The sequence below is a fragment of the Vipera berus genome, assembly GCF_964194415.1.
Source record: "Vipera berus genome assembly, chromosome: 1".
Lineage (NCBI taxonomy): Eukaryota > Metazoa > Chordata > Lepidosauria > Squamata > Viperidae > Vipera > Vipera berus.
Genome location: NC_138202.1, coordinates 53,029,419 through 53,317,776, shown reverse-complemented (window position 1 = coordinate 53,317,776; position 288,358 = coordinate 53,029,419). Strand labels below are relative to the sequence as shown.

The following is a 288,358-nucleotide window of genomic DNA, read 5'->3' as shown; positions in this document are numbered from 1 at the left end:
CTCACCCCCTCCTCTTCTCCCGAGGAGGGGGCTTCAAATCCACCCGAACAGCTGATCGGCGCTGTTTCGGGTGAAAACATCTCAGCTGAGCAGCGGGCAGCCCGAAACGGCTGTCTCCGGCGCCGCGCCGCCACCGGAAGTCCACATGGCCTCTCTTGACTGATTATTCCTGGCACTTCCCATGGTTCACAGAGGAGTTGAGGGTCCTGAGCCAATACTTAGCAAGGCAAGAGATGCTTAGAGCACTTTTAGAGGAAAATGAGTATTGAATTTAACCAGACCCAGACTAGAACTGCTATTAAGGCCTACCTCATAGCAGTAAGAGTGATGAAAAGCATTATTTCTCCATCTTTAATAGGTCTGCAGAGTGTTGCCTGGCAGTTGTGTTCAAAATTACCAAACCCCTCATAGGGCAGGGAGGCTCAGATGATCATCTTCAGGGCCATGCAGAAGAATTAGTGGAATGTCTGATGGACAAAGTCACTCAGATCTGTTCCAAGTCAGAATCTAAATGAGGGGCAGGTCTCTTAGAGATGTTTGAGAAAAAGTCTTAGTTATCTGGGGACAGTTCAATCCTGTGGGACCTGTTTGAAGTGGAAAAGATCCTTACTATCAGTTCAACTACCTCTCAGTTAGACCCTTGTCCTTCATGGCTGGTGAAAGCTTCCAGGACAGTGATCACCAGGTGGGTTCAAGCAGTGATAAATTCCTCATTGCATAAGGGGATGTTCCTGGGAGTTTTAAAGGTGGTCCTGGTGTGCTCTTTCCTCCTTTGATCCCACCTGCCTGAAGAATTTTCATCCAATTTCCCACCTTCCCTTTTTAGGGAAGGTGATGGAAAAGGTGGTTGTGTGACAGCTTCAGAAGGTCCTGGATGAAATGGGTTATCTGGACTCCTTTCAGTCAAGTTTTAGGCCTGGTTACACTTTGAATGCACTTGTCAATGATCTCTGGTGAGAATGGGATGGGTTAGTGCATCCATCCTTGCTCTCCTTGATCTCTCAGCAGCCTTCAGTACCATCAAGTAATGTATCCTTTTGAGCCAGCTGCAAGATCTGGGACTGGGTGTTGCAGTCATGCACTGGTTTGGCTTTTTTCTCCAAGGCCAGTCCCAATCAGCATTGATAGAGAGGTCTAGATCACAACTGTTCCTTTGTGGGATTTCACAAAGCTCAATACTCCTTTTAAATATATATTGGATATCATTCACTACTGGGGATGAAATATTATCTGTATGCTGCTGATACTCAACTTTATATCTTCATCCTGGGTAAGCCAAATGATGCTGTCATTGCTGTCTTGCATGCCTAGAGGCTGTGAGAATCTAGATGGGGGACAACAGACTTTGACTGAACACTTTAAGATCTAGTAGCTCTGGGTGTATGGGGCTTAGGGATCTGGGAGTTTAGCATCTTTAGTTCTGGATGGGGTAGCACTGCCCAAGACAGACCTGGTACATGAATTGGGAAGTCTCCTAAATTCTCAATTTCTGCTTGAAGAGCAGGTAGCAGTTGTGGCTTGGAGAGCCTTTACACAACTGTGTTTTCTGCACCAGTTGCATCCTTTCCTGGATCAGGACTCCTTGCACTCAGTCACTCAGGCCTTGCTCTTTTTTAAAAAAATCCCATTTATATCCCGCCCTTCTACGAAGATTCAGGGCAGCTTACAATTTAAAGCACAAATCAATGTACTTAGCAATAGCCTTCATTCTATGTATATGCCTGCTTATTAGGGCTTTCGCCCCCCCCAAGTGGCATTATTACAAAGTCAGCTTATTGCCCCCAACAATCTGGGTCCTCATTTTACCTACCTCGGAAGGATGGAAGGCTGAGTCAACCTTGAGCCTGGTGGGATGCGAACCTGCACTAATTGCAGGCAGCTGGTATTACTTAAGGAGGCATTAGCCCACTGCTCCACCAAGGCTCATTTCTCATTTGGACTATTGCAATGCATTATATATAGGGCTACCCTTGAAGAATATTCCCGAAGCTACAGCTGGTGCAGAATGCTGCTGTGTGGACAATTCTAGGAACCTCTAGAGTGGCCCATATAACGCTTCTATTACAGAAGCTGTATTGGCTACCAATTTGCTTCTGGGTGCGATTTAAGGTGTTAGTTATTACCTATAAAGCCCTTAATGACAGGGATCCAGATTACCTGAGGAACTGTCTCACCTCAATGGGGTTGGCTTACCCCCCTTTTGCTAGCAGAAGAGGCATGCTGTAGCCTCCATTGGCCAGCAATTCCAGCTGGTGGGGATCAGGGAAGAACTTTTTCTGTCGTAGCTCCTGCCCTTTGGATTTTTGGAAAGGTCTTTTAACTTGGTCCTGCTAGTTGGCCTGGGGCCCAGATGGGGTCATATCATCCTGAAAGTGGTTACTGGATTAAATAGAAGATCCGTCCTCCATTCCCTTGTATATCCCTTCCCCCATCTTAGCTATTTTTCTGCCAGTTTTAATGCTGTATTTATTGCCCTATGTTAATATTCTTTTATCACATTGTAAGCTGTAAAACCCTTCATGGATTACTACCTTGTCGTGGCGAAGGGGCTTGCATAATTCAATGAAGCTATGAGCTATGCCGTGCAGGGCCACCCAAGACAGACAGGTCATTGCAGGTCATTGCAGAAAGTTCTGACAAAATATGATCCACTGGAGAAGGAAATGGCAACCCATTCCAGTATCTTTGCCACGAAAACCCCATGGACAGTACCAAAAGGCAAAAAGATATGACGCTGGAAGATGAGCCCCTCAGGTCGGAAGGCATCCAATATGCTACTGAGGAAGAGCAGAGGGCTAGTACAAGTAGCGCCAGAAAGAATGAAGAGACTGGGCCAAAGCCGAAAGGACGCTCAGCTGTGGATGTGTCTGGTGGTGAAAGGAAAGTCTGGGGCTGTAAAGATTTTTTCTCCATAGGAACCTGGAATGTAAGATCTATGAATCAAGGAAAGCTGGACATGGTCAAACAAGAGATGACAAGACTGAATATCAACATCTTAGGAATCAGCGAACTAAAATGGACAGGAATGGGTGAATTTAATGCAGATGACCATCAGGTATACTACTGCAGGCAAGAATCCCTCAGAAGAAATGGAGTAGCCTTCATAGTCAATGGCCTGAGGGGGGATCGGTGGGGTTTTTACTTTTTTATTTGGGTTTTTAGTATGTATTAACTGTATTTTTTAATTGGGCATGTATTTAATTACCTTTTATCTTTTGTAAATTTCTGTGTTTTATTCTTGCCCTGTACACCGCCCTGAGTCCTTCGGGAGAAGGGTGGTATAGAAATATTAATAAATTAAATTAAATTAAATTAAAAGAATAGGAAAAGCAATACTGGGATACAATCCCCAAAATGACAGAATGATCTCAGTTTGAATCCAAGGCAAACCATTCAATATCACAGTAGTCCAAGTCTATGCCCCAACCACCGGTGCTGAAGAGGATGAAATTGATCGGTTCTATGAAGCCCTACAGCACCTTATAGAACTAACACCCAAAAATGATGTCCTTATCATCATGGGGGATTGGAATGCTAAAATAGGAAGCCAAAAGATAACCGGAATAACAGGCAAGTTTGGCCTTGGAGTACAAAATGAAGCAGGGCACAGGCTGACAGAATTTTGTCAAGAGAATACGATGGTCATAGCAAACACTCTTTTCCAACAACCCAAGTGATGGCTCTACACATGGACATCACCAGACGGTCAACACAGAAATCAGATTGACTATGTGCTCTGCAGTCAAAGATGGAGAAGCTCTATACAGTCAGTAAAAACAACACCAGGAGCTGACTGTGGCTCAGACCATGAGCTTCTCATTGCAAAATTTAGGCTTAAACTGAAGAAAGTAGGGAAAAGCACTAGGCCACTCAGGTATGAACTAAAGCATATCCCTGATGAATATACAGTAGAGGTGACAAGTAGATTTAATTAGATCTGATAGAGTGCCTGAAGAACTATGGACAGAAGTTCGCAACATTGTACAAGAAGTAGAACTAAAATCATCCCAAAGAAAAAGAAATGCAAGAAAGCAAAATGGCTGTCTAAGAAAGCTTTGCAAATAGCTGAGGAAAGGAGGGAAGCGAAATGCAAGGGAGAAAAAGAAAGATACACCCAATTGAATGCAGAATTCCAGAGAATAGCTAAAAGAGATAAGAATGCCTTCTTAAATGAACAGTGCAAAGAAATAGAAGAAAACAATAGAATAGGGAGGACTAGAGATCTCTTCAAGAAAATTGGAGAGATGAAGGGAATGTTTCATGCAAAAAAGGACCAAAATGGCAGGGACCTAGCAGAGGCAGAAGAGATTAAGAAGAGGTGGCAAAATTACACAGAAGAACTATACAAGAACGAGCTTAACTTCCCTGATAACTATGATGAGGTGGTCACTGACCTCGAGCCAGGCATCCTAGAACATGAAGTGAAGTGGGCCTTAGGAAAGCTGAGCAACAACAAAGCTAGTGGTGACAGTATTCCAGCTGAGCTATTCAAAATCTTAAAAGACGATGCAGTAAAAGTGCTACACTCAATTTGCCAGCAAATTTGGAAAACTCAACAGTGGCCACAGGATTGGAAAAGATCAGTTTACATTTCAATTCCAAAGAAAGGCAATGTCAAATAATATTCAAACTATTGGACCATTGCACTCATTTCACATGCTAGTAAAGTTATGCTTAAAATTCTACAAGCTAGACTACAGCAGTATGTGGATCGAGAACTACCAGAAGTACAGGCAGGATTTCGAAGAGGCAGAAGAAGTAGAGATCAAATTGCCAACATACACTGGATCATGGAGAAAGCTAGAGAGTTCCAGAAAAACATCTACTTCTGCTTCATTGACTATGCTAAAGCATTTAATTGTGTGGATCACAACAAACTGTGGCAAGATGGGAGTACCAGACTATCTTATTTGTCTCTTGAGAAACCTACATGCGGGTCAAGAAACAAGAGTGAGAACTGGACACGGAACCACTGATTGGTTCAAAATTGGGAAAGGAGTCTGGCAAGGGTGTATACTAGCACCCTGCCTGTTTAACATATACGCAGAGCACATCATGAGAAAGGCAGGGCTAGATGAATCAAAAGTTGGAATTAAGATTGCCGGGAGAAATATCAACAACCTAAGATATGCAGATGATACCACTCTAATGGCAGAAAGTGAAGCTAAAGAGCTTCTTGTTGTGAGTGAAGAAGGAGAGTACAAAAGTTGGGTTGAAACTTAACATTAAGAAAACCAAGATCATGGCATCCAGCCCTCTCAATTCCTGGCAAATAGATGGGGAAGAAATGGAGGTAGTGACAGATTTTATTTTCCTGGGCTCCAAGATCACCGCAGACGGGGACTGCAGCCAAGAAATTAAAAGACGCTTGTTCCTGGAGAGGAAAGCCATGGCAAATCTAGACAGCACACTAAAAAGCAGAGACATCACCCTGCCAACAAAAGTGCATAGAGTCAAGGCTATGGACTTTCCAGTTGCAATGTATGGCTGTGAAAGTTGGACCATAAGAAAGGCTGAGCACCAAAGAATTGAAGCCTTTGAACTATGGTGCTGGAGAACACTCCTGCGAGTCCCTTGGACTGCAAGGTGATCAAACTGACCAGTCCTAGAGGAGATCAACCCTGACTGCTCCTTAGAAGGCCAGATCTTGAAATTGAAACTCAAATACTTTGGCCACCTAATGAGAAGGAAGGACTCACTGGAGAAGAGCCTAATGCTGGGAAAGGTTGAGGGCAAGAGAAGAAAGGGACGACAGAGAATGAGGTGGCTGGATGGAGTCACTGATGCAGTAGGCGTGAGCTTAAATGGACTCCAGAAGATGGTAGAGGACAGGAAGGCCTGGAGGAACATTGTCCAAGGGGTCGCTATGGGTCGGACATGACTTTGCAGCTAACAACAACAAGCTGTCTAGAGTTGCATGGCAGTGAGATGAGCAGCATGTAAATGTAATAAATAAGTCAATAAATAAATCTTATGAAAATGTATTATATAATATTCTCCTTGTACCAAAGCTGGAGAAGGTCAATAGCTGTTGGCTCATAATGCCAATGGTCATGGCATATAGAGGATCGTAACTTAGAATGTAAGGGTAGAAAATGGAAAAGCGCATGGCTTAAATAATGAAATAAAGGAAAGAAAAAAGTATACATTAAGACTATGAAAGTAAGCAAAAGGGGAAAGTTATAGTAGAGCAAAATAAAATGACATGATATTGTGAAAAAGTGTTGATGAATATGCAGAGAAGTGGATGTGAATGAATGAAAGAACTTATATGTCGAAAAGTACAAATTGCTGTCATCTGAACTGTTGTGGGAGCATTTGAAGATGAAAAGGGAAAATCCATACATTAGTGATAACTATGTGTTACGGTCCAGTGAATTGTAATAATAGAACAAGTAGAAATGAATTTGGGGTTGAAAGAATTTAAGATGAAGTGGAATGCTGGAAGAAGTATTTAGTATACTGTAATGGGAAGGAAGGAAATTTAAATGAATGTTGCAAATGTTGGTGTCCAAGAAAGACTGATGAAAGAAAGTTATAAATGATATGAAATTATTGAAAATCAAAAAATTGCAGCTGTAACTGGTGTAACTGGAGAATTAACCACATATGGATGTAGTTTCCTTATGAAATGTCTGTATGACTTGCTTAATGTGTTTGTGAGGGCTGCATCTGTGCCTGATAATAGGAAGAATGCCATTATTGTTCTGCTATACAAAGAGGAAAGCAGTAAGATGATGCAAAAACTATAGGGAGAATAATTTGATAAGTGTGCCAAGAAAGGTGCTCAGCAGAATTCTGATAAAAAGGATAATGAACAAAATTTGCCAAGTGCAATGCAACTTTATGCTGGACAAGGGATCAGTTTTTAGCTCTTCTGCAGGTAACTTGACAAATACAGGAATATAGAAATTGCCTTGTATGTTTGATGATATAGAATAGGGGTGTCAGACTCAATTTCATTGAGGGCCACATCAGCATTGCAGTTGCCCTCAGGGGGCCAAGTGGGTATGGCCTGGGTGGGTGTGGCCTACTGGGTGGGCGTGGCTAAAGTGTGTATGGCCTACTGGGTGGGCGTGGCCAGCTCTACATCGTTCGCATCAAGGGTGCCTATGGGGGCCTGGCAGGAGTGGGACAGATCTGAGGGTCTCTGGCAGAAGGAGGGTCTCTGGGCCAGGGCCAAGGCAGTGGGGGCAGTTCCCTCACTGTTTCCAGGATGGCTTCGCGGGCCACATGAAACCACTTCGTGGGCCAGATCCGGCCCCCGGGCCTTGTGTTTGACATGTCTGATATAGAAGAAGAGTATAAAGGGTATAATATTATATATATATCAGTGCTTTTTTTGTAAAAGAAAAAGGTGTCGGAACTCACACGTTATACAACCCGCCTTGCCTACCCTACAAGGTTCCATCCAAAAAAGGTGCTGAAACTCCATTCTGAGCATTCTATGAGAAAAAAACCCATATATGTGTGTGTGTGTGTGTGTGTGTGTGTGTGTTTTCTGAGGTTTTCGTGGGTGTTTGTATGTAGATTTGCAACAACAAAGTTGAAACTGTTTCACATTTAATATGTGAGTGCAGCAAAATTGTGCAAACTGATTACAAAGGAAGACATGACCGAGCTGCTAAACTAATCCACTGGGCATTGTGTAAAAAATACAACTTGCCTGTGTCCGAAAAGTCATGGGAACATAGGGTGGAAAAAGTTGGCAAGACTGAGAGGGTGAAGATCTTGTAGGACTTCCTAATACAGACAGATCGCCATTTGGAACACAACACGCCAGATATCTCAGTCGTAGAGAACTGAAGCGTACAGTTGATTAATATTGCTGTACCAGGAGATGCCAGAGTTGAAGAAAAAGAACTGGAAAAAATTACGAAATACCACGACCTGGCCATCAAAACTGCGCGTTTATGGATGAAACGTGTAACAGTGATACCCATTGTAATCAGGGCACTGGGAACTACGTCCAAAAACTTTGCAAAATACATCAAGAAATTGCAGCTTCCTGCAATAACTCCAGCAAAGCTACAAAAAACTCAGAACATCTTACATTTTAAGGAGATACCTGGTTGATACCTAGGATGCTGGCAGCAACCCATGTCAACCATTAGTGCCAGTCAATTTGAGTGTTCAGTTGACTGTGTTTTATGTTTTATGAATAAAAGTTTTATAATAATAAAAGTTGGAGGTCATCTAGTCCAACCCCCTGCTCAGGCAGGAAACCCTATACCATTTCAGACAAATGGCTGTGCAGTCCATTCTTTAAAACTTCCAGTGTTGGAGCATTCACAGCTTCTGGAGGCAGGTTGTTCCACTGGTTAATTGTTCTAATTGTCAGGAAGTTTCTCCTTAGTTCTAGGTTGCTTCTTTCTTTGATTAGTTTCCATCCGTTGTTTCTTGTCTTGCCTTCTGGTGCTTTAGAAAATAAATTGACTCCCTCCTCCTTCTGGCAGCCTCTCAAATACTGGAATACTGCTATCATGTCCCCACTAGTCCTTCTTTTCTCAAGACTGGCCATTCCCAAATCCTGCAACCGTTCTTCATATGTTTTAGTCTCCAGGCCTTTAATCATCTTAGTTGCTCTTTGCACTTTTTCCAAAGTCTCAACATATTTTTTGTAATGTGGTGACCAAAACTGGATGCAGTATTCCAGATGTGTCCTTATTAAGGCTTTATAAAGCGGTACTAATACTTCGTGTGATTTTGATTCTATTTGATTCTGTTTATACAACCAAGGATTGTATTGGCTTTTTTGGCTGCTGCCACACACTGCTCACTCATGTTTAAGTGATTGTCCACTAGGACTCCAAGGTCCCTCTCACAGTTACTGTTTTTGAGCCAGGTTTCACCTAATCTGTACTTGTATCTTTGGTTTTTACCTGCCCAGGTGTAAAACCTTGCTTTTGTCCACATTAAATATCATTTTGGTGGATAGGGCCCAAGTCTATCAAGTTCTTTTTGGATTCTGAACTTTTCTTCTGGGGTATTGGTTATTCCTGCCAGCTTAGTGTCATCTTCAAATTTGATGAGATCCCCTTCTATTCCCTCATCTAAGTCATTTATGAAGATATTGAAGAGTACTGGGCCTAAGACAGAACCTTGTGGTACCCCACTGCTTTGTTCCCTCTATGTAGATGTGGTACCATTAAGGACTACTCATTGAGTACAGTTTGTCAGCCAGTTACAAATCCATCTGTTGGTGATGCTATCTATCCCACATTTTTCTAGCTTACCAAGAAGTAGGTTGTGGCCTACTTTGTCAAATGCCTTGCTGAAGTCTAAGTATACTATGTCTACAGCATTTTGCTGGTCTACTAATTTAGTCACTTTGTCAAAGAATGAAATAAGATTGGTTTGGTATGATCTGTTTTCAACAAACCCGTGCTGGCTACTAGTTATAAGTTTATTTGTTTCTAGATGTTCACAGATATGTTTTTTTATTATCTTTTCCAGAATCTTCCCAGGTATTGATGTCAGGCTGATTGGTCTGTAGTTTCCTGGGTCTGTTTTTTCCCCCTTTTTTTGAAGATTGGAACCACATCAGCTCTTTTCCAATCCTCTAGTATTTCCCCATTGCTCCAAGTTTTTTTAAAGATATGATACAATGATTCTGAGATAACATCTGCCAGCTCCTTCAGAACTCTGGTGTTCTCTTACCATTTTCTTGTTTATTTTAATTTTTATTTCTAATCCGTCTTTTACAATTATGTTTTTGGTAGGTTGGTCTATAGGTTCTTTTTGTGTGAAGACTGATGCAAAGAATGAGTTAAGTTGTTTTGCTTTCTCTCTATTGCCTGTTACTTCCTTGCTATCTTCTTTCTTTAGTGACCGACTGTTTCCTTAACTTTTTTTGTTATGTATATGTTGAAAGAAACTTTATTATTATTATTTTTGACTTTTGTTGCAAGTCTTTGTTCATTATGAGCCTTTGCTTTCCTGACTTCATCTTTGCAGATTTGGGCTATCTGCTGATATTCTGCCTTAGTTATGTATCCCTCTTTCCATTTTTTGTACTTATCCCTTATCAGTTTATCAGTTTATCAGACAGATCTTTGTGCAACCATGCGGGTTTCCTCTTGGATTTCTTGTTTTTTTCTTTTTTAGTGGTATTGTGTTGGACTGGATTTTTATGAGTGTATTTTTCAGTGTTTCCCACACTTCTTGAATTGTTTTCCCCTTTAGGAGTTTTATCCATAAAATTTTGCTTAGACTCTCTCTCGTTTGTTAAAATCAGCTCTTTTAAAGTTCAGGACACTGGTTGGATTAGATTCTATTGCTTGTGTTTGCATTATATTGAATTCTAGTATGACGTGGTCACTCTTGCCCATGGTTCCAGCAATTTCAACTCCCTCTATCACTTCTTTTCTATTAGTAAGAATTAGATCTAGTATAGCTTTTCCTCTAGTTCCCTCCTCTATCTTTTGGGTGACAAAGTTGTCAGCTAAGTTGATTAGGAATCTGTTTGAGCTCCCACTTGTTGCAGAGTTTGTCTTCCAGTTGATATCAGGGTAGTTAAACTCTCCCATTTATTTATTTATTTATTTATTTATTTATTTATTTTATTACATTTATATACCGCCCTTTCCCGGAGGACTCAGGGCGGTTTACAGGGCAATTAAAAACCAAAAATACAAAAGTTAAAACCAAGTTTAAAAAAGATTAAATTTATCCCTGTATAAATAAAACCCCAATTAAAATAAATTAATCCTCAGCCTGGGCCAGAGAGCTCGAAGAGCCAGGTCTTCAGGCCCCGGCGGAATGAACGGAGGTCGGGGGCAGTCCTCAGCTCCACTGGCAGCTGGTTCCAAAGGGCAGGCGCCCCCACTGAGAAGGCCCTATCCCTGGGTGTTACCCGCCGGCAATCTCTTACCGGTGGCACCCTGAGAAGACCCTCCCTGTGGGAGCGCACTGGATGAAGGGAACTTGATGCCGGCAGCAGGTGTTCCCTCAGATATCCCGGACCCAAGCCATGTAGGGCTTTATAGGTCATGACCAGCACCTTGAATTTCACCCGGAGGGCAACCGGAAGCCAATGCAGCTCGCGGAGTAGAGGTGTTACATGGGAGTATCGGGAGACCCCCATCACAACTCGCTCGGCCGCATTCTGCACCAGTTGAAGCCTCCGAGTGGTCCTCAAGGGCAGCCCCATGTAGAGAGCGTTGCAGTAGTCCAAACGGGAGGTCACGAGCGCATGGGTGACTGTGCGTAGGGCATCTCGGTCCAGATAGGGTCGCAACTGGCGCACCAGGCGAACCTGGGCAAAAGCCCCCCTGGTCACGGCTCCTATATGGTCTTCAAAATTGAGTCGTGAATCCAGGAGGACGCCCAAGTTGCGAGCCCTATCAACGGGGGGTAACACCTCACCCCCCATCGTTAGAGATGGAATAGTCTGGTTGACCCATTACTACTGTGGTATGTTTCCTACAAACATGTATTAATCAATTAGCAAAGAGTTAATCTGTTTCTTCTGCTTGGTTGGGTGGCCTGTAGTATAGAGCAATACCATTCTTTTTTCCTTTTATATTGACCCATATGGATTCTAGGAGGTTTTCATCCTTGGTTATGTGTATTTCTGTAGAAATGTAGTGATCTTTTATGTGCAATGCAACTCCACCTCCTCTTTTGTTGGGTCTGTTTCTTTTGAATAGTTTGTATCCTTCCATCAGTACATTCCAGTCATGAGTTTCATCCCACCAGGTTTCAGTAATGGCAATTATATCATATCTACCTTCTTGTACTAATACTTCAAGTTGACTCTGCTTGTTCCCTAAACTTTGAGCATTAGTACTGTATATAGGCATTTGAGTCTTTTATTGGTCTTGGGTATGTTTCTTGTATCTCCTACATTGTAACTGGGATTTCCATCCTTCCCATCACTCTCTATTTCATTATGTTTTTCTTTTTTTATTTTAAAAACCATTGATGCTCTTTTGTGAGTGTCTGTATATTTTCTTCCGGGGGAGGCTGTAAAAGCAATTGTTCAGTTCCAGAGGGGCTTCACTTATGTGGGCTAGGGTAGATAGTAAGGGCTTTGCTTTTGGTTGTTTTCTTCTAAGAGTAACATGTTTCCATCAGTCTTGCTCTTTAAGTACATATGTAGGCTCATTTTTTATGGAAGCTGTTTGTTCCCTATTTTGCTTGATTTGGATGTATCGGTTTTCTTCTTTATGTTCATATATGGGGTCATCATTTTTTAGAAGCTGTTTGCTCCCTATTGTGTTTTATTTAGTTGTAGTCTTCTTGTTTAGGTTGGAATTTCTTGCTTTGCTCATTGAGTTCCAGAGTGGCTATAGATGCCTCTAAACCCTTTACTTTTTCTTCTAATAATTCGAATAGATTACACTTGATACATACATAGTGTGTCTTCTGTGGGCATAAACTGAAATATATGGCACACTTTGCAAGTTGCTATAGTGTCAGTCTCTAACTCCATGACTTTTTTTCTGTTTGTTTGCTAAAAAAATTAAAATTTCTAAAATGTAAATATACTCTATATTGCAAAGTATCAGTTTACAACAGTTCTTGAACTTTTGTTCTCTGTCTTGAAAAATTCATCAGTTTCCGTTTTAAGTCTCTGTCTCTCTTTTTCCCCCTCTTAAATCATTAAGAATTTAAAAATTTCTAAAGAATTTAAATAAGTAAATTGTTTTTTTAATGTTTAGTTGAAATAAGAAATATTGAAAAAATTGAAAAAAGGTTTTTATAAAAAATTGAAAAAAGCATTTTAAAATTGAAAAAGACTTAAAAATTTAAAAAAGAATATTAAAAAATTGGAAAAAAATGTAGAGTTGGAAAAGGTTTAAAAATAGAAAAAATAATTTAAAATTAAAAATGATATTTGAGAGTTGAAAAAAGATTAAAATTGGAACAAGGAATTTAAAACTTGAAAATAGAAATTGAAAAAAATGAAAAGGAATTTTTCTTAAGAAAGGCAATTCAGCGATTTTAAAAATTTAAGAATTACAAGAGTTTTTGACCCCTTATGAAGTAATATGCACTGTTTTTCTTTTTGGAAGTATCAGCCATTTTGTAGGAGATGCTTTGCTCTTAACCCTCTAATCCCTGACTTGAAAGTTTATCCCTTTCCTCCCTGTCCACAAGTGTTTTGTATTTATCTTTTCCCCCCTGCTTTCTTGCCCTTTGATTGCCTGCCCCCTGTTGGCGATTTCAAATATAGTGTGCTGATGTGGGCAATCTACTTAGCTGGTCCACTGCACTGCTCTCAGCTGGTGCTGGTATGCCACATTGCTCTCAGCCTGTGCTGTGGGCACCACTGCTCAGATGATCCTCTCTGCTGCTCTCAGCCACTGATAATCCACTTTCCTGCCCTTAGTCGTTTCTCGGGGGACTTTACTCCTTAACCACGTAGCTCTGCACTGCTGCTGCTCAAGGTCTGCCGTGCTGCTCACAGTCGCTGGTTTACTGCCACCTAGCACCTAGTTTCACCCCTGCTCAGTGGCCTCCATTTGCATTGCACTGGCTCCATTCTGGTGTCAGGCTGGGTCACAGCTGCCTCTCCGTCTCTCAGCTTGGCTATCTCTTCTCTCAGATGGGTCGCTGGGCCACCTCTCAGTTGGGATACTGGGTTGCCTCTCAGCTAGGCCACCTCTCAGATGGGCCATGTGTGTTTTACAAGATTCTCACCCCCCTTTTTAGACCACTTCCTAATAGTCAATATAAATATGAATACTCAGCATGAATATGGAGCTGAAGATCGGTTACTGAATGCAAGATGATGCAAGATGGAAACAGCACATCCATGAGATAAATACAACACTAGCAAATGATTCAGCACTGAGCAGGAATAAAAATGGGTGATATCCCATTGTTTAATTTATTTAAGGTTAAATGTATAAGGGACGATAGTGATGATGAACTGGATCGGGATATGAATATGTGTGTATTTTGTATGAAGATGATGCTATGTTGTTTGCTGAGAATTTGAATGATTTACAGTGAATGTTCAGAAGGTTGTATGGTGTCTAGAGAACAACTTGCACCTGAACATTGGCAAAACAAAGGAGATGGTGCTAGACTTCTGGAAGAAAAGAGAGGAGGAACCTGCACACTTTACATTGGGGGTCGGCTATGTGGAGAGATTTTCCTCCTTTAAGTTCCTGGGAGTCTACCTTTGTGAAGATCTTATCTTGAAAATCAATACAATCCAGGTGGCCAGAAAGGCCCAACAGAGACTCCACTTCCTCAGGGTCTTGTGGAAGAACAGGGTAGAACAATGACTGATGACCTTCTTCTACCGGTGTACTATAGAGAGCGTCCTCTCCCACTGTATTGTGGTTTGGTATGCTGGCTTGACAGCCGTGGATAGGAAGATTGTTCTGTTACATCAGCCATAAAGTATTATGCAGTGCATATTGTGCCACAACCATGTGGTTGTTTGGGAACTACAACATTTATGTTAATTTGTTCAGCCAATCCCTCCTATTTGTGACGTACTTCCTCCTTCTTCTTAACCCTGAATGTTCTATCACTTCCTGGCACCATCTCACATGTGGTCTGCTCTCATGGTAGGACCATTACTGTCTTTGACCTTGAAATACCGTCCATTTCATCATCTACTACATCTTGTCTGCTGTAATCTTCTCTGCATGCAAATAAAGGTACTTGTGGATGATAAAAAGGTAATTTCATGAGTTCTGCTATCTGGCAAAGGCTGTCAGCAGTGATAGTATCCACTTCTACAGGCCAGGCACAGGGGTCTCAGCAAGGGGATACATCATTAAACAACAGTCGGAGTCAGAATAAAGATACTACAGAGGGTGGTGAGCACATTCACAAAACATCGTGGGCTGTCCCCTGATACCACTGGATGACATCGCCAGAGCCCATTGCCTTGGAAGAGTGAGGAAAATTCTCAGGGACGACTCACACCCTGGTCGGTACCTCTTTACTCTCCTACCATTGGGTAGGAGATACAGGAGTATAGCCAGCTGCACCAACAGGCTGAAGAACAGTTTCTATCCATGGGCTGTCAGGCTCCTGATAGACTTGCGGGGCTGGCTTGTTGTGCAATTAGCTCACATGGTGTAACAAGATGGTGGGTTTGTTGTCACTGTGAGTTGTGGGGGGGCACGAAGGGAGGCTCACCCAATCTCACTGTACACAGGTTGCACTTTGATAATAAAGGTTTGTTCATTCATTCATTCATTCAGAGAGTCCAGCAATTAAGACAGCAGGCTAGAATGCAGGAGACTATAAGTTCTACTCCCAGCTTATCCATGAAAGCTAACTGGGTGATCTTGGGCCCAGCTCACCTCACAGGGTTGTTGTGGGAAAAGTAGGAGGAAGATGTGTTGGATATGTTTGTTGCAATGAATTTGTATACTTTAGTAGAATGTTACAAAAGATTAGGTGAAAGATGAAGAAATTTTAAGATGAGCAAATCTGCTAGAAAGGCAGTGGATAATATCATCTGCTTTAAGAAATAAATATGTGTTGAAAGACGGGGAAATGAAAGCATGCTTCTGCTCACTCCATTATGTGGAAATGAGAGTTTAGTGTGTGTGTGTGTGTGTGTGTGTGTGTGTGTGTGTGTGTGTGTGTGTGTATGGGACCCAAATACAAAATGATTGATCAGAGCAAGAAAAATAAAAGATGAGATGATCTGGCCATACAGCAAGAGAATAAATGAGGGCTGAATTGCAAAAGAACTGTATGAAGTGAAAGTTAAGAAATGATAGAAAGAGAAAGACTGATAACATTGTGGTTGGTTGGAGTTGATGAGAGCCTCAGAAAGAAAGAGAAGTTTACAGAACAAAAGGCAGTTTATGAATGATCGTGGTGGAAGCAAAGGTGGTTTCTGAGATAGAAAGATAATAGAGAGGAATATATGAATTGGGTTGGTATAATTTAAATTAAGTTTATTCCCTTTTCTTTTTTTATTTCATACTTTCTTTCTTTCTTTGGTTTTCTGTCTCTTACTCTTTTCTGTAATTTGCATAATGTTGTTGCCCCCACCCCCACCCCCAATGTGTGTATAGATGTTTGTCTGGTGCACATGTGACAAATAAAACTCAACTGGCTACAATATAGCATAGGAGAATCTTATGTAAGAACCACATTTCCACTGATTAAGATCGTACCCCATGAAGACCTTATGCGGTTTTTATAACAGATAATTAAAATCCATATATCAGGTCTCACAGATTTGTAGGCCTGGTACTGTGTTTGATACATTGCCAGTGTGTTCCCAGGAGCAAGTAGCTTCATAGGATTCAGATTCATCTTGCACAATTTCTTTTCAGAATATGGTAAGATGTCCAGAATTAGTGAGATTCTCATCTCAGGGGGGGTGCTTTTCATCTTCTGCTGTGTCCAATATATTTAACTTGCAATGGAAGTAGAAAGGGTAGAGTTTGGGAAATGATACATGTGCTGAAGCAAATTACCTTGGAAATGCCCCCCCTCCCCATTCCTTATATGCAGAAACATTTCAGGCCTCTGCGGACACCAGAAGGCTTAATCAACAAATATTAATTTAGAGAAAGGAAGAAATGATACAATATTTAAGGAGTCTATTCCTTGTGGATGATGGTGCAAACAGCTCCTACCTAACGGGGTAAGGAACCCCAACCTGACTGGCAGCAGTTTTAGCTTGAGTGGGTGATTTTGATGGATGTGCAGGCAGGAACAATTTCACGCTCTTAAGAAATTCAGACGGATCTGAAGAAGCATGAAGCAGTAAAGACCTGCAGCAAAGTGGAAGCAGTAACTATGCAAAGCCCTCAGAGCAGAGAAATGATCCGGCAGGAACTTAGATGCAGATTTTTCATGAGCATTCTGAGTGGTGGTCAGATAGCAGGATGAGAGAGAGCAATTTTCTTTTTCCATTTGATCTCAATCTTCCTGTTCAAGAGTAAGTGCACTTGTCAAAGAAACAGGCAAGGAGAGAGTGAGCTACTTGCTCTGAAGTAATTTTTTTTCTTCTTCTAGTAAGGATATAAACAGCTCAACATGCTCTTTGGACTACTGGAAAAACAGAATGTTGGGGAAATTTGGTTGTCTCAGATGAAAGTGTTCATGAAATCAATTTAACTTGGATATTATCCTTCACATAATTTCACACATTCTTGTTCATATGAAAACAGAAGGAAAAGATTCCATTTTGTAAAACTTAATACTTTCTTCCTTGAATAAAAGAACATGAAATTTTTCGGGTTGTTTTTTTTTCCAAATACAAGGGCTTCATAAATTAAAAAAAATCAATTGATTTTGATATTTCATAGAAGTATTTTATTTTTTATAAAATTGTGCTTTTATTATATGAACAATACATATTATTAAAAACCAATTAAGCTGAAAAATTCCACAAGGCAACTTCTACTTCCCAGGCCTTCTCAATTCAGTGTAAAAAGCACCTAAGACAGATATAGACTGTTTTGATTACTTGCAGGACTATCAAGGGTCAAATAACATTAGTTATGGTCACCTATCTACATGTTTGGATTTCCCAGTGAACTGTCAGCCAGTCAGGGCTTGCTTGCTATGCTTTCATGTTGGCTAATAACTGAGTGTGTCCTTATGCCATTTTAGCTTTTATTGGATGCGTGCCTTTTTATGTCTTGGGGGGAAACATGCAAATTGTTTTCATTCCTCCTCTTTGATGCTCCATGTTTTTCCATGCTAGTGTTTATAAAAATTAGCCCCTAGTTTTGCAATAGGAGAAGCAGCTTGAAGAGAAGCTGTGTTAAAAGGGTAAAATTAATAAATATAATATTTATTTACATTTTAACAAAGTTAATTGTCTTTATGAAAACTGATTTATGGCTTTTTGGATCCAGGGGATGGGCTGGCCCAAAATACTTTATGAGAGTAATCACAAAGCACCAATAGGTTGTCATTTCTAAAGAGACATATGATGCCTTGAAACAGCAATGACCTGCTCTTGAACACACTCCTGGTACACAGATATGTCAAGATAGTTATGATATGTCATAATATTTTTATTTTTTAAAATATATTTTATTATTTTTTTACAATAACAATCTTTAGTACTTGGTAAATAATGTGTTGTCTGGGTTCATATATTTAACAACAATCAATAACAGTTTCTATGATTCCATAATCAACATACCAGTTAGTGATACATTTCTTTGATTTTCTCTTCTTCCAATAGTATTTTTCTTTTGTCAACATTGAGTAAATACAATTCTTAGTACTTTCAATACATACAAAGTTAAATGTAAATATTTTTCTAGTGTTTATACATATAACATTAACATCAGTGTATAACATCTTTTCTAATCAACTTATATTTCAGTTGTATTTGCAAGAGTCATTTTATTAAATCGCCATAAGGTTCTTATTTAACCTTAGTTTCCCCTCAATATTCAAAACATTTTTATCAATTATAATTTTCTCAAAGTTAATTACATTTAAGTGTCCAGACATTCCACTCACATAAGCCATCCCAATAATTTTGTATTTCTCTTAACGTAAAAAGGAAAAAATAAAACAAAAGTATTATACTATTTATAAATCACATCCCTCTTACTATAGAACACATTTATATCCAAATTTATCTATTCTCTTAGCAATATTCAAACAAGTGTTTAGTCATATAATACTCCATCTAGTAATATCAATAATAGTTTCTATCATTCCATAATCAACATACTAGTTAGTCATACATTTCCTTGTTCTTCTCTTCTTCCAATAGTATTTTCCTTTTGCCAACATTGAGTAACTACAATTCTTAGTACTTTCAATATATACAAATTTAAATGTAAATATTTTTCTAGTGTTTATACATCAGTGTATCACATCTTTTCTAATCAGCTTATGTTTTAATTGTATTTGCGAAGAGTCATTTTATTCAATCACCATAGGTCCTGTTTTCAGCGTTCTTTTTTAAGCTTAGTTTCCCCTCAATATTCCAAACATTCTTATCAATTATAATTTTCTCAAAATTAATTACGTTTAAATGTCCATAAATTCTGCTCACATAAGCCATCCCAGTATTTTTATATTTCTCTTAACATAAAAAGAAAAAGAACAAAGGTATTATACTACTTATAAATCACATCCCTTTTACTATAGAACCCATTTATATCCAAATTTTATCTATTCTTTTAGCCATATTCAAACAGGTGTTTAGTCATATAGTACTCCATCTGGTAAGTCAAATCATCTGATCTCTTGAATCTAACTTTAGCCTTCTTCTTTTGCCAGACAACTTTCCAAGTCAGTGTGTTCAGTTTGTATTCTATTGTCTGATTTATTTGTTCATTCTTTATTGTCATTTTTTGAGACTTTTTTGGTTGTGAGCTTAGGTTAAATATGTGCTCATTTATGTCATCAAAATTGTTTTTAATCTCATTATGATTTGAAATAAGTATCATTTGAATTAGTTGCAACATTGCATGCATTTCTTCCTGGAAAATATTTGCTTTGTCTTGAAGTATTACTCTGGCAGATCTCTGATGATCCAGGCTGGGACCTTCAGAAAAAATTATTGAGTGTGGTTTCCTACCACTTTTAGTTAGGTGCAACATCCATTTTGTCTCCCTCCTCTGAATAGTCTTTCACAGGTACCATAATCTCTGTATATTAGTTTTATCCAACTAACCAATCTTAAGGTCCAAACAACAAATTTTTATATAGCTCTTATCTTTATATATTGTCTTTATAGTCCAATACATTTCCAATTGTCAATCCACCACTAAAACAATATTTTATAATGATTCTCCTGCTCAGTGGTCCTACTATTATCAATCAATCATGTCAGAGCATGCACAGTTTTATTGTGTGAGATAACCTAGGAGTAAACACAGTAAACAGTGGTCTATAGTAAATGGTGGTTTATCTTACATTGTCTACAATATCATACACCAGGAACAATATACATACATGAGCTAATACAGCAGGATCCAACAAACCAATTATAGCAGAAAACAGAAGAAGAAGGAACACATCAGCAGAGTCTTCCCTTTATCCAAAGGGTCTTAAAGAGACACAGACCCTGCTGAGTCATTCCCATTATTACATTTATATTATATAAGGTAGTTAGCTGTTAAATCAATACCTTGACAAATCATAATTTGCAGTCCAAAATGTTCAACCATCCAGGAGCAGTTCAGTAGCTTCCCCCCTAGGTTCTCTTTCTCTGCAAATAATTCTTGAGCCTAAAAAAATCACGGCTCAGTAAGTGTTTATAATCCAAGAAAGTCAGCAATTTTTATAACAATTGTAGATCTCATTCTACAGTAGATAGCCCAATGTATTTTCTCCCCTCTGTTTGCAGCTGTTCTCTGTTTAGTTGGGAGTTGCTGCGGATCAAAGGGACAAAGATCAAAGTTATCTGTTTCTGGGCGTCTTGCCAGTTTCTGAGCCAAGGCAGCTATAATTTTATGCTCTAATCCACCACTAGATGTCAGTAGCTGTTCATTTTTCAACTTTTAAAACAACAACAAAAATATTGTTTTGTAGTTTCATCAATACTCTTTCAAAGGGAAGGTCAATAATTTCCAGTTTTCAGATTTATCTAGACTATAGTTTTATACTAAATTCCATTTCATTATGTTTCTGTTCCCCATAAAAATTAGAGCAACTTCCATCTATGGAAAGGTGGGGAGATCCTCTTCCTTTTCACTTTTGGAGGATTTTTGCTTTTTGGGGATCTTTTCCAGGAAATTAGTTGCAAAATAGAAGAAAAAAATTGATATTCTCACCCAGTTTCCAACATGATGTTCACAGTTGTTCTAGTTGGTACTTTTGGACATTGGCTGCTGGTAGCTTGGGCTAGTCACCAAGGTGCAGCTAGCCTTTCTCCTGTCAGTTTGGAGGGTTTTCCCCGGATCAAACGGATTGACCACCATCTTTCTGTCATCCAAGTTATGCAATCTACATTTAAAAATACCATGATCAGGTACCTGAAGGTAAACAATGTAATGCATGGTGATTACTTGCATTCACATTCCTTAGATGTGACCTACCATGTTTTGGCCCAAAAGTTTTCATTTTCTACTGCAGGGGCCCCAATCCCCAGTCTGTGGACCAGTACTGGGCCTCAGCATGCCAGCAACTGGTCCATACAAACAAGCAAAGCCCCATCTGTGAGATGCAGGCAGCACACAAAACCACGCATCCTCTGGTCTGTGGAAAAATCTTTCTCCATGGAACCAGTCCCTGCTGCCCAAAAAGTTGGGGACCTCTGTTCTACTGTATTAAGAGCCATGAAGCAGGCAAGGTAGTGGTCAGCCACTTGTTAGATGGACTGGAGACCACAGAGTTCAAGCAGTCTGGAACCAAATCCAAATTCAAGCTGTGATCTTATCCAAATCTCTCAATCTTTATCCCAAAGATGCTGTTTTATGAAGCAACTGGACTTTCTTGTTTTTTCTTTGAAGACATTTTGCTTCTCATCCCCGCTGTACAGATCTGCACATGGGTCACTGCATTGTACTGCATATTTATTTATTTATTATTTATTTATTAATTTTATTTGTATACCGCCCTTCTCCCAAAGGACTCAGGGCGGTGAACAGGGCAGTACATGTTAAAAGACAAAATACAAAAATTAAAAAAGATTAAACAAAATGCCCACAACTCTTACAATAAGTTAAAACACATTTAAAAAGTAGGTTAAAACACATTAATAAAACCCAACCCCATCCCATCAGGCCATGTATGCATACTATCAAACACAAGAATACACTAAGGCAGAAGCTTGTCCACCCCAAGGATAAAACACCCAGACACAAACCAAGCCACATGATATATGCAGTACAATGCAGTGAGCCATATGCAGACCTGTACATTGGGGAAACAAAACAACTTCATAAACATATGGCACAACACAGGAGAACAAACCGATCAGGACAAGAGCCAGCAGTCCATCTGCATTTAAAAGACAAAGGCCACTCTTTCAAAGACAGCAAAGTCTACATTTTGGACAGAGAGGACTGCTAGTTTGAAAGAGAGGTCAAAGTGGCCATCTATGTTAAAAATGAACAGCTCTCTCTCAACAGAGGGGGAGCGATATGACATCATCTATCTCCAGTCTACAACATAGTCCTTTCAGCAGTTCCAAGAAGGCTCCGCATCCATTTGCACTACTCAGGTGACCTAGGAGACACAGATAAGCCTCCAGGTAGCTTTAATGACTCGCTAAAAGAATGCAAATCACCAGCTGTCTGCAGGAATATAAATCTTTCCATTCCCCACCATCCAGTCAGAACTAAAGAAGTTTCTTGGATGAGAAGCAAAACGTCTTCAAAGAAAAACAAGAAAGCATCTTTGGGATAACTATGACCGGGATGACTGAGAATCTCCATAGATATCTCTCGGTTTTTATGCAAAGATTATAATATTTCAGCCTTTTCTGAAACCTCTTCAAGTTATTTCTCTAATAAATCAGGCAAATACTTTGCCAATCATTTCCTCTCTTGAGCAATGGCTGGGATTTTTGAGAAGGGCGAAGAATGTCATTGAGATTTTTCCAGTTTCCCAACCTTCTTAGGGAAAGGTTGATCTGCTTGCCAGGAGGGTGAAGTTATTCTTTTGTGGCCTCTTTGCCTGCCATATTTTCCCCTTTGGTGCCACTGAGAATATAAGGTGGTCAATTGTGAGAGTGAGCTATAAAGATAATTTTGTTAATGCCTACAACATAGCACTTTCCATTATCTCAGAGAGAAGGTTTTTGTTTTTACAGAGGAAAAAACAGGACAGTATATCCAAAGCCTTTAATTAAATAAACTCTCTTGGCATTCCCTTGATTCATTTTCCCTCTATTTGAGCATTGCTCTGGAGTGACAGTAATTCCCAAATAGGCTTTCCTGGGAGTCACTATGCATATTGGCAGCCCAGATGAGCAAAAAGTGGAACAGGCTCAAAACAGCAACTAAGCCCAGCAGTTCAGCCTCTTTCATTTGGCAAAATGGGTAGCTCAGAAGTAATGGTTATGGAGAGAATATTTTCATTTTCCTCTTGTGGCCATGCTGAGCCTCAATCCTATAATCACTGCCAAAGCCTTCAAAAGGAGCAGTCTTGGAAAATGTGTGAGGAATGTGACAAAAAGCAGTCAGAAGAATTGCAAAAGGCCCTGTCTTGGAAAATCTTCAAGATTTGCTGAAGTTTTTATATATATATATCATGCTTCCCCTTCATGGATTACTGCCTTGTTGTGGCGAAGGGGCTTGCGTAATTCAATGAAGCTATGAGCTATGCCGTGCAGGGCCACCCAAGACGGACAGGTCATAGCCGAGAGTTCTGACAAAACGTGATCCACTGGAGAAGGAAATGGCAACCCACTCCAGTATCTTTGCCATGAAAACCCTATGGACAGTACCAAAAGGCAAAACGATATGACGCTGGAAGATGAGCCCCTCAGGTCGGAAGGCGTCCAATATGCTACTGGGGAAGAGCAGAGGGCTAGTACTAGTAGCGCCAGAAAGAATGAAGCGACTGGGCCAAAGCCGAAAGGACGCTCAGCTGTGGATGTGTCTGGTGGTGAAAGGAAAGTCCGATGCTGTAAAGATTTTTTCTCCATAGGAACCTGGAATGTAAGATCCATGAATCAAGGAAAGCTGGACGTGGTCAAACAAGAGATGACAAGACTGAACATCGACATAGTTTATAGTTTATAGTTTATAGTTTATTTGATTTATATACCGCCCTTCTCCTTGGTGGGACTCAGGGCGGTTCACAGGGCATACATAAGAAACACTATACAAAAATTAAAAAGAATTAAATCCATGCCCAATTAAAACAGAAGTACAGATTAAAAACAATTAAAAGCCCATAATCCCCCATCAGGCCAGACCAGCTAATTCGAACAGATGGGTCTTCAGGCCCCGACGGAAAGTTCGAAGGTCTGGTGCCATCCGGAGCTCCACCGGCAATTGATTCCATAAAGCCGGAGCCCCCACAGAGAAGGCCCTCCCCCTGGGGGCCACCAGTCGACATTCCCTGACTGGCGGCACCCTGAGGAGGCCCTCTCTGTGGGAACGCACAGGGCGGAGGGGAGTCGATGCCGGCAGCAGGTGGTCCCTGAGGTAACCCGGACCCATGCCATGTAGGGCCTTAAAGATCGTGACCAACACCTTGAACCTCACCCGAAAGACAACTGGTAACCAATGCAGCTCGCGGAGCAAAGGTGTAACATGGGAGTACCGGGAAACTCCCAAGACAACTCTCGCGGCCGCATTCTGTACCAGTTGGAGCCTCCGAGTGGTCTTCAAGGGAAGCCCCATGTAGAGAGCATTACAGTAGTCAAGGCGAGAGGTCACGAGCGCATGAGTGACTGTACACAGGGCATCCCGGTTCAGATAGGGCCGCAACTGGCGCACCAGGCGAACCTGGGCGAAAGCCCCCCTAGTCACGGCCACTATATGCTCTTCCAAAGTAAGCCGTGAATCTAGAAGGACTCCCAAGTTGCGAGCCCTATCCACGGGGGGTAAGAGCTCACCCCCCATAGAAAGAGATGGAACATTTGGAATGTCCCGGGATGCCGGAATGCACAGCCACTCAGTCTTGTCAGGGTTGAGCTGAAGTCTGTTCCTCCCCATCCAGACCCGAACCGCCTCCAGGCAACGGGACATCACGGCGAGGGCATCACTGGGGTGGTTTGGGGTCGAAAAGAAAAGTTGGGTATCATCGGCATACTGATGATACCCAACTCCAAAACCACGAATGATCTCACCCAGCGGTTTCATATAGATGTTGAACAGGAGAGGCGAGAGAACCGACCCCTGAGGAACTCCACAAACGAGAGACCTAGGGGCCGATCTCTGCCCCCCTGCCAACACCGACTCCGAGCGTCCCAGGAGATAGGAGGAGAACCACTGAAGAACTGTGCCTCCCACTCCCAATCCCCTGAGACGCCGCAGCAAGATACCATGGTCGATGGTATCGAAAGCCGCTGAGAGGTCTAATAGGACTAGGACAGAGGAATGTCCCCTATCCCGCGCCCTCCAGAGATCATTCACCAGAGCGACCAATGCCGTCTCCGTGCTGTACCCGGGCCTGAAACCCGATTGGTAGGGGTCCAGATAATCCGCTTCATCCAGGACCAGAGGGAGCTGATGCGCCACCTCTTAGGTATCAGCGACATCTTAGGTATCAGCGAACTAAAATGGACAGGAATGGGTGAATTTAATTCAGATGACCATCAGGTATACTACTGCGGGCAAGAATCCCTCAGAAGAAATGGAGTAGCCTTCATAGTCAATAAAAGAGTAGGAAAAGCAATACTGGGATACAATCCTCAAAATGACAGAATGATCTCAGTTCGAATCCAAGGCAAACCATTCAATATCACAGTAGTCCAAGTCTATGCCCCAACCACCAGTGCTGAAGAGGATGAAATTGACCAGTTCTATGAAGCTCTACAGCACCTTATAGAACTAACACCAAAAAATGATGTTCTTATCATCATGGGGGATTGGAATGCTAAAGTAGGAAGCCAAAAGATAACCGGAATAACAGGCAAGTTTGGCCTTGGAATGCAAAATGAAGCAGGGCACAGGCTGATAGAATTCTGTCAAGAGAATACAATGGTCATAGCAAACACTCTTTTCCAACAACCCAAGAGACGGCTCTACACATGGACATCACCAGACGGTCAACACAGAAATCAGATTGACTATATGCTCTGCAGCCAAAGATGGAGAAGCTCTATACAGTCAATAAAAACAAGACCAGGAGCTGACTGTGGCTCAGACCATGAGCTTCTCCTTGCAAAGTTTAGGCTTAAACTGAAGAAAGTAGGGAAAAGCACTAGGCCACTGAGGTATGAATTAAATCATATCCCTGTTGAATATACAGTAGAGGTGACAAATAGATTTAAGGAATTAGATCTGATAGACAGAGTGCCTGAAGAACTATGGACAGAGGTTCGCGACATTGTACAACAGGTAGCAACCAAAACCATCCCAAAGAAAAAGAAATGCAAGAAAGCAAAATGGCTGTCTGAGGAAGCTTTGCAAATAGCTGAGAAAAGGAGGGAAGCGAAAGGCAAGGAAGAAAAAGAAAGATACGCCCAATTGAATGCAGAATTCCAGAGAATAGCTAGAAGAGATAAGAATGCCTTCTTAAATGAACAGTGCAAAGAAATAGAAGAAAACAATAGAATAGGGAGGACCAGAGATCTTTTCAAAAAAATTGGAGAGATGAAGGGAACGTTTAATGCAAAAATGGGCATGATAAAGGACCAAAATGGCAGGGACCTAACAGAGGCAGAAGAGATTAAGAAGAGGTGGCAAAATTACACAGAAGAACTATACAAGAATGAGCTTAATGTCCCTGATAATCACAATGAGGTGGTCACTGACCTCGAGCCAGACATCCTAGAATGTGAAGTGAAGTGGGCCTTAGAAAAGCTGAGCAACAACAAAGCTAGTGGAGGTGACAGTATTCCAGCTGAGCTATTCAAAATCTTAAAAGACAATGCAGTAAAAGTGCTACACTCAATTTGCCAGCAAATTTGGAAAACTCAACAGTGGCCACAGGATTGGAAAAGATCAGTTTACATTCCAATTCCAAAGAAAGGCAGTGCCAAAGAATGTTCAAACTATCGCACCATTGCACTCATTTCTCATGCTAGTAAAGTCATGCTTAAAATCCTACAAGCTAGACTTCAGCAGTATGTGGATCGAGAACTACCAGAAGTACAGGCCGGATTTCGAAGAGGCAGAGGAACTAGAGATCAAATTGCCAACATACGCTGGATCATGGAGAAAGCTAGGGAGTTCCAGAAAAACATCTACTTCTGCTTCATTGACTATGCTAAAGCCTTTGATTGTGTGGATCATAACAAACTGTGGCAAGTTCTTAAAGAGATGGGAGTACCAGACCATCTTATTTGTCTCTTGAGAAACCTATATGCGGGCCAAGAAGCAACAGTGAGAACTGGACACGGAACCACTGATTGGTTCAAAATTGGGAAAGGAGTCCGGCAAGGCTGTATACTGTCGCCCTGCCTATTTAACTTATATGCAGAGCACATCATGAGAAAGGCAGGGTTAGATGAATCAAAAGTTGGAATTAAGATTGCCGGAAGAAATATCAACAACCTAAGATACGCAGATGATACCACTCTAATGGCAGAAAGTGAAGAAGAACTAAAGAGCCTCTTGTTGCGGGTGAAGAAGGAGAGTGCAAAACTTGGGTTGAAACTTAACATTAAGAAAACCAAGATCATGGCATCCGGCCCTCTCAATTCCTGGCAAATAGATGGGGAAGAAATGGAGGTAGTGACAGATTTTATTTTCCTGGGCTCCAAGATCACTGCAGATGGGGACTGTAGCCAAGAAATTAAAAGACGCTTGCTCCTGGGGAGGAAAGCCATGGCAAATCTAGACAGCACACTAAAAAGCAGAGACATCACCCTGTCAACAAAAGTGCGTATAGTCAAGGCTATGGTCTTCCCAGTTGCAATGTATGGCAGTGAAAGTTGGACCATAAGAAAGGCTGAGCGCCAAAGAATTGAGGCCTTTGAACTATGGTGCTGGAGAAGACTCCTGCGAGTCCCTTGGACTGCAAGGCGATCAAACCGGTCAGTCCTAGAGGAGATCAATCCTGACTGCTCTTTAGAAGGCCAGATCCTGAAATTGAAACTCAAATACTTTGGCCACCTGATGAGAAGGAAGGACTCACTGGAGAAGAGCCTAATGCTGGGAAAGATTGAGGGCAATAGAAGCAGGGGACGACAGAGAATGAGGTGGCTGGATGGAGTCACTGAAGCAGTAGGCGTGAGCTTAAATGGACTCCAGAAGATGGTAGAGGACAGGAAGGCCTGGAGGAACGTTGTCCATAGGGTCGCGATGGGTCGGACACGACTTCGCAGCTAACAACAACAACAATCATGCTTCACTTCAAGGAAGGAGACAGATGAGAAAGGCTATACCGACCAGTGGCTCAACTACTGAATAAACACAAAGCCTATCTTTAAAATCCTCATTCCAATCTTTTCCACAACTTTTTCAGTGCAGACAGCTATCTTGGGTAAAGCAGAGTTAGTTACTAACTTTATTATTTTATTTTATTTTATTTATTCGGTTTATATACCGCCCTATTTCCAAAGGACTCAGGGCGGTTTACAAGGCAAAATTTAAAAACAATCCAATATAAAATTAAAATAAATTAAATTAAGTCTAGCCACAAAAATTAAATCACAATTTAAAAACATTAAACCCCTCAGTCCAGACCAGATAGCTCAAAGAGCCAGGTTTTTAGGTCCCGGCGAAATGAACGAAGGTCGGGGGCAGTCCGGAGTTCCGTTGGCAGTTGATTCCATAGGGCAGGCGTGCCCACAGAGAACGCCCTCCCCCTGTGGATCACCCGTCGGCAATCCTTGACCGGCGGTACCCTGAGGAGGCCCTCCCTGTGGGAGCGCACAGGACGATAGGAAATTGACGCTGGCAGCAGGTGCTCCCTTAGATAATCCAGGCCCATGCCATTTAGGGCTTTATAGGTCATCACCAGCACCTTGAATCTCACCCGGAGGGCAACTGGAAGCCAATGCAGCTCGTGGAGAAGAGGTGTTACATGGGAGTATTGGGAGACTCCCATCACAACTCGCACGGCTGCATTCTGCACCAGCTGAAGCCTCCGAGTGGTCCTCAGGGGCAGCCCCATGTAGAGAGCATTGCAGTAGTCTAGCCGGGAGGTCACGAGCACATGGGTGACTGTGCGTAGGGCATCTCGGTCCACATAGGGCCGTAACTGGCGCACCAGGCGAACCTGGACAAAAGCCCCCCTGGCCACGGCTCCTATATGATCTTCCAAACTGAGCCGTGAATCCAGGAGGACACCCAAGTTGCGGGCCCTACCAACAGGGGGTAACACCTCACCCCCCATAGTTAACGATGGAAAAGATTGGTTAGTCTGAGATGCCGGTATGCACAGCCACTCAGTCTTGGCAGGATTGAGATGAAGCCTGTTTCTCCCCATCCAAACCCGGACCTCTTCCAGGCAACGGGACATCACGTCGAGGGCATCACTGGGTTGGTTCGGGGTGGAAAGAAAAAGCTGGATATCATCAGCATACTGATGATACCCCACCCCGAAACCACGAATGAGCTCACCCAGCGGCTTCATATAGATGTTGAACAAGAGGGGAGAGAGGACCGACCCCTGAGGAACTCCACAAACGAGAGGCCTCGGGGCGGACCTCTGCCCTCCCGTCAACACTGATTATTAGCCTTTTGTAACTAAGAAATTACAGCTAATCAACTTGAACCTTGGGCTCTGACAAAAACCTGCAATAAGGATCCCTTGATAACTAAAAATCCCTATGTGGTCACTGGAAATCAAGTAATACAACAATCCAAAGGTTGTCATGTTTATACTGGCTGCACAAACAAGTGGAAAACCTGCAGAAGAACTATAATCAGAACATCTCTAAGAGCTATTAGGATGATGGATTCTGGAAGGAGATTGTCAGCAACACTGGACAGCAGAGCACCAGTTTTCTAGCCTTACTCAGAACTGCCCTTCACATTTGACTTGTCCTTAATGTTGGGAATATAATAAACTATTGAAAGGTCTGACATGGCACCATTGTTTTATATGCCAAGAAGAAGCAGAAAGGTGCCACACAGTTCAATATACCAATCTGTGCTTAGTGGACTGCCTCGTTTTCTGATAGTTTTCCCAACCGCAGCTAATTTAGTTAGCAATTAAGAGGCCAATTTTCAAATCATAAAATCCCTGATTCAGATCTCAACCCCTTTGAGAATTCACTTGATAATCTGAGGAACAAGGTGGCCAAACAAGAATGAAAAGAGGATGCAGATTTTCACATGCTAATTTACATGTATAATGCAGCTTTATAGCTGTATTATAACTTAAATTAAAAATGCAGTATATTTCCTCATAGTTAAGTAACTGGTAACAAGATGACCTGCATGCTTATCTACTCAATCTGTTGTAGACTTACATGAAGCAACTTGGATTTACCTTGACAAAAAGCATCATGCTGCAAACATGATGTGATTCTCTTTGCTGAGGCAAAGCAATCATTTGATTTACTTCAACAAAGTGCTTCATGTCACTTTGTCTACATTGACTGACACATGCAATAGCTGGAAAAAGCTTCCATATGGCAGGTGAAGTGAGGCAAGTTCTCTGCTTTACTTCACTATTAGAATCAGGGTATTGTGTTATTTCATGAAGCTGCTTCTGATGAGGGTGGGTGGTGGGTGAGAGGAAGTGGCATGGCTTTGCCTGAGCCTTCACTGAACTGAAACACCCAGAAAACCAGTCTTCCTGTCTTCTAATACTTCAGAATCCGTTGAAAGTCACCTGAGAATGAAGCAAGTGGATTTGGCTATTTTAAAAGCCATTCAGATATTTCCAGACCAAAGCACAGATATATTTATGAATCTAGAATTCATAGATATCCTCCTGCCAATTAGCATTTGTCCTTTATGAAAATTGCCACCAGTAATTGACTGACTCTTTCTAACACATAAAATCTGGGCCTAAATAGTCTCCTTAGCTTACAAAAATGAAAGAAAATAACAATAGCAATAGCACTTAGAGTTATATACCACTTCACAGTACTTTATAGAATTCCTAGTCATAAAGCATGTCCCATGATTGCATCACTTATTGATGGCAATCCTGAAAGTCCTGGTTGCTTTCGCAACCCCAGGACACACAAGTCATAATGCAGGAAGAGGCAGGAGTCCTGTGTACAAAGTATGAAGGAGAACTGTGCTTGTGTTGGGGGGGATGTGTGTGTGTGCCACAGGTGGATGCTAGGGAGCATGCGCAGATTGTTAGGAGCGGTGGAGGCCACAGGAAAGCTGTGAAGGCCTTGGGTGGGTCATTGGAGGCTGTGGGAGGGCCAGCAGAGGCCACTTGAGGGCAGGTAGATGCTGTAGATAGGAGTGGTGGAGATTGGAGGAGGTCTACAGAGTTTGAGATCCCTGGAGAAAAAGCAGTGGGAGTAATTTACTAGGGTGACTTTTGATCTTCTGAGCCAGCTTCACAGTTGACTTCACAGTGCCACTGTAACTATGAGCAGTTGCTGAACAAATGGATTACCTATATTTAAAAATTGTTGTGGAAAAGGGCTAAATAAGGAGAGTTGAACTGATAATGAACTGATTTGGCATGGAATTGAAATAAAGGAATGCTGGAAGGAGTATTTTTAAAATACGTATGGGAATGATAGTGATATGTTGATGAGCAGAATGGAAAGCAATGCTATAAATGTCATTATTCAATGTCATGAAAAAATGTTGAAAAGGAAGTAATAAATACTGCTAGAAAGTTGAAAAGTGCTAAGATGGCAGGTGTAGGTGATATAGTTTCCCTATATCCCTTATTTCAGAGTGTGTCACCAACAGGTCTCAACCAGGTATGCCTTCTCAATTGCTGTACCCTTCTGTGCAACAGCATTCCCACAGAGATACAAATAGCCTCAAACATTAGAATTTAAGAAAGCTACAAAAACCAAGCTTTTCCACAAGGCATTGTGAGCAGTGATTTTCCTTCCATGATAGGTTATGTCTTTAATATAATGTATTTTCCCCAGTATGTATAGGTATATTTTATATTTTAAAAATATAATTGTACTGTAGCTTTATCTGGAGCAGAGAATATATAGACTATATTTTTTCTCCTCAGCTAGTCACTGAGAAATGTATGAAGGTGTGAAAGAAAGGTAACTGAAATTTTGTTATTGTAGAGAAAGTATAAAATAAAATGAATACTGGAAACTTTTGGGTGGATAAATGGCAAACTAACATCTCTTTGCATCCTGGAAGTGATGCTGGGGTGGAGAATGGCAACTTGGTGGATAGTCTGGACCTATAAAACTTTTCTGGAGAATGTATATTTTGCTTTGGAAGGGAACTTTTTGTGAGTAAACCTACAGGTTTCAGAGGACCCCCTATCAGCAACTTGCAGGTAGGAAACCAGGAATCCAGGAAGAAAGATCAAACTCCACAGTCTGAAGTGGACACTGATTGAAGGATGCTGAGTTCATCCTTTTGTTAAAGCATGTTAGAGTGGGAAAATGTTTAAACCTATAGAGATCTTCAGACCAGCAGATCACCTAAACTATCTGGTGAGTGTACCTCTGACCTGAAGGATTAAAATAAAAGGAAACAAGCAATTATATAAATTTAAAAAGAATTAAAGGTAAAAAAAAGTTTGCAAATTTTGCAAACGGCATTCCACAGTTTGAGGAAGGGATATCCAAAAAAGTTTCAAAATGATGTTTGCCTTCCCTGGAAAATTCCATTTCTTTTTCTTATTTATTGAATTTCTTTCACATACTATTCAAACTCTCATCCTGTACTTTGCACAACATTAACCTAAAAGAAATACTGTAATGGTGGGGCATATATGTATGTCTTTATGCTCCCTATAGTGGCAAACCTCTCATAGTTTCCAAACTCCAAATGTTGGTGTGCCAGGAATTCTGCCTTTAAGACATTTTTATCTAATCATGTTGGTAGAATGGAATTTGAAGATTTGAGAGGTGAGCCAGGAATCCCCTCCAATGACAGCATGGATCACTCCTTCAAGTATAAAGCAACAATTTCTTACTGATTCTTAAGTTGAATTCACTGCCTCAAACCACTTCCTTGTCCTTGGATGCAATGCCTCAGACATAGGAATATATTGAAATTACTTGCACTTGCAAATATCTGATTATGACATCACATAATTAGCTTAAGTATTTCATTCCACAATTGGATACTTGTTTTAATGTCCTCTCTATGTTAAGTATTTATGGCAACTTCAAGATTCCAGCATTCTTGACTTCAATTAAATGACTCTGTCCAATTTTGAATAGGTTAAATTGATGTCTACTTTCACCTAGTTCCATCTGCAATGTGAAGATTATGCTGAATGTTATTAATATCACTTTAATATTTTCTGGCCAAGAAAAATTGCTACTCACACTCAAATTATGAATTTTGTAGCTAATAGAGCCTCACAAAAGTTCACATTTGCCTTAATGTAAGGATCCCTTCAAGAATGCCATTCCATTTGAATCATAGGTGGGGACAATCTATGCAGAGTCTTCAGCAACCATATGACAGACATTTGAGAAATATGTTTTCTAAGTTATCTGCAGTGCAACATAATGGCTGAATGCAAAGCAGAAATTTGAAAATAGCAAGAGCTGAGGTATATACTGTAAAGCATTGTATTATAATAAAGCACCCAGCCAGTTATCAAATATTATAATCAATGTCCCTAAAATCTGAAGAAACACAGCTGCTTTTCCAATGCTCAATTATAAATTGATTCAATGGCTCACTCCCATTTTGTGTTGGCCATATGTTCTCAAGATATTTCTGCATAGGATATAAAGATCAAACATATTTACTCTGCATTAATTAATCTATAATAACCTTATCTTCTCCTCAGAAGCATTCATAAGATTCAGAACAGAACATTGTATGGAGAACCTTATTGATATCCTGTTTTCAATTTACAGTACATTACCTCTGCTTATGTGAAAATAGACTTGATTATTAAGGAAAGGGCTTATTAAAATGTATTCAGTGACTCTGAATATATGTCAAAAAGTATTTAACATATCTAACAACATGATGCCATTCAAAAATGGTACAAAGCTATCATTCTGCCTTTTGATTCTTAAGATGCAACATACAGCCAAGGGATGCTTGATCTTCAGAGCCCAAAGGATTACCTGAAGTGCCTCCAGTTGTCTGTGTGCCTTGAACCACAAAAAGTAAATTCTCTGGATGCTGGATTAGAGAGCATGGAAGCGCATTAGTCACCCACTTCTCCAGAGCCATAGTCCTTACATTTCATCATTAATACCTGCTTGTTGCTATGGAAACTATTAAGACAGGAAAAGGGAACTCAATGTCTTCAACATTATATAGTGTTGCTTCATGACACCATATTGATTTCTGCCATGCAGAGTTGCAGAGAATTACACTATGCTTATACTGCATTTATTTTCATGGATGCTCTTCATGACTAGAAGAATGTTGACCTTGCATTTTAGCCTGTTTATGTAAACAGAGAAGCATTATAGTTTAATAGAAATGGTTGATTGTTAAAAAAAACTTGAGCATATAATAACAAAGAATTAACACAGAATATGAATTGCCATGCCTACTTGGCCCAAGAATGATGTGATGATATAACCTTGTGCTGGTGTCATCTTTTCTTTATGAAGATTAAATTTAAAAGGACACAGACATGTCATCACTTACATTCTCTCTTTTTCTTCCTTTAAAACATCAAACAATACATGATGTGACATCCCCAACGACCAGTTATCAAAAATAACAGGAGGAAAGATGAAATACCAGCAGACTTCGCATATTATGCTAAATTAGTTTGTTGTACAAGCTTTAATGACCTGGCTAAATCAGAAATGCATAGCCTAAGGCTCCACAGGAGTTTCATGTGAGTCCCTGAAGTCATCCAAAAGTTTGCCAGCAAATTATAATTTTTAAAATGACAGAACATGGAGAGTAGTCCTGTGTACTGGAATCTAATCAATATCATGTAAGTTTAATTATATTATACAAATTACACTAAACATTCTATGGTTTTGTCAACAATAGTATTGAGTCAACATTTCTTTTAGTGCGGCCCTCAACATGTCATCCAAGGTCCAAGGAAAATACTTTCCCCTCCACCTCTCCTCTACAGTTGCAGGCTGCATTAAACATAAACTATCACCAAAGCAAAAAATTACCTTATGACTTGAGCCCCACTTAGGGATTCACACAATGTCACAGAGTGCTCAAATACAGCAAGAATAACAGTGTGCATGCAGGCTTGCCTCTTTTCTGTGTATATGTGTTCTTTTTCAGTCTGAAAAGAAGCTGTGCTTTCATTGTCTTGAGTGGGTCTACTGCAGGGGTGTCAAACTCAATTTCATTGAGGGCCACATCAGCATTGCGGTTGCCCTCAGGGGGCCGGGTGGGTATGGCCTGGGTAGGCATGGCCTACTGGGTGGGCGTGGCTAGAGTGCATATGGCCTACTGGGTGGGCATGGCCAGCTCTACATCGTTCACATCAAGGATGCCTATGGGGGCCTGGGCAGGAGTGGGACAGATCTGAGGGTCTCTGGCAGAAGGAGGGTCTCTGGGCCACGGCCAAGGTAGTGGTGGCCGTTCCCTCACTGTTTCCAGGATGGCTTCGCAGGCTGCATGAAACCACTTCGTGGGCCGGATCTGGCCCCCGGGCCTTGTGTTTGACATGTCTGGTCTACTGCTACCAGCACACTTCAGAAACCCTCTTCATTCAGGTTCTGGTTCATAAGGGAAACTGTAGGCCCATTCAGGACAATGCAAGTACAGCTTTAGTATTTGCAATGGTATGTGGAAATGACCTGGGGAGATTGGGTGGGGTGGGGGTAAGGTGGAAAAAGATGCTCCTAGGGAACAGTCAGATAAAAGAAAGCATAGCTCATAGCCAGTGGTGGGATTCAGCCAGTTCGCACCAGTTCGGTAGAACTGGTAGCTAATTTTTTGTTGCCCAGGCCCAGAATGGACTCCTGAAGAGGCATCTACACAGAGAACCGGTTGTTCACATATTTGAATCCCACCACTGCTCATAGCTGCATAACAGATAGAGAAAGGAACTCAGAAAGAAACCTCCCTAATTTCTCAGGCTGTAAAAGAAGTGGCAGGAAATTTGTACTTCAGTATCAGACTTGCAAGTTTCTGTTAATGTACTCTTACGATAAAGCAGAATTAGCTTATCTGTGTTACTTGGCTGTGTTCTCTGGGAAGGCTGACATTATGTTATGTGACAAACCTGATAAACTGTTCTGCTGTTGTACTTTTGAGTGAGGGTGAAACTATTGATTGAACAAGGACTTGGTCATATTTGGAGCTGTATAGTCATAAAGGATGCAATTATCCTTGCCTGTGCTTGATGTCTCTGCTTGATTATATGTCACAATGCAACTTCAGGGAAAGAAGACTCATATTAATCATTTTGTGGAATAAATAATACTCTTTAATATAACATTTAGGTAGGAATAACAGTTTTATTGAAGCAGCTTAAAGATCAGTCTCAGCCTGCTGGCTGAGATTTTCAGACCTATCATTCTCATAATCTTCAATCAACAAACTTGGAGTGTGGTACTTCTAAAATTTCTGCAGGACATGGGATAATGGGGAAGAATCAAGCACCTGTTCTCATTGCCTAGAGCAGTTAACCAAGTATTTATGGTAAGCCCACGTATCTTTTTTTGGATGGAACTTTGTAGGGTACGCAAGGTGGGTTGTATGACATGTGTGAGTTCCGGCACCTTTTTTTTTACAAAAAAAGCACTGGTTCTACTCATTATTTAGATGTAGTTTTTCTTTTGAGCTTAGGAGAAGAGTACTCCTACATGTGTGAATGTTGCTTCGGCCCCAGGTAACTGACTCGTTTTTTTTTATGCTTTTCAGTTTGAACTTAAGGAAAACACAAAATAGATCAGATGACTGAAAAGTGTCAAAAGGCCTTTTCTTTTCTTTTTAATCAAGAAGACTCTCCATTAGATGTTAGAGAGCAGGCAGCCTGTATGGAAATAAATAATCTCTAAGTCTTCCCACTTTTATTTGCTTCTCTTCCATTTTTTTTAAAGAGGAACTACAGTTTTTCTCCTTACAAGTACTGAAGAAAAAAAATTCAAATCATTTTGTTCTCATATGTTAAGGAAAGAACTGCTGCTTATTTGGGGAGAAACTATTAGTAATCCCTCTCTAAAAATAATAATTTAAAATGAAAACAAAATGAACTTTTAAAAGAAATAATAAAAATTATTAATAAAGAATAAAGATGCCCTCACCCATTTGGGGAGTGGAATCTTCAGTATGCCACACAAACCCTAGTGTGAGCATTGAGTCAAAAGCTGTGTATGCCCATTCTTAATATTAAGGAGTTGAGCTGTTAAAGATTTTGAATGTCAAAACCAAGACTTCAAAACTGTATTTAGAAACAAATGGAGTGCAGCCCAGGTAGGATAGTTCTAATATGATTTTAGAATTGACCACCAGTTAATACTTCTTTACTGCTTCATTGTGGGGGGAAAAAATCTACAAACATAATCCCACACAGAATATATTGTAATAACAAATTTGGAGAAAAATAAGGATTACATCATTGTGGAGAAAAACTGCCCACTGAATATGCAGATACAGAACTCTGTTCAGAAATACCTTCAAATGTAAGCTTCATTCTTCAAAGGAAGTTCTACTTTTTCCAAAACAAATTATTATACTGCGATCTATTTCCTGATCCCGTATATCTTCTCTAAATTCAGTCTCATTTGTTGCCTCTTGTACAGTCTATTACCATCTTCAGGCATGTTTTCAGAACATCAACAGCTTCCCCCATAAGACATGATAAGGAGGGGGGGGGAGAAATAGTGTTGGCCAGATCTGCTTATTAGCTGCTTCCTCCCCAAAGTTCTGTGTACTGTACATGTTAAATAACACAGTGACCAAATCAAATCATTATGAATCCCATAAGCCAATGGCCAGGAGTTTACATCTCTGAACATTCATCCCACTTGGAAATTGATCTTGAGGAAGAACTGGAAACATTATAAGATGATATCTGCAAAGTTTATTTCTGTTATTTCACCCTGAAGGAAACTGTGATCACTACTAGTGAATACCATTTAGAGATCCAATAGAATCAACCAATACTATAGAATCAATACAATAGAATCAACCAATCCAATAGAATCAACCAATGATGTCCCGTTGCCTGGAGGCGGTTCGGGTCTGGATGGGGAGGAACAGACTTCAGCTCAACCCTGACAAGACTGAGTGGCTGTGCATTCCGGCATCCCGGGACATTCAAGATGTTCCATCTCTTTCTATGGGGGGTGAGCTCTTACCCCCCGTGGATAGGGCTCGCAACTTGGGAGTCCTCCTAGATTCACGGCTTACCCTAGAAGATCATGTAGTGGCCGTGACTAGGGGGGCTTTTGCCCAGGTTCGCCTGGTGCGCCAGTTGCGGCCCTATCTGGACCGGGATGCCCTGTGCACGGTCACTCATGCGCTCGTGACCTCTCGCCTTGACTACTGTAATGCTCTCTACATGGGGCTTCCCTTGAAGACCACTCGGAGGCTCCAACTGGTACAGAATGCGGCCGCGAGAGTTGTCTTGGGAGTTTCCCGGTACTCCCATGTTACACCTTTGCTCCGCGCGCTGCATTGGTTACCAGTTGTCTTCCGGGTGAGGTTCAAGGTCTTAGTTATGATCTTTAAGTCCCTACATGGCATGGGTCCGGGGTACCTCGGGGACCACCTGCTGCCGGCTTCAACTCCCCTCCGCCCTGTGCGTTCCCACAGAGAGGGCCTCCTCAGGGTGCCTCCGGTCAGGGAATGTCGACTGGCGGCCCCCAGGGGGAGAGCCTTCTCTGTGGGTGCCCCGGCTTTGTGGAACCAACTGCCGGTGGAGCTCCGGATGGCATCGGACCTCCGAACTTTCCGTCGTGGTCTGAAGACCCATTTGTTTGAATTGGCCGGTCTGGCCTGATGGGGGAGCTGTGTTTTAAATTGTCATTTTAGATTGCATTATTGTTTTTTAATTGGGCATTGATTTAATCTTTGTTTTAACTTTTGTATAGTATTGTATTTTTATTTATATGCCCTGTGAACCGCCCTGAGTCCCCAGGGAGAAGGGCGGTATATAAATTAAATAAAACAATAAAACAAACAATAAACAATACATTATTGTATTTAAATAGGGCAGTCAAGAATACCTCTGTTAAAAACTCAGGCCTAAATTCAAATTATTGTACAGAGGTATATTTAAATCTGTTTCACCTCTCTTGAACTTAGCTCTTCAATGTGTTTGGCTAACTTCCTTTTAAATGCAATAATAGTTCCATAATTTGATAGTCAATTCTACAGTTTACTCTGGCTATACAAAGAAGTGCATATTTTTTTACATCTTGATCTTTGTCTCGTTTCACTGAATGGCTCTGCCTTCTAATATAATGGGAGAGGGCAAAAACACTGATCTCTTTACTTTCTGTACACCATAATTATGCATAAATACATAGTTTTACACATTTTAGTAACTGAATTAATTGCCTAGCTAGCAACTCTTGTCTTTGGCTTCTCGGGTTTGTGGCTAAATCACTACATGTGACCAGATAACTCATTTGGAAACCTTAACAGTATAATAGTGAAGCTCCTGATAACGTCTGCCCTGGTGACAGATCATGCCATGTCCTCTAACACCTGCTTCATTTTCCTGTTACTTTTAGAGGGCACTTAATAATTTGAGTCCCCAGAGTTAAACTAGGATTATGCCCTTGTTTTTGTTGTTATATTTATATCTTTCTTCTGAGGGCGCAAGCCAGCACATTTCCTTCTCATATCATCACTGTGAAGTAGGCAAGGTTGAGAGATGGTGACATTGAACCAGTCACCAGTAAGTTCTATGTCAAAGTGGGATTTGAACCTGAATCTTCCTGGTCTCTATCCTTTTAATCTACTAGTGATTCCTTAGTGTTTTTAAAATATGTAAATAGTTCTTATGTAAATAAATAAATATCCAGGTGTAAAATTAATAGAGATGCATTTTTAATAGCTGCAACCAACTATGTAAATACTAGTTTTTGAAGATTCTGCAAGATATATGGGCTATTAAGTACGATTTTAAGTAATACTGTATAGGCTATATTTCATTTTTGCTACTTTGCTTTTATGGCTTGAAACACTGATAATTCTTTAAAAAGCATTTTTTAAAAAAAATACAGTAATTTATAAAGCAGATTATTATTCTAGTATTTTGAATCGCAAAAGTTATGTTCAGTGATAAGACTAAAACTTTCTGGTTTTCCTCCAGGATTTATTTTTTTCTAGAACTATTCAATTAATATTTTCAAAACTAAGAATGCTGCTTCTTCAGAAAATCCAGCCTTAAACCTGAAAATAAGTCAGCCATTTTTCCCACTGGTTTCAGCAGAACTTACATTTTTATCTAGACCTTTCCTGGACTGGGCTCATTATGATGGAGATTAAACTGTATCCATCATATATGAACCAAGTCTGCTCTTGTCCCAGTACGTCCTCTACAACAGGGCTTTTCAACTTTTTCACCCATTGTACCACTTTTAGGATATGGCAACATCCAAGTACCACCAGTCACCTAGCAAGGTGTCAAAAACTTGATGACCAAAAAAAAAAAAAGGAAAAAAGTACAAGTACAAATAGTCCTCGACTTACAACAGGTCACTTAGTGACTGTTCGAAGTTACAATGGCACTGAAAAAGTGCCCCCCAAGCCATAGTTGAGCAGGACACCTGCCTGCCTGCCCAGTGGCACCCTTCCTCCTGTCCAAGGTTTTCATTGTTGTGAGCATTTCTGTTGACGATTGACAACGGGGGTGGGGGGGATGTTTGGTCTTTATTCCCCCCCCCCCCGCTGGGTGGTTGCATAAGGTTTTGGTCATTTCACATGACCCTGGGACACTGTGACTATCATAAATATGAATCAGTTGCCAAGCATCTGAATGTAAATCACAAGACCCTGAAGATGCTGCAACATTCCAGCTGATTGGTGCTTCTTCTGGGCTCAGCAGAAGTGCCAGGATCAGCGCGGAGCTCCAGCTGGAGCCTGGCACTGATCCTGGCGCTACTGCTGAGCCCTGACAGCCCTGCAGCTCCAGCCATCTCGCTCAGGCTTGTGCAGTGCTGCCACTGGTTCAGCTCATTCCCCTCCCCCGCTACCACTTTTCTAGGATGGTCGCATACCACCTGCCAGGTGCCAATGTACCACAGGTGGTACCCGTACCACTGGTTGAAAAGCCCTGCTCTACAATTATCCAGGTGATAATCCAAAGATAGATTCCAGTAAGGAGGATAAACGGTGCAGTGATTAAGGCACTAGTCTAGAAAACAGGAAACTGTGAATTCTAGATCCACTTTAGGCATGGAAACTGGCTGGGTGATTTTTGGCCAGTCATTCTTTGTTGTTGATGTGGGGAAAATAGGAGGATGAAAAATAATAAAGGTGGCATATAAATCAATCAATCAATCAATCAATTCCATACTTTCAGCTGAGGAGTTTACAATCTCCCAAATATGTTGTTTGTTATCTTTTACAGAATAGGGAATTATTTATTGTGTATAAACAGAAGTGCAGACTTCAAAGAATATGTAGACACCCATTTTTAGGGCAGATGTGGTATGATTCTATGAACTAGGTGGCTTCCCTATCATAAAAACTTGCCAAGAAGCAAAAAGTAGAAAATAATTTAATTTTCTTTTTGAATAGAGATGTTATGGGTGAATGCTCACATGCTGCAAAACCTAATACTAATTATCAGCTACAAATGATCCATCTGACTCTTTCTCTCTCTTTTATAAATTGCACACAAGCACTGTGGGCAAGAGAACCAACTTACTTTCCTGCAAATAATGACACCCCCTCCCCTTGCCTTTTAAAGATATTGGCTGTCGGTTTTAGGTTATTTCATCTCTACTATGACATAGTAGGGAAGAGGGAGTCAAGCTATTCTCCAAAGCACGAAGGCAGGACAAGAAGCAATGGATGGAAACTAGTCAAGGAAAGAAGCAACCTAGAACTAAGGAGAAACTTCCTGACAGTTAGAACAATTAACCAGTGGAACAACCTGCCTCCAGAAGTAGTGAATGCTCCAACACTGGAAGTTTTTAAGAGGAGACTGGACAGCCATTTGTTTGAAATGGTATAGAGTTTCCTGTCTGAGCAGGGGGTTGGACTTGATGACCTCCAAGGTCCCTTCCAACTTTAATAATAACAACAACAACAACAACAACACCAATAGTAATAGGCGCCTTGGGTCCAATCCCAAAACAACTGGAGACCACTTGAACACCCTTGCCATTGACAAATTCGTCAATTGCAAAAGGCGGCCTTACTAGGAACTGCTTTCATCCTGCAACGATATCTGTAATACCATCAAACATCCACATCTGCCTATCCCAGGTCCTTGGTAAGGACTCGACAGATAGACAAAAATGCCAAATCCAGTCTGAACATCTGGCTGACTGTGCAATGATCAATAATAATATAAAATCTAAACTGCTGTGTTCAGTGATATGATGTTCAAGCAGTAGTTAAACATCACTAGGTTGTTTTGGGATTGGACCCAAGGCACTTATTATTATTATTATTATTATTATTATTATTATTATTATTATTATTATTATTATTATTATTAGAAGTCAATTCTTTCCAACATTCAGGGTAGGCACTTTAAATATTTTTTCTGTCCTTAATGTTTGTGGGATGTGTTTATATGTGAAGATTTGTGAGGTCTTCAAAACAAAGCTGAGGCAAACCTACTGCTGATTCAGAGAATTTGATCTTCAAAAAAGCAAAATATATTTAAGGACATAGAAATCAATATATGAATTAAAGATCAAATTAGCCCAGTGCTCTATCATCAAGCATCTCAAGCATATTTGAAGCATGATTATCCATAACCAGAAATAGCCAATAAGATGGTTTTCCCAAATAAGGTCCCCTGAAGGTGATAACAAAAAGATAAATAGAGACCAAATCATCAGAGCAAATCAATATTGTATCTTGATAAATAAATGATAATGACATCTTATTCCTAATTTTAGCTAGTGATTTCTCATCTATTCTAACTTCCCTACTTGACAGCAGAACTATCAATCTGAGAGTTAGAAAGTAATAATGAAATGAGCATCTTGCTTGATGTCACAAAGAGATGCTGAAAGAATTAATAGCTGGTTTGGGCCCTCTGCTGAATGCAAGGCAACCAAGACGTTTAAGAAAAGAATATGATTTGGTTGGTAAGCATCACAGAAGAGGGAAGATAGAATTACATAAGAATAACAACAAGAAATCAAGGAGCCAAATGGATCCTATATTTGTTTTAGGTAGGAAAAGAAAGGCGCTTGAAAGCATAAGTATGAAGGTGTTATTATACACATATCTGGTTGTGAATTTCTAATGGCACAGCCTGATTATGTTTCTTTTTTTTATTAAAGAGTTTTACAGATACATTTTAAACATAAGAAACATAAAAACCCATCCCCCACCCCCACCCAATTCCCCCTCCCTCTCCCCCCCCCCGACTTCCCAGAGCAAATACAGGGTATTAACCCTAACAATCTTAAACTATAATATGCAAACTAACTATAATAACACTTTAAGTCCTATCGCACTTTAACTCTCCTTAAAAATAACTAAATAATAACAAATCTTCTAAATCTAATACTCATTCAAATGCTAAATGAAACTTTTTGGTCCCATATTTATTCTGGATATAATCAATCCATCTTCTCCATTCCAAAATATATCTTTGTTGTGAATGGTCTTTCAAGTATGCTGAGATTTTCGCCATTTCTGCCAGGTTCGAATCTTTTAAAGTCCATTCTTCTATAGTAGGCAAATCCTCCTTCTTCCAATATTGCGCAACCAAAGGTCTTGCTGCCGTTATTAAATTCAGCATCAATTTAGTTTCTATAGCAGTAGAGTCAATAGTAATACCCAGCAAAAATAATTGTGGAGAAAATTTTATCTTTTTCTTAAATATCTTCTGCATATTCCACCAAATTTTAATCCAAAAAGCTTTTACTTTTTTACAAGTCCACCATATATGATAATACGTTGCATCATCACAACCACACCTCCAGCATTTAGGCTGATAATTTGAATACATAGATGCCAACCTCTTAGGATCTAAGTGCCATCTATAAAACATCTTATAAAAATTCTCTCTTAAATTTTGTGCCTGTGTAAATTTTACATTTCTGACCCATATTGTTTCGCAAGTATCCATCGTTACTGGTTCTTGAATATTCTGGGCCCATTTTATCATACAATCTTTAACAAGTTCCGTTTCTGAATCTAATTCTATCAATGCATTATATATCCTTCTTATATGTGCAAGACTTTGATCTCTAATTTGTTTAACCAAATTTTCATCTACTATAGAAATACCAATTTTCTGATCTTGTTTCCATCTAGCTTGTAACTGCCCATACTGAAACCAAGTTTGTACTATCCTTTCTTCTTTTAAAATATTAAATGGCTTTAATTGCCAGTCATTTCTTTCCAATCTAAGAATTTCTTTATACAGTATGTAGTCACATCATGCTTAAATCCCACATTTATATTTTCTATCGCATGTTTAGGTATTGCCCAAATAGGAATTTTAAAGTTCAACTTATAACAATATTTTTTCCACACTCGCAACAGGGCATATCTTAATATATGTGTCTTAAAAACATTATCCACTTTTTTATCATACAATAAATAAGCATGCCAACCATATAACAAATCATATCCTTCAATATTCAATAATCTCTCTTGTGTTGAATTGAACCAATTACTAATTGATGATAATACCGCAGCTTCATAGTATGATTTAAGATTGGGCATTTTAAGACCACCTCTTTCACGTGCATCTTGCATTATCTTAAGTTTAACTCTTGGTCTCCTCCCTGCCCAAACAAATTTGTTAATACCTCTCTGCCATTCCTCCAAATTTGAATCTTTTTTAAGTATAGGTATCATTTGAAACAAAAATAAAAATTTTGGCAAAACATTCATTTTCACTGCTGCAATTCTTCCCAATAAGGACAATTGTAATTTTTTCCAACTATCTAACTCTTTTTGTATTTTCAACCATAACAGTTCATAATTATTTTTATATAATTTCACATTTGAAGCTGAAAGATATACCACCAAATATTTAGTCTTTTTAACTATTTCAAATCCTGTTAATTTTTCTAGAACAACCTTTTGTTCCATAGTCATATTTTTAGACAATATTTTAGATTTTTGCGTATTTATCTTAAATCCAGAAACTTTTCCATATAACAATATTATCTCCATCAGATGTACAACCGAATAAGTCGGTTGACTTAATGTAATAACCAAGTCATCTGCAAACGCTCTCAATCTATAATCTTTATCTTTTATTTTAATTCCCTTAATTTTATTTGAGTCATGTATCTTAATAATATTTCCAATGTTAAAACAAATAACAAAGGTGACAACGGACACCCCTGTCTTGTACCCTTTTCAATATTACATGCTTCTGTCATACTGCCATTGATTATTATTTGAGCTGTTTGCCTCTGATATATCGCCCTAATAGGTTGTAAAAAATAACCCCCAAACTCCATTTTCTCTAGTACCTTAAATAAAAATTGCCAATCCAATTGATCAAAAGCTTTTTCAGTGTCCAAAAAAATCAGCGCTGCAGAGACCTGGTTATTTCTTTCCAAAAATTCCAATAAATCTACAATATGTCTCACATTATTCTTCATTTGTCTACCACTTATAAATCCTGTTTGGTCACTATGAATCATTTGCTGCATTACTTTCATTAATCTATTTGCTAAAATTTTTGCAAATATCTTGTACTCAGTATTTAAAAGCTGTTTTCCACGATGGAGGCACTTCTCCTTCAGATTGGATTGTTCTATATAATTCTTTTAAAGGTTCCACCATTTCTAGCTGTAAATTTTTATAATAAACAGCAGTCAAGCCATCTGTTCCTGGTGCTTTCCCCACCTTTAATCGTTTAATTGCTAAAATAATTTCTTCAGCATTTATCAATTGATTCATCCCTTCCCTTTGCTCTTGTATAAGAACAGGGATATTCACTTCTTGTAGATATCTATCTATATCTATACCCTGATTATGTTTCATTTTGATTTAGTCTAATAAAGGACCCTTTTGGATGGCCCACTATGTCAGCTGTGTATTCTACTATAACAGCTTTATTTGGATTTTCTTTTCTCCTGATCTGAATTGCCATTTCAACAATGTATCTATAATTACTGGATGACATGTGAAATCTATCTGCTTCAATAGTGTTGTTGAGAGAGGAAAATATGTTACAGGAAGGAAGGAAGGAAGGAAGGAAGGAAGGAAGGAAGGAAGGAAGGAAGGAAGGAAGGAAGGAAGGAAGGAAGGAAGATTAAGAATCTGCATCTTGCAAAATAAATCTCATTTGATTAAGCAATCTGAATTAATTCTGAACTTTGAGCTGATACAGATATTTGGATTGCCAGATCTCATTAATTTCATTCCTTACTTCTTTTTTTCAGACAGGGGTATACTTCTTACAGACCTCAAATTCTTTGGTGGGGTCCCAGGGCTCTTTCAAAACTAAGCAGCAAATTACTAAATGTGTTAGCTGGATTTCATGCTAAGTGGATTCAATTTAATTTAGTTTAATTTAAATATTGTTGTTTTTATGGCTCCACCTACTTTTTTGAATTACATCATTCTACTTGGCATTCTACTCAAGAGCCAAGTGTGTGCCCTTATTCTAAAAGTAAATTGTGCTTCCCTGTTGTAGAATCAACCTCCCAAATCCAACTTCTTATTCCCTAAGTGCACAATTGGATAACTTGCCAAGGACAACCCACTGCGGCCATACCACCATGGCCATCTTGCCACAACCACTCACCAGCAGACAACTTGTCACAGGATGGGATAACTCACAATAAATATTATCCGCCACTGTTTCTTTGACAAAAATGGAAATAATGTAGGAGAAACAGTGGCAGATTACATTTATCATGTTGAGTTATCCCATGTGGATTGTCCCACAGTCAGTTGTCCCATAGCAAGTTGGCTGTGATAAGATGGCTGTGGTGAGTTGTCCTAGACCCACCCCAATCTTCTCCACTCTAGGGCTGATCTCCTTGCTGCCTTCCTTCATTATGCTCAGTTACCAAAGTCCTCCCCAAATTTGAATTCTTATCAGAAAGTAATGAAATGGTTCCTTGCCCTTTATCTCCGCCAAGAACATTCTGAAGTGAAGATCTGACCACTATCCTTACCTTCCTGGGTCCTCTGGAAGGATGAAAGCAGGCTAATGTTGAAATGGAGCACCTTTCAGGCAGCAGAGAGAAAAAGAGAGATGATTTGGGGCATCACCTTATTCACCTCATCCGAAAAAGGAAGCTCTTTTCTTTCAGGAAAAATGAAGCACGTCAGCTGGAGAGCTGTGAATTGTGCATTACTGCCACAAAATCCATTTAGCTTGAAAATGCTTCCTTGAAGTTGTAATTAGCTCCTGGCTTTCAACCTGAATGAAATAAATGCAAATAGATGGATATTGTGCACATTATTGGAATTCAGAATAAATTTCTTTGTTGGACAATTAGAATGTTTCATGAGAAGATCACATGCGGCTTTGAAGGCACGGCAAAAAGAATTAAAAGAATGTTCAGAATTAAAGTCTTTCCCATAATGTATTTATTCATTGGATTAGCTTCCAGCATTTCTGTCCAAAATGGGCAGTTAATCAAGAAGTGCAGGTAACAAAATTAAAATATGCAGGCAAGTTAAAATAACACCACCTGGTTGTGATTAAATACAGCAGCACCTGTTTTTCCATGCTAGTTGCTTTTCTGAGTAAAAACAGGTGGACAGAAAACGTAATAACTCAGTGGGAGCAAGCCTAGCCCGCCTGAATGGGAGGTCCACAACTAGTTCAGCATTTCTGCCAAATGTGCTTCAGGCAATGGCAAGACTGAGCGAGAACATCTTTTTCTAAACTGCATTGCCTGATATTTCCCATTACAAATGAAGCTCAGCGGGCATTCTTCTTTTGTCACAAAAGGAGTTGAGCTCATGCTTCTGAGATCAAGAATTCATTGCACTTAAAGAAGAGGTTAAATCACAAGTTTGACTGTGTAACTGTCCCTTCAGCACAAACAAACATTCACACATGTACACCTCCTCCCCTCCCTCATGCCTTGCTGATGGAAAGAATTATGAACCAAAAACAAAGGGAGAAAGAGGAGAGGGGGTGGAAACAGCAATAAGAAAGGGGGTGTCAGTCATAAGAAGAGGGAGGTAATTGGATGCAAGGAACTTGCACTCCATTTATCAGAGTTAATGCCATCTCTTAGCTGTTGCTCAAGGACTTGAGTTCTCGCACTAACACTATGAGGATATAAATTAAGCTGATGCTATACTATCCTTACCAAGCCCCCTTATCATCTATTTATATTCAACCGGTTTTCCATAGAGCCATGAACTAGCCTTTGATCATTTTTCAGGAAGAGGTTTTGTATCTTACAGAATGGAATGTCTCATCCTGATAGAAAATCCAAAACCGGAGGGGTGGGGGAGGTACTTAATACCTCTAAATGGGAAGTCTAACTGAAGCATATTTCCTCCTATCGATTTAGTATAGTAATGTAAGATGAGTAAATTGTAGCAGTTTGCTTCACAAGTAAGATAAACAAGCATTCACCCACCCACCCACCCAAATGCATACCCTCCATATAAATGCTTTGTTCATGAACTGCAGAGTATAGTGTTATGCTACAAGTTTCAGAAGTGCCAGGACTTAGAGATCATGCTTGACTGGAGACCAGAGGGCATTTTTGTGATAAAAACATTTTTTGTGCACTTGTATTCTGACTGAGTAGAAGCTGGGATGTATAGCTTTAGCACACTAACAGATTCCAGTTCTTTATCAGATACCTGGGGAATCTGATATATCCTTGAATTTCTTGCAGAGAGAAATACAAGGCTTGCCTTCTATTTCAAACCATATTTCTCCATAAACTATTTTCTTGTTGTAGAATAAAGGGGTGAATAGGTTCTTTGCCCTTTTCTCTTGATTATTTAATAGTATCCCCACAAATGTCACAAAGGCAGAGTATTATAAATTATAAAATATATTAAAAATCAAAACAAAAGATGATAGCAACATTTAAAAATGGACTAACCATTTCAAAATGACAGATTATAAAGGTGGGCCTTAACTTTGCTCCCTAAGAGCAAAGAGAATGGAGCCAATTTTAACTTCAAAGAAAGAAAGGTCTATCATTTGGGACCAAAACAAGAAAGAAAAATTTTTTTCAATACCCTGGAAAAAGCAGTTTGGTGACCATATCTTAAAATTTGGATGGAGCGTGATGAGACAGATAAACTGTCAACCTCCAACTAAAAAGCCCAACCAAAGCAAAACACCAGAGCCATTGCATTGAATGAATGAATGAATGAATGAATGAACCTTTATTGAATGAATGGAGAATATGCATTCTTTGACATATACTTTATTGAGCAGATACAAACTGGCAGGATTAAAGGAAAGCTAGCTCTGAGGAAATGGTGGGAAGCAGCTAATTAAAAAGATGGCACTTTCCCTCCCTTCTCTGACAGGTTCAGGTCACATTGTCCAATACATTGTTCAGTAATTATTATAAGAAATTTTAGTTCACCAAAACATCTCTTCAAGAGCTCCAGCTCTCACACGATAAGGGCACCTGTGGATTCAAAATTCTCCCCTCTCTCCCTCCTGCACTATTGGCAAGTTCGAAGCATGCAGCGGTCCTAAAGACCATAGGGTTCATAGGTAAAGGTAAAGGTTCCTCCTCACATGCATGCTAGTCGTTTCCGACTCTAGGGGACGGTACTCATCTCCATTTCAAAGCCGAAGAGCCAGCGCTTGTCCTAGGATGTCTCTGTGGTCATGTGGCCAGCATGACTAGATGCCAAAGGCACACGGAACACTGTTACCTTCCCACCATAGTGGTCCCTATTTTTCTACTTGCATTTTTACGTGCTTTCAAACTGCTAGGTTGGCAGAAGCTGGGATGAGTAACAGGTGCTCACTCTGTTATGCGGCACTTGGGATTCGACCCACCAAAAAGGCCGACCATCTGATCGACAAGCTCAGCATCCTAACCCACTGAGCCACCGCGTCCCTTCTTAGGGTTCATAGCTTGACGTAAACTCTCTTTCCCCGCTGCTGAGTTGAGGGGGCTCTGGAAGATACACTGGAATGAAATTTGTCATCCCAATGGCAGTCAAAGATGCCCTCTTAAATGGGAGCTTTGGTTAAAATGCTGAAATGTGGGTTGTGAGCTTTTCTGCACTTGCATATAACATCACAACACAACTATAAAATGGGTGGAGTTTTCATCCCAACCTGACAATGCACATTTCATCATTTGGTCCCTTCCAAGCTCACTCCATGAACCCTCCTGCCTGCTATCTCTAGTGCCTCTAATGAAGACAATGTAGTCATTGGACTTCCCTTCCAATCCACAACTGACAATGTCTAGCAAATTTGATACTCTTTGAGGCTGTTCTTAGATTAGTGATGGCAAATCTTTTGGATTTGGCATGCCCAAAATTCAGAAAACACCTAATCTGACTGCTGGTATTTCGTATATACATCAACCCCCCCCCGCCCCCGATAAGTTTAAGCAACCTGTGTCACGTGTATTATAGGTTCACTATCACAAACGTAGATGGCATCAGAATAAATACTACTACTATCAGACTGGTCCATCTAAAGGCAAATGAAACCTGTCTCACTCATGGGCTTGGGATAAGATAAAAGCAACATTATGGGAATACAGCAGAAAGAAGCTATTGCTGTGCTTGTGCAATGGTTACATATAAATGCAAAAACGCTCACACAAAATGCTACCTTAATTTATATGAAGTTAAGATCAAAACTATGTACTGATCCTAGTTCTGCATGGCTGAATAATGCAGACCTTTAATTTCACAATGATATAATCAATTATTTGTTAACTTACAGTCTTCACTAGGTGTTTAGGCACTTTTCAATGACAGCCCTTTGTATTATAATCAAGTTACAATACAATCAAAATATGAAAAATCTTTGCCAATCAGACTGACTTAGGAATTGTGACTGATGTTTTGCAAATGTACTCTTTCCACAGCTGAAGTTTCAAGATATATCTAAGATCAAGGAGCATCCAGAAACTGCAAGCCCTTTTTTTTTACAAGGAATACAAAGTTGAATCTCTAATCTGTAAACCAGGCTTTCTGGTTTATGTATTCATGTAATGCTGCATTCAGTCTCACTTTGTTCACCTTAATCTTGCCTGTTATTCAACCCTGGCAATATTTAAGTGCTTTCTTAGTGTAAGGGAACAGAGCAATAGAAATGAATGCTATATTTATGGCATTTCACTCTGAAGCTCTAAATTATCCTTATTTTTTAGTACTTTATGCATATTAGATAATATTGGAAACTGACTGTGCTACTTCTGGAAGAAAGAATTGGAACCATTGTAATCCAGTAAACTTGAGACAGAAGATTCAATCCCACTTGTTTGGCTAAGATGAATACCATGACTTATACTAAATTGATAGTATAGCCACAGAAATATATAACTGATCTAACAAAGACAGCATTCTATTCCAATGTAGGTCATCCTTGAAGTCAACTTAAACAGATTCAACCAGAGGTCTCTCAAGTTGCAATCTTCTTTTTTTTTAAGAGTCTCAACAGTAGTTTTATTGCTACTCAACTATGTTACAAGAATCTTCCCAGATTGACTGCATTAAATTGCAATCTTCTTAATCACATTGACCATAAACGGTATATTGAAGCTGGTTTATAGTTTCCAAGAATTGCTGCTTCAATGAATTGACTTTTAAAAAATGAAATTTTTGCTACAGCCTTCCTTAAGCAAGAGGAAACATGCACATCCCATGTGGAGACATTAACCATATCACTGAATCTATGGCTTGGCAACCTACAATTGAACTTGGCCTTGGATCACAAAAGTAAAACCTTTTATGGGCAACCTGTACACAACCTAAAAGATTCCCCCAGGCAATCAGTAGGTTGTAAGGAACAAATGATTAATTTTCTACAACTAATGAAGGAACTAAGGAAACCATTATCTTGAACAAGAAAGTTGGAAGGAAAAGGGGCGAAGCTTTTTTTTTCCATCCTTACAGATATTTTGCTCAAATTTGGTGATCACCTACAATAAGAAAAGAATGATCTAAGATCAGGTTTAAGGGGGGGTGTCATTGCTTTCCTTGTCTTCTACTAATCGTGTATAAGATCTGCGATATGAAGAATCTAATCTCAGCAGACTTTATTTTAGGTCTTTGCACAACTTAATCAGCTAGGAAAGGCAAGCAAAAGAGTGATAGTTCTACTTGCAAAATCCTGAAGTTAGAAACGGAAATTATTATTTGAAGCTATTTTGACTCACTTCCTATACCTATAGCTATTGTAAGCTGAGCAGTCACCTCTTGTGTTGCATTAAGTGGAGACAAAGGTTTCTTTTTGTCAGTCCTTCCTCAAATTTTAATTGTTTTGCATCAAATGAATCCTATTTTTAACTCAGTCAGCCTTTAACACAGTATGTGACCCATCTCACTTTATTTTCAGTACTACCAATGCTGTGTTTAGCTTAGAAAGGTTTAAGATATCTCTTTCACTGTTCTGGTCCTATTTCTGGCCTCAGCCTTTTATCTGGGAATATAGGGCAATGGTGATAATGCAAAAGTGTTTAACACAGAGATCTGCCACATAACCCTTTTATTTTCCCTTTCTTTCAGCCAAATGAAAAAAGAAATTACAGGGAGATAATTTTTGTTTTCAAAGGGTAGTATTTCACTTAGTTTTTTCTTTGTTTCCAGGGAGAGCTGCAGAATTTTCTAGATAAATCCCCCTTGTTTTCTAAGCATTATTAACATTTCCCTGGTTTTCAGTATGAAGATTTTACAATGGGCATTAATCATGTCCATTCAATTTTTTTATTTTAAGAGACAGAAGAAAAAAGGAGCAGGGGACGAATTTTCCTCTGAATTTCCTGGGAGTGATGGTTTATTGTGCTATAAGCATCAGAGGCATCCCAGGAAACAGACTTGTAAAAACAAACCTGCTAAATTTGATGTCAATTTCTGTATAGACATTCTGAAAAGATTAGCTACAGAGAAATAAGTGTTTAGTCCAAAGTAAGAATCCCCAACTGATGTCTTGCTATTTCTGGCTTCCATATATCTAATCATATATTTATTTCTAAAGCAGCTCTTACACATGTACAATATGGTCTCTGCTAAAGTATTGATGCATTCAATTCATGATTGTCCACATATCACTTAAAAATCCTTGCACCAAACCCTCAAACGTTTCAATATTTCCTCAAACCATTTTTTCCAAGTCTGCCCACCCCGCCACTCCACATTAGGACAATCTGTTGGTAAAATGAAGGAACTGCTTGTATCCCACACATTTTGGATGTGGAAACATCTTCTAGCATTTGGAAAAATACTAGAAAAAATATTTAAAAATTATACACTGGGTTGCTGGATCTCAGGGTTCAACCTGACCTTCAGAATATTGGGAAGGATTGGATTTCAAGCAGAGGACAAAGGAGGGGGAGGGGGGCAGGAAGGGGACTTCCTTTTGCTTGGTGTGATGAGAACATTTCCCTCTATCTTTCATGGTTGCTGCTCACCTTATATTATCCAACAAATTGGCATCAATTAAATTAATGCCACGTTATGGGACCCATGAAGCAGGTCTTTTCTGTTATACTATCAACCTTGTAGAGTGACTCCTGCCCCCAAAATTCAAACCATCCCCACCCCAATCTTATTTAGACAAGCTCTTAAGACCTGGCTCTTTTCTCACACCTTGCACTAAAGTGGGTTGCAAACCCATGGTGCATTACCTGATTTGTGAGATAATAATTGTTTTCTCCAGATGTTATTTTTGTATTTTGTGGATTCTTTTAATTTTGTATATTGAATGCCACCAGAGTTATAATGGAGTTGGGTGACTGATTAATAAATTAAATTTTTGAAGGCTCTAGGCCAGGTAGGATTATTTTTATTTTATTTTTTATTTTTATTAGATTTATATACCGCCCCTCTCCAAGGACTCGGGGCGGTGTACAGGGCAAAAAACACTAACAACACACAAGATATAAAAATTAAAATAAGATTAAATCAATAGCCCTAAGTAATAAATACATTCTAAAATTTAAAATTTTTAAAATATAACTCTAAAATCCAATCCCTCAGTCCAGGCCGGCCTGTTCAAACAACCAAGTCTTCAGGTCGCGGCGAAACGAGCAAAGGTTGGGAGCCATCCGAGGCTCAACTGGAAGCTGATTCCACAGGGCAGGCGTGCCCACAGAGAATGCTCTCCCCCTGGGAGCTGCCAGTCGACATTCCCTGACCGACGGCACCCTGAGGCGGCCCTTTCTGTGGGACCGCACAGGGCGATGGGAAGTTAACGCCGGCAAGAGGTGCTCCCGTAAATAACCCGGACCCATGCCATTTAGGGCTTTATAGGTCATCACCAGCACCTTGAATCTGATGTCTGCTATTCTATAATGGTCTATGTCAGAGGCTCTCATAATCTTTAAAGAATATGTCTTAAAAACATAAATCATCTGTAAACTTATTAATTCAAAGTTATTAGTAACCTACCCAGAGCAGTTACAATGTGGCTTTGCTTCAGTTTTGGCACACAGAAATTCCTGGCTCAGTGATGTGTTGATTATCATCTATTAACTGATTCTTATCAATGTCAATGAAAGACTGATCAATATTATTTCACGTGGTCAGAACTTAAGAATACATTGAAAAATTGTCCTCAGTAACTTTTTATGTAACAGAATATGTTGTTTTCTTTTTGGGTATGTTTGTGCTTTCAGTTTTTCTTTTTATATATTAAAGCAACCAAAATAAAATAATAATTGGCAAATGAAATTAGAAACTCAAACAATATTTGGCTTGTTTTGTACATCCTTGAATTTAAAAACTATTACATCATTCCCAATCATTTCTACTATCCTCTGTGTGAGTGGCATTATATCCTATTTCAAATCAGCCTTTCCTGTATGTATCAGGCTAATAGCTACCATTATCCAAAGCCAATGAACTAATTAACTAAAATTGTGGGAAATTATTTGAGATTGTAATTCATTGGAGTGTACAACAGGCTGACACGGGTTTCTTTGAGAGAAGGAACACCTTATTCCTTATCACCTAAAAGTATGGGACAGCTTTCAATAAGTATCTGGAAAAGGACTCAAAGTTTCACTTCAACCTTGCTTCACTTGTCATTTCATAATTGATTACCAAAGAATCAGATCTAGCCCTGCTGCTGTATAACATGAGTGTCAGTTTGTTTTAAGAATCTTCCAGCTGCCCTTTTATCCTTATGTTTCTAAAATTCACATGCCGCCATAAAATCCTCCAGCTGGCCCTGTTTCCCTAAAGAGCAGTTTTGTGTGCTCAGTTGAGTGACAAGAGCTTCCCATTTGCTTCTGTGCATAATCCTAAAAACTGGCTGCAATATTTCTAAGTTTAATTTCACATTTTACGGATCTTGCTTCTGTGATTGATTTCATTACACAGGAGAAACAGAAAATACAGAACAGGATGATAAAGCTTATCATGTGCTCGTTACTCAAATATGTCATTATCATTGTAAAAGTAATGTGATGTGATGTATGTAATGTGAAGATAGAACATGGCATACAAGCTGCAGAAACATTCATAGTCTTGCTGGCCTTGTATAACATAACTTGCTTATTCCAAGAAATCAAAATTTGAATCTTTATGAATATCCCTAAATAGTTCAGCTTTAACTACAAATCTTAATCATATTGTTTCCGGATTGATATGCTACAATATGTTTACTATAGACAGTGCTTTTTTCTAAAAAAAAAAAAAAAGGTGCCGGAACTCTCATCTTGGCGGGCGGAGGAGGCAGGGGCGGAGGCAGCGGTCATGGGCACAAGGGGTGTTGGCGGCAGGCTGCCCCCCGGGGCTGGAGCTGGTGCAGCTGGTGCTGTGGGAGTGGAGAGGTCCCTCCAGCTCTACATGGTGGGGCTGCGTGGGACGGGCGGCGGAGGCGGTGCAGGCCAGGCGCTGCAGGGCAGCCACCTTGGTGCACAGGGTGAGGCAACGGTGGCGCATATCCAGCACTGGGTAGGCCACCAGCCTGGCTGACATGGTTGAGCACAAGGAAGGAGTGCACATGGACTCCGCAGAACCCCACTCCTTGTCCTCACTTACCTAGTTGAGATGGTGTAGTTGGACAGCAGGGAGGGGTGCAAAGTTCCTGCCAACTCGCCTTTGCTGCAGACAACTGGTTCTTAGACTTATGACATGAATTTACAGCACATAAAGCTTCTAGTTTGCATCTATGTGGCTCCACGAAGATTTCAGAAGGGTGAAGTGCTAAACAGATTTCAGTGATGCGGGGGGCTGGGGGGGAGTTCATAGCAAGATATTGTCTTTCTTAAGTGGCTCTTCCAAGACAATTGTTTTTTCATCAGTTTGGGCACACTGTTTCTGCTTTTATTCTTTTTAGCTGAAGTTCATGTCACAGTTTATCTTGTACTGTTAGTGGGTCTTTTTGCCTTTCTTTCTATCCTTTTTAGTTAAACAATTTATGCTATCAAAATGTGGAGACATGTTCTTTATTGGTTGAAATCCTTTGTTACTGAAGTAGAGCAAGAGAACAGATATATTCCAAACTGATAATAACTCTCATATCTGATGCTTAATAAAAACATTTATTCCATTGTTAGTAACTCAAGATAGAAAGAACGACAACAAAAAAGTCAAAACAAAACATAGCATTCTTTTCATTTAAGAAACTCTTTTATAGACATGGTAAAACTTTATCATTCTTACTGCTCTCTGTTATACAATGTATTTGAACTGGAAAATGAAAAGGATGGATCACACGAATAAGGACAATTTAATTCAATTCCTCATAATACTAGAATACAAAACATACCATGTCAGATGTGGATACAGTATTGAACTATTTTTTTCTCATATAAGAAACTTTCCCTCTTTTTTCTTTTTTTAAAAAACATAGAGTAGTTTTCAGACACCAGAAGTTTCCAGATGACCATGATCACTATTCGACCACTCAAAGAGAGAGAAAAAAGGCAAGGCGTCCCGCACTGGGAGCTGAAAGTTACGGAGACTGTTCAAGCAGGTTGCTAGGCAACCTGTTCACGTTCAGCCCTTCTTACCATCCCACTTTTGAATTAGCCCATACGGAACGTGTTTCCTTCGATTTGAGCCACCTGAAGGCCTGTTGCTGCGATGCATTCTGGTGCTCTGCAATCTGGCTGCCTCCTTGGTGTGCTGCTGAGGAGAATTTGGTTCTCTGGAACAGTTTCCTTCAGCTTTTGTGTGTGTGTGTGTGTGTGTGTGTGTGTGTGCACGCGCGCACACAAAAAAAAGGTGCCAGAACACCGTTCTGAGGATTCTATGGGTAAAAAAAGCCCTGGCTATAGATAAATTAGATAAATTAACCATGATTTACTCCATCACAGCTTTAGATGACAGACTGAACCACAAGCTAACTTTATAAGCTGGGTTTGCACAACATCTAGTCTAAAAAGGATTGGCCAGTTTGTGATGTGTGGCATCATGTGAATCACTGCCTAAAACAGACATGTCAAACTCACAATGTCACGTGATATCGCACAACGTATCACGACTTTTCCCCCATTGCCAGCAATGGGGTGGGCGCAGTTTCAGCATGACACATCTAGCCTGTGGGCTGGCAGTTTGACATGCCTGACCTATAAAATCTCAGTATTAACAACATTGCTCATATCTTTGGCAACTTTACCCCTGCATTTGTTTCTGAATTCAAATACTGGGAAAGGTTGCAGGATTGTGTAAAATGGGCATTTAGTACTGCCAGTTTAATTAACAATGCTGGGATAATCAGCCCCTCTATTCAGCAGGAATTATAACAATGAAAAAGTATGTATAGTCAAGGCTATGGTCTTCCCAGTTGCAATGTATGGCAGTGAAAGCTGGACCATAAAAAAGGCTGAGTGCCAAAGAATTGAGGCCTTTGAACTATGATGCTGGAGAAGACTCGTAAGAGTCCCTTGGACTGCAAGGCGATCAAACTGGTCAGTCCTAGAGGAGATCAACCCTGACTGCTCTTTAGAAGGCCAGATCCTGAAGCTAAAACTCAAATACTTTGGCCACCTAATGAGAAGGAAGGACTCACTGGAGAAGAGCCTAATGCTGGGAAAGATTGAGGGCAAGAGAAGAAGGGGACGACAGAGAATGAGGTGGCTGGATGGAGTCACTGAAGCAGTAGGCGTGAGCTTAAATGGACTCCAGAAGATGGTAGAGGACAGGAAGGCCTGGAGGAACGTTGTCCATAGGGTCGCGATGAGTCGGACATGACTTCGCAGCTAACAACAACATAACAATGAATTGTTTCAAAACAATTTAAAAAATATTTTGAGTGGTCTGTTTTCTAGTTCATGAACTATAGTTAGGATTGTTGAGAAAAAAATAAAAGCCTTTAGAGCAAATATACTTTCATTTCTCATAAGACTGAGAATTTCTAATCTGGTGGCTAAAGATGAACTCCAATAAAGGTGGTTGTATGTCTTTCAACATCATTTGATGGGGACAAATGAGTGGAGTGGGAGAAGAAGCTGTTGGGTTCATCTCTGTTTGTAGGCTTCCCAGATGTAATTAGACAGACACCTTGGGAACAAAATGTTAGGTCCTTTCCCCATTGCTGAGTGCTTTTGATCCATCCTTGACTTAACAGTAAACGGTATCAGCACGGAATATGGAGTGCGCACTCTATTCTGCCCTCCATTGATCCTATTTGACGTCAACACAGTCTTCCCTCCAAGACACAAATTTAGTACACCTCAAGGCTGGTTTTGGATATGGTCAAAATAAAGGAGGAAATACAACTGAAACAGTGATACAGGTCACATATTTCTCTAATTTTGGTTTGAGGATGTCTGACTCACTAGTCCTGAAGGACAGCTCCACACAATACAGCCTCTTCTCATCCCTAGTCCAAAGCCAAAGCTAGATAATTTGTATTTCTGAACACAGGTTATTGAAGCGGTGCATCTTCTCCTGATGCAATCTTTCTATAGCCGCGATGTGTCATGCCTCAGTGCCAACAGAGCTGATGACACAAAAGCAGATGTCCAGGTCCTATCGGCCACTTTTGGCTTCACTTCAGATTATGCCATCCCTGTAATGTATCTACCTGATTATGCCAAATATAAATGGTTACTCTCGCTGAAGCAAAAGAGTTCTGCTTCAAATAGTGCACTCCTTACATGGCACATTAGAAGCATGGTAGCTCAGGAACTTAAAGATGCTGGATTTGTCAGCTGAAAAAAGTGGGCTTTCTGCATTCCAGCAGTTCAAGCCTTGGCACCACATGTCAGCTTCTCATTCACCCCAGCTTCTGCCAACCCAGCAGTTCAAAAGCATGCAAAATGCAAGTAGATAAATAGGTACCATTCCAGTGAAAGCAAGAAACCAACCGACTCTAGACTGGCCCAAATGTGAGGTGAATACAGCAGAAAAAAAGCCCCAAATGACACTGACTCTCCTGAAAAACACCATTAGCTGCTTTGTATGTGGAGCTAGTTCGCCCCCTGTGGTGCATCCTGGATAGTGCATGAGAGTGAACTGAACAAACTGGCAAACTTAGGCAGGAAAACTACTACTCTTTAAAAACATTGTAGACTCCTGGTTTTCAAGTATCAACACCATACATTTAATTAATTAATTAATTAATAAATTTTTAAAAAATTGGACAGATTACATGGAGAACCTAGAGGAAAGTATGCCTCCCAGATCCCCTGTATTGTATGTTGCTTCCTAGTAAAGCAATTTACCTCCAGTGTCTGACCCATGCAGGGGGGATAGCCATAACAATAGCACTTAGACTTATACCACTTCACAGTGCTTTACAGCCCTCTCTAAGTGGTTTATAGAGTCAGCATATTTTCCCCAACAGTCTGGGTCCTCATTTTACCAACCTCAGAAGAAAGGAAAGCTGAGTCAACCTTGAGCTGGTGAGAATCAAACTGCCAAACTGCTGGCAGCCGGCAGTCAGCTGAAGTAGCCTGCAATACTACATTCTAACCACTGCGCCACCATGGATAATAGAAGTTGAACCTCCATGGTGATCAGGATTGGTAGACAGGCTTCACCATAAAGCAAAAGTGGAAAGGTTCCACCCACAGATCAGATTCAAACAAATGCTTAAACTTACTCCTCCTCCAGCCATTGGTCAAAGCTTATCTCCTCTTCAAGCCTGAGAGGTGAATAAATGTGGTTTTCTCACAGGCAGGAAAGTTCATCAATGGCTATAGATTAACTTCACTGGTAGTAAATTGGACAGCATCACTCACTGATCACACTGAGTCGTAGTAGTTCAACTGTGAGGTCATACACATTTATGCTGACATACATTATGCTGCCTTTTTTATTTTGGTTCCTTCAATTAACTGTTGATTCCTGGACAAGTCCCTAAAGTTTTATTGGCAAGGTTTTTGGAAGTAGTTTGCCATTGCCATCTTCCTAGAACTAAGAAAGTGACCAGCTCAAAGTCACCAAGTCATTTCAGAAGTTGACATTGGCTTCATGCTTAAGGTGGGACTAGAACTCACTATCTCCCAGTTTCTAATGTATCAACCTTAACCACCCAACTGGCTTACAAATCGATAAACTAGTGGTCTACATGTGCCCATGGAAGACTTAAAACCATCTCATTCATGAACAACATCATTAGGATAAGGCAGAAAAATATGTTGCTGGCTCATGTTTATCTCTTGGTTAAATGAGAGTGGGAAAAGAGTCAGTTGTCTAGTAGTTAAGGCACCAGGCTAGAAAGTGGGGGACTGTGAGTTCTAGTCCCACCTTATTTATGAAAGACAGCTGGGTGAACTTGAGCCAGTCATTCTCTCTCAGCCCAACTCACCTCACAGGGTTACTATTGTGGGGGAAATAGGAGAAAGGCATGCTGATATGTTCACTGCCTTGAGTTATTTGTAAAAATAATAAAGGTACAACACAAATAAATAAAAAATAGCCCCTAAAGTAGTCTTTGTTGATTCAGCATGCCTCTTATATTTGTAGGTGAATGTATTTGATTTCGACTCAGCCTAGATAATGAGTACAAAATCACTGTTTAAAAGATCCAAACCCAAACAACCGGCTTCTTGAAGGATTTCCAGCACTACATCAAGGCAAACTGTGCTTGCAAATATAGCCATTTTTGGATGAGAAGTTAATATGAGAAGTCCCTGTTTTAAATGTGGTAAGATTTATCATCACAGTGGGAGTCACAGTGACCACAAGAGTTACTTGTTCTACCGCATAGGAATAAATTACAGGCCATTTTTTCAAAAAGAAAAGGAAAAATGAATCTAAACAGGCCTGGGTCAAGAGTCACTAATTAAATCAGCACTAACTTCTCTGAATTTAGATAGTCTGGTTCTTCAGAACAGCCTATTGGTCTTGCATATTCCATTTGTTTTTACTGGAAAAAAATATACAAAAAAATTATCACTATTTGTATTGTATCCATGCTACTCAGTGGAGGGCAGAATCTTATCTTGAACAGCCCTCAGTTCAATCTATGTTGAAACAGACAATTTTCCAAACCACTGAATCAGATGCCAGACCCAAAGTTGTGGTCACTGTGCTTCCATCTAATCTACCCATAAACCATTCTCTTAAGAGTGGGTATGTCTAGCTGGCTATTTTAAAATACCTGTTTGAGTATAGCTGCTATTAAATAAAATGCCAGCAATTTGTACACATGTATGACCAAAGTCATAATGTAATACTGTTGAGAAAGTTCTCAAGATTGTTGTTTCTACGCCTAAGAAAGAAAAGTTAGTAGTCATGGAATTTTGTTTCTAAACTTCTCCCTTTTCCTCTCACAGAAGCAGCCTCCAGTGGGCTCTCAGAACCATCCACTATAGAGATTAAAGGTATCTACTGAGAAGAAAATGGTGATTATGATAAGACTTGAGTCATAAAGAATTGCCAGAGAAGTCAATCCAAACAGTTGTTTTCCAGAAAAGGCTGAAATATATTGAATATTGTGTCACTGAAGCAACCATGAACATCAAAGTAGAAACTATAACTCATTTGTGTTTTTACTATGTCTAAAACATACTTGTGCCTTTTGCAGTGTAAGATCTGTTCTCACCCAACCCCAACCCCCCTTTTGAAGAAATGATTCTAGCAGATAGAAACTGAAGATCATGGTATGTTGCTATGGCAATGTGCATTTAATCTCACTGTTTCCAAGGCAACTGTAATGGCCCATTCTATTCCTTTAAAGGATGTCAAAGGTAAATGAGACCTGATTAGGCAAACAGGGACAAGAGTCAAAATACTGTTGGGCTACAAAACCTAGAAACTGTTTTATCATTAAAAAAATAAGCTACCCTAAGACAAGTGATGGGGGCCTGTATAAAAAGGCCACATTTGGTGCAATTAAAATAAAGAGAAACTATATCTGAACTACCAGAGCATCTTATTGTTATAAGATCCTGGCTGAGATAAAACATTACATTGAGCAAGAAGAGTTTAGTTTAGAAGATCTAAGAGCAAAAAATGACACATACACATACCTAGCTGGGAAGAAAGACTGGTTTCCAAGGAAGAATCTATGCAGGTAATCTGTAATTGTAGAGTTGGTGTCAGGAAACGAAAAGCTCAGAATGACCTGATGTTGACAAATGATGCTAAGAAGAAAACGGATTTATTTAGATATGTTTCAAATTAAAAGAAAATGCTAGCTTCCTTATGGATAGCAAAAAGCTAGCTGGTACAAAAGGAAAGACAGATTTTCTCAACTTGAGTTGATCTTTTTGCTCTTAGATCATCGATAACAAAATATGTGTTTCATTACACAATTGCATGGCAGGATGGAGGGGTTGAATAGAAGCTTGAGACTTATGAAGGAATGATCAGAGAATATCTTCTCACTCTGAATGAATCTAAATGTCCAGGTCAGATTAATGCACTTTAGAATAACTGAGAGAACTTGCTGATGGTTTGGCTGAAATGTTATCTTTGAGAAAATTTGATGAAGGAGCAAATGGTGCTGCTACCTTGAAAAAAGAGGTAAAAGGAAGTTTTAATGAAATAGATCATGCAAACTGGCATCAATATCAGAGAACATTCTCGAGCAGAATATATATAGTCTGATGTAAGCATTATGAAAATGGTATGATAATTATTGGATGTTAGCATGGATTTTTTAAGAGCAGGTCTTGTCAGATTAACCATATATGTTTTTTATATTTAGTAGATTATAGGCATGGTGTAGCTATAATAAATCTTGATATCCCAAAAACATGTACTTCAAATTGATGATAATGTTGTCTTTCAAAAAACAGAGGTGAGCAGTATAGGACATGCTGCCTGTACAGGTGACCACATTTCATTAGAATTCTTGATTTAAAAATAGTTTGGTTAAACAAATAGCATGGATTTTAAGAAAACCAATTTTAATAAAGTAACAGAAATGGTAAGGAAGATACCATGGGGGGAAAAAACCCTAAAGCACAGGTATTCTAGCTAGCTGGGACCTCTGGAAAGAATAGAATAGAATAGAATAGAATAGAATAGAATAGAATAGAATAGAATAGAATAGAATAGAATAGAATAGAATAGAATAGAATAGAATAGAATAGAATAGAATAGAATAGAATAGAATAGAATAGAACTCGAAGGAACTTTGGAGGTCTTCTAGTCCAGCCCCCTGCTCGAGCAGGAGAACCTGTATCATTTCAGACAAGTGACTGTTTCTTCTTAAAAATCTCCAGTGATGGAGCGCCCATGATTTCTGAAGGCAAGCTGTTCCACTGGTCAATTGTCCTCACTGTTAGGAAGTTTCTCCTTAATTCCAGGTTGCTTCTCTCTTTGGTCAGTTTCCAAACATTGTTTCTTTTCTTGCCCTCTGGTGCTTTGGAGAATAGTTTGACACCCTCTTTTTTGTGGCAGCAGCCCATCAAATACTGGAATACTGCTATCATGTTGCCCCTGTTTCTTCTTTTCTTTAGACTAGCCAAACTTAAGTCCTGCAGCCATTCTTCATATGTTTTAGTCTCCAGGCCTTTGATCATTTTAGTTGCTCTTCTCTGAACTTTTCCCAAGGTCTCAACATCTTTTCTGTAATATGGTGACCAAAATTGGTTGCAGTATTCCAGGTGTGGTCTTACTAGGGGTTTTATAAAGCAGTAATTAAGGATTGAACAATCTCAAAAAAAAACACTACGGAGGAAATAAAACAGAAGACATTTCAACAAATTGATGTGGTTGATCAGGCAGTTTACAAAGGAACTGAAACTAAAGAATGTTAGTAAAAAAAATGAAGGATTTATTATCAAAGAAGCCTCTAGCTTTAGCCTAGGAATGTAGGAATGAGGTCAGGAAGGGATAGGCAGAAAATGAGCTAGCTGGAAAGGTAAAATTCATCAAGATTTTTCCCCCCAAATATGTTAATTTTTTTTTATTTTTTATTTTATTTTAATTCCATTTATATCCCGCCCTTCTCCGAAGACTCAGGGCGGCTTACAAGCTTAGCAGTAGCCTTCATTCTATGTATATGCCTGCTTATTAGGGCTTTCACACAAACCCCCAAGCGGCATTATTACAAAGTCAGCTTAATTGCCCCCAACAATCTGGGTCCCCATTTTACCTACCTCGGAAGGATGGAAGGCCGAGTCAACCTTGAGCCTGGTGGGACTCAAACCTGCACTAATTGCAGGCAGCTGGTGTTACTTAAGGAGGCATTAGCCCACTGCTCCACCAAGGCTCCACCAAGGCTCCACCAAGGCCAAATAACAAGAAAATGACAACAAAGGCAGCGGTTGCTTATTTTGAATGGACAAATCTTAACAGTTTACCAAGAAAAGAAAAAGGAAAGGAAACCAACTATTTTGTTTCTGCTTTTTACATGGAAAGGAAATTGTGATTTGAATAGTGCAGACTAGGAACAAACATACCAGGGAAGGATGCAGATTACCTACTAAAGAAGTAGTAAAGAGAGTCCTAGCTAATTGAATGCTTTAAAGGCCTCAAGCCTCTTGAAATATATCCTAGAACAGGGGTCTTCAAACTTGGCCCTTTTATGACTTGTGGACTTCAACTCCCAGAATTCCTCAGCCAGCTTTGCTGGCTGAGGAATTCTGGGAGTTGAAGTCCACAAGTCATAAAAGGACCAAGTTTGAAGACCCCTGTCCTAGAATAAAGAAAGATCTAAAGAGCTGTCACATCCTCAGTAAATTATATTTGAAGACTGTTAGAGACCTGGGAAGATGCCAGAGGGCCGGACAGCAAATGAAGTCCCTTCTCTTCAAGAAAGTAAAACAGAAGACTGCTGTAATTACTTAGCACTGTGTCTAACATTGATCACTAGAAATTTACAATATGCATTACAATAGACCATTTGTAAGTATCTTGAAGAGAATGCTATGATTGTTAAGAGCCAAAATGGCTTTGTCAGAAATAAGTCAGGTTAAGACAAATCTTGTGTCTTTCCTTGACAAGGTAACTAATCTAGTGGACAAGGAAAATGCTGATGTAATCTACTTTGATGTCAGCAAAGCTTTTTACAGAGTTCTACCTGACATTTTCACTGAGAACCTGTTAAAAGTGTCACTGGAATGGCCCTGTAGTAAGGCAAATTCACAATAGTCGGACTGATCATAATCAGAGAGTCAGCATTCCTGGCTGTATATCAGGCTGGGCAGCAGCAACATGTGAAATTCCACAGGATCAGTCGTTTGGTCAGTATTACTCAACATGAATTAATTAATTACCCAGATGATAGATCTGATGGACCCCTTATCAAATTTGTGGATGCCACAACATTTGGAAGTCAGGCCAACATCCAGGATGACAGAACGAAATTGCAATTTAATCTAGACAGGTTGAAAGGAACAATATGTTCTTGTTAAATGTAAAGTAAGGAGGGAAAAATATGACACACATATAAGATGGGGAAGTCATAGCTTGGAAACATGACATTTCAGATAGAACTAAGGATGATCACTAAGAAACAGGTGAATATGAGTCACAGTGTGAGACAGCTGCTAGAAGGGCTAACTCAGTTCTAGGGTGCATCAAAAGTAGCACAATACCAAAGAGACGCAAAGTCATTATTCTTCTTTACTAAGCACTGGAAAGACTCATTCAGTCATTCTCTATCGTTCAGTCATGTCCGACTCTTGGCGACTTTGTAGGCAAGTGCTGCTCTCCATGATGTCCTGTCAGGCATAGTTTCTTTCAGTTGTTCATCTTTGTATCAGCTTTGAAGGTATCAAGCCAGCAAGTTCTTTGCTTGCCCCTTCTTCTTGATCCACGAACCATTTCTAGCATCGTGGCCAAAGTAAATCAGACTTAGTCTTGTGATTTTAGCTTCTGGTGATGTTTCTGGTTTTATATGATTCAGCACCTCTCTATTGGTTGCTCTGGCTGTCCATAATATACACAATAATTTATGCCAGCACCATAGTTCAAAGGTATCAATAATTCTTCAATCAGCCATTCTTAGTGTCCAACTCTCACACCCATACATCATTATAGGGACGACTATTACTCTAAGTAGACTGCTTTTTGTCTTTATATCAATATATCTGCTTTTGCAGATCTTATTCATGTTGTAGAATGGCCATCATGAACAATTTTTGATCCAAAGAAGATAAATTCTCAAACTAATTTAATTCCTCCTTGTTGATTTTTAACATCTCATGTCTTTTTGCAGCTGTTGTCATTATCTTTGTTTTCCTGAAAACTCAATCGTACTTTTCAACTTTCATCCTTGATTTTTCAGATACTCGAGTACCTATGCTTTTCCCTCCTCCCTCCGGTTTGTACTTGCTTTACTTGTGCCAGTCGTTTCCAACTCTAGGGGCCGGTGCTCATCTCCGTTTCAAAGCCGAAGAGCCCAGCCCTGTGGCCACTGTTGAGTTTTCCAAATTTGCTGGCAAATTGAGTGTAGCACTTTTGCTGCATCGTCTTTTAAGATTTTGAATAGCTCAGTTGGAATACTGTCACCTTCACTAGCTTTGTTGTTGCTCAGTTTTTCTAAGGCCCACTTCACTTCACATTCTAGGATGTCTGGCTCGAGGTCAGTGACCACCTCATCATGGTTATCAGGGATGTTAAGCTCGTTCTTGTATAGTTCTTCTGTGTAATTTTGCCACCTCTTCTTAATCTCTTCTGCCTCTGTTAGGCCCCTGCCATTTTGGTCCTTTATCATGCCCATTTTTGCATGAAATGTTCCCTTCATCTCTCCAATTTTCTTAAAGAGATCTCTGGTCCTCCCTATTCTATTGTTTTCTTCTATTTCTTTGCACTGTTCATTTAAGAAGGCATTCTTATCTCTTCTACCTATTTTCTGGAATTCTGCATTCAATTGGGTGTATCTTTCTTTTTCTCCCTTGCCTCTCGCTTCCCTCCTTTCCTCAGCTATTTGCAAAGCTTCCTCAGACAGCCATTTTGCTTTCTTGCATTTCTTTTTCTTTGGGATGGTTTTAGTTGCTACCTCTTGTACAATGTTGCGAACCTCTGTCCATAGTTCTTCAGGCACCCTGTCTATCAGATCTAATTCCTTAAATCTATTTGTCACCTCTACTGTATATTCAACAGGGATATGATTTAATTCATACATGAGTGGCCTACTGCTTTTCCCTACTTTCTTCAGTTTAAGCATAAACTTTGCAACAAGAAACTCATGGTCTGAGCCACAGTAAGCTCCTGATCTTGTTTTTACTGACTGTATAGAGCTTCTCCATCTTTGGCTGCAGAGTACATAGTCAATCTGATTTCTGTGTTGACCGTCTGGTGATGTCCATGTGTAGAGCCGTCTCTTGGGTTGTTGAAAAAGAGTGTTTGCTATGGCCATTGTTTTCTCTTGACAAAATTCTATCAGCCTGTACCCTGCTTCATTTTGTACTCCAAGGCCAAACTTGCCTGTTATTCTGGTTATCATCTGCATACCTCTAATTATTTATAGTCCTTCCTATTCTTCACTCCCAACTCAGGCAGTTCCAGGTCTAATTTCCGCATGATCACTTCAACATACAGATTGAATAAAAATGGTACATCCCTGTCTAACTGGGGAGACAATATGTACAGTATTATGTACTATTCTGGACATATTTCTAGAACATTATTAAAAGTTTAGAGTTTTGGATATTTATTCTGAAGGAAAGACTTGAAGGTGTATGGTATCAGTTCAGGTAAATATAGGGAGGTTATGGAAGATAGCTAAGAATAATATTCCATGGCCACAAAAACTAAGACCAGAAATAATTATTATAAGTTGCAACTATCAGGATTTTATGAAAATATAAGGAAAAGTTTTTGCCAGTTAAGTTCTGTATTACAGTTAAATAGTCTAGCTGTGAAGGTTTTGTGCTTTCCAGCTCCGGAGATTTTTAAGAAATGGATAGCCAGATTTAATGTAAGCTTATTTAGATTTATTATTATAGCAGATCAGGCTGTAATCCTTGTAGTCCCTTCCAAATTTTATTTTTCCATGATTCAATGTAATTCTGATTAGGAAGTTAATTAAACTTGTAATTACTATTGTCGATTTATAGCTGAATTTAAAATCATATTCAAAGAGAGCTTACTGACATCAAACTGGACTGAAACATTAAGTAATATGCTACAAAGTTCAGAACAGGGCCTGGAACTGTTTAACATTTTTATTAATGACTTGGGTGGGAAGAAGAGTAAAGGGAAAGTTTCTCAAGTCTGCATGCAACAAAATTGGGTAGGACAGCTAATACCTTAAAAGACAGAAATAAAAATCAAGGCAATCTTGCTATATTAGAGATATGAGCTAAAACAATAGAAACATATTTAAATTAGTAGAAACTGCAATAATCCACATTTTATTACTATTTCTTACATTTTAGTTTAAGCAAAAGTCATTTTTACACACATGCATTCTCTGTGGGCGTGCCTGCCCTATGGAATCAACTGCCAACGGAACTCCGGACTGCCCCCGACCTTCGTTCATTTCGCCGGGACCTAAAAACCTGGCTCTTTGAGCTATCTGGTCTGGACTGAGGGGTTTAATATTTTTAAATTGTGATTTAATTTTTGCAGCTAGACTTAATTTAATTTATTTTAATTTTATATTGGATTGTTTTTAAATTTTGCCTTGTAAACCGCCCTGACTCCTTTGGGAATAGGGCGGTATATAAACCGAATAAATAAATAAATAAATAAATAATTTTATGTATTTTATTATCCTGTTTTATAGACTTAATAATTTCATATCATGTTTTATTTACATTTGAGAACACTGAACTAGTGTATGTATTTTTATTGCAAGTTTTTTGTTTAAATGATGGTGATTGAAATAATGAATGCAAAATTTTTCACTTAGGAAACATAAATCAGATTAATGGAGAATACTTGATTTGGCAATACATGTGAAAAGAATATTAGAATAGTAACTGATTATCAACTGAATGGGTCAGCAGTGTGATGTTGCAAAAAATGCATATGCAATTGTCACCTGGATCAACAGAAATATAATTGTCAAACCAACAGAAGTGATATTTCATTTTATTCAGCCAACCTCATTATTGGGACCAGTTTTGAGCACCACATTGTAAGGATTCAAGAGAAATCAGAACAGACTCAGAGAAGGGAAAGAAAGAAAGTTGGGAATTAGAAGATAAACTACAGTATAAGACTCGAAACTGAAAGAATTGCAAATGACCAGCCTTGAAAAAAAAGAAACATTCTTCAAACACCTGAAAGATATATTATGAAGAAGGTGGTGCAAGGCCTGTTCTCTGACTCCCAGGGGGCAAAATACAAAACAATAGTTTTAAGTGAAAAGAAGACCGATGCCAAATGAATGCTAGGAAAAGAAACAGTAAGAGCATTTAATGCAACCAATCATCCAGAGGGATTTTGGATTTCTGTTCACTGGATGTATTCAAACCGCAGGCTAGATGGTTAGCCTTGTTGTGTTCTGCCTAGAGTGGGGTTGGGGGATTCCAGAATTTCCCCTTTCAATTTTACAAAAATCTATCTTTATTCTGATGCTATTGTCCTTATATTCAGAAATTTAATTTGAAACAGAACACACGAATACTCCAAAGCGTTGCCTTTGAAGAACTTCACTGAGTCCTCCCATGAATCTATCTAAACTACCCCAGTTAAACATACTCCTTCAAGCTGAACCTCAACAGCAGTTTGTACATACAGTCTCAAGGACCCTGTACAGGTGATCCTCGATTTACAACCACAATTGAGCCCCAAATTTCTGTTGCTGAATGAGACAGTTGCTGGCTTCTCCATTGACTTTGCTTGTCAGAAGGTCACAAAAGATGATCACATGACCCCAGGACACTGCAACTATCATAAATATGAGTCACTTGCCAAGTGTCTGAATTTTAATCACTTGACCATGGAGATGCCACAATGGTTGTTAGTTGGAAAACTACCATAAGTCACATTTTTGAGTGCCACTGTAACTTTGAATGGTCACTAAACGAATTGTTGTCAAGTCGAGGACTACCTGTATTACCATTCACTCTATAAAGTGCACAGGTTTCCATCACTTCTAATTGCAACAGATCATTCTGATGGATGCCTAGAACAGGGGTTCGCAACCAGGCGTGCTCGCACCCTCTGGGGGTGTGAGATGATATTACAGGGGGTGCGAAAACTTGAGTTTTCAAAATTATAGTGTATATGCATAATTTGTTGCCGTTATTTCAAACTTTGGTAAGGGGTGTGAGAATATATCAGAAGCATTCTAGCGGTGCAGGGTATAGAAAGGTTTGGGAACCACTGGCCTACAACAAAAGTAAACTAGCTTTTGGGCAACAAGAAAATCATATATAATGTCGTCCCTATTTGGAGGCAAGAGGACAGTCTCTATTTTCTTTAGGAAAAGAGGATAGTGGGCAAGTAGGTAAGGAAGGCTTAATGGATGGCTGCCACAGAAGTTGCCTAGCAGGAATTTCAAGGTGGATCTAGAGATATGATGGCAGGTAGTCCAGATTCTCAGGATGGAGGGAGTGCATTCCAAAAGACAGCAAAGTTTAGATAATTTGTGTGGGAGAAAGTAAGTTGATGGCTCCTCCCTAGTAGTCCTTGGAGTATATGTTTACAGCAGTGCAAGTAGATTGCTTTATTTTGGCAAGATTTTTGTCAATAGAGGAGGAACAATAAAGGAAACTGCTTAGAAGAACCTCAATGAATCTTTCTTGGTTTTGAGGGCCTGAGAAGAGCCTGCTCCTCTTCCTCAAGAGGACCTTTCATCCTTTAGATTGTTTCTAAAAGCCCAAGGCTAAAGCTCTCCAGAAAAAAAATGAAATAGATATTGAAAGGATGGGGGGGATACATTATTGAGGCTTTCTGGAAATGCTTGCTGTCCATAGATATCATACTGCTCACTGTTAAGTCTAAATAAGATGAAAATGGAAAGGCATATCCTATATCTTTTCTTCTGTTTTGAGTCAGTGTTGAATAGGGTTGTTCTCATTTTTTTGCAGATATCATTTAGGATGGGCCAAGGGAAGTATTTAATCCTCTTGCTTTGCTGCCTTCTGTCTTCAGTACATCATGAGTTGGTGGAAAACAACATTCAACAATCAGAGCACCAGAGAAAGAATGGATGATCTTTCTGTTTCTCTTTCGGCTGCTTTGTAGACACCTCCCCTTAAACCTTTCTCTGTCATAGCACAAGTTTAATTCAATATTTTTAAAAATAAAATAAAAAAAGATAAAATGATAGCTGCAATTTTTGGGAGAGGCACCTAGGATTTCTTTCCTCTTCTCATTGTTCTGCGATTTCAGTCTTCACAAAATTGGGAAAGATTATAGTAGTAATAGTAATAGTAATAGTAATAATAATAATAATAATAATAATAATAATAATAATAATAAGAAGAAGAAGAAGAAGAAGAAGAAGAAGAAGAAGAAGAAGAAGAAGAAGAAGAAGAAGAAGAAGAAGAAGAAGAAGAAGAAGAAGAAGAAGAAGAAGAAGAAGAAGAAGAAGAAGAAGAAGAAGTTGGAAGGACCTTGGAGGTCATCTAGTCCAACCCCCTGCTCAAGCAGGAAACCCTATACCATTTCAGACAAATGGCTGTCCAGTCTCTTCTTAAAAACTTCAAGTGTTGGAGCATTCACCACTTCTGGAGGCAGTTTGTTCCACTGGTTAATTGTTCTAACTGTCAGGAAGTTTCTCCTTACAGTAGTTCTAGGTTGCTTCTCTCCTTGACTAGTTTCCATCCGTTGCTTCTTGTCCTGCTTTCAGGTGCTTTGGAGAATAGCTTGAGTCCCTCCTCTTTGTGGCAGCCCCTGAGATATTGGAACACTGCTATCATGTCACCCCTCACCCTTCTCTTCATTAAACTACACATACCCAATTCCAGCAACAGTTCCCTATGCTTTAGCCTCCAGTCCCCCAATCATCTTTGTTGCTCTTCTCTGTACCCTTTCTAGAGTCTCAACATCTTTTTTACATCGTGGTGACTAAAACTGGATGCAGTATTCCAGGTGTGGCCTTACCAAAGCATTGTAAAGTGGTATTAGTACTTCACTTGATCTTGATTCTATCGTTAATGCAGCCTAGCACTGTGTTGGCTTTTTTGGCAGCTGCAGCACACTGCTGGCTCATATTGAAGTGATTGTCTACTAGGACTCCAAGATCCCTCTCACAGTTACTACTATTGAGCAAGGTACCACCTATACTATACCTGTGCATTTGATTTTTCCTGCCTAAATGTAGAACCTTACTTTTTTCACCATTGAATTTCATTTTGTTAGATAGCGCCCAGTGTTCGAGTCTGTCCAGATCCTCCTGTATTTTAAGCCTATCTTCTGGAGTATTGGCTATTCCTGCCAGCTTGGTGTCATCTGCAAATTTGATGAGTTCCCCATCTATCCTCTCGTCCAAATCGTTGATGAAGATGTTGAAGAGCACTGGGCCTAGAACAGAGCCCTGGGGCACCCCACTACATACTTCCTTCCATGTAGATGCAGTTCCATTGAGGACCACACGCTGAGTACAGCCTGTCAGCCAGCTACAAATCCATCTGGTGGTAATGCTATCTAATCCACATTTTTCTATCTTATCAAGTAGTAGGTTGTGATCTACTTTATCAAATGCCTTACTGAAGTCCATATTGACAGCATTCCTCTGATTCACTAATTTTGTCACTTGGGCAAACAATGTAATAAGGCATGATCTGTTTTTGACAAACCCATGTTGACTTTTAGTGATGACTTTGTTTGCATCAAGGTGTTCGCTGATTTGTTGTTTGATTATCTTTTCCAGAATCTCCAGAATAGTGAGTTAGAATATCCTAGCACTTTTGCACTAATCCATTATTGAATGACACAATTTTTTACATTTTAAAAGTATTGAAGTCTCCCTCAAGTCTTACTAGAATCCTAGTTACTACAGTATATAGGTATATCTATGTAGCCTTATTACCAGAAACACTCAAAAATGCTATATATTTTTTTCACATTTCATACACAAAGTTGTGTCCAGCTCAAGTAGGAGTTGAGTAAATCAGAGCTTTTCAAGCAGTGGTACAGGTACCACCTGTGGTACATTGGCACCTGGCACATGGCACACAACCATCCTAGAAAAATGGTAGCAGGGGAGGGGAATGAGCTGAACCAGAGGCAGCACCGCACAAGCTTGAGCGAGAGACAGCTGGAGCTGCAGGGCTATCAGGGCTCAGCGGAAGCAACAGGATCAGTGCCAGGCTCCAGCTGGAGCTTGGCGCTGATCCTGGGACTTCTGCTGAGCCCAGAAGAAGCACCAATCAGCTGGAATGTTGCAGCATCTCCAGCGTCTTGTGATTTACATTCAGATGCTTGGCAACTGATTCATATTTATAACAGTCACAGTGTCCCAGGGTCATGTGAAGTGACCAAAACCTGCTGCAACCACCCAGCAGACGGGGGGAATAAAAACCAAACACCCCACACCCCACCCCTGCTGCCAATCCTCAACAGAAATGCTCACAGCAGTGAAAACCTCGGACAGAAGGAAGAGCGCCGCTGGGTGGGCAGGCAGGTGTCTTACTCGTCTGTGGCTTGGGGGGCACATTTTTCAGTGCCATTGTAACTTCTAACAGTCACTAAGTGAACTGTTGTAAGTCGAGGACTACCTGTACTTCCATCACTTTTTTCCTTTTTTGGTCATCAAGTTTTTGACCCCTTGCTAGGCGACTGGTGGTACTCGGATGTTGCCATATCCTAAAAGTGGTACAATGGGTGAAAAGGGTGAAAAGCCCGGGAGTAAATAATACTGCAGTGGATACTCTACCACCATTGCACAATCCAAGACAAAGCAGGAATCCCTGTTCTAACTGGCTTAAACAAATAAAAAAGTCTCCAAATTACGCTTGAATCCTGCTAACCACAAATTCATCTCTCTGTAGTTCTTTTTAACAATGCACATGCCATTCTTTAAGGGAAGAATAGTCAAATGCTTGCTGAAAAGGCTGACTAGAGGGCTGGGGACATGGTTTCTAGCTGTCTGAAATATCTAAACAGAATCTTACCTGATTGTTTCTAAAATAATGGACAGAGAAGAGTAACAGATTGTATCTTAAGGATGCCCTCAGAAGATTGGAATTAGGGTAAAACAGCTTAATATATTCTCACTTGTAGACGGGAGATGAAATTGGGGAAATATCGTGCAGTCAAGGGAGGAAATCGCTTTTGTCAAGAAATAATGGTATGGTTAAATGCAAGGAGGTTACAGCCATAGATAAGTCTCACCCATCACACTAAGGCATTCTATGATTTACCTGGTTTTGGCTCAACACATTGTCCTTAGAATCTAACCATATTATTTATTTTATTTATTTATTTAGTTGCATTTGTATACCGTCCTTTCCCTGAGGACTCAGGGCGGTTTACAGGGAATTAAAAATCAAAACATACAAAAGTTAAAACCAGTTAAAAAGCATTAAATTCACCCTGTACACTAAAAACCCCAGTTAAAATTTTCTCCTCAGCCTGGGCCCGAGAGCTCAAAGAGCCAGGTCTTCAGGCCCCGGCGGAATGATCGGAGGTCGGGAGCAGTCCTCAGCTCCACCGGCAGCTGGTTCCAGAGGGCAGGCGCTCCCACTGAGAAGGCCCTATCCCTGGGTGTCACCCGCCGGCAATCTCTCACCGGCGGAACCCTGAGCAGACCCTCCCTGTGGGAGCGCACTGGGCGAAGGGCGTTTGATGCCGGCAGCAGGTGTTCCCTCAAATAACCCGGACCCAGGCCATGTAGGGCTTTATAGGTAATAACCAGCACCTTGAATTTCACCCGGAGGGCAACCGGAAGCCAATGCAGCTCGCGGAGTAGAGGTGTTACATGGGAGTATCGGGAAACCCCCATTACAACTCGCGCGGCCGCATTCTGCACCAGTTGAAGCCTCCGAGTGGTCTTCAAGGGCAGCCCCATGTAGAGAGCGTTACAGTAGTCCAAACGGGAGGTCACAAGCGCATGAGTGACTGTGCGTAGGGCGTCTCGGTCCAGATAGGGACGCAACTGGCGCACCAGGCGAACCTGTGCAAAAGCCCCCCTGGTCACGGCTCCTATGTGATCTTCAAAATTGAGCCGTGAATCCAGGAGGACGCCCAAGTTGCGAGCCCTATCAGATGGTAGAAGGCAAACTGTAGCCCCTGGGCCTCATTTTAGCTGCCTCTTATTTCCTACTATTTGGAGTGGAAAACACATTAAAACTATATCATAAGTCCTAAAAGAGGTAAAACAACTTTACATAGTATTTTGCAAAAGTTGAAAATAAATCACCCTAAGTTCCTAAAAGTCAATGAAATAATCCTGATCACATGAGCATATTGTACCACTAGGTTTGTGTCATTCCCCCATCTTTTATGGTTTTCAAATGTCTCAAAAATTACATCCCACAAAATATTAAGTGTTGCTTTCAGCCACAAAAATGCCCATTCTTACTTTTTGACTTAGCATGAGGAGGTGAACGCAGGCACACAATTAAAATTCAAGAATTCTGAGTCAAGGAATGTACAGAGGACATAAAGAGAATTCACAGCCCTACAGCCCTACGCTCCTAGTTATCTCAAGCTGTGTTTACTTCATCAGGATATTTAGAACTAGTAAATTTTCTTGTGGCTGTACATTTGGGATTTAAAAAACCTTGCCAATCTACAGTAAATTGCAGACTAATTTACTCTCAGACTCAGATCTACCTTCTGCTCAAGTTATTTAGACCACAGAAAATAATTTGTTTTTGCTCTGAACGTTGAATATCACAGCAAGAATAGACACATTTTTTCCTTTGGACTTACAGGCCAAAGGAGATAAGATATTTTTAAATCAAAGAGACCATTATACCTGAATAAGTAATAGTGTCTTTAAACCTCAATAATACTTGAGCCAAAACCAATCTGAAAATATTCTAAAGGCTCAACTTGGAAATCTGTTCCTTGGGGTCACTACCCTTTAAAAGTGTGAAGATTGCAGACACATCTCTTTTATTGAAGTGTATTTAAATTACAAAAAGGGCATGAGATTGTCACAGATTATGGTATACAGCAAAGTAGTGTGTGTGTGTGTGTGTGTGTGTGTGTGTAAAATATTTCACGATCCTTTTAACCAGAACAAATTACAAAAAATATCTAGAATTGAAAATTAGGGAATTTCTAAATACATTCAGAACTCAATTTGTTAGGTACCTGAGTTAAACAATAGCACATTAATTCACTTCTAATTACGCTGAGAGTCATAACCTTTTGGAGGTCTCCTGCACATTTTATTAGATCTACTGCTTTTTACTCATCTTCGGTGTGTACATTTGCATCAATCTACATCCCCATAAAGTATCAGTATAAAGTTGATGTCTTATGCCTGTTTTCTACATTTTGACAACACAACAGCTCAGCTAATCTAATTAAAATCATAGGTTTGCAATATAATTTAAACATTATCCTGCCCATGTTTTTCTTTCCATTTGGCAAATGGAATAGTCTCAAATATTTAAGGGTATACAAATGGAACAAAAACAACTCTACTGCGCTTAGACAGTTTGGGAATGTTAAAATCAGTTTGTTTTTAGCTTCTTTTCTTTTCTTTCTTTCTTTTTTAAAAAAACACACTCTTAGTGCTGTTTTGATAATAGCTAGCATAATTTGCCTCCAGGTTATTTTTCTGACATTTAACAGTAATTTTAGCTCCATAGTTTTGCATTTGGCGATATCACAGTCATCTTTTAAACAAGCACCAGACAAGGCTTTTCCATGTTGCAGTCGATGAAGAAGTATTTGAGATTTTCCTTGTTAAGACATTGTCTAAACCAGAGGGTTCCCAATCAATGGTCTGTGGACCAGCACTGGTCCGCGGAATTCCAGAAACCAGGCCATGCGAACAAGCAATGCCCCATCCGCGGGATGCAGGCAGCACATGAAACCACGCAGAAAACCTAGTCCCTGGTGCCCAAAAGGTTGGGACCACTGATCTAAACAATGCAACATTTCTCTACTACTTTTCAGGCAAAAATCAATAGTACATTTTTTTTAGTGCTCTTTGTCCATCTGTATCACAAAGGGTAAGGCTGCCCTCTAGTGAAGCAATGCTATAATTGGGTGGGTAACACATACATTTTGCATCTCCTGGGACATTGTACTGGAGCACTGAGGAGAAAAATACCCTCTTCCTCCATGCTCTTGTAGAAATATCTGAAGTACGATTATGTAAATCAAACTCTGGTTCATCTAATTTTCCCTGACCGGGGGAAATTAACATACTCATCCCCAAACCCTACAGAAAAGGAGTTAGCAGCATCCTTTTCAAATTCACTATGTAAGCAAAGCAGATCAATTCTTTCTCTAGATTCTCCCCGCTTCAATACTTTTAAAAACCCTACATTTCCTTAAAAGAGACTATGTTTCAAGTAAGTATTTAATACCTCCATTAAATTATTTGGAGAGATGCATCAGAAAATTTACCATACAATATGGTCTTTGCATAATGGTGTCTGCTTTCTGCATGCTGATAAAAATGAGACACACTAAAAAGCAAAACAAAAGAAACTATAAGTTAATATTTTGAAACAGACACAGCTCCAAATCCTTTGAGCAGCTAAAGTGCCGAATTGTTTTCTGCTGTCTTGAGGTGATTTTGTGTGTGTGTGTGTGTGTGTGTGTGTGTGTACTCAGGAGTTAGTGATGACTCCTATTAACTGCTTGGACAAGACCCTGACTTATCTTGGCAAGATTTCAGAAGTGTTTTGCCATTGCCGTGAAGGCGCAGTGATTAGGATGCAGTACTGCAGGCTCAAGGTTGACTCAGCCTTCCATCCTTCCAAACCAGATTGTTGGGGGCAATAGGCCGACTCTGTAAACTGCTTATTTATTATTCATTTATTTAATTTTATTTATATACCACCCTTCTCCCGAAGGACTCAGGGCGGTGAACAGGGCAAATATATAAAAAATACAAAAATACAAAAGTTAAAAGAAAATTAAACATATGCCCGACTAAAAACAGTAAATACAAATATTAAAAATGACCATAAAACCCAACCCATCCCCCATCAGGCCAGGCCGGCTTGTTCAAATAAGAGTGTCTTCAGATCGCGACGGAAGGAGCGAAGGTCGGGCGCCGTCCGGAGCTCAACCGGCAGCCGATTCCATAGCTCCGGGGCGCCCACAGAGAAGGACCTCCCCCTGGGGGCCACCAATCGACATTCTCTGATCGGTGGCACCCTGAGGAGGCCCTCTCTGTGGGAACGCACAGGGCGGAGGGAAGTTGATGCCGGCAGCAGGTGCTCCCTAATGTACTCCGGACCCATGCCATGTAGGGCCTTAAACACCATTACCAGTACCTTGAATCTCACCCGGAAGACAACTGGTAACCAATGCAGCTCACGGAGCAGAGGTGTGACATGGGAGTATCGGGAGACTCCCAACACAACTCTCGCGGCTGCATTCTGTACCAGTTGGAGCCTCCGAGTGGTCCTCAAGGGCAGCCCCATGTAGAGAGCGTTGCAGTAGTCCAGACGAGAGGTCACGAGTGCGAGTGACCGTACATAAAGCATCCCGGTCTAGATAGGGCCACAACTGGCGCACCAGGCGAACCTGGGCGAAGGCCCCCCTAGTCACAGCTACTATATGGTCTTCCAAAGTGAGCCGTGAATCTAGAAGGACTGCCAAGTTGCGGGCCCTATCTACGGGGGGTAATAGTTCACCCCCCATGGAAAGAGATGGAATGTTCTGAATATCCTGGGATGCCGGTATGCACAGCCACTCAGTCTTGTCGGGGTTGAGTTGAAGTCTGTTCCTCCCCATCCAGACCCGAACCGCCTCCAGGCAACGGGACATCACGTCGAGGGCATCACTGGGGTGGTTTGGGGTCGAAATGAAAAGCTGGGTATCATCGGCGTACTGATGATACCCAACTCCAAAACCACGAATGATCTCACCCAGCGGTTTCATGTAGATGTTGAACAGGAGAGGCGAGAGGACCGACCCCTGAGGAACTCCACAAACGAGAGACCTCAAGGTCGACCTCTGCCCCCCTGCCAACAGCCCTCTAAGCCCCCTGCTTAGAGGGCTGTAAAGCACTGTGAAGCAGTCTATAGATCTAACTGCTATTGCTATTGCCTGCTTGAGAGGGCACAACCGGCTCGAGGTCAGCCAGCAAGCTTCTTGCCTAAGGTAGGACTAGAACTCATGGTCTTCTGGTTTCTAGATTGGTGCCTTACACTCTACATCAAACTGGTTTTGGAGTGGAAACATTTAAAAAACACATAGCAGTAGCAGAAAGGAGTCTCCCTGTGTTACAAGAAGGCTCAACAGAAGGGATGTCTCAGAATGAGAACAGCTAACACAATTCCCCCATCTTTCAGAGGTCTAGGATAAAAAGACCTATATGCTGTTGCCCAATTCTCTTAATAAGGTAATAAATACAAGAGCTAGCTAGCTTACTAGTGGGTGGTGGGGTGGGATGCTTGCAGAGAATATTTACTGCAATCAAGAATTTGAGTAAACTATATTATGCAGACAACCTCTCCTGTCCTTTCATCAAAAAGGGTGGTATATAAATCTAATTAAATTAAATTAAATTAAAAATTAAAACCCTGGTGATATTTCCATGCTGGCATGCCTATTTATTATTGTATGCTGAACCTCAGTTCAACCTCATACAGAAACCATCCTTGACTATGCAAACCACATTCACACAAATCTCACTATATAGCACTGTAAGCAACTAGAAGATTTTAAAATAAAATAAAAATCAGAAGAGATTTTAATAAATAGTTCATGACATTACAGCAGAAACTGATTGCTTAGATCTGTCCTCTAAAGCAAAGACTTGGAGACTCACAGACACTAAATATGAGATTAATTCATTTCATATTCAGTCTTGGATAAATCAGTTCTTGACTGAGTCTTGTCTAAGACAGTTTCTTTCATCATGCAGTACAACAGTCTAAACCAGTTATTCAGCTGAACTGGAGAACAGGAAAAAAACAGCACAAGGAATTTTTCTTCATTCAGTCCACATGGAGTAGTTCGATCAGAGTTTAACCGAGAAAGATGACCCACAAGAACAACCTTGTTCTGCCTGTGGATTGTTCACTACTTGGAACGAGCTGCGAATTAGCTCCTGGTTGAAGTCCACCATTGCTCCTTTCACAAAGCTTAAGCTGTCCAAGTCCACAACCACTCTGGCACCGTCTTTCTCAAAAACTCTGGAAAAAGAGCACAGACAATATGTCATGGTATTTGCACAAATCCAAAATACATGTAGCTTTAAACTCCAGTTCATGTGTAAACAAACATTCAGAGGAGGCTGGGAATCTTTTAGGAATCTTGTCCAATTATCTAAATTTTGTTTATGATTTGTTTTTGCATTATTTTTAATTGTTTTGAGTCATCTAGAGATACACATTTAGAAATGAATATTTCATAATACTATAAAGGCTACCTGAACAGAGCTCTGGAAAGAGAGCTCAAAATAACTTGAGTCTCCTCCATCCAATTTCATCCACCAGTCTCACCCTATGAAGTAGAATAGGCTGAGAAAGAACAAGTGGCCCAAAGTCACCCAATGGTGTTCCACAATTGTGTAGGGACTTGGCTCTGGTGGATCCAGGTTCAATACTCACACACACACCCTAATTAAATATAGGTTGCTCTAAACCCTAGAAATGATATGTATGTGTTCAACAGCAGAGAACAGTAAAATATGAATTTGGGAACAAAGGAATTGTTATTCAACCACCATCCTTCTTTGTCCACAGTTCTATAATCCTCTCATCTGTCACACACAGTGTAATCTATGCACTCACCTGTCATCAGAATTGACAACTGTATCCAAGGAAAATTTGTATTGGAAACCTGAACAACCACCTCCTTCTACCTGCAGCCTGAGAAAGTCAGACCCTTCTGCAATCTCCAACAGCCTCTGTCAATAAAGGAAGGCAAACGTTTGTTAACAATGTTTATTATTCATTTGAATTAAACTATTAATGGCTTCAAAGGAATGGTGAGCACAAAAACAGAATCCAGGTATAGAATGCACAGCAAAATTATGCCATCATTTTTTTGCCACACGTTCTATGTGCTTTATCAAGTAAGTGAAAGTCTCACTGTAGAAACACATAGTAGAATCAACCTGTCTAATCCTTTGCTGCCTCTAACTAAAATCAAACTTAACTTATTCCTCTGTTTTATCAGTTGAATCAAACGTTTGTGGTAGTTAAAACAATTAGGACAAAATGAATGAGGTTTATTGTAGTTTATTCAGATATGTCAAGAGATTTGTTTGAGAGAGCACATTAAGACAAGTGTATGGCTTATATTTACACTGTGCAATAAACATGTAGGTTACACCTAGAAGGTCATACTTCCTGAAGGCATTCTTTGACTTCACAAAATCTTAACAAAGTTCCTCTTTATTCTTAAGCATGCAATACAAGTAGTCCTTGACTTACAATCATTCGTTAAGTAACCCTTCAAAGTTACAATGACACTAAAAAAGTGACTTATGACATTTGATCGTTGCAACATCCCCATGCTCATGTGATTAAAATTCAGATGCCTGCAACTGACTCATATTTGTGATGGTTACAGTGTCCCAGGGCCATGTGACCACTTTTTGCAACCTTCTAACAGGCACAGTCAATGGAGAAGCCAGATTCTCTTAACAACCATGCTGCTCACTTAACAATTGCAGTGATTCACTTAACAACTGTTAAGAAAGGTCATAAAATGGGGCAAAACTCACTTAACTATCTTGCTTAGCAAAATAAATTTGGGGCTCAACTGTGGTCATAAGTAAAGGACTACTTGTATTATATTTAACTTTCTTTGTCTTAGCCTCTGCTAAAACAAACCTTTTGAAACTAGTATCTTTAGAGATTGTAATTAAGTAACTACAAATTGCACAGTTACCCATTACACACACAATTTCATATAGTTATATACATAGTTTATATTGTGGCTATGCTGCACAGGCATTCCATTCAGCATCCAAAGTGGGTAAGAACACTCTAGATGTGACTTAGGAGTGTATCTGTTGGCTACTCCTTATAGACTGGTGTCTCTGGTTGGGTGGAGGGGGCATGGAAGCCATGTAGCTCAGGAAAATAAGTATTCCTGTTAACCTAAATACATTACTTTCCTGAGTTTCTGCTGTCTCAGAATATTACCCTATTACAGGGGTCTTCAAACGTGGCCCTTTTGTGACTTGTGGACTTCAGCTCCCAGAATTCCTCAGCCAGCCATGCTGGCTGAGGAATTCTGGGAGTTGTAAGTCCACAAGTCATAAAATGGCCAAGTTTGAAGACTCCTGCCCTATTAAAATGCTAAGGACCAATGCCCCTGCAAAAATCTAAATGATCCTTGCTGTATTCGAACGTAAATATTGCATACCTCTAATTTGTACCCTTTTACCCCTATATTTCTCTATGACAGATTCATAAGATGGTGTATCGCATGGGCACAGCAATCAGCAGTCTGTACTGTACTCCTGGAGACATCCAATGGCTACCTAGGTCTGGAGACCTCCAGGGAATCATACCTTTACGCAGCTCTCACTGAGATAGATCTGTCCATCACTAGAATAAATTTGGGTCTCTCCAGAGGCAGAGGACGCTATCCACTGTGTTCTTATCCTTGACATACAAGGTCTGTTTTGCATGGTACAGAATGGACTTCTCATTAACTGCCAGATAGCAAGAGAACAGCTACATGGAAAATATAAGAATGGAATGTCCTTGTTAGACAAAAAAAATAAAAATTACCGACTGATAATACAAAAACTGATGACAGCACAAAAGTCACCAAGAAAGGAGATAAAACAAATATAAATAAGAAACTTGAAACCTCAGGGTCAGCTAGCAAGCAGAGACTGGAACTGGTAGAACTATGGTCTGAGTGCTAAAGTTGTAGACCCTTAAAAAGCATCAGTGACACTATTTTGATGCATAGACATCTGATAAAAACTCTGATGATAAAAAAGATGAAACATTTATTGTGGTGCAAACCTCAGCCTTTTATACATCCTCTCCACAGAGTTTTTAATGAGCATTTATTGTAATATAAAATACAAATGAAAATATAGATCAGAAGAAAAAGGGAAAAAGGGTGCAAGGAAAAAAAGAAAAGGAAAGAAAAAGAAAACCAGTGATCTCCAACTCTTTTCAGTGCAGTAGAATACAAAATACAGTTCGAGCCCCAATTTTTTGTTTTACATTTCTAATATTTCTGTAACCTTGCTATATACTTGAATACTGACATTGGATGCAAGTGTCATTTCCACTGTTCTGATGCAAAATAAATTCTTTTCTTGGATAACATAACAAATGCTGTTAAATTGTGGGGGTTTGTATGTCTTTCTGTGTGAGGAAAGAAGGTAGGAAGGAAAACAAATGACATGAATTTCTTGTTTGCTTGTCATCTATTTAATAGGAAAGGGAAAAGGAATTGAGGTAAGGATCCTTTCACTTTAGGTAAAAGAAAATAACTGCTGTAACTGTAAAGGACAAGAAGCAACAGATGGAAACTAATCAAAGAAAGAAGCAACCTAGCTACCTATTTTCACATGTGGTGGACTTGTAGAAATATAAAAGCTTTTTGGATCAAAATTTGGTGGAACATTCAAAAGATTTTTAAGAGAAAGATAAAGTTTTCTCCGCAATTGTTTTTATTGGGTATTGTTGTAGATTGTGATGTTAAAGAAACCAATTTGATGTTGAACAGCAGCACGGGTACTGGTGGGACAATATTGGAAGAAGGATAGTTTGCCCACTATAGAAGAATGGGTGTTTAAAGTTTCGAATCTTGCAGAAATGTCTAAGATTTCTGCTTATTTGAAAGATCATTCACAGGAAAGATATATTTCAGTTTGGAGGAGATGGATAGATTATATTCAGAACAGATATGGGACTAAAAAGTTCCATTTAGCTTATGAGTAGATTTTAGTGGGATATTGTTATTGGTACTTTGTTTGTAGTTATGTTAAAGGGGAGTTAAAGCACATTATGAATTTGGTTAATTGTATATTATGCATAGTTTTTATTTAGAATATGATTATTATAACTATAATCGTGTATTTAGCTCTGGGAAGTGGGGGGGGAAGTGGGCGGGTTTGGGGTGGGGGGGATTTGGGGATATATTGTAAAACTTTGTTTTTGTAAAACTCTTTAATAAAAAAGAAAGAAAAGAAAGAAGCAACCTAGAACTAAGGAGAAATTTTCTGACAGTTAGAACAATTAATCAATGGAACAAGCTGCCTCCAGAAGCTGTGAATGCTCCAATACTGGATGTTTTAAGAAGAGACTGGACAGCCATTTGTCTGAAATGGTATAGGGTTTCCTGCCTGAACAGGGGGTTGGACTAGTTGACCTCCAAGATCCCTTCCAACTTTAATAACAACAACAACAACAATAGTACAGTGGGACAAAAAAGTATTTAGTCAGCCACCAATTGTGCAAGTTCTCCCACTTAAAAAGATGAGAGAGGCCTGTAATTTTCATCATAGGTATACCCCAACTATGAGAGACAAAATGGGGGGAAAGAATCCAGGAAATCACATTGTAGGATTTCTAATGAATTAATTCATACATTCCTCGGTAAAATAAGTATTTGGTCACCTATAAACAAGCAAGATTTCTGGCTCTCACAGACCTGTAACTTCTTCTTTAAGAGGCTCCTCTGTCCTCCACTCGTTACCTGTATGAATGGCACCTGGTTGAACTTGTTATCAGTATAAAAGACACCAGTCCACAACCTCAAACAGTCACACTCCAAACTCCACTATGGCCAAGACCAAAGAGCTGTCGAAGGACACCAGAAACAAAATTGTAGACCTGCACCATGCTGGGAAGACTGAATTTGTAATAGGCAAGCAGCTTGGTGTGAAGAAATCAACTGTGGGAGCAATTATTAGAAAATGGAAGACATACAAGACCACTGATAATCTCCCTCGTTCTGGGGCTCCACGCAAGATCTCACCCCGTGGGGTCAAAATGATCACAAGAACGGTGAGCAAAAATCCCAGAACCACACGGGGGGACCTAGTGAATGACCTGCAGAGAGCTGGGACCAAAGTAACAAAGGCTACCATCAGGTCCTGGAGTGGCCTAGCCAGTCTCCAGATCTCAACCCCATAGAAAACCTTTGGAGGGAGTTGAAAGTCCGTGTTGCCCAGCGACAGCCCCAAAACATCACTGCTCTAGAGGAGATCTGCATGGAGGAATGGGCCAAAATACCATAAAGTGTGTGCAAGCCTTGTGAAGACTTACAGAAAACGTTTGACCTCTGTCATTGCCAACAAAGGGTATATAACAAAGTATTGAGATGAACTTTTGTTATTCACCAAATATTTATTTTCCACCATAATTTGCAAATAAATTCGTTAGAAATCTTAAAACGTGATTGCCTGGATTCTTTCCCCCCATTTTGTCTCTCATAGTTGAGGTATACCTATGATGAAAATTACAGGCCTCTCTCATCTTTTTAAGTGGGAGAACTTGCACAATTGGTGGCTGACTAAATACTTTTTTGTCCCACTGTAATAGGCGCCTTGGGTCCAATCCCAAAACAACTGGAGCACCACTTGAACACCATTGGCATTGACAAATTCGCCATTAGTCAATTGCAAAAGGCGGCCTTACTAGGAACTGCTTCCATCCTGCGACGATATCTGTAATACCATCAAACATCCACATCTGCCTATCCCAGGTCCTTGGTAAGGACTCGATAGGTAGACAAAAATGCCAAATCCAGTCTGAACATCTGGCTGACTGTGCGATGATCAATAATAATATAAAATCTAAACTGCTGTGTTGTTTTATGATGTTCAAACATCACTAGGTTTGGGAATAACACATCACAGGGCTATGTGTATTCCGGGGTGAATTTATTTTATGCATTTCCTTCTGTGTTCTTCTTCCACAAAGAAGGCTTTTTATTGGTGAATTTATTTGCTTTTTAAGTAAACTTGGAGGAAGTCATTATAGCTTTTTTCAACAGCTATAAAAATTATTCTAACAACATCTGTTATAGGAGGACAACCTGTTGCCTACAATAATTTCATCACAACTTTAATACTTTTCTGAAATAAAGTAGATGCCTATGAACATTAGAGGGAGAATTGTATACTATTGACTGAAATAAGCAGTGGCTTTTTTATCTGTTCTCTCTCACTGGACAACCTCAGATACATCAAAAACCAAACAGCAATCTTCAGTTATTTCTTCTACAGGTAGTCCTTGACTTACAACTGTTTGTTTAGTGACTGTTCAGTACAATGGTACTGAAAAATGTGACTTATGACCATTTTTCATAGTTACAACCTTTGCAGCATCCCCGTGATCATGTAATCAAAATTCAAAACCTTGGCAACTGATTTATATTTATGACAATGGCTGTGTTCCAGGATCATGTGATCACCGTTTGTGATCTTCTGATGAGCAAAGTCAATGGGGAAGCCAGATTCACTTAACCAGTTTATTAATAACTGCAGTGATTCACTTAACTATGGTAAGAAAAGTCATAAAATGGGGCAAAACTCACTTAACAAATGTCTCAACATAAATTTTGGACTCAATTATAGTTATAAGTCAAGGACTATCTATATTTGTTGCTGTAATTATCCATATGACTTGATTTTGCTACTCTTACCCTCAATACCATCTTCAGACAGTGAAACCTATAAGGTTAATAGTACAAAAGAATGCTTGGTTTTCATCTGCTGTGTTTCTATTTTTCTTAAACCTCTTTTGTTCTTCCCTGTTCTATTTGATGTTTCAAAACAGTCTTCGTGAGGAAGTAATATTACAGTTCAGTGTACAGATAGTCCTCGACTTAAGACAATAGAGCCCCAAATTTCTGTTCCTAAGCGAAACATTTAAGTGAATTTTGCCCCACTTTACAATCTTTCTTGTCAATTGTTAATGAATCTTTGCAGTTGTTAAGATAGTAACATGGTTATTAAGCAAATTGGGCTTCCCCATTGACTTTGCTTGTAAGGTGGTTGCAAAAGGTGATCTCATGACCTTGGGACACTGCAACAGTTATAAATGAGACAGTTGCCGAGCCTCTGAATTTTGATCACATGATAATGGTTGTAACTGTGAAAAACGGTCATAAGTCACTTTTTCAGTGCTGTTGTAACTTTGAATGGTCACTACATGAACTGTTATAAGTCAAGGACTATCTGTATAGTCTTCCTGTGAGTCAGTCCTTCCAGCCATAGATTTAAAATTTGTAATGTATTTTGTCTAGAATATTGAAATTAAAAGCACTACAATTCATTTCACTTCATTTTAAAAACCAACAAGCATAGAAATAGATCTGAAACAAAATTTTATATAGCCAGAAAAAAATGAAATATTGTACTGAAAGTACAATTCTTTGAATGACACTATTGTTATAAAAAATATCTGCAAAACAGAAGAGGCTAACAATTTTGCATTTGGCTAAGTTAACCTAACAACGGCGTAATTTTTCAAAGCATTGAATTGGCAGTATGTAAAATAAGGAATTAACTATAATTGAGTTAATATTTTTGTCTATAGTTACAGGAGAACTGCTATCTTAGAATCTTTCAGGTCTCGCTGCAACTACATTTCGCCACATTTTAATTAATACAGAGCAGTAATTTAAAGACTCAGAACGCTGTAAAACACTTCGCTTAATCAATTTTGCACATAGCAGAATATACACATTGCACTATAAAAGCTTGGATCTTCAGGAAGATGTAACTAAGGTCAAGCTTTAAGGATTTTAGATCAATTGCTTCTATTAAGAAACAATTTCTTGCCTGAGATCCCCCTCGCCCCCAAGGTACACTTTTGAAGTGAAAAGCCAGACCAATGGGGTTCAAAAGCAGGGACAAAAATGCCCAAATCCTTCCTAGGGCTGCCTTTTGACTGCTTAAGAACGAGTTATTATGACTCACGAACTGGAAAGGCTGCCTACACGATGTGAAATATTGAAAAAAAGAAGTTAACACCTCTTCCTCCACCTCCATCATATCAAGGCTGGAGGGAGTACTGTAGTTAACACATCAACTCCTCACACAAATAAAAATCCCACCTGCTCCGCCTGCAAGAGCTCAACACCCTAAAACTACCGAGCGCAGCCAGTGCCGCCATCTTCATCACTTCTTTCACGTCGTTATTCGTGGAAACGTATCGTAAAGCTTCGTCACGGCAAACGCCAATTGGTCCGCAGGACTGAAGAGGCGGCCTCTCTAGGATTGAAAACCTCAGGCCGGGGGGGGGGGGGGCGGCGGAAATGGAGGTGAGGTCACGTGGTCAGAAGTGAAGGCAAGGACTGTAGGGCGGAAATGATTTTTTTTCGGCTGTTGGTAAGACGTTAACACCAGTCTGTTTCTTTCTGTCCAGCTTTAGCCACTAATTCAGTGAAGATGGTCTTTGTTGTTGCTTTGTTTTCCCTAAAAGTTCGTGGGATGGCTAAAAAAAGCAATTTAAATCTATTCAGAACGTTTCTCTATTAAACATTTCTGTCAAGAGTTTTGTTAATCATTTTCTTCTTTTAGGATTAATGGCAGTCTGCAAATTGCTAACTATTGCAGCATCACAAATAAATACATATTAATAGTTCTATCAATTCAATGCAAGTTCGATTGTCATCAACTGGGGTCACTCCTAGGATAGTGTAACAATATAACCTGATAATACTGCACGTCTTTACTCTGAAATAGGTTTAATGGGACTTATTTTTAAAAGGGCATAGGCTCACAGCCTAATTTCAACAGTACACACCAAGAAAGGATATGTGTATGTGCGTGTACACATTAATTTTTTATGCAAACTTTATACAGCTTTTTTGGCTTCCATGTTTCCAACAACATGAATGATGAGTAGCTTTAACCTTTATCTTCAAGTCAATTTTGACTCCTGGCACCCACCTGAACAAGTCCCTGTAGTTTTCTTGGTAAAATTTTTGAGAAGTGAATTGATTTTGCCTCCTTCCTAGAGAGAGAGCTTACCCAGAGTCACCCTCCTAGCTTCACGAATTAGAATAGAATAGAATAGAATAGAATAGAATAGAATAGAATAGAATAGAATAGAATAGAATAGAATAGAATAGAATAGAATAGAATAGAATAGAATAGAATAGAATAGAATAGAGCTGGAAGGGACCTTGGAGGTCTTCTAGTCCAAGCCCCTGCTCAAGCAGGAGAACTTATACCATCTCAGACAGATGATTGTCCAGTCTCTTCTTAAAAGTCTCCAGTAATGGAGCGCCCACAATTTCTGGGGGTAAGCTGTTCCACTGGTTGGTTGTCTTCGCTGTCAGGAAGTTTCTTCTTAATTCCAGGTTGCTTCTCTCCTTGATCAATTTCCAGCCATTGTTTCTCGTCCTTCCCTCTGGTGCTCTGGTGAACAACCTGACCACCTCTGCCTTGTGGCAGCCCCTCAGATACCGGAACAGTGCTATCATATCTCCCCTATTTCTTCTTTTCTTTAGACTAGCCAAACCCAAATCCCACAGCCATTATTCGTATGTTTTAGCCTCTAGTCTAGGCCTTTGATCATCTTAGTTGCTCTTCTCTGGATTTTTTCCAAACTCAACATCTTTTTTGTGATATGGTGACCAAAATTGGCTGCAGTATTCCAGGTGTGGTCTTACTACTGGGGCTTTGTAAAGCGACACTAGTACTTGTGATCTTGATTCTGTGTCTCTGTTTATACAACCCAGGATTGTATTAGCTTTTTTGGTTGCTACTGCACACTGCTGGCTCATAGTCAAGTGATCGTCCACTAGGACTCCAAGGTCCCTTGTCACAGTTACTGTTTTTAAGCCAGGTCTCACCCAATCTGTATTTGGTTTTTCCTGTCTAAGTGTAAGACTTTGCTTTTCTCCACATTGAAACTCATTTTTTTAGATAGGGCCCATTGCTCTAGTTTGTCAAGATCTTTTTGGATCCTAAGTTTGTCTTCTGAGATGTTGGCTACTCCTGACAGTTTGGTGTCATCTACAAATTTGATGAGCTCCCCTTCAATTCCCTCATCTATGTTATTTATGAAGATATTGAAGAATACTGGGCCTAAGACAGAACCTTGTGGTACCCCACTGCTAACTTCTCTCCATGTGGATGTAGTCCCATTGAGGACTACTCGTTGAGTATGGTTTGCCAGCCAGCTACTTATCTATCTGGTGGTGATGTTATCTATTCCACCTTTTGCTAGCATACCAATTAATAGGTTGTGGTCTACTTTGTCAAATGCCTTACTAAAATCCAAGTGCACTATGTCCACTGCATTTCGCTGGTCTACTAGTTTAGTCACTTTATCGAAGAATGAGATGAGATTGGTTTGGCGTGATCTGTGTTTAACAAACCCATGCTGGCTACTAGTTATGACTTTGTTTGCTTCTAGTTCGCAGATCTGTTTTTTCATTATCTTTTCTAGAATCTTCCCAGGTATTGATGTTAAACTGATTGGTCTGTAGTTTCCTGAGTCCATTTCCCCCCCCTTTCTTGAAGATGGGAACCACAGCCCTTTTCCAATCCTCAGAAACTTCCCAGGTGCTCTAGGACTTACGAAAGATGTGGTGCAATGGTTCTGAGATAACATCTGCCAGCTCTTTCATAACTCTGGGATTTAATCTGTCAGGTCCCGGTGATTTATACTCATCAAGATCAGATAGGAGTTCTCTTACATTTTCTTGCTTATTTTAATTTTTTTCTAGTATGTTTTTGCAGTGTTTTGTTGTTGTTGTTTTGGTATGTTGGGCTATAGTTTCTTTTTGTATGAAGACTAACGCAAAGCTCTGCTTTCTCCCTGTTGCCTGTAATTTCCTTGCCATCTTCTCTCTTTAGAATCTGTGCTGATTATAAATGCACAATCAATAAATCATTGAACCCCCATGCATACCCAGTACCCACAGTTAGCAGCATCCTAGCATTACTCCAGGGAGGGGCCATTTTCGCCAAGCTGGATCTCGCTCAGGCTTATTTACAGCTCCCGGTCAACCCAGAGACGGCCGCGGCGCAAACAATAGTCACCCACAAGGGGGCGTTCCGGGTTGCAGTTCGGAGTCAGTGTGGCTCCAGGCATTTTCCAGGAGGTGATGGAACGAACGCTTAAGGGCATACCGGGCATCTGCCCATACTTTGATGATGTCCTCATAGCAGGGGACTCAGAGGAGGTTTTGGCAGAACGACTGCAGGCTGTTCTGGGTAGATTTCGCGCTGCCGGCCTTAAGCTTAAGAAAGAGAAGTGCTGCATTGGAGTGCCAGAGGTAGAATTCTTGGGGTTCAGGATTGATGCAGAGGGGGTTCACCCTGCAGCGTCTAAGGTGAAAGCGATCATAGAGGCCCCCACACCAAAAAACAAAGAGCTGCAAGCTTTCCTGGGGTTACTTAATTTCTATCACGTTTTCCTACCCCACAAGGCTTCAATTGCTGAACCTTTGCATAGGCTAAAAAACCTGTTGGCAAGCAACGCCACCATCACCCACTTCATAGAAAATAAACCAATTTGCATTGCTTGCGATGCTTCTCCTTATGGAGTGGGGGCTGTGTTGAGCCACTTAGAGGAGGATGGCAGACAAATTCCCATCGCATATTACTCCAGAACCTTGTCAGCAGCCGAGAGGAACTACACACAGATAGACAAGGAAGCTCTGGCAATAGTTGCTGGAGTAAAAAAAATTCCATGATTATTTGTATGGGAGGAATTTCACCATTTTTACAGACCATAAACCCTTGCTAGGTCTGTTTACCACAGATAAGCAAACCCCACAGATCTTGTCACCCAGAATGCTACGTTGGTCCATTTTCCTTGCGGCTTACTCTTCTAAACTAGTACACAAGCCGGGCAAGGAAATGAGCCATGCAGACGGGTTAAGCAGACTTCCTCTTAACAACACGGAACCTGACCCAGCACCAGCAGCCCAAATATTAGCTATTCAAGACCTGCCAGAATGTCCTCTCAGTGCCCGAGACATCGCAACAGGAACCACAAAGGATAGGATTTTGAGTAGGGTACAGACGTGGGTTAACACAGTGGCAAGACAAATCTCCAGGGGCCGAATTCATGGCATTTTTCACAAGAAGACATGAGCTATCCTCACACAAGGGTTGCCTATTGTGGGGATGCAGGGTCATCATACCACAAACACTGAGAGACAGAGTCATCCACTCACTACATAAGGGGCATCCTGGGGTCGTTCGGATGAAGGCATTGGCAAGGAGTTACCTGTGGTGGCCGGGCCTTGACAAGGTTATTGAAGAACAGGTAGCTGGCTGTTATACATGCCAAAAATCTCGGCCACCACAGCCACATGCCCCTGTCCACAAGTGGGAGGAGACACACACACCTTGGTCACGGATACACATTGACTACGCAGGCCCCCTGCACAACCAATCATTCTTGATAGTAGTAGACAGCCACTCCAAATGGTTGGAGGTGGTGCCAGTCAGCATCTTGACCACATCAGGGACTGTCCAGGCACTCATGGGACTCTTTGCCACTCACGGCCTTCCTGATGTATTAGTCTCTGATAACGGTCCACAATTTACCTCCTCGGAATTCCAGGAATTTTTGAAGACCAATGGGATTAGACACATCACCTTGGCTCCCTTCCACCCCTCCAGTAATGGCTTGGCTGAATGGGCAGTGCACACCACAAAGGATGCATTGAAGCGCATCATCCATGGGAATTGGAAACAACGTTTGGCCAAATTTCTGTTGCACCAACACACCACTCCCTGCACCACAACCGGGAAGAGCCCAGCAGAACTTCGTTGGGGAAGACGTCTCATAACCACTCTTGACAGATTACACCCTGATAGAGTGGCGGCAGATGTGGAACACCCAAAGGTTCCCAGAGAATTTACAAGGGGGACCTCATCTGGGCTAGGAACTATAGCTCTGGGAATACATGGGTGCAAGGCAAAGTAGTTGAGCGGACGGGACCAGTTTCTTACATCGTTAGGGTGGAGGGGGGTTTACAGTGGAGGAGACATATTGACCAACTCAGGCGTCGAGCACCTGAGCGGGGCCCAGCCAATAATGGGCAGGAGGCCTCACTGCAACCGGAAGTGACTCAGAGTGACCAAAGTGACTCAGTAAACAGGGAAATAGTTCCCAACTCAGAGGGGTTGGAGCTGCTCCGACCTCATCAACAGATGGATCGGAGTGAGGGAATGTCAACATCTGGGGCCAGTCAAAGGAGGCCACTTAACCCAGGGGAGACCTCACCCGAAAAACCATCATCCGTTTCACCAGCACTGGGGGAGCATAAAATTTAATAAATATAATATAAATATAATATAATATAAATATAACCAAAAAATCATAAACTCTAAGGACAACGTCAAGCCTGTGGGGGGGGGATTCCCCTAGGCGGTCTGGCCGAGCCCACAGGCCTCCAGCCTACCTCTCAGATTATGTATGTATTTCAGGGGGGGTAGGGGGTTGTGGGTAAACTGTGTCAGTGTGGAGTCGGGAAAGAAGCAAATGGGAACAAGGGTGTTCCCTGCCATGGGGGAAGGGGTGTAGTGTATGCGGGTTTTGCATACACGTGAGGGTCAGTGAATTAAGGAGGTGGGGAGCTGGACAGCTCCAAGCAGGAACAGCGTTCGGCGGGAAGCCAGAACAAGGGGACAGCGTTCAGCGGGACAGCAGGATTTAAAGGGATTGGCTGACCAGCCAGCAGGATGCTTGGATTATACCCATTGGCCAGGCAGTTACCTGACCAGGTATAAGTGAGGGCTCAAATCTTTTGTCTCCCAGTTCGGCCATGTTCTTCAATAAAACAACTTAGCTCCTGAACCTGTGTCACCTCTGATTCTGGGTCCAACACTACAAGTAATAACAATGTTAAATTATTATTTTGCTTTCTAACAAACAAACAAGGATCTGCAATACTTGCTTTAAATCCCAGTGTATTTAATTCTTTTACCAAACACTTATTCCACTCATATCCAACCTGTTTCAACCCATACAAACTCTTTCTTAGTTTCCAACAATAACCTTGTTGCTTTACAGTTACTCCAGGTGGAATTCTTACATAAATATCATGACTTAAATCAGCATGTAAATAAGCTGTTTTAATATCAATATGAGTTACAGTATAATCCTTACTAGCTGCCCACACCAACGCTGCTCTAAGAGTAGAAGCTCTTAGCATTGGTGAAAAAACTTCATCATAGTCACAATTCCTCTGTGCAAACCCCTGTGCTACTAATCGTGCTTTGTAAATAGCTGCTCCCTCAGAGCTTTCCTTTATTTTGAAAACCCATTTACATCCTAGTAGACTTTCATTTTGAGGAATCTTTACTTCTTGGTAAACACCTAGGTCTTGTAAAGACTTAAGCTCTTTACCTATAGCTACATTCCATTTCTCCCTTTCCTCCTCAGGATACATTTCTATCTCTTCAAAAGTAGAAGGCTCCACATCTACGTGACAGATCAACCCTGCCTCATAACGTTCCGGTGGTCGTCTCTCTCTAGTAGACCTTCTGGGCAGAACCGGGCTTGTGGGTACAATCACCTTTCTCTCCTCCTCCCCAGCCTCCCCTAACAATGACTCTTGTTTAATATTAACGGCAGATTTTTCCTCTTCTCTATTGGAATCTCCTAAGAAAATCAGTTAAATCTGGTGGAGGAATGCACACAGCATTTTCTAACCTATCCCAACCTGACTGTTCTTGGAAAATAGCACTTGAACTACAATGTACATTCTTGGTTCCTTTCTCCCAGAAACGGAAAGACTTATGATTTGATTCATAGCCAACAAAGATTAACTGTCTCGCTCTATGTTCTCCCTTCTTTCTTAATGAGGCAGTAATATGTACCCATGCAGGAGTACCAAATGTATGCAAATAACTGAGGTCAGGTTTCCAACCATGCCATAACGTAAAAGGAATTTTACCAGTAGCTGAACTAACCACATTATTTAATACATGATTAGCACAAATAGCTGCTTCCCCCCACAAACCATTCGGCAAACCAGAATCCTCTAGCATAGCTGTAACCATAGCCTGCAGTGTTTGGCCACGCCTCTCTACAAAAGAATTATGTTGTGGCCTGTAGGGAGCCAAACGTCTGTGCTCTATCCCTACAGACACTAACAAATCAGTGAATCCTTTGTTAGTAAACTCAGTTCCATCATCTGTGATAATACATTTCACTTTTAATTGTGTCTTTCTTTCAGCGAACCTAAGCCAATTAGAAAATTTTTGTACAGTTTCTGCTTTAGATTTTAGGAGGTAACAAAAACCATATCTGCTATAATGATCTAGTATGCTTAATATGTAGCAAGCCCCCCCTAAACTTGGTTTCATTGGGCCAATTATATCAGCAAAAACCAATTCTAATGGAGCATTAGTCTTAAAGCCACCTAGCCTATTGGCTGGTGTTGCCTTGCTCTTTTCTCTACTGCAAACGTTGCATCATAGATATTTTTGACAAGCTTTCACTTTTATTCCTGTAGATAATTCTATTGTTTTCCTAAGAGCATTATAGTTTATATGACCCAACCTTCGATGCAATAAATGAAAGCAGTTATCATGTGGTTTTTGGTTAACACATGTATTGGCCATCATTATAGGATTGCAGTGTAGAACGAACAAACCATCTTTCAACTTAGCTACAGCCTTCACATCATTCTTTCCAATAAGACATTCCTCCCCTAGGAAAGTCACTTTGAACCCTGCTTTAACTAAAGCTTTAACAGATAGTAAATTATCATTAATTTTTGGAACATAAAGCATATCTAAATTTTGCTTAATAAAAGAACAATAAACCTTACCCTCACCAGAGGCTTTTATTTTCCATCCATTAGCCATAGTTATGTACCTGTTACTATAAGCTATCTTTTCAAAACGTTCTTTTGAATTAGTGATGCATTGGGTAGCCCCACTATCAGTTACCCATAATTTGTGATTACTGGTGGTTGCTGCATCAGACACAGCTACATTAACCACTTTCTTTCCCTTCCTATGGCTTTCGTTCCTCTGCTTGTTTCCTTTCTTACAGAACTTTGCTATATGTCCTTTCACCCCACAGTTATAGCACTTCTTTGCCGTGTAAGTAGCTGTAGTATGCTCCTCCTGTAGTAGCGGCTCTCTCAGCTGATCTCTTTCAATACGTCTTCTGTACTCTTCCAGTAGTCTTCCAATTATTGAAGATAAAGTTAGTTCATCTTTAGACAGAACTTCAAGCGACGAAACAAACACGTCGTAGCTGTCATCTAACGATGACAAAATGATGTAGACCTGATGTAACTCAGAAAATATGAGCTCCTTCTCATGTAGCTCCAAAAGGGTTGACTTCATAAAGTCTAGGTGAGCTAGCATGTCCCCATTCTTTTCCAGACGAGCCCTAAACAGCTTCCTTGTGAGATGTATGTGTGCCCCCACACTGTCACGAACATACAGCTTCTGCAACGTGGTCCAACAACGAGCAGCAGACTCTTCTCCACGTACATGGACAAGCTGTTGGTCACCTAGCGTTAGCCCAGTTAAGCACAAAGCTTTTTCATTGTCTCTATGAAAAGCTGCAATTTTCTTCTCGTCATCCTCGTCATCTGGATCCCAGGCAGTCACATCAGGAGGATTGTTAACTACGCCCCATAGACCTTCTTTTCGCAACAGCAAACTACATTGCGTAGACCAGGATACGTAGTTTGACCCATTAAGCCAAGTTATACAGAACGTATTAAATATCCCTTGTGCCATTGTCTGGTAAACTCAGTTAGTAATATATATATATATATATATATATATATATATATATATATATATATATATATATATATATATATATATATATATATATATATATATATGTATATATATATATATGTATATATATATATATGTATATATATATATATGTATATATATATATATATATATATATATATATATATATATATATATATATATATATATATATATATATATATATATATATATATATATATATATATATATATATATATATATATATATATATATATATATATATATATATATTACTGTACCAGCCCTCAGTACCACACTGGGCCCATAACCAGTGTTAAATCGAAACAAAATTAGAATGTGCAGAATGCCTTATACAAAGCTGGCAATGCACAAAGGAAAGGGTACTGGGACCTTTAAGAAGCAAACAGTAAAAGGCAAACTAACTTGAGTTGTATCATAACTATATTTTTACTCAGACAATATAACACAAAACAAAAACACAATTAAATATAGTCCAGTTTTCAATCCATGGTCAGTAATGAAGAATCACCGTTGAATAACAGTTCAGGAGTAAACAAAGTCAGAGTCAAAAAAAAATCCTTACCAGTTAAAAGTCAAATATCAATACACACAGTAACAAGTCAGTCAGAGAAAAAACACTAGAGAGAGAGTAAGTCTAACATCTGAAATTCATTTATGCTGAATAGAATTAGTCACACCCTTAGGCCATTTCATTTCTTAAAGGTACACAACCATATTATATGTATTTCACCCAAACAAGGTTAGGAATTTATTTCCTAACAGTTTCCTGAGTCTGTTTTTCCCCCCTTTCTTGAAGATGGGAACCACAGCCCTTTTCCAATCCTCAGAAACTTCCCCGGTGCTCTAGGACCCCCCTCTTTTATATTAACTCATATACTTTCTGGAGAGATTTTATCTTTGGTCATGTGCATTTCTGCAGATATGTAGTGTTCTCTTACATATAGTGCAACTCCCCCTCCTCTTTTTGTAGACCTGTTTCTTTTGAACAATTTGTATCCATCCATCAGTCCATTCCATTCATGGGTTTCATCCCACTGGGTTTCTGTTATTTATTTATTTATTTATTTATTTATTTATTTTATTGGATTTGTATACCGCCCTATTCCCGTAGGACTCAGGGCGGTTTACAGGGCAGTTAAAACCATGAATACAAAAAATTAAAAACAATTAAAACAAATTAAATTCAAGCCCCAAGAGTAAATCTAAAACCCAGTTAAATTAACAACCCCACAGTCTGGACCAAACAGATCGAAGAGCCAAGTTTTCAGGTCCCGACGAAATGAGCGAAGGTCGGGGGCAGTCCTAAGTTCTGTGGGTAGTTGGTTCCATAGGGCAGGCGCACCCACAGAGAATGCCCTTCCCCTGGGAATAACACGCCAGCATTCATTAACCGGCGGTACCCTGAGAAGGCCCTCCCTGTGAGGGCGCACAGGACGATGGGAAGATGATGCTGACAGCAGGTGTTCCCTTAGATAGTCCAGACCCAAGCCATTTAGGGCTTTATAGGTCATTACCAGCACCTTGAATCTCACCCGGAGGGCAACCGGAAGCCAATGCAGCTCACGGAGAAGAGGTGTTACACGGGAGTATCGGGAAGCTCCCATCAAAACTCACGCAGCTGAATTCTGCACCAGTTGAAGCCTTCGGGTGGTCCTCAAGGGCAGCCCCATGTAGAGGGCATTGCAGTAGTCTAACCGGGAGGTCACGAGCGCATGAGTGACTGTACGTAGCGCATCTCGGTCCAGATAGGGACGCAACTGGGGCACCAGGCGAATCTGGGCAAAAGCCCCCCTGGTCACGGCTCCCTGGTCACGGACTGAAGGGGTTTTAGCTTTTAATATTGTTTTAATTGTTGGGCTTATGTAATTTAATCTATTTTAATTTATACTATTTTTATATCATATTTTATGTTGCCCTGTAAACCGCCCTGAGTCCTTCGGGAATAGGGCGGTATAAAAATTTAATTAAATAAATAAATAAATAAATATATGATCTTCTAAACTGAGCCGTGAATCCAGGAGGACACCCAGGTTGCGAGCCCTATCAACGGGGGGGTAATACGTCATCCCCTATTGTTAATGATGGAGAAGGCTGGTCAGCCCGAGATGCCGGTATGAACAGCCACTCAGTCTTGTCAGGATTGAGACGAAGCCTGTTTCTCCCCATCCAAACCTGGACCGCCTCCAGGCAACGGGACATCACAGTGAGGGCATCACTGGGTTGGGTCGGGGTGGAAAGAAAAAGTTGGGTATCATCAGTGTACTGGTGATACCCCACCCCGAAACCATGAATGAGCTCACCCAGCGGCTTCATGTAGATGTTGAACAGGAGGGGAGAGAGGACCGACCCCTGAGGGACTCCACAAACGAGAGATCTCGGGGTGGACCTCTGTCCTCCCGTCAACACCGACTGCGAGCGGCCCAGGAGGTAGGAGGAGAACCACTGTAAAACGGTGCCTCCCACTCCCAGCCCCCTGAGACGCCGCAGTAGGATACCATGGTCGATGGTATCAAAAGCCTCTGAAAGGTCTAATAGGACTAGGACAGAGGAACAACCCCTGTCCCGAGCCCGCCAGAGATCATTCACCAGTGCGACCAGTGCTATGCGACCAGTGCTATGTCTGAAACCCGATTGGTACGGGTCGAGATAATCAGTTTCCTCCAGGAACAGAGGAAGCTGATGCGCTACCACACTCTCAACAACCTTCGCCAAAAAGCGAAGGTTGGAGACAGGACGATAGTTATTCAAAATCGCCAAGTCCAGGGTGGCCAACTATGTCATACCCTCCCTTGTGTACTATTGCTTCTAGTTCGCCCTGTTTGTTCCCCAAGGTTTGAGCATTTGTATATAAGCATTTAAGACCTTTATGCCTGTCCATGGGAGTGTTTCCTGTATCTTGTGATCATTGTTTGAGTTTTTCTTTTTTTTCATCACTGCCTACCTCATTGTTTGTTTTCTTGGGATTTGTGATTGGTTTTGCGTTCTAGAGATTCTAGAGATTGGTTACACACACACACACACCCCACACACACCCTGTTTTAGTTTAAAGCCCTCCTGATGAGTTGGGCCAGTCTTTTTCCAAGTACATTTTTGCCTGTTTTCATGAGGTGTAGCCCATCCCTTGTCAAGAGTCCTTCATGTAGGAAATGCAGTCCATGAACCAGGAAACCAAAGTTTTCTTGGCAACACCAGGGCAGGACTATAATTCATGTCTCCTATTTTTTAGCTTGATTTTTTTTAAAATTCCATTTATATCCCGCCCTTCTCCGAAGACTCAGGGCGGCTTACAAGCTTAGCAGTAGCCTTCATTCTATGTATATGCCTGCTTATTAGGGCTTTCACACACACCCCAAGCGGCATTATTACAAAGTCAGCTTAATTGCCTCCAACAATCTGGGTCCTCATTTTACCTACCTTGGAAGGATGGAAGGCTGAGTCAACCTTAATGCCTTAATCACTATGCTATACCAAACTGGTTCTTACTGTATAGAGGTACAGTAGCCCTCTTTTAAAACAAGAACATTCTAATTCTACTTTAAGAAACATGCTTACCCTGGAAGAGAACCTACGTATATCCTTCTTGCATTCAGGGAAATATTCTAGATGATCTTGCTTTAATGGGCCACTGGCCTTAGAATAGCTTATAGGGTGTATTATACGTTTTCTAATTATTTACTTATATTCTTATATTGAATATAAGAATTTTAGTTAATTACTTATTTTAAATGTTTTATATATTCCATTGTTTTGCTCATGTACACTGCCCAGAATCAAAGAGATTGGTTTATAAATGCTGTCAAATAAATGAATCAATCTGCCACTGAACTTGCCATAATAAATCATAAATGGATAAGCACAACATGCTGGGTCACAATGTGGTTGACTCAAATGTTTTATTTATTTATTTAATAATTTAATTTAATATTTGCATTTGTATACCGCCCTTTCCCTGAGGACTCAGGGCGGTTAACAGGGAATTAAAAATCAAAACATACAAAAGTTAAAACCAATTAAAAAGCATTAAATTCACCCTGTACATTAAAACCCCAGTTAAAATTTTCTCCTCAGCCTGGGCCCGAGAGCTCAAAGAGCCAGGTCTTCAGGCCCCGGCGGAATGATCGGAGGTCGGGAGCAGTCCTCAACTCTACCGGCAGCTGGTTCCAGAGGGCAGGCGCTCCCACTGAGAAGGCCCTATCCCTGGGTGTCACCCGCCGGCAATCTCTCACCGGCGGAACCCTGAGCAGACCCTCCCTGTGAGAGCGCACTGGGCGAAGGGCGTTTGATGCCGGCAGCAGGTGTTCCCTCAAATAACCCGGACCCAGGCCATGTAGGGCTTTATAGGTGATAACCAGCACCTTGAATTTCACCCGGAGGGCAACCGGAAGCCAATGCAGCTCGCGGAGTAGAGGTGTTACATGGGAGTATCGGGAAACCCCCATTACAACTCGCGCGGCCGCATTCTGCACCAGTTGAAGCCTCCGAGTGGTCTTCAAGGGCAGCCCCATGTAGAGAGCGTTACAGTAGTCCAAACGGGAGGTCACAAGCGCATGAGTGACTGTGCGTAGGGCGTCTCGGTCCAGATAGGGACGCAACTGGCGCACCAGGCGAACCTGTGCAAAAGCCCCCCTGGTCACGGCTCCTATGTGATCTTCAAAATTGAGCCGTGAATCCAGGAGGACGCCCAAGTTGCGAGCCCTATCAACGGGGGGTAACACCTCACCCCCCATCGTTAAAGGTGGAATAACTTGGTTAACCCGAGACGCCGATATGCACAGCCACTCAGTCTTGGCGGGATTGAGACGAAGCCTGTTTCTCCCCATCCAGACCTGAACCGCCTCCAGGCACCGGGACATCACGGAGAGGGCATCACTGGGTTGGTTCGGGGTGGAAAGAAAAAGTTGGGTATCATCAGCGTACTGGTGATACCCCACCCCAAAACCACGAATGATCTCGCCCAGCGGCTTCATGTAGATGTTGAACAGGAGGGGCGAGAGAACCGACCCCTGAGGGACTCCACAAATGAGAGACCTCGGGGCGGATCTCTGCCCTCCTGTCAACACCGACTGCGAGCGGCCCTGGAGGTAGGAGGAGAACCACCGTAGGACGGTGCCTCCCACTCCCAACCCCCTGAGACGCCGCAGCAGGATACCATGGTCGATGGTATCGAAGGCCGCTGAGAGATCTAATAGGACCAGGACAGAGGAGCAACCCCTGTCCCTAGCCCTCCAGAGATCATTCACCAGCGCGACCAATGCCGTCTCCGTGCTGTGTCCGGGCCTGAAGCCCGATTGGTACGGGTCCAGATAATCAGTTTCCTCCAGGAACAGAGGGAGCTGATGCGCCACCACACTCTCAACAACCTTCGCCAGGAAGCGAAGGTTGGAGACTGGACGATAGTTGTTTAAAACAGCCGGGTCCAAAGCAGGCTTCTTGAGGAGGGGTCTCACCACCGCCTCCTTCAAGGCGGCAGGGAAGACACCCTCCTTCAAAGAAGCAGTTATTACTGCATGGAACCAGCCTCGTGTTCCCTCCCGAGCCGCATAAGCTAGCCAGGAGGGGCACGGATCCAACAAACAGGTGGTGGAGCTCAGTCTCCCCATGATCCTGTCCACATCATCAGGGGAAACAGGGTCGAACTCAGTCCAGATAACGTGCTCAAGACCGCCTGATTTATTTTTTATTTTATTTTATTTTTTATTTTAATTCCATTTATATCCCGCCCTTCTCCGAAGACTCAGGGCGGCTTACAAGCTTAGCATTAGCCTTCATTCTATGTATATGCCTGCTTATTAGGGCTTTCACACACACCCCAAGCAGCATTATTACAAAGTCAGCTTAATTGCCCCCAACAATCTGGGTCCTCATTTTACCTACCTCGGAAGGGTGGAAGGCTGAGTCAACCTTGAGCCTGGTGGGATGCGAACCTGCACTAATTGCAGGCAGCTGGTGTTACTTAAGGAGGCATTAGCCCACTGCTCCACCAAGGCTCTTGGTAAACCTAGTCAGTATTACTAATTTATAAGATAAATAGTTGCTTAGGCAAGTAGGTTAATTTGGTCATTTGTGAATAAGTTGGTTATAGATTAGGTTCTGGTACAAATTCAGCTAGTTATGAGAAAGACTTTGTCACAAATTCATCCTTGGCAAGTGAACCTTAATTTTGTTCTTAAATTTCTTAAGCTCAGTGCAAGCTTTCTTTATCTAGGTGAAAGGCATATGCTGAACATTTTGGATGACCCTCAAGTAATCTGGTTATCATATTTGTGAAAAAGACAGGGCAAGATGCCCATGCTTGTCTAAACAAACAAGCATTTCTAACCTTGTGAATTAAGCTAAAGGTTTTCAGAAGCTAAACACTGGCAGCAACGTCCAATGACTGACTCAGGATAACCAATGCATTTTAATGGAGACACTGTGTAGGCCAAATCCATTGAAAGTAGTTCAGAAAGAAACAGATCTTCACACAAATCACTCATTACGCATGCAACTTCAGTCCATGGGTTGCCTTTAGTTGCAGCACAGCAGACAATATTGATGTGCCTTTATTACCAGAACATTTTCCTCAAGTACCAATTTAACCTTATACAAGTAGTCCTCACCTTATGACCACAAATGGGCCCAATATTTCTGTTGTTAAGTGAGACATTTGTTAAGTGAATTTTGCCCTACTTTATGACCTTTCTTGCCTTAGTTGTTAAGTGAATCACTGCAGTTGAGAAGTTAGTAACCCTGTTGTTAAGTGAATCTGGCTTCCCCATTGATTTTGCTTGTCAGAAGGTTGCAAAAAGTGATCACATGACCCTGGGACACTGCAACCGTCATAAATATGAACCAGCTGCCAAGCATCTGAATTTTGGTCACATGATCATGGAGATGCTAGAAAAGTTGTAACTTTGAAAAACAGTCATAAGTCACTTTTTTCAGTGCTGTTGTAACTAAACAAACCGTTGTAAGTCAAGGACTACCTGTAATTTACAGTAGTCTCAAGAAGGAAATTTAGTTGAATCTATGGTAGCAATAATAACAATAAATTCTAATGGCTTTTGTGAAATGATGCATGAACTCTATTAGCATATACAGGTGAAACTCGAAAAATTAGAATATCGTGCAAAAGTTCATTTATTTCAGTAATGGAACTTAAAAGGGGAAACTAATATATGAGATAGACTCATTACATGCAAAGCAAGATAGTTCAAGCGGTGATTTGTCATAATTGTGATGGTTATGGCATACAGCTCATGAAAACCCCAAATCCACAATCTCAGAAAATTAGAATATTGTGAAAAGGTGCAGTATTCTAGGCTGAAACTGTCCCACTCTAATCAGCTAATTAAACCATAACACCTGCAAAGGGTTCCTGAGCCTTTAAATGGTCTCACAGTCTGGTTCAGTAGGAATCACAATCATGGGGAAGACTGTTGACCTGACAGTTGTGCTGAAAACCATCATTGACACCCTCCATAAGGAGGGAAAGCCTCAAAAGGTAATTGCAAAAGAAGTTGGATGTTCCCAAAGTGCTGTATCAAAGCACATTAATAGAAAATTATGTGGAAGAAAAAGGTGCACAAGCAGCAGGGATGACCACAGCCTGGAGAGGATTGTCAGGAAAAGGCCATTCAAAAGTGTTGGGGACTTTCACAAGGAGTGGACTGAGGCTAGAGTCAGTGCATCAAGAGCCACCACACAGAGATGGATCCTGGACATGGGCTTCAAATGTATTCCTCTTGTCAAGCCGCTCCTGAACAACAAACAACATCAGAAGCGTCTTACCTGGGCTAAAGAAAAACAGACCTGGTCTGTTGCTCAGTGGTCCAAAGTCCTCTTTTCTGATGAGAGCAACTTTTGCATCTCATTTGGAAACCAAGGACCCAGAGTCTGGAGGAAGAATGGAGAGGCACACACTGCAAGATGCTTGAAGTCCAGTGTGAAGTTTCCACAGTCTGTGTTGATTTGGGGAGCCATGTCATCTGCTGGTGTTGGTCCACTGTGCTTCATTAAGTCCAGGGTCAACGCAGCCGTCTACCAGATTTTGGAGCACTTCATGCTTCCTTCCGCAGACGAGCTTTATGGGGATGCTGACTTCATTTTCCAGCAGGACTTGGCACCTGCCCACACTGCCAAAAGCACCAAAACCTGGTTCATTGACCGTGGGATTACTGTGCTTTTTTTTTTATTTAAAAAGTTTTACAATACATTTTGACTTTAATCCCCCCCTCCCCCACCCCTCTCCCTCCCCCCCACTCCCTCCTCCCCCCCCCCCGACTTCCCAGAGCTAAATACAGGGCATAAAATCAAAAAACAAACATAAACACCCCTATGTTATCAACAATAAACTATAAATTCTATCTCTCTCTAGCTCATATAAAATGAGTACAAACAATATTAATATTACAAATAAAGTAGAAAAGAAAAAGAGGAAAACAGAAAAAGATCTTTACTCAAAATAAATTTTCTTAATCCCAGTCCTTATTCATATTAATTTCAAAAAAAAAAGAAAAGAAAAAAAAACTTTCACCTGCTATTTGCATTCTCCCACCTTTCTCTAATTTCCAAACAAATTCTCAGTTACGCACCAAAAGCGCTTATCTCTGTTAATCTTAATAATCTCCAACCAAACTAAACTATAATCAAAAATAGTTCTTGCATGTATCACGCCAAATGTCTCACAGTTCCAAATCATCCTTAAGTTCAAATAAAAGTTCAGATAAAAAGAGTATATATAAAAAAAAAAATTAGGCAATCTCTAAGACAACTTGTTGTTAATTAGGAGCTTACATACCCACTCTTAGTTCAACACATACTTTAAGTCCATAACCCTAATATACTTTTCTAGCAAGCAAATAACATCAATCTTAAATTGTGTAAAATATTAAAAAAAAGAAAAAAAACTTTCTTTCTCCTCTATAATAATTTTACTCCATTGACATTCTAATCTAAAAATTTAATCAGCAATCTTAACGCCCCAAAACTTTTGGAGCACCTCTGTCATGACCCCCAAAACTTCTTTAGACCGCTCTCCTCCTACATCTTCACTGTAAGCACACTTTGAAGATTCCATAACTTTCTGCTGGTCTTGCTCTCGCTCTCGTCTCGCTCTTCTTAGGGCGGCACGCGTCATCTTCTGGCCTCCTGCAGCAACCGATGAAACTGTAGCTTGATCCCCTCCGACACCATTGTCCTCTGTCTGTCTATCTGCAACATCTTGAAACTTTCCCACACCGTATCCTTTTGCAGCTTCCAAAAATGATAGGGGGGTTGCTTTTAACACATTACTATAAAAATCACGTGCCTGAGCCACAGTAACCAAACGATGTCTTTTACCTTCGTACGTCGCCACCAACCCAACTGGAATCTCCCATCTGAACTTAATATCACGTTTCTTAAGTTCCTGTACTAGAAATGCAAAATCTTTCCTTCTCCTTAGGATCTTCGGAGGGATCTCTTTTAAAACCAAAACTTCTTGCTCAGCCACTACCAAATTAGTATCATAAGCAGCTTGAATGACTTCATCTCTAATTACTCTCTTTGTAAAATAGACCACCACATCTCTGGGTAACTTCCTCTGTCTTGCAATCCATGAATTTACACGAAAAACTTTGTCCATATTTCCCTCAATTTCAGATGCTGACTGGCCCAGTACCCCTTCCAGAGCCTCAGAAAACAGCTGCTTTAAATCTTCTTTACCATTCTCCTTTAAACCCCTAATTCTAATAGCATACTGCATCTGATTATACTGAACAAGGCTCAATTCTTCGTCCACTTTATCCCTTATATTTTCATTTTCTAATACCTTTGCTTCTAATATAGAGTTCTTTTGACTGAGATCCTCCACTTTTATATCCAGCTGTAGCACACATTCAGCTACGGATTCAACCGTAGACAAGATGTCCACCCTCATTGCTCTCAGCTTCTCTTCCATCTTCTTCTCCAATTTCTCCATTTTCTCCTCCAATTTCTCCTCCAGCTTTTTCAACTTTTCATCCATCATATCAGACATCAGTTGTGCATGCTTTCCAAGAGCGTCTTGTAAATCCTTAAGCGTCAATACCGGGGGAGATGCAGGAGGAAGCAAAGCTTGCAGTGAGGTCTCTTGCACCAGGGAAGACCCCGCATTCCGAAGAGCTTTAGAAGTTTTAGCCGCCATCTTCCCCCACTTTCACTTATTACGCAGTTTCACTTTAAAGCTATAAAATCCATTGAGCTAGAGAGTAAAAATAAAGAGTCCACTTCACCTTGACCTCCTGTACCGCTCTGCCTGCATCTTGATAATCAAAAGTATTTCCTTTTGGCAGGGGTGGTTGCTAACGCCTGGCTCTGCTCCAAGAATCCCAGAGCAGAGGCGCTGCGCAGCTCGGAGCAACCCAGGCTTCGGGGGGGCTCATCCTTCAGCCGCCCAAGCTCTCAGCTCAGGCAGCCCCGGAGAGCTCAACCCCTACCTGGGGCCTCACCCCCTCCTCTTCTCCCGAGGAGGGGGCTTCAAATCCATCTAAACAGCTGATCGGCGCTGTTTACGATGGAAAAACACAGCTGCGGAGCGGGCAGCCCAAAAACGGCTGTCTTTCGACGTCGCGTCGCCACCGGAAGCCGTGTGATTACTGTGCTTGATTGGCCAGCAAACTCACCTGACCTGAACCCCATAGAGAATCTATGGGGCATTGCCAAGAGAAAGATGAGAGACATGAGACCGAACAATGCAGAAGAGCTGTAGGCCGCTATTGAAGCATCCTGGTCTTCCATAACACCTCAGCAGTGCCACAGGCTGATAGCTTCTATGCCACGCCGCATTGAGGCAGTAATTGCTGCAAAAGGGGCCCAAACCAAGTACTGAGTACATATGCATGCTTATACTTTTCAGAGGTCTGATATTGTTCTATGTACACTCCTTGTTTTACTGATTGAATGTAATATTCTAATTTTCTGAGATTGTGGATTTGGGGTTTTCATGAGCTGTACGCCATAATCATCACAATTATGACAAATCACGGCTTGAACTATCTTGCTTTGCTTGTAATGAGTCTATCTCATATATTAGTTTCCCCTTTTAAGTTGCATTACTGAAATAAATGAACTTTTGCACGATATTCTAATTTTTCGAGTTTCACCTGTAAGCGATAACATTCTTCCTGCTTGATACCACAGGTAGTTTGACCAGCCATGCATTTCTTTGCTTTTTCTCCTTACACTGATATATTTCACAGAGATTTCTACAGACTTCCTGTTTTGATGAGGCTGGAGATATCAGGGAATTCCAGGAAGAGGCCACAACACGGCATACCTGAGCTATGCACTTTGCCTTCCCTCCCCAGCAATAAAACTGTGATTAACATGCCAAGAGACCAGCTAAGGAGCATGTTGAGATACTCTAGTTCTGTATTGTTATCAGTTTTGGAATGAGTTAGTGATGTGGAGATTCACGCATTGCACTTTTATTTTGGAACAGCATACCTAAGTTTCCAGCCTTTCTGAACAGAATATTCCTTCACAAAACAAATGAAGCAAAACCTGCCAGTTCTCTTCACTTCATTAGTTAACTTACTGCTGTACAGTCGGCACAAAGTTGCAGGCTGCTTATCCAGGTAGTCCTCGAGTTATGACCACAACTGAACTTAAAATTTGTTTTGTTTATGACTTGCCTCATTTTACAACTTTTCTTGCCACAGTTGTTAAGTGAATCACTGCATTTTTTCAAGTTAGTAATATGGTTGTTAAGTGAATCTGGCTTCCCCATTGACTTTGCTTGTCAGAAGGTCACAAAAGATGATCAGAGGGCCCCAGGACATGTAACTGTCATAAATATGAACTAGTTGCCAACATTCTGGATTTTGATCATGGGACTATGGGGATGCTGCAGTGTTGTTAAGTGTGAAAAAATGGTTATAAGTCACTTTTTTCAGTGCTGTTGTAACTTTGAACGATCACTAAAAGAACTCCTGTAAGTCGAGGGCTACCTGTACTTTGTAGGGCTTGTTAATACACAAAGTGTATGCTCCATTGGAATCTCCAGCATAAAGCCAAGAAGTAGTTTGCATGTTTGTGTGTTCTCTCTCTCTCTCTCTCTCTCTCTCTCACACACACACACACACACACACACACACACGAAAGTTCAATGAGAAATGCACAAACACTTTGCACGCGGAAATCCCACATTTGACCCAACAAGGTTAGGGTCACCAGGACGCCGCGCTGACCGCGATTCTTCAGCCCTAATCAGTCACCAGCCTGCCAAGGTCTAAAGCAGACTAGTGGGGAAGATAGGCGGATTCCCGTCAGGTGATTGTGAAGGGGCGGGCTTGGGCTGGGCTTCTTCTCACATGACCCGGTCGCTGGTGCATATTATCCCGCCCGCTCGGCACTGGCTCAGGAGCAGTTCCTTGTTTTTCGGGTCTGCGCCACAGCGGATGAAAGGAGGAGAAATGTTGGCTGTTACCCTGCTTTTGCTTCTGGCCGTCGGCTCCGGGGTGTTGGCCGAACCCGTTAAGTTCCTGGACTGCGGTGAGTAATTCTTTTGCATTGTGACTGTTTTGGACCCTTTAACTTTCGGCTCTACCCGAGAGTTGCCAACTCCTCCTCCTGCTCTTAGGGATCACATAGTATTGTGATGCTTGCAGTGGTTTCCCTCGGACAGAGAACTTTGGTGGATGATCTCTGTAGGCGGCTATGAAAGCGTGAGGGAGACGCCTTGTGCCTAAGAGGCAAAGCAAGCGCCCACCGTCACGTTTTTCGGGTTTTGGCAGCCCAGAAAGCAGTAAAGAGACCAGCTCCCGAAGCGACTCTGCTCGAAGGAAGCTGGGAATCTGTAATCAAATGATTGCTTTGGGGTTCATTCTATTGTAGCAGGCAAGTTCATGAGGGAGTCCAGCTTCTTTCCATCATTCCCCTAAAACCACTTTCACAAGTCAGTTTGCTCCAACTTAGAGCTACCTGTTGGAGACTTCTTGTAGTCAGGAAGTGCCAGTTTTATTGTACCTAACAGTTAGGGTTCAGCTTTGGTGTTTGCAAACTGTTTTAGGTGGCCTCTCAGTTTTGTCTGCTACATCATAAATAGAGGTAAATGTCATGGTTGAAGAGTAATGGAAGCAGAAAGAATAGACTGTGACAAGGATGCCATGGGTTGGTCATCTTAGATTCACACTGGATATGAAAACATACTGGCCCTAAACTGTTACTATGGTTATTCTAGCTTTTGTTAATCCAGCTTTTTGGCACCGCATGACCCATTAAATCATATGGACTGCCTTGGCGCATATGACTAGAGGCTGCCTTTTTGCTCTGTGGGTCATGAACACAAGTGATGATTTAGCACATGCTATGTGTAAGCCAGTTCATTCTCTTCTCAGAACAGCCTGTGATGCAGCAAGGGGGGCACTGGTACAGTTAGATATGGCGTAAAATGAAAGGAGGAAAAGTGTACAGTGCAATATGAATGAATGGTAACTTTTCTTCCCCCTTTTTTCCCTTAAGCCTGCTTCTCCCAGGTTTTAGGTTTTCTCTTCCAGGAATTACCAACTTGGAGCGAAAGCAGGAAAAATCCAGTTTGATAGAATCCATCTAATGCAGGAAAGATCATGGATAGTATTTTTATTTATTTATAAATCACTAGTGAAGAGCTAGAAACTATTATTTTATATATCCTTTAACTTCTAAAAATATGGAGTTTTTAATCTTTATTCACCTGTTGCTCAGGCTTAATGATAATGGTTGCTCAAACATGTTTGACTTTGACATGACTTGAAATTTTCTAGCCAACATGAATGTATCTGAAGTTATACTAGAATGTAACTTAAATGTATCAGGAAAAAATGCTCTTTGATTGTAAAACAGGATTATAAATAGGTAGTTTCTATGCCTTGAACTTTCTTTTCAGCTCTTATTACAGGAGTTGCATCTGAAATTGTGAGCCCTCACTGAGTAGAGCCAAGGAACTAGCACACAACATGAGATTTTGTCGAGTAGTGATGTTTTGACAGACATGTATAAGAAGAAAATGGAGATATTTCATATAGAACAGCAAATTTCTGATTCTTAACCTATTTTTCTATTTATTTATTTTTTTGTAAATTCTTGTCTCTGGCCGAATGAATAATTGCTGTTTCTTAATTATAATTCCAGATAACCCAGGTCTGATTTCTGCTACAGCCAATGTCTTGCATAGAGATACATGCAGGAAAATCTGATGTGCAAAGCAGATTTGCATTTCTGCTCGGATTGCTAATACAGTTGCAGGCTTTTCTTTGAGACTGGAAGTATAGTCATTTCAATGTAATTGGCCATTTGCCATCTCATTTTATCTTCTAACTTTGTCTACTTTTGAGAATACTGATCTTCTGGGTCACTCATATTCAAAATACAGTTCTCAGCCTGATAAATCTGAGTAGCCCATGCATCAAGCTGTGAATGAATTTTGAATGGGTTAGTGGGAGTTTTTCCTTCTGATTTTTTCCCATTACTTAAGTCCCCTCCGGGGTGTCAAACTGCCAGCCCGCCGGCCAGATGCGTCACACCAAAACCGCACCCACCCCATTGCCGGCAATGGGAAAAAAGTCGTGATACGTCACGTGACGTTGCGAGTTTGACACCCGTACTCTAAACTGTTTCTGAACACTGAGGGGATTCTCAAAAACTGAAGGGGATTGGTGCGGAAGGACGGGAAAGAAGCTGATGAAATCCTGCTAAAAGCTACTTCTTAAAGACAAAGCTATTTTATCCAGTTGGCTGTAATTATAAGATTTTATTTGTTTGTATCCTGCCTTTATTTTTACAAATAACTCAAGGTGACAAACATCCATCCCACCTTTGTCCTCCAATTTTTAATCATCTGTATTGAGGTGAGTTTTGCTGGGAGAGAGCAATTGGCCCAAAGTCACCCAGCTGGCTTTCATGGTTAGGAGAGAATGTGAACTCACAATCTCCTGCTTTCTAGTCTGATGCCTTAACCACTAGAACAAGCTGGGTCTCAGTTTATTCAAGTACATTTAGTACTTTAATTCTGAATAGATTTGTGTACAATTTCATTGGTGAATTGTCTTATAAACACCAATAGGATGTAAACCTCAATGAACAAAAGATAATGTTCTGTTCTGAACTGGGGGAGCCTCATATCGCCTCATGAATGGATTATTGGAATGGGCTGTCCTTGAAGACTACTCAGAAAGCACAAGTAGTTCAGAATGCAGTGAATGGGCAACATTGCCGTGTCTTGTTACTGTATGTCTGTGTGACCCCACTGCTTTGTGAGCTGCACTGCTTACCTGTTGGTGTTCTAGGTGCAATTCAAAATTCCCGTTACTACGTATAATGCCCTTAATAGTACAGTGCCAGATTGTTTAATGGATTGCCTATCTGCAGTTGTTTCTGCCATCCTAGTGTGATCAGGCAGAGCGGGTGTACCTCTGGGCCCCATTACTTAAGCTACATCATCTTGTGAGGTCTAGAACTAAGTCTTTTTTATGGTTCTCTGAAATAATATCCCCCAGAGGTCCATACAGCTTCCATCCAGATGACGTGCAGAAAGCTATTAAAGACTTCTGTCATCCTAGACCTAGGCTGTGGGCAGAAGGAAGGATTCTTTGTTTCATATTTTTTTCCTTAATTGTAAACCACCTAGAGTAATTGGGAATCAAGCAGCCTATAACTTGTATAAATGAAAGTAAATAGGATATTTTTGCATAAAAATAAACTTCAGGATTACATCTGATCCTGATCCCACTTTAAAAAAATCAACACTTATCTTTCATCTGACAATTCAAATGGTTTATATGAGATTTCTTCTAGAAACTACAAGAATCTTCTGAAGTGGTTTGGCTTGGTGGCTCAAACTCACCAAGTGAGCTCCACGACTCCACAACACCCTCAAGAGTATACTTTGTTCATCGTGACCTCACTGAGCTCACATATGAGTAGCTCTTCAAAGTCCTAGATATGACATTTTCTGAATAGGAATTCTGTTATTCTGTTCCTGAATAGGGATATTCTAAAATTATCTGACAATTCAAATACAAACCCAGCAATTTCCTGTTTCAGCTGTATGCATAGCTGAGGCAGATAACAAAAACAGGCACTGATGCATTAGTGATGCATCAGTCATGTGAGGGTAAAAATCATATTCTGCAGGATAGAAACAGCTGGTTCATACATTCCATTTGCTATGGGTATGCTAGTATATTTAGGACACAGTAAAGTGATGAGGATTCATTTGCTAACAGTTACAGTGAGTTAATCTCGATTCTCTTCCTTCCTTTATTGTTTGTGCTAAAAAGCACCATGATGGTATTGAACAAATTATGCATACAAAAAGCAGCATTTTGTACCATTATAACCTAAAAAAGAGAACCTGACCTGACGCTATGTAGAGGGATATATAGATAAAGCAGTAGGCATGGTTTCCAGTGGTTAGATCATTGGGATCAAGCACTTTACCCTAAAAATGTCCCTCTTTTTTCTTATAGTTGTCATTAACTTTACAGGAGAAATGTGAACTCTACACTTATGAATATTTGTTAGGGGTGTCCTTAACATACAGTGGCCAAACTATTTTGACAGTAACAGTTCCTTTTAGTGGAAGAAGCTATTTGCCAGTACACCATTATTGATTTGGAGAGGGGGGCTAGCAGTTGGGGATAAATTAATGCCAAAGAGCAATACGCCATTTGGGGATTTGTGGTTATATCTTTCTTCCAAGATTAGTACTTATCTTAAATAATGCTTGATACTTACCATTGCCAGTCTAGACAAATGGATACATAGATGGGCTATGGTAAGTCACCAGCATGTCTCGAAATGCCGAATGGCCCCAAGATTGAATTTTTTTTTAAAGGAGCAAACTTAGTGCCTTAAGTATCCATGGACCTTAATTTCCACATTGCATCTCTTAAAACTCCTAAATGCCCTCCCAATAGGTCTTGCTTGTTTTGAAGTGCAATTTTGGCATATTTCAACATGCTTGTATTACTTGAGTTTTTTAAACAGAAACGTGATGAAAACAGGAAAACATTGTCTGCACGAAGCAAGATAATATTTAAGAAACTGTCCAAGAAACCTGAAGATTAATATCCCGATTTCATATCACTAATCTGTAAATACTGTACGTAAAAATCATATAGCGTAGATAGCCCTTAACTTACAACATTCATTTAATGACCATTCAAGGTTACAACAGCACTGAAAATGCCTTACAACCAGTCCACGCATTTATGCCTGTCACAGCATTCCCCCCATATCCATGTGATCAAGATTTGGGTACTTGGCAACTGGCAGGTATTTATGATGGTTGCAGCCGCATCCTGGGGTCACATGATCATCATTTGCAACCTCAGCCGGCTTCCAGCAAGCAAAGTCAAAAGGACGAAGCTGGATGCACTTAACACGCGTAGCAAAAAAGGTCGCAAAATTGGGTGAGCACACTTAACAACCACTTTGCTTAGCAATAGAAATTCTGGTCCCAGTTGTCGAAGACTATCCTGTATTTATCTTTTTTTATCTTACTCACGGATGTGTTTGTGTGAGTTTCAAATTGCTATACTTATTTGTGTTATTCTATAACAAGAAGACAGCTACTACAATAGTATAATTTTAACAATGAACTTTATTTAAAAACATTTTTTAAAAAAATAAACTGATTTGGGTGGCAATGCCCTTGCAAGGCATGTGGATTGTTGGTGCTTTTTATTTGGAGTAATCTATTCCGCATTAATAATATGACATGAACATGGGTGAAAATGCATTCTCATTAATCTTTACCTCTTGCTGGTCATGATTCATTCTCAAATAACTAGACGGATTTCCTAAAGTTACTGGGTACAATTCTGAATCATTTTTATCGATTGCCTTCTGATTCTTGTTTCTGCACTGCTTATGATTCTTCCTATCTTTTTAAATAATAAGCATGTCAATCATAGATGACACTATATATAAATATGTAAATATTTGCAAGGCCATGTCTGTTATTGTGGAATTTGACCAATTATACTAATGTAAGTGTTGCTTCAAAATTATGTGGTTCCATTCTTTCTGCACAGGTTCCAAAGATGGAAGTATTTTGGTGGTTAATATTACTCCTTGTCCTACACTACCTTGCCGTCTACAGAAAGGAGCATCTTACAGTGTCAATGTTACATTTTCCAGTAGTAAGTATGACCTATTCATTTTGAAGTACAAGATTAATTTCCCAAACAAAGCTTTTTCAGAATGTTTTCAGCATTCAAAGATGGATGGTTTTCATTATTCCAAATGTCCTACATATAAGTGCATTCATTTAGAATAGTTATATAAGAGCAATTTTATATGAAACAATTTCACTGAAAATCATTATTAGCAATCAGCTATGTGTAGTTTGAATGGAGTTCATAGACAAAAATCCATGACAATCATATATAGAACATGATTGTCAATGTTTCTTTGGGTTGTTGTGTAACTCGGGAAAATTGCAAACGGCTGTAGTTTTTCTAGTATGTGCACAATACAAAATGATAGCAACTACAGTTTTATATGCAGTGGGTTTTATTTTTTGGAAGTGTTTTCTCTGTAGGAAGCTCAGAAAAGGGAAGTAAAGCAGAAAATCTGTCATCAGTGAAACTTTGTAGTATTATAAATTATAAAGCAGTTGGATTAATGGATAGGAAAGGATGCAGTCTCGACATGGAATATTGAGAACACATCCTTATTGTGAAATGCAGTATTGTAGTCTCCATTCCTTGTCCTATTGTTAAGATTAACCTCATTTTTCTTCCACAGAAATTGAAAGCCAAGGCAGCAAAGCAAAGGTGTATGGGGAAATGATGTTTGTAGATGTTCCTTTCCCACTTGAAGAGCCTGATGGATGCAAGAGTGGGATCAAGTGCCCTATCCATAATGGTCAAACTTACAGCTACTTGAACAAGCTGCCAGTAAAGAGCGAGTACCCATCTGTGAGTATCTTAGCAGACTGATTTCTGTACTCGGAGCTACTTTTCATGGTTCTTCATCTCATTTATGAAATAGGATGCTCATAATTGACCACTCGGTCCTAATTTGGATGTTTTTGCAATGGGTTTTTGCAATGGGAATGTTTAATTCTACAGAGAGAGGGTTCCATTCTCCAGGGAAAGACCATTAATTCACTTATTTGTCTAACTTTGTGAAAGTACAATTTCTAAATTATACAGATAGTGGAAGATGATTTCATACAATGCTTCTTTCCATGAAACCTTCCCACATTTAGAATATCAGCATATTGGGAGGAAATTTCATTTAGAACAAGGAATAGTTTCTGTGACATGTTCAGCTATATCTACCCTCTGCAGTCTGAAATGATACGGTCTCTGTAGTCATTTAGCTTGTTATATTATGTATGTGCAATTGTGACTTCAGACCTCACAAAATAACAATCCCAGTTTTATCCCTTGTAGCAAGGGATGCAAAATGTAACAGTTCTAACAAATATTCAAGGACATAAATTTATTCAGAGAAAGAAATTTGCCATGTTGGCGAGGGAGTTATGAGTATGATCCCCACATTCAAACATATAAGATATGAAACCCATTTCAAGTTCAAGTTAATTTCACATATGGCATTTTGTAAATTTTTCCTCCAATAACCCCAAATCTTAATGTCTGAAGATCAGTTGTTTTCATTACTTTCCTTTCTTTTTTCTAGATTAAACTTATTGTCAAGTGGGAGTTATATGATGACCAAGAACAATTATTATTCTGCTGGAAGATTCCGGTTCAAATCACTGGTTAAAAAAGCCATTTAGCCCTCAAGAGTTACAGAGGATGGAAGGAGGGATTTGATAAAGACAAGGAAAATATTTTGCTACACCAGGCAGTTCCTGTTTATCCTATGGTATCTGTGCAATAATTGTTCTCGGAGACATAGTCTAGATGAAGAAGAAAATGGATAGCTAAAATAAACAGTGGGTTGGTGGATATCTTGCTGTTGCTCAGGGCAATGTTTTCATAATTGAAAGAAAATCTATCTGGAAGATTTATATTGGTTGATATAGAATATCTACCACAAAAATTATTTCTTTAAAAAAAAACCTGGCCCAGCAAAATTGATCACTGTGTTTCTCTCTTTTCAGTGCTTCTTGTGGTCAGATGCTGGCTGCAAATTTCCATCTGCTTTCCCCCTTCCTCTTTATATCATGACCTAAATTATTTTTTAGAACTGAAGTTGCCATCTGGAGCCAAAATGAGACAGAATAGCCACCTTTTGTAACTAATTTTGAAGATATTATACTCTCAGATGCCAAACCAAATGGCACTTGATCTCTATGAAGAAATAATTTATATTAATCATTTTATAAGTCATTTAAAGTTGCTATGGGGTGAATTCCTAAACACAGTCAGCTTTTGTAACTCTTTCTAATAAATCAGCATAATTAAACTTTCTCTTTTTGATGATAATGAAATACTTGCTTATGGTAAAAAGATTCCTTCGAGTTGATTTTGACATCCAGTAATTACACGAACATATCTGTGTGGTTCTTTTGGCAACAATATAGAAATGGTTTGTATTGCCTTTTCCTGAGACATTCATTCAGTTTTTCAGTCAAGCCTACAGCCCTGGAAAATTAGATTGATCTTCCATCCAAGACCAGCCCTGCTTAGTTTTTTGGTACCAGCCACAGTTAGCTAAGTATAGTCTTCTAATACTCTAAAGCAGGGGTGTCAAACTCAACTTCACTGAGGGCCGCATCAGCATTGAGGTTGCCCTCAGGGGGCCGGGTGGGTATGGCCAGGGTGGGCGTGGCCTACTGGGTGGGCGTGGCTAGAGTGCATATGGCCTGCTGGGTGGGCATGGCCAGCTCTACATTGTTTGCATCAAGAGTGCCTATGGGGGCCTGGGCAGGAGTGGGACAGATCTGAGGGTCTCTGGCAGAAGGAGGGGCTCTGGGCCAGGGCCAAGGCAGTGGGGGCCGTTCCCTCACTGTTTCCAGGATGGCTTCGCGGGCCACATGAAACCACTTCACGGGCCAGATCCAGCCCCCGGGCCTTGTGTTTGACATGTCTGCTCTAAAGAGTATCTTACATATGTGAATAGTGGTGTGGTGGTGGATACTGCTGGGACTGAAAGCTATACTGTCATATGCTTTCATTTGCTCAATCCGTAAAAGCATTTTTCCCCAAACTATCTCTTCTACTTGCTGAATGAACAAGATCTGCAACCTGTCTGGTTCTTCCCAAGAGTTTCCAATTCTAAGCTCAGAAAGAGAATGTAGAAACATATATGACCAACCACAGTCTATAAACCATTAGACACAATTAAAAAAAAACATTTATTGAATATGTATTTTTTTTCCAATGGAAAGCTCTGCATTACTTTTTAAAGCTAAAGAGCTATAACTTTTCCCACTTCCCAAAGTAACATTCCAGCAATCACAGAAGGTGCAGTTGGATGTCTGTGGCTTGTGGTGAACAGAAAGCCCCAAAAGGCCAATGAAGTCCAAGCCACAATCAGACTATAAATAGTTGCTCTAACTCTGGAGGGCAAAAGGTGTGCTGGGCTTGGATGTAAGTACTGTGTCTTTTGATTTGTTAATAAGGATAACTTTAAGGGAAGGTTATATGGATTCTTGGCTGAATTCAATTGGAAGCCAAAATGTCTGTTATCTGTGGAATGCGAATTTCTTTCAGCCGTGCTAAAAAGAGGACATAATGCATTAGTAGCTGTGAGGCGGACATGCCCATTTAGTACACAAAGCTCAGACTAGTTCTGAAAAGACTAGAGTAAGGATTATAAGTAAATTTAGGAAGCAGCATTCTATGAATGGTAAAGAAATGTAAGATGGCATGGGATAAGCGAGAAATTGGTACAATAAAGGGGTAAAGCCTTGTGAGATTAATTCAGGGATTCTTGGCTGAATTCAATTGGAAGCCAAAATGTCTGTTATCTGTGGAATGCGAATTTCTTTCAGCCATGCTAAAAAGAGGACATAATGCATTAGTAGCTGTGAGGCGGACATGCCCATTTAGTACACAAAGCTCAGACTAGTTCTGAAAAGACTAGAGTAAGGATTATAAGTAAATTTAGGAAGCAGCATTCTATGAATGGTAAAGAAATGTAAGATGGCATGGGATAAGCGAGAAATTGGTACAATAAAGGGGTAAAGCCTTGTGAGATTAATTCAGGGGGCACAAATTTGTTCACCTATGATCTAAACAGAGAAAAGATGAACAGGAAAGAGGGTGGTTTATACAATGCAAATCAGTAACAAGGCCAAAAATCTCTTGATAAAAATGGCATGATAGTTTTTCAAATGCACGTACAGTATACGAAGATTGGGCCCTGAGTGTTTACACTGGCTGAAATAATGGTAATTGAAGAGATCCATATGTTGAGTCTTTGCTTTCTGGGAAATAAAATGTTTTAAAGCTGCTGGGTTCTCTGAAACACTTTTCCGCCTGCACAGATTTCCAGTTCTTGAAGCAAATGGCTGAAAATGTTGCCTCCACTTCAACTCTTCTTTTGCAGTTACGCTGCCTCTGGATTTTGTGCAGTCTCTGGAATGCAGTGAGACTCCACTAAAGCACTGTCAGGTGAGCAAGTGCAGCGATAGGAGCCCTCTGTGTTTTCACAGGCATTACCTTTACAAAGAATCATGGAGGCGTTTGTTGCTTCACATTCATTGATATCTAATGAGGAAAGGGGGGGGAGAACACTTTTCAGATCCAACAGCACAGGACCTTTCTCACATTCCTTTTAGTTTATAAGCTCATACCTAAATTGAAAAAGTGCTGGGTAAATATAAAAGCAACTACACTAAGCTCTGGCGCCATTCATCATCCTCTACACATGCCACTTTCTACTGAGATATAGATTCCTGGTAGGAAAGGCTGTGTTGTGCTTCCAGGGCAGGACTTGGAATTCAATAATCCAGGTTCCTATTTAGCAGAAAGAGCCTGTACAGTCAAGAAAATGATATACATTCTAAAAGTAAAGTAATAAACTCTTTATCTTAAAGAAGAGGGATTATAGGTCATTATGATTAGGATCTAAAAATACATAAAGTTGCTGCCTGCAAACACCAAGAAAGATTTTAAACAACAGTAGGCTTGTGAAATACACCATAACTGTTTGTTATATCTCATTTAAACTGAAGGTGATTCAAAAGCTAACTAAAGTGAGCAGAATTCAAATAATCATTGTACAATACTGAGGTACTTGCTTTCTGGATTAACCTTGTATTGCATAAAAACCTTTGCTATAAGGATGGAGTGAATAAAACTTCTAAACTTTGAATTATGCCTTCAGTAATTTGGTAAGAGCATGAACTCTCCAGATCACCCTTGAGGTTTGATGGAACTGATAAATTCACCTGGATTTTACAGCCACCAATCATTTTGTGCTGAGCTGACTAACCATGTAGAGAAGCATTTTTATCTGAAGTCTCAAGTGGCTAGAAAAGAGGTAATAGCAATTATAAATGCTCAATAAACAACATCCTGTACTACATAAACAGCCATAATACGGTTAGTTCTAGAGCTCTATGAAAATATGTCCTTAGGACTGATGGGTTTACATGTTCAGGCAGTGGTGTTTATAGATAATTTGTATAAAAGCTATTGATAGGCTATGCTTTAGGAAACGTTCAGTACTAAAGCACTCAAATCTTCCATGAGTCAGTTCTGTCTGCAAATGCACACAGCTCTTTCATTTCTGATTCATGATCACTAATGCCCAATTGTAATCCTGGTTAGACCTCCCTCTGTGGTCTGACTTATATACACACTGATAATGTGGTTTGTTTGTCTTTAGTATAGTAACAGTGGCAATCAACCTGTTAAAAATCTCTTCAACAACTAAAATTAAGGTTAACAACATTTTAAAAGGATGCACAGCCCTCGTTAGTAAGGGTTTGGGGGGGGTCTTTGCTGTACTGTTTTTGGCAAGATCTACCATGGTTTCTTTCATGGAACTACTTACCAACACAGGCCATGAGCTTCAAATCTAACTGGAAGCCATCAAAGCAATCACAAGTGTAGCCTTCTTCCACACGCACACAGCGTCCATTTTCACAATCATTAAGAATTCCACACTCTTCTACTTGTAGCCCTTCAAAGCTGCTGTACCGCTCTGAAAGGTGAGAGAGTAAGAAATAGGTATTAAAAAACAATGTAGAACAGGATAATCTTGTAAAGGAAACATGCCAAAAGGTTCTTTCAAATGTATGTGTATATGTACTGTATATGCATATGTATTTGCATTAAGGGTACGCATGGACCTTTGCCTTGAATCTGTGAACAACCAAACCAAAAAGGAAATTTTCTTTCCATTGGCCCTCCTTTTTCAGATGGCACCTACTCTTTCATTAATCCAATTAAGAATACTTGCATATGAAAAGGATTACAAGAAAAAATCAGAGAGGCTTCCAACTATATGATCCAGCAAGTGATATAAATAATCTCTTCCTTTGAATTAGCATAACTGGGTCTCTGGAATTAGCCATTAAAGAACTTCTCTTTGGATATCGGAAGACTCTAACTTGTGTACTTGGCTGAAACCAAGATTTTGTGTTGCATTTTTGGCCAATCTCTGGACCTGTTTTTCAAAAAGCAGGAAATGGGATTGAAGATCGAAATGCATGCATGTGCGGGGGAACCTTTACCTTTACCTTTATACTGATAGTATATACCTAAGCATAACTGAGCTATTATTTATTTTTCCCTGACATTTACCAACATGCTCAGGCATGTAGCCAGGCTGTGTCTGATCTGGGAGGATCTGTTGTCTTTGTGGTGTTGCACTATCCTCAAATGCATTGCTTTCTTCTCTGTTGGTATCAGCTGCTCCATCCTCATCCAAGCGATTCAAATAAGGCTCCAGATCTGGGACGTAAAGCTCATATTGTTGACTGCCCTGATTTGACCCATACTCATAGCTGGGCCTTTCTTGGAGTCCAGCCTCCCTTATACTGCACAGCTGATAAAAATCATCTAAAAAGAGAGAGCAAAGAAAAAGTTAATAAAGGAATACTTTTCATGCAATACATGAATATTGCAATTGTTGTTATAAATTATGTATATTTAGAGATGTAGCAGAGTCAACTAGGGCTGAGAGTGAAGATTAGCTTATGATAGCATCCTGGCAATGGAATGCTTTATCCCAAGGAGCAATCTGATTATATCCATGATTATTGTATAAATACATTTATAAAATGTATAACATGTATATTAAATGTGTATATAATATCTGATTTCCTACCTTTTATCTACCATCTATCCATCTACTGTATATCTATCATCAATCCAACTAAGTATTGCTTTTCAAAGAATCATAGGTTTGGAAGGGCCCTTGAAGTTGTCCTCATACTATCTCAGACAAATAGTTGTCCAATCTTTTCTTGAAAACCTCCTGTGATTAAGCATCCACAACTTTGGGAAGAAAGCTACTTAATAGTTATCCTCATTTCCAGGCTGGATCTTCCTCTAATAAACTTCGACTCATTTCTTCTACTCTCAGGTGCTATGGAGAATGAATAGACACTCTCTTCCCATCCTCTTTTCTGCAGCCCTTCAAGTGTTGGAAGACTGCTATCTTGTCTCCTTTCAATCTTCTCTTCATTAAGCTAAATAAAAGAGAATGTTTGTAGCTCAGGGTAAGCCTCTAGAATATAAATTGAGAGCAAACCCCACCCCCAATTAGCACTGATGATGGTACCAATAAAGGAGAATATTTGTAGCTCAGAGCTGAAATGAGGAATCCTTGATGCTCTAAGGTTGTTTGTTTTCTTGCAGATGTTTTACTACCCAAACTAGATCATATCATCAGTACCAGTCCTGATGATATTATCTAGTTTGGATAATGAAGCTTCTGCAAGAAAACAACCAAGCTCAGAAAACACCAAGGACCCCTCAAGCTAAATGTATTTTCATTCTTAGTCATTTTCATAGGACTTAGAGTTTAGACCCCTTATCATCTTTGTTGCTCTTCTCTGCACTCTTTCTAGAGTCTCAGCATTTTTTTTTTGTATTGTGGTGACCAAAGCTGTATTCCAAAGGAGGCCTCAACAGGGCAGTACAGAGTGGTACTATCACTTCCCTTGATCTTGATACAAACCCTTTGTTGATGCAGTTCAGAACTGCATTGGCTTCTCTGGCAGCTGCAGCACATTACTAACTCATATTTAAGCAGGACACCTAGCTCCCTCTCATAGGCACTACTGTCGAGCCAGCTGCTGCCTATCCTCTACTTGTGCGTTTGATTTTTCATGCCTAAGTGTTGGACCTTACTTTTGTTGCTACTGAATGCATTGGTTGGATAGGCCCTTCAATGCCCTCATCTAAGTCATTTATGAAGATTTTGAAGAGCACCGGGCCCACGACAGAACCTTGAGGAACCCCCTGCATACTTCCCTCCGTGCCGATGTAGTTCCATTAAGGACCATACATTGAGTGTATGTTTGTTCTGTTAGCTTTTGTTTTAATTGCTGTAAACTAATCTGAAAATCATCTGACTCAAGAATCCCTGGAAACAATAAATAAAATTAGTATTCGTAGGATTTCAGGAGTGAGAAATTGTTTGGACAGATTGAAGTAAAAAATTCTCTAGGGAAAGCCAGTTTGCACTAAATATGAGAAGATTCCTAAGCAGCTTTCCTTATCTTGGGTTACTCTTGGGTTACTCCTTGTGTTTTGGACTATCTAAACCCAGCCAAAATGAACAGCTTTCTCTCATATCTTATATTATCTTATATTCTATTTCATATAGAGCAAACAAAAAAAACCCCTTTCATAATGACTAATAATGAATGCTTTAATGTAAAAACTTGGAGAGGTGAGTGGGGTGATTGGTTTGTTTAACTGAGCAAATCCAGTCCTAAACAACTTTTGGCTTGTTACTCAATGAGCCAAGGAATAGAAACAAAAAACACTGCATTAGATTTTTGTTAGATCAGTGAGGAAGGAAAACATTAACTTTTAATGTTGTGGTTGGTTTTAATATTTTAAAAGTTTAACCTTCTCCAGTGGTGGAAAGAGGAAAGATCGGATAATGTAAATTGAGTATACTCTTTATGAATTTCTCTAAATTTCTAGTTTATTGTAATTGAGAATGTGCCTGTGTCTTCAAATAACAGATAACAGAATAACAGTTGGAAGGGACCTTGGAGGTCTTCTAGTCCAGGGCTTTTCAACCATTTCACAGATTGTACCACTTTTAGGGCATGACAATATTCAAGTATCACCAGTGCTTAGCAAGGTGTCAAAAACTTGATGACTAAAAAAAATGGGGGGAGGGATTTTGGATTTTACTGATTAGTTTCATTTGTTGTTATAGAAATGGTTAGTTTATACTATTATGGAAAAATAAAAAGCTGAGGTTCGAATTTAACACTTCATTCTACTTCAACCCTGGAAGTCGGAAGTCAATGCCTTTTTTTTTTTTTCATTTTCCCTTCTTATCCTCACTTCCCCCCCCTTTTTCCTCCCCATTGTGTCCTACTATTTGCTTTTGTATTTTTGTATTTTATTCTATAACCTAATAAAATGTTACAAAGCATATAAAAAAGGGAGAAAGTACCAGTTTTAATTTCTTCTATGGCGGTTCCTTTGCTGAATCGCTTTCTCTTTGCACTGACAAATGTATGATGATTTTATCCATATTTATTAATGTGCACCCCTACTTTGGTGATCAGCTGGCTGGTCGGCCCTTCCTTCCTTCCTTCCTCCCTCCCTCCCTCCCTCTTTTTCCTCCATGCCTGCTGGGCTCTCCTTCCACCTTCTTCTCCATCCCCTTCCCTTTCCCTGATGTCTTTTTTTCCTCTCCCATCAAATCCTCCTCCTTTTATATCCTTTCCTCCCCCCTCCTTTTGTCTTTGGTGCACCTCCAGCTGATTCCTCTCCTCAAGGCTGCACTTGCCCATCTCTCTTTCTCCATCCCCTTCTCTTCCCCCCCATTGTCTTTTTCCCCTCCTCCCTTTCCTGCCCAAACCTCCTCCTTTTATATCCTCTCCTCTCCCCCACCCCTCCTCTTTTTCTCTTTGGTGCACCTCCAGCTATGCACTGCTTCCAGAAGCGCCAATCACCTGGAGGCCGGCGCAGATCCTGGGGCTTCTGCTGAGCCTTGACAGCCCTGCAGAAGCACCAATCAGCTTGTAGCCTTCATTCCCCTCCCCCTCTATACTTCCCTAGGATGGTCATACCACCTTCCAGGTACCAAAGTACCACCAGTAGTACACTTACCACCAGTTGAAAAGCCCTGTTATATCCAACCACCTGTTCAGGCAGGAAGCCCTATACAATTTCAGACAAATGGTTGTCCAATCTCTTCTGAAACACTTCCAGAGTTGGAGCATTCACAACTTCTGGAGGCAAGTTGTTCCATTGATTAATTGTTCTGTCAATAAATTTCTCCTTAGTTCTAGGTTGCTTCTCTCCTTGATTAGTTTCCATCCATTATTTCTTGTCCTGCCTTCAGGTGCTTTTGGGAATAGATTGACTCGCCCTTCTTTGTGGCAATTCCTGAGATATTGGAACACTGCTATCATGTCACCCCTAGTCCTTCTTTTCATTAAACTCTACATATCCAATTCCAGCAACCATTCTTTATATGTTTTAGCCTCCAGTCCCCTAATCTTTGTTGCTCTTCTCTGCACTTTTTCATGGTATAAATCCACTCTTCATGTGGATTTATACCATGAATGTTAAAAGTATTGCAAGTACTACAAGTTGTTGTTGTTACTGTTAGTTGCAAAGTCATGTCCAACCCATCGCGACCCCATGGACAACGTTCCTCCAGGCCTTCCTGGCCTCTACCATCTTCTGGAGTCCATTTAAGCTCACACCTACTGCTTCAATGACTCCATCCAGCTACCTCATTCTCTGTCATCCCATTCTTCTCTTGCCCTCAATCTTTCCCAGCATTAGGCTCTTCTCCATTGAGTCCTTCCTTCTCATTAGCTGGCCAAAGTATTTGAGTTCCAACTTCAGGATCTGGCCTTCTAAAGAGTAGTCAGGGTTGATCTCCTCTAGGACTGACCGGTTTGATCACCTTGCAGTCCAAGGGACTTGCAGGAGTCTTCTCCAGCACCATAGTTGAAAGGCCTCAATTTTTTGGTGCTCAGCCTTTCTTATGGTCCAGCTTTCACAGCCATACATTGCAACTGGGAAGTCCATAGCCTTGACTATACGCACTTTTGTTGGCAGGGTGATGTCTCTGCTTTTTAGTGTGCTGTCTAGATTTGCCATGGCTTTCCTCCCCAGGAACAAGCGTCTTTTAATTTCTTGGCTACAGTCCCCATCTGCAGTGATCTTGGAGCCCAAGAAAATAAAATCTGTCACTACCTCCATTTCTTCCCCATCTATTTGCCGTACTACAAATAGCACTAGGTAAATTTAATATACATACTAGTGGGAGCCATTTTGGTGTAACAGTTAAGGTATTAGGCTAGAAACTAGGAGTTTCTAGTTCTAGTCTCTGCCTTGGGCATGAAGCCAGTTAGGTGGCCTTGGACTAGTCACTTTCTCTCAATCTTAGGAAGCAGGCAATGGCAACCCACTTCTGATAAATCTTGCCAAGAAAACTGAGACTTCTCCAAGCAGTATCCAAGAATTGAAAATAATTGAATTGAAACAAAAAATATTATAGTAAGGAAGATTCATTGTTGGTAATTTATTGGGGGGGGTCACTGGCAATAAAATTCAGTAAGAACCATGAATCCAGTTGTTCATATGTCTAGACAGCAATTTTTATAAGACCTAACTGGATATGTTCACAGTTATGTCACAACATGGTTTGCATTCCAGTATTTACTCTCAACTGCCTCCCAGGCAAGGGTAATTTTTAAACAGAGAGTCCCAGATATAGTGCCCAAACGGATATGGCGTTATTGACAAAAGTAGACATTTAAATTGGTTAAGAACAAAATTATTTTTCAGTTTGAAAAATATCTGTTAATGAGTTTGACACAATTCTCAAGAAGGGTCTATTCTAGAGCAAGATTTGAGTTGTTGGATACCACAGCCAAGTATGGGCATTTCCACCTCCTGCCATATCATAAGGTGATATATGTATGTAATGCCCCATCCATCAAAGATAATGTTCATGTTCTATTTGACACGTATATGCCTCTCTTAGATACTTAACATCCCTATTTGAAAGAACCGTCCACTGGGAACTGAATCACAGTCTGTTCTATTTCTTTCTGGGCTCTAATGTACACATTGTGAGTAGAACTGCTACTTTTATAGTTAAGGCAATTGCTAAGAGCTCATGATATCAAACAAATCAGTGTATCATGTAAAGGTGATGTATTTATCTGAATGTTGATTCTTTCTATTTATCACGTGTATTTTATTACTGTATTTTCTTTTATCCATTTTACCCTTGATTATTTCCTGCATTTTATGTTTTACTTTTTTGATATGGTCATAAGACATGTAACAGAATAACAGAGTTGGAAAGAACCTTGGAGGTCATCTATAGTCCAACCCCCTGCTTGAGCAGGAAACTCTACACCATTTCAGACAAATGGCTGTCTAGTCTCTTCTTAAAAACCTCCAGTGATGGAGCACCCATAACTTCTGAAGACATGCCATTTCACTGGTTTATTGTCCTCATCATTAGGAAATTTCTCTTTAGTTCTAGATTGCTTCTCTCCTTGATTAGTATCCATCTATTGGTTCTTATCTTGCCTTCTGGTGCTTTGGAAAATAGCTTGCCTCCCACGATAGCCCCTCAAATATTGGAGCACTGCTATCATGTCACCCTTAGCCCTTCTTTTCACTAGACTAGACATACCCAATTCCTGCAACTGTTCTTCAGATGTTTTAGCCTCCAGTCCCCTAATTATCTTTGTTGCTCTTTTTTGTACTCTTTCCAGAGTCTCAACACCTTTTTTATATATCTTGACCAAAACTGTATGAAATCAGATCAATTAATAGTCTAAATTAAACTATAAAGTCTAACTGTTGAAGCAGATGGTGTATCCTCACCAGAAGACCTTGGAGGGCAGAGTGCACAGTCCCGACTCCAAGCCTCTCCATAATGGCAACAGCACTCCGAATATGTTGTTTGTCGTCCGAGTAGTGGTTCACTACAAACATAGCTTGTTGAGACCTTCTGCCAACAAATTTCTAATTCACTGTCAGATTCATCCAGATTATCTGTTATTGAACAATAAATAAATAAAAGATTATAGAAAAGGAATAAATCAGTCTCTATGTTGTATAGAATCATAGATGTAGCAGGGCCATTTAGGTCTTGAGGCTCAGGATAGAAAAATAAATTAAAACATCCTTGGAAGACAATTGTCAAGACTCTGTTCAAGCATATCTTACAAAGTAATGAAATACTTTTAGGATCCTTTTTGCAATATAAGAACTCAGGAATAGCCTTGCTGAATCAGTCCAAGACCCATCTTAGCATACAGACAGAAAATGGAAATATATCCTTTTTCCACCTGGTCCTCCTGCAGCTGTTATTTAGAAGTGTATTGCTTCCAATTCAGATATAGCAGTGAGTTAATAATAATAATAAAATTGGAAGGGATCTTGGAGGTCATCTAGTTCAATCCCCTGTTCAGGCAGGAAACCCTATACCATTTCAGACAAATGGCTGTCCAATCTCTTCTTAAAGACTTCCAGTGTAGGAGCATTCACCACTTCTGGAGGCAGGTTGTTGCACTGATTAATTGTTCTAACTGTCAGGAAGTTTCTCCTTAGTTCTAGGTTGCTTCTCTCTTTGGTTAGTTTCCATCCATTGCTTCTTGTCTTGCCTTCAGGTGCTTTGGAGAATAGCTTGACTCCCTCTTCTTTGTGGCAACCCCTGAGATATTGGAACACTGCTATCATGTCCCCCCTCATCCTTCTCTTTATTAAATTAGACATACCCAATTCCAACAACTGTTCCTTGTAAGTTTTAGCCTCCAATCCCCTAATCATCTTTGTTGCTCTTCTCTGCACTCTTTCTAGAGTCTCAACATCTTTTTTACATCGTGTTGACCAAAACTGGATGCAGTATTCCAAATGTGGCCTTACCAAGGCATTGTAAAGTGGTATTAACACTTCATGTGATCTTGATTCCATCCCTCTATTAATGCAGCCTAGCACTGTGTTGGCTTTTTTTGGCAGCTGTAGCACACTGCTGGCTCATATTTAAGTGATTGTCCACTAGGACTCCAAGATCCCTCTCACAGTTACTACTATTGAGCAAGGTAACACCTATACCAGGGGTGTCAAACTGCCGGCCCATGGGCCGGACGCATCACAACAAAACAGCGCCCTAATAAAAGACCTAAGGTATCCTGGCAGCTAGTTTCATATTGAAAGCCAACTCAATATGCTTTGCAAGAATCTATGGTTTTGTAGGGTTTAACACAAAACCAGCTAGCTGAAAATTCAATCTTTAAAATTTATTTAAATTAATAAATCACTTTTCAGCATTGTTGGGCTTTGTAACATTGTTACCAAATATGAAAAAAATAATCTGACCTGATTATTTACAAAACCTTTTAGAAAATGTGTTACTTATTTAAGCAACCAGTACTCAAGTAATATACCAATATAAAACAGCTTATGTCAGTTTTCTCTAAGTGTAACATTCATGGTAAATGTAATCTTTGTCTGTCACTGGTATTCCTGTATACAGTAAATTACCATAGCACTACAACTGGCTCTCATATGTTTTATAATGTGTTCTAACCTCATCTCTATTTGATTTTGCCATTTTAAACTCAAGAACAAACCTTACATTCACAGGGTTCTATCAGAACTATGTTTATAGAGACCACTTTATATACTATCCAGAGGAATCTCACCTGCACTGTTGGAAACGTTGACACAGCGATTGTGGATTACATCCAGAACCAGGGGACGGTTACAGAAGCAGTGATAAGAACCAGCTGTGTTCAGACATTTGCCATTTGCACAGATCTCATTTTCACACTCATCAAGATCTATGATCACAGCAGAGAATTCACTCAAACAGATGTAAAAATTGATATTTCCACTCACATACAGGACACTCAAATGATGTTTTCCCCATCAAGTTAATAGTTCATATTTTGGATGGCCTCTTGTTCACCCTGGGCCACATTTTTTCAGCAAATGTATCATTCCCTACAAATGGCGCAGGGTGCCTTTTACAAAGGAGGTCAAACAAGCAGAAAGAGGATTCTCACCAACACATTCAAACCGACTGGAGTAATAGAAATATCCAACATGGCAGAAGCAAGTGTATCCAGGAACTGTGTTCACACAATGTCCATTACGACAGACCTCAGAGCCAAACATTTCACATTCGTTGGCATCTATGGGGGAAAAAAACTCAATAAGAGGAAGGAAGGGAGGGAGGGAGGGAAGGATTTCTAAAATGCTTTTTTCACACTAAAATCTCTGGTGGGAAACTTTTCTGTTTGCAGCAAAGCTCTGTCTATTAAAGTCAATTCTGGATAGTAAAAGAAATATGTACTGTACATATAGAAAAGCTCACTGATTTACATCACTGTGAAATGACCTGATTTTACTGGCATTTATCTGAAGTTTTTATAGCTGTAGCAAAGTCATAATTCAACATGAGAATTGTTTATTGTGTTATAATAATTGCTTATATCATGCATAAAGCTGATTATGGATATTAACACATGAATAAATGATATATTTATCCTAAAACATAAGCCACCCCTCCCATTCAGTTTGAGCTTGAAATGGCTATTCGATTTGTTAGAATTTGAAATACCTGTATAAGATGTCTGTCCAAAAATCAGTGTTCCTTCTACGGGAATATAGCCCTTCCCACTGGGACAAATATCAATATATTCTACTGCCAAAAAAATTGACAAAGAACAATTATAATTAAACCAAACACAAAAGAAGGGAAAACACAAAAGAAGCATGTTATTATATCATATAACTGAGATACTCTTGATCATGATATCTCTAAGATCAGTGGTGCTGTTTAGGGTAACCTTGATTCTCCTGGTAAAGAGGGGCCAAGGGAACACTTGCTGGTGCTGACAGGACTATTGAAGGCATCAATCAGATACAGTCACTCAGATTCATTCAGAATCTGAATCTGACTGCACAGGTCCTATGGCACTGCCTGAGGCATGGTCTTACCAGGTTACCTGGAAAGAGTCTGAATCTATTAGCCCTATGAACTGTCCAGTATCCCTGGAGCTGTGCAGTTGGCTTCCTGTGTCTTAGATCCCTTTCCATCCTGGTTGATTAAAGTCTCCAGGAGATAACATGAAGAACATAAGCAGATCCCAGCTGGGTCATACCCCTGGCCCATCTAGTCAATCAGTCTGTTTTCATATAGCCAACCAACTTCACAAAGAAGCCCATTAATCCCCCAGCAGATGGCCTTCAGAGCAGTTATTCTGCTATCAAGGCTAATAACCATTGATCCTCATGACTTCCATGTACTGATCTAATCCTTTTTTTGAAGACAGCCAAGCTGGTAACTAGCACAACATCTTGTGGTAGTCAATTCCAAAGTTGAGTTACACATTTAAAAAAATTATTTTTGCTTGCCTTGATTCTTCCAGGATTCAATTTCATTGAATGATCTGTGGTTGTAATATTTTAGGAAAGGGAACTCCTTGTTCACGTTATCCACACCATGCATAATTTTGTGTACCTCAATCATGTACCCTGTCATATACCACCTTTCTAGATTAAAAAAAACAAATGCTGCAATGTTTCCTGATAGGGGAAGCTGTTACAGCCCTTTGATTATCTTAGCTGCCCTCTTCTGATCTTTCTCTAGCCCTATGTTATCCTTTTTGAGGTGCAATGTCCAGAACTGCACACAATATTCCAGAAGTGGTGACACCATTGATTTATATAAGGACATTAAGATTTTGCCATCTCTGTATTATTTCTTCTATAGTTGGGTTTATGCAATGGTGAATTGGTGGATTTCTGCTTTTAAAGAAATGATTGTTTTCCATCTCCTTAAGAGGCCATGACTTGATTCAACACACAACCCAACAAACAAAAATCTGGACAAGTTTTATTTAGTTTCCAATCTTCCCATCTTGGGGAAGTTTGTAAAGAAAATGGTCAGGTTAGAGCGCTAGAGGATCCTGGGAAAAGCAGATTATGTACTCTAGTCACTCAATATTCAGGCCTGACTTGGACAGCTTTATAGCTATGCTTATGCATATACAACCATGTACATGCTGTCTACACATACATATACATAAACACATGAGAGCCAGTTTGGTGTAGTGGTTAAGGCATCAAGCTAGAAACTGGAAATTGTGAATTCTAATCCTGGGCACAAAGCTAGTTGGGTGACCCTGGGCCAGTCATTTTTTTCTCAGCTCTAGGAAGGAAGAAATGGCAAATCACTTCTGAAAGAACCTTGGCAGGAAAACTGCAGGGACTTGTCCAGGCACTCTTTGAGAATCTGACACGAATGAACGGAAGAAAAAAAACATATACCTATACATAGATTTAGAGCAAACAAGCATTTAGGAAGTACCTTTTTTGTTGTTCACTTGTTTATGACTTAAACAATAATGCAATATACCTGAGCCAATGACTGGGCACAGATAAGTTTCACAATTATTGCCCCAGGCTGCTCCTTCTGTGCAACAGCATTCCTCCTTTGTGGTGTTATTGGCTAAGACACTGTCACACAATGGGACATCACTGATGTGATAATAGCATTCCTTACGCTCTGCACTATCTGGATGTAAAGATACAGGCCTTCCAGGTTCCCCTGAGATGAGATTAAAATATATAATTTATGTGACAGAGTCACATTGATAACATTCTGCTAGACAAACAGACACACATCTGGAAATTATCCAATGAAAGCAATCTGTTAGAGCAAAGCATCCTCTAGACTTTATTACATTATTAATTTTAGTAATGTAAAGTATACGTATTTCACAAACTCCAAATAGCTTGATTGTGTTTGTCTTTCCAAATGCAAATATAACACAAATCAGCTTTGTCTGCATTATAGTCTTTATCCGTAACCAATTATAAATGATTGGTTATGGTGGAAGGGTTAGCTGATTCCCACAACACATATTGCAAAGAGTCTATGTTTTGTATTACTTTAAAATGGTCTTTAATGGCTGTATGTACTTGAATGCTCTCATCAGAGCATGCTTTTTTAAAGAGTTGCAACCAATATTGTCAGCAAAGCCAATTTTACAGTACAATTAACTCTACTTTCCCAAAATATTACATGGAGCTGGACATCATATTACTAATGCCAAATCAGGGGTTACAAAAATCTCATATTAAGACCATTTAATTGAAGACTACATTTTGGAGCAGGAAGAAAACCACTCAAATGCAACCTCTATGTCATTATACATTTATATGTTAATTGTTAACTGTTTTCAAATCTTGCTTTCACAAATGGGATTTAATATGTTCCCAGCTTTTTTTTTATCTCTGGACCAAAAGATGATTGGTTAAATATCCCCATGGAATTATATTTAATAGACTGGAGATAGATAGATAGATAGATAGATAGATAGATAGATAGATAGATAGATAGATAGATAGATAGATAGATAGATAGATAGATAGATAGATAGATAGATAGATAGATAGATAGATAGATGATAGATAGATAGATAGATAGATATTCAGGTTATGGTCAGTGAGATCAAGCACTCAGATGTTGGAAAATATTAAAAATTTTAGACAATGCTTTCTACACACTGATGATGTTACTTAGTTTGGTAAAGAAATGTCTACAAGAAAACCAGCTAGGTCAGACAGCATCATGGAGCCCACAATTCTTTCCTTTACGCAGACCCAGGGTTTTCAATCTTGACAACTTTAAGACTTGTGGACTTCAGCTATGCTGGCTGAGGAATTCTGGGAGCTGAAGTCCACAAGTCTTAAAGTTGTCAAGGTTGCAGACCCCTGACCCAGACCAATAAGAAGAACTTGGATTCTGCTTGCAAGAATTGTATCTTCAATTTCCATTTGCAGGATATTGTTCACTGAAACCTTACCTATGCCTGATCGGGGGCGACATTCCCCAGTTTCTGTGTCATACTCCTCATGGTCACTTGGACACAGGCACAAGAAGGCTCCTTCTACATTTTCACAAAGTGCAGAACCACACACTGCAATCATCAGCTCACATTCATTTACATCTGCAAGAGTCATAATAAAGTTTATCAATATGCCTGCTAAATTCAATGCTTTTTGGAGTCATCATCCCTGTTTCTCACCTAAGGAGTTAATTTCTCCATTCTGCTGTAGTTCAGGAGATACAACCAATAATTCTACTGGTTAGGTTCTTAGTACAGAAATATGATCCCTAGGGATAAAATAGCTGAAAAAATAGCTCGTGTATTAGATATATGAACAGGAAGAGATGATAGGACAGCCAGATATTTAAAGACTGTCAACAAATAGTGGCCCAATTTTGTTTTCTATGTCTGAAGAAATAGAACCTAAACCAATGAGTTCAAAATGTTAAAGAGGCAACTTCAAGAAAGCATTAGGAAGAACAATTTTGCTGAGATATCTGGCAATAAGCAAACTGTTTCAGAAAGTGGTGGATTCATATTTAAATAGAAGATCCATGACTTTCTATCAATCAATCAATCCTTGTTGATTTCTTGATCAAAAAGGGTTAAATTTGATGATCTCCAACATCCTTCCAGCTCTAGGTTCCAGCGTTCCTCTGAACTACACTGTTTTTCTCCAAGAAACTGCCTCTTTAGCCTGGCTTTTATACAAATTTTTAAAGCCTCAGATTATGCAAAAGAGACAATCAACGAGTCCAAAGGAGGAAAAGACTCCAGTACTTCTCCACCAGTAATCAGCACTCAGATCAGCATAGATTAACTCCAAGGTCACCTTCAGACCAACAATCAAGTAAGCAATACCCAATCAAGAAACTGCCACAGAGCCACAGCCCAGCCAAAGACCTCCCCCACCCACCCAGACAGACAAGACACCAGAATGTAAACCAGGGGTGTTAAACTGCCGGTCTGCAGGCTGGTTGCATCACGCGCCCACCCCAGCTCTGGCAATGCGAAAAAAGTCACGATGCGTCACGACATGTCATGTGATGCGGCGGGTTTGACACCCATGATATAAACAGACAGCAAACAGCACTCCTTACTAGCACTGATGATGTTACCTAGTTAGGGTAATGAAACATCTGCAAGAAAACAAGCAAGCACAGAGATGCCTCAGATTATGCTACAATCACAACTAGTATTTCTTTACAAAATGAGCTAGATTTAAAGATTTGTCTGGGCATTTCAGGTTTTTTCCAGTCCTATCCTTACATTATAAGGCTTCATTCACAAAGAACTTGAGAATTGGGAAGTTGGAATTTCAAATACAATTAACAACCCCAACCACACAAAAACCCAATGTTATTTTTCACACAAAAACCCAATGTTAATTTTAAAAGATTTTCCTCAAGATCATAACCTTGATAAACAAGTTGGAAAGGTGCCTGAATCCTGGATAAGGAGGCATTGTGAATCTATGAAGGCTGAATGACTCTTACCAGTGCAATCATGGCTTGAAGGGGAATTTGTGTAGCCCCGATCACAGAGGCAATGGAATGACCCAACAGTGTTGTCACAGAAACCATGGCTTCCACATAGGCTCTCATTGGCACATTCATCAATATCTGCATAACAGATAGATCAACAAATCAGTATACAGTTCTTTCTAAGCAAAGCAAACATTATTTTGCTTCTTCATTTCAGACACATGCTAGCCAGACTCATACTGATATCTTTAATTCATATAAAAATACTATGCAGACATGAGAAAGAATGTCATGAATATATTTTAACATAACTTTAGTATTACCGATATCAGAGAATGACAATTCAGAGGGGAAAAAAGAAAATATGGAGCATTAAGGAACTGAAAGGGAAAGCATTTAGATCTGAGGTGCTGAACTTTGTGCTCTGTGTATACTTGTAAGAGAAGTAACCCAATCCAAATTCTTAAGAGCAATGTCACCCGTCTCTCAATGTGCATTGATTACTACTCTGGTTTTGTAATCTGGCCCTCTTTCTGCAGAGATTTATTTGGGATTCAGCCAGTATTAACAGAAGGAATCTTAATACAGTTTTTGTTGATAGATGTATTTCTTCTTGGAAGAAATGCATAGCCTTGGATTTAAATTGTTGCAATCTCTTTCCCCTTTCTTGATGATACCAAGTCCTGAGAGAATCACTTTAGAACTTGGACTTACAGAAATATAGGAGTAATGTTCTTGTTATTATAATGGACTCTATAATACATATTTCACTTAATTTTTCGACATATCTTCTGTCTCACATAAATAAACATTCTCATTGTCTAGACCTAAATTTTTTGTCATCCATAGTTTTAGAGGAGAGGTTTAATAATATTCCATTCTGAGACTGTTTATGCCCTTAGTTGGGCTGGGCAATCAAGACAATATCTCAAGTTTTTCTGTGCTAGTATTTTATATTGGTCTACGCTACAGTAATATCTAGGAAGGTTGCCAGATTTTGGCTGATTGTGATTGCCATAATTTCAATACTGAAAAACATTTATGAATTGATTTACTGCTTCAGATATAGCTCATTCCCCACTTTATTGCCTGTTTGGTTTTTTATTGTGCTAAAATCCTATTTTGCTTTTATTTGATTGTGTTATACTGGTATTTTAGTCTTCGATCGTAGACTAAATATGGAGGATATATGGAACTAAAAATAACATCAGGGATGGAAGTATTTACACTGTCTTCTACCACATTAATTGGTAGCAATAAACAGGAAAAATAAAGTTATGAGTCATTTCCATCAAGCTGCTTTTCATTCTGGAGACTTTCATGCTTATTTTATCTATGGGAGATACACCTGTTTAATAAACTGCCTAAGAGGAAGAGCAAAACAATATCCATTTTGTTAAAAGAAGAGAAAATCCCCAGACAATTGAGAATATAGTCAGATAGTATTTTTATCTCTATAATGTAAAAATATTTCTCCTTCTTTCCAAGGTGGAATTCTGCTCTACAGAAGGTCTTCCTTGACCTTTACACACCCCAGAGTTTTCCCAACAGCACCTACCAATGCATTCACCAAACGGTGTGCGATGGAATCCGGGAGGACATCCCATAATGCAGTGGAATGAACCCAAGGTGTTCTGGCACTGCCATATGCCACAAGCAGTAGCCCCAAATTCTTCACATTCGTCCACATCTGTCATCCGTGGGAAAGCATTTTCAAAAGAATGTATCAGAAGGAAAAAATAATAATAAAGACTTGGCAACAGTACGTTTTAGGGAAAAGGGGAAACATGAAAGATATCTCAAAGACAAGAAGAACCTGTAAAAAATGCACAAGCCCTGATTGCTAACATAGTTAACATTCAAGTATCCTTAAGTAGCAATAGGCAACTCTCTTGTTTGTGGTCCCAGAGCAACATAGATTGTGCTACTAAAATTCATTAAGATTTTTTTGCATTTGGGAGAACACAATAACAAACAAAAAGTGGACACCATGCCCATGAGACTGGTATACCAGCCCAGTGTGATAATCTTACATCAGTAGCAATGCCCCTTTAGCCACTAGAGTCCATATAAAGAAAGACTGCCTTTTCACCAAAGTACAGTCCTGAACCCCCAAAATTGCTTGCCTCTGTGGAATAAGTAGTGTAATTCTAAAGTTTGGCTGACAAAAATAATAAATTGAAAATGAAAAGAGAAATAAATAAACAATATCATTTCAGGAGAGATAAGCATTCTTAAAAGAACTGTTCTGCAGGACTAGTAATGAAAGAATAACATATCCTTGGAAGATGGAGGGCAGCTATATAGTATGAAGTTACCTATATGCACATGTGAATTGAGACCCAATAAACTCCCTGAAACTGTTATTTTCATTAAGAAGAAATCTTGCATTGACATATAAAAGAACCTCTCTCACACCAATAGCAGCTTCAGGGGAACAACTTTTCCCAGGATCTCAGTATGAAAGCAAAGTGTTAATCCCCACCAATCACTATCAGCACCATGCCAGCAGCTAACATTTGTATTTTTAAAAAAATGTAGATAAAAATATAAAAATGCCTCCAACAATTTGCTTAGATTGATTCTGATCTATTGTCTTATTTTTTTCTTCAGCGGTCAACTCTTACCCACACAGTCATCTGTTTCCTGCGAATGCTGGAAGCCAGTTTGACATAAGCAGCTGTAGGATCCTTCTGTATTGATGCACTGGCCATGCAAACACCGGGATTGATCAGCACATTCATCCACATCTGCCAAATATAATACAGTGAAAGAAGCCAGACTTTAATGTGAAATAGTATTGAAATGGGACAGTAGAAAGCTAAAGTACGAAAGGTTGATAATATGTTATGGAGGAATTTCTCTAAATTGATTCAAATTAATTAATCTGAGCCTAATTTGGAATGGGCTAAATTAACTAATTTGAATTCAGGCTTTCTGATTCAATACCATAGCTTTTCCCTAAATTTGAATTGCAAATGGAAACAGAATGTAAAAACTTTATAGCAGTGGAATAAATTAATAATTGGGAATCATATATACTATCCTTGTTTCCCCTATTAACTTATACTGTCTTTGTGACATCGCTAAGCCATCTTTGAAGTGTGCTGAACCCATCCTCATTAGTGTTATTTAACATAACAATGACTGGATGAGTCTTGAAGACACAATAGGTCTTAGGGAAATGATTAATATTTTAAGTTAGCAAGTGGAAATTACATTTCCCATAGTTTATCATAGAAAGCTTGTCTGTGGCAAAAAACAAAATCTAAACTGAGAACTTTCCAGAATTTATAAGCCCTATCATCAACATTGTATGTTATTTAGTAATTTTTGGTAATATGGACCTGCAAAAGCAGGGGCACAGAGCAGAATTCTGCAGTATCCTGAATTTGAAGAAGAAAAGGTGATTCAGAGCACTTCTGGATACATATATACTTTTCAGTACTTCTCTAAATCAAACACATCTTTTCCATAGATGACAGTGTGAGTCCTGGAAAAGTTGTAGCATATGCATTCTGAATCATCTTTTTCCCCTCAAATGCTGGCTTGCATTTCTTTGACAAGATACTGTATGTCCAAGAGAGAAGGGACAAACAAAAGATCACTATAGCTTTTAAGATCTCACCCTGGCAGCTAACTCCACCAGCAGCATTCGAGAAGCCAAGAGCACAAATGCAGAAATAAGATCCATGACTGTTTAGGCATTCTCCATTGGGACTGCAGATGTTACTGTCCAGACACTCATTTTGATCTATAGGAAGTAAAGATAAGAAAGATAGTTACAGTGAATTCACTCTGAAAAGCTGCAACAGATTATTCTAACTTAATACCTGTCAACTAAACAAAGTATCTTCTTATTCAGAACAAGATTGTCTTTCTTATAAAACTTACACTACTCACATCTAAACTATATGGACGGGATATACTAAACAATAAGCTGACATTCAAATGAAATTAAATGAAAATGAATGAATGAAAATATCTTTCTGAGAGTCTCTTCCAGAAATCTATTGTTGGAGAGAACTCTACATATACATACATATCCTGAAGTCTAGCATGTATTCAGTTAAAATCAAGAAACAGGAGTCAGCAGCCATATAATTTAGCTTAATATGAAAACTGAACTTGCAGTCTTTTCCGGCAAAAATCCATACCTGTTTTTCCCCTTGCTTTTTAATTTTGGCAACCTAATTTAAATGGGTAGGTGGAAATCCATATGCTGATGTTTAACAAGGTGTCAGAACTTCTTGCTAATATATTTCAAAACTTCAAGCCATTAACTAAGAAATCATGGAGTATCTTTTGCCTACTCCATTTTAAACATGTTAATTGAGTTCCAAAAATTATGGGAGAGTAAGAATCACTTGGCTTCAAGCTGCAGACCAAGGAAGGTGATGGTCACTATCAGATACACAGTATGTCATTCTTTTATTCTATTGCATTCAAATATGAAAAAATAAACACAAATATATTAGTCATCCATTATTGTTTATACTATGTTTCTATAAAAGACAAGTAGTTATCAATAATAATTGTAACTTTAATTGATTCGATATAGGTTACAAAAGCACAGAATTAAGAAGAACATAGAACAAAGACAGCACGCAAATGACAAGATAACAAGAAGAAAGCAAATTTTACATGAGGAACAAGAAACAAGAAGTGGGAAAGGAAAGCAGAAGTTAATATTGAACTCCAATTCCTCTATTACTTGTTGTCTTGGAAAAACCCAATAAAAAACACAGCAACATAGAACAATAATTCTTACTTTCAGAGGTCTATTTTGCTAATAATTTGGAACATAGCAAATATGATAACACAACATCACTTACATTAATAATCCATTGCAATGAGGTCCAATAGCATAGCAGTACCAATAAGAACTGATCCAGACCAACTCTTTATAACCTTTCTCATCCTAGGACTTTAGACAGATGGTCTGTTGACTTTTGCTGACTTCTGCTGAAGTCAGAACTTTCCACATATTCAGCCAGTTTGCACCACTTTGGCAGAACCGGTAGCTAATTTTTTGTTGCCCAGGCCCAGAATGGAAGCAGAAGTGGCATCCAGACAGAGAACCAGTTGTACACATATTTGAATCCCACCACTGCTCATGTACATTGGAACCCGCATCCATCAGCTACGTTCAGTTCCCTATTTCTTACTGTTCTGGACTTCATGTTCTAAATATATTTGAAACAAGCAAGCTTAGCAAAATCATATTAAGAAAAGTACAATTGCAAACTGCAAAACTAAGCATAGCACAAACTTTGGTTCAATACTTTGTCCATGAGGCCTGATTTAGTTTACCTGGGCCTAAACCTTGCATAGAAGTACAATACCCAATATTTTTGTTTTCCACATTGCCAAAAGCATGTGAAAATAACTAGAATAATCCAGAGTCAACTTTGCTCAACCTGATACTCTCCAGATGTGAAACTCCAGCTCCCAGAATCCCTCATCACATAGGCAATGCCCACGCTAGCTGTTATGTATGGGGTTTAAGCAACAGCTCGGCAAATACCACCAGGTGGTGCTGTACCGTTACCGTATTGGCTGGTTAGCTTTCGGCGGGAGATTCGGATGAACGGATTGGCCAAGAGCGTACCTGGCAAGGTATATAAGGGGTACAGGTAACCCCCTTTGTTCAGTTCAGTACTACCCACAATAAAGAGCTGATGCTGTACTCATCTGCCTGCTGTCTGCCATGCGGTCCAGAACCCACTACACAATAGTGGTGACGAAGGTGGGATGCTGCTTCACTCAGTGTTGAAATCACTAGCTGAAATCACTAGCTGAAGTCACTAGGGAAGGAGGAGAAGAGCATCTTTCTCCGATTCCCTTCTATCGAAGCAGCATCCACAGAACCAAACACAGCATGACAAAACTTGGTCAGATCCACAAATTCGACATCAGCCATCCCAAACGCTGGGAATCGCATCTGGGCCAGGTTGAGGGATACCTGCTGGTCAACTGGATCACTGAAGACCATTTTAAAGCGGTGGCTCTGCTGTGCGTCAGCGGGCCAGCCGTTTATGATATAGCTGTCTGGTTGTGCTCACCGGTGATCTCACAGCTAAACTAAACAAGCATTTCACGCCGCAGAGGTCCGAAATGTTCTGGCATTACAGGTTCATCCAGCGGGTCCAGTTACTGGGCAAACTGATGGCCGACTTTATAGCAGCCGTGCGACAGGCCGCCTGTCTCTGTAAGTTTCCTGATTTAGAAGAGCAGCTTCATGACTGGATCGTTTTTGGTCTAAGCAAGAAGCGGCTGCAACAGAAATTGCTCATGAAGAGGTCCTGGCATACGAGGCGGCCAGTGACTCAGGCCAGACCACTCACCAACCCAGCAGCAGCTCTGGGGGTTCAGTCCACCATGAGAGCACTGCGTACAGCAGAGCTGACGAAGACAAAGCGGCTGAAATTGACATGGTACACCAGAGGCCGGACAATCGAGTAACCCAACAGCGCGGAGACCAGGGGGCCCATTGGCAACCAACGTCATCGCAAAAATACACCGGAGGCTTCGGCGCCGAAACTGTCTCCGGCTGCGGAGGAAACCATGCGAGGGCGGCCTGCAGATTTTGCTCAGCTAAGTGCCAGGTCTGCGGAAAAACAGGCCACATTGCAGTGGTCTGTCAGAGTCGTTCCCGGGATGAGGATGCATCGCCGAAAGGTACCGGGAAACCCCTAGTCACCGCCTCAAATTCCTTCGTGCGTCTGAGAGCCGTATCCCACACTGGGGTCCATCGGTTGCTCACCCCCAAAATCAAATTAGAGGTCCATCTGCAAGGTGTACCTTGCAAGATGGAGCTCGACTCTGGGTCCGCCATCTCTATAATTTCTTATGAGACATTTAAACTAGTGTGCGGCTGGAGCAAGCAGTGGGCACAATTAAGACCAACCAATCTTAAACTAACTGATTTTCAAAATGCACCTGTTAAAATTAAGGGGAGGCCACCCTGTCGGTGGGGTTCAGGAAGTTCTGTGAGCACTTGGATGTCCTAGTAGTCGAGGGCCAGAGGACTAGCCTAGTGGGGCTGGACTGGTTTGGGGCTCTGGGCATAGGGATCTCTGGGATCCATAGCACCCAGGCCAGGAGCCTCGAATCCATCTGCAAAATGTTTGCAGACGTATTCGATGGCAAGTTAGGAAGGTACACCGGGCCACCCATTAAATTCAAATTGAACCCCAACATCATGCCTGTTAGAATTAAACCCCGGAGAGTCCCCTTCGCTCTCAAACACAAAATTGAGAACTAATTAGATAGGCTATTGGAGCAAGGGGTGTTAGAGCCAGTAGAAGGGGGAGACCCCTATAGTTATCCCACTGAAGGCTAACAGGGAGGTGAGGATCTGCGCTGACTATAAGTGTTTGGTGAACCGGGACCTGAATCCGCACGCTTACCTGGTTCCAACAGTCAACCATGTCCTCGCCTCTCTCCAGGGCGGCGCCATCTTTGCGAAGCTGGATCTCGCGCAGGCGTACCAGCAGCTCCCGGTTACAAGGGAGACGGCAGATGCCCAAACCATAGTAACGCACAGAGGAGCTTTCAGAGTTAACCGTTTGCAGTTCGGTGTCTCTGTAGCTCCAGGAATCTTTCAGGAGTTGATGGAGAAGACTCTGAAGGGCATTCCAGGAGTGTGCCCTTATTTTGATGATGTCCTCATTGCTGGAAGCTCTGAGGAGGTATTGGCTGAGAGACTGCAGGCTGTTTTAAGCAGATTCCGCTCTGCAGGGCTCAAACTCAAAAAAGACAAGTGCAGCATTGGGGTGGCATCCACAGAATTCTTAGGGTTCAGGATTGATGCCAAGGGAATCCACCCTGCAGAATCCAAGGTAAGGGCAATCAAAATGGCCCCTACCCCAAAAAACAAGGGGAAACTGCAAGCATTCCTGGGTCTCCTTATTTTTTACCATTCATTCCTCCCACACAAAGCAGCCATAGCAGAGCCTCTGCACAGGCTCCTGGACAAGCAGGCTGCATGGAACTGAACCAAGGTCCACGACAAGAGTTTTAAAACCCTAAAGGAACTACTATCTAGTAATTCCTCTGTCACCCACTTCATAGAGTCAAAGCCCATCTGCATCGCTTGTGATGCATCTCCCTATGGAGTGGGCGCACTACTGAGCCATTTAGAGAATGGGGAACATTGCATACTACACGTTGTCAAGGGCAGAAAGGAATTACGCCCAGATTGACAAGGAAGCCCTGGCTATAGTGGCCGGGGTCAAAAAATTCCATGACTACCTCTATGGCAGGGATTTCACCATATTCATAGATCATAAGCCCTTATTGGGGTTGTTCACAACAGACAAACAAACCTCTCAAATTCTGTCGCCTAGGATGCTCAGATGGTCCATATTCCTATCTGCATACACTTACAAACTGGTTCACAAACCAGGTAAAGAGATGGGCCACGCAGACGGGTTAAGCAGGTTACCCTTAGCAAATTCAGAACCTGATCCGGCGCCTGCAGCCCAAATACTGACCATCCAGGACCTACCCGAGTGCCCCTTATAGGCAAAAGACATAGCCGCTGAAACAACAGCAGACAGAATTCTGACCAGAGTTCAGTCTTGGGTAGTCACGGGGTGGCAAAAAAAGAGTCCAGGCCTGGAATTCCAGCCTTACTTCAATAGAAGACATGAACTGTCTGCTCACAAGGGTTGCCTTTTGTGGGGAAGTAGGGTCATTATTCCCGAGACACTGAGAAACAAAGTCATAAGATCACACTAAACGAAGGACACCCGGGTATAGTCAGGATGAAAGCATTAGCTAGGAGCTACCTGTGGTGTCCAGGTCTAGATAAGGCCATAGAGGAACAAGTTAATAGTTGCTATGACTGCCAAAGGTCCAGACCAGAGATGCCCCATGCACCAGTACACAAATGGGAGGCTACACACACACCCTGGTCCAGAGTCCACATTGATTACACTGGTCCTTTCCAAGGACAGATGTTCCTAGTGGTGGTAGACAGCCATTCCAAATGGCTAGAGGTGATACCGGTCAATAGCATGACTACGGCCAAAACTATCCAAGTGCTCAGGGGGCTGTTTGCCACACATGGCCTCCCTGACGTATTGGTCTCAGACAATGGGCCTCAATTCACCTCTGCTGAATTCCAGGCATTCACCAGAGCCAACTTGATTAGGCATGTCACAGCTGCGCTCTTCCACCCATCGACCAATGGATTAGCAGAACACATGGTACGAACGACCAAGGACGCATTGAGGCGCATCATCAGTGGCGACTGGCATCAAAGGTTGGCACAATTCCTGTTAGCACAACACAGCACACCTTGCACGGCCACGGGGAAGAGCCCAGCAGAACTTCGTTGGGGCCGGCGCCTCATCACCAAATTGGACAGGTTACACCCCGACAGAGTGGCGGCGGAGACTGAGCAACCCAAGCCCTCTAGAGAACTTCTCACCAATGACCTGGTTTGGGCACGGAACTATGGGCCGGGACATGCATGGATTCCGGGGGTGGTGGTTGACAGGACTGGGCCCTTGTCCTACATTGTAGGGGTGGAGGGGGATCATCAGATCAGATGACACATAGATCAAATCAGGAAGTGGGTTCCTGAAAGGTCACAGATCGATCAACCCCAACAACCGACAACAACAGGATGGGAGGAGAGCCAGTCCTTACAACAACAGGCCCCGGACTATGATGACAGCATGGCTGCAGGACTGACCCTGGAATGGGTCAACCAGGAACTCTGAGCCAGGACTCAATCACTGACTCTGCTATCCCGGAAGAAGGGCAAACTTTGAGGCGGTCTTCCAGAGCTCATAGGCCACCTGCTTATCTTGCAGACTATGTTCAATCTTGACGGGGGACAGGCCTAGAGTCAAGTCAGGGGTTGCCATTAACCTTTGTTTGTAACTGCAGGAAAATATTATGCATGATGTTTTGTATTAGATATATTGTTTGTTCTTTTAAGGGGGAAGGGGTGTTATGTATGGGGTTTAAGCAAGAGCTTGGCAAATACCACCAGGTGGCGCTGTACCGTTACCGTATTGCCTGGTTAGCTTTCGGCAGGAGATTCGGATGAACTGATTGGCCAAGAGCGTACCTAGCAGGGTATATAAGGGGTACAGGTAACCCCCTTTGTTCAGTTCAGTACTACCCACAATAAAGAGCTGATGCTGTACTCATCTGCCTGCTGTCTGCCATGCGGTCCAGAACCCACTATACAATACTAGCAGAGAATTTTGCAAATTGAAATCTCAATGAATTTAGAGGACATCAATTTGGGGAAGGTTGGTTTAAATTATATAGCTGGGCACAAGTGATACAAATACAAAGGCACTTAGAAAGTGCTACTGTGTATTCCTCAAAAACAAGATAGATTCTCCTCTCCCTTTTTGAACAGTCAGATGCTTTTTTTTTTCTGGACACTAATGAGGTTGATTTGAACAAAGGCCACCTGAAACTCCCAAAATAACTCTGCCTTTTTCTTCTTTGTTTAAGCATGTTCTGAAAGTGATTAAATTAATGAAGAATGGGCAGCTTCATCCAGATGTGTTACATTGGGCTTACCTTCACATGTGGTCCCATTGAAAAGTTCAAATCCTCTCTGACAATGACATGTGTAGGATCCTGGTGTGTTTAAGCACTCTCCTCCTAAGCAGTAAATGTTTGGGTATTCACATTCATTACTGTCTGTTCAAGGAAAGGAAGGTATGATTAATGGAAAGGAACAGCAATTAGGGAAGAAAAATTCTGTATAGGCACAAGCTTAGACTTTTTTGTGTTTATTTTAAATGAAAAAAGAAAGCTAACCTGCAGGATACTGTTGCTGGAGCTATTAGCAGAAGTTTATGTGTTCTCATGTCCATCTCATATTAAAAGTATGCTGCAAATGCTTAAGAATATAACCACGCACATTCTATCCCTAAAGAAGTTCTGTCTATACAATTTTCCTTTCTGTATATTTTAATGAGATTTGATTTTCTTAAAATATATAGATCAAGTATCAGAGCATCTCTGTGACTGTTCCCTGTGTTATATATTTACTCATGCTAATGCTAAGTTCTTCTAGCTCAAACATAGAAAGACATCAGACTTGAAAGGAGAATGTGACATTCTCCTGCAGGACAGTCCAATGTCTGGGAGATATTCAGACGTAATAATCTTATGGTGCATATTGTTTCTCTTTAACAAGTTTTTCCCCTGACAGTTTTGGTGCATTAGCTGGGAAGGGACGAAGCTGAAAGAGGCCTTGAGTTCCACAGGAGCATCTGACCATCTCCAGGCTCGGACTTTGGCCAATCAGCCTATGCTCCCTCTCTCTGTACCCACACTCCACTTTGGATCAGAGATAAGGCAAGGGGACCCAAAAGGGAGCTGACATTCCTGGGGACTGATCACCCCCTTGTAGTATTGAGGTAGCACCTCAGGTAGGGTCGTACCCTGGTGTTGACAGTGGCCTCATGCTTGGCAGTGGTTCTTCCTTTCGCTATTATTGACTCCATGTTGAAGTTGAAGTTATCTACTGTGGTGAGTAGATGTTTTGCTGATGTGTCAGTTTAGAGATTGTACATGTTGGTGTGACTGTTACTGTATCTGATGTATGGAATGTGAGGCTGTCCATGGAGATTGTGCCTATGTTAATGGCTCCCCTGGTCCTGAAAAGCATTTATCTTCTGTGGCTTTATTTCCAGCTGGCAGCTTTCAGGTTGCGAAATAGTCTTCAGCTGGGCTTGAAAGTGTCATTTGTGAAATATTGTGTTGCAGTTGCTTTATTTTTTCCTTTCTCCCTGTCGCTTTTGATAGTTTGTTTTGTTGTTAATACATGCCTGCTCTTGAAGGGTTTTTGTTGTGGGGACTGTGAGCTCTACATCGATGGAGGAAGGTCTCTCTTGTGGCACTCCTAGGGCGGAGTTTCATTCTTTCTTTTGTCCATATTTCCTTTCATTGGGTTCTGTGTTCTCTACATTGGGGGAAGGAAGAGTTCCTGGTGGCAGAAGACATCCTTTGTGGCACACTCCCAGGGTACATCCAGTTATCCCAATGTGTACATTTTGTCTCCTTTTTTCCAATGCTTATGGGTGTGGTGTCACTCATTTTGTTTCAATGTGTTTATTGTTCTGTGTGATATTTGAACCTTTGTCTGTAACTATGACTATATGGTATGTGATATGTGATTGCCTTCAGATTGTGTGTCAAATGCTACCTTCCCCGTAGATAAGGGTCAGGTTATTTGCTAGGTTGGTGCATTTCATGATCACTGCTATTGAGGGACTGGACCTCTTTCATAGATAAGGACTGTCTGTGTTGGCAGAGCTCTGCCTCCCTCTTTTGCCCCTGGACAATTGTCTTTTGGTTGCCCAGGTGAAAGTAAAAAACAAAAAAAAGAAAAAAGAAAAAGAAAAAAAATGGGAGAAGTAAGCAAATAAATGAACCAACTACATAAGAACATTGTGTGCCCTCAACCATGCTTAAATGCAGTATGTCTTGCAACTGATGGATGGATGCACGGTTGAGAGACAACAAAATGTAACCACAAGCATTTTAGCCTGAATTGGACAGGTTAGTATCCCATGTCCACTCACATCTTTATAACCTTTGCTTAGCTTTTTTCTGTTCTTTTGATTTAATTTGTGGTCTCTTTGTTCTATAATGGGATGCTTCCAGCCTAAGAGGGGGAAGATTCCTAAAAAGGGTACCCTGGCATGGTGTGTGTATATATAAATACGTTCATTAGGGACCTAGAATCAGTCAATACTTGCAGCAATGGCATGTGTTTACTTTGCAAGAACCAAGGTGTCAGTTTCCCTTTGCTGGAACATTTAACAGAAACAAATTTAAATTTTGTGAAGTTGTCTTGGATGCTGTTGATGTCTCTCAGACTGGGCAATTGTTCTCCTTTTGTGGTTTGGTATGCAGAAATGGAAAAGTGGTACAGGGAACAGCATTTGCAATCCTTCAAACGTAACAAGGAAAAACGGGAAAGATCATTGATCAACCTTAAGGCCTCTGTTGCAGTTGTTGAGGTTGCCCTAATGTCCATAAGAATGACTCTTTCTCAACAGACTGGACTCTCTCCACATGAGATATTAGTGAGTAGATCCATACAAGTGCCAGCCTCTTCCCCAACATTCCTATATCTGAAAGACATTCATATGTTGGCCGCTGCTATGATGACATCTTGCCAAGCTCTTCTCACATCTCTTAAAGATTGTCATTCACAGATTATAGCAGCTATGCCCAAGAAACCATTACATCCCTGCCATTCATTAAAAGTTGGCGATTGAGTTCTGACAAAAGTATTTCAGGGTAAGAACTGTTTGGCTCCTCATTGGAAGGGACCATTCCAGATCCTGTTGACCACCAACACTGCTGTGGGGTGTCACGGTTTGACCTCCTGGGTGCATGCTTCACACTGTAGGAAGGTACCAACCCCAGATGAGGAGGTTGCACAATCTAAGCCATCCCAACCCAACAAGACAAAGACTGAAGCTTTGTCCAACAGGAGAGTAAGTGCTGATAACCTCTGCCCCCATCCAGCCAAGGTGCCTCCATCCTGGCCTGCCAGCCATTTGCTCAAGGTCGCAGCTGGCCAAGGGTCCCATTCAGCTTCTCTGGCAATGAAAAAAGAATGCATCCAGACCAGAAAATGAAAATTTAACAATGTCAGAAAAGACAAATCTTCTGTGTTGCTCGACTGTAAATCTCCAATGATGCCCCTGATGTCAGTAAGCTCCCGAAACAGAGACAGCAGCATTGCCTTATCCAGGGCTTTTTTTCCCCATAGAACGCTCAGAATGGTGTTCCGGCACCTTTTTTTTGGAAGGAAAAAAAGAAGCTCCCTCTATTGGCTTTCCTAAGCCTATTGCAGGGCTAGGCAATCTTGGCTCTTTTTTATGACTCGTGGATTTCAACTCCCAGAAATCCTGAGCCAGCCATGCTGAGGGGAAAGGGAGAGATTTCCAAGCTGAGCCACGCTGGCTCAGGAATTCTGGGAGTTGAAGTCCACGAGTCATTAAAGAGCCAAGGTTGCCTATCCCTGCACTAGAGGAGTACATTAAAATTATTTACAGGGTTACTTCTTTAGGAACTAAACTTTTAGAATCTAAAGCAGCTAATTCAAAAAAGCCAACAGGAAAGAACCTCAGATTTTTTATCTGCTTCTGTCTTTTGGAAGGTAAAATTAGATAACAAAATAATCTATTTCCTATGTTAACATCTCTGCAATGATGATTTCATAAAGGTAACAGGAAAGAAATGAGAAACATTTTTCTCAATGTAATATGTCTAATTTAGCTGATGCTAGAAAAAAATAGTATCTTTTGTACATACTCTTGAAAACTATTTTGAATCTAACCATCTATTACAACTAAACCACTTTAAATTAAACAATTCTTAAGAATGAAATATTCTTAATTTGGACTTTACTTTTACTGTTTGGACTGTTGTGTGTTTTGAAAAATAGATTATTTAGAATCTAGTTATGTTGCACTTCAGTCTTTAAATAATTAACCTAGTATATACATAACAATATATGATGTTTTCCATGGTGAGCTTAACATCAATAACAACATTAAAAAGGCTAAAATAATTTCTGGTGGTATTATCTGTACATTAAAATTTTGTTTAATCACAATCTTTCACTTTTCACATTCTGGAAAAGCAGTGGTCATGTATTCTAGCAAAAGATGTTACGTATGTGCATAAGCGTAGTCAGTAGAATATGCCTTTTTAAAAATAACAAACATGCAAAGAAACAAAAATAAGTCCAAAATATCTGTATTACATCCAGAAATGCCAACTTTGCAACCAATATTTCTCATCCATAACTATGGCACCCTAAGGATACCTGCATACATGCAAATGCTTCTCTGGGATCAGTAACGCAGCAAGGATTGCTTTTTCCTTCCAGTAACATATACCTAAAACCAGTTTATTGCATTTGGCAATTGTACTAAAAAAAAATCTCATTGTCAACCAATATAATTCATTTAATTTGAAATCAAGTGAAAAATTGATTTAAATTATTTTATTAAAACAAATGAATGGCAATTCTTTTATAAGAAGTTGCCTCAAACAAAATGAGTTTGATATGCCTGCTCTAGATAGTTGAATGCTCCAAAGTAAATTCTAGACCACGCCTGTACATGCAGCCTGCCAAGCACCCTTGGACAGAGCACAGACTTTTTTTTTAAAAAAAAAGTAATAAAATCACCACCACTGCCCTAAAGGTCATGTTGCCTAGTGTCTCCATGGCTTGCCATGACCACGAGCTCCAACACTGTAGATGCTCTTCTAGTCACCAAATCATTGATTAGCCCACCAGCATTCCTTTGCAAACCACAAAGATTTTTAATTTATCAGTGTGGGCCTTTCCCTTCTACAAGTTGCACAGACCTCTTCTAGATTTTCCTCTTGCCTTTCCAAGTTAACTCCTTGGTCTGTCATTGAGCAAGAATTGACTTTGTGGGGAAGGATATTATCATTTGATCTATATTTAACATATGTTCTACCTTTATTTACCGATTATATAATATTTATATGCAATCCACATGGCGAGGTTTGGGGCAACTTACAATAGAAAAAAATATATTTTTAAAATCATAAGTTTAAAACATAAAAGCAGGGCTTTTTTTCTCATTGAACGCTCTGAATGGCGTTCTGGCACCTTTTTTGCACACACAAAAAAAAGCTTTTGCACAAGCTATGCTACTCCCTCCCTCCCACAAGCTATGCTACTCGAAAGCCAATAGGAATTGCTGCTGAGAGTGCCAAAAGCCCCGGCCAGCAAACATTGCACCGGCAAGTTGTCTGCAGCGAAGGTGAGTTGGCAGGAAGTTTGCATCCCTCCCTGCTGCCCAACTACACCATCTCAACTAGGTAAGTAAGAGAGGACAAGGAGTGGGAGGTGGGTTCTGCGGAGTCCATGTGCATTCCTTCCTTGTGCTCACCCGTGTCAGCCAGGCTGGTGGCCTACCCAGCTCTGGACCTGTGCCACCATCGCCTCGCCCTGCGCGCCTAAGTGGCCGCCCTGCATCGCCTGGCCCACCACACCTCCGCTGCCTGCCCCGCACAGCCCAGCCATATAGATCTGGCCCCGCTGCTCCCACTGCACCAGCCACGCCGGCTCTGGCCCCGGAGGAGAGCCCGCTACCAACACCCCTCATGCCCATGACCGCAGCAGCGCCACCGCCTCCTGTGCCCGCCAAGCTGAGAGTTCCGGCACCTTTTTTTTTTTAGAAAAAAAGCCCTGGCCTTATCTATTCCAGATATTTCACTCCTATCTGTTGATCAAGCACCTTCAAGCACTTCATTTGTACCACCTTCTGTGGCCTTATTTGTACAATGCTGGAATGTGAAAATATCTGTTGATGATCCACATTTGTGTATAATCCAACCTGCACCTCCATGAAATGCTTGCCTTGCCTAACTATTTTTCAAGCTTACTTTGTACTAACTGCCTTACTATATGACCGCAACTTGCATTATGTCGTGACGCCTTTTGGTCTTAAACCCAAAGGTGTATACTTTGTAACAGTGTAGTATCCTCATGAGGTCATAAACTTTATGATGCTGCTTGCATATTGTCTTTCCAGTGCAAATATAATGTACGGTTTACTGGTCCTAATTGTGGTGTTGTCCTGAAGGACAAGAAGTGGGGACTGTGAAAGGAAAAATATATCAATACGTATGTCATGAGTGATGTAATTAATTAATCATATTTTAAGTTTGAACTTGCAAACTAGTACTTGGCTTTCACTTGCTGTTGACTTTCCATAGAAAAAAATGACTGTGGTCGGCATGAATTCTTAAGAAAAATGGAATATAGAACAAGAATGTAGGAGAAAAGAGGAACTGAGCAATTTTTGCAATGACATGCATAGGAACGGTAGTGAGGACAGTAGTGGTTAGAGCAAGGGCAGGATTAAGCAATATGCAGCAGCAACCAAAAAAGCTAATACAATACTGGGTTGTATAAACAGAGGCATAGAATCAAGATCTTGCAAAGTACTACTACCACTTTATAAAGTCCTAGTAAGACCACACCTCGAATACTACAGGCAATTTTGGTCACCATATCACAAAAATGATGTTGAGAGCCTGGAAAAAATTCAGAGAAGAGCAACTAAGATAATCAAAGGCCTGGAGACCAAAACGTACGAAGAACGGCTGCGGAACTTGGGCTTGGCCAGTCTAAAGAAAAGAAAAAATAGGGGAGACATGATAGCAGTATTCCAATATCTGAGGGGCTGCCACAAAGAAGAGCGGGTCAGGTTGTTTACCAGAGCACCAGAGGAAAAGACGAGAAACAGTGGTTGGAAGCTGATCAAAGAGAGAAGCAACCTGGAATTAAGGAGAATCTTCTTGACAGTGAGGACAATCAACAAGTGCAACAGCTTATCTCCAGAAATTGTGGGTGCTCCATTGTTGGAAGTTTTAAAAAAGAGACTGGACAATCACCTGTCTGAGATGGCATAGGTCCTCCTGCTTGAGCAGGGGGCTAGACTAGAAGACCTCCAAGGTCCCTTCCTATTCTATTCTATTCTATTCTATTCTATTCTATTCTATTCTATTCTATTCTATTCTATTCTATTCTATTCTATTCTATTCTATTCTATTCTATTCTATTCTATTCTATTCTATTCTATTCTAACCTAATTGTCAGTTCCAAAAATAGAGTGGTGACCCGAGGAGGGTTTCGAGAAATATGATGAAGTGTTTAACAAGAAAAGAGAAATGGGAGGAAAATGGGATGGCTATTGGGTGGCACCAAAATGCTAGAGGTGGGCACAATGTTAAGGTATAAAGCCTGCTTCAAAAATTTGGGTGTTGCCGCCTGGCTCAGCCATCACACTTAATGACTGATTGTCCATTTGGTCCTTATTGCAATAAGTTGTTGAAATGTAAGTATTGAATTGAAATTGAAATAAACCTCTGGATCCTAAAGTGAGAATTTTGTTGTGTGTTGTCTCTTATTTCTCTTTAACAAGTTTTTCCCCTAACAATATCTTTTATCTTGTAGTCTCTATTTTAGTCAAAGAGAATAACCATGGAAACAAATTGTGATATTGTTGGCTGTGAACAAACTGGAGCAGCATTTCTTAAATTTTCCAAAAGAATCTGATTTATACACACACACACACACTTCTCACTATGTGTGCATTAGTCTATATACTGTACATAGTAATATGAAGGATTCTTTTCTCTTTAAAGGCCATTCAAACACTGAAAAGAAGCAAACCAGGCCACTGAATAAATATCAACAAACAAACCATCCAACAACATGTTTTGGAGTTGGATTATATATGTGTGTATATATGTATATGTATATGTATGTGTGGATCTTTGGTCATTCGGGTTTTTTCCCGCGTAGAGTTGAAGGTGTAGGAACAACGTTTCGACGGAATCCCATCCGTCATCCTCAGGCTGGTGGCTTCAGCTTCCTTCTTCTGGGAGAAGAAGGAATGTATGTGTGTATATATATATGTGTGTGTGTGTGTGTGTGTGTATTAGCTTACTTATAAATTAAAAATATACTATACTGTTCTAAGAAACAGGAATGGTCTGCAAAAACATTGTTAATATTCTTCATTTCCCATTTGTCTCTATTGTTAAGGATATGACTTATATTAATAATGTATTTATATAACGTGACATAAATGTATACTAGCTTCATCTACTATATAACAGGTGCATGTTTTGTAGTCATTCTTTCTAGGTTCTTTGATCTGTTTCAAGTATTAAGGTTTCCATGTTTCTCACCAGCCACACTCAGCTTGATAACTGTAAGGAAATACTTAACTTAGTAGTATTAGCTGGAAAGATAAACATTAACTTTATTGTCACTCTTAATTATGAACTAGCAATACTGTAGTCTCCTTTCAAATCCAGAGCCATCTATTAACTGTACAGTATTACTATATATAATGAAATACCTGCCAGTCCTTCCTCTCTGTTGGAAATTCTTGGATAATTTGCATTTGCAATAGGTTTGTCTCTTTTCTACCTTAAAATGTCGGGGCATATTTTTTTAAGTGTACACCTATAAATATAATGTGGAAAATGACCTTAATAAAATTATTACTTCTGTAGAATTCTCTTTATGATAATAAAAAAAATCTCCATAATTATATAGTTGTGCAAACACCCCAGAGAATATAACACTGAAATAAAAATTAATTTATGCATATTTATAAATTCTAAATGTTTAATGGTATCACAATGTACATTTCTACTTTTTGAACAATAGAATTCTCCATATTTTATTGAAACAGCATCATTCAGATTATAACCCTAACCCTAACCCTAACCCTAACCCTAACCCTACGACCACAAATGAGCCCAACATTTCTGTGGGTGAGGCAGTTGTTAAGTAAGTTGTGCCCAATTTTACAATCTTTTTGCAACAGTTGTTAAACAAATCACTATAGTTGTTAAGTGAATCATGTGGTCCTTAAGCGAATCTGGCTTCCCCCATTGACTTTCCTTGTCAGGAGCGGGCTGGGAAGGTTACAAATGGTGATAAAATGATCCCAGGACAGTGCAACTGTCATACATACATGCGTGCCAGTTGCCAAACATCTATATCTTGATCACATGACCATGGGATGCTGCAGTGGTATTAAGTATGAAAAACAATCATAGGCCACTTTTTTTAGTGTTGTTGTAATTTTGAATGTTTACTAAATGAATGGTTGTAAGTCAAGGACTACCTATATAGTTTTTGTTTTAACTGCCTAGTTTGCAGATTTAGATTGGACGTTTCTACATGTGTAAAACCTGTGTCATTTACTGTATCAGAGATCAATTCTAAAATAGGAAGCAAATAAAAGAAACAAAATGTATTGTTGGAATAATATGTAGGCAATTATTAATAATTAGGTTTCTGTAGTCCATTTTTTTCTCATTTTAACTCTTTATAGAAAAATATCATTGTATATGTGACATTCTTAACTGAGAAACTGCTGGAATTCCTATTGAGGTCAAATTCAATTTTAGTCTCCACATTTTTCTATTCCTATTTTCCAAAGCTAGTTCTTCAAAACAGCAAGCAAACATAAAAAGCAATTAATCATTGTTAATTTTCTTATTTCTAATAAACTGAGTTTAATTTATCTGAATTTAGTTTTTTAGCTGATTTTCATTGCAACTTTATTTATTTCACATTTTCTTTGTTACACTTATTTTATAGTGGCATACTTATTTTATTGGCATCAGAACCTAATTATTCTCTCATTCTGGGAGGAGTTGATACTGAAAATCCAATTTGGCACTTCTTGATCTCTCTGTTGTCATGGTCCATTAAATGTCTAGAATATGTGGGGACCATCCAATTAAATAAATATCTCTCTCATCTCTCAAAACATAGGAGTTCACATTTTTCACTCAATAAAATGATGATGATATTTGCATTTGTTTTTGAACTGTCAACCATTCCATTTTTAAAGACCTTTTAAAATTAAATGCTACATAAAAATGGATGGAAAATTAAACATTTTAGGTAACTATTGGATGACCACTAGATGACAGTAATAAGATGCAACAAACTATAGCACTTTGCTTGCCACTGATTGATTTCCAGAGTTTTTCACTACTGATCTGGTAGCCCATAATGTCTGGTCTTCTAATTTACAACTTTAAAAACAAAAGCAGATTAGCTTATTTAATCACAGTGAATAACCATGCCCTTCTTTCTTTCATTCTCCTGACCCATTTTCTTGTTCTTCTCCAAACTGACCTAATTTAATGTAATGAATGTTATCTGCAAAGCTCTAACCAACTCATTAATTAATACATTAATCACTGCCAAATATTTCCAATCTCAATATCTTCAAGTATTTCATAATAGCCTGCCAAGGCTGTGAACTGTAGCCTTGGAAAAACACGATCAATATTCTACTACAATATGCTTTCCTCCTAGGACCTAGGTGATGAATTTGGGAAAGGAAAAATCAATCCAGATCATAATCACTACTTCTTCTGCTTTTAAATGCACACAGGCCTAAAGTAGGCCAAGTGTTTCAGTCATTCAGCCATGCAGAATGAAGTCAATATTATTACCTTCACAAGACTGTCTGTTAGATGAGAGAACATAGCCTATTTCACAAGCTTGGCAAGTGAAGGAGCCTGGTGTATTAGTGCAGATTTCCTGTGGGCAGGCCAGGTGTGAATTACATTCATCAATATCTAGGGGGGAAAAACAGAGTTTCACTGACATATTATAGAATATGGAAGAGGAAAAGTTCAGGAAGTGTCCTTATCATACATTGATCTCTCACCATAGTTCTGACAAGAAAACAGTTCTGACAATATTCTCTCAAAAAGTGCTTTCAGAGGCTCATTTAAATTTCTTTAGAGCTTCTGAACTCACAGAGATTATGTACCAAATTCATCCAATGTATGATTCAAAATGCTTCCAGCAGACAATTCCTCAACAGTGTATAAAAACGATATGCTACATCCAATTATTTCTTCATATCAAGTAATATTCACTATATACTGTTTATATACACAGCTTCCAATCAGTTTTCAATTAATTTCAATCAATAAGTTATTCAGATAACTTGATTTCTATGACCACAACAAAAGCTTGTTATTTATAAGACAATAAAATCTTCTGGATCAGGCTAATGTATATTTTTTTAGTTAATGAGAAAGTTTTCTTCATCATCATATCAAGCCACATATATACCTTCACACGTTCTTCCATCCATTGATGCAATATAGCCATTACCACAATCCACACAAGAAAAGGAGCCCTCACTGTTGATGCAGCGCCCTCTGGGACAGATGTTATAGGTTGTACATTCATCAATATCTATGTCAAACAAATAAGAGAAACAGGGAACTGAATTTTGAGTTGATGTCACCGAACTTGGCAGAGCAACAACAGAACATAAAGAGCCCTATTTAACTTTCAACAAATGATGCTATAGGCAAAATATGTGCAAAAGTTATCAAGAAGTAGCTATATTCCAAGTAAGATTGTTATTAGAAACTTCACGAAGTCATCCAGAAACACGTATAAATTGTATTAAGAGGTCTTGCATCTGGCACAATGAAGATTAAGAAATTAAAGCTTCAATGCAGAAAGTAAAAAAAGTTGAAAAAACTTTAACTTCTTTCTAACTACTGATCAGCCTATTATAAGGTCATTGGATGATTATGAACTTTTAATTATATAGCAACATAAAATTATGAACACCAGCTGCCTGCAATTAGTGCAGGTTCGCATCCCACCAGGCTCAAGGTTGACTCAGCCTTCCATCCTTCCGAGGTAGGTAAAATGAGGACCCAGATTGTTGGGGGCAATTAAGCTGACTTTGTAATAATGCCGCTTGGGGTGTGTGTGAAAGCCCTAACAAGCAGGCATATACATAGAATGAAGGCTACTACTGCTAAGTTTGTAAGCCGCCCTGAGTCTTCGGAGAAGGGCGGGATATAAATGGAATTAAAATAAAATAATAAATAAATATAGGGGTAAGATCTTGCACAGGGAAAAGAGGAGCTGTATATTGTTACAAGATATTCATGAAGGAGAGAGAACTAGAGTTTATATTTTGACTCAGAGTAACCAGCAAAATTTTACCTATAATCTTTCATCTTATGATATTTACATTAGATAATCTTTGCTGCAGACCACCAGTGTTATTCCCACTTAAGCTTACTTTGATATTTTTTTAAAATCCTACTCGTTTTTCTGCCATTTGATCATTGACCCATTTATTGTGAACATGTTATACTACGAATTGCAGTCTACCATCAGTTTCTTATAATGGTTGATAAGTAGAGATGATTGTTGATTAAAAAAAAATCACTCCTGTATCTTTCTGGTTTATAGCCTTACTCTCTTACTTACGGTTTGTTTTCTTAACCAGAACCATCATTTCCTACCAAGTTCATGTTCTGGTTCTTATCCTGTGCCACATCCTAATATGGTGAAACTTATTTATACAGATCCAAATTAAGGTTTTGCTCCTTCTGTTTTTTGCCAGTAACTGTCTAATGAGGAAAACATCTGCCCCTGACAACACTGAGGCAGGAATGAGGCAAGACTGGTAACTGCTAGGCTCGTTCTTGTGGCCTTCTTTCTCTCATTTTCTAAGCTGAATAAGGTAAAACAATAACAATAACAACAAAAACAGGTTTTTCATAAGCAAAATATACCAGCTTCCAGATTTCTAAGGGAGGGAGCAGAATTTGATCCACTTGTTCTGTACCAGCCTGCTACCGGCCCTGCAGAAAAGGCAGGGACAACCCCTTTACAAACGGCAAGAGGCTGGAATTAAGCCTGCCAAATTTATTAAGATAAAACAGAGCAAAACAAGACACCAACCATGAAACAGGAGCTATGAAACAGGAACTAATCAAGCGGTTGCCTTCAGCAAACCAGCCCTCCCACGCATTCCCCTTTTAAACAGTTCAGGGCGTGGCTTCTCTCTGCCTCCTTCCGAGGTGCCCCATTGCCTTCCTCTGTTTACTCCTGATTGACTGCCTCCTGCGTCGGGCGTCCTTGAACAGGGCCAGCTTTGGGTCATCTTCATCCACGCTGTCAGGCTCACACAGCTGGGTCTCCGTGGTGACCAGGTGGGAGGGGCCTGGCTGAGGGCTCTCATCAGCAAGATCTTCAACCCCCTCAGCAAGCTCTTCAACACCCCCTCCTCCTCCTCTGAGTCGTCCAACCCAACTGCCGAACCCACAGGCTGACCCTGAATCACAACACCACTAATCCACTTACCTTGTGGTAAAACAGCAAGGGCCATGGAATTTAATTACTCCATTAATTGCTAGCTAAGTAGCCTAATACTTCAGGCAGAACTACTGAAGGCAATTCTAAAAGACAATCTGCACAGTGCTGCTGCGTCCAGCTCTTTAAGGAAACTTCAGAATAGAGGGCTGACTAGGAATTAGAGGGATCCTATCTTGTTGCTCACAGAGTCACTTTCTGTGAAATATTAATTTGATTGATAAATAAATAGCAGCCAGAAATACCCAATAATAACATAACATTATGAAAAATAAATGGAAAAGGTCTTGTACAAGGACAAGAACAAAGGATACCTTGGTTTCATCTTATGTCCAAATATTGCTCACCCAGTTTCAACCTGAAGAGGTTTTGCTGTGATGACTGTAACAATTTAATTTCAACAAATAAGCAAAAAAGCTTAATGACTTAATGCCGGGGAAAATCAGTCTGAAGCACTTCAGCCTTGCAGCAAGTAAACAATTATGTGCAAAGTATAAAACCTAAAGTTGTTGATTTCTGACAGACTTGCTCAATACTGTTGACTTAATGGTGGATTCATATAACAACTATTGGTCTTAGGGTAGGAGTTGGAGATAGAACACTATGGATAAGCAAGGTGATATTTCCTGACAGTTTCACTCCCCAAATAATAAACGTGGCCAAAACTAGCTCCTCCTCAATGTTTGCAATGAATTTCATTTAATCTTCCTAATCTGTCCAATATTTAGCGGTAAACTGGCTTTGAGATCTGTAGCAATAATGCTACAGATAATGAGATAATGCAATTATGATCTTAGCACAGATCTCTATAGCACTGTGCACACTGCAAGGTTAGATTTGCTGAATTTGCAAGGAAATTAGGAGAATAGAATAGAATAGAATAGAATAGAATAGAATAGAATAGAATAGAATAGAATAGAATAGAATAGAATAGAATAGAATAGAATAGAATAGAATAGAATAGAATAGAATAGACCTTGGAGGTCTTCTAATCCAGTCCCCTGCTCAGGCAGGAGAACATGCCATTGTATTAGCTTTTTTGGTTGTTGCTGCACACTGCTGGCTCATAGTTAAGAGAAAAATGTTTGACACAATCAGAGGAAATTAGGGGCACATGCATGAAAGAAGAATCAACTAAACTTTTTAGAATTGTTTTGTTAGAGGAAATGATACAGCATAGCGCTGAAAAACTGAAATATAAACCTCTTCATATCAATTTTTAATTTGTATCTTTTTACTGGAGAGAGGATTATATTCAGTGAAAAGGTATATCTTTGCTCTCAGGAGGTCCCATAGCCAGCCTCCACATCTTTAATTTGAAAAAAAATGGGAAAAATCCCTGTCCAGTATCTTGCCTGTTTGAATCAATAAGCAGTGCTGAATTAGACATTTTCTGTAAGACAGTTTGTTTTATTATAAGCCAGCATTTCCCAGTATCAGCCATTGTTTGGAGCAGGCAAAATATTGAAATAGAAGTGCTGGAAATACTTAGAACATTCTACATTTTTTTGGTTCTGAAGAAAACCAATTATGATTTATTTACTTCTGTAAACATCTTCAGAGATACCTGATTTAAACCAATATATGTAGGTTGTAAAAGGGAAGTCAGAATATAAAAATAGCACTATTTGGTATTTTCCTTCTTTCCAGAAGAGGGCAATCTCTGTTCAGCAGATTCCCTGTCAACATTACTTCACACATTCTATTTATTTATGGCTAGATAAAAGTTAAATCTGAATGAACATCATAAAAGTGACACAATACACCTTTCTAAATGGGCATGTTCTCTGTTAAAGATACAAGTCATATTAAACAGCTAAGGTCAATCTGTAAGGAATGAATTTATACATGTTGAGTACTTTAAACAAGGTTTATCAAACTACTTGGCAAGAAAGATCAAAATTAGCTATGAAAGGAGAACATTTCAGAAAGCAGGGGTCTTTTGCAAACTCACCTTCACACTGTCCTTTGTGATTCAGGAAGTAGCCTATTTTGCACACACAGTGATACGAGCCAGGTATGTTGATACACTGCCCTCCATGGCACACATTTGGCTGGTCACATTCATTTAGATCTGTTAATTCACAGCAATGGGTCTTCAGCAAAAATGATCAATCCAAATTGATAAGATGCAGCATGGTTAAGTGCTTAGCTTACAGTATATTAAACTCTTAGTACAGTATGTTTAAACTGGAATGACCAGGGCAAATCATCATACCTTAAACACATTAATGAAAGATCTAGTTCTCTGGCAAAGTCTATAATACCAAGAAAAACAGAAGGAAAGAGAAGAGGACAACCAGCAGAAGTTAAATGAACTCAATTACAGTGGCAAAGGGATATAAATTGGGAGAACTGAGAGATCAGGTTGGGCACAAATTGTCCTGAAGAAAATCTATGTCACTGACTTGACCTGAAAGACTACACGATGCAGCCCTCAGTGGTGCAGAATAAGGTGTTTGGTGGAACTTGCTGATCTTTCCCCACATAAATAAGTGGTGAATTTCTTTTGCATTATTTAATTTCATAGAAATGTTACTCACCCTGACATGTTTGCATGTTTTGTGAAGTGAGAATGCTGTACCCAGAGAAACAGATACAAGAATAAGAGCCTTCAGTGTTGACACAATGACCCTTCCCATCACATGGATTTCTCTCACATTCATCAATATCTGAAACAAGAGGAGATAGCTAACAACATTTTGAAACTGTCCTCCCTATCTGTTCTGTAGGGACAGATGAAATGAAAAATGTAGTTTGTAGAAAGCTGAACTAAAAATCACTTATTAAAATCTTATGCGTAGCTTCTTGGGTTACATTCTTTATTTCACAGGCTCTCTTTAACAACTTCTATATTTTAAACAGTTTTTCTTGTGTACTCATACTGCCACAGACTATTTCCACTAGCAAAACTAATTAAATAACTAAAATACCAATGCAATAAGTGTGACTAGGATGTTGTTGATAACCAGGATAACACAAGCAGGTATATCCTTCAGGAAAGTTCACACAAGTGCCTGGCCCACATATATTAGGTGAAGAGGAGCATGGATTTATCTCTAAAAAAGAAAAAAGAAAAATGTTGTCAGGGAACAAATAAAATAGGTGTGTGCTGTTGTTCTAGATCCAAAACAAATGTAGGTATTTTTACCTTAATTAATGAAATTCATTTGTGCAATTCATCAGTACTACCAGTCTAAACATAAAAATGTTATGCCCTGAGTTTGCCTGGTTTATATAATTTATAAACCAAGATTTATAAAGATATATTCCTCTTTCAATAGCTTCATTCTGGATTATACCAAACTCACTGGAGAAAATTTGGAATCAGCCCAGCAATATGCAAGAGCTCAAAAAACACCCACATCTCTCAATAGACTTGAAAAATCCCACCAATCAGCCAGCTCACAAACAAACCAATAGGGACAAAAGAGTATTGAGACAATCTTTGCTATGGGCTCTTTCCAAGAACGTTTTAGTGCCGAGCATAATGGCAGGGGCAGCTCTCCCAGACATTGAGACAAGACTGAAACAACACAGCTGCTATTATCCAAGCAGTAAACATATGTCTGCCTTAGGTCACAAATCTTCCCACTCCTCCCCAAAAAATCCCCATGACTCAACTGGGTGACCTGAAATAAACGACAAGAGACACACTATAGCCTTCCAGTTCTGCCATTGTTCTGTAGTCAAGAGGTGTTATTTTTCTAGAATCCTTCCCAGCTTTGCTTGAAAAGGGCTATTTGTGATATAAGCAGCACAGAAATGAATATTCTGAACATAATCATATTTTGTTAGAGTTATTGCAAGAGTTGAGGACTGAATTAGAAAGTTGCTGGCTCAAACAGCATCTTAGTCATGAACTTACAAAGTCTCTTGACAAAGCCTATTTTTCATTTTAGGACCCCAACCTACAATATTGGAGTAATATTTCTGAGTTGTTAGATTGTTGAAATATGGTATGTAATCTGCTTGGAATACTAGTATCCTTTTTCTCCCCTCTTTCTCAATTATCCTGGGATTCGGCATAAAGATCTGTCCATTTCCATTTCTTTCAGTGAAAATAAAAATGCTGCATGATAAGATGGTGCTTAGGGGTAAGCTCTACAAAAAGCCAGTGAGTAGCCTTTCTCTGCTCAGGGTCGCCTTTGGCTTGCTGGGCATGGGCATGTTCTACCACCTCTACTTGAGCTTGTTAGCTGGCTGTTTCACTTCTTTTGTGCTGGGCAGGCCAGGTGCTCCGGGTGGCAGTGGCAGCCTAATAGACCTGCACAAGCTCCTGGCGGTGCCAGCCTGAGGCAGGGCCAGGGTGCATTGGGAACAGGCTCCACGCATGGGCCAAGGGCAAGATCTGTGAGGGGGCTGAGGAGGTGACCAGTAGCAACCTGCTCTCCAGCCACAAGCAAAACCAGACAGGATGGAGTAGGCACATCCGTCGGTCTGCATCACGTGCCTCTCCCCTCCCCTATTTCGCTTGCTGCTGGAGGGCTGGCTTGGCATTGCCAGCAGGCTGCGGAACCACAGAGTGTGCTGGTTGAGGGGCCAGCAGGCTGTGGCTACTGATGGACACCGTTGACCCCCATGCGCTTGCTGGCCTCTGTGTGTGTGGGCCAATGGTGTCAGACAGCAGTCGCCCCAGCTCCTGCCTCACCTTGCTCCACAGCAATGGCACCCCCACCCTGGCCTCTGCCTCACCTCGCCTCACCCCACAGGATGAGCCTCCTGCCCACCACCCCACCCACCAGAGACCCCCTGGATCTCCCCCAACCCTGCCCGGCCCCCAGAGGTGACCCTCCCACAAGCAACATCGGGGTGGCCATGCCCACCCTGGCCACGCCCACCCAGTCTGCTGTGCCCATGCCCACCCAGAGGGCCACGCCCACCCCACTGCCCCCCTGGACACCACAATGCTGATGCGGCCCTGGCACTTTGCGATAAATAAATGGGTTGGGGTTGCTGTTTGGGCACTCGGTCTATAAAAGGTTTGCCATCACTGATCTAAGCTGTTCTCCTTACATTTATTCCTTGTGAGGAGACTGCAAGACAGCAATCTCCAGTGAGGGGGAGATGAAGGAGACAAGGCAATTTGCTTTGTCAATTACACCCACCACAAATGGAGCTATTTTAAAGACAGTAAATTCACATTTCCCTTGAGAATAACTTTCAGAAATTGTCTATTAACTGCTTCAAAGAAGTTAGACACCATCAAAGTGACAAGACTGGGTGAGTGTCTTCAATCCTTACTATAAGTAAATTAAGATCTATCTTTATTTTACAAATTTAAAATAAACCGTGAAAAGCAAGACAAAGTTTTTTGCTATAGGAAGTTTTAAATGGATTAAGGGCTCAGAAAACATTAAAATATTGGGTTTTGAACATTAAGACTTCGCAATTAATTTTAAAGAATAAATGCATGTATGTTGGAAACATAACAAGACAGGTAACTTATAATCATGTTCAGATATATCTTTGAGGAAGTTCACTGGGATCTGCAGTGGAACTGTTAATGAGTTATGTTAGCTATGGTATGTCTTCTTGGGAGTGGTTTGTTCCCAGAAGTTGTTACAGGAAAAAGATATGCAACGGAATCTACCAAGAACAATATGGATGAGAATTTGAGTAAATATTTGTCATCAATTACCAAAAAATATTGAATGAGGCTTTTAAAATTAAGAAGAAAATAAAAATGATAATCCCAGAGAGCGATTGGAAGAATTCCTTTTTGCTAGATTTATAAAAGAGGCTGTTTAAGGTTTTGAAGAAATTCCTAAGAAGGATCAATAACCATCTGAATGGATAAAAGAGCAAGATTGTCTTGTGTAAAGAAGGAACATGAGGTTGGTTTATTTGACCAGGGTTAAATGGGAAATGTTACTATTGGGAGTGGGTTTTTCGGATTTGCTGATATCTGGACTGGAAAAACATTGTGTATTAGATATTGTTACATTAATGTGGTGTTTAAGATTTTTTTCTCCTTCAGTTACTTTATACATACCCTAGTTAGTATGACACAATTTAAACTAACTCGATATTTCACTGTCTTTTTACTTAAGTAAATAAGTTTTTGGCAACTTGTTCTTTTTACAGGAAATATTATCCTTCTTTACTATGTTAATTGGTTTTTTTTTGTTTGCATTAGAATACTGGGATTACTTTATGCTTGCTAAATATGCTTATAGTTAAGATATGAAATGTTTATCTGTATGGTATATGTTGCTATTTAAGGAGGTTCTCTTGGTGCTGTTGGCATTTGGAATGGAAAAATGTTGTGCATTGGGCTTGTTTACATGGTGTTTAAGCTTAATTTACATTAGGATATACTTTATGCCTTTTAAATGTTGTTTGGCTTACAGCAAAAGAAAACCAAGAGCCAGTTTGGTGTAGTGGTTAAGGTATCAGGCTGGAAACTGGAGACTATGAGTTCTAGTGCCACCCTTAGATAGAAAGCTAGTTGGGTGACCTTGGGCTAGTCACTAGTGGGTGACATGATAGCAGTGTTCCAATATCTCAGGGGCTGCCACAAAGAAGAGGGAGTCAAGCTATTCTCCAAAGCACCTGAAAGCAGAAAAAGCAGCAACAGATGGAAACTACCAGAGAGAGAAACAAGCTAGAACTAAGGAGAAATTTCCTGAGAGTTAGAATAATTAATTAGTGGAACAACCTGCCTCCAAAAGTTGCAAATGCTCCAACGCTGTAAGTTTTTAAGAAGATACTGGACAACCGTTTGCCTGAAATGGTATAGGGTTTCCTGCCTGAGCAGAGGGTTGGACTAGAAGATCTCCAAGGTCCCTTCCAACTCTATTGTTGTTGTTGTTGTTGTTGTTGTTGTTGTTGTTGTTGTTTCTTAGCCCAAGGAAAGAAGAAATGACAAATCACTTCTGAAAAACCTTGCCAAGAAAATTGCAGGGACTTGTCCAAACAGTCTCTGAAATTTGGACACAAGTGAACAGAAGAAAGAAAATATAATATTTTGCTTACAACTAAGAGCTGAGGTGTGAAATATTGAGTTTTATATTTGCTAATTAATGTTATTATTTTAAGATTCTATTTGGACTTTTTGCTGACATTTAGATTCAGAAAGTCATTATTTATTGGCTTTTCCCATAGTTAAGAGATGAGTTATAGGATGAAGAGTTTTATATTTATTAATTAAGAGAAGGTGAAAAAATTATGAAATTGCAGGATCCAATTTGGATCCGTCACCAGGACCAGAGGTTTAGTCTTCCAAACTTTTGGACAAGAATCAAATATTAGTTATTGCAAGATGCCAAGGAAAGAGAGGGTCTGGGTTTACCAGATTTGAAATTGTTTTTTGATGCATGTGGTTTGGTTTGGTTAAAAGAGTGGATGAACCTCCAGAATAAGAGGGTGCTCGATTTGGAAGGCCATGAATTAAGGTTTGGATGGCATGGGTATTTATGGTACGATAAAGTTAAAGTAAATGCTGATTTTAATAATCATTTTATTAGATGTGCCATATTAAGACTTTGGAATAAATATAAAACAAGGGGTTTTTTTATGAAACTGCCCCTATGGGTGTCCCCCCAAGAAGCTTTTTTTTAGAAAAGAAATGGTGGTGAAGCCAGACTGGTAGATGTATGGTAAAATAGTATCTTTCAATTCTGGAGACCCCATCCTCAAGTCTAGGGAAAGTTAGAGTTAGAAGGTCACACTTGTCACTGGTTTACATATCAACAGATGAAGGAAAGATTTAAAATAGACAAAAAAGGCCATGGTTTTAAGTTCGCCAAAAATGAATTGGAAATCCTACTATGTAGTAGTGATGATCATATCACTGCCAAGGTCTATAAAATGTTATTAAAATTGAATTTGGAAAATGAACATGTAAAACATTGTATGATCCAGTGGGCAAGGAATTTTGGGTATAATATGATGTTTGAACAATGGAAGAATGTGTGGGTAAAAGGCTTAAAATTCACATTAAATTATAACCTAAAAGAAAATTTTTACAAAATGATGTATCGCTGGTATTTAACACCAGATAAGTTATCTAGAATGTATAAAGGTATTTCAAATGAACGTTGGAAATGTAAATGTAAAGAAGGGACTTTTTATCATTTATGGTGGACATGTGATAAGGCAAATAAATATTGAAGTAGGATTCATATATTAATGGAGAAAATTCTTAAAGTAACATAAATATTAAACCAGAAACTTTCCTTCTGGGCATAATGGAAAGAGAACTGGAAAAAAATTGGAACTCTGATTTTAGATATGGTGACGGCAGTGAGACTGTTCTGTGCACAAAAGTGGAAGGATGCCTTGATTCCTACCATGGACAATAGCTGATGGAATTAGCAGAGATGGCCAAATTGACTGTGCTGATAAAAGAAAAGGACATAAGTACCTTTGTTTCTAATTGGAAACCACTTCTGGACTTTGTGCTTGAGGTGGAAAAAATTGATATCATGATTTTGGGTTTTATCGATTAGACTGATTTGCCGATACAGAATGGCTAGTGGATACTATTATAGAAATGTGAAAAGTTGAGATTTTATTTTAATGTCTGATTTTACTGCAACAGAGAGAGTCAGAAGTCAATGCCTTTTGTTTCTCCCCCCCTTTCTTCACACCCTTTTCCTTTTCCCTTTTTCTACTGTTATCCTGTACTATTTGCTTTTTTTTGTATTTTCACATTTTATGTTATAAATGAATAAAACTAAATAAAATCTGATGACAAACTTTTGGACTCGGGGAACTTCTCAATACGAGATGTTGTTGAACCAATATTGTATCATTCTTATCATTAGATGGCATCTTTAAACTTCATAATGCATATATAAATTAGTGTTTTTCAATTATTGTTATATGAATAATGTCCATGTAGCAAAATTTACTGATACCACTTTGAGAATAATCCTGAATGATTTACTTCTGAATAAATACACATGAAATTGTGCTGTAAAAAGGGAATTAAAAAGATAATTCTGTAAAGTTGCACAGAAATAGAGAAGATAAAATATTGTTTATTATCTTCTACCCAGTAGGTTCAACATTCATCCTGCTTTTCCATCAGCAATAAATATTCAGCAAATTATAGATTGTATAAATTATAGATTATTTGTTTTTTTTCCTTCACGTATCAAAATAATCAACACAGCCTGACAATTACACTTTTGTCATCTCACTCATAAATACCTATTTCAGCAAATGTACTTTGCAATTTACCTGGATTAGTATCAGTTTCTTGGGTAGCATCATCTGTATCCTATGAACAAAGCATATAAGTACAGTGACTGTTCATAAAGTATATGTAACTTATAGGGCTTTTTTTCTCATAGAACGCTCAGAACGGAGTTCCGGCACCTTTTTTGGATGGAACCTTGTAGGGTAGGCAAGGCGGGTTGTATGACATGTGTGAGTTCCGGCACCTTTTTCTTTTACAAAAAAAGCACTGGTAACTTATATAGTCAGAGATGAATTCCAAGAAATCTAAGAATTTTCTTCTATAGCAGTTTCCTTTTAAATATATTGCTGGGTAACCATATTACAGAGATACCTAATTTTATATGAATAAGTCCAGCTTGATATGAAATGGCAGTGTTTGTGTGTGTGTGTGTGTGTGTGTGTGTGTGTGTTGTGTGTGTGTGTGTGTGTGTGAATGAGTAAGTTAGCAAGAAATTGACCTTTACAATTCTATATTTTCATCAGATTAGGCTATTGGTGCCGCCTATCCAATGACTTTTTTGGTGGTAACAATATTATAAAGGGTACAAATATCTCTCTTCCTCGTTATTGGCAAGCTGTAGAAAACAGATGAACAAATTGTTGCTGTTTAGGACTAAGAATCACATGAACAGTTCCCAAATTAGACAGGGCTATTTGGTCCATGTGTGTTTTTTTTACAGTACATTCCTTTCTGGATGTTTTCTTTTCTTTCTTTTCTGGTTTGCAAAACTTTGGTTTGCATTTATGAACTACTAAAAGTTATCCTACTTGAGTAATACATTATTTTTCAAACTTTCTGCTAAAATATAATTTAACTACTCTCTACTCTACACTATATAAGTCAATACAGTACTTTTACAAGACCTTTCTATTACTTTTAGGTTGAATATTTCACCTCCATTTGTGTAAAAATATGAATTCATAAGATAATTGTATCTGCCCTCAGTAGGAAATTATATCCTTTCAAAAATATTATATATAATATATATATATATAAGAGTCCTATGGGAGTCCTATGGGAGAAGGGCGGTATATAAGTTCAATAAATAATAATAATATATATATATAAAAGTAAGGTTATTTTTTAAATAGTGCATGCTTTATGCAGATTATCAGCATATAAACAGGAGAACCAATATAGTATGGTGCTTAAAGTGATAAACTGGACCCAAATTCTAGTCTGCCCTTGGCCCACCACTTGCTCTTAGTTTAATCTATCTCATAGGTTGTTACTATGGAGAAAAGTAGGAGCAGTGTGTGCACCATCTTGAATTACTGAATGAAAGGAAAGCAGCAAATCTAACAATAAATAAATCATCTCCCAAATGTAGACTTACTAGTAATTTTTTTAACTCACCTGTTCTTCTGGGGATTCAGCTGTAAAATGATAAAATGTTATTAGAATATAGGATGTTTTTTGCATGCCAAATATATTTGCAAGTGAGAACTGCTATCCCAGTAGTAATAAACCCATTTCCTATTCTATGTAACTTTTCAGTTTTTGAAGAGTGCTATTATTTCCCCTCAGTCATCTTGCCTGTAGGTTAAACATAGTCAGATTCTTTAATTGCTTCTTTTAGAACTTGGTTTCCGGACCAAACTCACTATTCTGATAGCCCTCCTCTGAACTTGCTCCAATATATCAAATTCTTTCTGAACTATACTGACCAGAACTGGCCATAGCATTCCAGGTTGGAATTTTGCTAGGCCAAATGGAACAACTACTTCCTATGTTCTGAACTTACTGTTTCCATTAATGTGCTACAAGATAGAATTACCTTTTGATTCATAAAGCTGGTCTATATTTATTTTGTTGATGACAACTTCCAGATCCTTGTAGTATTGCCAGATTTCCCTATCTTATATGAGTACTTTTTATTTTTCCCACTCAAAAGCAGAAATTTATATACCTTCCTGTTAATTTTTTTCCTATTCATTTTCACCCATTGTTCGGTCCAGAATAGATCTTTTTAATCTCCACTCTCTCCTCCAAAGTATTAGTCACATCTCCCAGTTTTGTGCCATTATAATCATCATCATCTGATATTCTGTCTGTTTGTAAATATGCATTGTAGTGTGAGCCAGAATATCATAAATAAAAAAATTAAGTAAAATTTATTTTTGATTAATTAAAAAACCTTAACTCAAAATAAATTATTCATTGAAATTAGGGCCTGAAATACAGTCATTTTGAAAAATTCAAATTGAATTGTGTGACATCCTCGGAGTTACCAAAAAATTAATGTGTGATGCTTACCTTTTCTTGCTGGTATGTCAGTTGGGGAAAACATATCTATAGCACCACCATTCAAGACTTCCTGCACTTCCTTCTGTCCAATTGTCCAGTTAGACCTCTGATCACTGTATCCCCTTTGCTCCTCCGGGCTGAGTGAGGGGAGCTCATCAACTTCTGCTTTCCTCAAGGACATCCGAATGTCTGAGTTAGCGTAAGTGTAGCCATGGCCTGCTGGGCAGATTTCCTTAAAAGTTTCTGTGTTGAAGAAACCAAGAAAAGTAGCCAAGTACAAGATTTAATTTAAATAATACAAAAAATCGGAAGCTACAAAAAGAATATGAAATGGCTGGGATTTACAATCTCAAATAATCTAATTCAATAGTAGAAAGTGGTGGGGTTTTTTTCAGTTACAGATATAAGATGTGTGGGGACGCATAGCTTCTCTTATTAAAGGTGTCTAGCAATCAAAACATTGCAGGAGAACATGTTTAGGTTATATGTACTTGGAACCAGAACTGAAAAGTTGAAGTCATCAGCAGAAAGAATGTAAAGTTTGCAGGATTGGATGCAACTTCATGTTAACTGATAAGAGAAACTGTTGTGTACTGGGTTCTTTGCTTGAGTGAACAGACGAGGCAATTGCATTCAGGCAGGAACATGCTTTTATTGAGAATAGGAACTGAACTGAGAAACAGGGCTGTGAATGCAGCTATTTATACCCTGGCCTCTAGGTGGCGGCCAATAGGTTTAAAGCAACCTATTGCTGCCCTAGAGGCAGCCAATGGCAGCTCCGGAGACGGGTTGTCTAAGGAGCTGGGAGCCGTTAGCCAGCTCCTTGCTTAAGCAACCTTCCAGCATTCAAACCCACGTGCTACACTCAGGAAAACAAGGCCCAATACATTACAGAAACTATGCCTGGATTTTCAGCGAGAGCAGACAAGAAAACATCACGACACAGAAATACTTATTCTGTTCTTTTCTATGCTTCTTGGAGTCATATTGTAAGCCACTCAGAGTCATTGTATCAGTGAAATGGGTGGCATAAAAATTTAATAACAAACAAGCAAACAAATAAAATTGCAAAAGGATGAAGAGAACCACAAGAAAGAGGAAACTCTTCCTCTAAGGTAGTGTTTTATGACAGCCCTACCTGTAGCAATCTTTTTCTCTCTGTTGGCTACCAGACTAGTGCAGCTACATCTCCCATAATTCCTCATAATGGAGTTTGCTGCTCAAATATATAGAAGGGCATCACTCTATACATTGAGAAGTCATATAACTCTATTTTTCCTACTTTGTCATGTTACAGTAGGTTTTTGGAGCCCTAAACGCCTTTTATGTAATACTGCATATCCTCATTGACTTGAGGCAAGTTTCTCTGGATGGCAAAAAGCCAAACTTCTATATGTACAATGCTTCCGAAACCCAGTTTTGGCAGAGAACATGATGGGTATCAAAATATTTAGCGCAATCACAGGATTTAACATAATTGGACAAAACTAGAAATAATATGGTTAAACAAGAAAGCCCAAGTCTTACCAGAACCCAACAATGGGCATATCTCACAGTTTCTCCCCCATCCTTTGCCAACACGACTACAGCAGCAGATCTGTTTGGTGATCCACTGATTAAGTGGCAGCGTACACATTCCTCTTATCACAGAGCGATAGCACAACCCTTGTTCTGTTGAAACTGCCTTGTCCGCTGAAACAAAATTATGGATTATTTCTTCAGGTAGCAGTTTTTGAAAATTCAAATAAAAACATAGAATCTTTGTAATTCAGGGTGATCTCTGAAGTTAATTTTCCCGTACTCAGTGGGGTTCTTTTAAAGATAAAAAGGCATTTTTACACATACATGAAACCACTTTGGAAACAGTAGTATTTATGTCTGAACAAACAAATTCAGAAAGTTCTTAATGTTTACAAATTTTATTTGCCTGTCTTAATGTTCCTACTCAATTACAGTATTTCACCAAAACAAAAAGGGAATGCAAAGAAACGAAAGATAATTTAATGCTGCCATTCATTCTGAACAAAAATTCATTTAAAATGTTACTTTCATCATGCTGTAAACTGAACAGTTGAATAGATTAATCTATTTGAGTTGCCAATCTAGACATCTCCTGCTTTAGGATGCTGGCAAACAACTAACAAATCACTAAGATCTTTCATTGTAAATGAACCTTCATTGCAAAGTTTTCAGTGTGTTAAATAATGTCATTTTCAGTGTAAATTTAGCTCATTTAAATTACTAAACTATTGAATAATTTGTCTTAGACTGAAAAATGTTCCGTATTTTGATATGTAATCTACTTTAATAAAGTTATAATGGGTGGCCCTTTTTAGATGCTCAGTACTATTTTATAATACTTCATGTTTCTTATTTCCTATTATTCATATATTATTGCATTTTTATTACTACAATAGAGAAGTCTGTACAGATTTTTATAGCTATGTTATAAATTTATAAATTGCCTTCATTACATCAGGCCATTGTATTAAATCTGGCATAGAGGGCATGCTGTAAGTACCAAACACCATGGCGGTCTTATATCTGGTGAGTCCCAGTAGCAGACCTTTTCTGCCATGACAACTCCTTATGTAACAATCTCCCTCACCCCCAAAGTCAGATCAACAATATTGATATATTCATTCTCTCCATGCCCATAGTTTGTATATCTTGCTTTTTAAATATATTTTGATTTTACTAATTATTTTTAATATTTATTGTATTTTAATTGTTTTTGGTTTACTGTGGTATGTCACAGATTCACTTCTTGTGAGATAGGCAAATCTACACAATAGATAGAAGATAGATAGATAGATAGATAGATAGATAGATAGATAGATAGATAGATAGATAGATAGATATAAGATGATAGATAGATAGATAGATAGATAGATAGATAGATAGATAGATAGATAGATAGATAGATAGATAGATAGATAGATAGATGAGAGATGAGAGAGAGACAGAGACAAAGAGACAGAGAGAGTGACAGAGAGAGATTGGGTACTGATAAACTAGGACTGAAGGAAAACAAAATCATTTTTAGAATGATATACCACTTGTTTAGGCTAGTGGAAAGCCTCTATTAAAGAACAAGGAAAGGCATTGTCAATGCTGCAAAGATTGACATGTTTTTGCACTGACAATATAAGAGGCAGCCTTTTGTTTTAACTGTTTGGTTTTGAATCACTAAAGCGCGGGTGGGATGCAACCCGGATGTTTTGACAAGATAAGGGATAGCAGCTTCAGAAGGGAAATGAAACTTCATGTGTTAAATTAATTGGTAAATGTGATTCATGATGTGTAAATAAGGGAGGGAAATTCTGTATGATGTGGTGTGGCAAGGGGAGGAGAATTCAGATTCTGGTATCCATCCATGAGTGCCGAGGCTCCATTCTGCTCATTATAGACTTTTTTAGAATAAATAATCATGCAGTGCTCTTTGATGTGTCTTTTTAATCTGAACCTTGACAGGCATTTGTAGTCTCATTCAGTAAGAATAATTACTATCGTATAATTGTTTAGGATTAAACCCATTTGCTATTATTCCATTTAAATTTATTGTGACTTAACTTTGAAACAGTAGCAATTTAAAAAGTTTATCTACAGAAAAACCATTAAAGACTTACAAATACAGTGACTGCGTGATGGGTCCAGCATAGTACCAGGCTTACAAGTACAGATGAAGCTGCCTCGGGTGTTCATGCATTCTGCATTTTTACATATGCCTTGAATTATACATTCATTAATATCTATGTAATAAGAACAAATGAAGTTAACCAGACTTCAATAATCATAAAATCATGGAATTAAAGAATTATACACTTGTAAGGACTATAAGGATCACTTTGCCTAATCCCCTCCAATGTGAAAAAAAACAAAGAAAGCATCCATGAAAGATATTTTTTTAAAGTTTTCTTAAAATCTCCAAACCTGAGAACCTATAATCTCCATACATATATTTTCCATGGTTGTACAGATCTCATTATCAGAATATTTTTTTCTTTATATCTAAATAAAATCTAGATTAATTAATATAAACAAGTTATATGACCTGACCAATGTCCTAAGGTAGCACCTAAAATATTTCCAACAGAAAGGAAAGAAAATCCCCATTAGTTCTTCAGCATTTCGCAAACTTCTAAACCTCTAAAATAAAGTTTGTGATAGCAAGAAAGAATGAACAATATAGAATATGCAAATATGTTTCTTATTGCACAATACAACTTATTCAACAAGAAGATGGATAGGATTCTAGAAAATGCTATTTTGAATACTTGGTTGAATAAATATATTTTTGTACAACCAAAGTAATTGGAAATTGGGATACAAATTTTAATGATAATGATGATGATAATATTCCCCACCTCCAAAGGAACAGTACTTCATCATGATGGAGGGACCTGCATGCTCTACAGATGCTAAGGGCTATGCTGAACAGATGCAAACATATCAGACAGGTCTTAGCTGAAGAGCTAGGCTAAACCTGTTTGGGGAGGAAAACCTCATTCAATATGGTGAGAATGCATAACTGAAATTTCACGGCAGATTGGCTGTCACCTGGATTAACAAGTTTCATATTGGATGCTCTAGCTCCTCAGAATTTACTGAAAAATATGTGACAGGACTCAGCTCCCTCTACTAAGCAACCAGGGCTACTGGAAGGTATCAAATGCAAAGAATTCGGTCAAAAGGAAAAAACTACTCGATTATGTAATGTTTCTACCAACTGAAACCATCAAAACATGAATATAAAAGCAAATGTACCAGCTTTGGAAAGAAGGACATCCAGATTTAAAATTAGTAAGCAGAGAATTATGGATCAAAGCTGTGTAATTTTAAAATACAAGTTCTTTTTAGGTCCCTGTAATCCCTTAATTTATTTTTATTTTTTATTTTATTTTAATTCCATTTATATCCCGCCCTTCTCCGAAGACTCAGGGCGGCTTACAAGCTTAGCAGTAGCCTTCATTCTATGTATATGCCTGCTTATTAGGGCTTTCATACACCCCCCAAGCGGCATTATTACAAAGTCAGCTTAATTGCCCCCAACAATCTGGGTCCTCATTAAGGATAAGGATAAGGATAATTAAGGATAGAGTCGGGGTGACTGGATGGAGCTGAGCATTTACTGGCCAGATGCCCTTCCTGATGCCACACAGAGTTTGCAGCAGATATTTTTTTTCTTTGCACTCTAGTAGAGAAGTATCTGCCGCTACCGAGCATTGAAGTCAATCTTCTAAATGGGAGGTGAGCATCTTCACCACTAGGCCACCACACCGCTCTGTTCAGAATTAACAATAATGATACCAATTTGCAAAGTGAGCAGCAAACAGTAGATGGTGAAGAAACTATTGATATTAATGAAGAACAATGAGAAGAAACTGAAGATGCGAAAGAACTACAAACACTATGGATTAATCAAGAACTAACAGGGAATATCAAAGACTGAATGAAAAAAGCTGAAAGAATATTTTGCAAAATTGTATCAAATTAACAAAAAAACAGTGAGAAATATTAATGAAGATGTTCAAATTATTTCAACTGAATCATCAGCCTTGTTATGTATTGGGCTCAATTGTAGCATCACGTGGTAAGCTGGAGCAGCAACGGTTGCTTTAAACCCATTTGCTGCCACCTAGGGGCCTGGCTATAAATTGCTGCAAGCTGCAGCCCAATTCTCAGTTCAGATCCTGCAAGCAATAAACCATGAGCTTAGCTGAACTCACTTGCCTCGTCTTCTTTCCTACGTGAAGAACCCACTACATAACACTGGTGACAAAGGTGGGATCCTGCTTCCAAAAAAGAGCTGAAGTCCACTAGGGGAGAGGCAGCTCACGCCTGGAAGGAAAAGGCATTCCCCCGCCCCACTACGGTCGGCTTTCAAGCCACACTAGCGACCATGTGCTCAGCGGATTCATTCCCTGGGCCTTGGGAAGCAGGATCAAAACCCACAGGAACCAGCAGAACACAGAATGCCGAAGGTCGGAAGACTTTGCGAATTCGACGTCAAGCACCCAGAGGGATGGCCTTCCTACTTGTCCCAGGTAGAAAACTACCTCCGGGCAAACCACCCAACCTGGAGAGGCCAGCCAGAGAGCATCCAATTCCTTTGACTCAGGTGCATCAAAGGACAATGGTCTACCTGGCCCGCTGGGTAAGCTGGTAGACCACAAAGTGACTGGAAACGGGAGGCATTCCACAAGGGCACGCAAGCCTCCTTCTTACCTTGCTGATTATGTTGTAAAATAAAGGAACTGTAATGTTGTCTGTTCTGTAACTTGTCACTGTACTGAACAATACTGGAGCTATGATGTTAACTGTCTAGTGTGCTGTCAATGAAAACCTATTCATTCAGATACTATGATGTTAACTGTCAAGTGTATTGCCAATGAAGCCTATTCATTCAGATACTATGAGGTTAACCCTTGTAACTTGTATTATGTTTTTCTAAGGTTGATGTGATGTTAAGTCTTGTATTTGTATTGTTTGCCAATTATTGCTATGATGTTTGTCTGATCTAAGAGGGGAAGGGTGTTATGTATTGGGCTTAATTGTAGCATCACGTGGTAAGCTGGAGCAGCTAACGGCTCTCCAGCAACCCAGACTCCAGGTCTCCAGTGCTGCTATTGGCTGCCCCTAGGCGGTAATGGTTGCTTTAAACCCATTGGCTGCCGCCTAGGGGCCTGGCTATAAATTGCTACAAGCTGCAGCCCAATTCTCAGTTCAGAACCTGCAAGCAATAAACCATGAGCTTAGCTGAACTCACTTGCCTCGTCTTCTTTCCTATGCAAAGAAACCTAAACAAATTAGTTGATGTATGCCCTGGTATATGTAACCACTGAAGAACTGCAGCTTAAAATATAAAGCAATGAAATTATTGAGAAAGGAGAACATAAATGGAAAATGCAATTGAAATTAAAGATAAAGAAAATTTGCATAGGTTTGAGCAATTTGAAGAATCTGAGGCAAGGAAACTTGAAAAATAAGAAAATCAAAACTAATCTGTGTGTGAAGTACAAGCTGGAGAATAAAGGAATTGCAAAAGCTTTAGGACAAGTGAAAGAAAGACTCATGACTATTTCAGAGAAGATCAAATGAGATGACAAGTGAAAATTTAGTTCCAAAAGAATTTGCTGTTTAGAGTAAATCAGTATCGATTATATTAAACCCTTAAAAATAGGACTGAGCACAAATAATAAAAAGCCGAATGACAAAGAAGACAAAGAGACCCTAAATTTTAGAAACATTTGTGGAAAAACAATAGGAGCCACAATAAGAATGCAACATATATCAAGCAATCTCTACATGGGACTGCCCTTGAGGACCACTCAGAAGCTTCAGCTGGTACAGAATGCAGCCGCGCGAGTTCTTTTGGGGGTCTCCTGATACTCCCATGTTACACCTCTGCTCCGTGAGCTGCATTGGCTTCCAGTTGCCTTCCGGGTGAGATTCAAGGTGCTGGTGATGACATATAAAGCCCTACATGGCATGGGTCCGGATTACCTACGGGAGCACCTACTGCCGGCGTCAACTTCCCTCCGTCCTGTACGCTCCCACAGAGAGGGCCTCCTCAGGGTACCACCGGTCAGAGAATGTCGACTGGTGACCCCCAGGGGGAGAGCGTTCTCAGTGAGCGCACCAGTCCTTTGGAACCGCTTACCGGCTGAACTACGGATGGCCCCCGACCTTCGCTCCTTCCGGCGTGATCTAAAAACTTATCTGTTCGAACAAGCCGGCCTGGTCTGATGGGTTTGGGGTTTTAACATTGTTTTTAACTAACTTACTACATTGGGCACAATCATTTAACTTTAAATCTTGTATCCTGTATTCTTATTTTATTGCCCTGTACACCGCCCTGAGTCCTTCGGGAGAAGGGCGGTATATAAATCAAATAAATAAATAAATAAAAATAAATAAATAAAATGCAGTGAAAGTACTTGTATAGAATCCATTCGGATAACTGAGGAAATAGTATGAAAGCAATCAGAAGAAGTCAAAAGGTGGAATGCTCTTGTAGCAGATGAGCCATGGTTTCTGATTAAAATCACTGACAAAGCTACACTTGAGATTGGAAGACCAGAGAGATAGGGTTTTGGAAGTACGGAAAATGAAAAATGGACAACATGAACAAACAATCGGAAGAATACTCCTAATTCAGAAATAAAATGAGCTTGGAAACTGCAGATCCATAACCTGTTTGCCAACAACATACAAGCTGCTTATGAGCATAATTGCACATCAGATCTACAGCTACTTGAAAAGAAATGATTTACTCCCTGTAGAACAAAAAAGGTACTTTTGGGGGGACAAAAGGAACAAAAGAATAAAAAACACCCCCAAAAAGGACAAATTGGCTTATGACTTGGATAAACTACAAAAAGGCATTTGCTTTTGTTTCACGTAGTTGGATTGAGAAATGTCTGAAAATATTTATATCTGTTATTTCAGAACCGATTTCTCATTTATATTTGGCCCAATCTATGAGTCTTTATCCTGTCAATATAACATCTGACTCACATACAAGGCATACAATTCAATCTTTAATCTGCTCTCCTAAGGCTGTTTTCTCTCAAAATTGTGTTTTACCCAATCTTCTGATACAATGATTCTTTTGGATATTTGAGGTTTCTGTTGACAACTAATCAAATATACCACAGTATTGCAATATTATACTTGTTATTGGAGGGAAATATTTCAAAGACTATCAGTGTGGATGATGGGTACAGGAAGAGAACTGTCTATCTAGGAGTCAGCCTGGGAAAACTGTATCTTCTTTGATTTAAGGAATGAGATGCTACTGGATGGCAAAGAAAATGGAACAAGTAAATAAATCCTTTTTACTCCATGTCGTCTGGGCTAACACAAAGCTAATTAGGTGGGGTAAATGGATTTATGGGCAAGAAGTCAGAGAATTTTAAAAGCTATTTCTAATATAAAAATGCTGAAATGTAAAACAAATCTGCAGAATTAAATTTTAAAGGACATAGTTCTAAAGATTTGTACTTTTGCAGATAAGAAACGTGACAATTATAGTTATATCACATTCTAAAATTGTGACTTAATGTCCTTGTATTAGCAAAAGACACAGAGGAAAATATTAACCTTTGATTCAGTGATATATCTTTATTCTGACAATAATGAAGTTCTTTAAAAGCTCATTCTAACTATCCCAATTAAATCTTACCAGTCATGGACAGAACATTATTTAAAAGTTGCCAGAAAGTTATGTAAACAAAAACATTGGAGATATAGAGTGAGATTCTGAGTGTTTAAAAAATTACAATCTTACGTGCATATCCCTATGCACACAAAGTTCATATTATCAGCATATTTGAAAGAACAATCGCAACAGAGATATATTTTGGAATGGAGAAGATGGATCGATTATATTCAGAATAAATATGGGACTAGAAAGTTTCATTTAGTATATGAATAAGTATTAGTATTATATGATGCATTATTAATTAGTTATTATTATTTAGTTATTTAGTTATGTTAAGAGGAGTTAAAGTGCGATAGAATTTAAAGTGTCTTTTTTAGTTGGTTAGCATATTTTAGCTTAAGTTGGTTAAAGTTTATACCCTGTATTTAGCTCTGGGAAGTCGGGGGGGGGAGGGGGGAGGGGAAGTGGGAGGGAGGGGGAGGGAGGGAGTTTATGTTTTAAAAATGTATTTTAAAACTTTTCAATTAAAAAAAAACAAAGTTCATATTATCTATGAGCCTCTTATATTTTAGTTGATCTTAGTTTACTTCTCTGACAAAAACATCTTTTACTCTGTCTGAATCTATTTTATTTATTTATTTTTATTGAATTAAATTTTTATACCGCCCTATTCCCGAAGGACTCAGGGCGGTTTACAGGGCAGCATAAAATATAATATAAAAATAGTATAAATTAAAATAGATTAAATTACATAAGCCCAACAATTAAAACAATATTAAAAGCTAAAACCCCTTCAGTCCAGGCCTGATAGATCAAAAAACCAGGTTTTCAGATCCCGGCGAAATGTACGCAGATCGGGGGCGGTCCGAAGTTCCACCGGTAAATCATTCTAAAGGGCAGGCGCGCCCACAGAGAATGCCCTCCCCCTGGGGATCACCCGCCGGCACTCCTTAACCGTCGGCACCCTGAGAAGGCCCTCCCTGTGGGAGCGCACAGGACGATGGGAAGTTGATGCCGGCAGCAGGTGTTCCCTTAAATAATCCGGACCCAAGCCATTCAGAGCTTTATAGGTCATTACCAGTCTCCTAAACACCTGCTAATAACTCCTGTGCTCAATTTAATTTGCATATGGTTCTCAATCCATTTTGGAATCTTCCCAACTCAACCCATCCTAGCCATTTCACAGTCAACCTACCTTTGGATATTTTCCTGAATCTAGTAATAAGCCAAGGATGGCTGTCTGTTAAGTGTTAGGAGATTGTTGGCCAAATGCCTTCCAGAAGCCACTTTTCAACATGGATAAACCCTGGCAGGCTTCCTTAACAAAGACTGCTTCTGCCATTAAAATTCCCCCAACAGTATTCTTCCAGAGCATTGTAAGAAATTTAACAGGTAATTCTGTGACAAAATTACCTAACTCAGGGATGACATGTGCCGATGCTAGGCTAATAATCCAAGATAAAGCATTTCCATTTTGGTCATTGCTCCCTTCCCATGTAATAGGCATTTCCTTGTTCTGACAGCAAGTGCAATGCAAGAACACATGTCACTGATATAGTCAATATAGAAAGACACACTAGCTGAGGAATCTGGAAACTGTATTCCCAATACTTTTGAAGAACATCAATTTGGAGAAGGCTAACAGCATGCACCATCATAAATTGATCCTGTATCAAAGCTGTATTACTTCTCTATTCTGAAATAAACCAATCCACTTTTCAAATTGGCTCAACACCATCTTACAAAGAACAGTTATAACAAATGTTTAACAAAAGATTCTGTGGACATGTAATGTATGCGCATCTTTGTTGAACAAAATAAGAACTGAAATATATAGATTTGTGCTGAAGGAATCCTGGTCTAACTGTTGCTTCAGATTTAGTTTAGTTCAGAATACTTTCTAGGTTAAAAGTTATTTGTCTTGTCAGCAGTGACAGAAGCTACCACCTCACAGTATACCTTTAGTCATAACTGGATTAATAACAATAATTTGTAATTGATAAATCTAGGAATGAAAACAGTTTTTGCTTCTCAAATTGAGAATTAAGTTAAAATCTTTTCTCAGATCTAATAAGTCTGGAGAAAAGGTTACCTCTACTCTAACAGTCTCATTAATTTGAATGAACTAATTCCATAAAAGCAGATGTTTCTTTTTTTCAGGCTCACAAAAAGCCTGAAAGAACCCAGATGCTGTGCTCTCACTTCAGTGAGATCCAAACTATTTATTCCGAAGCATTTTTGAAACCTGTACAGCTCCATTGTTTAGCCAGTGTAAATATAATTACTGAATTAACATGTACCAGGCCACATTGTGACTGGCATATTTCAAGATTATGTTTTCAAAGTACTTGCTTTATATACTTACAGTAGTAGAGCAAAAAGATGTTTGAACAAATTTGTTGATAAACATCTCTGAATTTTAAAATGGCCATCTGTGCATAGATTAGACCACAACATTTTACAAATTAAATGTAAGTGCAGCAAAGTATGGTTTCCTCTAATTAGCTTTTTAGTATTGTAATGTTTGCCTCACTCATGCTATAAAAAATACACTCACTAAAAAGATATAAAATCCCATCCATTTTACTGTTTGTATTTATCAAATAATAATCTGTCCATGTAGGTTCTTTTGCCCATAGAAAGTTTGTGATTATTTTCATTCATACCATCTTCTAACATATGAAGATGTCTGCTTATTCATTTAATTTAATTAACTATAAATTTAATTTGCTTTTTAAAAAGTAAATTAGTCTGCTTTGATTATTTAAAACATACATCCCTCTGACACAGGCTGCTTTAATGTACATTTTCCCAATGTAAGCACCTTTTAAAAAGTAACTTCCAAGCTTGCAATCATTTTTCAGTAATGCATCTGTTCAGACATATTCTTAATGGATTTTTGTTTAGTTAGTTAGAATTTATTTCATGCTAACCAATGCAGTGTTGTCAAATTCAGTGTACTTCCAATAAATTCATGTGGAATTCTTCACACCCTCATCCCCAGCCTGTTATCTTGGTATTGCCTGCATCTGCATTAAAATACAATGGCTACTGCACTGAATATATTAACTTATGGGAAAATATTAGCCAATAGTGGTGTTGAAATGGATCTGACCACATAATGGCAATGGTACCTCATGCTCTCTTCATCACTTAGATCACAGGTCGGCAACCTGCGGCTCTGGAGCCGCATGTGGCTCTTTGAGCCGTCTCTTGCGGCTCCCAGCCGCCCGGTGCGCGCGCACCTCTTCCAACGGGCAGTGGTGCGCGCGCACCTCTCCAAATGGAGAGTGGCACCGCCCGTTTGGAGAGGTGCACGCGCACCTCCCCGAATGGGCGGAGGTGCGCGCGCACCTCCCCAAACCTTTGGAGAGGTGCACGCGTACCTCCGCGCGAATGGGCAGCGGTGCCGCTCTTTGAGGAAGCTGCCGCGGCCCGTCTGCGAAGCTGCCGCTTTCGGCAGCTTCGCAGACGGGCCGCGGCAGCTTCCTCAAAGAGCGGCGCCCCTGCCCATTCCGAGAGGTGCGCGCGCACCTCTCCGAACGACCGTAGGTGCGCGCGTACCTCCGCGCGAATGGGCAGCGGTGCCGCTCTTTCAGGAAGCTGCCGCGGCCCGTCTGTGAAGCTGCCGAAAGCGGCAGCTTAGCAGACGGGCCGCGGCAGCTTCCTCAAAGAGCGGCGCCCCTGCCCATTCCGAGAGGTGCGCGCGCACCTCTCCGAACGACCGGAGTTGCGCGCGCACCTCCCCAAACCTTTGGGGAGGTGCGCGCGTACCTCCGCGCGAACGGGCAGCAGTGCCGCTCACGGTCGTTCGGAGAGGTGCGCGCGCACCTCTCGGAATGGGCAGGGGCGCCGCTCTTTGAGGAAGCTGCCACGGCCCGTCTGCAAAGCTGCCGAAAGCGGCAGCTTTGCAGACGGGCCGTCGCCGTCGGGCAACCGGGAACCGGTTCCATCTCATTTTTTAAAAAATGGCAGCCGCGTGCGTCCGCGCATGCGCAAAAAACCTTTTTGCGCATGCGCGTGCATGGACACACGCACGCGGCTCCCTCTTTTTTAAATTTGTGATGGAACCGGTTCCCAGTGGCTCTTTTTCTTTTTTAGGTTGCCGACCCCTGACTTAGATAAACTATTGCAATATGTTCTATGTGGGACTACTCAGAAAAAGTACTTGGTGCAAAATGCACCTGTCTACATATTGGCAAGTGAGAGCCCCTTTAGCCATCTGATATCTGTATTGCAAGCGTACAGTGGATTCCAGGTATAATTTAAAGTTTTTGACATTTAAAGTCCTATATAGCTTGGCTTCTAGGTACTGTACTTGCAGGAGTGTCTTCTCCAAATGGAACAAACTTAGCTAGTATTCTTTTCCTGACTTGGGCTATTGAATTTAGATCCATAGGCACTTGGAGGTGGTGTTTCTTCACAATGGCTCATATCTTAGGGAATAACCTTGCCCCAGAACTAGACCTGTGCCAACTTTGAAATCTGTTTAAATAGTCATTTTCCGGTTCTCGGTTCCGGATTTTCGGTGCAGACAGATGCACGAGGGAATCGCTCCTCGTGTCACCTCAATTTCTTCATCAGGTGGCCCCTGTAAAGGGGTCAAAAGTCACCCTGGAGGGGCGATGAGCGGGGGAGAGGTCTCTCCAGTGGGCAGTAGAAGGGCGGCGGCCCTCCCATCAGCTTGGAGCTACTCTCCGAACCAAAGAAGAAAGGATCGGCCACTCCCATGGCCCATCATTTAGCCGTTTCCTGCCGAAGCCAAAAGCACAACCAAGCACTTGAAAGCACTTGAAAACTGGGTGAGAATTGCCTTCTTGTTTTCCTAATTGTTTACTTTCCCTGCCAAAAGCTTCTCGAATTTGCTTCCCCCTACGAGGAGAGAGGGAAGGGATTTTTTTCCCCACCCTCCTTAACAGTGGCCTTTGTCTACATTGGGAGAGAAAAGAAAAACCCTTCTACTAAATTATACTGATTTATTGGATTTACTGACTTTCTACTTTTGGCCCAAAGTTCCTATATTTAGAGAAATGGACTATTCTACATATTAGTCTAAAAAAGGGGGAAAAAGAAATAAATAAAAAGATACTGTCTGAAAAGGATTTGAAGTACTCTGGGGATATCTAGTGAATACTACTGGCAAACAAGCTTGCTTACATTTTGGACTGACCTTGGCATTAAGATAAAAACCTGAAACAGCTGGAGATGAATTTGGCTTAGACTTGTGGAGGTGGACTCTTACTGATTTTTGTTTGAAAAATCGCCTCCACCAAGGACTATTTATAATTATTACAAAATGGAGAAGGATCAGCCACAAACCTCGCTTGACTATAACCTCATACTTGAAACAATCTACAAAGTCACTGAGATGTCTATCTCCAGATTTAATAATTTACATGCCAACCTTAAGTCACAAACTGAAACCCAGACTGCAACTAAAGAATTTATACTTCAGAATATAACAAAATTGGAAGATATTACTATTGAGACAGAGGAATATAAGCAGCAACTATCCAAAGAACTGACAACTCTAAAAGTACAAGGAACTATCACTATGGCAAATAACCTTAAGGACCAACAATAAACTATGGGAAAACTTAATACTCAACTTTTGACTCCATCAAAAGAGCCTATAACTTTAGAAGTAAACTATGTGCAAGATAGTGATGCTAACATAGAGGACATGGAAGATCAACAAAGACAGTTTCCTGAAAGCCTGGATAGCCAAGCATTAATTACAAAATTGGATAAGACTCTTTACTTAAAGCAGATGAACCCAGACAGAAGAGGAATCCAGACTGAACTGCAGATAAAGTTTTTAGAGCAAATACAGAGACTAGAACTAACAGGGCAACAACATAATGATTACACATGGTTTGGTTTTTGTGGATCACTGATGGCTAGATGGCCTCTTTTGATTCAAATAATATGTATTGGAGCGAAGGGAGACCTATCAGGCAATTCAAAGGCCTTGGTCTGGAAACCTGATTGGCAAAAAAAGAAAGCCAGAGTTAGATTTAAAAAGTGAGTTCTTAAAGAACCATTAAAGGTTATCCTTTTAGTAATCAGTGATCTATCAGGATCTAAAATAGAAAAATGTTTATGAGATAGAACTAGAATGTGTTTATTAGGCTTATTTTAGAAATTATAATTTGTGCACTGACATAATGGAAATTTGATTTATAGATCCCACATTTGATGTTAAAAGAGGTTTGATTATTCTATTTAAGAATTAAGAATTAGCTAAAATTTAAAACAGAACCTGGTTGTGTATAAATAGTTATAGATTGATAAACATAGGCTGTGGTCCTGTCAGTAACATGTGATGTATTAGGATGTGAAACAGACAATGTTTATTAAGTAGAACATAGCTACTCAGCCACTGTGTACATGCTAAATGCTATAATTTTTGCTGTAATGAAATCAGGGAAATTTGGGCTGTGAATATTATTTGGGATGTTAAAGGCTAAATTTGAATAATATGATTAAAATTAAAATTAGGTAAACTTTAATAACAGGACATAGATATATTTCAATGAAATTGAATTGACAAATTTTTCAACTGACCATGCTATTTCTAGAAATTTATTAGTTTTAAATTGGTTGTATGAAATGTTAAGGGAAATTGAGAAGGATGTTTTGATAATGTAACCTGAATTATGTACTGAAAACTCTGTTACTGAATCTCTGATTACCCAGTCATCATGATGCTTTCTAAATATGTAGACTTTAAATGAAAAACCAGTAAAACTTGTTTAAAAAAAATACTCAGTTTCCAATCTTCTCCTACTTTTACACATATACATATATGCAAAACAAAAAAATGTAACAATGTTTGCCTTAGGTTATAGAAAACAACACTTATTTAAAATATTTACAAGAAATATTAGAATACACCCTGTTGTTATATTATTAATTACAACGTATCAAACTGCAGAGATATTTGTTTATCATTATGTATATTTTACAGTCAAAATGTTGGAAGAATGTGCAACTCTTGGAAGGCAGCATTAGTTTTATCAATAAACCAAGACCAGCTTTCATGCCTGAATGAGTTATTGATGTCAAGGCAGGAAGATTCAACGTTGTCAAATATCAATTGTAAGACATTGATTTAACTATAGTAAATATTTCCATTCTTGTAACTAAGGAAACTACAGTGGAGGAGATATATAAACAGAGTAACAGTAATCTTGGCACAAATTCTTCATTGTTATCTCAGCAAAGCCCCTAGACGTAGCACTTGACTAGTCTTGCCAAGCAGGAAAAGCTAAGTGGCACCAGGATAGGTTAGTATGTACTGTATGAACTCTAAGGCGATACACACTAGGGAAGAAGGAAAAGAACAGGAAGAAGGCAATGGACACACACTTCCAAAGCACAGCAAAAAAGGGAACTTCAGGGTTAAGTCTGGGTAATTATTTGCAGTTGAGGATATTTTTATCTTTACCTAAATAAAAGGAGAATAGAAAGAAGTTGCTGCCTACCTTGACAGTGACTCTGATTCAGTTTCTTGTATCCTTGTGGGCATTCAATATGTCCATTGTCTACTGTCGGGTAAGCTAAATGAAGAGAAAGTAAAATTGCGTCATGGATGGACCATTCAGATTCCTCTTTTCACTTCTTTTTCTAATGGGATACTCAATCGTATTATGTTATGTTGTGCTGTATTATATTGTTCTTACATCTCACCTTTCCTGGGAGAACTCAGAAGAGATATATGAAAACTTCCCCTCAATTTACACCCTCTCCCTAGTGACAATCCTGTGAGGTATGTGTGCAGAAAAAAGAATGAATGACCAAAAATAATCCAAACAGCTCTGCTGTCAAATTGATCTTCTAGCCAATCTAATTTTAACAATGTTTACCACTGTATTATGTTAGTTTTCTCCTAGGCATGCATAAACATGCATCTTTCTATTCCAGAGAATTTGTGTACAGTATAATCCACTTCATCATTTACAAGTAATTAGGTACTCAAGGCACTTCCAATCTGCAAAGTGGAGTGATCCACCCCTGAAAAAAAATGTTTCCTCCACAATCTGCTAATCCAGACATTCAGGGGATTGTTCATTGATTTTCAAAAAAAAATCTTCTTTTAGACTGGAAAGCAGTACTACGTGCTCCAGAAAAAAGATATAATGAAGGTTTCAATGAATGGAAGTTATTCAGAACGTACTGTGTTTGGTATACATGGTGGTTTTTTCAGGATTGATTTTATTTGTTGGTTCCTGAGATATTATAACTCAGGCAGCAATTTCATTGCATTGATATCACATTGGCTTCCAGTTGCCCTCCGTGTGAGATTCAAGGAGATTCAAGGTGCTGGTGATGACCTATAAAGCCCTAAATGGCATGGGTCTGGATTATCTCAGGGAGCACCTGCTGCCAGCATCAACTTCCCATCGTCCTGTGCGCTCCCACAGGGAGGGCCTCCTCAGGGTCCCACTAGTCAGGAAATACCGGCGGGCGATCCCCAGGGGGAGGGCGTTCTCTGTGGGTGCGCCTGCCCTATGGAATCAATTGCCGGTGGAACTCCGGATCGCCCCTGACCTTCATTCATTTCGCCGGGACCTAAAAACCTGGCTTTTTGAGTTAGCTGACCTGGACTGAGGGGTTTTAAGGTTTTTAAATTCTAATTTTAAATTTTGGGGCTATTGATTTAATTTTATTTTAATTTTTATATTGTATTGTTTTAATTTTGCCCTGTAAACCGCCTTGAGTCCTTCGGGAAAAGGGCGGTATATAAATTGAATTAAATAAATAAAAATAAATAAATAAACATTATCAACTCTTTATATTATAATATCCCTGAAAAATCATTATTCCTCCTTTTCTCCCACCTACTTCACCAATTATTACTGTAAATATTCTGTGTCATCAGATGGCACTATTGCATGATACCTGCAATACCATTTATCATAAGCAATATCATTGTCATCATCTTATTATTACAACCAAACATAGGAACAGTCATATATTAGAAACAGACTATGTTTGGGAAAGTAAAGGAGATTTCACTGAGATATGCAGGGGGAGTACAGCACACTCAGACTTACAACAGTCTGCTATTATAGCCAACCTCAATAAAAATAGTTTTAGCCTTCCTGGTCTGGTCCACCTAACAGGGCTGACATTACGATTGTTTAGCATATTCCACTACATATTTACCTTGAACAACTACCAGAAAATGAGATATGACTATAATGATTTACAGAGTAAATATTTGCCAGTGCATTTCTCCTTCAACATTACCTCACCAAAGTGCCCAGCTTTATTTTGTCAGGATGAACTTCAAATATAATTTGGAGCAGCTATATATATGGTAGCTCCAACAACTATAAAGCAAAAGTATTAGTACTGTACACCTTTATACAGGTTTTTTTTAAAAAAAGAAACTGAGCAAATGGATCAATTAAAAGTGTCACTAATTTTATATTTTAAGGTATTTATTGCCATTGAACATACCATTGTGCACTTCTAATCTAGAGCAATATTCAAATTTTACCATTACTGTGGAACTATTGCCTTCCATAAACATATCAATTACTCAGAGATGGTTCAGACAGAGTAAAGCCACTAAAATCATGTCAGAGTAAATCCCTGGGTGTTAAAATTCTACTTAATGGCACATAATCAATCATCTGCTGGAGTGGTTCTCAACATGGATGTGAATTAGGAAGGAGAACTAAGTCACTTAAGGAAAATAAGTCAGATGCTCTGACAAATATAGCCAGTGACCGGAGTCATTGATGCAGCCAAAAGAATTAGCTTACAGAATTTTTATTCTGTATGTGTCTGCTTATAATTTTCTCCAGGAAGAGAAAATGTGGTTTAGAGTAACAGGCAGCTGAAAGATCTGTGCTTGGAAGAAAGTGGAGTATCAGAATTGCCTGAGGATTTTGCTAAAAAAATGTAATCTTCCATGTCTTGGTCTACTGTCAGAATTCAATTTGTTTTAAGTGCCAATGATTTGCAGGTGACCAAAAACTATGATGTCTCCTAACGTTTTTGGACAACATTCTGTTTCCCCCATATCAATTCAGTGTCTTGTTATTCTGTTACATCTGCAAGCAAACAGCATGTCCTGACAGTTTTTGTTAGATAAAAGACCTGTGATACTATTGGGAGATCAGATGCATGTACGCCCCTAGAATAAAGATTTTTTTTCTGAACCATAAATGGGAGACATGTTTTATCACAATGGATAATCAAAATGTTAAAATATTAACAAAAAAAATAAAAAACATTATTGACCGGAAAGTATGTCCTTTGCAAAGTTGTTGATCCTTTTGAGCTTCTCATTTATTGGGGTAAAAAAACAATGGATCTTTCTTTGTAAACAGTGCAATATTTTATTTTATTTATTTATTATTTTATTATTTAAACTTGTATACCGCCCTATTCCCGTAGGACTCAGGGCGGTTTACAGGGAAAAATTAAAAATACATACATACAAAGTTAAAATCGATTAAAACTAAAATTAAATTAAGTCCCTGAATTTAAACTAAAAACCCCATTAATAAATAATTAAAACCCCTCAGTCTGGGCCAGACAGCTCAAAAAGCCAAGTTTTCAAATCCCTACGAAATGAGCGAAGGTCGGGGGCAGTCCTAAGCTCCATGGGAAGATGGTTCCAAAGGGCCGGCACGCCCACAGAGAACGCCCTTCCCCTGGGGATAACCCGCCGGCATTCCTTGACCGGCGGTACCCTAAGAAGGCCCTCCCTGTGGGAGCGCATGGGACGATGGGAAGTTGATGCTGGCAGCAGGTGTTCCCTTAGATAATCCCTTAGATAATACAATAGAAGATATTTGTATCACAGATATTTAGATCCAAAGCTAAATCACTTAAAGAAACTTCACAGGAAAAAAATTCTTTCCATTCCTGATACTATTCCCAGAAGCTTAGTAAACTCTTGTGAACAACATAACAGGTACAGTACATGGCAGAACCAAAGTTCCCTGGAGAGCTCTTGATTAAAAATGGAGAATTTGAGGACATTCATTGGACATGCAGCAGGTCCCAAAAATTCTTCCCATGTTGTTCAGGAGCATCTGGATACAATTGCCAGGGACACTGATGGTCATAAAATGAAGGAAGAAGTGGGAGACCTTCTTTTGGTGAACTTGGAGCAGTTAAATTTTCCTAGGGCAGATTCTTAGGAATTCATCTCCAGATTATGTGGAAATACATTAACTGTACCTCTATGCAAACTCTGAACTGAGTATAAAGATTTTTTTTCCTGCTAATTTTCAAAGAATCTAAGATGTTGCTTGAATGTCTGTCACTCCTCTGGATCCTTCAGGGTGTCAAGTTCTCAATCAAAAGGATTGGTTTGCAAACACATTTGTTACTAGCCATACTTTTTGATATGTAAGGTATTAGGCTCGTCCCAGCTTCTGCCAACCTAGCAGTTCAAAAGCACGTAAAAATGCAAGTAGAAAAATAGGGACCACTACGGTGGGAAGGTAACATGCGCCTTTGGCGTCTAGTCATGCTGGCCACATGACCATGGAGACGTCCTCGAGCAAGCGCTGGCTCTTCGGCTTTGAAATGGAGATGAGCACCGGCCCCTAGAGTCGGAAATGACTAGCATGCATGTGCAGGGGAACCTTTACCTTTACCCTAGGCTACATATCTGTTACAATGCTTCAAGTACTTTATATCACTAAATGCCGCTGCATGTGAAAGAATATGGCTTGAGGGCTAAGGGAAGCCTGAACAGATTTATTGATTAGAATAATGAGTACCTACAAACACTACACAGATTTACAAAGCTGCATGTTGAAGTAGCTATATGCTTGAGATCAATTTATCAGATGAGGTCCAACATGGCTGCTTGGGGATTGTTTGTTACCACTTGCCCAAGCAGTTCCACCGCTCCCACTCCACCCATGCTACAGCAAACCCCCTTTTAACAAATAGTATACAAAGCACATGAGGATAATGCTTTTTCTCTTTTCCTGGATGAAGCCTCATTTGAATGGCTTTCAATCATTCATTTGAACATTTTAGCAAAAAAGTGCCATGCTCATGCATTAAAGTGCATTAAATAAATGTTAAAAGAATCCCTGCTTTAAATTCACAACAGATTTAAAACTGTTTCAATTCCTAGTAACTTCATGAAAAATGATTATGTGAATATTTGGAGAAATAGAAGTTGGGATGGATTCTTTTAGAGTAGACCCATCAGTATAATTCTTTTTCAGCGTATACTATATAAGTTTCTTATTACATAATAAGAAAGAGCACCCCCAAAACATTCTCAAGTATTTTGAATACATTCAGTTGTTTCATTCAAACAATTACACAACTGAGAATCTACTTAAGCAATTAGAATTGCTTGGTTACTCTTTTATACAATAAAGAACAATTAATGCAATACTTCCAACTGCACTTCACTAGTAAAGACTCATAAGTTAAAGAAAGTCAATACAATAGCTGCACATTAAATACAGAGACTTTGCTAACCCTTTGTTTAGAGTAGTAAAGTCTCTTTCAAATCTTAAGGGATTTCTCCAATCATGCTGGAATTTTACTTGATGAAAAAGCTCCTATACATGTATTCTTAATGAAATGCTCTACATACATTCCATTTCCATGAAATCAACTCTTTTTCCATTTAAATGTGTCTTTCAAAATACTCAGCTTGAGTACCCAGCCTCTGGGGTACCACTATGACATTCATTGGAAGCATTTCTTTCAGAGGCTTCAATAACTATTTTCATGTCTTTATTACAGTTATTTTATTATTATTTTTCATAGATGGGCAAGGATTTGGAGTTTCATAATATTTTCCATTCAACCACAAAGTTTGGCATGACCATGTAATAGTGTTCAGCATTTCTCAATGATTCTGGCCTTATCTGGGCAACCTGCCAGCTTTTTGCCAACTCAGATTAACTCAGTGGGAGGTTCATTCACAGAATGCATTGAATGGCCTATTCCAAACTATCCATTCCAATACACAGTATTTTTTTCTGTTTGAAAAAAGGAAACACTTGAAAAAGTTGGAAAAAAATATTTATAATTTGTCTGAAAATCTTCCAAAAGTCTAGTAAAATTGACTAGAGTAATAGGAAGGCAAATAAGAAGTTTATGGCATGCATGAATGTTGAAATCATAGGTAAACAATGCAGCACTCCCAAATCATTGCTGAATTTTTGCAGTGAAATGATATGGCTCAGTCAGCAATGCGTTTTTCAACCCTTGGGTAATTTTAAGGTAGGAATGAGAAAAATTTGCTTCCAGAAAATATTGTGCCCCCACTCGTATCTTCTGTCCTGCTCAAAGCCAAAAGAAATGGGGGGGGGGGAAATTAGCCTTTCACCTTCTGGTCACAATGTAGGACGACCAGATGGATTCCTGTGCTCTCAAGAATTTTGAGAGGTATGGTGCCCTTCAAATTTTCAAATGTTGCCTATCCTACTTTCAATGGTTTCTAAGTCTGGACAAACGCTGTGGCAGTGATAGCCAACTGACATTCTAAAACCTAGAGCCATTAATGATAGCAAGGTATCATTTCACAGGTATTTGTCAACCATGATGCTGTTGAAATCGTGTCCTGATTTGTCCATTGAGGTTGTCTGTCTTTTCCAGAGATGTCTCTTAAGGGAGTTTCATAGCTCCTGAAGGAACTGGTTCATGACCTGGGGGTTCTCCTGAATTCATAGTTCCTGCTACAACAACAAGTGAAGGCCTGGCCAGAGGAACCTTTCCCCAGTTTGGTTGGTATGCCAGTTGTGACTTAGCTAGGGTGGAAAGATCTTGCTTGGTTTATGCACTTGTTAGATTACTGCCACACACTCTGTATGAGACAGCTTTTGAAGATCACTCAGAAGCTGTAATTGGCTCAGAGTGCAATAGTCCATGTGCTGAGTGGTGTTTGTTGGTGGGAGCACATTGCACCAATATTCTGGTCCCTGCACTGGTTGGCAACAGCCTTCTGGATGCAATTTAAAATGCTGTTATTTGCCTATAAAGCCATACATGGCTTGGCACCTAGTTTTCTACAGGACTGCATTCTCCCATTGGAATCAATCAAACCAGTTTGATTTGATCAACTACAAGGAGTATTCCACTTTAGGGAGGTGACAGGAGGCCAAGCACTGCTTTGCAATGACCCTATTGGTTCTTTAGAATGGCCATCTGGTAGATTTCCAGCTGGCTTTCTCTCTAATTGTCTTCCAGATGAGCCTCAAGACAATTTTCCAGACCCCATCCTAGTTTGGTTATACTTCGGTTTGATTAATTTAACTATTCTGTGTTTTTCATAGGTTCAAAGTTTATGGTTCTTTCTTTTGTGTATATTATGTTTATTATATATTGTTTCATAAGTATCTTATATGTATACTGCTAGAAGTACTTAAGGATTCAGTATCTGTAAATATAATTCATTAATAAATAATAATGATAGCCATGCTCCATCTGACTGCATATAACCTCTTTCAATTTGGCCAAAGTTGTTTTGGCTCTTCTGTTCATTGTTGTCCTTTCTAGAACATTTTGGGTAACTGAAAAGTCAGCATTTCTGATACTGTAAATAAAAATGATGCAAAAATTAAAACTGTTAAGTAGTTATCAACACAGCCAAAATAATTATCCTTATTGCTTTGGTCAAGATTGTAGTATTAAAGTTTATGTTTTCAGAGCTAATTTCAGGAATATAGTTGGTACCATAAAACTCATTAGGCTGCGTGATATCTGTTTGTCTTTCTGTCTATGTATCCCTATCCCTATCTCTATCCCTCTTTATCACAAACAGTTGACAAGGGCATTTAACTTAGACATAATCTTCTCGTTTGCCTGTAATATATTCTCAGTTGATGTTGTGATTCTGTGCCAGCCTGTGATCCTGGCAGCTAAGTCTGGGGAATCAGAGGAGGAAGAGGAGTGGCCTGGAGAGCCATCAGAGTCAGAGGAAGGCTACTGCAGCCCTTGCCAATGCCAAAAAACCCTGGGGGGCTGTGTCCATGGACTTCCTGATGGACTTACCCCCATCTTCTGGATTCATGATGGTGTTCATTGTGGTGGACATGCTGACCAAGATGGCGCATTTCATTCCAATCCATGGCTTGCCATCAGCCTGCACCTCCTGTTGCATGTTCATCCGGCTGCACGGCCTCCCTGATAGGGTTGTGTCCGATAGAGGGGCCCAATTAGACCCTGTTTCTGGCAGGGTTTGATGAAGGCATTGGATGTCAAGATGTGCCTCTTGTCTGTGCATCATCCCCAAACTGATGGGACTGAGAAGGTCAGCGGAATCCTCAAGCAATATCTACAACTGGGTGTACTATCTTGGGGAAGCCAAGTTCGCGTTCAACAACTCGCAGCACACCTCCACGCATATGACACTGTTCTTGGCCAATGTGGGATATCACCCCCGGTTTTTTCCTCTTTCACCGCTAGACTCACTGGTTCCAGCAGCGAACAATTTCATGGCAGAATTACAGGCGATCCATTGATTAGTGCGACGACAGTTAGAGAAGGCCAAGGCCGATTACAAGTAGGTGGCCGATCAGTCGAAGCGGGATATATCCACCACTAATGGTGGGAGATCGGGTATGGGTGTCCACCAGGAACCTACCATCAACTCAGCCAGCCAAGAGGTTAGACCACCGATATCTAGGACCATTCCCAATCAAGGCTGTCATGAATCCGGTCACTTATAGATTAACTCTGCCACAGTCGCTGCGGGTACATCTGGTCTTTCACCAGTCTCTGTTGGTCCCTGAGCAACCAGTGTGTCCACTCTGCCGAGCAGAACCTTCCCCCCCCAGAACAACATGACGGAGACAGCACTCCCGAGTTCGAGGTCGCCAACATTCGGGACTCCCGTTGGCTGAAAGGGCACTTTCAGTACTTGATTAAGTGGAAGGGCTATGGACCGGAGAAGTTAACCTGGGAGGATGTGACCACCGTTCATGCTCCTGCTTTGGTGACTATGTTCCATTAACAGTTTCCATCACGACCACATCCAACCCAGCAGACCCAGGGGAAGGGTCCTACAGTGTGAGATAATGTTGTGATTCCATGCCAGCCTGTGATCCCAGCAGCTGAGTCTGGGGAATCAGAGGAGGAGGAGGAGGGGCCTGGGAAGCCATCAGAGTCGGAGGAAGGCTCTGATGAGCCCCCGGACTTACAATCTGATGAAGAACCTGGCGCTTCCACTCGTGCTCAGGATGAGACTCAGATGTGCTGGGAAGCTGAGTCAGACATTGAGGACGTACAGCTGGAAGACATTATAGACGCTCACAAATGCCAACAGGTTACAAGAGCAGGACAGAGCGAGGCATTGGGGCGACTCCAGGGGAGGAGGAGAAGGCATTAAGAAGCCACGCCTTGGGGCTGCATAATAAAAAGGGAAGGTGTGGGCGATGCTGGTTCCTGAAGGCAACCGTTTGCAAAGGATTCCAGTTTCAAGGGCTCATGTTTTGTTTGCTTTGCCTGTGAACTATTTCCTGTTTGACTCGTGCACCGTTTTGCTCTTGGGACAATTATCAGGTCTGTAACTCAAATAAAAGGGGCTGGTTTTCCAGCCTACTTGTTAAAAGAGGGGTTTGTCTTTGTGAAGTAACAAAGACCTACATAGGCTGGGACAGAACAGTTGACAGCAATTGGAGAAGCAGTACAGTCCCTCAAAAATGAGCATCATTACAAAACATCGCTAGCTATTGTGACTCTTGGCATATAAAGTACAATAATAAAATACGAAGAGCAGTGCCTGATCTCAGAGACATAGCATATGTCTGTTTTAAATCATTAAATGGGCATCTTCTGTCCTAGGGTCCTTTTACTGTGTACAAAGGCAGAATTCTCCCATCCATAACCATGGCCATTCCACTTTCTATGGTGTGGATCAAAGAGAGGATTGGATACTCGTATCAGCCATCTGTTATGATCCTTTCCCTCAAATCTGACAAAACAAAACCTTTTTTTCATATATAACAATCCTAATCTGTCTTTCCATTTATGTTTTATTTATTACAATTCTATGTTGCCCATCTCACCAAGGTGACATTTACCAGTTGACCTAAGTAATAGTCCAACTGGAAGGCCATGCTTCTTTGAGAATAACTAAACTATCCCCTGAAATTGTTTTACATCAGGAAAAGAAAACACAGAACCAGATTTCTATGTCTTTGGAATGGGATCTAGACTCACTCACGCCAATTGTTTGATGTATTGCTATTTCCAAAGTCTCTGCCAAAAGTTCATCTAAAGCAGGCCCATAATGCATAAAGGCTGAGTATGCAAATTTATAAGATAATCTGTAGTCACATTTCTTAAAATGATGGGCACGTTTTTACAGTTTTCTCTTGACTAATGCCTTTCAATCAGAAAAATCATGACTGGCTATGGATTTTATGGAGGTGGTGTGGAAGGATTCTTGAAAGCTCTGAGCCAGGAACTAAGTCACCTAAATTAAGACTGTACTTCAGCAAGCATCAGAAAAATGAATACATTGCATATTATTTGTCTGGGCTAAGAGAAAACATCTAATTCAAAATCAGTGTCCTAAAATCATCCAGATCTGCCAACTTTCTTTCTTTCTTTCTTTCTTTCTTTCTTTCTTTCTTTCTTTCTTTCTTTCTTTCTTTCTTTCTTTATTTATTTATTTATTTATTATATTTGTATACCGCCCTTCTCCCGAAGGACCCAGGGCGGTGAACAGGGCACATATAAAAATACAGAGTACAAAAATTTAAAAAAGAATTAAATAGGAGCCCGAGCTAAAACAATAGAATAATATAAAAATCCACAATAAAAACCCCAACACATCCCCCATCAGGCCAGGCCGGCTTGTTCAAATAGATAGGTCTTATCAAATGGGTTTACATTATGCATCACACTCTAATTCTATCAATGCCCTTTTTAACAGATAATTCATAGTACAAATGATCTAGTAGAGACTAGAGTAGCCTTACCCAATAAAATGCCCTCTAGATGTGCTAGATTATATGCTGGCTGGCAATTGTGGGAATTTTATTCCAACACCTCTGGAGGAAAACTGGGGCAGAAATATTCTCTTTAGACAGCAGTTACCTGGTTTCGTTGGGCATGGAATGCATCTGCTGAGACCCCAAAAGGCTCCCACACTTCCACAGCAATCCTCATACCTTGCCAGACCAGGCAATGGATCAGCACACTACAGATGAAAAAGTGACATTAGCATCTCATCATTCCCATATACAAAGAAGAAAGATGTGAAAAAAACATGGCAGAGGTAGAGGAAAGACTCACAAAATTTTGAATTTAGCAGGAACCCTTGTTAAAAGATATATCCTTAAGCAAGTAAGGTAGTTAAAGAACATTGAGTTATTAAAACAGTGCAATGTCCCATTAAAACACAAAATGGTCATAATGTAATTGTCCTGAATGCAATGTATGGACTTAGCTCAGGTACAATTTGAATGCTAACAGACATTCACTATATTTGGAACAGAAGTTAGATTTATTAAGAAAAATAGGAAGATAGAACAGCTTACTTTAAATTTATTTAATTTAATTTAATAAATAAATTTAAATAATAAAGTTAAATAACTTTAAATAATAATCACATTTTGCAGAGAAGGAAGAAAGAAAAAGAGATGGACAGAAAGTTATATTTGTATGTTAAACATAGACTCATTTAATTAACAATAGGCCAGGTAAAAGACAGACACAAACACTCTTCCCTTTGCCATTTGATCATAGATGCAAAGAGATGATATAAACCCCAAGACTATAGCTAAAAAAGAAACTTGATGCTCTCAGAGCCAACTATATATTTTAAGATAGTAAATGAAAACCCATCTTTGTCTTTGTTCCTTGAAAAGACAAGATATTAATATTAGATATGAGGTATTGGCCAATGGATGATGTCTTAAAAATGACATAATCAAGCAAAGCCTTTGGATAAAATAAAATAATTGTCTATCCCAAGACTGAATTATATCACCAAGTTGGATGGTACACAGTTCAGATATTGTGGGGACATATGTGTCAAGGATTTTTCATTTATTTAATGAGCCTTTCTTCCTGCCCCAAAAGGCCTCTGGATTATAGTCTTCCCCCTTAGAAATGAGCATCTGCAATCAGCAAGCCAATACTGGCATTAATCCACCACCCAAATGGCCATGTGCCCAGGGATCACATTCCAAAACATTAGGCATTTTTACTCCAGTTAAATAACTATATAATAGAATAAGAACATTTTTTTCTCATATAATTGTTCAGCTCTTCTTGAAACTATCTTTAAAAATGGAGGGACGGAGAGATGGAGGGAGGGAGAAAGAGAGAGATTATTGTTTCAATCACATGAATGTACTTTTCCAAGAAGCTATGAGGGAAATTAGCACGGAATTCCATTTTTTTCCAAGCATTTTATCTATGATCTACTGATGACAGAATAGCTTTAAAAAGGGCAACCTTTAGACCTAGATTTCTTGAATTATATTGGGTCAGACAGAAAACAATAAAGACTTGAAGAAAATGTTTGAATTCAAGATAATTGCACTTCAGGGTCTGCCTGAATCATCTTTATTTTCTTTATTAATGAAAAGAGCTGTTTGAACAATTCCAAACTGCTTCAAAATATTCACACTACTGAATCTACCAAATTAGTTTCCTACTCTGCATTCAAAATCTCCAGGGAAACAGAGTGCACCTGTCTAAAACTTAGATGTTTCAATGTCACGCACTATGACATTATCAAACAGAAAAGCAAGAAGTTGCAAAGAGGACGCTCCTCAAAAGGCAGCAAAACATTACAGTCCTTCTATGGTTTCTCCTTGTGACTTGAAAACAATTCAAACCATCAATTTGTACTAATAGCAAGATGCAAATGAAAGCAATTACAGCATACCACTCTGGTTTTAAGTTGATGCTCTACTGCAAAAAAAATAAAATAAAATCTAATTGGTGATAATTTCTTTTTAAAAAATGAATCAAGAGATAGATCCCTTCCAGATCTACAATCCAATAATTCTTTTTCTACAATAGTGTTGACACTCTGGGTTTGTTTTTTACAGTGATTCCTGTCTTCTCAGATGGTGAAGAGAAACCATTTCAAATCCTAACCCTTGTGGCTTTCTTTGTGATTTAATGGTCTTCTCCCACAGTACAAAGACCTTCTTTCTGATCTTTATAAATTTGGTTAGTGGCATCTATTTAAATAGCTTCTATGTTGCCATGATGAGTTAATCTTTATGGCACGAAGGGTGAGTATTATTTTAGGAACTCCTGGCAGGTTGCAGGAGGCCACAATGACCCTGAAGAAAAGAGCAAAGTAGAATTTTAAAATCTACTTTTGTCATTTGGATTGGAGACGTAGAGTAAAAATGGGCCATATAGCTTCTATTCCCATTCACCCCAAATGAAAAACAGCCCCAAATGAAGACTCTGACTTTTGCTCCCCAATAACTTCCTACTCCCTTAATGCCCCACCACCACAAACAAGCTGAAACCAGCTCTCCCACACACACACACACACACACACACACACACACGCTAATGGCAATACTTATTTTTGTTTACAAAAGACACTGCCAACAGTTAAATATTTTGCCAATAGATTTAAGCAATGTGGTCTCTTGATCCTGTGAGAAGAGTATAAATGGGTGGCTAAGATGCTGTGTGAAGTTCTATGGGTTGCTAACTTTGCTCTATGAGGAGGATAAGGGGAAGAGTCTATACTGAGGCCAGGAGGCATGCAAAGCAAACTTCCCAATGGGAAAATATCTCCCCAAAATTCTGCAGTACTGGAGCACTTCAACAATGAAAGTGAAAGATCATATTTTCAGCAATTCTATTCTGGTAAAAGAGCTACAAATAAATCAGCTCATCTACCAAGGCAAAGACATGAGATTGCATAGGTTAAAGCTACATCTTGAGCATTGTGGAAGAGCTTTATGTTCATATAAAACCCAGAAAGACAGAGTTGTTCCCAACCTTTCCATGTAATGTCTCCAGGTAACATTTTCCCATGAAGCTCTGTGACCTCTGTTGCTGTGTGCTTTCAATGACAATATTGTTTGGGGTGACGCTCTTATTGTAATGAGGGGCCATTGGAAGCTGGGGTATTTGTACACTTTCCACACTGTTCTCTTCTGATTGTTCTGAGTCACTCTTCACTCTAGCCACCTGATGAATCTGCACGGAAGCTTCTGGGGGATGGTTAATATGCACATTCACCAGGGAAGGGTATATTGAAGCTGAAAGAAAATATTGAAAATTATCATCAGAAACTTGACTTTTCCTTCTATTACAAGCCATCATGAATTTTTTTTAACAAGTAACTAAAATGGCTGGCATCATTCAAAGAACAATTTTAGCATCCATTCTATCCTTAGAAAACCAGTGTTTTTCAAGGTATTGATTTAACAGCTAACCAGCTTATGTAATGATAGGAATGACTCAGCAGGGACTGTGTCTCTTTAAGAGCCTTTGTATAAAGCAGGGGTTCTCAACCAGGGGTGCTCACCCCTGGGGTGTGAGATGATATTCCAGGGGGTGCGAAAACTTGGCTTTTCAAAATTATAGTGTATATCTATTATTCTTTGCCATTATTTCAAACTTTTGTAAGGGGTATAATAAATAATAATAAATAATATATCAGAAGCATTCTAGGGGTGTGGGGTATAGAAAAGGTTGGGAACCACTGGTATAAAGGTAAGGCTCTGCTGGTGTGTTCCTTCTTCTTCTGTTTCCTGCTGTAACTGTGGTTTGTTGAATCCTGCTGTATTAGCTTGTGTATGTATATTGTTCCTGGTGTATGATATTGTAGATCAGGGGTCTTCAAACTTGGCCCTTTTATGACTGGCTGAGAAATTCTGGGAGTTGAAGTCCACAAGTCATAAAAGGGCCAGGTTTGAAGACCTCTGTTGTAGATAGTGTAAGATAAACCACCATTTACTATAGACCACTGTTTATTGTGTTTACTCCTGGTTTATCTCATGCAATAAGACTGTGCATGTTCTGACAGGTTATGGGCCCAGAGAGAGGAGAAACCCAGTGAGAGTTGAGCCAGAGCCAAAGGAGTTGCCTCTGTGATAAAGCAAGAAAATATTGGAGTAGGATTCTGTCAAGGTATTGATTTAACAGCTAACCAGCTTATGTAATGTAAGATATAAGATGTAATGATGGGAATGACTCAGCAGGGTCTGTGTCTCTTTAAGAGCCTTTGTATAAATGGAAGGCTCTGCTGATGTGTTCTCCCTCTTCCATTTCCTGCTGTAACTGTGGTTTATTGGATCCTGCTGTATTAGCATGTGTATTTATATTGTTCCTGGTGTATGATATTGTAGATAATGTAAGATAAACCACCATTTACTATAGACCACCATTTACTGTGTTTACTCCTGTGTTCTCACGCAATAAGACTGTGCATGTTCTGACAGTATTTTTCAAATCAAATAGTACGTGCCTCCCCCTGAAAAAAACAGCAATGATCACATAAGGCTCACAATATATAAGAAAGTGAAATAACATCTGGTTTATAATGAAGCTCAAAGGAAACAACAACAAATGGTGACTGTCGTAACAGATAAATAACCATCAGGGCAACATATTGTAGTGATTACATACAGATCAACAATTCTGAGAGTTGCAACACATCTGGAAAGTGATATTCTGGGAGAGACTGGTATAAATTATAATCCATATAACTGGAACTGGGTTAGATGGATGCTCTGATTTGCAGTGCAGATGACATTATACAGTTATGGGGTCTCCAAATTATGCTGTCATTCTGTATGAAAGTAATCAGTCTAACTCCTCTGAATGTGATATGTCACTTAACTCCATGAGACACTGGTATTCAACATCAACAGTGAGGTTTGCTTTTCCCTCTCGATTCTCCCCCTACATCTTATCCTAACAGATGAACATCCCCACATGCTGTATTTAATTTAGCTTGAAGCACTTCCAGAATGCTCAGAACAAACCGTTTCAAATCTGAAACAACTGTTTTGAATTTGAAATGTCTTGTACAACCCTACTTTTTATATGCCAGACTTCTGGAATTCAGGTATTAAAGAAAAACACTGCACACAGTTATGAAAGAAAAACATTGCACATAGTCGTATGTACTTTCCAAAAATATCTCTGTTCCAGAATTTCAGCTATGATTTAAAACAATGGTTTTGTTTGTGTGGGTGAGAAAACCATATTTTCTGTGCATATATTCATAAACACTGTGAGGCAAGAGGATGGAGTGCACAGGAAAGAAAAGAGGACAGGTGCAGATAAAAAAATGTCTTTAACAACCCAATATTTATTTAGTTATTTATCTTTTCTACATTTAAGTTACTCTGGGCAGTTTACCTTTAAATTATAAAGCATAACAATGAAATGTAGAAACAAAATGAATGCTATATTGCTATTCGCCAAACAACCGAGACCAAGAAAGCAGTGCCAGTTTTAAATAAAGAAAAGAATTTGCATTTCGACACATCTTGGCTTATTGAAATAGATGAGTTCTAAGATAGATGTTTTTTTCCTAGTTGATTTAAAAATGATTAAACACTAATGTCTCTGTACACACCCACATACATACATGCACACAAAGACACATACGAAGACATTCCCCTACTTATGAATGGGTTACGTTCCAAGAGGCTGTTCAGAGGTCCATTTTGTTGGCAACTCCAAAAATATGTGATGTGCTGGAGCTGACATTTTCCCACTTTCTGGGTATGGACAGGTTTGCTTGTTTGTATCAGCGAAAGTTCACAACTGGAAAGTTTGTTAGTAACATTTGCATATGACTTTATATATTAACTTTTATACTTTCTATTTCAAACATGACCAGTAAACTAGTAGAACAAAAAGCAAATGACTGCACAGCAGCAAAAGCAGAACTTAGAGCTCTTACATCAAGAATCTTAGACAGGTGACCACTTTGACTAACATAAGAAGTGAGAAGTCATGCAATTAATACTTACCAAGTTGATTGGACAGAGGAAGAGTATACACAGAATGCTTCACAGACCTGCTTGCCAAGCTATTTGGAATTTGTTTCCTTTCTGCTTTCAAAGCTGGCAGATGACAAAACTTCCCAGTAGAGTTAGATGGGCACCAACATTCATCCCTGCCCACACAGCGCCCTCCATTTAGACATGGAATCTGGCAGAAATCTGTAAAGAAAATAAACTGAATGCATTGAGAAAAATGTATGAATGTTTGTTTCAAGTGCAGATGAGCCAGGAGCTGTGTTATTGGGAAGTAATAAATGTAGCCTATGTGTGTGCACCACAGTATCTCCAAATTCACTCCTTCCCACCTGCAAAGGATACCAGAGGAATTGAATTGCCAACCTGACTTTACATCTAATGAGTGTGAAAAATCTTCTCATCTGTGTTAGTACACTGAATTATATTGTATCTGCTGTAGAGAAGGTTATAAACACGGAATAAATACAATATAGCCAGTCTTAGTTTTATTGTCCAATTTATGCACTCATTGAAATCAAAATAGGAAAAATGATAGAAAGTATAAGGTGCCCAGAGTTGTCTCTAGATGACATAGACAGCATATAAGTAAGTAAGTAAGTAAATAAATAAAAATAAATAAATAAATATCAAATAAAAGTCAGTTACAGAAAGCCAAGCATTGGGCACCTTTTATTCTAAAAGCCTATGTAAGATAAACTTTCCATAAACTTAGAAAGTCAGTGCTGCCTTCTACATTCCCTACATGGGATGGACTGCATCATGGATAGGATACTTACGGCATGCTGGCTGCGGGAATTCTGGGAGTTGAAGCTACACCTCTTACAATTGCGGAGCTTGTGAATATAAGAATAGTGATATTCTTATATTAAGAATAGGAGAGAGACAACAAAGGATAACTTAGACTGGCCTATGATCTCCAAGAGAGTAGGACAGGTCTCACATAAAGTTGTTTCTTTTCTGCTTCTGTAGATAATTGCTAAACCCTCCCCTCCCAAAATAAGGGAAAATTAATTCCAGGTTACACATTTGGGAAGACTCACAAATACGGAAACCAGATTTGGGGTCGTGGTCATGTCCGCTCTGGCTATATAGGGTAGTAGTGTCTCCTTTCTCACAATTATTGTAGCAGTGGCCATTGTGACATGTTTGTTTACAGATTGTTGGGGTGAACACTATTTTTATCTTCCTGATTTTTTCTGTCAGGTTAGCTCCTGGAAACAAAAGAAAAGACATCACAGAATAAAATGTTATGTCTAAGCAACTTGTTTTGAGGACTAGCATGCAGCAGTCTATTAACTCTTCTGATTATTGTATGTTATGATTCTTTCAGATTCAAGCAAATTAAATATTACTTTATTATGTGGCCTGAAGCTTAAGCAATGTTTATTATTTTCCAAAAGTAAACCTGGAGAACTAAGTATAACCTTGGCACAGCAGACAGGAATGGCTTTCATTCTTAACTCCCTGCTGCAATGGCAAGACAACCCAAGTAGGAAAATTGGAAACATTGCTTCCTATTTAAAGGGCAGAATCCTGTTCCAAATTAGGATTATAGAAGGGCAATATTTTTACATAGTATTTTTTTAAATGAACTCTCATATTAATAAACTTTAAAAGGGCAATTTTTATAGGGATCACATAGAACAAAAGTCTATACCATACAACAGGATTTGTGGATTACATGAATGAACAGCACATGACTGAAAGATTTAATCAAATAAGAGTTCAAACAGGACCAGATAAAACACCTGAAGCATAAGTACACTTGAGAATGTTTAAAAGCTAACATATTCTTTTCCCCTTTATTTCTTTCTCTCCCCTCCCCCTTTTTATGGGCAATGAGAGGAAACCAAGAACTCTATCCTCAGAAGATACATTTTGCTATAATAATAATAATCTAAAATGGTAATGCCACTTTCACATGTCTTAACAAATATGAGTAGGTTGTTCCTTTACTCCTCCAACCAAGAAAAAAGGAAGACAAAGCCAGAACAATCAACTAAGATTAAGGGAGAGCAATGCTACAGAAAACAGTGAAGAAAAGGGAAGTCCTGTTCATTGTTCAACTCAAGTTCAGACTGAGAAAGAAGAGGCTGATAGAGTGGAAGGAAGACATTACATGGAGGAGGAAGAGTATTTAAAACCTAGTCCATTCAATAGCAAGGAGAGAGAGAGAGAAATCCAAAATGTTTGATGGTACATTGGTGGACAGGGGTGATGGATTAATATGTTCCTGTGGAACAATCTGTTCTTTTATAACAATTTGGAATTGGTGAAAAAGAACATTCCCTCGGAACATGTACAAAGTACGTTCTTGTTTCTCCTCATTACTCATCACATTAACTTCACACATTTAGGAATGAGAAGCAAGAAAAAGTGGGGTGACTCCAGACTTGAAGAATTTAAGCTACAAGATGCTCCCTGGATCTGTCTGCCAGAACAGATTTCATTTTCCATAGGAATACTTGTTCTCCCCCAAATTTTTAGAAATTTCCAGAGTAAATGAGGGTGAAGAAGGCAAATTAGATGGATAAGGAATAGAGTTTTGTTTACGTGAAAGAGAAACCTGCCTGTGTGATATTAGAAGCTGCCCTCTATAAAGTAATAATGAATTGTTCTGTAGATTGCATTTCCATCTGAGTAAAAATGGAAATAAAACAATATATGCTTTATTTTTCAGACAGCATAATTCAGCTAAGTGAAACAGGGAAGTAATTTAGGGTAACAAGGTATAGGCAGCACTATTATTTCACAAATCTAAAAAAACCCACTAATGATGTAAAGACTTATTCAGTATAGAATTGCAGTGTATAGAGTGTATCCATGGCTATGATATCCCAAAATGTCTACACCCAATTTAATAAAGCTCCACTTCTCCTAAAGCCTGCATCCAGGACCTTTTCTCTGTAAAAACAAAACTAAACAAAAAGAACATGTAATTACTCAGATCTTACCCCAGGGAGACAAAACAGGTTCCCGATATACCATTTGTGGCCCAGTACTGCTCTGTTCATATCCATTCCCATTGGGAAGTGTATTGGAAGTTAGATGATCATGATTTACAGCTGGATAGCGACGGACTGTGCGGGATGATCCAGTATATGACTGAGAGGTAACCAAGGAGCTACTTCTGTTCTGAATCCTGTGAAGATGAAAGCTAAGTTAATATTTGTGCTGAATGATTATGTACCCATTGAAAGTCTTCCTTGTTTATGAGGTTAAAGCCTGCCTGTAGAGAGAAAGGTAAAAAAGCTGAGAAAGGTAAGCCAAGAGGCCCTTTTGATATACTTTTGAGAATAACAACTGTTCGATTCTTCCCATAACTTAAATATTGCCCACACTTCCATCAAGTAACATCATTTCAAAATAAAATTGAAAAGTTTTTGCACAAGCACCTCTCCATGTATCAGAGGTTAAATAGTTAAGAAACATTTTTCCTCACTGATCATGGACACCTTCTATACTAATAAAGAAAAGGGTGCCTTCACATTTGTGATGACCAGATGTGAAATGTTCTCCACTTTCATATAACTAGTGCCGACATTGCAGCTAATTCAGTGACATATATATATATATATATATGGATCCTTGGTTTTTCGGGTTTTTCTCCGCGTAGAACTAAAGGTGTAGGCGCAACGTTTCGACGGAATCCCATCCGTCATCATCAGGCTTTAGCTTCCTTCTTCTGGGAGAAGCATGTGGCTGTTTGTTCCTCTTTTTTAAACTGCCAGAGGGGGTGTGTTCTGTGGAGGTGTGCTCTGATTGGGTAGGGGACCAAGTGTGTTCTGATTGGGTGGGAGTGTGTTTTGAATGGTGGGTGTGTTCTGATTGGGTGGGGGGTTGTTCTGAGTGGATGGGCTGGTCTCAGCTGCCAGCTCCAGACCTGAGCTGGTGAGTTGTGCTGCTTTTGTTCGGCTTCGTGTTTGTGGTGGTGCCATGTTTTTATAGTGGGTGTCAGTTTGCTTATTGTGTGGTTTGGAGGGGTTTAAAGTGGCTGATGTTGCAGCTGTAGTTAGGTTTCTGTTTTGTGGTTGTGTGTCTTTATTGTTGTGGGTTCGGATTTGCTTTTTGAATGGTTGTGTGGTGGTGATGTCATGTGATGTTATCATGAGTTTGGGTCTGGTATCATTCTTGGTGGTTGGGCCTCGTCTGTCAATCAAGGCGGGTTTCCAAATGGCTGGTAGACGAGAGGTATCATCTCGTTTATTCATGCTGTGGGGGCGTTTTTCTATCTCAATGGCTTTATATTATAATGTAAAACTATATATATATATATATATATATATATATATATATATATATATATATATATATATATATATATATATATATATATATATATATATATATATATATATATATATATATATATATATATATATATATATATATATATATATATATATATATATATATATATATATATATATATATATATATATATATATATATATATATATATATATATATATATATATATATCTGTCTCTTTTTGGATTTTTACATTATAATATAGTTCTAGCATTTTTACTGTATCAACGTATTATTTTAACTGTAGATTATTCTGGTATTGCAAAGTGTGCATGAATGTAGTTCATCTATTAACTTATTGATCAAACTCTTTTCTTTTTCTCTTGTATTGTTGAATATCTCTTGGATTACAGGTAATTATTTAAAATCATAGACTACCTTTATACTTCATCTAAAGACATTCTTATTTGAACAAGCCGGCCTGGCCTGATGGGGGATGGGTGGGGTTTTTTATTGTTATTTTAATATTTGTATTTACTGTTTTTAGTGGGCATATATTTAATCCTTTTTTAACTTTTGTAACTCTGTATTTTTTATGCTTGCCCTGTTCACCGCCCTGAGTCCTTCGGGAGAAGGGCGGTATATAAATAAAATTATTATTATTATTATTATTATTATTATTATTATTATTATTATTATTATTATTATTATTATTATTATTATTATTATTATTATTATTATTATTATCTTCTGAAACACAAGCAAACCTCTTAGCTAAATTACTTCTACTATCATTCCATTCTTCCTTTACATAGTTGCCTTCTGAGAACTTAGTTCCCTGTGAATAGTAATTTTTCCCTAAGAGAATGGCAGGTCACAAAAAATACAAAAAAAATGCTAGATGGTGAGAATAAATTTCTGTTGCTTCATTCTAAGCAATCCATAACCAGAACAGATCCTAATTTGGCATATTACCAGGCAACCATTTCAAAACTCTTTGCCAAAAGGTCTGATTATTCTGGGCTCAAAAAAACAAAACAAACCACTTGAACAAAAAACAAATACTGATCACCAGTGGCTATCATGCAAGTCAAATCAAATGAATTGGCTCTGAGTATAAGAGGGTCACTACTATGTCTGTGCACGGGGTAACATATTCACAAGGAAAGTTCCATTGTTCCCCAATTCTCTCATCTGTTTCCAAACATGAGCGATCCCTTCAAAGTTGGCTCATCCTATATGAATTTGGAGTGCATTCTCATTCCTGACTTTGGCACTGATCACTATAGAAATATAGCCAAGAAAGGGCTCAGCCAAAGAAATAAAACAGAATATACAACCCATGAAAGTCATCAGTGAAAGAAGCCTTACAAAGAATGAACACCCATTAGCAAATTCGTCTTTTTAGGATTTTAAAAAATACATATATTTAGGGTGCTTGGCTTTTTGTGACAGTTGAGCCACAACATGAAGCATACCTTCTCCACTCCCAAGGCCAAGTGCTTCAGTGCCTATTAATGCATGCTGACTATCACAACAGATTCTTACAGAGCATAGTTTGTTTCGATTCAACACATGCTAAGCTTCTTTCTGTCTTAGGTTTTTCAGCTCCATTTGGTCCTGCTGGTTCCTCTTTCCTCTGATGAAGAATAGCAGAAAGATTTCCAGACTGCTTTGTTTCTAAGCACCTCAACTACCCTCTTATTTTTAACATCCTAAATAAAGTAGTGGTTAGTATTGGAATTTCCAAAGAAGCCAAAACCTAATGAGATTAAGCAGGTTTTATGCAAGACACACAAGCCCCCCCCCAGGGAGCAAGTTACTCTACATCAGGGCTTTTCAACCTTTTCACCCATTGTACCACTTTTAGGATATGGCAACATCCAAGTACCACCAGTCGCCTAGCAAGGGGTCAAAAACTTGATGACCAAAAAAAAAAAAAGGAAAAAAGTGATGAAGTACAGGTAGTCCTTGACTTACAACAGTTCGCTTAGTGACTGTTCGAAGTTACAATGGCACTGAAAAAAGTGCCCCCCAAGCCACAGATGAGCAGTGCCCAGTGGCGCTCTTCCTCCTGTCCAAGGTTTTCATTGTTGTGAGCATTTCTATTGAGGATTGGCAGCAGGGGTGGGGTGGGGTGGGTGGTTTTTATTCCCATGCTCCTCTGCTGGGTGGGTGCAGCAGGTTTTGGTCTCTTCACATGACCCTGGGACACTATGACTGTCATAAATATGAATCAGTTGCCAAGCATCTGAATGTAAATCACAAGACCCTGGAGATGCTGCAGCATTCCAGCTGATTGGCGCTTCTTCTGGACTCAGAAGCGCCAGGATCAGCACCAAGCTCCAGCTGGAGCCCTGACAGCCCCGAAGAAGCACTGATCCTGGCGCTTCTGCTGAGCCCTGACAGCCCTGCAGCTCCAGCCATCTCTCGCTCAGGCTTGCACAGTGCTGCCACCAGTTCAGCTCATTCCCCTCCCCCGCTACCACTTTTCTAGGATGGTCACGTACCACCTGCCAGGGGCCAATGTACCACAGGTGGTACCCGTACCACTGGTTGAAAAGCCCTGCTCTACATAGTTCCTTTTTAATGGCATCTTTATATTCATTGAGCCAAAGTTCTTTCCCTCTGTATATACCTTTCAGGTATCAAATCCAGTTCTGATCTACATCTAAAAGAATTTCAAACATGGAACTAAGGTTTGAAGAACTACTTGTAATACTATTTGGACATCATTTATTGGTAAGTTAAATTGATTATTTTAATCTAATGGTTTGAAACAGAATTAGGTAAATCTTGCTTAGGGACCATTCTAAGAGAATTCTCAAGACATTTACATTAGTAAGCTATAATTTCCTGATCCTTCATTCAGTAATTAAGTAATAATTCGAATTCATTCCTCGACTTGATTTATCTGACAACATGAATCCTATGCAATGGAGTAAGTTTAATAAACTGGAATGTGAATTAGCTATTTGCTCATCCACACAGCCTCTTCCCTCTTCCATTTGAAGTGTGAGCAAGCAAAACATTATATTTTTTAATCAATCATAGCATTCTATATAGTTCAAATTGGACATTTATACTTTAAAGCTTCAGGACAGACCAGAATATTTAAATTATGGTTTGATGTAATATCCTAATCCATTCTATAATTTGTAAGCATAGTTTCCAATTTCATTCAAACTGGGTAACTATGGGAAGTAGAGGTATTTTGCTCCAAGTAGAGAATTTGAAGGAATTGAAGTCTATACTTCTGAGGGAAATACCTACATTGGGGAAATCACATGTTATGATATTCACACAATGTTCTAAACTCTAACCTAGTTTCACTTTGACTCAATGTGCTGTGTGAATTCAACAAATCACCATTAAAACAAGCCATGGCATATATAAAACCCACTATTGTCAATCAGTCCTTATCATTAGGAGTTTTCTTCTAATTTTAACTCAAACTTTCTGTTTTTTCAGTTTCTATCCACTGTTTTATGTGTTTCATCTTCTAATAGCTGCTCAGATAGCTAAAGAAAATTATCTTTTGTCATCTTCTATTCTCTAAGCTAAACATGTCCAACTTTTTCCAATAATCCTCAAGGAATTTGTTTCCAGATAATTTAACACCCTGGGATGTCACCTCTTGATATTTCTATTTTGCCTATATTCCTCTTAAAAGAACAGAGAAATATATTGCCACCAGAGAAACGTTCTCAATAAAGTCAAGAAGTGGAAGTCTTCCTAGGATCAATACTGTGAGATAACAGTGCTTAAATATAAACTCTATCAGTTGCACTAAAAATTTGTCTGGGATATCAATAATCATTATTACAGGTAAAACTCAAAAAATTAGAATATTGTGCAAAAGTTCATTTATTTCAGTAATGCAATTTAAAAGGGGAAACTAATATATGAGATAGACTCATTACATGCAAAGCAAGATAGTTCAAGCCATGATTTGTCATAATTGTGATGATTATGGCATACAGCTCATGAAAACCCCAAATCCACAATCTCAGAAAATTAGAATATTGTGAAAAGGTGCAATATTCTAGGCTTAAACTGTACCACTCTAATCAGCTAATTAAACCATAACACCTGCAAAGGGTTCCTGAGCCTTTAAATGGTCTCTCAGTCTGGTTTAGTAGGAATCGCAATCATGGGGAAGACTGTTGACCTGACAGTTGTGCTGAAAACCATCATTGACACCCATAAGGAGGGAAAGCCTCAAAAGGTAATTGCAAAAGAAGTTGGATGTTCCCAAAGTGCTGTATCAAAGCACATTAATAGAAAATTATGTGGAAGGGAAAAGTGTGGAAGAAAAAGGTGCACAAAGAGCAGGGATGACCACAGCCTGGAGAGGATTGTCAGGAAAAGGCCATTCAAAAGTGTTGGGGACTTTCACAAGGAGTGGACTGAGGCTGGAGTCAGTGCATCAAGAGCCACCACACACAGACGGATCCTGGACATGGGCTTCAAATGTCGTATTCCTCTTGTCAAGCCGCTCCTGAACAACAAACAACATCAGAAGCGTCTTACCTGGGCTAAAGAAAAACAGACCTAGTCTGTTGCTCAGTGGTCCAAAGTCCTCTTTTCTGATGAGAGCAACTTTTGCATCTCATTTGGAAACCAAGGACCCAGAGTCTGGAGGAAGAATGGAGAGGCACACACTGCAAGATGCTTGAAGTCCAGTGTGAAGTTTCCACAGTCTGTGTTGATTTGGGGAGCCATGTCATCTGCTGGTGTTGGTCCACTGTGCTTCATTAAGTCCAGGGTCAACGCAGCCGTCTACCAGATTTTGGAGCACTTCATGCTTCCTTCCGCAGACGAGCTTTATGGGGATGCTGACTTCATTTTCCAGCAGGACTTGGCACCTGCCCACACTGCCAAAAGCACCAAAACCTGGTTCAATGACCGTGGGATTACTGTGCTTGATTGGCCAGCAAACTCGCTTGACCTGAACCCCATAGAGAATTTATGGGGCATTGGCAAGAGAAAGATGAGAGACATGAGACCAAACAATGCAGAAGAGCTGAAGGCCACTATTGAAGCATCCTGGTCTTCCATAATACCTCAGCAGTGCCACAGGCTGATAGCTTCCATGCCACGCCGCATTGAGGCAGTAATTGCTGCAAAGGGGGCCCAAACCAAGTACTGAGTACATATGCATGCTTATACTTTTCAGAGGTCTGATATTGTTCTATATACACTCCTTGTTTTACTGATTGCATGTAATATTCTAATTTTCTGAGATTGTGGATTTGGGGTTTTCATGAGCTGTACACCATAATCATCACAATTATGACAAATCACGGCTTGAACTATCTTGCTTTGCATGTAATGAGCCTATCTCATATATTAGTTTCCCCTTTTAAGTTGCGTTACTGAAATAAATGAACTTTTGCACGATATTCTAATTTTTCGAGTTTCACCTGTATATATTTTAAAAATACACAATGTATTTTAAAAATGTATTATTCATTTCTTATTAGAATCATACTCCTAAAATGCACTGCAAAACTACCACAGCATAATTTACATTACAGTATATTAAAAGCATAAACTACCAACATATCAACCTAGAAAGTTGTAACATTAAAATATTTTTAATGAGAACTGCAACAAGAAACATAGCAGTATAGATTACGGTAGTTAAAACAAGCAAGATTTTAGCTGTTTTGAGAATTTACAAGGTTTGTAAAAAGAAAGTGAAAATTCCAGAGTTATGCACCAGTACTGCAAATGTTCTCTCTCAGATTCCCACATAATTAATTATTTTGCTGGTGCTTGTCCCTACCCTACTTATGCTACTTATATTATTCTATTACTACTTTTTACAGGAAGTGCTGACAGTAGCAAAAGATCTTACAGTTCACTACTGGATATAATTTTTTGAGACCGTTTTCACAAGTAATGTAAATTACTTAAACATCCACAAACATGAAATATAGCTGGTCCTTTCACAATAATTTTTGCAATTGGTTTCAATTTTTGTTTTAGGAAGTATACAACTTAATACGGAGAACATGTAAGCTCTAGATTTCAACTTCTCAGATCAGAGCTATATGTAAAATCAATCCAACCACCTAAACAAGATTCAACACAGAAGAAGAAAAATGTCTGTGTTTTTTGTTTCACATTTCAGTGAAACATTTATTCTATCAGGAACTCCAAAATAATTTTCCAATGGTTAATTTGGCTAAAAGTTCACAAACAGTAGAGTCTGTTAGCCAAAGTTATATTGAGAAACCACTGCCTTGGTCTCCAAAGTACAAATTGTTCTTGGATTATCTTCTTCCATTGTTTATTTTATACATTGAACATAAACATAATTTTCTCCCTTTTTTAAAATGTTCTTGTTGTGTAGTGAGTTCGTTGCGCAGGAATGGGGACGAGGCAAGTGAGTTCAGCAATGGTCATGTTTATTTGCTTGCAAGATCTGAACTGGGGAACTGAGCTGCAGCCTGCAGCAATTTATAGCCTGGCCCCTAGGCGGCAGCCAATAGGTTTAAAGCAACCCATTGCCGCCTAGGGGCAGCCAATAGCAGCACCGGAGACGGGGTGTCTGAGTTGCTGGGAGCCATTAGCTAGCTCCAGCTTATCACGTGGTGTTATACTTAAGCCCAATACATAACACCCCTCCCCTCTTAGAACGAACAACATCATAGCAACAATAAGCAAAATAATACGTTACAAGATTTAACACTAGAATGAATAGGCTCCCATTAACAGTACAATAAGACAGTTAACAACATCATAGCTCCAATATTATTTCAGTACAGCAACAGTCAACAATACATACAACATTATAGTTCCTTTATTTTACAATATAGTCTGCTAGATAAGCAGGAGGCTTGCATGCCCTTGTGGACCGCCTTAAGATTTCAGTCACTTTCTGGTCTACCAGCTTACCCATCGGGCTGGACAGACCAGTGTCCTTTGATGCACTTGAGCCAAAAGGATTGGATGCTCTCTGGCTGGCCTCTCCAGGTTGGCCCACCCAGATTGTTCAGCAGAGTCAGATTGTTCAGCAGAGTTAGCACAGCGGCTGTGAAAATCAGGTTGGCTTGCTCCGTCAGGGGATCCATGTTGCACTTCTGGATTCCCCTCCTCTACGACCAACTCCTCATTGCTTGTGCTGTAAGAGTCTTGAGAGTCAATGCAAGGGCTGGCTTGGCTGCCAGTTTGGGGACCTTGGGAGGGACTTATGATGCAGTCCTCGCTTAGTGGCCGTTCTGGAAATCGCTTTCTGAGTTGATCAATGTGGCATCTGACAACTCGCCCTCCCTCCAGCCCCACTTTGTAAGAGAGGGGACCAGATGATTTGGTAATTTTTCCAGGAACCCACAGATTCCCATGTCCATAGTTTCTGGCCCATACCCCATCACCCACTTGCAGCCCCCTCGGGGGTTTTGGTTGAGAGGCCTCTGCTGCCACTCTATCTGGATGCAACCTGTCCGGTTTAGTGATCAGTCGCCTCCCCCAACGAAGTTCTGCAGGGCTTTTCCCAGTAGCAGTGCAGGGTGTAGAATGCTGGCAAAGAAAAAAATCTGCCAGTCTGTGATGCCAGTCCCATTACTGTGCGTTTAAGTGACTCCTTTGTGGTCCTTACCATATGTTCAGCTTGACCGTTAGTGGACGGGTGAAAAGGGGCAGATGTTGCGTGTCTGATGTGATTTGCTCTCAGGAAGGCCTGAAATTCAGCAGCAGTGAATTGGGCCCCATTGTCTGAAACTAAGACATCTGGCAACCCATGTGTGGCAAAGAGTTTTCTCAGCACCTGGATGGTCCTAGCAGTAGTCATGTTGACAACTGGGATGACTTCCAGCCATTTGGAGTGGCTGTCCACCACTATGAGGAAGAGCTCTCCCTGAAAGGGCCCAGTGTAGTCTATGTGAATTCTAGACCAGGGAGTGTGCGTTTCCTCCCACCTGTGAACTGGAGCCTGTGGCATTTCAGGCCTTGATTGCTGGCATGTATAACATCCATGTACCTGTGCCTCAATGGCCTTGTCTAGGCCTGGCCACCAAAGGTAGCTTCTTGCTAAAACTTTCATTCTGACAATGCCTGGATGGCCTTCATGTAGTGACTGTAAAACTCTCTCAGTGAAGTGGGAATTATGACCCTGTTCCCCCATAAAATGCAATCCTTGTGAGCTGATAGCTCATGTCTTCTAATAAAGTAACTCTGGAACTCAGAGCCTGGGCTTTTATCTAACCACCCTGTATGCACCCATGAAAGTACTCTACTAAGTGTTTTATCAGTAGCTGTTTCTGCAGCTATGTCCCCAGTGTGGAGGGGAAACTCTGGCAAGTCCTGAATGGACAGAATTCTGGCCGCTGGGGCCGGATCCGGTTCCGTTAGTGGGAGTGGGAGTCTGCTCAGGCCATCAGCATGGCCCATTTCTTTGCCGGGTTTGTGAACCAGCTTAAATGTGTAGGCAGATAGAAAAATAGACCATCTCAACATTCTTGGGGAAAGTATGAGGGGTGTTTGTTTGTCTGTTGTGAAAAGTCCCAGCAGTGGTTTGTGGTCTGTGAAGACCGTGAAGTCCCTGCCATATAAATAGTCATGGAATTTTTTTAATTCCAGCTACAATGGCTAAGGCCTCTTTGTCAATTTGAGCGTAGTTACGCTCAGCAGAGGACAGTGTCCTTGAATAAAATGCAATAGGGACTTGTGTTCCATTCTTTTCTAAATGACTCAAGACTGCCCCCACCCCATAACTTTTGTATGGTTAACTTTTGTATGGTTGATTTTTAACTCCCTGTAAACCACCCTGAGTCCTCAGGGAAAGGGCGGTATATAAATGCAATAAATAAATAAATAAATAAATAAATAAATAAATAAATAAGGGGATGCATCACATGCTAAACAGACTGATTTAGACTCCCTAAAATGAGTTACAGTAGATTTAACTGACAACAGTGCCTTTAGGTCCTGGAAACTTTTTTGTGAATGCTGGTCCATTTCCATGTAGCTTTTTTATCTAAGAGCCTGTGAAGAAGCTCTGCCAATGCGGCCTTGTTAGGCAGAAAGGCATGGTAGAAGTTGAGGAGTCCCAAGAATGCTTGTAGCTCTCCTTTGGACTTAGGGCGAGGTGCCAATTGAATGGCCTTCACTTTGGATTCAGCAGGGTGAATACCGTTAGCATCAATTCGAAATCCCAGAAATTCAGTTGAAGAAACCCCAATACTACATTTACTCTTTTTTAATTTGAGGCCTGCTTCACACAGCCTCTGTAGGACAGCTCTGAGTCTGCTAGCTAACACCTCTGTGGATTCTCCAGCAATAAGTACATCATCAAAATAAGGGCAAACACCCAGAATGCCTTTAAGTGTGCGTTCCATGATTCCTGGAAAATGCCTGGAGCAACACTAACCCCAAATTGTAAACGCTTCACTTTGAAAGCCCCCCTATGAGTCACGATTGTCTGGGCTGCGGCTGTGGCCTCATCAACCGGCAGTTGCTGATAGGCCTGTGCCAAATCTAATTTTGTGAAAATGGTACCCCCTTGTAAAGATGCCAAGATGTGGTTCACCACTGGGATGGGGTATGCGTGTTGCTTAAGGACTTTGTTAATAGTGCATTTATACTCTGCACATATTCTAATTTCTCCGTTGGCCTTAAGTGGTGTGACTATAGGAGTTTCCCACTCCCCACCATCAACTGGTTGTAAAACGCCCTGTTCTACAAGCTTGTCTATTTCTGTGTCAATTTTATGTTTGAGGGCAAATGGGACCCTTCAAGGCTTAATCCTAATGGGGACCACGCTGGGATCTAGCTTGAATGATATAGGTGGGCCTGTGTATGTTCCTAGGGCTGAATCAAATACGTCTGCAAAGTCCTCGCAAACTGACATTAGATTCGCAGCTTGTGTCCAGTTGATACCGGTTACTTGGATGCCTAAAGCATCAAACCAATCGAGTCCTATTAGACTCGTTCTCTGGCCCCCTACTACTATGACATCCAGGTACCCATAAAACCCTTTAAATTTTACAGCCAAGGTGGCTTCACCTTTTGACTGTGACTTTAGCGTTTTGAAAATCAGTTAAAATTATGTCGGAGGGTCTTAGCTTGGCCCATTTTCTACTGTGACTGCACACGAAATTAAATGTGTCCAGAGAAATAATGGAGACAGCTGATCCTGTGTCCAACTCCATTTTACAGGGGACGCCTTGTAGCTCCACCTGAAGTTTAAATTTTGGTCTGAGGGGGCGTCGGGCCCTGGTACGGCATACACTTCTGTGGCTTGCACAAAACCCCACACTAAACAGCCCCTGGGCCCCGGTACCTCTCCTGGTTGGATCATCCAACTGGTGCTTCAGAGGCCGGTCCCTCTGGCAACCTCTGCAAACTACTGCGATGTGGCCGGTTTTGCCGCAGGCCCTGCACGTGGCTGACCAGAATCTGCAATCAGCGCGTTGGTGGCTGCTGCCAAAACCTTTACATCTAGGTAAGAGATCTGCCTTGTAAGGAGTCTCTTGTTGCTTGCTGCTGCGGTGCTGTGTGTCAGGCTGTTTGAATAGCTTGTCGACTTTGGCAGCTTCTTCATCTGACGATTCCTCTGAGCATTTGGCGTCCTCGTGGTGGGCTGTTTCTTCGCGTTGCATCATTTTGGCGGGCTGGATTGTTCGGACTGCACCCCCGGCGGCTTCATCTCCCATGACTTTGTCCTGGGCTTCAGTGAAGGTCAGATTCGGTCTAGCAAAAAGTCTTTGCTGCAGCGTTCGGTTTCGTAGGCCACAGACAAGCTGGTCTCGCAGTCGCTCTTCGACGTCGGAAAATCTACACAGGCGTGCGGCCTGCCTCAAGGCCATGATGTATTCTGACGCGGTCTCACTGGGCTGCTGCATTCATTGTTCAAAGGTGTAACGCCAAGCAATCACTGACATCTTCGGCAGGAAATGTTCTCCGAGCTCCTTCTTTAGCTCAGCGTAGGAGACTGACTCCAGCGGCGTCGGGGTGAACAGGTTTTTCAGCCAGGTTGAATGTGGCTGGGCCGCACACACAGAGCAGCATGGAGGCCTTCAGTCCATCTTCTGCCACCTGGTTCGCCCGGAGGTAATTTTCGACCTGGGACAGGTACGATGACCATCCTTCTGGTCGCTTAATGTTGAACTCTCACAGCCTTCAGACCTTGGGCATTCTTCTGGTCTTTTCAGCTGGTTCCTGCGTCTTCTGATCCTGCTTCTCCGATGCCCAGGGACTGATCCACTGAGCGCGTGGTCGCTAGCGTGTCTGGTTAGCTGACCGTAGTGGGGGGGAAATGCCTTTTCCCTCCAGGCGTGTGCTAGTGACTCTCAGCTCTTTCGGAGAAGCAGGATCCCATCCTCATCACCAGTGTTGTGTAGTGAGTTTGTTGCGCAGGAATGGAGACGAGGCAAGTGAATTCAGCAATGGTCATGTTTATTTGCTTGCAGGATCTGAACTGGGGAACTGAGCTGCAGCCTGCAGCAATTTATAGCCTGGCCCCTAGGCGGCAGCCAATAGGTTTAAACCAACCCATTGCCGCCTAGCGGCAGCCAATAACACCACCACAAACAGGATGTCTGAGTTGCTGGGAGCCATTAGTTAGCTCCAGCTTACCACGTGGTGTTATACTTAAGCCCAATACATAACAGTTCCCATAAACCTTTCCTACAGTTAGCTATAGCACCTACTAGAGAACTCTAATAGGAATCAGAAAAACCTCTTTTAAACATGTACAAATAAAATAATGGTATCCAATCTAGTGATATCATCTTTTCCTGAGACAACTATAATATATTAACTGCATAACTTTTTTACCTCACCATGCACTCCTCCATGGCTGCACCTTTGAAATTCTTTTTTTTTAAGTTTGGGTGATAAAATTAGGTGCCACATTATTATGAGAAAGCCTAGAATTGTATGGCAGTGTACAGGTAGAGCTAAAGTGAAAGGTAAACTGGCAGCACTTCCTGGATGAATTGAAATATATGTAAGAGGCAATTGACTTATCTGTTATACGTGTGAGTTTGGTTACCATACCTTAATGTTAAAGAGACATGTTTTACTTGCAAATTCCTCCCAAATTAAGTTGGCATCTCCAGTTAAAATTTCAGGGGAAAAGGCTAAAAAGAACTCATTCAAGCTATTATACAGAATAGCGTTCAAATCAGTTTTGACTCCTGGTGAATGCCTGGACTAGTCTCTGAAAAACGTACAGACATGGTTTGCGGTTGCCTCCTTCTTAGGGCTGACAGAGGATGACTGACCCAAACTCAGTTGGTTTTCATGTGTAAGACAGAATTAGAATTCAGTCTCCTGATTTCTAGCCTAGTGCCTTAACCACTACATCAGATTGGATCATGTCATGTCACATCATGTCATGTCATTGGTTAGAGTTAACATTATTGAGTTAGATGGATCAACCACTCTAATAATATTTAAATATATTCCTGTATTATAAATAAATATATTTGTGAAGAATATATTTGGACAGTCAATACATTTCTGTTGCTTGGAAGAGAATACTATTCAATATCAAAGTTCTCTGTGCATTAAATTTGAACATCTTTCATTCTTAGACACCATTAACTAACACATGTGAAAGAAAGGTTGTTTTTAAAGTCACAAATCACATTTATCAAACAATGATGAAATTTGAAGATTTAACTCCCACACCCAAAATGTCTAGATAGACATCCATTAAGATTGAGTTTAGAACAGTTTTTGTCAGGCATGAACAACCAGACTCACACATGTAGATTTCAAACTACCTACTTTATTGTTCTATGCCAATTTCATAGGAATCTCCCCTGACTGGTAGTTTTCACCTGGGAAAGATTAAATAAGGCCCAAAGGCATTCAGATGGAGCCAGACCTTACCCTCTTGTAATGAGTCCAGGCTAATTCCCCACTTTATTCTTCATCCCAACTGCTCTCTCCAAAAGCTTTCTTCAATCTGGAGCTATCCAGATTTGTTGTGTTGGCTTCACCTCCCATAATTCCTAATTAATATCAGGGGAAGGGACCATCAGAGGTAGATTATAGATAGATGGGTGTGTTTCTATACCATTTTCTGATATTCTGAAATAACTCAAATAGAGATCTCTAGAATACCATGGCACCAGGCTTAGCAAACTGAATTGGCCAAAACGTAAGTCTAGTTTAATGAAACGAATAAGTAGAGGTAACATGATAGCAGTGTTACAATATCTAAGGACCTGTCACAAAGAAGATGGAGTCAACCTATTCTCCAAAGCACTTGAAGGGAGGGCAAGAAGCAATGGATGAAAACCAATCAAGGAGAAAACCAACCTAAAACTAAGGAGAAATTTCCTGACAGTTAAAACATTAATCATTGGAACGATTTTGCCTCCAGATGTTGAAGGGTCCTCCAACAATGTAGGTTTTTAAGAACAATTTGGACAAGAAGAGAGTGTCTGAAATGGTATAGGGTAGTCCTCAACTTACAACAGTTCATTTAATGACCGTTCAAAGTTACAATGGCACTGAAAACCATTATGACCATTTTTCACACTTATGACTGTTGCAGCATCTTTCTTTATCTTATCTTTATTAGACTTATATACCGCCCTTCTCCCGTAGGACTCCCCATGGCCATGTGATCAAAATTCAGATGCTTGGCAATGACTCACATTTATGACAGTTGCAGTATCCTGGGGCTATGGATCACCTTTTGTGACCTTCTGGCAAGCAAACTCAATTTGGAAACCAGATTCACTTAACAACCATGCTACTAACTTAACAACTGCAGTGACTGACTTAACAAATGTGGTAAAAAAGGTCGTAAAATGGGGCAAATCTCATTTAACAACTGTATCACTTAGCAACAGAATTTTTGCTCTCAGTTAAGGTCCTAAGACAAGGACTACCTGTATTCTGTTAAGTTTAGGTTTTTAGTACACCTCTAAATTTTAGATATAGGTGGGTCCAACCACTGTGAAATGTTTTCAAGGCCAGGGTCAAAGAATGGCATATTGTAAGTGAGCAATTGTTCACAGCTCATGAAGTTTAATCAGACACTCATAGGAAGCCCTGAATAGGATGTCAACAAAGGTTCATTCTCCCTTCATGGAATTATTCAGAAACAAACTGTTTTTATACTAGACAGTGCACAATGATAGTGAAGTAAAACTTCAAGCTTTCTGTTACTCATTTTTAAGCCCAGACAATATATATACTAACATTATTTAGGAGACAAAAGATGGGTATTGATTGAAATAGCTTGTGTCAAGCTTTCCATCAGGTTTGAGACAATTTCTGCTTCACTGACGATTGTTTGATCTTTCTCATTAAAGGTTACCAAAAAAATTTACTATTAAAGCACTAGTAAAATGTATACTCTATAGATCTGTAAATATTTTTTAAAGAAAGCATGTAACCATGATAGCCTTCTGACAACCAGTCACACTTTTTTTGTTTAATCTTAAATCTCTTGGCAATTTTTTTTTATTTCTGTCTCATTCAACTGCCTCCCCTATTGGCCAGCTGCCACATAAACCAGTGATTCACTTCCTTCTCTTATATAATTTCCACTGAATTATTAGAGAAAAATGAACACCGCACCAAAAGCCTAAAGTAGAGAAATAGACAGCCAGGCCCTCTGGGTCTATTCTTCTTTAGTCTCTGAAGTGGTCATTAAATGGCCTGGCAGAACATACAGAGATCACTCTTTGAGCTGGTACAAGGAGTATCTCAACACACACACACACACACACAGAGAGAGAGAGAGAGAGAGAGAGAGAGAGAGAGAGAGAGAGAGAGAGAGAGAGAGAGAGAGAGAGAGAGAGAGAGAGAGAGAGAGAGAGAGAGAGAGAGGTTAATTGTACACATAGTCTACCAATTTATGGCAATTGAAACAGTCTCTCAATGCCCTCCTGTACCTTCAAAGCCTCATTTGTCCCTTTGTATTTCAAAAGGATACATCTGATTTTGCTTAGAGGGGCTATTGTTTTCCAGACAGTTAAGGATTTGGGACACAAATTTCCCTTTGTGTCTTTTATTCTAGACAGTGACTGCCCACTAAAGGAAACTCTGACGTTTTTAACAAGGAAGTCTTGGCCTTCCTCCTGGAATGGCCTCACATTCTGCTGAGGTTTGAACAGACCGCAAGAAGCTGGAACATCTACAAACTTCACAGAAAGTCACACATTAATTCAAGTGGGCATAATTCCCCTCCACCCCATTTTAATGTTCATATCATCTGTACCCTTAGTTATATGTGATCTTTTATGTAAGCCTCAATATTTTCTTCCCTGTGATCGGCTTTCCTTTTCTATCTTGCAATTAGAACATTCCACCCCCTTTTACTAGCACCTTTTGTTGGTGAAATTGGATGCTGAAAGACATACTCCTAACTTCACTAAATAAATTTGCATTGAGTAATAGCAAAACACATGTTTTGGATAAGTGTTCAGACAGACGGTCTTCAGGGATATCTTCTGATTTATCCTTTCCCATTTCTAGAAACGGAGAAAATTCTATTACTATGGCTAGTTATATATTCTCCCTTTCCTAAGAAAAGTACTGAATCTCTAGATTATGGAAAATTTAAGAACTATCCGCCTTCTCAGGGATATTGGTGGTCTCACACCAAGAAGATGTCAAAATCTATGCATCTTCTTGTCACATCGACTACTGTGCCAAGTCTGTAATCACTAAACCAACTAGTCTCTTACATCTCTTGAATGAGAAAAAGAGATGCAATAATTCTGAACCTTGATTTCAATATAAATAGGGCGCAGTTTTGCTACAAAGCAAACAACCAAAATTCTTTAATAATGGCTTTATAACTGCTGTACAATAAATCTACTTATCTGAGAGTTTGTGGCCTTGGAATCTGATCTGATTTCATTTAAATTAGCAAAGTTACACTCTTGATATCTATGCTCAGCTGCAGTTACCTCACTGTCAGAATCCATTTATATCACATTTCATAATTGTATAGGTAGAACAACGTGCTATTACTGGGGATTCTGCCATCTCTCCGAGGGGGGGGGAGAGGATGGTTACTAAAGCGATTTTCAAACAACAGGGGATGTTTTAACGGGGGAAGGGAGGGGGACAGACAGATCTGGTTTGTGTCTTCATTTACAACTGAAAAAGGGAAGCAATAACCATAAAACCAAGGAGAGTTCCCTTTCCCATGGAAGGACCTGACACCTAACGTTTATAGTGGCCCCAGGCATGGAATGCCCAATGATCCTAGGACTGGAATGGCTGAAGAAATGGAACCCCGGGATAAACTGGAGGACAGCAGAACTCAACTTCCCAAAGGGGGGGCAGAAGAACGTAGACTCCAAAAGCACCCCCCCAACCCAGAGGGAGGAGACAGCAGCAGTGGGGAAAGAGAAGGGATTACCAGAGATACCAGAGGAATACAGGGACCTGGCTGAGGTTTTCAGTGAGGAAAGAGCAGATGAGCTTCCCCCCCACCGCCCCACAGACTGCACCATAGAATTCAAACCTGGGGCAAAACTCCCAAAACCCAGGATGTATGCCATGAGCCCAAGGGAAATGGCAGAAATGGAGAGATTCATAAAGAAAAACTTAGAAAGAGGATTTATTGAGCCTGCCAAACCCAAAGTGGCCGCCCCGGTTCTGTTCAGGGAGAAGAAGGATGGGTCCTTTCGTTTGGTTGTGGACTATAGAAATTTGAACACAATTAGTGAATGTAATCTGTACCCCCTTCCCCTAATGAAGGATATGTTATCCCACCTATCGAAAGGAAAGATTTTTACCAAACTAGACCTGAGGGAAGCATACTACCGTATTAGGATTAAGGAAGGAGACGAATGGAAGACTGCATTCAACTGCCCAATGGGGTGCTATCAATTCAAAGTATTGCCATTCGGACTGCAAGGGGCCCCCGCAGTCTTTATGCAATTAATTAATGACGTGCTGAGAGAGCACCTATATAAGGGGGTCCTGGTTTACCTCGATGACATCCTTATCTTCACAGAAACCAAAGAGGAACATATCAAACTAGTCAGAGCAGTCCTGAAGAAGTTGCGAGCTGCCCACTTATATGCTAAATTATCGAAGTGTGAATTCCATCAGGAAAAAATCGACTACCTGGGATATCGCATATCTCCAGAGGGCATCGAAATGGACCCTGAGAAGGTCAGGGCAGTACTAGAGTGGGCACCCCCCCGCACACGGAAGCAATTGCAAAGTTTCCTGGGGTTTGCAAACTTCTACCGCCAATTCATCCCCGCATTTGGCCAAATAGCCATGCCCCTCACAAATTTGTTGAAAACGAAGGGGGGGTCACCCGTGAAACCCAGCCAGCCTCTGAAATGGTCAATGGAATGTCAAGCAGCATTTGAGAGGCTAAAGAGACTTTTTTCTGCTGAACCTGTCCTAAAACACCCAGATCCCGATAAACCTTTTGTAATACAGGCAGATGCGAGTGATGTAGCGGTAGGAGCCGTACTATTACAAGAAAATGATGGGGGGACATTGCAACCATGCGCATACACATCCAGAAAACTCACAGAAACAGAACAACGCTGGCCAATATGGGAAAAAGAGGCATTCTCGTTGAGGTGGGCATTACTAACATGGCGCCAATTTTTAGAAGGAAATAAAATACCTTTCCAGGTCTGGACAGACCACAAAAATTTGGAAGCACTAAAAACGCCCAGGAAGCTCACTCCTAAGCAAGCCCGCTGGTCCCAACATTTTCACCGATTCAATTTCACTCTCAAACACTTACCGGGGGGAAAGAACTTCCTGGCAGATGCATTATCCCGCATGCCCCAATATAACAGCACAAGAGTTACTGACTTTAAACCACTTGTACCGGAACAACAACTGGCAGCACCAGTCACCACCAGGGCACAAGAAAAAATGAAGCCGAAGGTAGATAGCCAAACTGGAATAGAATTCAGGAAATCTTTGGAAAGTGATGAATGGTTCCAGAAAAATAAACATGTGTGCACAATTAAAGATGGACTGCCGTGGGTGGGGGAGAAGCTATATATACCTGCCACACAGAGAATCAATTTCATGCAACTGTGCCATGATACAAAATCAGCAGGACACTTTGGCTTTGTAAAAACCCTACACTTAACTAAAAGGCAATTTTGGTGGCCATCTATGAAAAAGGACATAGAAAGCTATGTGGGTAGCTGTCAAATTTGCGCGATGGCCAAAAGACTGCAAGGGAAACCGCCAGGCCTGTTACAACCGGTGGCAAACCCCTCACCCCCATGGAAAGAAATAGCCATGGATTTTATCGTAGAACTGCCAGAAAGTAATGGAAACACCGTAGTCTGGACTGTCACAGATCTGTTCTCTAAGCAAGTACACTTCATACCTTGCCAAAAAATCCCGACTGCAAAAGCATTAGCAAAACTTTTTGTACAGCATATTTACAGATTGCACGGGGTACCACAACGCATCATATCTGACACAGGGGTGCAATTTACATCGGCATTTTGGAAAGAATTTTTATCCCTCTTAGGAACCACCCAAGGACTGTCATCTAGTCACCATCCTCAGACAGACGGAGCCTCTGAAAGACTTAATAATATACTTGAACAATATCTGAGATGCTATATTAATTTTCAGCAGTCCGACTGGACGGACCTACTGCCTTTTGCAGAAGTAGCATATAATAATGCAGTCCACTCAAGCACAGGTTACACTCCTTTTCAAGTAGCTACAGGCCAGAGTTTCAACCCAATACCAGAACTAACCCCAAAAGAACCGGTTATCCCTGATCTGAAGGAATGGATTGCTCAATTACAAAATACATGGCCAATCGTTAGGAAAGCGTTGGAAGATGCCAGAAAAGCATACAAGACACAGGCAGACAAAAAAAGAACCGATCCCACACCATTTAGGGTAGGAGAGATGGTATATTTATCCACAAAATACCTGAAATCACTCCAACCCTGTAAAAAACTAGGACCAAAATATATTGGACCCTTTCCAATTAAAAGAATCATAAACCCAGTAACAGTTGAATTAGAACTACCCAAAAATCTTAGACGAATACACCCAACCTTCCACTGCAGTCTATTAAAGAGAGAACAACAATCTCCACTACGAGAAAAAATCCCACCACCACCACCCCCCATCATGGTGGAAGGAGAACAACATTTTGAAGTGAAAGAAATCTTAGATTCCAGAAAACACCATGGAACGATACAATATTTAGTGGCATGGAAACACCTCCCCTCCTCAGAAAACGAGTGGGTTAACAAACTCCATGTTAAAGCACCTAAGTTGCTTAAGAGGTTTCATACAGAATATCCAAACAAACCAGGCTAACATTTATATGGTTTCTTTCCCCACAGATGGACTCATCTTTTTTCTGAAAGGAGAGCCGAATGTCAGAATCCATTTATATCACATTTCATAATTGTATAGGTAGAACAACGTGCTATTACTGGGGATTCTGCCATCTCTCCGAGGGGGGGGGAGAGGATGGTTACTAAAGCGATTTTCAAACAACAGGGGATGTTTTAATGGGGGAAGGGAGGGGGACAGACAGATCTGGTTTGTGTCTTCATTTACAACTGAAAAAGGGAAGCAATAACCATAAAACCAAGGAGAGTTCCCTTTCCCATGGAAGGACCTGACACCTAGCAACTGACGACAGCCTGACCAAATGGATGAGGGGAGGGACTGGAATGGGAATGGTTTATATAGGATTGAAATGTAACTTTTCTCAGATTCCGTCTTGTATTCCCACAATCGATTCCTTCCTAGTAAACATTTTCCTTTTGGACTAAACTTGCATCCAAGAGTTCTTATTTCCTAAGATGTGGATTGAGGTGGGTCCTGACACTCACACTCTCAGTGACTTAATAATGTCCAGCTAAAATCCATTTCTCTTCTGAGGGATGGTAGATGCAAAATAGGGATTAAGAATTTTGTCTTTCTCATCATTCACCATTGTCACTTTACATGTTACCTTTTGATCTGCAAGCAATAGATATAAACGATGTTTCCTATAGAGACCTAGCACCATGAAAGGCTGTGCAAAATTATTTGTAAACTTGTGTATTTTGCAATTCCAACCAGAAACCGCAAAAGCATTTAATTATCATCTTTTTAAATGTAATATTATGATCCACTGTATAAAATATATCTTAAATGTTAAGGTAAGCTATGGAGGCAGTAAATGGGTGATTAAAAATGGTTGACTTTAGCATAAATAATATTGTTTTAATGTAGAATTAATAATAGTAATAATTCCTATAGAAAGAAATCTTTATATTATACTGAAAATTTTCTAATCATATCTTGCTTCATGTAGTGTGTGGAGAAGTTTTCTGAAGGATATAGGTACAGTATGCAAAAACTGATTAGTAATCTTTATTGGGTCATTTAGGATTAAAAATTTATCTAGAATTGAGTCTAAATCCTATCACTGTGAGGGAGAAATGTGATTGCATGAAGCTATTCAGGATATTAGCCATGAGTAATGGCAAATATATATAAAATGGGTAATCATGTCTTGTAATGAGTTTTTGCAAGGAAAAATCATGAAGATGGGTCACATAATTATAGGATGTTTAAGCTGTAAAATCCTAATCAAATAAATGGGGCATTGAAATGAAAATGACTGAAGAAAGGTCAACTGTAGTTTCGAAGCATATATTCACCAAGTAAATAAACAAGAACAGAAATAAGTATAAACCCTGGTAGCAAAAGTATAACATAACAAATCACCAGTTCCTAATAGTATCTACCCCAAAGCTTAAAAACAAAAATATAGAAATGCTGACCTTTAGGCATATGTAATTTATTCTTCAAATCAGATTCAGTGCTAGAAGACTGGAAAATAGACAACATGACACCAATTTTAAAAAGAGACCCAATGGGAAATTATAGGCAGGCTGGCTTGATATTTCTTTTGGACATATTGGTGGGAACAGAGGAAAAAAGTAAGAAATATATAGATTAATAAATATTGCTGAAAGAAAAATCAGCAAATCTTTTTTGAGAAAACACACAAATGAAACAGGATCTTGAGTAAATTTAGCAGTCATGGAATAAGACGGATTGTCCTTTAAAAGCACAGAATGCAGATTAAAATAAATGGACAATTTTCTGCATGGAGAAATATAAGAAGTGGAGTCAATGAAGGATCTTTTGGGGGATCTATGCTTTTTAACTTGCTCATAAATTATCTTGATATAGGAAAACATAAAGAGATACAGTAGACACATTTTGTGGATTGTACCAAACATTCTGCATGATGAAAATCAAAAGGATCTCCTTAAAATGGTCAAATGTCACCCAAAACACATGTTGTCAATGCTGGCACTAATCCTCATATTCTCCCTAAAAGTGACACAAATGTAACCAATAAGTTTTTAATGCCATTAAGCCATTCCTTCATCTCATCCTTATCCAACAGCTGAAGCAGATTAAAGTTGTTCCAGATTCAAAGCAGACTTCTCCTCTTCTACCAATATCATAGGTAACAGTCTACCATGCTTCATGATGGATATGGCTGATGATGCAGTCAAGGTGAGAGAATCCAACTCCTACAGGTTACTTTAGACTGCTGCAGACATGCCCCCTTCCATCCAGCTAAATGTAGTCCTTGACTTATGACTACAAGTGAGCCCAAAATTTCCATTGCTAAACAAGGCAGTTGTTAAGTGAGGTTTGCTCCATTTTACAACCAGTTTTACACAGCTATTAAGTGAATCATCAGGTCGTTAAGGGAATTTGGCTTCCCCCATAGACTTTGTTTGTTGGAAGCCAGCTGGGAAGGTTACAAATGGTCATCACAGGAGCCCAGGATGGTCATAAATACATGCCAGTTGCCAAATGTCCAAATTTTGATCATGTGACCATGCTGATACACAAGGGTCATAAATGTGAAAAACAGTCATAAGTCACTTTTTCAGTGCCATTGTAACTTCAAATGGCTTTAAGTCGAGGACAACTGTATTAAACCCTACACACACACACACTGAATGTGTATCAAGATAGCCAAGACCCCTTGCCTTGACAAAAGTGTCTGCCTGAATAATTCTTGACCTGCACTTTCCAAAGTGCTTGCCAGGACCCTATGTCTACTTTTTATATATCCAGATGAAGCACTGTTTTGAAAGAATGTTAAGACTTATTCTTCTTACATTTAAAAATGTACTTCTAAAGCTATACTGGGGAGGTAATGGAATTGAATGACTGGCACTTTTCGCTGCAGGTTTTTTGTTTTTTGTTTTTTTGAAAGACACAATCATAAAAGCACTATTAAACCAAGTTTTAAAATCTTTTTTGCCCAAACATGGAATAGGAGTCAAAAGAAAAAAGAACAGGAGGTGCCATGGGAACTAAGAGCTGTAGTTTATATATTTACTACTGATAATTTCTGATTAACCATTCAGTTTTAAATTTTACTCATGTTCTAAAACAGATATCTATTCTCCCCACAATAATAACAGCAATCCCAAAAATATCCTCACATTTTAGTAATTGTTATCTGCTTCCTTCCTAAACACTGTAAGCTTACCATGCAGTAGTCATGAGTCACTGAAAGCTCTCATCTTTGACCGAGACCTAGGGAATGATAGCAGTTCATTTTATACATGACTGCTTTCTTACGGTTTATAATAAAGATGCAGGAAAAATGCAGAAAAAGTACCTAGAAACAAAATTAGCAGCAGGTTTGAGGTAGTGGATTTTCTAAGGCAGTAATAGAAACACAGTTTTACTATCAATCCAACTTACATATCCTAGGCAGATATATTTCAAGAGGGATTTCTTAGTCCACAGTATCTTCAGAGCTGGTGAGTATGTGCAGATACATCTTTCCTATTCTCCACATTTGCTCTAGAACGGAGCTATTGTAGCTGTCCTTCCACTACACCTCTGTTAAACTTACAAAAAGGGAATAATCACTGTTGCATATACCTGGGGTAACTTACCCAGCTGCTAGCTTTTGTATGATAGATAGCTGTGGCTCTCTTTGTTCTGCACTGCTTATTCTCTTTAGAAGGGAACCTGCCGGAGACTGAAAGGTAGTTGCAAGGCCAGGAGGATGATACTCTTCTTCTGGAATCACCTCTTCACACCTGGGACCTCTGAAGCCTGAGCGGCAAATGCAAAGCTGGGGACGGCTACAGGATCCCTTGTTCTGGCATGGAGGATCACATACAGCTAAGGAAATAAGGAGAAGAATGAATAGAAACAGACATCCCCAATGTTGTATGTCTATATCACCCATAAGCAGCACTTATTTATTCCACTTCCATGGAGTAAAACAATACAATCTACAAAAAAGTTAGTACTTTTTCAAAAAGATCTGACTATATAAAAATTGCAAATAATATTGCATTTGTAAGTAACAGGTGAAGACAATCCCTTTAGATTAATCCCACTTTACGAAAAAAAATGTATTGAGATAATCTGTGTTTATGTATTTCACAAAAATATTTTTTTCTTTGCTTACAATAAACTTTGGTTACTGTTCCATTCAAAAAAGGTCATTTGTCCAAGGTCTAACAATCCAATATAAAAATTTAATATCAAATGTCAAAATCTTTTATGACAGAGATTCAAAAGTCATTTCAAGAATTTGAATATGCAATTCCTACTGGAGTTGTTAACATACAGACTTTAAGATCTAAGCATCCTTAGTTGAAAAGATTTAGCTTTTTTTGTTACCTGACATCTAAATGAATGAAGAAGAAAGTTGGAATATAGCCAGTGGAACCAAAGAGTAGTTAGATATATAAATGATTAGCCACTTGTTTAATAAAAGATTAAAAGGGCAAAGAATTTCTTGGTCTTTAGGCTCTGCTAAAATTTACCATCTGTTTAGAAAAGACTTTTTTTAGGATTTTAAAAGCAAAGAGCAGCATTTGAAATATCATTAAAGCAGCCTGAATGGTTAAAAGCCCATATCTGAAATAGTAGTTGTACTATTCCCAGAAATATTTTTCTAATGAGAGAAAGAGGCTGCTGTTTCTAGTCTTGTCTGTTGTTCATAAGCACTATTCTGCTTCTGGGACTGTGAGACAATCCTTCACCTTTTATTAAAGAACACTGAGTCAGTTTTCTGGAGCAATCACATTAATAAGACAAAAGATGGCTTTTGATAAATAATGTACAATTTTGTTGTCAGTGAACAGCTGAGAATGTCCTAATTCCCACCCTTTTTTAGCACCATTAAAGGTAAAGGTAAAGGTTCCCCCGCACATGCGTGCTAGTCGTTTCCAACTCTAGGGGCCGGTGCTCATCTCCGTTTCAAAGCCGAAGAGCCAGCGCTTGTCCGAGGACATCTCCGTGGTCATGTGGCCGGCATGACTAGACGCCAAAGGCGCACGGAACGCTGTTACCTTCCCACCGTAGTGGTCCCTATTTTTCTACTTGCATTTTTACGTGCTTTCGAACTGCTAGGTTGGCAGAAGCTGGGACGAGTAACAGGCGCTCACTCTGTTACGCGGCACTCGGGATTCGACCCGCCAAACTGCCGACCTTCCGATCGACAAGCTCAGCGTCCTAACCCACTGAGCCACCGCGTCCCTCTTAGCACCATTAGTAGCTCATAATTCATAATATAAAGCACTATGTCTAAAGCATGCTGGGGAGCAATGTCCAATAAATCAGAAACTTTGACTTCTAGTTCTGGAAGTATAACTCCTCAGTAATATTTCAGAACTGGGGATGGAGAGCAGATATTTTCACAACAAACGCTGAAGTCTTCAAAGTACCTTTGAAGTATTTTGGTATTAACCACTCAGTCTGATCATTCTTTTACTAGGCAGATCAATGGTTAAGACATCCAAGATGATCAGTGTTTCATCCAATTGGAATTGGGAGATATTATTCTGATGACATATTGACTGGGAGCTTTGAGTCGTGATATCATGTAATGTCATGTAACTTCCAACAGTTATAATTTGAATGTGGGTGATAGCTTGAGGTTAAGAAAAGAACCAGATAAAAGCTTATCTGATCAATCTTAAAAAACTCATTCCCATACTCTTCTATCTCAAGAAAACAGAATCTACCTGAACCAATAGAGAAAGTGGAGTGTCTAAATATTTTATCAGGATTTTCTTGGCTGATTTATTCAAAATTCTCAAAGTTATAGGTGGTTATGTTGGGGGGAAAGGCTTAAGATGTTCTAAAATGTATTACCAAAGGCCACCGTTTGATAAAAGAAACACAATGCATACAGACTGAGGAACTCAAGGCAGTTTCTGGCAGCAAAAGTTCTGCCTAAATTTAAGAAACTCTTATTCAGAGATTTTATTTTACTGCTGAACTTTATTTACAGATGTTGCACCAGGGAATCTCAGCTGGCATTAAGAGAATCAACTTTGGTGGAGTGGTTTGATGACATTTTAATACATACATAACTGAGAAAACAATATGTCACATTGTTCCTTGAACAAGGAATATGTGGGATATTCTGCATAATCAAGTCTTTTTATAGAAAACACACTGGGGACCTATCTCTGCAAGAATCCTTTTATCTGCAAAGTTACAGATTGAGAAGTAGTTTACAGATCTATAGCAAGAGTAACACTCCCCTCCTCTAATCATTTATATTACCCCAAATCTCTTGGAAACTTTGACACTCAGATACAAACTGTCATCTTCAGCTCTTGCTCCTGCTTTTCTAGAATGTTGACTATTAGCATTTTAAGATAGTTTAAATATTAAATTTTTATTTAAATTAGAGAAAATTTGAAATGAAAAAAGTTGAAGGTCATTTTTGTTTTATATATGTTTGATGTATCTTTGGTCACATTTTAACTTGTCCTGTTATTCTCCTCCCTCTTTCCCCTTTATGTTGGTTTGTATTTTAATAGTTCTTTATGAAATATAATAAAAATATTTGTAAAAATACTTTTCTTGCTTCTGCTTTCTGCATAAGTCAACTGCATAGAACAGGGGTCTTCAAACATGGCCTTTTTATGACTTGTGGACTTCAACTCCCAGAATTCCTCAGCAGGGTGCCTGGCTAATGAATTCTGAGAGTTGAAGTCCATAAGTCATAAAAGGGCCAGGTCTGAAGACCCCTGGCATAGAATATTGACCCATCCAGAGCAGGAACTGGCCAAGTAAAGCAGCAGAACAGAAACATCCAAGTTAGCTATATACTCTCTAGCACACAAACCAGCAATTTCAGTTAATCCAACTTTTTGATCATTTGCAATGTAACAAAGTCTGTAAGTCTTGGTCTCATTTTGGAAGTTCTTCCAAAAGAAGCAACAGATATTACCTCAGATTTGCTCTTAAGTATGGTTACAAATCCTCAACATATACTTTAGTAAAGCATCGTAAGAAGTCCTCCTATCATGTGTGTTACAATCTGGAGATCCTAAGTTCCTCACATTGAAGCAAGTAATTTATAAATCAAGTCCTTGAATACTTTTCATAGTCACTCTCTCAGAATTCAATTTCCTCATTTTTCCTCCTGCTTGTGATGTTTCAGTGGCAAAGCTGCCATGGCCTGAGAAGTTTTGACATGCTCTCTACCCTGCTAGGCCCCAGGAGGTCTCAGTCTGCCTCCTCACCAGGCCTGGGAGGCTTTGGTATGCTCACTGTGCAATTTTGAAAAGGAAACTTCTGAACCACCAAGAGAATGGAGCCTGGTTTTAAAATGGTGTGGGATGGTCTCAGTAAAAAGGCTCTGCCTTGCATAGGATGGTTGCACCTGTTAATAGCTGGAGAAGAATGCTGAAGGTAAGAGGGGTGCTCAGAAAAGTCAGAAATAAACAACCATTTAGAAACTCCAGCTCATACCACACTTTCTTCTGGTACTTATATTTTAAGCTACTTCTCTCCTCTCTTCTCTTTTATGAATCTATTCCCTGAAGTCATATGTTGAGAGAACTACCTATGACAGGGATGCCTAATCAGCTAAGCATTTTCTGAAATAATTTCATAGGAACCTGTACACCAAATGCCTGAACCTACTTTTTTATTCATTATAAGGAGCTATGTCCATTTTCCCCATGTAGGTAATCTTCAATTATCGTCTGGCAGCTCAGTTGTCATTTGAAGCAATTGTTAAATGAGAAATCACATGACCATGACTGTGCTTTCCTTTTCCCCACTCTTCCTCCCTTTGGAATACTCCCAAGAGGGCAGGAATAGCAATAGCACTTAGACTTATATACCACTTGCTTTACAGCTCTCTCTCTAAGAGGTTTACAGAGCCAGCATATTGCCCCCATAGAATAGAGGGTCCTCATTTTACTGACCTCAGAAGGATGGAAGGCTGCTTGAGCCAGTGAGAATTGAACTGCTGAACTGATGGCAGTCAGCAGAATTAGCCTGCAATACTGCATTTTAACCACTGCACCACCACGCTCTATATAGAGCAGGGGTCTTCAAACTTGGCCCTTTTATGACTTGTGGACTTCAACTCCCAGAATTCCTTTGCCAATCACGCTGGCTGAGGAATTCTGGGAGTTGAAGTCCACAAGTCATAAAAGGGCCAGGTTTGAAGACCACTGACACATTGAGTACCTGTTGGTGCTCCTACTTGTAACTGACAGAACTAATCAGTTTCATACTTTCCTTTTCTTCTTTCTTTCCTTCCCTTTGGAAGGCTCACCAGGGTATTGAGATAATTAGCAAGAAGAGAATTAATGTTTGTTGGAAAGGAAGGGTTTACAAGAGAATAAACAGGCATACAATGGGAAATATACATCAAAAGGAATTTGGTGGCACCAGCAGCCCAAAGTGCACTAGAGAAAGAGCTTGTGTGCCCATTTGGTGTTGTTGAAGGAAAAGTCTTCATCATGGTTCAGTCTAAGCTGGGAATAAACAACATGGCAACTGCTTTAGAAAGAAGGTTGCAGTTTATTGAAGAGGAGAGCCAGACAGAAAGATGGCTCTGGAAAAAACAGAGTGAGCACATGTAGGGAGTGGGTTTTTATACCCTCTGGGGCTCTTGAGGTTGTTTCCTGTTCCTGTTTGAGGCTTTGTATTTCCTGTGTCATGTACTTTGACCTGAGTCTGGGTGTGCCTTTCTGGTATTCTGATGGTGGTGGGTTAATCCTATTAAGTCCCAAGGGTCATATCCTGCTTCCCTGGTGCTGTGGCTGATGACTCTTAGATTTTTGGTGTTGATTCTAGGGATCTTTCTTGCTAATCCCAGTTTCCTGATTCCAGTCTTTCTGACAAGATTATCTGCATTTCTACAGAGTTGGTTTCTGCTTGGGGGAGGGAAACTTGGGGCTATTAAACAAAACTGGGCATGCTTTTCTGCCTCTTTAAGATCCTTTTAGGAAATACATTTTTCTGCCCTTTTAATATTTCTTTCTCTTGGTGGGGGGGCTGACTTCCCACAGTGTCTTTTAATTCCTTCCCCTCCAATCTCTCTGTTCTGTGAGGGGAGGGGAGGAAAAAAAACAGGTCAGGCATAGGAGACTTTGCCTACAGAGATTGGTTGTGGTTTTATTCCCCCCCCCCCACTCATTTAAGCAATCTCTCTGTTCTATGGAGAGGAGGAAAGAAGTTTCAGCCATGAGTATTCATGGCTCATTCATGTGGTTCTGGACATAAAACTAAAAAGTTTCCAAATGGTAGTTACTGCCAGCAACCAAGTAAGCCAAAATCAGGAAGAACTGCTAACAATTTTTTAACTTCTTACCAAGAGGATGAATCACAGCAAGTCAGAGTTATAACATTGAGGGGGGGGAAATAGCTGGAAAATTGCCTTTTCTATTTTTCTAGGCCAATACTCCCCACCCCCAAGAAGTCAGCTTTAACTCCTGGGAGTCCTTGACTGAACCTATACATCTTTTAATGGTGATTCTTCTCTTAATATACCATCAGAGCAGTGAGAGTTTTCAGATTTTTTTTGGTTCAATTCATTGCCCACCTTTCTGTTCAAACACTCAAAATCTCCAAGGATTTAGCCAGAAAAAGGTCACTGGACATTAATGGTAATCCCGGACATATAGTTTACATAGAGGGATAAAGATACAAATATGCAGCTGAGTATAAGTTATAGAGCTTATACAGCAAGAAGTCCCAACAGATTTCTAACCCTCATTAGAATTCCTTGGAAACCCACAGCAACTTAGAAACAGTTCCTTTTCCTCATTTCCAGCACTCACAGGCTTCATTCACTATTCTCTTGGAACTTGAAGGAAAGGAGAGATCCCAGTTTAACAACAGGACTGCCTCACTCCCATTCCAAAGGTTCTGTGTAAAAAAGATTCTGGACATCATCTGTCTTCAGGGAGCCTTCAGTCTGATCCCATCAGCAGTCATCAACTGCTGCTTTATTAGCTCCTGCCAGAACCATTAGCAAAGAGTATTGACATGGACAATTGTACTCACTGCTATCTTTTTCTCTCAAGAACTAGTGAATCAGAGAGACCCCAGGATGTTTGATATTTAAAAGGTAAGCCATTTGTTTTAGACAAATATTATACCGGAAGACATATTTTGCAATGCTATCAATGTATCACATACTTAGTTTGTATCAACAGGAATTATTTTGGAATGAGACTTTCAAGTAATTTTCTGGTTTAATCACCCACTGCTATAAGTCATTAATGAGGCAATGTTAGTTTCTTTCATTTTTCCAATTCATTTTCCATTCTATTTCATTTTCACATTAGTTGAAGCATTTGCTTTAAGGTCAAGTGAAAAATTATCTACAGATTATAACTCTATGGACATTTTGCACAAACACCTTCCCATATATGGCATAGTATATTTTGCACATTTATTATCCCAGATACATGTATATTTCTGTATGCACTATTTGTTCAAAGAACCACACCACAAATTTCACTTTAATTCCTATACATTTGAAAAATAGGAGTTTAGTCAGCTTTCATAAAATTACAATATTCTCTCTTTTCCTTAAGCAGTATGCCAGGCACTGCCCTGGTGGGAAATCTCAAACCTTAATAGCTAATTATAAAGCATCAATCAATAACAATTTCCAATCTTACTATACAGTACTTCCCCCAGTCCTCTGTCCTGCCTATAACTTGTTTCCTAATCTCCTGAGAATAACATTCAGGAGCAGCCTTGCCAGGGAGGATAACAGCCCATTCTCCCACCTTCCTCTAGACACATTAATTCTTGCACTCCTACTTGTAAAAGGTGGAATTGGCAACTTTCTGGCATAAGCTTTGGCACTTCCAGGTTAACAGCGGGACTGGAGCAAGTGGAAGACTTTAATCAGCCAAGGTTTTGAGAAGCAAGAACTAGGAAGAAACACAGTTCAAAAAAGATTATGAAAAGACAAAAGAAGGAAGAACAATGAAATCAGAGAAACAAGGAAAAGGAATATAGTTAAATGTTAAGAGGCTCTTATTGCTTCAAGCAGCAAGCATAGCCCTCACTATAGTTCATTCGGTAGTTAAGTATAGACAAGAGTCGAAAGAGCCCCTTTATAGTCTAAATTACTGTACTTTCTTCTTCCTGTGTTGCTTAGGTCCAAATTGGAAAAGTACAAAGCAATATTTCCATTAAACCATGGAAAAGGCAGAGAAATGAAGTGCCATAATTGATTATTACAGTTATAAGAAGAATTTACTTTATAATGTATTGACAAAAGAGAATCAACTTTAAAATACTTTCATCTTAGTATACAATCCAAATTCTCATCTAGCCATATTTCTGCTACGTTTGAGCTAGGGAGCCTGGCAGCTGCTGTAATACTTCAAAGAGTTTATATTTAAGGTGTCTTGGGAACCAGATGGAGACTTTTAAGAATATTTAGGCAACTTTATAAATTCAGTAAAAACAATACAATTGTTATTTGTACTATATATGTGGAATAAATAATATTTCAAAGTCTATATTACAGCAACACTTTTATTAAGCCAGCTCAAATTCTCCAAATAGCATGCAAGCTTTTCAATTATTCAGAACATATCTGCAACTTTGTCTCACATCTCATTTTAAGAACATGATGAAAATCATTACTTCAGGCTTCAATACTAACAGTTCTCCCTGTCTTTTTAATGCTTTGTTGAACATGATGCCTGATTTAGAATTTTAAAAGTTTGTTACACCATTTATGAATTTTAATTTGGTCAAATAAAAATATTGACAGTGGACTGAATAAATGGGATTAATTTGACATTAAATCAAAAGAATAACAGAATAACAGAGTTGGAAGGGACCTTGGAGGTCTTCTAGTCCAACCCCCTGCTCAGGCAGAAAACCCTAAACCATTTCAGACAAATGGTTTTCCTATCTCTTCTTAAAAACTTCCGGTTTTGGAGCATTCACAACTTTTGGAGGCAAGTTGTTCCACTGGTTAATTTGTTCTAACTATCAGGAAATTTCTCCTAGGTTGCTTCTCTCCTTGATTAGTTTCAATCCCTTGCTTCTTGTGCTGCTGTCAGGTGCTTTGTGGGATAGCTTGGCTCCCTCTTATTTGTGGTAACTCCTTAGAGATTGGAACACTGCTATCATGTCACCCCAGTCCTTCTTTTTATTAAACTAGACCAGGCATGTCAAACTTGTGACGTCACGTGATGTCACGTGACTTTTCCCCCATTGCCAGCAATGGGTGGGCGCAGTTTTGGTGTGATGCATCCAACCCACGGCCCAGCAGCTTGACATGCCTTAACTAGACATATCCAATTCCAGCAACTGTTCTTTATATGTTTTAGTCTTCAGTCCCTTCATCATCTTTGTTGCTCTTCTCTGTACTCTTTCTAGAGTCTCAACATCATTTCATCGTGATGACCAAAACTGGATGCAATATTCCAAGTGTGCTCTTTCCAAGGCATTGTAAAGTGATATTAACACTTCACGTGATCTTGATTCTATCCATCTGTTAATGCAGCCTAGAACTGTGTTGGCTTTTTTGGCAGCTGCAGCACAGTGCTGGCTCATATTTAAGTGATTGTCCACTAGGACTCCAAGATCCCTCTCACAGTTGCTACTATTGAGCCAGGTACTATAGTATACCTGTGCCTTTGGTTTTTCTTGCCTAAATGTAGAACCATTGAAGTTCATTTTGTTAGACAGGGCACAATGTTCAAGTTTGTCAAGATCCTTCTGTATCTTCAAATCTGTCAAGATCCTTTTGTATCCAATGTAGAACAATGTAGAGACACGCATGATGGTGATGAATCAAAAAGTAGAACTGAAATAGTGATTAGTGATTGGACTTGGTGATATTCTTAAGAGACGAAGAAATGTTTAAAGAACAAAAGCTGATGTACACATAACCGTCTGTATAAGGTATGGAATCAATATATCTGCAAAGGGAGTATAATGGGCAGAAGGAATATCCTTCAGGAACAGGAGGAAGAGCTGCTATCAAGACAATGATCAAATGACAGAAACTCAAGTCCAGGGCAGAACTGCAACCTCAGATAAGACCCCACCAAATTCTCATGAATATATATAAAATTAAATTTAAATATATTTTTCTTTGCCCTCACCTCCTGCTTTTAATTTCTTTTGTTCATTACATCTCATTATTTTTCTGCACTTTGCACCTTACAGCTTCTCCTGCTAAGGAGCGTGATGGTACATATTTTATAATAAACACAGTAGCCAAATCTACAGATAACTACTCGCCTAGTGCGCCAGTTGCACCCCTTTTTGGACCAAGATGCCCTATGCACAGTTACCCACGCCCTCGTCACTTCTCGCCTGGATTACTGCAATGCTCTCTACATGGGGCTGCCCTTGAAGAGCACCCGGAGGCTTCAACTGGTGCAAAATGCGGCCGCGCGGGTGCTTATGGGAGTATCTTGGTACTCCCATGTTACACCACTCCTGCATGAGCTGCATTGGCTTCTGGTTACCCTCCGAGTGTGATTCAAGGTAATAACCTTTAAAGCCCTACATGGCTTAGGCCCGGGGTACTTGCAAGACCACCTGCTGCCATTGTCAACCTCCCATCGCCCGGTTCGCTCCCACAGAGTCGGCCTCCTCAGGGTGCCGTCAGCCAGGCAATGCCAGCTGGCGACCCCCAGGGGGAGAGCCTTCACTGTGGGCACGCCAACCCTCTGGAATGAACTGCCCCCGGAGCTGTGGACAGCCCCTGACCTTCGGTCCTTCCGCCGTGACCTGAAAACCTGGTTGTTCCAACAAGCGGGCCTGGACTGACTACGTTTTTTAATTAGGCTTTTTACTGGGTTAAATTGTCTCGTAATTTTGCATTTATTGTTTAATTCTCTTTTAAATTTTTTACTCTATGTTTTTTAAATTTTTATTCTTGTGAGCCGCCCTGAGTCCTCAGGGAGAAGGGCGGCATATAAATTTAATAAAATCAAATCAAATCAAACATACCTGAGGATCCCAAATAATACAACTCAAATTTATATTTACGGGTAATTAACTGTTATTTCTGAGCTGAAAGGAAAAGTAATACAAAAACTCCAGAAGCCTCAACCTGGACTGTTCTGGCACATTACACTGCAGAGAACTATGGCCTTTACAAGCAGCAAGTGCTGGCTAGAAACACTAGAGAAATCAAGTGCTTCTTTAACTGTTCCACTGTGATTAGAGGACTGCTGAGTGTGGAAACTTAAAAGCGTGACTGGATGCAGAGATTAGAACAATGAACTAATAATGGACAAGTTGCTCTGATTTGCAGTGTAATTAACTGATCCCCAATTCAACTCCATATGGTTAATGATTTCATCAGCATCCCCTTATGGGCCTATTTCTCTGTAAATCACTCTACACTTTTCCCTTCCTGATTAATCTAGCAAGAGTAAATGGACTAGCAGGAGGTTCTAGTTTACAAGATCCCGTGTTTAAAGCTTAAAAAGGAATAGATGAAGTGATAACCTAAGAGTGGGAAAAGGTTCCATAGGGAGAGTCTAATGGAAGCTACAAAGTGGAGATATTTAGAGTAAGCCCTCTAGATTGAACCTCTTTAAGAGATCAATTCTTGGAAAGTAATTGCCTGACTAGTAAAAAAAAAAAGTTTTGTTTTATCCCTTGAGTGTGGACTGACTCATGAAAAATGATTTTTAATATTGCTGCTTCACTATTTTAACTGATTTTAATGTGATAATTGTTAATTGTCCACTTGTCCTGGAGCTAATCAGAATTATACCTTTATTGAAAAACTGTTGATGTGACTGCGTCCTCCTTCACATAAGTTGTATTATATTCTTCCCATTGACAGTCTCTGTGATTTGAAATTCCTGTAAGCAGGAAACTACAAAAATCTAGACAGTAGCTGTATTCACATACCAGTAATCTTTAATTTACTACTGAATAACAGAATAACAGAGTTGGAAGGGAGGTTGGAGATCTTCTAGTCCTACCCCCTGCTCAGGCAGGAAAGTCTATACCATTTCAGACAAATGGTTGTCCTATCTCTTCTTAAAAACTTCCAGTGTTGGAGCATCCACAACTTCTGGAGGCAAGTCGTTCCACTGATTAATTGTTCTGCAGGAAATTTCTCCTTAGTTCTAAGGTTGCTTTTTCACGAGGCAACTGGACTTCCTTTTTTCTCTTTGAAGACATTTCACTTCTCATCCAAGAAGCTTCTTCAGCTCTGACTGGATGATGGGGAATGGAAGGATTTATATTCCTTGCAAACAGCTGGTCATTTGCATTATTTTAGAGATTTGTTGATGCCACCTGGAGACTTTTGTGGGTCATCAGGGTCACCTGAGTAGTGCAAATGGGTGTGGAGCCTTCTTGGAACTCTTGAAAGGACTGTGTTGTAGACTGGAGATAGTTGATATCATATCCCTCCCCCTCTGTTGAGAGAGGACTGTTCAGTTTTGACATAGATAGTCTCTTTGACCTCTCTTTCAAACCAGCAGTCCTCTCTGTCCAAAGTGTGGACTTTGCTGTCTTCGAAAGAATGGCTTTTGTATTTTAAATGTAGATGGACTGCTGAGTCTTGTCCTGATGGGTTTGTTCTCCTATGTTGGGCCATACATTTATGAAGTGGTTGTTTTCCCCCCCAACGTACAGATCTGCACATGGCTCACTGCATTGTACTGCATATACCAAGTTGCTCAGTTTGCGTCTGGGTGTTTTATCCTGCCATAGTGTATTCTTGGGTTTGAAGTGTGCACGTATGTTGTGTTAGCTGAAGATCCACCTGAGCTTTTCCGATATTCCTGCAATGTACGGAATGCCTACATTGCTTCGTTTATTGTTTTCTTCTTTGTCTGTTATGGAGGAGCTCCTGCTGAGTCTTTTTTGGTATTTGATGAAGGCCCACTTGGGATAGCCACAGGTTCTCAGGGTTTCCTTGATGTATTTTAGTCAGAGAGGCCATCTATGTCAAAACTGAACAGCTCTCTCTCAACAGAGGGAGAGGGATATGACATCATCTATCTCCAGTCTAAACACAGTCCTTTCAAGAGTTCCAAGAAAGCTCCACACCCATTTGCACTACTCAGGTGACCCTGGAGACACAGATAAGCCTCCAGATAGCATCAACAAATCTCTAAAAGAAAAAAAAAGTCCAGTTGCCATGTGAAAAGGTACCTTTGGGTCAACCATGACCTGGATGACTGAGAATCTCCATAGACATTTAGTTCTAGGTTGCTTCTCTCCTTGATCATCCATTGCTTCTTGTCCTGCCTTCAGGTGCTTTGGAGAATAGCCTGACTCCCTCTTCTTTGTGGCAGCCCCTGAGATATTGGAACACTGCTATCATGTCACCCCTCATCGTTCTCTTCATTAAACTAGACATACCCAATTCCAGCAACCGTTCCCTATATGTTTTAGCCCTCAATCTCCTGGCTGCTTCATGACTGGTTGCTTACCGACTGGTTGAGGTTACGACCTACCTCAAAAAGGAGGCATGATCACACTTCAGGCACTCAGCAGCACAGCTGCATTTACAGCCATTAGCAGCATCCTATAGTCATGTGACCATGTCTTATGATGATTTTGCTGAAAACCAGCACTTCCAATTTTCAGCAAAACCATGCCCATAGTAAACTACTGGTTTGCTTAATGACCACTGTAAAAACATCATAAAATGGTTTTACAACTGTTATACAACCATAATGGGCAGACCCCATTATGGTCATAACGTGAGGACTACCTGTACTTAATTTGATTAGAAAGATACTTGTGTTCATGCAATGGAACAGAATCTAAACTGATTGAAAAGGATCAGATTTATTCAGCAAAAAAAAGAACTAAATGTAAAAGTCAAACTATGCTCTGAATTGTTGTTGCTAGATTTTTTAACTGACCTGCTTAGGTACATTGTGCAAACATAGCCAAGTATCATTACTAAATTCCATATTGTACTAATTCCTGCCTGAGAATCATGCTTAGCATGCTTACATTCATTATCCTACTTTCAGTTCTCAACTCCATCAGCTTCACGAAATGAAGCAAAATTTTTATTGCTAACACTGTTCTAATATTTGGATAGACTTTGTCAATTACCTTCCAAACAGACAACGTCAAAGCAGATATAATAAAAACCATTTTATGTATCACATGACAAATTCTATCTACATTAGCATAGAAACTAGCATGGAAACTCCAAATATATTTGGCTTGCAAAAAGTACTGACTTCTTTCCTCAACCCCATCCTTTGTCTCTGCATTCACTGGTATCAGTTTAGACCACCAACCCCTTGAAACTGGAATTTTTGTTTTACATCTTGTATATATTATGCAGTAGGTATAATTTCATATGCAATTTTGATAACAGCAGTTCTAACAATTTTATACTCACGTTTAATACATCGATTTGTTCTAGGAGCCGTGGTCCACCCTGAGCAGCATTGTCCCCCGCAGACATTTGGTCTAAATAGTTACAAATGGCAAGATTAATAACCTGAAACTTCCTGAAATCAAGCCAAACCATTCAGCTAAGTTTATTTTTGAAAACTATTTTCTGCATTTAATCAGGGAGTCAGTTCGAATGCTGAAATCAATAGGATCCATTGGATTGATTTGGATTATTCCAGCAATTTGTGCCTGTGTAGAGAATTGTTTTTTTCCTGAATCCAAATTGATTTGATTTTCTGAATCAAATCATACTTTCGAATTCTATTATAAATTTGAATTGGCATTTGCATAATTAGTACATCCCACAAATTAATTTCCCAAAGGTCCCTCTACCACCCTGCTGGGAACATTGTTTGGCCAGAGATTTTGCTTCAAGTGGATATGATAGTGAAGGTACATATTCTCTTTTATGGCATGCCAACTTCCAATTTGTTTTATTAAAAGAATAAACTAAAGATAAAATTTCCTGTTTCTCTAAATGGGGAGGAGAACACTTTGCACTTCTGAAGGAAAGGCAAGGTCTAAATTGAATGTATTATTACCCTCAATTTTTTTAAAAAAAGTTATTAAAATGTTGCAGTTTGGAAAACTCTGTCAGGCTGCAATGTTTTGTCTCCAGTGCACCTGCATTGAGATTAACAGTCCCAGTCTTTCTTCTCTTTCAGATTTGATGCTTGTAAATCCTTCCCTCTATTTTACAATTGTGGGTGACCCATAGTTTGAGAAATGCTGCACTAAGTCAAAACTAATCAAATTTTGGCTTAGCCTAATGCATGAATTCAGCATTTTTCTCCTTTGACACATGTTGGCGTGACCATACCATAAAGCAGTGTTTTTTAGCCCCGTGCTGGCTGGGGATTTCTGAGAGTCGAAATCTATGTATCTTAAAATTGCTATATCCATCTTTCATACCAGACAAGACACAGAGCTTGGGCTAAGAGACAGTGGCTGGCTCCAAATTTCTCCAGTAAGTTTTCATGCCTAAGAGCAAACTAAAATCTGAGTCTGTCCAGCATATTGACCACTATACCACACTAATTGACCATAGCCTTCTATTCCTCATGTTGGATTTGCTAACTTAATTACAAAGGAAGGAAACACTTCTCATTCTAGCTCAGATTGCTGGCATAATCTGACAGATTTCCATAAGCAGCACCACTCACCCTAACTGAAAACCACTGAGAGACATTGGCAGTACATCAAGTAAAATAAAAATTAAAACCCCTGAGTAAAAAAAGTCAACTCCTGCTGACTTCATGCTAGAGATTTTATGTTCCAAAGGGAATAAATTCCAGAATTTTGGCAAATTTACTAACCCCTCATGCTCCTTGAAAGGAAAACTACATTGCTAACACCTGGTTATTCTCTTTAGTATTAAACACACAGTTTGGGTTTTCACTGTAAGATTTTACCTTAGAACAGTATTTTCATAATCAGCTGGCTGGTCATATATTTTTTTCTGAATTAAAACTGAAAGCACACAAAGCTGACAACAGTTCAAGTGTTTTAAAGTACCGTATATACTTGAGTATAAGCCGACTCGAGTATAAGCCGAGACCCCCAATTTCACCCCCAAAAACTGGAAAAAGTTATTGACTCGAGTATAAGCCGATCCGCCGTTCTGCAAGCCTCCGCCACCGGCGGAGGCTGGATCCGCGCTCTGCAAGCCTCTGCCGCCAGCAGAGGCTCGATCCGCCATTTTGCAAGCCTGAATACACAGGAATACCCTGTGTGGCCGCGGCTCTCGGGGAAGCCCTGGCTGTCCGCTTCCTTGCTCCACGCTGCCATTCGGGGCCCGCGCATTCCCCGGGCAAATCGCGGCGCCCAGCAGGCGAGGAAACACGCCCGCTCCAGTCGCCCCCCCTTCCCTCAGGAGACGCGAAGCAAGTGACCGCCCGGAGCTTACCAAGGACTTGCGCGCGGCCGAGGCTTCGGTGCTTCCAGGATCGCGCGCACCTCTCCCAAGCCGCCGCCGTCCGGAGACCTGCCGAAGTTTGGGGAGGTTTGGGGAGGTGCGCGCTGCGGAAAGAAGCAGGCAGGCAGGGCGCGGAGGTCCGGAGACCTGCCGACGTTTGGGGAGGTTTGCGCCCAACAAAGAGATAACAATTTAACAAATCTTAACCCAGCTGGAGAAAGAGAATTGCCTACCTGTATTTTTTTTATATGTATGCCAAAGACACGCACCATGCCCATTGGAGTTATACATATAATTATTTGAATTCTAGCTATAAATGTAGCAGCTCCAGAGTAAAGGCAAACTATTTCATTTAAACCTTTTGCTAGGATGAAGTCTGAAATTTAGCTTTCCTAAATTATTTATTCCAGTTATACTTGCCTTTCTACTCGATTTATAGCCCTCACTAACAAATAACACCCCCAAAAAATATAGGCATATATCCAAATAAAGTGTTTTTCATTTATAAAGTACATATTCATATAAATCTTCAAAAACATTAGGTGGTTTTCCAAAATGCACATTATACATGAAACAGCTCCAAAAGAGTTCAGAATGACAGAACTATGTGGTCTGGGCTACTATTAACTAGAAGAAAAGGAAAAGTCGATTTTGCTGCGGGCAGAGAGCAAAGGACTTTTCCATTTCTGGTGGAGAATTTTAACAGTATGTTGAAATCCAGGGAAAACTAAAGGGACTGCTGATTTTCCTCTACACCAACCCTCCGAGCATCTGGTTGCAGTTAAATAATTTTCTCAACATTTGAGTGACTTGAACAGTGTGTGGTTTTTGCTGCCCCAGAAAGAATGCAAAATAAATTCCTGCTGCTTTGAGGACCACCACATGTTTACAGCTTAAAGAAGGGTGATGCTCCTAGAAGAAATTAACAAGCTGAACTGCCTTTGTGGCATGTTTAGCTTCGAATGTCTGCTTAGCAGTACAGATGCCAAGACAGCAACGTTCCACCTGGTTCCAATTGTTCTTCCAAAGCGGGGAGTGGAACAGCTCCTACCCACCTGTGCTTTTCCCGATGAAACAGCTTCCTAGTCCTTTTGGGAAGGGAGAAGAGGGTTAGTTCCAGTTTTAAATACTTAAAAAGTAGGCTTAGGCAAGAAGAAGTGAATGAAGAGCTATGGTCCCCTGGCAGCCTTTACTGAACATTGATTTAGGTTGATTGAGCAGCTGATCCAATTTTGCATATTGGTAAATATGACTAGTTTGGCCCACAAAGTGGACAACTGATTTCTGACTATACCTCATGTAAACTGATGTACAGGTAAGAAACAAGGATTATCAGATGTACAATTGAAGAGCCTTGAAGACAGCTGAGGGGCATTTGTAAAGTTGACATTGGTGAGATTCATGTGTTGCATATATTGTGCTCTTTGTTTGATTCTAGCTTTTGTATAATAGATAAACCAAACCATGCAGTTTGTCAATGTCAGTTTATAGCTTAGCATCATATATGAAATTATCACTGTGATTTAACAAACCAAGATTAAACATATCAAGATTAGTGCAATAACATAGTTTGTAATGAGTATGGTGCAGAAAAAAGTTTAATGCCCCCTCCCTACAACCAAGGTTTCTATCCTCTTCTATTTATTTTTAAAATAAAAACAATTTGGTCCAATTAGCTTTTCCAAATATGAATGGAACAGTCAGATGACTCAAATTGATGTGGATGTGGTTCCCATCTTCAAAAAAGTGGGGGGAAACAGACCCAGGAAACTACAGACCAATCAGCCTAACATCAATACCTGGGAAGATACTGGAAAAAATAATGAAAAAACATTTGTGAATATCTAGAAAAAATAAAGTTATAATTAGTAGCCAGCACAGATTTGTTAAAAACAGATCATGCCAAGTCAATCTTATTTCATTCTTTGACAAAGTGACTAAATTAGTAGACCAGCAAAATGCTGTAGACATAGTATACTTAGACTTCAGCAAGACATTTGACAAAGTAGACCACAACCTACTTCTTGGTAAGTTAGAAAAATGTGGGATAGACAGCATCAGCACCAGATGGATTTGTAGCTGGCTGACAAACTGTACTCAATGAGTAGTCCTTAATGGTACTACATCTACATGGAGGAAAGTAAGCAGTGGGGTACCACAGGGTTCTGCCTTAGGCCCAGTATTCTTCAATATCTTCATAAATGACTTAGATGAGGGAATAGAAGGGGATCTCATTAAATTTGCAGATGACACTAAGCTGGCAGGAGTAGCCAATACCCTAGAAGACAAGCTCAGAAAATATCTCCAAAAAGATCTTGACAGACTTGAACAATGGGCCCTAGCCAACAAAATGATATTTAATGTGGAGAAAAGCAAGGTTTTACACCTGGGCAGGAAAAAGCCAAAGGTACAAGTATAGATTAGGTGAAACCTGTCTCAAAAACAGTAATTGTGAGAGGGAGTCCTAGTGGACGATCACTTGAACATGAGTCAGCAGCCAAAAAAATAATACAACCCTTGGTTGTATAAACAGAGGCGTAGAATCAAAATCACATGAATTACTAGTACTGGGGGCTTCATCATTCAAGGTTTTTAAGAAGAGACTGGACAGCCACTTGTCTGAAATGGTATAGCTTCTCCTGCTTGAACAGGGGGCTGGACTAGAAGATCTCCAAGGTCCCTTCCAGCTCTATTCTGATTCTCATTCTGAAATTAAGACTGATTATAAGTGTAACGATTAAAGATACTGATTTTTAGCCCTGTCTTAGGTATGAATGCAAATGGAATGACTTTGGATCGGTCCCTTTCAAGCCTAGCAAGAGGGCAATGGTAAACCATTTTCAAAACGTTTGCACGGTTATAAGTGCTGTTTAAATGGTAGGCTGTCCTAATAAAGATATAAATTCTTTACTGATTTGCAGGAGATGTAGATAATTTTTGTATGGACTTCTCAAAACAAATATGATCTTAAATAGATTGAAAAAGTGAGAAATGGGACAGAACTGAAAGTGATAGTTTCTTCCTTCCATAATTCTCAGATTATATGTAAGGCAGAAAAGCATAGACACTTTTTGCAATGGACATTAAACTGGTTCACTTTCCTTCATTCATATGCTCTTTCAGGATTTATTTGAGCATCCTTGGATCCATCAGTCCGGGATCCCCATTTGGTGCAATATGTGGTAAATAATTTTGGGTCTATATTTTCTTTCCCACATTTGTCTTTAAATTAAATGAAAATTATTTTTTTAAACCTCCATGTAGTAAAATCCAAGGTTTCTAAAAACACCTGTTAAACCATATGAGGTTCATACCCAAGCAGAATGTCAATGACATATTACATCAAAACATCTCCATAAGGAAATAGTTTTCACTGACAGACCACATTTCCCCTTCAGATGTACTGAATGGGCCCCAGTGAAAAGAGCTTTGCTTTGGTCTGTCTGGTTACATCTGTGTTTCTCAATCTTGGCAATTTTAAGTTGTGTGGACTTCAATTACCAGAATCCTCAAGCCAACCATATGTTCAAGTTGCCAAGGTTGAGAAACATTGGGTGAGATAATCCAATAAGATTCTTTGAAAATTTGCATCCTAGACTATCATGATGGCATTAATATTAAAGGTAAAGGTTCCCCTGCACATGCGTGCTAGTCGTTTCCGACTCTAGGGGCCGGTGCTCATCTCCGTTTCAAAGCCGAAGAGCCAGCGCTTGTCCAAGGACGTCTCCATGGTCATGTGGCCAGCATGACTAGACACCAAAGGTGCACGGAACGCTGTTACCTTCCCACCGCAGTGGTCCCTATTTTTCTACTTGCATTTTTATGTGCTTTCGAACTGCTAGGTTGGCAGAAGCTGGGACGAGTAACAGGCGCTCACTCTGTTACGCGGCACTCGGGATTCAACCCGCCAAACTGCTGACCTTCTGATCAACAAGCTCAGCAGCCTAACCCACTGAGCCACCGCGTCCCCATGGCATTAATATTAATTAGTACTAAATGAGGACATTTGTGCTTATTTTCTAAATGAATGTGTATGTGTTTTTTTCTAAAAAAATATCTTATTTTCAAAAATGCTTTTAAAATTTACATCTAATTTATTGTTAATCTCTCCATAATTTATAAGCTTTAAGTAAAGCTACCATATCTGGCAACAAAACTTTGTTTTTGGACATTTACTTCTTGGTAGAGTTAACCGCTAAGTTAGGTCCCTTGACTTCAAATTATGTTTTTAAAAAATATTTAAAACAGTGAATTGGATAGCTGTATTCAACAAAACTCTGTACTCTACAGAGAATGTAGACTTGTTTACTTATTCATGTATCATGTTTATTTATCGTGCATTTTTAAAAAAAACTAGACTTGGAAGAAGCCTTGCATGAAATTAAGCGGTAGTGGCTATTACCTAAAAAATGTTGTTGATCCTTGTAATCCAAATTGGGAGAGACTGGGCTATAAGTGATTTTTTAAATTTAGTTTAGCCGATTTTGTGAGCATCATTATTTTGGTTTGTAAACCACAGTTTATGGTAACCATGATATGTAAACCTAGCCAATTGTGGTTTATTTAACAAACCATTATTAAAATAAACCCTGGTTTAGTGTGATGTGTGAATTCAGTAACAGAACTACGGGGAAGAAAGTCTAGAAATCTTTATCAAGAACAGAAGGGGGGGAAATCACCTGTCCTCCCCATCCTAAAAAAGAGGGCAAATCCATAACGTTAATGTAAGAGAGACAAAAACACTAATATATCACATAGCCAGCCTCCTGCCTGAATGTCTGACAAGCCAAAAGGAGAAGTGGTGTATACCTATACATCCATTCATGCTAGACAACACATGAGACTGTGGTTTATTTGAACAACAAACCATGGTTACTAACACTTTCATATTCTTTTTAAACTTAGCTCATAGACAGACTTGTCCATTCCACTAAACACAGCACAGGGTGTCTTAGCTTACCACTGCAAACCACAATGCAATTATTATAACCCATGGAATTTCTCTCTGGTTAATTCCAATTGGAAGTACTCATTATGCCAAATTTGCATGAAGTAACCAATAGAAAATAAGATTTGAGTTGGTGGGCAGCTAACAGCAGCTCCATTCAAGTGGAGAATCATTGGGCCTGTCATAGCTAAATTGTGGGTGCAGTATGGAGCATTTTTGTATACCTCACATTTATTTTTTATTTATTTTGTTTATATCTGCCATTTTTTAAATAAACAATTTAAAGCTGCAAACATATCTAATATTCTTTCTTCCTCCTATTTTCCCCACAACAACAACCCTGTGAGGTGAGTTACACTGAGAGTGTATGATTAGTCCAAGGTCACCCAGCTAACTTTCATGGCTAAGATGGAATTAGAACTCACAGTCTCCCAGTTTAATTTGTTTTTTAGGTCCCAAATTAGTTGCAAAAGTGGATGGCAGCTTAAACTTAAATCACTTAGATTCTGATAGAGCAGATGGCTTGCAGAGACCTCAGCAGTGGAATTCTTGACTTGTTATTATGTGAAGTACATAAATTGGCATTTTCTAGGTTGCATTTGCTCCTGGATGATTCTGAATTAACTGATAAGCTCTAAAATCAGAATATAAGTGCAAAACTGACATGGAGATAAGCAAAAAGCGCTCAGATCTCCCAAGTTATATGATAACTGGAGAATGTTGGTTGCACTTACCCTGCCATTCGGCCTCTGGCAGTCTGCATCTGCACTTGTGGGGCTGTCCGTGGTCGTGGTCTATTCTGGACAAGGTTCACCGATGGTGTTCTCTGCTGTAGAATCCAGCTTGGACCTCTACTCAGAGCACCGGTGTTCGTTCTAGGATTGCTGCTCTGAGACCTCACATTGGTGAGAGATGGGAGTTTGTGGACTGTGGGAGCTGAGTATTGTTTCTGAAGTTCCCTCCCTGCTGGATTTCTCATCTGGGCATTAGCCGCAGAATTTGTCTGAGGAGTTACAGGAACATGTTCCAATGTAGAAGAAGAGCCATGTACTCGGAACAAACTGTGCACCTTAGTTCTTGGCCCAAACCTGCCTTGGTTCTGCTGAAATCTTAGCTGTGTCGTCTCCCTGTTCCCAGCATCTGTCCTGAAAGAAGGATATTGATCCAGTCGCCCAGCAAGGTCACTCTGACTGTCCACAACCCCCATAAAAAGTGCTACAGTTAATGGGAGAAAACTGTTCCAGGAACGCCTCATGATTTCCATCCAAGAGAAAAAGTGAACTCTTGTCAGATTAATAGGGTCATACACCAAATACAATTGGACTTCGGAAAAAAAGTCCCTCCAGCTAAATCCCTCTGGTACATTTCAGAGCCAATCACTTGTTCAGGTACATCCAAAAGAGGCTTCAGTAATAACCTGCTGTCTAGATGGAAAAGCAAGGCTCAAAGGAGCAACAGCACAGGTCTTCCTGAACCAGAAGCAACAGTTCCCTGCCTTAGAATTATCTTCAGTGGCTGTCAGAGCGCGTGGTATTATTCTTTCCAGACAACTCCAAGGCACCTTCTCCTTTGCCTCTTGCACTGGCCGGCTCTGGATAGGATGGGCAATTTTATTTTTGGAAACCTCCCCCTTTTGAGTCTTTTTGATACTGACATCGTCCCTCTTCAGAGGACACGCTCAGTGCCCCCCCCTTTACAAAACACATTCCAGCAACACCCACTTTGGCACAGGGAAACAAATTACAAGAGAGAACTATTAACTCTTGAGCAACCAGAGAGGCCCATTCACAGCCTGTGCCAAAAGTTGGTGCGCTTTTGTTTCTTTCTCCCTCCACCCCTTTCTCTTACACACACTGCCTAAACTCAACAGAAGCACATGCTCAAATTTTTTGCACAACTTTAACCAAGCAGAAGTGAAATAGATGCAGACACAAATAGATATATGATGCATGTGAAACAAGTAATTGTCTCTCTACTCTGACTTGATGTCAACCACTACATATATTAGATTTAGTGCAGAACAGGGCTTGTGCAAGCCAAAGTCCAGGCTATTATATTCTACATTTTCAGGAAGAAACCAGAAAAATTCTTGATGCACTTACACAAGGACTGAGCAATAAAGTAAGGTTTGGCTACCATAATCATACGGTTTGACTGGATTCTTTCCCTTAAAACCAGGAATAGGCACAAAGGTGATAGAATGAAATCTGCTTGTTATTATAGTCAGAGAAGGAGCTGGATCTTAATTATTTATTTATACTTTTAAATATGATATGCTAAACATTTTTCCATTCACCATGGCTTGCAAACTTCTAACCACATATAAAAAACTAACAATTAAACCATTAAAAAACCTTACAACATTAAAAATGTAAATGACATGGATAACTCCCAAGGCAAATTGTTTCATAGTTTAGACCTTGAAAAATAGAATTGGTTCATCTATATGGCAGGATCTTTCAGCTGTGATTGACTTACCATCTTAAGCCTTTCCTGGAAAAGTCTCATTTGGCTAATCTTATTCATGCAATAATTTGTAATCAATTTATTGTAATGCATTCTAATAAGGCAGGGGTCTTCAGACTTGGCCCTTCTATGACTTGTCGACTTCAACTCCCAGAATTCCTCAGCCAGGCATTCTGGCTGAGGAATTCTGGGAGTTAAAGTATACAAGTCGTAAAAGGGCCAAGTTTGAAGACCCTTGTACTAGGGGATGCCATTAAAAAACAAAAACTTGGAAACTGCAGTCGGTCCATAATGTGGCAGCCAGACTTCTGACTAAGATTAACCAGCAGAAGCATATAACACCTGTCCTCACAAAACTGCATGGGTTGCCCATTCATTTTCAGATTTTCAAATTAAATTCAAGGTGCTTGCTTTGGTGTGGAAATAGCTCAGTCTCTGATTATCTGAAGGAGTTTCATCCAGAGTAGGCTGATTATAAGCTGCAATAGCCTGCACGGGTACAGTATTTTGGCACGTATATACAGTAGGTGGAAATAGAGCTTGCTGGTTTTTGTTGGTGGAAGAAACTAGAACAGCTCTTTAACTCCTTCAGATCTGTTATTTGGTATTTAATGTTTCAGTTTCTCTCCCTGTGCACCAGCCTAAGCAACACAAACGTTTCCTACAACTTATACCAAATTCTGATGCAAGAATTATGCAATATTTGAATGACATGATTAGTCATGGTTTTCTGAATTAAATCATTATTCACATAATAACACATTAAACTAAAACCTAATTGTATAACCAGCAGCTCCTAACTGCATTCCCAACAGAAGGTTTCAAAACAGGCAAGATGATGGTTGCAGCATCATACTCAAACCTGGCCCTTTTGTCCATCAATGTGACATGTACAAAGGGCAGACTTAAATTACAATGTTGCATCTGCATCCTACCTATTTTGGCCCTTCTCAATGCAGATGTTGCTGTTTGCGGTCTGGGTTAGGACAAACTAGAAAATGTCTTTGAGAAATTTGTGGTTTGGTGTATTGGACAAACAGTTTGCCCAAAAGAGTTATGAGGATAAACTCTATTGAGGGGGTTGTTATACAAGGGGTAATTTGCACATATAAGCTATTATTTAAAGGGATTATTGAGAATTTTGTATTGCATTTGGAAGAATATGGCAGATGATGAACAGGCTTCAGTGAAGCATGAAAATCCAAATTGTTTATGCAATTAATGGTACAGTTTGGTGTACTTAAATAAGAAACAGGTTGAGAACAAGATGATATATTTAAAAATATCAGATGGACTAAAGAAGACAACCAGCCTGATAACTCAAGAATAGATTTTCTTGGAGATGAGCAAAGGTCATATCAGTCCAGATAGAGCAATAGATATATCAAGATTCAGAAAGACCAATATATCAATCTTCTTAGTAGTGAAAGGTCATCAAACTCTACCAGATTGGCCAAAGGCTACGTCAGTTGCTGGGGTACGGTATAACTGCACTGCATCACTCAGTATTATGGAGAAAAAATATTTCTGGATATCAGATAATATGTTTGCAATAGTGGCGAATATCTGTAGCTTGGGTGTAGGATGAAAGTGGAGGTGCATTTTCTGAGCTTGTGGGTTGGTTTCTGAACATTTCATTTCACTAGGTAAATTCTACTGAAGATGTTACCTAGCCTGGTAGTGAAATGTTCAGAAACCAACCCACAAGATAACATGTATTGGGCTGCCCAGGCTAAGCTCACTGAGGGAAAACTCTCCAAAGAACCAACTGGCTAATGAGCTGCTTATTGGTAGTTGTGGCAGATGGACAGCACACTCTATAGATGTGTCTAAATTTAATAGGCCTTCCCCAATTCTCGTTAATTATCATTTGTCTGAAATGATATAGGGTCTCCTGCTTGAGCAGGGTTTGGACTAGAAGATCTCCAAGGTCCCTTCCAACTCTGTTATTCTGTTATTTAAAAAGAAACAGTATTGAGATCTTATTTCAGTTACTTAGCATTTTTGGTATTAGAAGTCAGGATTTGCCAATGTAACCACCTCCCTCAGATGATGATAATGATAATAAAGTTGGAAGGGACCTTGGAGGTCATCTAGTCCAACCCCCTGCTCAGGCAGGAAACCCTATACCATTTCAGACTAATGGCTGTCCACTCTCTTCTTAAAAACTTCCAGTGTTGGAGCATTCACCACTTCTGGAGGCAGGTTGTTCCACTGGTTAATTGTTCTAACTGTCAGGAAGTTTCTCCTTAGTTCTAGGTTGCTTCTCTCCTTGATTAGTTTCCATCCGTTGCTTCTTGTCCTGCCTTCAGGCGCATTGAAGAATAGCTTGACTCCCTCTTCTTTGTGGCAGCCCCTGAGATATTGGAACACAGCTATCATGTCCCCCCTTGTCCTTCTCTTCATTAAACTAGACCAGAGGTAGGCAACTTTGGCTCTTTTATGACTCATGGACCAACTCCCAGAATTCCTGAGCTAGCCATCCTGAGGGGAAAGGGAGAGGTTTCCAAGCTGAGCCATGCTGGCTCAGGAATTCTGGGAATTGAAGTCCATGAGTCATAAAAGAGCCAACATTGCCTACCCCTGAACTAGACATACCCAATTCCAGCAACCGTTCCTTATATGTTTTAGCCTGCAGTCCCCTAATCATCTTTGTTGCTCTTCTCTGTACCCTTTCTAGAGTCTCAACATCTTTTTTACATCGTGTTGAACAAAACTGGATGCAGTATTCCAAGTGTGGCCTTACCAAGTCATTGTAAAGTGGTATTAATACTTCACATGATCTTGATTCTATCCCTCTGTTAATGCAGCCTAGTACTGTGTTTGCTTTTTTGGCAACTGCAGCACTCTGCTGGCTCATATTTAAGTGATTGTCCACTAGGACTCCAAGATCCCTCTCACAGTTACTACTATTGAGCAAGGTATCACCTACTGTATACTATACCTGTGCATTCAGTTTTTCTTGCCTAAGTGTAGAACCTTACTTTTTTCACCACTGAATTTCATTTTGTTAGATAGCACCCAGTGTTCAAGTCTGTCCAGAGCCTCCTGTATCTTAAGCCTGTCTTCTGGAGTGTTGGCTATTCCTGCCAGCTTGGTGTCGTCTGCAAATTTAATGAGTTCCCCGTCTATCCCCTCATCCCAATAATTGATGAACATGTTGAAGAACTGGGCCCAGAACAGAGCCCTGGGGCACCCCCACTACACACTTCCCTCCATTGAGGACCACAGGCTGAGTACGGCCGGTCAGCCACCTACAAATCCTAACCCACATTTTTCTATCTTATCAAGTAGTAGTTTGTGATCTACTTTATCAAATGCCTTACTGAAGTCCAAGTAAATTATATCCACAGCATTCCTCTGATCCACTAATTTTGTTACTTGGTCAAAGAATGCAATAAGATTTGTCTGGCATGATCTGTTTTTTACAAACCCATGTTGACTTTTAGTAATGACTTTGTTTGCCTCTAGGTCATACATGTCAAACACAAGGCCCGGGGGCCAGATCCAGCCCGTGAAGTGGTTTCATGCGGCCCGCAAAGCCATCCTGGAAACAGTGAGGGAACGGCCCCCACTGCCTTGGCCCTGGCCCAGAGACCCTCCTCCTGCCAGAGACCCTCCGATCTGTCCCACTCCTGCCCAGGCCCCCATAGGCACCCTTGATGCGAACGATGTAGAGCTGGCTACACCCACCCAGCAGGCCATACGCACTCTAGCCACGCCCACCCAGTAGGCCACGCCCACCCTGGCCATACCCACCCAGCCCCCTGAGGGCAACCACAATGCTGATGCAGCCCTCAATGAAATTGAGTTTGACATCCCTGCTCTAGGTGCTTGCTGATTCGTTGTTTGATTAATCTTCCCAGGTATTGAGGTCAGGCTGATAGGTCTGTAGTTTCCTGGGTCTATTTTTTTTCCTTTTTTGAAGATGGGAACTACATCAGCTCTTTTCCAGTCCACTGGTAGTTTCCCAGTGCTCCAGGATCTTTGAAAAATATAATTCAGTGGTTCTGAGATCACATCTGCCAGTTCCTTGATAACCTTGGGGTGTAGTCCATCTGGTCCTGGTGATTTGAACTTGTCTAGGCTGGACAGGTGCTCACTTACCATTTTCTTGCCTATCTTAACTTGTGTTTCTATTCTGTTTTTTATGGCACTATTTTTTATAGGTTGGTCTGTTTTTTTCCCTTTGTGTAAAGACAGATGCAAAAAATGAGTTAAATAGTTCTGCTTTCTCCCTGTTGCTTGTCACCTTCTTGCCACTTTCACCCACTAATGGACCAATCATTTCCTTCACTTTTTTTCTTGTTTCTTATATGTTGAAAGAAGCTTTTTTGTTATTTTTGACTTTGGTCGCAAGCCTTAGTTCATTTTGAGCCTTAACTTTCCTCACTTCATCTTTGCAGGCTCGGGCTATTTGCTGATATTCTGACTTAGTTATGTGCCTCTCTTTCCACTTTCTATACTTGTCCTTTTTATCTTTCAATTTATCAGAGAGTTCTTTATGCAGCCATGCTGGTTTCTTTTGAGAGCTGTTATTTTTCCTCTTTGTTGATATTGTGCTAAACTGGGCTTTTAATATCTCACTTTTCAAAATTTCCCAAGCTTCTTGAGTTTTTTTCCCCTTGAGGTTTTTCATCCATGGAATCCTTCACAAGCTCTCTATAAGTTTATTGAAATTAGCTCTCTTAAAGTCCAAGACTCTAGTTTGACTGTATTCTATTGCTTGTGCTTCCATAATGTTGAATTCCAATATTGCATGATCACTTCCTCCCAAGGTTCCTGTGACTTCAACACCTTCTATTATTTCATCTCTTTGTTATTTCAGACAATTTTTTTCTACTACAAAATGTTTATATTTGAGTAAGATTGCCCTCCTAGTCAGTATTGCTTTACTTCTGACTTTACTTCTTGGAAACTAAATTGTTTATAAAGACAATTAAACTTCAGATAGGTCAAAACTAGACCCATTTAGTTCTTTGAGCTAATCTCACAATGTACAAATTTGAGAAAGAGGAAAGATACAGTTTCTGGAAAATATAAGAAAAGAATGCAAAGAAGCCACTTATAAATAAATGTGTTTGATAAAAACCTCTCCAATGCCCTGAATATACTGATAATATCTACAGTTCGGGCCTATTGCATAATCATTTTCAACCAACAAATTGTTCCCTTCATGGTGCAGAATAAAAGAGGAATGTCCCACTTTCCATCTTTATGTATGTATGTATGTATGTGTATGTATATGTACAGTATGCATATATGTATTAAGGCTGAAGCAATTAAGGCTGAAGCAACTAAAGGTCACTTATTTGGGGACTGTCCATACTGTCTTTACCTAAGCACAGGCACATGATTCATTTCTTTTTATCTGAAAGTCTTGAATCAATCTTCTTAATTCCACTGTTATCCACATTGCCAAGTTGCTTTTGGTGTAGCTGAAATTATAGGGATATGAAATCACACATACAACCCACCTTCTTTCCACTTAATTGTGTACAACAATGAAAATTAAAATATTATTAGAATAATTTCTAGTCTCCCGAATGTGTCAGTACAATGTATACATCTTCTAGTTTACTTGCAAAAATTTGTTAGATTAAAAATCCCTGTGTGAACAGATTCTTAGGGTAAGAGGGAAGTTTGATTATGTTTGTGACAAACAAAATGTGTCAAAAGTGTACCAGTGCTGTTCCTATTATTGGCAGGGAATGCTGCTTGTGGCACAGATCACATAAAGGCCACATTTCTAAAAAGCATTTTGTGAAAGATCCAAGTAAACAACAGCATGATGCCAGCAGATGTCCATATCCAGGGTCTTCTGAAATGATATTTTCTACATTAATGAAACTAAGAGAAATAAGTATTTGTGAATTCATGCTCAAAACAAAAAACAAAACTCAAAACAAAAAAGTCTACTTAGAATACATGGTTTTTAAACCGTATCCATACACTGCCCGGCAAAAGCATTATTTTTGGTTTGATCTGAATGGTCATCTCTTAAAATACAATTCTGAGTAGCAAACATCAAAATAATAACATCGATAAAAAATCATCAACAAAACTGAAACACATCACTAAATTCTATAAAGCATTTGCATTTTGAATAGAACTCTAAAAGCATGATTGATTTGACTGTTTAGGGTGAAAGGTTGAGATAATTAGTTAAAGATGATAGGAAGTTCTGAGTGTGGAATAAAGCACTTTTTTGGTACAGTCAATAATGGATCTTGAGGAAAAATGAAGTAAAAGAAATAACTTAAAGAAACAAGAAAAAAGTAGAAGGACTGCAGGAAGAGAACATTTGAGTCCTGTATAAAAATGCACTAGAAGATACATAAAACTCCCAACTTAATGAATGGAAAGTGGATATAAGAAAAGAGAATGTGGAAAGAGGGAAAGGGGTGAAAAGTATTATGTTGCAAGCTACAACAGGAATGGAACTAGTTACACTAATGAGAAATGTCAAAAAAGATGCTTAGTGGATTAAGAGAAGATCTGGATGAGGAAACAAATTAATCTTTTTTTTCTGTAAAAATGAGAATGAAAAAAATATGCTGGTTTAATTTATTAGGTACAGCATGTCTAAGAAAATTAGCTGAATTCTGACTGAAACCATAATAAAGGTGACATTAAGCCAAACCTGGGGTGTACAGTCAGTGGTGGGATTCAAATATGTGAACAATCAATTCTCTATGGGGATGCCGCTTCCGGAAGTCCATTCTAGGCCTGGGCAACAAAAAAATTACCTACCAATTTTGCCGAAGTGGTGTGAACTGGCTGAATCCCACCACTGTGTACAGTGCAATTTTATGTTATGTGAATTTAGAATTTAGTGTACCTTTGGCATGAAGGTGGAGTTGAAGTTTGATTAGTAAATTTGATAGGAGTGTAAATTGGAAATAAAGAATGCATGAGAAAGATGAAATGCTTGATAAAATATCATACAATGCTGGGACAATTATTGTGATTGCCTAAGTCTATATAAACTATGTCTTGTCTCCAAACCAGGCAGTTTTCCTGAAATCCTTAAATCTTTGCTTTTAGCCTTGTCTTTTGAATCCCAGCTGCTATTAAGAAATTGTAGCTTATCTTGAGCTCAGACTGAAACTGGAAATCTGGCGCTGCTTTCTGACTTTAGTATTGAATGTCTCTACCTATTATTGACTTTGGACCATTAATAATTCAGTCTGGAAAGCAGAGGAGTAGAGTCAAGCTATGAATTTCATACTTTTCCCATAGCGCAGGCACTGTTATTATGAATTATGTAATAAGGAACTTTGTTCTTACAGAGTAACATACAATTCTATGGAATAAATTCCACAGACAGTGAAGGGATGTCCTCAGTTGGATTGAATAAAAAAACGAGAGAGAGTCTGCAACAAGTATGTATTCATGTACAAAAAAATGCATATATGCATTCAGAAGTATCCAATGAACTTTGAATAACTAACAGTTTCTCCAAATTAAATCATGAAACAATTTTATGTGGGGGAAGAAGGGGGAAAATCCACAATATATGCCTGTCACATGGGAGCAAACTAAACTTTTTAACATTTGCATGTCATATTATACAACTGAATTATTCTCATAACAATAAGGGGAGAAATTAAACATATTCTAGACATTCAAATTTCTAAATAGTTCTCCAATGGAAACTCCCAACAGTTAAATGCAGGTTCAAATATAGAAAGAGAGATAAATTCTTCAGAATATTATATAATTTATAAAGATTAAGTGTCCTTCCAATCTTATACTATTGAGTATTCTGTGATCATAAAAGCTCACTTTTACTGTACTTTGATTAATATACAAACCATTGCTATATAATTCAGAAAACATGGTCAATCATAAAAACAAATGAATCCTGTAGAACACAATTACTGTGTGAAACTAATTGGAAGCTACTATAACATGCAGTGCATAATATCAACCATGTAGTACTTCCAATACCCCAACTTGTAATTAATTGAACCTATCTTTTTTTTTAAAAAAAAGATGCAGATATGTTCAATAGACATGAAAGTGATATCATTTTTAATATAATTGCTTATAAAAATGCAAGTAGCCAATTTCACCTTTTCATTTGGCACAGAAAGTAACATATATGTTAAGATGAACTCTTTTAAGAACAAATTATATATCCAGTGTAGAAATATTGTTTATCTTATATATAAATTCAATTAATTTCATTAATTAATTAAAATATATATGATAAGTCAACTAAAATGCTTTTAGTTAAGGTTCAGACCTAACTTATTCCCAAATGAGGACCCACCAGCTATGTATATATTCAATCACTCTAAGACAGCGGTCCCCAATCCTTGCAATTTGGTGGCCCGGGGGGGGAGAGGGGAACCGGGCCCCACAAGCAGTGGGCTGGCATGCACACACACATGCAGCTCGATTTGTGTGAGCAGCGGGCTGGTGCATACATACATATACACACAGCTCGACTTGCACAAGTTGAGTTGCACTCAGTTGTGCCCATGCGCTAGCCCACTACTCGCACAAGTCAAGCTCTGTGCATATGTGTGTGCGCAGGCCTGCTGCTCACACGGCCCAGTTCCAATTAGAACATGGCTCAGTAGTGGGCCGTGGCCCAGGGATTCAGGACCCCTGCTATAGGAGATGGAGAGGCTTTCTTCAGGGGAGAGGGGCTAATAAAAAAATAGTAATGGTATGTGAGAAAGACCTTGAGAAAGGGAGTGAAAAGATGTTACCTACAGAACTGTCAGATGAGATAGGGCGTAGCTTGCAGCTGCATAATGGGAAGAGTAAAAGGCTCAGAAGAGACTTTCCTCACTTTTCTGGATGTAAAGAAGATGACGGCAGATTGTGCTTTCAGACTTACAAGATTATCTTACTGTAGCCTTATAATGATGTAGAATTAGCTCATTGGTCCACCTGGGATGTCTGACAAGAAGCATCACACACATAAAGTAACTACTGGGAAAATAGCAGATGCTGCAAGAACAACCAACTTTGCATTACAGTTCAAGACTCCAGTTGTTGACTTGGCTGTTTGATTTTTGTCTAATTTTCTGTCTACGAGCATGCGGCCCGAACTATCATTATTTTAATTCTGTCCATCGGATAACATTTCTACACAGATAAAGAAATTGTTTCCTGCCCATCAACCCCTCAGGATTGTTCTGAACCAGCCCTCTTCTCCCAACCCCTAATTAAGAGACGAGTCTGGAAAGCGTCCAAGGCTAAAAGGCTTCTGCCAAGGTTTAATTACACAGATAACAAAACACAAGAGCTTGTCTTCTCAAACGAAAAAAGTTGCTTTCAGCAACTAGCCCCTCCCCAAACACTTCTTTTATAGAGAGCTCAGGGCGTGGTCTCCCTGTGCCTCCTCCCGAGGAGTCCCATAGTCTTTCTTTGTTTGTCCCTGCTCGTCTGCCTCCTACGTCGGGCGTCCTTGAACAGGGCCAGCTGTGGGTCATCATCCTCCGCACTCTCGGGCTCACACAGCTGAGAAGAGGTCCCCGGCTGAGGACTCTGCAAAGCCTCCAAATCATCATCAGCCGGTTCGTTTCCCTCCTCCCCCACATCTGAGTCCTCCGATACATCGGACCCGGCTGTCGGACCCACCGGCTGGCCCTGAGTCACAACACTATCCCGCACCGCAGGGCCCTTCCCTCGGGTCTGCCGATCCGGATGCGGTCGGGATGGGAACTGTTCGTGAAAAGCAGTCACCAACGCAGGGGCATGAACGGCGGTCGCGTCTTCCCATGTGAAGTCCTCCGGCCCGTACCCTTTCCACTCGATCAGGTACTGGAAGCGACCTTTCAGCCAGCGGGAATCCCTGATGCTGGCGACCTCGTACTCGGGGGTGCTGCCTCCATCACGAGTTCCTGATGGGGGAGGTTCCGCTTGGCGAAGTGGACAGGCCGGTTGTTCGGGGACCAACAAGGACCGATGGAAGACGGGGTGCACGCGCAGGGAACGTGGCAGAGTTAAACGATAGGCGACCGGGTTGATGACGGCCTCGACTGGGAACGGTCCAAGGTAACGGTGGTCCAGCTTCCTCGCCGGCCGAGTGGATGGTAGGTTCCTGGTGGACAGCCAGACCCGATCCCCCACCGATAGTGGAGGCGTATCCCTTCTCGACCGATCGGCGAACCTCTTGTAGTCGGCCTTGGCCTTCTCCAGCTGCCGTCGCACCAACCGATGGATCGCCTGTAACTCCGCCATGAATTCGTTCGCTGCCGGCTCCGGTGAGTCCACGGGAGAAAGAGGGAAGAACCTGGGGTGATAACCCACGTTGGCCAAGAACGGTGTCATCTGCGTGGAGGTGTGTTGCGAGTTATTAAAGGCAAACTCGGCTATGGCCAAATAGTCCACCCAGTTGTCCTGCTGCAGGTTAACATAGCAGCGCAGATACTGCTCTAAGATGCCGATGACCTTCTCGGTACCCCCGTCGGTCTGAGGATGATGCGCGGACGAGAGGCAAACCTTAATGTCCAACGCCCGCATCAACTCCTGCCAGAAGCGGGCTGTAAACTGGGCCCCCCTATCGGAGACGACCCTATCGGGGAGGCCGTGCAGCCGAAACACCTGTTGGATGAACATGCGACTAGTGGCGCGAGCTGACGGTAAGCCGCGACAGGGGATGAAGTGCGCCATCTTGGTCAACATGTCCACCACCACAAACACTGTCGTGAAGCCGGAGGATGGGGGTAGATCCGTCAGAAAGTCCATGGACACAGCCCCCCAGGGTCTCTTGGGCGTTGGCAAAGGCTGCAGTAAACCAGGCGGGGCCCCTGTCGCTGACTTGGCCTGCCTGCATGGGACGCAGGAGGTGACATAAGACTGGACATCGTGTCGGACTCGGGGCCACCAGAAAGTACGGGAGACCAGGTTCAGAGTCTTGAACAGGCCAAAATGCCCCGCAGCCGGGTTATCATGACATTGGCTGAGGACGAGTCCCCTGAGTGGCCCTCCTGGAACATAGAGCCGGTCACGATAATACAGGAGTCCATCCGTGACCGACCAAGGCGAATCTGGCCCCACCTCTTCCTTCCGCTGAGCCACCCACGCCTCCTGCTGCTGCGCCTCCCGGATCCGAGCCCGTATATCCACCGGCTCCCGTACCGCAGCAAAAGACTCGACGGGGATCACTGTCCTGGGCGGAAGCTTGTCTTCCACTCGGGTGTACTCGGGCTTCCTGGACAGAGCATCCGCTCTCTGGTTGTGCCCGCTTGGTATGTACCGCACCCGAAAGTCAAACCTCGCAAAGAAGAGGGACCACCGGATCTGGCGTTGGTTCAAATTCCGAGCGGTCTGCAGGCTTTCCAGATTCTTGTGGTCCGTCCGGACCTCGATTTGATGCCGCGCCCCCTCCAGATGATGCCTCCAAGCCTCGAACGCCGCCTTGATGGCCAGCAGCTCCTTCTCCCAGATGGTATAGTTGCGCTCCGAGGGATTCAATTTCCGAGAGTGATACGCGCAAGGGAAAAGGGTACCGTTGGGCGTCGCTGCCTGGAGTAACACGGCCCCAATGGCAATGTCGGAGGCGTCCGCCTCCACGACAAACGGCCGTTGCGGGTCAGGATGCTTCAAGATGGGCTCCTTCATGAAGGCGTCCTTCAAAGCTTGGAACGCCTGTTGTTCGGGGGCGTTCCACTGGAACCGAGTCTTCTTCTGCAGGAGCCGGGTGAGGGGGGCTGTCAAGGCAGCAAAGCCAGGGATGAATGTCCGATAGTAGTTGGCAAATCCAAGAAGTCGCTGAACATCCTTCACGCGACGCGGGGGTTGCCAACTCTGCAACGACTCAACTTTACTTGGATCCATGGCGATGCCCTCGGGAGAAATGCGGTGGCCCAAGAAATCAATGGTCACCTGGTAGAACTGGCACTTCTCCAACTTGGCAAACAGCCGATGTTTCCGGAGGCGCTGCAGGACCTGACGGAGATGCTGATGATGCGCTTCACGCGACGGGGAGTAAATCAGGATGTCGTCCAGGTAAATCACAACAAACTGGTCCAACAGATCCCGAAAGATGTCGTTCATAAAATGCTGAAACACAGCGGGGGCGTTGGTCAGGCCAAACGGCATCACCGTGTACTCGAAATGTCCATAGCGAGTACCAAACGCTGTCTTCCACTCATCACCCGGCCGAACCCTGACGAGGTTGTAAGCTCCACGCAGGTCCAGTTTCGTGAAGATCTTAGCCTCCCGGAGTCGGTCCAAGAGCTCGGGGATGAGGGGCAGCGGGTAGCGGTTACGCACCGTGATAGCGTTGAGTTTCCGGTAGTCACAGCAAAGCCGTAACTCGCCCGACTTCTTTTTGACGAAGAGCACGGGCGCAGACACTGGCAAGGACGAGGGCCGGATGAATCCACGAGCCAAGTTCTTTGTCAGGAAGTCCCGCAATGCAGCCAACTCGGGCTCCGACATGGAGTACAAACGCCCCACTGGGAGAGGCGCATCAGGGACTAGGTCAATGGAGCAGTCGTAGGGCCTGTGCGGGGGTAATTGGTCCGCCTCTGACTCGCTGAACACGTCACAACAAGGATAAACAGAGACAGGGTTATCCCATTCCTTGGTCTGGCACTTTGTCTCTTCTTTAGTTTATTTTACCAGCCAATTGAATCAGCAAACTAATCTTAATCCCTTCTGGTCAATTTCACAATGTCTAGAGAAAGCTGTCCAGCTGATTTTTCCTGTTTTTAAAAGCAGTGTGCAGTTTCCCCAAGTGAAACTGATCACACCACAACTTTGAAACACATTGTACTTGGCAGCACATGGAAGCCACAATTACCCTTAAGAATTATCATAAACAATGTCAAGGAAAAATAACTTCATTTTTAGAGGGAAATAGCATCAGAAAAATGAATTGAGGAGAATGAGATCATTTGCACAGTATGGGATATTCAGAACAAGAATTCAAAATCTATTAGTAGAAATGCAAAAGCTTCAGAAGTAATTTATTAATTGCTTATGTACCATCAAGTCATTTTTTTATAGTTAGCAATAACATACATAGAAATTTTCTGTGACAATATATTCCTAATCTGTTCTTTCAAAGTCTCCCATTAATACTCCTATTGCCATTATAACTGAGTCCATCGTCCTTGCTGTTGGCTCTTTTCTTTCCTTCCATCTTTTGCAGCATTAGAACCTTTTCCACAGAGCATAATTTGAGCATGGTTATTAGTGCTTCAAGTGAGAACTCTGGGTTCATTTATTCAATGATCCATATGTTTGTTTTCTTGGCTGTCCAGGATATTCCCAGGAGCTCTTTGATCAAGAAACGAAGAATGCACGTTATTCAATTGTTATTAAGTGAATGTATTTTTTCTTGTTTTCCTGATACAATTTAAACAAAAAGAGTACCTAATTAAAACCTAAATCAAATATCTGTACATGTGCTAGAGATGAGCTCACCAGTTTGAGCTATAAAGCAAAAGTGGGAATTTTTAATTTCATCAGTAAATAGAATGTGGGATAATTTTGGGTTTTACCAATTAGACTGATTTGCCGATACAGAAATGGCTAGTGCGTACTATTATAGAAATGTAAAAAGTTGGGATTTGATTTTAATGTCTGATTTTACTTGCAACAGAAAGAGTTGAAAGTCAATGCCTTTTGTTTTTTCCCCTCCCTTTCTTCACACCTTTTTTATTTTCCCTTTTTCTACTGTTGTCCCCTACTATTTGCTTTCGTATTTTCACATTTTATGTTATAAATGAATAAAACTAATAAAGAGTGGGGGGGGAGTAAATAGAATGTGGGGAGAGTTATAACTTATCCTATTTTGCTTTATATCCTCTTAAACTGTATGTCCGATCGTCCTCTCCTCACACCCAGTCAGCTATTACAAGAAACCAAACAGAGAAAACTATTAAAGCAATGGAGTGTGGAGTGCTAACATAAAAAGGTTCATTCCTATTTTACTACAAACAAATCTTCAATTTTTCACATATTTACTTATGTAGTTAATTTGATATACTGTAACACTAACTACCAAAGTTACAATAAAGATTTACAATAAAAGCAAATGTAAAATCAAAACATTAAAACACTTAAAAGAACTATTAAGACAATGAACCCAGTAGAACATTTGAAATCTGACTGAACAATTACAAATTAAAAGCCTGAGCAAAAAATATGTTGTTGTTTTTAAAAGCTAATAAAAATATGAGACCCATCACCTTTATAGGGTGTTCATTCCAAAGAACTGGAACAACAAAGGAAGATTTGTCCTGAATCATCACTATACAACTTCACGCGGTCTATAGGTAAACCTGTTAGAGTCTGCTCTGTTGATCTGATGAGCATCACAAAACTTTCCTGCAGATCTTCACACTGCACTCACTCTGGTCTAACGGCCACACAGTTACTCTGCTCACCAAACAGCCAAAACAATCACAGAACCACTCAGAAACACTGATCTGCGCATGTGGACATTTTGAAATGCTGGTTTTGAAATAGGAACTTCTTGTTATCTTTTATTTGAGGGGACAGCCTGTCTTTTCATGGAGAGACTTTTTGACTTGTCACATCTCCCAGCCCCTGGGATGTCCTTGTACTGGCATGTAAAGGAGATCAGAACCCCGACCTGCCATTCCTCATCATTTCTATTTCTACATTCCTCACACTTCTGTTTATCTCCATACCATCCTGACATGCTATAAAAAGTTTTAAGAAGCATTAAATTCCATTTTTCTTCTCACTACTTTTCTCTGTTTCTCTTTGAATCCCTCTTCTCAAATAAATGTGCTTCAATTCTCAGTACCATCAAATAAAAATGATTCACCACAGGTGACAATGGAAGAAAATTCTTACATGTTTGGTTGACAAGTGTTGTTTGAGTTGTCTCGAATAGACTTATGAATGCTGGTCAAGGATAAACACAATCAGACTCAGATTTGCTACTATTCAATTTCCCCAGCAAAACAAGCTTAGAAGTGACAGGTCTTTCTGATGAAAATAGCATACAAGAATTCATGTGAGATCAGCCTTTTGCTGATCATGTGACATCCTAACCAGTTTGCAATTATGGCCATTTTCAGTATATCCTTATGCCAGTGGTACAGTATCTATGGCAGTATTCCTAACCATGGGACACTTAAAGACTTTAATTCCCAGAACTTCCCAGAGAGTCTGCTGGTTGGGCAATTCTAGGAGTTGACATCTGCACATGAAAATGGAGAAGGATGTTTGTTTAATCAGAAACCTGATGGAGCAGGATGAGATAGTTACTGGCAAAAAGAAAGCAGTGATTAATTAGCAGTTCTGTGTTCAGCTATAGGACAGAAAGTGTAAATCCTTTTGGTTGGTATTCTCGGCAAATATGTTAGATCTGCAAACATGTGATATATCAGTGCTCATAGCTTTCTAATCATTCTGAAAATATTCAAACGAGTTGGGGTCAATTGTGTTTGCACTTTAAACTGAATTTAAGAGTTGGAAGATACAAATGGCCATATAGAACTGTTCTTATTTTTCCTGTCACTCTAACAGAGAGAGGGAGTAAGTGGCTTTGTAGGGTGAACTGGCTCTAGGCTTTTTGTCATGTGAATGAGCTTTTTTTTTACTTGTCATCATCTCATCTTTTAGGGATAGCACATGTATTACAATTTTCAAAAAATATAAACCACAGTGCCCAGGGATTTATATATTATGAGTCAACTGAAATCTGGCATCTAGATATATGGTATATAAATAAATAAGCAAGCATTTGGCTTCCAAATGTGTCTCTTGGCCTCATGTTTGTTGAGCTAATTAACATCATTTCTTTCAAATGACAAGTTCAGAATTCACATATGCTTATTCCCTGTTTCTCTCTCCCTCACTGAGCTCATCTCCTAATATATTGCAGATGAATGCATCCCAAGGACTTGGGAACTGTCTGTTGCAAGAACGCCTCTGATCCAGAAGGACATTCCTTGATAGACTGAAGCTTCATAGATCAGGGGTTACTTCTGATTCTGGACAGACACCAAGGATATTGGACAGATGATGCATTCAGAATATATTTACTTTGTATGGTCTTTCTTGTCTCAGCTTTGGTTTTCATAATGTGAGGGCCACAAAGTTTGAGTTTTTGAGAACTTGTTTTATCCTATCTGTAACTCACATTTTCTTTTTTTTTTTACACTCAGGCTTTATATGTGATCATAGCTAACTAGAAATATGCAAGCTTGTGAGTCCTCCAGAACTCTTTCTCAGGGTTCTCTCGTAGGATTCCTATCACTGTCCAAATAAGACATGCCAATAAAATAAAGTGTGCCATGTCCTTAGAAAAACAATGTCTGGGACTATACCATGTTGAAGTAGTATGACTGACTTTGAACTGTTCTGGTTCCTAATGGTGGGTGAAAAAAAACTCCTTGATGATTACCTGTAATGAAATCCCTATTATTGTGGAAAATTCTGAACTACGGTACCTTATGTCAATGGTGTTCATTCATTAATGAGAACAAGATGTGGCTGTCACATTAGATATGTTGTCTCATTAGATAAGACAATTAGCTTGTCCTGTCTTCCATCACCTCAGGTACCATCAGAGTGGCATGATAATATGACTATTTTAAAAAATCTGAATAGAGACTCATAACCTGTTGCGTGTAGGGGGAAAGGTGCCAGGGTATGAACCAGGGTACCGTGGTATAAATCAGGATACTATAAGTCCTAGAAATAGATCAATATTTTGTATTATGTTCATCTTCACTGGCACAGTGGTAGTTCTTCATTTTTCCTTTCCTTTCCTTTCCTTTGCACAGTGAGAAAAGCTTCTTAAAGGCACAATACAATCCACACAAGGCATTCAAAAACATAATACATATTCAAACTATTCAATCCTTCCCACTGCCTCATTAAGTCACAAGTGCCTTGCCAAAAAAAAACCACCCACCCCAGTTTCTTCCCCTTCTCCTTTTGGCTCTGTCGGATTCCTTTTGAATTTCTTTGTAGAACCAGAGCAGACAAGATTTAGGCAGCACCAAAATCTTTAGGCTGCCTAAATCTTGTCTGCTCTGGTTCTATGTCAGTTAAGTCAGTCATTGTCCACTCCCAGCTGACATACCACACTGGGCTCTCCTCTTCCTCTCAGTCTTGGTCCTCCCCCAGCAACACATATTGGACAATCCTCACTGATAAAACATCCTAATCTAAATCCAAATCCTTTCCATTATAACCCCAGCCCATCTGCTTTCCTATGCTTTCTTCCTTTTCCTCCTCGTAAGAAGTTCCTCTACCTTTCCCTTAACTTGAATGCTTTCTCTCTTAGCTCCCTTTTTCAGTAATCTATCACTCACACTGTAAAGTTTTGACTTCTTATACTCTTTTTTATCTCTTGAAACCACCTCTTCTAGGTTAACCATTTTTATTTTATTTTTCTCTCCTTTTCCCATTCATCACTTTCAGACTAATTTTTGTTTTTCTTTTTTCTCCCCCATGTCTTGCCAGATGTCTTGCACCCACAGCTTCATATAACCTTCTGAAATTCACTTCTTTCAAATTGAGGGGACAAGTTGCTTGAAGGTTTCACATGGTCTGCCAACAGCTCGCTTATTTCTTTCCAGAACGTATTTACCTCTAGCTCCTCCTAATTCACTTTAGTATCCAAGGATTTGGTTTCTACTATTGCTGATTCCTTCCACTTACAGACCTGTAAGACCACACTTAGCACCTGTTAATTTCTTTGCTTCTCATGGAAAAATCTTCTGCCAATTTACATCACCTCTATATATTTTCAAGTTTTCCGACGTTCTTATGTTTGTAGTTGTTGATTTATATGTTTCCCTGACTCCTATAGAAATGGGTGGTATATAGTGCCATGTAATAAATAAATCTGTAGACAATGAGAGGAAATAGATTTACCTCATTATGCACTTTTTTTGGCAAAATAAGAATCTCAGTCCCTTCATAAATGTGAAAGGTGACTAAGTGAGACTTTAATGCACTATTTCTGACTATGTGGAATTGCACCAACATAAGATTAAAAAAACATCAATATTTAGAGTTCTGGGACAGATACATGCACCATTACTGGAATGTAGGAACCCTGAGGCTCCTATACCTTATCCCAGCCTGGAATCCTTCACTTGTTTTAAAAGAAAGATGTAAATAAACAGATAAATGATGTTGAGGCACTTAAAACACTACTTTAAGAATGACAATCCACTTGAGGTATGGCAGGAACAAGATAAAAGCTGAGTCAAGATTCAAATTGCAAGTATGTACATCTGCAGTGTTAATTGGAACCCCATGTAAGGAAAGAGATTAACAAACTGCTTTAAATCTCTGACTATCCAAATTCTAGCACTGTTATTCCATTCTTCTCCAATTTGACCTCTTGCAAATATTTTGGGTTACAAGCCCCAGAAATTTGGCCATGTTGGGAATTATAGTTGATTTTCCACCACCACTACCACCTAAAAAAAGAGAACAGTGTGTGTGCAAGAAATAGAAAACTTGTCAGTTTGACATCCGTATTGGCATGTTCCTTGAACAAATTATTAAATAGTATGTTGGTGAACAGTGGGATAGGAATGCAACAATTAGCAAAAAAAACAGCATGGGTTTTTAACAAACAAGTCATGCCAGAGTAATTTTATTTCATTAAAAAAAAAGAATGAATGACTTAGTAGATCAGGGGATGCTATGGAAATGACAAAGAATGTTCATTATATTCTCATTAATAATGCAGATATGGATTAGATGGATTCATAATTAGCTGAAATGACCGGACCCAGAGAATGCTCATAAATGACTCCATAACAGCACAGTTAGCAGCAGTGAGTGGAGTCCCAGGGACTTTGTCCTAGATTCTGAGCTAGTCAACATTTTTATTCGTGATCTGGTTTGCAGATGGACAAAATAAGGAGTTCTGGCTAATACTTTAGACAAGAAAGAAAAGGTTAGAACTTTGTTGTGCCTTTTTAATGATGATGATTTTGATGTTAGGTGTTCATTTCAAATCCTGGGAGATTATAGAACCCCAAAACTTGAAGGACTCTGTTCTTGATACTGTGTTGTCTAATATAGTAAGAAGTGGTAGAATAGATGGCTCCTCCTAAAATCAACTGTCATCTCTACAGTTTTAAACATGTTCAACTCCAGATTGTCGCAGCTGTATCACAGGACCAGTTGTTCAACCTCCCATCTATATGCAGACTCATCACCATCTCAAATGAGACCAATGACTGTTGTATCATCTGCAAACTTCAATATTTTAACAGAGGGATCCTCAGAGATGTAGATGGTATAGAGAGAAAAGAGTAATGGAGAGAATGCCCTTGGTTGTCATGTGTGATAACTGTTTGAATATTTGATGTGATTTTCCCTAACTTCACTTGTTGCTTACTATCTGTTAAAAAGCTTATAAAGTCCATAAATCTACAAATGTGAATAGGCACAACTAGATGAATCAGCTTAAAGAATTTCTAGAATGATGATATTGAATGCTGAGCTGAGGTCCACAAAAAGGACCCTTGCATAATCCCTGGGAATTCAAGATGTTGCAAGATGGCAGTGCCATATTGACAGAATTATCTGCCAATCTATTTGTACAGTAGGCAATCTGAAAGGGTCAAGCCACAGATCCATGATGATTTTCAGGTGAGCCAGCACTAACCTTTCAAAGGTTTTCATAACTACAGATGTCAGAGCAGCTGGTCTGTAGTCATTCCATTCTTTGATGGAGGGTTTCTTGGGCACCAGGATGACAGTAGAGCATTTGAAGCAGAAAGGGATATAACACATCTCCAGTGATTTATTAAAGATGTGAGTGAAGATGTGGGCCAATTAATCAGTATAGACTTTCAAGCAAGAAAAAGTTACTCCATCTGGACCTGGTGCTTTTCCAGCCTTTTGTTTATGAAATAGACTTTGCACATCTTTTTTCTAGGATCAGGTTGGGGAGCTAAAGGGATGGAGCAATAAGCAAGTATACAGGGAGATAGATAGCATGGATGTTGATGCTGGGAATGGAGCCAGCCAGGATAAGTCTGATTTACCCTCTTATGTGTTTAGTTAATATAGTATATGAAGGTTTTTCTGAACATAACAATTTTCATAAGAATCCAGTCCTACGTTATGGCCATTAAATAAAGTGAGGTGAAGGTTTACGCTAAAGTTTTTCTTTTGTCAGTGGGATGACAAAAACAATGAGTTCTGCTCTTCCCTGCCACTATGTTTGGCTCTTCTACCAGCAAAATAATACATATTGTATTTGCTGCTAGCATTTTCATGTTACTATTTCTTCTAATCCTATTCAGCCAAAATTAATTTGTTGGAGATGCAGCTCTAGATGCAGCATTAACTCTGCACTTTTAAGTCCTGCATATTCACCATGCCAAGGAACATCTCTTTATTATTTCTTCAACTTTGCTCTAATTTGCCACAGACTAGTATTCTAAATTAGGCCATACTAAAGAACCTAAGGAATTCTGCATAGAGAAAAGAGACAAATTATAAAATAAAGAGATAGAGTGGGAGTTATTGGAACGAGACTTCTCCTAAGATAGGAAAAGCAGTTACCAGAGCCAGAAAATCTGAAGAAAATGCAATGAATATGACTGCACACAGCAAGTTTGGTGATCAATGACATAGCTTGACATAACGGTGACTATTTTTCTTTTTTCTAGAAATCAAAAGACATTTACACACAGATGCCACAAGGCTGCCTTTAGGGAACATTTTAAGAGGCACTTAGTAGTCTTCACACCATCTCTACTGGTAGTAGCTCAAGGAGATATGTTATCATGTCTCAGAGGCAAATCCAACCTAACCCAGCCTTGGAAATAGCCAACCCAGGAAACCAGACGTGGGTCAGTGACAGTCTGCTATCAAAACAAGGAGTGTGAAAAGCTTTCCAACTATTCCAAGTTTACATATTGTGTTCAGTTTACTATTTATTCTGCTTTTACTTAAAGTCGGACACTCAAAGACACAGTGAGGGCAAAGGCAAAGGGAAATAGGACTCTCCAGGTTAGATGTTTTGGGAATAGTGTGGTCTCAAAATACACACTCATATTAACAATAATTTGGAGGACCACACACCATGAAGGCTGATGTTCATCTCTATGTGTAAATATATGAACATAAATAAGACAAACCTGGTCTAGTGGTGGGGTTTGTAGAATAATTCCACTCAAAAGTACCAAGGCCATAAAGAAAGAGATCTACAGGGGAGACTCTGTGGCTTTTAACAGAAGATTTAGGTCCATGGACATTAATCACACTATCTTATTCCTTTGTTATTATACCAAACTAAAAATATTTACCATAATTGTAAAATTACACACACACACACACACTGATGCATACTATGCACTGATTTCTATCCCCTCCTTACCCTCACACACACACACACACACATACACACAGAGTCAAGAGTCAAGAATAAGTTTTAAATATGGAAGAAAACAATAGATGCAGTAGACATAGTTAATCTTCTGTCAGTTGGTCTGGTCATTAGTGAACTTGTGTATGAACAAATACATTTGGTTGCAAGGTTCTAGTTACTGATGCAGCTCTGTTCTACTAACAATTCAATGGCATCATAGAAAATGGGAGAGGTCAACAAATCTGAAGCAAAATACTAAAAAATGTAGACAAAATTATTGTACATACAAGGAATAACCAAAAGAAGGGAGAAAATTTTATAATTTGGGGAATTTGGAGTTAGTAACCATCTATAGGAATGTTTTTTATTAATTGTTTTATTTAACTGGTGTAAGAGAATTTAACTGACTATAATTATCAAGAAGGAAGAAGAAAACAAAAGCTGCCTCTCATCAGAAACTGGGACTGCAGACTTAGCCCTACCATGTTCAAAAAGTGTCATGTTACCGGTAGTTTCTCCTATATTGAAAATTGACAGTCATTCACAAGTTTAGAAAAGTGGACATTGTAATGTGGAGAAAACCTACATCCATCTCTGTCTAATAAGGGGGTTAATCTCCTTTTAAAAAGATTCTCCAGCTTAGGTTGTAATGTGTATCTAAAGGATTTAATAATGTGTTGAATTTGCAGTTCTATTGCACTATACAGACTTTCTTTCAAAGCTTCCCCCAGGCACACTAGTTTGCTAGTTGAGATTAAAGATCAAAGTGACAGTGGGCTAAGCCTCTGCCATATGCAGAATAATTCCTGTATCTTCATAGAAGGAGTTGGAAATCTGCAGGCCAGAAAAATATAAATTACACAGACATTTGCTTAAAGCACAAAGATAAATACAGAATTTCAAGGTGGTCCTTTTTTTTGACAGAGTGGACTGTTATATAATTCACTGGTGAACTAAAGTAATCTTTTACATACTTCCAGATGCTCTGAGATGAGAAAAAAGTTTACCAAATTATTAGAAGATGATGTGTATGTATTTAAATCATCCTGCACTTCCTGCCTAAGCAATCTGGCAATAATATTTTGCAAGTATATGGATACTGAAATCATCCAGGGGAGAAAATAAAACAAATGTCAAGGAATGCTACTGGTGATATTGGCTAACCTCTCTGTATTATAGAGAAACAATATTCTCTGACTTTGTTTGGAAACAGTGTTGGTTTCATCAGAGATCCTGTCCCATTTTCCTAAAGTTCTGATTTATTTCAAATAGTTTTTCTACAGATTTCTCTTGGCTATTTTATCAGCAAAAATAGCAATTTCCAAGTTTATATGAGATGCATTGTTTAGGATTGGAGATGAGGGGGTCCTCTGGTGGGTAAAGAAGACTACAAAGAAGAAAATGGTACAATGAATCCCCAGGAGACAATGTAGCAAACCATGGGACTGGGTCTCATCTTGTAAGGACAAAGCAGCCTTCTCTGCTGGAAAGAATATTGTACTGGGATAATGTTTGTCTGCCACAGAAAACCCTGGAAACAATCCACCCTAAAGAGGTTATGAGAGGAATGTTGAACTCCTGGGATCTTTTGTACAGACCTTCTTTTTTCCTGGACACTTTTTTTTCTTGGTGGCCCCAGGAACAACACTCCTCCAGGCTTCCAAAGGAGTTCAATCTCCCTATGCTGCTGGGAAAGGGGAGGCCATATTTAATACAATAGATTTCTACACAATCCAAGATTCTAATTCCCTTCCATGAACAGAAGGAAAGGTCTGACCCCAACAACAAGAGGGAACACGATGATGGTCACTATAGCTTCATTGACCAGAGAAGTCCCATAGGTGAATCCATTTTATCAGGAACTGACAAAGACATTAAGGAGATAACAGCTGGGCCTGATGGGAAAGTATTCTAGAAAAGCCTCACAAAACTAGTGATTGATATTCAATCCCATGGCTTGCACTGAAACATAATGAAGTCTGAATCAAGACCAACTTTGATTGGTGTGACAAAATAAGATAAACACTGATGTATTTCACTGATAAACATATATGATCTGTATTGTGTTTTAACATGGTTATTGAACTTTGCCTATAGAACTGAAGCCATTTGGTAGAACTGTGAAAGATATAGCTATTTTTAATGCAAAGATTCTGGAGTTTTTATAAAAAGCTTTATATACAAATTATTACTGCCCACATTTTCATGCCTTATTTTAAAGTATATCTATTACTTAACAATTAATTTAATATTGATAAAAAAACCAAAACACCCTATCATGGCAACTATAAGTAGCATAGTGGGAGCCCATGGGAGTGAGGAGACAGACTGAAGCACAAAGGTCTTAATACTGCTGTGTTGCAACACTGCCATTTTCACTACACATCTTCCCAGAATGCATATGATTGTTTCATTACCCAGTCTATGTAATATAATCAGTGACTAGCACTGATGATGTTACCTAGTTTGGGTAATGAAATGTCTGCAAGAAAACAACCAAGCTTGGAGAGCACCAAGGACCCCTCATTTCAACAAGGAGCTACAAATGTTTTCCTTTATTGGTGTGCATATGATCAGTGGAATTGGAGTGAAATTGTACATCCTGGAAGAGCTACATCATTTTTATTAACCTGCAGAAAGGAAAGGAGAACTAAAGATATATAGGCAATATTCATAGATGATAAACCAGGATTTTAAAGCCAGGGCTTATGAGGTTATGCATACTTCAAGAATGATTTGGAAGCAATGCTTCAGACTTTGTGCCAGCACAAAATCTCTCTGCTATTCAGTAAAGCAGCCTAACATTTTTCATGATCTGGCATAAGCCTGAAAAGAAGATATCACTGTTTTAAGAATTAAATTAATCTGAATGACTGAATCTCTTGAAGCACCATTGAATAAGCAAACAAAGCTGCTTCTCATATAATGTTAAGTATAGACGGGAGGTTAATAATGCCAGGCTTAGTCAAAAACAATCAAATTGCATTGTAGCTTAGTGTTATATGTCTCATTGGCTCAAGTGAATAGAGAGGCAAATCATACCTATGTGGTGGACATAATGTAATTTAATAAGCTGATTTCTCTATTCTGAGAAATTAAGAGAAGGTGGACTGTATATCCAATTCTGATACATTCTATATAACCCTGTCTGAAATTCCACTGAGCACCAAGATTTGGATAGCTCCTAAATCTGATGGACTTTACATAGTGCTCCATAACCCTGATAGAGGGCAGGAAACCCATAGGAAAAAATATTTGGATATATATATATATTGAATAAGCAAACAAAGCTGCTTCTCATATAATGTTAAGTATAGACGGGAGGTTAATAATGCCAGGCTTAGAGACCCCCTTAGAGAGGGGGGAGGGGAGGGAAAAGGAGGGAGGGAGGGAGAGAGAGAGAGAGAGAGAGTCTTAAAGAAGATGAAACTGGTCACATACTGCTTCCTGATAGCTAATCTAATGGCTTTGTAGGTGCAAAACAGAGCTCTTATTATTATTAAAGAGTTATTATTACATTTATACCACAGAACCGCATAGTCTTCCTTGTGGACTCTAGATGAGTTACTTCAGGAGCTCAGTCCCCACAACTCCCAGTCTTCCCCAAAGCAAAAATTATACTTTTTCCAACTTTATATTTTCCCTTTGGATGGCTCTCATGTTATTTTCATCTCCCGCAATTTCTCTGGTTTCAATTACCTTTGAAATACTGATTGCCAATTCAAACATGGCATAATCCTGACTTTTCTTTCAATATAAGTTCTGGCATTTCAGATATAATTTAGGAGATGTACTGCTGGAGTGGGGCTATCTGATCTGGACTGCAAAGATAAGCTCTTGTTAAAATAGTGAGTTAAATTCTAACAATAATCCATACTTAAGAAGTCCCTAAATGAATTTCAAATCATGTCTGCTGAGTTCAGAATCTGACCTCATTTCTTTCTTGCTCAGGTGGAGAATAGTTTTTTTTAAGCAAACATTTTGCAACAGTGAAGTTCTGTGGAGCTTGTGGATACTGTTTTCATACTGGAGGGCACTTTTGCTTTATTGCCCCTCTTGAAATTCCCACCATGTCGTTAAAGAGAAATATTGGCTTGATTTAACAGGAGACCATAAGTGCCCAGTTGCTTGGAGTTTTGATTCCTGCTTCTTTCCTTTTGGGTGGATAATGGGCAAGGAAATGTGTTGATTCCAATGCAGCGAAAAAGATTACGCCTTCCATAAATTCATCCACTGCTGCATCTCACTACCGTGGCCAGGGGCCTTAGATAAAAAGACTGGTTATGTACTTGATGGCATGATGTGAAGCTTTCAGTATAGCAGGAATTAGTTGCCATATGTTTTACCAGATTGCAAGCAGGACACTAAGTAATGTTTTTGTATGCTCCTATTGACCAGTTGAGCAGAGGAAATTGACTGGCTCATTAGTTTTATGGAGATATCAAGGAAGTAGACTTGTTCTGCAAGTATGTCTACATTGAGATTGATGATGGAGTGAAAGTTGTTGAAGTCATAATGGAATCTGATGAAAGAGTCATTTCCATCGGTCTAGGTGATAAAAATGTTATAATCTAAGAGTCTTTAGGGAGTGAGAATTAAGAAAGTGTTATTCTGGGTCAGCCATGATGATGTTGGCACATTTAGGAACTGTACATATTATTTCCAAAAAGTGAAATAATGTTGCTTATCATCATCACCACCACATATAATCCCCTCTGCCCCTGGGATCACAAACTTCCAGTCTCTTAAATTCTTAATTATGAGCTATGCTATAAAAATTCAATCTAATAAAAGGCATGCATGATCCATTTGACATATATGATATACCAATGCAAAGCCCAATTATGTTTTGCAGGCAATATAAGGATGTTAAATGTCATGCAATTAAGTGCCAATAGTTCACATCTTTTAAAACAAGCAATAGGCTTGTGTGCTCCACTAATGATGAGCAGGAATGAACAAAGCATTAATGGGGCACTGAGGGCATAAAATTCTCCAGTCCTATCTGAGTAGAGTGCCAAAGTCACAAATGAGAGCACTGGGAAGAATTGTGTGACATTTGTGATGCTTGTTTTCCATCATATATGTGAGAAAGGGCAAGAAGTGGAAAAGATGCATTTACAGTACAGTGAAACCTTGCTTTTATGAATTAATTGGAGGGAGTCCATTATTAAAGAATGTTCATTAAATTGTAGAGTACATAATTGCAGCAATTTTATACCATTAGCATAACATTGTCACTAACATAATTATGCAAAGGTACATTGATGCAAATGACATCTTTTGTGAAAAATTAATGCAAATTACATTTATGTGATGTTGCATTACCATACATTTCAGCAGGATTCAGTTCTCTGTAGGTGAAGTCCCATTACTGGCTTCTGAGTTGTAAATACTCAAAATCCAGATCAAAACACTTTTTAAATCTCTACCATAAGTATTCTTTATTTATAAATATAACCTAGAAAGTGAAGGACATGTGATTCTTGCCACAACTGTTACTATCACAGCTATCTTACGTTTTACAGTCCAGTGACCTTGGAGCAAAGAACTACTAGAGCCAAGTGCTGGTCTAATTGTAAGAACTAGGATTAAAATGGCAAAAATTGCTGCACAGAATTACCTACATAGCCAGATGCCTTGGCCACAGAAAATGAGTAATGGGATTACATGGATATCATTATGATTTAATAGGTCTCTTATTATATTCTCTTTTTTATCAAGAGATCTACCAAACAACCCAAAAGATTTAGATTTTCATGATGAATGACTAAAACATATTTTGTGTTTGTGTATACATATACACACATATTTATTAAAACATATATAATTTCCCAGTGAAGTCAAAACAAAACCAGTTTTACTGTAGGCCTGGTAATTTATTTATTGTTATAAGCTATTCCAAGGATCTGTCAATTTTTCAAGCAGTGGGCACACTTGTGTAGTTTTGTACTATGTTGTTGTTGTTAGTTGTGAAGTTGTGTCCGACCCATCGCAACCCCATGGACAATGTTCCTCCAGGCCTTCCTGTCCTCTTCTGGAGTCCATTTAGGCTCACACCTACTGCTTCAGTGACTCCATCCAGCCACCTCATTCTCTGTCGTCCCCTTCTTCTATTGCCCTCGATCTTTCCCAGCATTAGGCTCTTCTCCAGTGAGTCCTTCCTTCTCATTAGGTGGCCAAAGTATTTGAGTTTTAGCTTCAGGATCTGGCCTTCTAAAGAGCAGTCGGGATTGATCTCCTCTAGGACTGACCAGTTTGATTGCCTTGCAGTCCAAGGGACTCGCAGGAGTCTTCTCCAGCATCATAGTTCAAAGGCTTCAATTTTTTGGCGCTCAGCCTTTCTTATGGTCCAACTTTCACAGCCATACATTGTAACTGGAAGGACCAGTTGTACTATGTGGTAAGTGTCAAAAAATAAAAGCTTTAAAATTTGAATTAACAAATTATCAAAACATTACAGGAATTTTGTATGAAATGTAATTTATTGCCCATTTTTAAAGACTTAAAACTTTTGCAGTTTAGCAAATTAAGAAATTTCCTCTTTTTAACTGCCAGGTTAACTAGCATAAAGCACTGAAAAATTTAAGTGCTTAATTTTTTGGATCAACGGCATTTAAGGTTAAGAAATTGCACCGGCTAAACAATGAACATAACATAATGACTTTTGAAATTTATAATTCAGAGGAACTACTCAAATCTAATCATCATTTCTTAGAACATTAATGCTTTTTTTAGCAAAATATCTTTATATGAATTTCTCTCTTTGAGAGAAATATTGAATAAAAATATTTGTGTCCCTTTTCTTCATAAGAGAAGAGCGTGTGTGTTCACACATATCAATTTCCATATGACATTTTTATTTGGTTTTGTTCTTCCTTTTCCTTCTACTGTATTTGCTTCGTTAATCTTCAATGTGTTTTTATTTTTGCAAGAATATATCCACATCTCTCAAGAGCTCTCATTTTCTTCCTTTTTAAATTTTGTTTTCACTGGTGATCAGGCGTCATCTAGTGGCTATATGACAGACACTATATATTCTGTCCCCATGTTATTCCCATTTCTATCATCAAAGAAAGTTTATGTGAAAGAAGCTAACGGAAAATGCTATCTCTTTCCAAGCCACTGTACTGCTTAGTCAGGTCTGTCTGTCTGTTCGTCTAATTATCTACAGTATCTAATTATCAAATCTATTTGCTGCCCATCTCACGGTTCAGCTCACTGTGAGTGGTTTACATCAAGATAAAACAAATGTTCAACGATTGTAAATGTAAAAATGAATTAAAATTATAAAAATTAAAACAAGCTAAAAAAAAACACAAAGATTTGGAGGGGAGAGGTGGGGTGCTTTCTCTTTTAGTTTACTAGCCGTCTTCCAGTTAGCAGCTTCTCCTTCAGGACCCCATGCCACTTGGCATACTCAGGTTTTATGGTTTTTCCTGAAGGCTAAAAGAGAGGGGAGATCTCATCTCCCAGGCAACATGTTCCAAAGAGTTGGAACAGTGACAGAGAAGGCTCTTCTCCTGGATCCCACCACTCCAAAATCCATGGCTGATGGGCTCCAAAGTATGCCATTTAATAAGCAATATGTAGGAAAACCTTATAATATTCACTTTGCTTGTGCTTTAATTCCAGCTCAAGAAACGTTGCTAATATCTGCAGACTATCTGATAGATTCCAGCTAATTAAACAGCCTACTTATCCAATATCTGTGAAATGTCTTTATAGACCTTGTGTGTGTGTGTGTGTGTGTGTGTGTGTGTGTGTGTAATACACACAATATAAGTCAATCAAGTAGCAGAAGAAAAACAGCAATAACAGTGTTGTGCAGGAATTAATGTTCAGCATATTTGATGTTTAATTATTACTTGTGATGCTGAAGTCAGAGAAGTAAAATTACACCTAATTACATACTGGTTGGATTGATACTTTGGTCTTAGCCTTACGTAATGTAGTCTGGTTTTTGGCTAAGTAGGATCTATGAACCCTGCCATGAATTGTTAAGCAAACTGTCTTAACACAATCTGTGACTCTAGCAACAAGAAAGATAATTGGTAAAACTTTTAAAATTCATATTCCTAACTGGCCCACTTCTAAAAGTGTCCCATCACTAATCAGAACTAGGTCTATTTTTTATCATTATTATCATTTCTGTTGGGAAGAAAATTGTTTACTTTTAACTGCTAGATCAGCGATTTTGATATTTTTTCAGGGAATACTGAAGTTCATTGAAAGCTGCTTACGCTCAAGGAAAACAATAATGGCAGGCAAGTATACTGCTCAAAAAAATAAAGGGAACACTTAAACAACACAATGTACTGTATTTAATAGTAGGATGTCTTATTTTCTGTTCCCTTTATTTTTTTGAGCAGTATATATCCAATGTATAACAACCTACAACTACCAATCTTTCTATCAGTATTTAACAACTGAGGTACACCGAGCAATGGAATTTAGTCTCAGTTACTATGAATCAGTGATAAGAATAGTATTCCAAATAAACAAAGCCAGGATTTTAAAACATGCTCCACTACCTTCCTCAATATTCAAGGATTCAGCAGTACAGGTAATCCTTGGATTACGGTCACTCATTCAGCCATTGTTCAAAGTTACAACAGCACTGAACAACGGGGATTTATGACTGGTCCTTAAAGCTCTGGCTGTTGAAGCACACCTGCAGTCACAGTTGTGATACAGGTGCTTGGCCACTGGTTTGCAGTTACATCATTTGCAGTGTCTGGCAATTACAGAATCACCATTTATGACCTTCCCTGTTGATTTCCCACAAGCAAAGTTAGCACAGAAGCTGACAGGAAAGTTTGTAAATTACTCCTGTAAGTCACTCCCGCTACTTTTTCTACCAAGGAGTCCTGCTATGAAATATATGATGCCAGGGATCTCATACTCCATAGCACTCTCCTGACTGTCCACACTGCCTGGTGCCCACCTGCCTGCAGCACCTCCTATCACCCTGGAATCCCTGCCAGTCTGGCCATGCTTCATGGTGCCTGCCCATGACACCCACCAACACCCCCCCAGCCCGCCCCATGCTCCATACAACTCCCCACTCCTTTCCTGGGACTCCTAGCTCTTCCCATTTAACAATCTGCATAGCCCTGGGATTACAATGGCAACTAGAACTGCTGGGATTGCTGTGGTTAAACAATGTGGTTATACAATATCATGCTTTACAACTGCATTACACAGCCACAGAAATTGCAGCCCCAATTGTTGTTGTAACCTGAGACTACCTTTAGACAAGTCAACATAAAACATAAGAGTATTTGAATACTGCTTTTTAGTGATGAATGCAATGGTGGCATAATTTTTTTTCCTGAAAGTAACTTTTGCTCTGCAGGCTGCCAGTGCAAAAGAGCACTGAGCTGTATTAAAAGATGTTGCAGAAACAAACCCCAACTATTAAGTAAAGGCTGAATTCAAACTCTACCATTTTGGGAAGGTTGGGTCAGAGTTCCACGAGTTGTGCGATACATATATCCTATGGAAACAATGTAGCTTATACATGTTTAGGCTTACTGCAAACTCAAATATAACCAGCCAAGGAACATGCAAGCCATGTCAATCTTTAATCCAAGTTAAAATTATAACTCTGAAAAACTCATGATTTGGCCAGACTTTCTTGAATTGTTTTGTCTGAAATTTAAATTTGCAAAATGAAATGGGCTCTTTATAGGCTTTATTATGTAATCCTACCTACCAATTCTGAGGAGCAACAGTATAAACTGTTTCCTTATATGAGCATTATAATAAAACATAACCCCACAAGTATGTGGGCAGCAATATCGCTTAATATGTTCCAGTTTAGATGTGTCATAACCTCAGCTGCCTTTGAAATATCAGACGCCACACTAGCAACAACAAAATCAACTTTGTCCATGACTTTGACAAATGCACAAAATTGGCAGTTCCTCTTACAGCTCTCACTATCTTCTCTGTGATTGGTTCTAGATGATAATTTCCCTAAATTAATTTTAAAAATGGCTTAACAAAACCTGCAAAGCACTCAGTGGTGCCATTTTCATAATAGAAATTGTAACAATATTTTATTAGGCAAGTCCTTCATTTTTTTATCATACATATTAGTGTAATTTAGAACATCATTTAGAACCATGAAATAAGATTCTGTAACCCAAAGGGAAAGCTTCAACTTGATTCATCTAAATGGCATTATCCTACATTGAACGAAGAAGTGCTTGTAAGAGGAAAAATTTAAAATCCACTTTGTAACACAGCATGTCAGTAGCCACTCATAAGGAAAAGTAATCATATAGTTATCCTGGAATGGCAAAAGTTCCTCACTATGTCTTGATGTGACATAGACACTCCTCATTGGCAGAGTACTGTAGGGAAGAAAATTGTTCCAAGTAGCCTAACCATCTGTAACTGATTTAGCAGTTGGCAATGAGGAACAAACCTTCAGAGAGGTCACCAAAGCTTCCTGAGTCATAACAGGATGTCTTTTTCCCACTGCTTTAAGTCCAAGACATGTGTTTAATTGTCTTTTAAGATTATCTTCTCCAGGACTGAATCATGTGTTTGTCTTTTAAGATTATCTTCTCCAGGACTGAATCATGTGTTTAATTGTCTTTTATGATTATCTTCTTCAGAAGTGAATTCTACTTACATTTACTGTACTTTCATCCTAATCTTAAATTACAGAGATATATAGCATTGATCTTCAAAATTAGTTTGCACTGCTTGCTAGAGTTCAATATGCCACAGGCATCCAGAAGGAGGGCCAAAAAGTCAAGATGGTGGAAGCTCCAATTTTTTTACATTTATCATACTCACTTTGCTCCATTAAGTTAGACTGTGGAATGTTGTTTAAACAACTTGGAGATTCATTTTACTTTTAGAAGGCATGTGCTTAGTTGTGCTTTAGACAGAGAAAACATAGACGTACATATACATGTGAGTGTTGGTAAGATGACTCCTGAAATATTATTATACATCTTCTTGGATAATAGACTTCAAGGGTCAAGCAACTACACACAAGCTCTGTTCAAATGTAATCCTAAAACTCTTCTTTAGCATACTGCATAACCCAAAGCAAACTTCACACAATTTCTGCTCAGTCCTTGGTACAACTGCTGGTCAAAGACTTCTAGCTATTTTCAGTTTCTATAATCATACTTTAGTTTCTTTTGTATTCTAACTTGTGATTGAATTCTTTTCCACTTTACTAAAATAAGGCAGTTTTGCTCATCAATCAGAAGCTGTCTTGCTTCTGTTAAAATGAAGAGTATGCATCAAAGCTCAAGCCAAACATTAAACTGTGTTTAGCTTTCTAAAATTTATCACTGTATGTTGAAGATGAAAAGCAAATGATATTAAAACCTTAACCCTAATCCTAACCACACTGGCTCAGCCACAATCTTTTAAAATAAAATCAAGAGAAATACCTACTCTTTTCACCTGCTTCACTGTGGAAATGGCATGGATGTTTGAACAGCCACTCTAAGTTTGAATTGCAATAGCAAATGTTTGAAAAAACTGTATAAACTCTGAATGGATCAAACATCCAGTGCCATATCCTTTTGCTGTGGTTTAAATAAAATAGCCTTGGCAACCTTCAAAGTTACCATAAATGTTAACTTTATGATAAAATTTATGATTCCTCTTTTTTGACTGTATGAGCAAGAAAACATAACATATTATGTCTATGCAAGGCATTTATCAGAGCTGCTTCACATAGCAGAGCATGTTTCTGGAACTACATCTTCAAAGCAATAAAGAATCTGTGCCTTTTGCTTTAAAAGCTATCCTGTCATCATATACATGTATATCCCCAGACAATTACTGTCACTGAGATATGCGAATGCATACACGTGGAAAGAGCAGGGAACAACTTTTGTAGCAGCCAAACAAGTCGTCTGACAGCTCTAATTCTTCAACCACAACCTGTACGGGAGAGAGATGGTTTGATGTAATGGTTATGGCATCAGGCAGCAATTCTTATGACACCAAGCCAATAGGGTGACTTAGAGCCACTCTCTCTCAGCCCTAGGAAGGGGCAATGACAATGCATTTCCAAAAAATTTACCAAGGAAACTGCAGGGAGTCAACACTAACTTGAAGACACAAGAAGAAGAAAAAAACAGCCCCCTGTACAGGCCTCTTAAGGAAGCATTTGAAGATGAGAATCACAATTCATTTTTTATAATCTTAAATACTGGGATGAGTAGAGGCTATTTTAGACTATTGAGACTTTTGCTTGCACCACTTTAATCAGGCAATCATTTTAAAGTACTGATCCTCCCTCTAGTGGTTATACTGCTGTCCGTAGGTCTTCCAACAAAGCTAGCAATAAAATACCTTCTGGAATTACGACAGAACTTTCCTGTAAAAAACTTAACAGGATGAAAGCTGCTCTACAGTCATTAAATTATGTTTCTCATTATTCTATAATCCCAATTCAGTCTGTAGAGCAAACGGTATTGTAGTATTACAGGTAGTCCTCATTTAGCAACCACAATTGGGATTGACAACTCATTCATTAAGCAAAATACCGGTAGTTGCTAAATGAAACCATGACTGTGCTTATGATCTTATTTCAGCTTTCCTTTATAACCTGCAAAGATCATAAATACAAGGATTGGTTGTAAAGTTACTTTTTTATCACAGTTGCAACTGCAAATGATTGCTAAATGAGGCAATTACTAGACAAAGATTACCTATAACACATTACATTTGTTTTTATTCAAGAGACTGATTTTTGTGTTAAATAAGCGGCCCATATGAATGCTTGTTGTTACTTTTAAATAGGCCATATTAGCTATTGTTGGACTCCCAATAGTTTTATCTGTAACTGGGTTAACATCATTCCAAGCACCTACCAAAAGGGCACAAAACAATTTACTATCTTAAATTTTCTATGATTCTTCATCAGACCAAAGAAAATGACAAGCAAAACTTAGGCCATGAGCTTTATCCATGAAATGGAAAGACAGCCTCAAGATAGAGGTTGTAGCCTACCTGCCGCTGTTTTTGAGAGGTATTATTGGCACTGGGTTATATCTGGTATTTAATAACAAAAGTGATAGCCAACGTGCTTTTCCAAATTGTGAGCACACAATGCCATTTTCATTCTGCTTCCTCTTGGAAATATATAGTGAATTTTTGTCCTTAGGATCCAACATGGATATATTTTTTATATAATTTTAATAACAATGTTGTTTTGAACTGAAGCATAAATAGCAATAATAGCAAGAGCTTTTATTAACACCATTTATTGGTTTGGGTTTTATGAGTATTCATTTTATCGTGTTTACTGTCCGGCAAGGCTGTATACTGTCGCCCTGCCTATTTAACTTATATGCAGAGCACATCATGAGAAAGGCAGGGTTAGATGAATCAAA

General features: G+C 39.7%; 3 protein-coding genes across 5 annotated transcripts; 1 reads left to right on the top strand and 2 right to left on the bottom strand.

Moving 5' to 3' along the window:
* Positions 1-79,768: 79,768 nt before the first annotated feature.
* Positions 79,769-88,218, bottom strand: ISCA2 (iron-sulfur cluster assembly 2). The gene is made up of 4 exons (XM_081325727.1): positions 88,092-88,218; positions 82,570-82,735; positions 80,837-80,952; positions 79,769-80,236 (listed from the first exon to the last, which is right to left on the bottom strand). The coding sequence occupies exons 1-4, from the start codon at positions 88,154-88,156 to the stop codon at positions 80,062-80,064; spliced, it is 522 nt and encodes a 173-aa protein (XP_081181853.1). The 5' UTR covers positions 88,157-88,218; the 3' UTR covers positions 79,769-80,061.
* A 20,868-nt stretch (positions 88,219-109,086) lies between these two features.
* NPC2 (NPC intracellular cholesterol transporter 2) lies at positions 109,087-119,264 on the top strand. Of its 3 annotated transcripts, XM_081314013.1 has the most exons (6): positions 109,154-109,257; positions 110,875-111,590; positions 113,911-114,155; positions 114,780-114,887; positions 115,495-115,667; positions 116,395-117,130. In XM_081314013.1, exons 3-6 carry the CDS (start codon positions 114,116-114,118, stop codon positions 116,479-116,481), a joined length of 408 nt encoding a protein of 135 aa, XP_081170139.1. In that variant the 5' UTR covers positions 109,154-109,257; positions 110,875-111,590; positions 113,911-114,115; the 3' UTR covers positions 116,482-117,130. The 3 variants fall into 3 exon arrangements, 2 of the variants coding, with proteins under 2 accessions (XP_081170138.1, XP_081170139.1); XR_014024640.1 differs by lacking the exons at positions 110,875-111,590; positions 113,911-114,155 and adding an exon at positions 119,153-119,264 and having other exon boundaries at positions 109,087-109,257; positions 116,395-116,583; XM_081314012.1 differs by lacking the exons at positions 110,875-111,590; positions 113,911-114,155 and having other exon boundaries at positions 109,087-109,257.
* On the bottom strand, positions 119,190-252,470 carry LTBP2 (latent transforming growth factor beta binding protein 2; the record flags this gene model as incomplete). Its single annotated transcript, XM_081323993.1, has 33 exons — positions 119,190-119,375; positions 120,667-120,816; positions 121,419-121,676; positions 127,674-127,844; positions 129,497-129,634; positions 129,860-129,988; positions 130,417-130,500; positions 132,217-132,408; positions 133,670-133,813; positions 135,190-135,315; positions 136,736-136,867; positions 137,805-137,927; positions 138,806-138,931; positions 145,732-145,854; positions 156,223-156,348; positions 156,854-156,979; positions 160,863-160,982; positions 161,452-161,580; positions 161,842-161,967; positions 168,068-168,137; positions 169,455-169,474; positions 170,355-170,588; positions 171,873-172,037; positions 173,975-174,097; positions 186,999-187,073; positions 197,560-197,662; positions 200,446-200,708; positions 203,439-203,630; positions 204,488-204,658; positions 206,402-206,589; positions 230,582-230,813; positions 244,288-244,358; positions 251,941-252,470. 33 exons carry the CDS (start codon positions 252,468-252,470, stop codon positions 119,215-119,217), a joined length of 5,121 nt encoding a protein of 1,706 aa, XP_081180119.1. The 3' UTR covers positions 119,190-119,214.
* Between the last annotated feature and the right edge of the window lie 35,888 nt (positions 252,471-288,358).

Excerpts from the sequence above, each read along its gene's own strand:
- ISCA2 (XM_081325727.1), bottom strand. The coding sequence starts at position 88,156 with ATGAAGATGGCGGCACTGGCTGCGCTCGGTAGTTTTAGGGTGTTGAGC. Across the intron at positions 80,953-82,569 it reads TCAGTGAGAGCTGCGTAAAG|AGGCTGTTGGAGATTGCAGA; the intron begins GTATGATTCCCT and ends CTTTATTGACAG. Across the intron at positions 80,237-80,836 it reads GTTGTCAATTCTGATGACAG|AGTTTTTGAGAAAGACGGTG; the intron begins GTGAGTGCATAG and ends CTCTTTTTCCAG.
- NPC2 (XM_081314012.1), top strand. The coding sequence starts at position 109,164 with ATGAAAGGAGGAGAAATGTTGGCTGTTACCCTGCTTTTGCTTCTGGCC. Across the intron at positions 114,888-115,494 it reads CAATGTTACATTTTCCAGTA|AAATTGAAAGCCAAGGCAGC; the intron begins GTAAGTATGACC and ends TTTCTTCCACAG. Across the intron at positions 115,668-116,394 it reads TAAAGAGCGAGTACCCATCT|ATTAAACTTATTGTCAAGTG; the intron begins GTGAGTATCTTA and ends TCTTTTTTCTAG.